The 288,358-nt window shown below is 40.7% G+C and overlaps 1 protein-coding gene across 1 annotated transcript; it reads left to right on the top strand.

Moving 5' to 3' along the window:
- Positions 1 to 77,270: 77,270 nt before the first annotated feature.
- On the top strand, positions 77,271 to 258,869 carry TACR1 (tachykinin receptor 1). The gene is made up of 5 exons (XM_004006114.6): positions 77,271 to 78,275; positions 188,010 to 188,204; positions 243,105 to 243,255; positions 253,694 to 253,890; positions 255,651 to 258,869. The coding sequence occupies exons 1-5, from the start codon at positions 77,887 to 77,889 to the stop codon at positions 255,940 to 255,942; spliced, it is 1,224 nt and encodes a 407-aa protein (XP_004006163.1). The 5' UTR covers positions 77,271 to 77,886; the 3' UTR covers positions 255,943 to 258,869.
- Positions 258,870 to 288,358: the final 29,489 nt, after the last annotated feature.

The following is a 288,358-nucleotide window of genomic DNA, read 5'->3' as shown; positions in this document are numbered from 1 at the left end:
AGATTTGGGTTCAAGGCTTTTCTTTCTCCTCTTGCTTCTCCCTTGATTCACCTGCAGCAGAACATGCTTCAGGAAGCAGGAAATAGACCATTACATTAACGAGTACAAGTACTTACTTAGAGATGGGAGGAACTCAGGTAAAACCTTGACATACAAATGAGAAGGCATATAGAGAATGGGGTCTCAGCTTTGGAATCTGGAATAGGGATAAAAGAAGATGAATAAAAGAATTGAGGGACTGAGAGAGAACTCCAGACTACAGTGAGAAAATTCATGGAGTTCCTGAGGTGGGCTAATAATTTGACACCCTTTCAAATGAATGTACCAACTTAAGCTCACCCTGATGTAACCCAGTCTATCTGAACTTAACAGCTCTTGTAACATATCAGCAAATTACACTTGTTTATATTTTCAATTTCATTATATACTCAAATAACTTCCTTTTTCTCCTCAGTTACAATTTCAAGAAAGCCAGTGACAGCTCTTGAAAACCCCACAGAATGGTTTCAGCAAATTCCTTCAAAATTCTGCCCTTGCACCTTGATGATCATTGACAAAACTAAGCAGATAAGGTGTTTTTTGAATAAGGCGAACATTTTTGAATCACATCTTGAAATGCAAAGTCCATGTGATAGGAGGACACTCTTCAATCCCCTCAGTACTTGTTCTTCCAGCCCTTTCTGTTTGCTCTTCTTTGCTGACTACAGCCAGTTGATTACTTATATCTGTTTCTCTTTTTGAAAGGGAAAGGGAAAGTCTCTCAGTTGGTATCTGACTCTTTGAGACCCCAGGGACTATACAGTCCATGGAACTCTCCAGGCCAGAATACTGGAGTGGGTAGCCTTTCCCTTCTCCAGGGGATCTTCCCAACCCAGGGATCTAACCCAGGTCTCCCACATTGCAAGCAGATTCTTTACCAGCTGAGCCACCAGGGAAGCCCAAGAATACTGGAGTGGGTAGGCTATCCCTTCTCCAGAGGATCTTCCTGACCCAGGAATTGAACTGGGGTCTCCTGCATTGCAGGCGGATTCCCTACCAGCTGAGCCATCAGGGAAGCCTCTCTTTTTAATCAACCCATCACATTTGGTGATTCTTTTCAGTTTTGGTTGTTCTTTAGTTTCCAGTTCATCCTGTTTTACAGAGTCTTACTTTATGGCCATATTCTGGTTTTCACTGGCTCACCATTTCCAGTGCTTGGTAGTGAACAGGCACAAGTGTCTGAGTAATCATGAGTTTTTCATGAGTAATCATGAAAAACTTTAGGCATGAGAAATCATGCCTAAACTTTCAGGAAGCATACCAAACCACTTGGTATGTACAGATAGTTATTCAGTTTTTAAAACTGAAGGTGAGATAAATTTACCACTAATATTTTGTGCCCCATTTTTAATTTAAAAATAAGAAATATATTGCAAGTCATTTGCATACTAGGCCTATTATGATTTTAGTTACTACAACTTATCACTTTAACATTGGTATGAATCACTTGGTTTCAGACTTGCAGTTCACCTGAATGCTGGCTTTGCTGGTCTCTAAGTTAGTGGTGCAGCCTTAGGTTGCCCCATGCAACTCAAATGTCTGTTCTGTAGAAATAGATAAGGACAACACGAAAAAGTGCTGGAAAGAAACACTTCTCCAAAACTTTCCGTGAAGGCTTGTGGAAAGAGATTCCAATCTAGGTTTCCCTACTTGGGAATTTGAATTAATTGACATCATTATTCAGATTTGCATCAGCAATTTTTAAAAAAGATATTACTTGCCAAAGTACTCCTTAAGTTGACCAACTGTTTTATAAAAAATGTCAGTTTTAATTTAATACTCCACCAGAAAATTAGTTTCATTAAACCACCTTTGGTTGACTATATTATAGAAATATTATAGAAATATTCACCCCTTTCAACATTTCTTATAGAAAGACTTCATGAAAATATTTGAAAAATTTTCCTCCCTTTCAAAATCAACATCTTCTAATCTTGACCCAAATGTGACTACATTGATTCCAAATAAAGCTTAAATGTCTTGAAAGACAATAAATGTAAACATTTATTCTTTAACACAGTGAGGAATTAGCAGCTGCTGATTCTGCATCTTTAAACTAAATTTAAGACATAAACTTTAAATTTATAGCTACCTTACAGCTACATCAGTGAGTGCTGAAAAGGGACCATTCACCTTTTACGCCCATACTGTCCCTATTTAGGCTGCCTAACCAATGGATTTTATAAAGAAAGAGGAGAAAGGAAAAAGAAAAGAGATTCAGCTCATCATTGAAAAGGTTTATGAGTAATGCTGGTCGACATCCTTACTTTCTGATCATGTGCTGAGCACGACAGAGCTGCACCATTGAAAATGGTAAACTGTCAATGGAGATGGGGTAGGGTGGGGCTGATGTGATTACGCTCTTGGTGTGTGCTTGTTTGGGGAACCTTTTGGTTCTTTCAGCAAAAATCCTGTTGCTGAGAAGGTGTTTACCAATGACACTGTAATGTGAATGAAGTTTGCAAAACTGGTGTTTTGGGGTCTTTGTCCAGCCCACCAGACTTGCTTGTTTGACCTTCACAGTCTTAAAAACCTGACCCCAGACTTACAGATCAGCTGATTTTATACAAAAAATCTCATTTCTTGAAAAATCAAAAGAAGATAAAATTTGATAAGATAGCAGTGGTCTGTATTTCCCTGAAATCTGAATTGCATAAAACTGAATAGCAGCTGTATACCCCAGTTTGTTCTAATCTCATCATTCATGGCTCTATCCTTGACACTGAGTTTCATTTTCTTTTTTTAAATATAAATTTATTTATTTTAATTGGAGGCTAATTACTTTACAATATTGTATTGATTTTGCCATACATCAACATGAATCCACCATGGGTGTACACGTGTTCCCCATCCTGAACCCCCTCCCACATCCCTCCCCGTACCATCCCTCTGGGTCATCCCAGTGCACCAGCCCCGAGGATCCTGTATCCTGCATCAAACCTGGACTGGTGATTCGTTTCATATATGATATTATACATGTTTCAATGGCATTCTCCCAAATCATCCCACAATCTCCCTCTCCCTCTCCCACAGAGTCCAAAAGACTGTTCTATACATCTGTGTCTCTTTTGCTGTCTCATTTTCTATTTAGCATCATGCTTACACTGCTGTTTTTCTTAGGATAGTGAAATAAAGCTTGAAGTGGAAAGATGAATAGCAGGCTAAGAATTTTTTTTCCACCAAGACAAACAACAAGCCATGTTTATTTGTGCAAGTGAAAAAAATATCCATATGTTTAGTAAGCTAACAAGAGTCTACATCATAAGAAGACAACTCAAGTTGCCAAGCCATCATATTACTTTATATTGCCTTCATGCCCTGTATAGGCATTGCAGTTGGAACCCTGAAGTTATTACATTCTTTACATCAGTGATTTTCAACAAAGGGTGTAGAGGAATATTAGAATCACAGAATGACTTTTTCAAGTACATATCCTTCCACATGGGCATTTCTGGGGTGTCAGTCCCTTCTGGAGGACTTATCTCATTGCAAAAGCTGTCTAGGAAATTCTGATATGATTATCTGGTGGAGAACTCCACATCTGGTGTATTGAAAGGCATCATGATGCTTTTATCATAATTTCTCTTCCCTGTCCATCCAAAAATAAAATTCTCGACAGCCCTAGTGTTCAAGCCTCAGGTCCAATGTCCTTAACAGAGCTAAAATTATGTGTATACAAGTTGAGAAACTGCCAAGAAGATGCTTCTGACTGTGAAGTTCTTGCTTAAATGGTATTTGGGGGTTAAGATTGGTGTAAAAAGTACCTGACACCTTTGAAAATGCATTAGGACAGTTAGCTCAAAGTCAGGATATCTCTAGACAGGTGGTTCACAAATTTTCAAAACTGAGGAGCTAATTAAAATACCAATGTTCAGGCCTTATGTCATTGCTTCTGCTTGGTAATTTTGTGTGGTTGTTGAGAGACAACTGACAATATCAATATCAGCCCCAATATATATAAAGAGAGCTCTGACCCACAACCACTGTAGCAACCAGTCCAGCCAAGCCAAACCATGACTTTTTTTTAATGTCTGCTTCCAACTTAACAGTAACCTGAGAATGCCAAATATGCTCTCCTAAATAACCTCAGAGGATGGCCCCAGTTCTAGTTAGTTGACCTCCAACTTCCCTGTGCCAACAACTTTCAAACAGCTTATAACAGAATCTTTCCCTTTTTTACTATAACCTTTTACATTGTCCAGCCTACATTTGTGTTTCTGCCAAATGCAAGTGATGCTGTCTAACTTCTTTACTACTGTAAACTCTGAACACATAACCTTTGTTTATTCTGAGAAATGGAATATTTCCTGCCGTGTTAATAAACAAATAATGCCAGAGTCATCAGCAATTGCAGCCACCATGGATGGTGAGCTGGTGAGCCCTGTGGAAACTTAGGAAGAAAAAAATATCTGCCATCTAGCAGCTATCAGACTGCAGTAATTCCCCATGGTGAGCCCTGAAGAAACTCAGGATGTAAAAACACAGAATACTGGCCCCAGGTAGGTGAGGTGCATATTAAGGAATTATTTCAGTGAGCCCAAACTCTTTCATCTTCCCATACATAGAAAAGCACTGTATTCTTTAACTTGAGATATCTGGTTTTCCTTTATTCACAATGATCTTTTGATGTCCAGATTACTGGTCTTTGTTGCAAAACTTCTATATAACCTTGTTCCCCAACTCATAACCTTGGCGCAATTCTCCCAGGGTTACTTGAGACGCTGTCCCCCAGGGTCCAAGTTCTAAAAATTCCCACTGAATAGAACATAACTGTGATGATTTTGAACTGTAGTGTTGGAGAAGACTCTTGAGAGTCCCTTGGACTGCAAGGAGATCCAACCAGTCCATCCTAAAGATCAGTCCTGAGTGTTCATTGGAAGGACTGATGTTGAAGCTGAAACTCCAATACTCTGGCCACCTGACACAAAGAGCTGACTCATTTGAATAGACCCTGATCCTGGGAAAGATTGAAGATTGAAGGCAGGAGGAGAAGGGAATGACAGAAGATGAGATGGTTGGATGCTATCACTGACTCAATGGAGATGAGTTTGAATAGACTCCGGGAGTTGGTGATGGACAGGGAGGCCTGGCATGCTCTGCTCCGTGGGGTCGCAAAGAGTTGGACATGACTGAGCGACTGAACTGAACTGGACTGTCAACTACTAGACTGTGAATACTTTTTAAACCCACAGTTCTTTTTGTTGTCACAGGTTCCAGATAAGTAACATTTCAGAATCTCTTGTATGTATGTGTGTATGGAAAGGGGGCACTGATTCTCATGTACCCCAAACCCCACTCATAGTCTCAGTTGAAACAGAATCTCTAGGAAGAGGACGGGGAAGTAAAAAAATAAAAATAAAAATCTTTCTCCATCATAATAATCAAGGAAATTAGGGACACTGTAGACTATGCTGCTGTCCACAGGTCTGTGCCAAGTTGGTGGAATATAAAGCACCTAGAAAACTTATTCCAAACAGAAATTTCCAGGTTCCATTCTTGGAGATTCTAATGTTACAAGTCTAGGCTCCCTTAGTGATTCTGATGAATAGTGTGTTTTGGGAAGCAACACTCTACCTGTGTGATTCTCAAACAGCAACATGCACACAAATCTCCTCGAGATTTTGTAGAAAGACAGATTCTGATTCCATAGGTCGGAAGTAGGGCTGAGATTCTGTAGATCTAACAAGCTCCCATGTGGTGCTTCTGTTGCTGGCCTGCTAACTCTACCCAGAGCAGTCAACGTTGGCTACACAACAGAGCCAAACAGCCTTGGGAGTGAGACTCAGGCACCAGGCAATCCCAATGTGCAGCCGACAGTAACACTGGTTCACCTGCACATTCCTCAGCCACATGACTGGAGCAGTGTTTTCACAGGAGTGTCAGCACAAGCAATCTGATTAGAGTTCTGTTGAAATCATCACTGACATATCACTCATGTTTCAGGATGGTTTTGCGGTCCTTGCAATTGCCTGTAGGCATGAAGGTGCCTGGAAGTCCACCAAATGCACTGAGGAAAGTTTATTTCATGTTGAAAGTTTATTTCACCTGTTGAACTACCTTGTTTTGATTTTTGAGAGGCTTCCTGCTAAGGGGGAGGTAGAACAGTGATTTGAAATATCCCAGGTGGGATTTTGAGAGATTTCCATAAGTTAAATTTGTTTTCATCTCAGAGTTGGGTGTGATTGGGTGCTACCAACTTAGACACACACACACACAACACTGGTGATCAGATTTTTCATTTTCCTTTTCTACGGTTTCATGCTTATAAGGATGAGGAAGATGATAGTGTGACAGTGTTGTCGATGAGAAGGGGGAACATTTGCATGGGTTATAATTATAATTTATCGTTCACCAGATGGCTTCATCCTGTTGCCAGGCATTTGATGAGCTATTTCATGAACAGTGTTGCTGGGATGTATTAATGCCTGAGGGATTGCTCATTTAGTAGACAAATGTGAAGGTGCTTAACAGATCTTTGGATGCTTAGCTCGTTTTTGCTTAGAGAATAAATGAGCTCACGCATAATTAAATCTGAGAGCTACTCCAGAAGAAAAAGTACCTCATACCTAAGGATTGTGTGGGTTTCAAGCAAGCATGGATGACAAGAGAATTGAGCAAATTTGTGATAACAGTCTTGGAACCACTTTATCATGAGTTAAATGGACACAAGATTTTAAAAATCATCTATTCAAAATGCACCATAACAGGTCTCATGGCTGATAAATATTCTCACCTGTCTGTGCACTGTAATTATTCAGAGTTAAACAACCTCTGTATAATGAATGTCTGTTATTTTCAATCATATCTTGGTATATGGACAGAAGATATCTCTAAGAAATATTCAGGCATCTGAAAACTGGGTCTCATTAGAATCAACCAAGATGAGCAAAAGGCTGTGTTTAATTACTGTGATTTAGTACCCAATTCTCAGGCAGAGGCTGAGAATGTAGCAGGAACTTAGCAGGCAGAAAAATACCCAAGTGAAAAAAATCTTTATCATTGACAAACCAGTGCAGGTCTCCCTTCAAAGGATCAAGTTAGCTCTAAAATAATGATATCCAGGTATCCAGTGGTGTGCCTAGTGGCCGTGAGTTGTTGTCCAAGAGTCATGGATAGTTTTATATGTATATACACACACACACACACACACATATGCATATATATAGCCAATATCTTAACAACATACCTTATTTTAACAAAATATCTTCATATATATATGATATACCATGTACCTTCATGTTAACAACAAATTTGATGTGAATTCAAAACTTTTCTGAGCAGAGAACTCTAAAAGATAAAATGGGTAACAAATAGGCTGACTTTCATATCAATGTTTAGCCAATTGTGATGTAGCAACTCCAAATCAAACAAAGGAAACAAATTTGACATTAGTATCTTACCTTATAATGTAGTAATAGGCTAATACTCTTTCTTTCATCATTGTATTTTAATCCCCAAGGAGAAAACTAGCAAAGGCACTAAATCTGAAGATAAATCTATATGACACAATCTGGAGAATTTCTAATGACTACCTTATCAATGGGGTTAGCTTGAGAAACACAACATTGAACTGCATATACCCAACTTTACTTTATCCCCACCATCCACCCCAATGACAAACACAGGGATCTCACCACTGACCACACACTAGGCATTTCTTCTAAGGGCCCAGGGTTCAGTCCCCTCCATTGCACCAACTACAGAGCAGAATGTCTATTTCCATTCAGACCCAACTTTGAGAAAAGGTCATGGGTAAAAGAACTGACTATTCCACTTGTTTCTGGAATATGTAGTCATCTCAGAAAAGCCTGGGAACTGTGAATATTGGCGTACTACATGTATAAAGATAAGAGCTACAGATTAGAGCTGACTCTCTTTCATCTTTAGAGAACTGTTATGAACCAAACTTGGGTCCACTTATCCATACGCAGTAAAGCCAATCTCCCGATACTGGGTTGTGGTAAAGGAAAGTGCAGGGTTATTGTAAGGCATGATACAAGTTCAGAACAGCTAGTACTCAAAACCTAGAACTCTCTGAGGGTTTCAGCAAAGCATTTTTTAATTAATTAATTTTAAAAAATTCAAGTATAGTTCTTTTACAATGATTTGTTAGTTTCTGGTATATAGCAAAGTGTTGCAGTTAGAGACGCGCACACACACACAGACTTTTTTCTTTTTCATAGTCATTACCATTATAGGATATTAGAAGATATTGAATAAAACCATATGCTATATAGTAACTCCTTGTTGTTTATTATACAGATAGTAGTATGTATCTGTCAGAGAAGGCAATGGCACCCCACTCCAGTACTCTTGCCTGGAAAATCCATGGACAGAGGAGCCTGGTGGGCTGCAGTCCATGGGGTTGCTAAGAGTCGGGCACACTGAGCAACTTCACTTTCGCTTTTCACTTTCATGCATTGGAGAAGGAAATGGCAACCCACTCCCGTGTTCTTGCCTGGAGAATCCCAGGGATGGGGGAGCCTGGTGGGCTGCCATCTAAGGGGTCGCACAGAGTGGAACACGACTGAAGCGACTTAGCAGCAGCAGCAGCAGCAAGCTCCAGTAGGCCCCGGTCATGGTCAGCAAGGGCTCATGGTCAGCTCATGGTCAGCAAGTAAGCAGTCTTTCAATACTTGGGGGTTTTAGCATCTGTAAAACCACTCAGGAAATGAGTTTCAGATACTGTTGTCTAGATACTTCAGAGAGGAGCTAAAACAGGATATGGGGAAGGGGTCTGTCCTAGGAAGGCTGCATAGGGTCCTTCTCAGTTACAACTTGAGAGAAGAAGGTTAATCTCAATCCAGTAGAACTCTTCAGGGACATTTCTGGCCAATCCCAAGAATTTGGGCCAGGAACTCCCTAAAACAATACCCTCTAAAATTCTGTGGGTAGCTGCTTCTTAAAGCATTAGCTAACTAATATATAATAGTAATATGATAAATTTATCAAATGGAGGCCCTAAGGAATATTCAGGTAAATAGAAGTATTTGAACCTATGGAAAGAGTAAATATTTGCAAATTAGTTGTTATAGGAAGCAGAATTAAAACTTAAAAGACATTTGTTTGAGTGTTAATTGACAAGCCAGTAGCTTCCAGGGCTCAGAGGTTAAACACTGTGCTCAGTCTCTTAACACTGATATCAAACAGGGCCATGTTATTTACCAAAGACATTTCAACCAATCAATGTAAGTCCTGACACACACATAAACAACAAACATGCCCTCACAAGCAAAATACCAGACAAGATGTAGTCCAGAGATTTAATTTCCACTCCCAGACTGAGGATTCAAAGCGGCTCCCAATAGCAGGCAGAATTTTCCCATCCTGCACAAACCTGAGAAGCTCACTCAAAAACAATACACAGGAAAACATATACCACAGATAAGATGTGGCTGCACAGATAGAACAATCAGAGAAAATATAGTTTAAAAATCCTATTTCCATTTCCAGACAAAGGTTTTCAAACAGACTGGCTCAGGGACAACTTGCAACTCTCATGCGGTACATTTTTTTAAATCAACAGGATGACCTCAGAGTTGGTTCCGAGGGAGCCTAGACTGGCTCAGTTCCTGCAAGAGAGTGAGCCCTGAGTGGCTAGCCCAGATGGAGTGGAGTCTTTCTATTCCTGTAACAAGATAGTTCTAACTCAAGGTAATAATTTAGGCTACCATACAAAGGATATCTTTCCTCACATTTAAGGATATATATTGGCCAAAGAGAATGACAATACAATCATGGGTTCATAATGAATAGGTTGGCCAGTCTGCCATAATTTTCCATAGGGTGCTGTCAGATGGAACTAAAGCAGCACTGCCCATATTCAATTGAAAAACACTCATGTGAAGGCTGAAAACAAACCAGAACCCTTGCCAGCAGATGCCTCCTTGCCAGATGGAAGGCTTACACCAGGAAAAATAATACCAACAAAGAGCAAAAGATAAGAACACAGGGGAGAGACAAGAGGTTGGAGTGTAAGTGGACATGAATGACATCTTTCTCCAAGGATGCAACAGGAATATATCTTCAAACACAGAAGATCTCACTGAGCACCAGCTGAGAGCTGGCAGGAGTTCTTGGCCACCAGAAAGGAATATACGGATACACACAAAACTTGGTAGAATGAAGGAAAGGAAAAAGAGGAGAGTGGGTGAACTGAGCCTGCACCCATGGGAGCTGCAGCAAGGGAGAGATCCCCAGTGGTCAATCAGTTGGGACAGAGAGAACGCATTTGAGGCTTTCAGAGGGTAAAGCAGCTGATCTGGGACAGTCTGAGTGGAGTGAGAACCACACAGCCAACCCATGCCATGGCCTTGCATTCCATGGACAGGGACACAAGTCCACCAGAATGTGTAGCTGGGAGCTGGAGCGTAGCGATTGGAGAGAAATCCCAGGGTGAGGACTGTTGTTGACTGCAGGGAGACAGCCCAAGGGACAAGAGGAAGGAGATAGCAGTGGGGAATGTCTTTCGAGGAAAGCCAGGCAGCCATGGAGGCAGGGTGCCACTGCTGAGTCACACACAGAGGGTGGAGCCAGCACGATAGCCTCTCTCTCCACATGGTTGCTGCTAGCAGCTGGCTTATAGGGAAAGACCCCAGAGAGGATGGCCCATTGATTGCCTGCTGTACCGAGCAACAGAGAAGGACCAGCCAGGGAGGCCCTTTGAATGTCAGCTGCCAGAAAGATTCCACCAGCACCATATCTTCTGTACGCATGGCCGCTGGCTTCCCTGTGTACTTGGCACCACCAGGGTCCCTGTGATCCAAGCAGCTGCACCACATCCACACTCAGTCCTCCCTGGGGCAGACACAAGTCCTCCAGGGCAGCCTCAAGAGCAAACTCCTATAGACGACCCACCGTGGAGGTGGGAATAAAACCACAATTGAGCTCCAGGGCTGGAGTGGCTATGGAAGAGACTCAAAAAGCTTTCCACCAGCTGTGCAAGCTAGAGATTAAATCCACATGATCAACTAGGTAGACTACCTACAAAAAGACAATGACTGTTCTCACAAAAGAAAATGCCCTAGCTCTGGCAGCTGTGGACACTGGTGGCAAGAACATGTGGAGGTCAGGCCAAATTAGAGTTTGAGCTGTCCCCACAGCAGGTCCAGAGACCAGTCTCCCCAGTATTGGAGGGCCTCCTAGTGAGGTGGAGGTGGGTTATGAATCACAAAGGGGGAAAGATGCTGACATCTGAGACCTGAGAAAAATATTATTCTTCTTATATTTTGATTTGTTTTGTAGTTTATTCTGGACTTCCTTGCTCTTTCTTGCCCTCTGTTGCTGTGGTTGTTGGTTTTATTATTATATCTATTTAAGCTTTTGAGATTTTTTTCTTATTAATCACATTTCTTATTTCCTTTATATGCTTCTACCCCTGCATTGAGTTTTTGTAATTCTGTGGGGTTTTGGTGTTTTGGTTGTTTTCACTTGTTTTGTTTTCTTATTGTTCATTGCTGGTGTAGTTATTCTTTAATATGTAAAAATACTTTTTATATATCTCTATTTAAGTTTGCTTTTCTATTTTTTTCTTTTTTTGCCATGTTTGTTTTGTTTTCTTGCTTTATTTCTGATTTGGCTTGCTGCTTTGGTCTTGTTTTCTGTCTTATATTTTAGTCAGTTTTATTTTTTATTGTTGATATTTTTGCTTTCCTTTGCTCACTGAATCACTCTCCTGTACTTTGTTTTCCTTGGACTGTTTTGATTTTGTTTGTGTGTATGTATTCCTTTGTTTTTCTATGTCTGATTTTGCATTAACTGTTTGTCTAGGGTACATTTTTTTCTAACTTTTTTTTTTACTGGTGTATGTGTTCATTTTAATCCCCTTTATTGCCATAACATCACCAGATGGTCACTACTGAAATCAGACTGATTATATTTTTTGCAGCTGAAGATGGAGAAGCTCTATACAGTCAGAAAAAACATGACCAGCAGATGACTGTGGCTCACATCATGAGATCCTTAATGCAAAATTCAGACTTTAGTTGAAGAAAATAGGGAAAACCACTAGACCATTCAAGTATGACCTAAATCAAATTCCTTACAATTATACAGTGGAAGTGACAAATAAGTTCAAAGGATTAGATCTGATATACAGAGTGTCTGAAGAACTATGGATGGAGGTTCATAACATTGTACAGGAAAATTTATACAACAAACTGGAAAATTCTTAAAGAAATGAGAATATCAGACTACCTTACCTGCCTCCTGAGAAACCTGTATGCAGGTCAAAAAGCAACAGTAAGAACTGGACATAAACAATGGACTTGTTTTACGTTGGGAAAGGAGTACATCAAGGCTATGTATTGTCACCCTGCTTATTTAACTTATGTGCAGAGTACACCATGTGGAATGCCTGGCTGGATGAAGCACAAGCTGGAATCAAGATTGCTGGGAGAAATATCAATAACCTCAGATATGCAGATGACACCACCTTATGGCAGAAAGTGAAGAGGAACTAAAGAACCTCTTGATGAAGGTGAAAGAGGAGAGTGAAGAAGCTGGCTTAAAACTCAACATTCATAAAGCTAAGGTCATGGCATGCGATCTCATCTTCTCAAGTGCACATAGAACATTCTCTAGGATAGATCACATCTTGCCTCAAAAATGAAGCCTTGATAAATTTAAGAAAATTGAAATTGTGTCAAGCATCTCTTTCCGACCACAACACTATGAGACTAAACATCAAGTACAGAAAAAGGCTGTAAGAACCACCAAAACCTGGAGATTATGGGGAGGGAGGTGGGAGGGGGGTTCATGTTTGGGAACGTATGTAAGAATTAAAGATTTTAAAATTAAAAAAATAAATAAATTTAAAAAATACATTTCTAAATAGCCAACAGGTTACTGAAAAAATAAGAGGGGAAATTTAAAAAAAAATCTAGAAACAAATGAAAACAAATATATGATGACTCAAAACCTATTGGATGTAGCAAAACAGTTCTAAGAAGGAAGATTATAGCAATCCAAGCCCACGTCAAGAAACAAGGAAATCATTGCATAGACAGCGTAACCTTACACCTAAAGCAACTAAAAAAAGAATAAAAAACCCCCAAAGTTAGCAGAAGGAAAGAAATCAAAGATGAGAGTAGAAATGAAAAAGAAATAAAGGAGATTATAGCAAAGTTCAATAAAAACTAAAAGCTGGTTCTTTGAGAAGATAAACAAAATCAACAAATCATTAGCCATACTCATCAAGGAAAAAAGGGAGAAGCCTCAAACCAACAAAATTAGAAAGAAAAAAGAGAGATTACAACAGACATCTCAGGAATATGAAGGATCATGAAACTATTATGAGCAACTATATGTCAATAAAATGGACAACCTGGAGGGAAAGGACAGATTCTTAAAAAAATTCAACCTCCCAAGACTGAACCAGAGAGAAATAGAAATTAGGAACAAGCCAATCACAGCACTGAAATTGAAACTGTGGTCAAAAATCTCTCAAAAAACCAAAACTCAGAGCAGATGGCTTCACAGGTGAATTCTATCAAACACATAGGGAAGCGCTAATGCCTATTCTTCTCATGCTCTTTCAAAAAATTACAGAGGAAAGAACACTTCAACACTCATTCTATGAGGCCACCATCACCCTGATACCAAAACCAGACAAAGACATCATGAAAAAGAAAATTACAGGTCAATGTCACTGATATTGGTATATTCATGCATATTTATGCAAACTAGAAAAATGGTACTGATGAACCTATTTTCAGGGCAGGAATAGAGATAGACATAGAGAAGAGATTTATGGTCATGGGGCATGGAGGGTGGGGGAGGAGAGGTTGGGACAAGCTGAGAGAGTAGTATTGAAATATATACATCATCATATGTAAAATAGATAGCTAATGAGAAGTTGTTGCATAATGCAAGGTGCTCAACCTAGTATCCTGTGACCACCTAGACAGATGGGATGGGGTGGGAAAGGAGTTTCAAGAGGAAGGGGATATATGTATGCCTATGGCTGACCCATGTTGATGTAGGCAGAAACCAACACTTACTATCCTCCAATTGAAAAGAAATAAATTTAAAAAACAAAACAAAACAGGCAGCAAAAATTTCAGAGCAGCTGCTTCCAAGTTCCATTAAACCACTGAACTTCATCTAAGTGGTGCTTTACAGATCCAAGTTCCAAAATGAAGAAGCCCAAAGTGGGAAACAAACCTTCCTTGGATGGAACCAAAAGTTCTTCGATGGACAAGATTGAAGGAGCCTGGGAGTGTACTCCAGGGGACTTATCCAGAGTCTGGCAGAGGTGTCATGACTTCAGATGCTATTTTTATTCTTCCCCCAAATAACTCCTTGGAGTAGAAAGTTCAGAATGGCTGGGGAAGGAGGAATAAGGAAGTGTCTTCAAGGCAAAAGTGGCCTTGGCAGCTGTCAGTATGGTCCTTTTTCGCTGCCCACTCCCACCTTGGAGTTCCGACTACCAGGACCAGGCATGCCCAGGGCTTGGCCTTTCCAGGCAAGGGTTCCAAGCAATCTGGCCTCTAACAAAATTCTTCTACACTCTACTCTCAAGAGATACTGGCTTGGAAAACACCTTGGAGTGTCTGATCTAGCCAGAGGAAACTCCTGGGGCCATCCCCAAGTCGGCCCCACATTGGGTGCCAATTTGAAGCCAACTCCAGCCTCTGTACTCTAACACTGAATTAAACCTTGGAGACAGAGTTTTGGCTGAAGTAGAAAAAAAAAATAGCTTTATTTCTTTGCTAGGCAAAGAGGGCCACAGCAGGCTAATGCTCTCAAAACTGTGTGTCCCAACTTGGAGAGTGTAGTGAGAAGTTTTATAGTAATGGCTCAAAGAGGGTGTGACCAGCTTGTAGGCATTCTCCTGATAGGTCGGTGGTGAGGAAAGTAGAAATCAGCATCATCAGCATCCACCTGGTGTGGGGTCTGTATGCTTATGGACACCATGGCATCATCAATCATTAACTTCTCACACATGGAGGAGGTTTCTGTACCTGCAAAACAACTCTGAGATATTGTTGTGTGTATCCATTGATGAGGAACCAGGATCTTGCCCCAAGACTGCATTACTGTTTCTCTTGACTATTTGTTTCTCCCATGTCTGCATCCCCTCCCTTCCCTAATTAACAACTGCTTGAATCTGCCCTTTGGAACTCAGTGAAGGTCAAGCAGGCTGAATGAAAAGTATGGCTTATAATCAAGAAATGGATGACACAGGAAGGCTTTGTGCATAGGAACCCCACAGGACCTTGTTCATTATCAACATCTGTGATTTAACACACTCTGCAAGGAGATCAAACCAGTTAATCCTAAAAGAAATTGACCCTGAATATTCACTGGAAGGACTGTTGCCAAAGCTCCAATTCTCTAGCCACCTGATGTGAAGAGATGACTTATTGGCAAAGACCCTGATACTGGGAGAGACTGAAGGCAAAAGGAGAAGGCGGGGCGGGTAGAGGTTGAGATGGTTAGATAGTCATTGAGATGGTTAGGTAGTCACTGACTCAATAGACATGAATTTGAGCAAACTCTGGGAGATAGTGGAGGACAGTGGACCTGGTGTGCTACAGTCCATGGGGTCACAGAGTCAGATACAACTTCAGTTCAGTCGCTCAGTCATGTCCAACTGTTTGCGACCCCATGGATCGCAGCACGCCAAGCCTCCCTGTCCATCACCAACTCCCGGAGTTCACTCAGACTCGCGTTCATCGAGTCAGTGATGCCATCCAGCCATCTCATCCTCGGTCGTTCCCTTCTCCTCCTGCCCCCAATCCCTCCCAGCATCAGAGTCTTTTCCAATGAGTCAACTCTGCATCAGGTGGCCAAAATACTGGAGTTTGAGCTTTAGCATCATTCCTTCCAAAGAAATCCCAGGGCTGATCTCCTTCAGAATGGACTGGTTGGATCTCCTTGCAGTCCAAGGGACTCTCAAGAGTCTTCTCCAACACCACAGTTCAAAAGCATCAATTCTTCGGTGCTTAGCCTTCTTCACAGTCCAACTCTCACATCCATACATGACCACAGGAAAAACCATAGCCTTGACTAGATGGACCTTAGTCGGCAAAGTAATGTCTCTGCTTTTGAATATGCTATCTAGGTTGGTTATAACTTTTCTCCCAAGGAGTAAGTGTCTTTTAATTTCATGGCTGCAGTCACCATCTGCAGTGATTTTGGAGCCCAAAATAATAAAGTCTGACACTGTTTCCACTGTTTCTCCATCTATTTCCCATGGAGTGATGGGACCGGATGCCATCATCTTCATTTTCTGAATGTTGAGCTTTAGATACAACTTAGTCAGATACAACTTAGAGACCAAACAACAACAAGGAACCAGTAAAGCCTCTGCCTAGTGCCTGTGAGTCAGCTGTCTAACCCAGGGGCTGACAGAGAGAAGACAACAGCCATCACAGAAATCAGATGCAGCTGTGGAAAACCAGGGAGAAATCAGATTTGAATTCAGGCTTACTTTACTCACAAGCCATTTCTGCCACACACTCTCAAAACAACACAATACCACTTATCTGTCTTCTGGTTAAATTGATCTCCTAGGCAGAATTACAGTTCTTAGTTACTTCCCTTAATGGCTCCCTTTTCTAATTCTCGCGGGTCAGTTTGCTATGCCTATTTGAGCCTATACTCTGAAAGTCACTTTTTCCTTGGCGCACATTCACTAATTAGGGCCAGTCACAATTGGCTGGTGATTGTCAGACAATTAGTAACCAATTATCATCAACTGCAGAAGCGCAGCTGGTGCAGAAGCCCGCCCAAGAGGAGCTACCCCATGTCCAACATCAGGGGCAGCGGTCGAGAGGAGCTACCCCACATCTAAGGTCAGGGGCAGTAGCTGAGAGGTGCTACCCTATGTCCAAGGTAAGGAGCAGTGGCTGTGCTTTGCTGGAGCAGCTGTGAAGAGATACGCCACGTCCAAAGTAAGAGAAACCCAAGTGAGATGCTAGGAGCTGAGAGAGGGCATCAGAGGACAGACAGACAGAAACCACAGCCACAGACAACTAGCCAATCTGATCACATGGACCACAGCCTTGCCTAACTCAATGAAACTAAGCCATGCTGTGTGGGGCCACCTAAGATGGATGGATCACGGTGGAGAGGTCTGACAGAATGTGGCCCACTGGAGAAGGGAATGGCAAACCACTTCAGTATTCTTGCCTTGAGAACCCCATGAACAGTATGAAAAGGCAAAAGATAGGAAACTGAAAGACGAACTCCCCAGGTCGGTGTGTGCCCAATATGCTACTGGCGATCAGTGGAGAAATAACTCCAGAAAGAATGAAGGGATGGAGCCAAAGCAAAAACAACACCCAGCTGTGGATGGGACTGGTGACAGACGCAAGGTTTGATGTTGTAAAAAGCAATATTGCATAGGAACTGGAATGTTAGGTCCATGAATCAAGGCAAATTGGAAGTGGTCAAACAGGAGATGGCAAGAGTGAGCATCGACATTCTAGGAATCAGCGAACTAAAATGGACTGGAATGGGTGAATTTAGCTCAGATGACCATTATATCTACTACTGCGGGCAGGAATCCCTCAGAAGAAATGGAGTAGCCATCACGGTCAACAAGAGTCTGAATGCAGTACTTGGATGCAATCTCAAAAACGACAGAATGATCTCTGTTCATCTCCAAGGCAAACCATTCAGTATCACAGTTATCCAAGTCTATGCCCCGACCAGTAACACTGAAGAAGCTGAAGTCAAACAGTTCTATGAAGACCTACAAGACCTTCTAGAACTAACACCCAAAAAAGATGTCCTTTTCATTATAGGGGACTGGATTGCAAAGGTCAAGAAACACCTGGAGTAACAGGCAAATTTGGCTTTGGATTACAGAATGAAGCAGGGCAAAGGCTAATAGAGATCTGACAAGAGAATGCGCTGGTCATAGCAAACACCCTCTTCCAACAACACAAGAGAAGACGCTACACATGGACATCACCAGATGGTCAACACTGAAATCAGATTGATTATATTCTTTGCAGCCAAAGATGGAGAAGCTCTATACAGTCAACAAAAACAAGACCAGGAGCTGACTGTGGCTCAGATCATGAACTCCTTATTGCCAAATTCAGATTTAAATGGAAGAAAGTGGGGGAAACCACTAGACCATTCAGGTATGACCTAAATCAAATCCCTATGACTACACAGTGGAAATGAGAAATAGATTTAAGGGACTAGATCTGACAGACAGCGTGCCTAATGAACTATGGATGGAGGTTTGTGACATTGTACAGTAGACAGGAATCAAGACCATCCTCAAGAAAAAGAAATGCAAAAAAGCAAAATGGCTGTCTGAGGAGGCCTTACAAATAGCTGTGAAAACAAGGGAAGCAAAAAGCAAAGGAGAAAAGGAAAGATATACCCATTTGAACGCAGAGTTCCAAAGAATAGCAAGGAGAGAAAAGAAAGCCTTCCTCAGTGATCAATGCAAAGAAATAGAGGAAAACAATAGAATGGGAAAGATGAGACATCTCTGCAAGATAAATAGAGATACCAAGGGAACATTTCATGCAAAGATGGGCTCAATAAAGGACAGAAATGGTATGGACCTAACAGAAGCAGAAGATATTAAGAAGAGGTGGCAAGAATACACAGAAGAACTGTACAAAAAGAACTTCATGACCCAGATAATCACAATGGTGTGATTACTCACCTAGAGCCAGACATCCTGGAATGTAAAGTCAAGTCAGCCTTAGAAAGCATCACTAAGAACAAAGCTAGTGGAGGTTATGGAATTCCAGTTGAGCTGTTTCAAATCCTGAATGACGATGCTGTGAAAGTGCTGCACTCAATATGCCAGCAAATTTGGAAAACTCAGCAGTGGCCACAGGACTGGAAAAGGTCAGTCTTCATTCCAATCCCAAAGAAAGGCAATGCCAAAGAATGCACAAACTACCGCACAATTGCACTCATCTCACACGCTAGTAAAGTAATGCTCAAAATTCTCCAAGCCAGGCTTCAGCAATACATGAACTGTGAACTTCCAGATGTTCAAGCTGTTTTTAGAAAAGACAGAGGAACCAGAGATCAAATTGCCAACATCCTCTCGATAATCAAAAAAACAAGAGAGTTCCAGAAAACATCTATTTCTGCTTTGTTTACTATGCCAAAGCCTTTGACTGTGTGGATCACAACAAACGGTGGAAAATTCTTCAAGAGATGGGAATACCAGACCACCTGGCCTGCCTATTGAGAAACCTGTATGCAGGTCAGGAAGCAACAGTTAGAACTGGACATGGAACAACAGACTGGTTCCAAATAGGAAAAGGAGTACGTCAAGGCTGTATACTGTCATCCTGCTTATTTAACTTCTATGTAGAGTACATCATGAGAAACGCTGGGCTGCAGGAAGCACAAGCTGGAAACAAGATTGCTGGGAGAAATATCAATAACCTCAGATTTGCAGATGAGACCACCTTTATGGGAGAAAGTGAAGAAGAACTAAAGAGCCTCTTGATGAAAGTGAAAGAGGAGAGTGAAAAAGTTGGCTTAAAACTCAACATTCAGAAAACGAAGATCATGGCATCTGGTCCCATCACTTCATTGGAAATAGATGGGTAAACAGCGGAAACAGTGGCTGACTTTATTTTTCTGGGCTCCAAAATCATGCAGGTGGTGACTGCAGCCATGAAATTAAAAGACACTCCTTGAAAGGAAAGTTATGACCAACCTAGACAACATATTAAAAAGCAAAGACATTAGTTTGTTAACAAGGTTCCATCTAGTCAAGGCTATGGTTTTCCCAGTGGTCATGTATGGATGTGAGAGTTGGACTATAAAGAAAGCTGAGCACCAAAGAATTGATGCTTTTGAACTGTGGTATTGAAGACTCTTGAGAGTCCCTTGGACTGCAAGGAGATCCAACTAGTCCATCCTAAAGGAGATCAGTCTTGGGTGTTCATTCAAAGGACTGATGCTGAAGCTTAAACTCCAATAGTTTGGCCACCTGATGTGAAGAGCTGACTCATTTGAAAAGACCCTGATGCTGGCAAAGATTGAAGGCAGGAGGAGAAGGGGAGGAGGAAGATTGAAGGAGGAGAGGATGAGATGGTTGGATGGCATCACCGACTCATAGGACATGGGTTTGGTTGGACTCCGGGAGTTGGTGATGGACAGGGAGGCCTGGCATGCTGCAGTTCATGGGGTCTCAAAGAGTCGGGCATGACTGAGCGACTGAACTGAACTGAACTGATCATCAACCTAATAGCAATTCATCAGATGAAGAATATTAAGGCAATATCAAGGAGAAAGAAATGTGCCTTTGCTTTCCAGTCTTTATCACAGAAGAAACTTCAAGGAAATTTCTTTTGTGACTTTGACAAGTCACCTCAAATAGATATGATTTCAAATGATTTTCTAAGAAAACCAAATCCACTTTCAAAGGGCAAAAGATTGGCATAACTCACATAGTCCAAGGAATGCAATGCAGATTCTGAAAGTAAATCAAAGTTAGCTTAAAAATAAACTCTGAGCAATGATGATATGGTTGGAATAAATACAAAGTCTTTCAAAGTAACCATGTTAAAATGCAATGTTCTTTGGAATACAAAGTTTCTGGCATGTTGTTAAAAATGTCCTTATTTTCTTATTCTTTCAGCACTTAAAAACTCTCCTTACCATTCCAATAAATATTCCTTTAAGCCTAAACTGAACAGAGTTGCCTTATGTTACTTAAAATTAAAAACCCTAATTGATACACAGTTTTGAAACTGAAAAGGTCAAGCGACAGACCTTAAAGTATGGCCTTAAGTGTAAAACTTGATTACTCAAAGCATGCCGTGTAACCCATGATGTTCTGTCTCAGATTCACCTAATGCGCTACAGAGAGAAAATGGTTAAACTCTTATATGTTTACTGGAATTCAGCAGTGCTTTTGTGATTCAGATCACATACCTCACATAGAGTTTCAGGGGACTTGGCAGAAAATGTTGCATTGTTAAGGGATATTGGCTACTTCTTGTGACTTCCAAAAAGGGTGCTATTCACAATTGGGTTAACAACAGGTATATCCCTGGGCTCGTCAATCAGAACAGATGCTGGGTGTGGTGCTGAGTCCCTGCAGAGCTGCACATCAGCCTTTAGCTGCTGATCATGATGTCTTCTAAGAGCTCCTGGGGAGGGGCCATGGAAGGATGGAGGGTAGTATAAGTACTAGAAAGAGGATTAAAGCTATGACTCTTAGAATGCTTTACCAACAGTTTTGGTAAACCAATTGAATTTCACTTCTGGCCTTCAAGAAGATCCTGCAAGAAAAAACTCTTGTCTAAGTTGACATATTTGATAGGAGCAGAAAGAGATTAGAATGCAACTGAACTTTCTCTATGACCAGTAGTCCAGGATCTCTGAAGACAAGAGTTAAACTGACAAAGAAAATCCAGCTTAGGCCAAAAGCCTATGATACTCAATTCCTAAAACATTTCCCAGGCTCCAAAATCGTCAGGAAGGCGATTGTTAAAGAAGTTCCCTGAAGAGGAATCTTTCCTCTGTGTTTTTTAGTCACAGTCCTGAAAGTCAAACATATACGGGAAACTTCACCAGGATAAGAATCAGGGACCAGGCACAGGAAGAGGGGATATATTATGAACCAATATGGCACAGATTGTGCATTTTCAGTTTCCCCCTCCATAGATGGGGGCTCCTGTTGGGGTTATCCTGCTTTTCCTCCACTATTGGTTATTCAAGTTAGAGGTGATTAAATTTATCAGTTAGCCGTACAGTGGCAGACAGAAGCCATAACCAGACTATACCTATCCCCTAGAGGTCTTGGTTTTAGAGCAAAAGGAGGATCTGTATGTGATTTGGGGTGATCTCCCTTTCAGAGGAGAGCAGTGAATGTCTATGTGATTTCACGTGAGACAGTTGTTACACTGTATTGTGAATTCTGTATTGTGAGTGTGGGAATAAAGTCCTGGGCAGCCATGAGATAGAATGTAACAGCCTACAGTAGCTGCCTCTATCTGCCTAACAAACTGTTCCTTCTGTTAAGAGCTTCTGCTTCCACGGTCACCAAAGCATCCAGTGAGACAATGCCTGGCTGACCAAAGGCCTCATGGTCCAGTGAAATGATCTCTTCTGGTGAGGTCACTTGACCCAAGTAGACAAGGGGAGAAATTGGAAATAAAAACAACAATAAACAAATGGGACCTAATTAAACTTAAAAGTTTTTGCACAAAGAAGGAAACTATAAACAAGCTGAAAAGACAGCCCTCAGAATGGGAGAAAATAATAGCGAATGAAACAACTGACAAAGAATTAATCTCCAAAATATAGAAGCAGCTCATGCAGCTCAATATCAGAAAAACAAACAACCCCAAAGTGGGCAAAAGACTTGAACAAATGTTTCTCCAAGGAAGACATCCAGATGGCTAATAAACACATGAAAAGATGCTCAACATCACTCATTATTAGAGAATACAAATCAAAACCACACTGAGGTATCATCTCATACTGGTCAGAACGGCCATCATCAAAAAGTCTATAAACAATAAATGCTGGAGAGGGTGTGGAGAAAAAGGAGCCCTCTTACACTGTTGGTGGGAGTGCAAACTGATACAACCACTATGGAGAACAGTGTGGAGATTCCTTACACAAACTAGGAAGAAAACTGCCATACAACCAGCAATCCCACTGCTGGGCATACACCCCGAGGAAACCAGAACTGAAAGAGACGCATGTACCTCAATGTTCATTGCAGCGCTATCTACAATAGCTAGAACATGGAAGCAACCTAGATGTCCATTGGCAGATGAATGAATAAGAAAGCTGTGGTACATATACACGATGGAATACTACTCAGCTATAAAAAGGAACATGTTTGAGTCAGTTCTAGTGAGGTAGATGGACCTAGAGCTTATACAAGTTAAGTAAGTCAGAAAGTGAAAGACGAATACTGTATATTAACCCATATATATGGAATCTAGAGAGATGGTACCAATGATCCTATGTACAGGGCAGAAAGGAGACCCAGACATAAAGAACAGACTTTTGGGCCCAGTGGGAGAAGGAGAGGGTAGAATGATTTGACAGAATAGTATTGAAACATGTTCATTACCATGTGTAAAATAGATAACCAGTGGGAGTTCGATGAACGGATGATAACCTAGAGGGATAGGGTGGGGAGGGAGGTGTGAGGGGGATTCAGGATGGAGGGGACACATGTATACCTATGGCCGATTCATATTGATGTATGGCAAAAACCATTACAATATTGTAATTATCCTCCAATTAAAATGATAAATTAAAAAAATAAAGCTTATTAGAACAGAATTAATATACAATGTGTCTTACCTTGTTGGTCTTCTGATTAATGGTCTTTTGCCCTCAGAGCTGGGCACTCATCTCCAATAAATATCCATTTGGTCCAACTTGGTGTGTGTAATCTTCTGAATCAGGACATTGTCTTCAAGGATATCTGCTGTCTCGAAATCCACTTGCTGTAAACTTGGAGGCAAGTTACTTCCACTCAACAGCATCAAGAAAATACTTTGATTTTATTGAAACTTAATTCTCTATGATTTCGTATTTGCTCATAGCTTCTCATATTGGTTTCTTGACACTGCTTAACTTGAATGTTCGCGTGTGAAGTGGACCCCAATAGATAGCGTATAAGTTCTGAGAACCACTGGGGAGAATATACCCACTGATGGATGCAAATTCTAACCTGGTTGCCTCTGCTCGTCCCCTCTTCCTGCTTTATAAAAGTGTCCTCTCCCTCATGGGAGATGAGAATTGCCAACTAAAAGTTGGCCTTTGCTATTTGCCTCTACAAAGATTAGGTCACTAGTCACAACAGTTGCTGATTTCAGCATACCCTGAAAGTTTAGGGTGGAGAACAGGAATGAGGCACTCTGTGCTCTGGGAAAAACTGGCAGAACAGACCTTCAGACAGTTACATACTTTCAGGAGAATATCTTATAAACCCAAATTCTTGCATTTTCTCATGTATAGAAAAGTACTAAAATCATTAAAGGAGACTTCTGCTCCTCAAGACTAGCAGTAACCTTTACGAGAGGGCAGAGACTTTCTGTGAAACTCTGCTTGGTTGCATGTATCACTCTTCACTAAAATCATATATCGGGTTCGCCAAAAGTTCCTTTGGTCTGTTAAGCAAAAATAAAATACACGTTTTTCATCAAGAACTTTATAGGACAATGTATTTATTGCTTGGGCTTCCCTGGTAACTCAGCAGTAAAGAATCCGCCTGCAGTGCAGGAGCTACAGGAGACACGAGTTTGATCCTTGGGTCAGGAAGATCCCCTGAAGGAGGGGTTGGCAACCCACTCCAGTATTCTTGCCTGGAGAATTCCATGGATAGAGGAGACTGGTGGGCTACAGTCCATGGGGTCGCAAAGAGTCAGACATGATTGAAGCGACTTGGCATGCATGCAGGCATTCATAGTTTTGTTCCACTACCTTTGCCATATTTCAGGCAATTTAAAAGTTCCATCTTCCCAAAACTTTTAATCTTTTTGAGCAAAGAACTGTTTCAGGTACCTTTTACAGTCTTCCAGGGAATTGAAATTTCTTGCATTAAGAGAATTTTGTAAAGACCAAAATAAGCAGATATCTGAAGGTGCAGTGTCTGGTGATTTCAGTGGATAAATCAGAGCTTCCCACCCAAGCTGTAACAGCTTTTGCCTGGTCATCAAAGAAACATGCAGTCTTGTGTTGTCCTGATAGGAGATTATGCATTTTCTGTTGACTAATTCCAGATGCTTTTCATGGAGTGCTGCCTTCAGTTGGTTGAACTGGGAGCAGTACATGTTTGAGTTAATTATTTAGTTTTGCAGAAGGAGCTATTCATAATAGAGGATTCCCTTCCAGTCCCACCATATACACAACAACACCTTCTTTGGCTAAAGACACGACTTTGGTGTGATTGGTGGCAGTTTATTTTGCTTGCCCCATGCTCTCTTCCATTCTACATTATTGTACAATATCCCAGCAACCTTGATTCCAGCTTGCGCTTCTTCCAGCCCAGCGTTTCTCATGATGTACTCTGCATATAAGTTAAATAAGCAGGGTGACAGTATACATCCTTGACGTACTCCTTTTCCTATTGGGAACCAGTCTGTTGTTCCATGTCCAGTTTTAACTGTTGCTTCCTGACCTGCATACAGATTTCTCAAGAGGCAGGTCAAGTGGTCTGGTATTCTCATCTCTTTAAGAATTTTCCAGAGTTTGTTGTGGTCCACACAGTCTAAGGCGTTGGCATTGTCAATAAAGCAGAAGTAGATATTTTTCTGGAACTCTCTTGCTTTTTTGATGATCCAGAGGATGTTGGCAATTTGATCTCTGGTTCCTCTGCCTTTTCTAAAACAAGCTTGAACATATGGAAGTTCATGGTTCATGTGCTGTTGAAGCCTGGCTTGGAGAATTTTGAGCATTACTTTACTAGCGTGTGAGACGAGTGCAATTGTTCGGTAGTTTGAGCATTCTTCGGCATTGCCTTTCTTTGGGATTGGAATGAAAACTGACTTTTTCCAGTCCTGTGGCCACTGCTGAGTTTTCCAAATTTGCTGGCATATTGAGTGCAGCACTTTCACAGTATCAATTTTTAGGATGTGAAATAGCTCAGTTGGAAACAAAGCTACCTCCACTAGCTTTGTTCATAGTGATGCTTCCTAAGGCCCACTTGACTTCACATTCCAGCATGTCTGGCTCTAGGTGAGTGGATCACACCATCTTGATTATCTGGGTCATGAAGTTCTTTTTTGTATAGTTCTTCTGTGTATTCTTGCCACCTCTTCTTAATATCTTCTGCTTCTGTTAAGTACATACCATTTCTGGGCTGGATGAAGCACAAACTGGAATCAAGATTGCTGGGAGAAATATCATAATCTCAGATATGAAGATGGCACCACCCTTACAAGTCTCTGTGTGGACGTAGTTTTAATTTCTCTTGGGTGATAACCCAGGCTGGGATCTCTCGGCCATATGGTCAGTGGTCAAGAAACAACAGTTAGAACAGAACATGGAACAACAGACTGGTTCCAAATTGGGAAAGGAGCACATCAAGGCTGTATATTGTCACCTGGCTTATTTAACTTATATGCAGAGTACATCATGAGAAACACTGGGCTGAATGAAGCACAAGCTGAAATCAAGATTGCTGGGGGAAACATCAATAACCTCAGATATGCAGATGACACCACCCTATAGCAAAAAACAAAAAAGAACTAAAGAGCCTCTTGATGAAAGTGAAAGAGGAGAGTGAAAAAGTCAGCTTAAATCTCAACATTCAGAAAACTAAGATCATGGCATCCAATCCCATCACTTCATGGCAAATAGATGGGGAAATGATGGAAACAGTGACAGACTTTATTTTTGGGACTCCAAAATCATTGCAGATAGTGAGTGCAGCCATGATATTAAAAGATGCTTGCTCCTTGGAGGAAAAGCTATGTGCAACCTAGATAGCATATTAAAAAGCAGAGACATTACTTTGCCAATAAAGGTCCATCTATTCAAAGTTATGGGTTTTACAGTAGTCATGTATGGATGTGAGAGTTGGACTATAAAGAAAGATGAGTGCTGAAGAATTGATACTTTTGAGCCATGGTCTTGGAGAAGACTCTTGAGAGTCCCTTGGACTGCAAGGAGATACAACCAGTCCATCCTAAAGGAAATCAGTCCTAAACATTCATTGGAAGGACTGATGCTGAAGCTGAAGCTCCAATACTCTGGCCACCTGATTCGAAGAACTAACTCATTAAAAAAGACCCTGATGCTGGGAAAGATTGAAGGGAGGAGGAGAAGGAGATGACAGAGGGTGAGATGGTTGGATGGCATCACCAACTCAATGGACATGAGCTTGAGTGAACAGTGCGAGTTGGTGATGGACAGGGAGGCCTGGCATACTGCAGTCCATGGGGTTGCAAAGAGTTGAACACAACTGAGTGACTGAACTGAACTGAACTGTACAGTATCCACTTTTCACTGCCCATCACAGTTTGTTTTAAAACAGGACATCCTTGTTACTCAGGATGTTTTTGTTACATTTAAGTAGAGAATTGCAAGCAAGAATACACTCAAGAGGTTTTTTTTTTTGCTTATGTGGAACCCAAACATCAAAGTGATTAAGGAAATCAAGCTGGTACAAGTAATTTTCAACCTTTGATTTGAATATTTTGAGTATGTAGGCTATCTCCCTCATGTATAACATTGATTGTTCTCAATTAATGTCTTGACTTGATCACTATCAACTTCAAGTGGTCTACCTACCCGTGGAGCATCATCCAGTGAGAAATCCCCAGCACAAAACTTTACAAACCACTTTTGACACATTCAATCAGTCACAGCACCATCTCCATGCACTGACAAATCTTTTTTTCTTGTTGGTTTCAATTGTGATTTTAACTTTTTGCAAATAATAAAGTATAATATGCCTAAAATTTTGCTTTTTTCCTTCCAATTTCAATATTAAAATGGCTATAAAAATTCATCAATTTTGATAAGTTTTTTATTGCATGTTGATAAGGCAGCTGTCACAATACAATCTAACAAAATTAATTCAAATGAAGCTAAAGACAAATAAGTGCTTGTTCAGTCATTCAGTCTTATCTAACTCTTTGGGACCCCAGGGACTGTAGCACACCTGGCTTCCCTGTCCTTCACAGTCTCCCACAGCTTGGTCAAACTCTTGTGCATTGAATTGGTGATACCATCCAACAATCTTGTCCTCTGTTGACCCCTTCTCCTCCTGCTTTCAATCTTTCCCAGCCTTAGGGTCTTTTCCAATGAGTCAGCTCTTCGCAGCAGGTGGGCAAAGTATTTGAGCTTCATCTTCAGCATCTATCCCTTCAATGAATATTCAGGATTGATTTCCTTTAGGATTGACTGGTTTGATTTTCTTGAAGTCCAAGAGACTCTCAAGAGTCTTCCAATGCCACAGTTCAAAAGCATCAGTTCTTTGGTGCTCAGCCTTCTTTATAGTCCAACAGTCACATCCATATATGACTACTAGAAAAAATCATAGCTTTGACTACACAGAGCTTTGTAGGCAAGGTAATGTCTTTGCTTTTTAATTTGACAAATCTAGGTTTGTCATAGCTTTTCTTCCAAGGAGCAAGTGTCTTCAATTTCATGGCTGCAATCACTATCTGCAGTGATTGTGGAGCCCAAGAAAATAAAATCTGCAACTGTTTCCATTGAAGTGAAGTGAAACTCACTCAGTCATGTCCAACTCTTTATGACCCCATGGACTGTAGCCTGCCAGGCTCCTCTGTCCATGGAATTCTCTAGTCAAGAATACTGGAGTGGGTTGTCATTCCTTTCTCCAACTGTTTCCGTTGTTTTCCCCCTATTTTCTAGGAAGTGATGGGACTGGATGCCATGATCTTAGTTTTTTGAATGTTGAGTTTTAAGCCAGCTTTTTTACTCTCCTCTTTCACCTTCATCAAGAGGTTCTTTAGCTCCTCTTTTCTTTCTGCCATAAGGGTGGTGTCACTTGCATATCTGAGGTTATTGATATTTTCCCCAGCAATCGTGATTCCAGCTAGTGTTTCATCCAGACTGGCATTTCACATGACACACTCTGTATATAAATTAAATAAGCAGGGTGACAATATACAGTCTTGACATACTACTTGCCCAATTTTGAACCAGTTGGCTGTTTCATGTCTGGTTCTAACTGTTGCTTCTTGTCCCGCATACAGGTTTCTAAGGAGGCAGGTAAGGTGGTCTGATATTCACATCTCTTTAAGAATTTTCCACAGCTTGCTGTGATCCACACAGTCAAAGGCTTTAACATAGTCAGTGAAGCAGAAGTAGATGTTTTTCTGGAATTCTCTTGCTTTTTCTATGATCCAGTGGATGTTGGCAATTTGTTCCTCTGCCTTTTCTAAATTCAGCTTGTACATCTGGAAGTTCTCAGTTCATATACTGTTGAGGCCTAGCCTCAAGGATTTTGAGCATGACTTGGCTAGCATGTGAAATGAGTGCAACTGTATGGTAGTTTGAACATTCTTTGCAATTGCCCTTCTCTGGGATTGGAATGAAAGCTAACTTTTTCCAGATCTGTGGTCACTGCTGAGTTTTCCAAATTTGCTGGCATACTGAGCACAGCACTTTAACAGCATTATCTTCTAGGTTTTGAAATAACTCAGCTGGAATTCCATCACCTCCACTAACTTTGTAGTGATGCTTCCTAAGGCCCACTTGACTTCACACTCCAAGATGTCTGGCTGTAGATGACTGATCACACCATTTTGATTATCCAGATCATTAAGGTCTTTTTTATCTATAGGAATGGGTGAATTTAATTCAGATGACCATTATATCTACTACTGTGGGAGAGAATCCCTTAGAAGAAATGGAGTAGCCCATTTCATCAAGAGAGTCCAACAAAAGAGTCAACAAAAGAGTCCAAAATGCAGTTGTTGGATGCCATCTCAAAAATAGACTGAATGATCTTGGTCATTTCCAAGGCAAACCATTCCATATCAACATAATCCAATTCTATACCCCAATCACTAATGCTGAAGAAGCTAAAGTTGAATGGTTCTGTGGAGACCTACAAGGCCTTCTAGAACTAATACCAAAAAAAGATGTCCTGTTCCTCATAGGGGACTGAAATACAAAAGTCAGAAATCAAGAGATACCTGGAGTAACAGGCAAGTTTGGCTTTGGAGTACAAAATGAAGCAGGGAAAAAGCTAACAGTGTTTTGCCAAGAAGATGCACTGGTCATAGCAAACATCCCCTTCCAACAGCACAAGAGACAACTCTACACACGGACTTCACCAGATGGTTAATACCGAAATCAGATTAGTTATATTCTTTGTTGCTGAAGATGGAGATCTCGCTCTATACAGTCGGCAAAAATAGGGCCAGGAGCTGACTGTGGCTCTCATCATGAACTCCTCATTGCAAAATTCAGCCTTCAGTTGAAGAAAGTAGAGGAAACCACTAGGCCTTTCAGGTATGACTTAAATCAAATCCCTTATGATTATTCACTGGACGTGACATATAGATTCAAGGGATTAGTTCTGATAGACAGAGTGCCTGAGGGACTATGAATGGAGGTTTATAACAGTGTATAGGGGTCCCGCCACTGAGCCTCCGCGCCAGAGGCAAGCGCTGCGCTCCGGGCACGGCAATCCCGAGGACCCGGCCTCTCCGACATTTCCGGCCCGGGGAATCCGCGGCATCGGCAGCGGGAGCGGTCGCAGCCGCCTCGGCTTCTCTCTCGAGTCCTTCGCCTCGCGTCGCTAAGAGCCTGTCCTGGCCACGTGGACACCTCTTTCGTCCTGCCTCCGAAGCTCGCGGGAACCGACGGACGGCTGCGGCGACCAAGGGCCGGACTGCGGGCAGCAGCAAGGTGAATGGTGCTCCTGAGCACCTTCTGTGAGTACCACTCACACCTGTTCCGGGGACACTTTGTCCAAAGGATCAGCAAGCATCCAGTTCAATTTCAGATTCATGGGGTTGCTGCAGGCCAGATACTGCTTGTCTCACTAAGACAAGAACAGTTGAGCATCACACACCAAAAGGCACATCGGGTTAAAAAACCAGAGTTGTAAAGTTTGGATCTTTTCCTGCGTTAGAAGCAAGAAAAATGGAAAATTGATCATCAAAGACCCAAAGATGGTGGAGGAATAGGATGGGAAGACCACTTTCTCCCTCACAAATTCCTCAAAAGAACATTTCAACGCCGAGCAAACTCCACAAAACAACTTCTGTAGGCTGGCAGAGGACATCAGGCAACCAGAAAAGCAGACCATTGTCTTCAAAAACAGATTTTCAATCTTTGCTCTTAGGTTTTTGTTGTCAATTTTGTACATTTAAAAACCCAAACTTCACTACCCAAGTTTACCTGAGAGCGAGATTACTGGCTTGACCACTCTCTCCTCCTTTGGACTCTCCTTTTCTCCACCAGGTGGCCTCTGTCTCTTTTCTCCCCCATCTCTTCTCTATCCAACTCTGAATCTCTGTGTGTTCCAGATGGTGGAGAACACCTAAGGAACTGGTTACTGGCAGGATTTGTCTCTCTCCTTCTCATTCCTCTCTCTTATCCTCCTGGTCACCTCTGTCTACTTCCTCCCTCTCCTCTTCCCCGTATAACTCCGTACATACCTCTGAGCAGTCCAGACTATAGAGCGCACATAAGGAAGTGACTACTGGCTAGTTTGCTCTCTCCTCTTTTGATCTCACCGCATCTCATTCCAGTTACCTCTAACTACCCCCTCCATCTTCTCTTCTCCTTGTAACTCAGTGAACCTCTCTGAGTGTCCCTCAATGTGGAGAAACTTTTCATCTTTAACCTAGATGTTTTATCATCGGTGCTGTATAGATGGAGAAGTCTAGAGGCTACTGTAAAAATAAAACTGAAAACCAGAAGCAGGAGGCTTAAATCCAAAGCCTGAAAACATTAGAGAACTCTTGAATTCAGGGAACATTAAGCAATAGGAGCTGATCAAATGCCTTCATACCTACACCGAAACCAAGCTCCACCCAAGGGCCAACAAGTTCCAAAATAAGACATACCACTCAAATTCTCCAGCAACACAGGAACACTCCCCTGAGCTTCAATATACAGGCAGCTCAAAATTATTCCAAAACCTTTGATGTCTCATAACCCATTACTGGTCACTCCACTGCACTCCAGAGAGAAGAAACCCAGCTCCACCCACCAGAACTCCAACACAAGCCTCCCTAACCAGGAAACCTTGACAAGCCACTGATAGAAGCCCACCCGCAGTGAGGAAGCTCCATAATAAAGAGAACTCCACAAATTACCAGAATATAAAAAGGCCACCCCAAACGCAGCAATATAACCAAGATGAAGAGACAGAGGAATACTCAGCAGGTAAAGGAACAGGAGAGTTGCCCACCAAACCAAACAAAAGAGGAAGAAGTAGGGAATCTACCTGAGAAGGAATTCCGAATATTGATAGTGAAAATGATCCAAAATCTTGAAATCAAAATGGAATCACAGATAAATAGCCTAGAGACAAGGATTGAGAAGATGCAAGAAAGGTTTAACAAGGACCTAGAAGAAATAAAAAAGAGTCAAAATATAATGAATAACGCAATAAATGAGATCAGAAACACTCTGGAGGCAACAAATAGTAGAATAATGGAGGCAGAAGATAGGATTAGTGAAATAGAATGGTAGAAATAAATGAATCAGAGAGGAAACAAGAAAAACGAATTAAAAGAAATGAGGACAATCTCAGAGACCTCCAGGACGATATGAAATGCTCCAACATTCGAATTATAGGAGTCCCAGAAGAAGAAGACAGAAAGAAAGATCATGAGAAAGTCCTTGAGGAGATAATAGTTGAAAACTTCCCTAAAATGGGGAAGGAAATAATCACCCAAGTCCAAGAAACATGGAGAGTTCCACATAGGATAAACCCAAGGCGAAACACCCCAAGACACATATTAATCAAATTAACAAAGATCAAACACAAAGAACAAATAGTAAAAGCAGCAAGGGAAAAACAACAAATAACACACAAGGGGATTCCCATAAGGATAATAGCTGATCTTTCAATAGAAACTCTTCAGGCCAGGAGGGAATGGCAAGACATACTTAAAGTGATGAAAGACAATAACCTACAGCCCAGATTACTATACCCAGCAAGGATCTCATTCAAATACGAAGGAGAAATCAAAAGCTTTACAGACAAGCAAAAACTGAGAGAATTCAGCACCACCAAACCAGCTCTCCAACAAATTCTAAAGGATATCCTCTAGACAGGAAACACGAAAAGGGTGTTTAAACCCGAACTCAAAACAATAAAGTAAATGGTAACGGGATCATACTTATCAATAATTACCTTAAATGTAAATGGGTTGAACGCCCCAACCAAAAGGCAAAGACCGGCCGAATGGATACAAAAACAAGACCCCTCTATATGCTGCTTACAAGAGACCCACCTCAAAACAAGGGACACATACAGACTGAAAGTGAAGGGCTGGAAAAAGATATACCACTCAAATAGAGACCAAAAGAAAGCAGGAGTGGCAATACTCATATCCGATAAAATAGACTTTAAAACAAAGGCTGTGAAAAGAGACAAAGAAGGCCACTACATAATGATCAAAGGATGAATCCAAGAAGAAGATATAACAATTATAAATATATATGCACCCAATATAGGAGCACCGCAATATGTAAGACAAATGCTAACAAGTATGAAAGGGGAAATCAACAATAACACAATAATAGTGGGAGACTTTAATACCCCACTCACACCTATAGACAGATCAACTAAACAGAAAATTAACAAAGAAATGCAAACTTTAAATGATACATTAGATCAGTTAGACCTAATTGATATCTATAGGACATTTCACCCCAAAACAATGAATTTCACCTTTTTTTCAAGTGCTCATGGAACCTTCTCCAGGATAGATCACATCCTGGGCCATAAATCTAAACTTGATAAATTCAAAAAAATTGAAATCATTCCAAGCATCTTTTCTGACCATAATGCATTGAGATTAGATCTCAATTACAGGAGAAAAACTATTAAAAATTCTAACATATGGAGGTTGAACAACACACTTCTGAATAACCAACAAATCACAGAAGAAATCAAAAAAGAAATCAAAATATGCATAGAAACGAATGAAAATGAAAACACAACAACCCAAAACCTGTGGGACACTATAAAAGCAGTGCTAAGAGGAAAGTTCATAGCAATACAGGCATACCTCAAGAAACAAGAAAAAAGTCAAATAAATAACCTAACTCTACAACTAAAGCAACTAGAAAAGGAAGAGTTGGAGAACCCCAGAGTTAGTAGAAGGAAAGAAATCTTAAAAATTAGGGCAGAAATAAATGCAAAAGAAACAAAAGAGACCATAGCAAAAATCAACAAAGCCAAAAGCTGGTTCTTTGAAAGGATAAATAAAATTGACAAACCATTAGCCAGACTCATCAAGAAGCAAAGAGAGAAAAATCAAATCAATAAAATCAGAAATGAAAATGGAGAGATCACAACAGACAACACAGAAATACAAAGGATCATAAGAGACTACTATCAGCAGTTGTATGCCAATAAAATGGACAACGTGGAAGAAATGGACAAATTCTTAGAAAAGTACAATTTTCCAAAACTGAACCAGGAAGAAATAGAAAATCTTAACAGACCCATCACAAGCACGGAAATTGAAACTGTAATCAGAAATCTTCCAGCAAACAAAAGCCCAGGTCCAGATGGCTTCACAGCTGAATTCTACCAAAAATTTCGAGAAGAGCTAACACCTATCCTCACTCAAACTCTTCCAGAAAATTGCAGAGGAAGGTAAACTTCCAAACTCATTCTATGAGGCCACCATCACCCTAATACCAAAACCTGACAAAGATGTCACAAAAAAGAAAACTACAGGCCAATATCTCTGATGAATATAGATGCAAAAATCCTCAACAAAATTCTAGCAATCAGAATCCAACAACACATTAAAAAGATCATACACCATGACCAAGTGGGCTTTATCCCAGGGATGCAAGGATTCTTCAATATCCGCAAATCAATCAATGTAATTCACCACATTAACAAATTGAAAAATAAAAACCATATGATTATCTCAATAGATGCAGAGAAGGCCTTTGACAAAATTCAACATCCATTTATGATAAAAACTCTCCAGAAAGCAGGAATAGAAGGAACATACCTCAACATAATAAAAGCTATCTATGACAAACCCACAGCAAACATTATCCTCAATGGTGAAAAATTGAAAGCATTTCCCCTAAAGTCAGGAACAAGACAAGGGTGTCCACTTTCACCGCTTCTATTTAACATAGTTCTGGAAGTTTTGGCCACAGCAATCAGAGCAGAAAAAGAAATAAAAGGAATCCAAGTTGGAAAAGAAGAAGTAAAACTCTCACTGTTTGCAGATGACATGATCCTCTACATGGAAAACCCTAAAGACTCCACCAGAAAATTACTAGAGCTCATCAATGAATATAGTAAAGTTGCAGGATATAAAATCAACACACAGAAATCCCTTGCATTCCTATACACGAATAATGAGAAAGTAGAAAAAGAAATTAAGGAAACAATTCCATTCACCATTGCAACGAAAAGAATAAAATACTTAGGAATATATCTACCTAAAGAAACTAAAGACCTGTATATAGAAAACTATAAAACACTGATGAAAGAAATCAAAGAGGACACTAATAGATGGAGAAATATACCATGTTCATGGATTGGAAGAATCAATATAGTGAAAATGAGTATACTACCCAAAGCAATTTACAAATTCAATGCAATCCCTATCAAGCTACCAGCCACATTTTTCACAGAACTAGAACAAATAATTTCAAGATTTGTATGGAAATACAAAAAACTTCGAATTGCCAAAGCAATCTTGAGAAAGAAGAATGGAACTGGAGGAATCAACTTGCCTGACTTCAGGCTCTACTACAAAGCCACAGTCATCAAAACAGTATGGTACTGGCACAAAGACAGACATATAGATCAATGGAACAAAATGGAAAGCCCAGAGATAAATCCACACACATATGGACACCTTATCTTTGACAAAGGAGGCGAGAATATACAATGGAGTAAAGACAATCTCTTTAACAAGTGGTGCTGGGAAAACTGGTCAACCACTTGTAAAAGAATGAAACTAGATCACTTTCTAACACCGCACACAAAAATAAACTCAAAATGGATTAAAGATCTAAATGTAAGACCAGAAACTATAAAACTCCTAGAGGAGAATGTAGGCAAAACACTCTCAGACATAAATCACAGCAGGATCCTCTATGATCCACCTCCCAGAATTCTGGAAATAAAAGCAAAAATAAACAAATGGGATCTAATTAAAATTAAAAGCTTCTGCACAACAAAGGAAAATATAAGCAAGGTGAAAAGACAGCCTTCTGAATGGGAGAAAATAATAGCAAATGAAGCAACTGACAAACAACTAATCTCAAAAATATACAAGCAACTTATGCAGCTCAATTCCAGAAGAATAAACGACCCAATCAAAAAATGGGCCAAAGAACTAAATAGACATTTCTCCAAAGAAGACATACAAATGGCTAACAAACACATGAAAAGATGCTCAACATCACTCATTATCAGAGAAATGCAAATCAAAACCACAATGAGGTACCACTTCATACCAGTCAGAATGTCTGCGATCCAAAAATCTGCAAGCAATAAATGCTGGAGAGGGTGTGGAGAAAAGGGAACCCTCCTACACTGTTGGTGGGAATGCAAACTAGTACAGCCACTATGGAGAACAGTGTGGAGATTCCTTAAAAAATTGCAAATAGAACTACCTTATGACCCAGCAATCCCACTTCTGGGCATACACACCAAGGAAACCAGAATTGAAAGAGACACATGTACCCCAATGTTCATCGCAGCACTTGTTTATAATAGCCAGGACATGGAAACAACCTAGATGTCCATCAGCAGATGAATGGATAAGAAAGCTGTGGTACATATACACAATGGAGTATTACTCAGCCGTTAAAAAGAATTCATTTGAATCAGTTCTGATGAGATGGATGAAACTGGAGCCGATTACACAGAGTGAAGTAAGCCAGAAAGAAAAACACCAATACAGTATACTAACACATATATATGGAATTTAGAAAGATGGCAATGACGACCCTGTATGCAAGACAGGAAAAAAGACACAGATGTGTATAACGGACTTTTGGACTCAGAGGGAGAGGGTGGGATGATTTGGGAGAATGGCATTGTAACATGTATACTATCATGTAAGAATTGAATCGCCAGTCTATGTTTGACGCAGGATGCAGCATGCTTGGGGCTGGTTCATGGGGATGACCCACAGAGATGATATGGGGAGGGAGGTGGGAGGGGGGTTCATGTCTGGGAACGCATGTAAGAATTAAAGATTTTAAAATTAAAAAAATAAAAAACTAAAAAAAAAAAAAACCAGTGTATAGGATTTTAAGGATTGCTTAGGATTAAAAAATATGATGTTGTCATTAACTCTTTCTCCCACGCATATATCCAAGCTACTGGTAAATTCAATTGGTGCTTTATTCAAAATATATGCAGCATAAGACCGTTTCTCCTTACCTCTATGTGGTGGCTCAAGCCACTGTCATTTGTTAGATTATGCAGTAATAATCTGCATAATCTGCATAATAATCTGCATAATGGTCTCCTTGCTTTCACTCCTCTGCACTGGTCTCCTTGCTTTCACCCTTGCCTTCCTCTCAGCCTTTCACATAACTTCTTGACGAATTAATCTAAAAACAAAGTCTAAGTTGCTCCTCTGCTCCAAACCTTCCAGTGTCTTCTCATTTCACAGAGTAAAACCCAAGGTCCTTGCCAGGCCCCCAAAGACCAGCTTCTGGTCATGTCTACAGATTCATTCCCATTCCTTCCCACTCTCACTAGTTTCCTTCCCATTCCTCAGACAGTTGGCCAGGCTCTTGTCTTAGGCTTTGCACTTGCTTTTCCACCTGTTGCGAAGTTCTTCCAGCAGGTCTCGAATGGCTGACTTTTTCATTGCTTTATATAATGACATTTTTCATCTTCTCAGGAAGAACTTTCCTAACTCCCTGTGTGAAATAACATCCTCTCCCTGTCATCTTACTGTCTCTTTCATCTCTGCCTTATTTTTCTGCATTGCATGCTTCACTGCCTATGCTTGGTTATTGTCTCTCCTATGCTGGAGTGAAAGCTTCACTAGAGCAGAAATTTGGTGTGTCACTGTTATATTTTTAGCCCCTGGCTCATAGGAGGTGCCCAGCAAATGTCTGCTCAATGAATGAGTAATCCTGCATTAAAGAGGACAGGGTTCTGGCCTACTGAAATACCTGGCGCAGCTCTTGGTGATATCTCACTGAAAGGGACAATAGTGTGCAATCTTTATCCCTGTAACTTGCCTTGATGGTTGCGAAATGAAGCCAAAGTATTTGCAGAGTCTAACAAATTATTCAAGTCACTGAGTCCAGAATTCAAATGCATATTTTGTTTTCCTATAACTGAACTTAATTTAGCCATTAAGACTACATTTCCACTAATGGTTGAAAACTTAATCTTATCAATTCAAGGTAGCTCAGATAGTCTGGCTTTATGGCAATTCAAGATTTTATACCTCCTTTTATTTTTGTCTTTCTCTTTAGGACAAGATGGGGTTGGGAAGGCCAAGCTATCTTCCTGTCTTTACGAAGGGAACTTCTGCTCTGCTAGCCATCCTCTCTCCTTGTTGGCCCCGGTAAGCTTCTCTTGTCATATCCATACTCCTGCCTTGACCTCGGGCCAAAAACACCACATATGTTTCTCCTTCCTCATTCCAAGCACAGACCTCTTTGGGACACTGCCTCTTAGAACTTCCTGCAATACCTTTGCATGGCTCAGGAAGTCTAGGCTGAAAGTTATGGATGTATTCTGGTTTTGTGTCGCCTATAGGTAGCTCAGATGGTAAAGTGTCTGCCTACAATGAGGGAGACTCGGGTTCGATCCCTGAGTTGGGAAGATCCCCTGGAGAAGGAAATGGCAACCCACTTCAGGACTCTTGCCTGGAAAATCCCATGGACTGAGGAGCCTGGTAGGCTACAGTCCATGGGGTCACAAAGAGTCGGACATGGCTGAGCGACTTCACTTCACTTCATACTTTATATAATTTGGGGATGGGGGCTTTTTTAAGGAAAAAAGCATATGAAATTAAGAAAAATGTGAATTTTTACTTAGAATGAGAAAAGAAATCACAACAACTTTCACATTTTGAAAAATTGAGATGTCACAAACATTGTAAAATCTAGAAAAATACTTTTACTTAATTTACTCTTTCAGCTTAGTAGTACCTTTGTCCCATTTTTTGGCATGTTCTTCCATTACCTAAGTGAAAACAATTTTAGATTATTTTTTAATAAGTAGAATAGAAAGATAATTCAGTGTTTCCTTTAGAATGGTTGATAAAACATGTGGCTTCACATGCAAACATGTTTTCTTGAAAGTATTAACACAAGCTGTGCCTTACTAAGAAACTCTGGTAAATTCTATTTTCTGTCTTTCTCACTTTAAAAAAGAAAGTTGAGTATGTTTCCAAGAGGAGGATATGTCTATGTTAATAAGACGGCAATGAGAATCAGACTCTTGGTTTACAGTCTTACACACTGCTGTTTAGAAGAATTTCCCACAGATTAGCTTCTGGTGCCATAGATTTCAGATATGGTTTCCTCCCCACTACTCTCATTTCCCAGTCGTTCTGGGCACTCTAAGGTATATTCATATTATAAAATGTTCTTTGAATCTTTGTCTTTCCTTCATGATGGCAGAGTGGATGGCAGAGTTTAAGATAATGAGTCTTCCTGGAAGCTATTTATATACTAGGATGACTATGTCCAAACCCTTCCCTGGATACTGCCACTCCACCATTCAAGAGCAAGGCAGGATGAGGTTTGAGTCTCCCAGGCTATGCTCTAACAAACAAATCCCAAGGATATGTCTTCTGCTCTCATATTGGCCCTAAAATAAATCTTAAGTTCCCATCACATATACAGCACCTGAAATTTGAGGTGAAGGCCTGAGTCTATTCTTGGATATCCCAGCAGCGTCAAAATTCTCATTAACTTGCCTCTAATTTTCCCTTACTGATGACTGGAGCTCTTACCTTATTCAAAGAAGAAAAAAACATAGCACTACATCTTTTCTTTTTCTGACTCTGTATGTTGTATAAATGCCACATCTTTTCCAAGTTCAGTTCTTGTTCCTTCTATACTAGACCACTTTTTTAAGAATTCAAAATAAAAGCTGTTCTCTCTCAAAAACCTAGTTCTTATAATCAATAGTACTTTGACTTTCAAGACTATTCTCTTAACCAAAGATCTGAACGTCTGTTTGAGAACCTAAAAGTTAAGAAAATGACTTTTCATTGCCATGTGTTTGCTTCCTCAGAATGCTCTTCAGAGAAAAAAGAAAGAAAGAAAACGAAAAAGCTACTTCTGAAGCCTAAAGTGATGGGACAGGAAAAAGCAATCTATCAATATCTCAACATATGTTTCTGTTCTAGAAAGTACTGATTTAGAACTCTAGGTACTAGAAAGACTAACTAGAATAATTGTGATAAATTATTATCAATGGGGGAGCTATCAGTAAGTAAACTATCAGATATCATCAGTAAGGATCTCGTTAGACCCAAATAGAAAGGGATTTAAGTGCATACAAGTTTTTGGAATGGTTTAAAAAATTAGAGATACCAAGGGAACATTTCATGCCAAGATGGGCTTGATAAATGACAGAAATGGTATGGACCTAACTGAAGCAGAAGATATTAAGAAGAGGTGGCAAGAATACACAGAAGAACTGTACAAAAAAGATCTTCACGACCCAGATAATCATGATGGTGTGATCACTCACCTAGAGCCAGACATCCTGGCATTTGAAGTCAAGTCAGCCTTAGAAAGCATCACTACAAACAAAGCTAGTGGAGGTGATGGAATTCCAGTTGAGCTATTTCAAATCCTGAAAGGTGATGCTGTGAAAGTGCTGCACTCAATATGCCAGCAAATTTGGAAAACTCAGCAGTGGCCACAGGACTGGAAAAGGTTAGTTTTCATTCCAATCCCAAAGAAAGGCAATGCCGAAGAATGCTCAAACTACCACACAATTGCACTCATCTCACACACTAGTAAAGTAATGCTCAAAATTCTCCAAGCCAGGCTTCAGCAATATGTGAACCGTGAACTTCCTGATGTTCAAGCTGATTTTAGAAAAGGCAGAGGAACCAGAGATCAAATTGCCAACATCTTCTGGATCATCGAAAAAGCAAGAGAGTTCCAGAGAAACATCTATTTCTGCTTTATTGACTATGCCAAAGCCTTTGACTGTGTGGATCACAATAAACTGTGGAAAATTCTTCAAGAGATGGGAATACAGACCACCTGACCTGCCTCTTGAGAAATCTGTATGCAGGTCAGGAAGCAACAGTTAGAACTGGACATGGAAAAACAGACTGGTTCCAAATAGGAAAAGGAGTGCATCAAGGCTGTATATTGTCACCCTGCTTATTTAACTTATATGCAGAGTACATCATGAGAAATGCTGGGCTGAAAGAAGCACGAACTGGAATCAAGATTGCTGGGAGAAATATCAATAACCTCAGATATGCAAATAACACCACCCTTATGGCAGAAAGTGAAGAGGAACTCAAAAGCCTCTTGATGAAAGTGAAAGAGGAGAGTGAAAAAGTTGGCTTAAAGCTCAACATTCAGAAAACAAAGATCATGGCATCTGGTCCCATCACTTCATGGGAAATAGATGAGGAAACAGTGGAAACAGTGTCAGACTTTATTTTTTGGGGCTTCAAAGTCACTGCAGATGGTGATTGCAGCCATGAAATTAAAAGATGCTTACTCCTTGGAAGAAAAGTTATGACCAACCTAGATAGTATATTCAAAAGCAGAGACATTACTTTGCCAACAAAGGTCCATTTAGTCAAGGCTATGGTTTTCCCAGTGGTCATGTATGGATGTGAGAGTTGGACTGTGAAGAAAGCTGAGCACCGAAGAATTGATGCTTTTGAACTGTGGTGTTGGAGAAGACTCTTGAGAGTCCCTTGGACTGCAAGGAGATCCAACCAGTCCATTCTGAAGGAGATCAGCCCTGGGATTTCTTTGGAAGGAATAATGCTAAAGCTGAAACTCCAGTACTTTGGCTACCTCATGCAAAAAGTTGACTCATTGGAAAAGACTCTGATGCTAGGAGGGATTGGAGGCAGGAGGAGAAGGGGATGACCGAGGATGAGATGGCTGAATGGCATCACTGACTCGATGGACCTGAGTCTGAGTGAACTTCGGGAGATGATGATGGACAGGGAGGCCTGGCATGCTGCGATTCATGGGGTCGCAAAGAGTTGGAGACATCTGAGCGACTGAACTGAACTGAACTGAGAAAAGCAAGTTCTAGGATAGGTCTATAGCAATGACTTTTGGAACAAGACTGACTAAAAGATCTATACTTGTGCCATAATTAGAAATTTGGTAAGTCAAGAAGCCATCGTACCCTTTGCTGGCTCCAGAATCACACACCATTCCATCTCTAACTGAGGATCAAACAACTGCCACCAGAGGAATTGGTTCCTGGGCACTTAACATGCCAATTAGACCAACATTAGTAACCTGGATATCTCATGTGCTGCTGTCCTATTTTTCCCTCAGAACTTGATTCTAAACTCAGGTCCCACATGAATGTATAATGTCATTTTAGTGCAGAGAAGTCTGGAACATGTGATTTTCAGCTTCTCAGCTTCTGTAGCAGAAAAGAGGAAAGCACATTAGGAGGAGGCTGGAAGAGATGTCAGTGTCCCAACCTGTCATCTATCTGTCAGAGCTGTGTATATTATCCTACCTGTGGGAGCTACATCTTTGCCTCATCCCTTCCATTTGGCATATAACCCTTTCCACCTTGGCCCTTCACTCAGGTAAGCCTATGTCTTTTTTCAGCTGATGGAATTTCTATAGAGAGCCCTATGATTGTTCATCCTCATGAGATAGCCTTGAATGCAAATGTGTTCTTCCACTTCCAGCCAATTTGTCTTAGTTTTGGGGGTGTAACTTAGTTACAATCACATTTTGATGCTGGAAATAATCTAGCTTTACTTTCCAAATAACAAGCTTCTAAAAAACTTCATTTTGCTACCAAAAATGCTGTCACAGAAGGGTCCTAACATCCATGATTGAAATTCTGATTTCTTGAGGACAAAATAGGAGAGGTTCATCCTATTGGTTACTTACACTGTGAGAATCTTTCCTCAATAAACATGTATCTTGGCTATAAAATATTGTGTGGGGTCATGATCATATTAAATTCTGTAAATTAAATTTCAATTGTTTATTGTAATAAATGATGTCAGATCAAGGTTAAATGAGTTTGTAGAAACAATCATCATTCAATCATAGAGGAACTGAAAGCATTTTATTTGTGACTGAGCATAAATAACATGTCTAGATTTCATTATTTAATAAAAATTGCTATAAATTAGCTTTTCTCCTAATTTAGTCTCGTTCAGGCATACTATTTAACTCCTGTTAGCTGGGAGGGATTGGGGGCAGGAGGAGAAGGGGATGACAAAGGATGAGATGGCTGGACGGCATCACGGACTTGATGGACATGAGTCTGAGTGAACTCCGGGAGTCGGTGATGGACAGGGAGGCCTGGCGTGCTGCGATTCATGGGGTTGCAAAGAGTCAGACACGACTGAGCGACTGAACTGCACTGAACTGAACTGAATTCATTCCTACAGTCAGTACAAAAAAGTAAGAAATATGTTCATCTTAATCTCATACTAATTTTAGCAAAAGTCCCTTATTCGCGTCTAGGTAGTATTTTACTTCCTTCCGCTATGACAGTAAATTAAACTCAGTATGTTGGTAGGATATGTGGGAGGAGAAATGGACACAGGTTACAGCAATGCGTGTGATTACCTGGGATTTGCCAGCAACGTCCTTCGGCGCCCTCTGGGACATGACCGTGTTTCCATCACCCTCTACCAGCTGGCGCTCAATATGAGGGCCATACTCACATGAAGGACTTTCACATCCTCCTCCTGACTACAGCACACAGGGAAACTTCGTGACTGTGCCTGGAAGCTGCACACTGCTGCCTCCTGCACTTCTCCGTTGTCCAGATCAATCTGCCGTTCTGCCCGGGGCCTTCTGACTCTAGAGAATGTGCTAGAGCGGTGTGCTTCTCAAGAGCTGTGTCAGTGTCCCTTGGAAGGAGGGAATCCCACATCCGTGTGGCTCAGGACTCTGGCCCACTTTTTTCCTTCTGGCTGGAGCGTGGCTGCTGCTGTATTTCCTATGGTGTTGCTCTCCCTGTCTGTGAACACGGACATGGAGCCGAGATGTTATTGGGTAAGGAAAGGCTGAAAGGATTTGTCTCTGTACCAGTGAGGTCGAAAATAGACAGACTCCAGGTTGGACCTTTACAATCAGGCAGCCTCCACTTTGCATGTTCTGAGGTAAGGCATAGGTGGGCTCCAGCGGAGGAATTTACAACCAGTCTGCTCTCAGAAATGGAAGTGACCACAGAAACAGGATAAATAGCCAGTCTTTGGCTCTTGTAAACACCTCAAGGGTATAATCGTGGCAAGGACACAGGGAGGCAAAAGCCCTGTCTGAGTTAAGGCAAGAGAGACTCAGACACATGCGCAGAGAGGCTCCTCAGAGTCAAAAGTCAAGGGATAACTCCAGGCCATATGGAGTCTTGCTCCTCTCAGAAGCCTTAACTTCAAGATCCATCTTGGCTGAGGGCTGCATGCCCACCCCCGGCAAGGGTGCCAGGGGGGTCAGGTGTGGAAAAAGAAACCAGACAGTTGGCCTGAAGGAAGACAGACATCTGGAAGAACTGACCTATGTAAATGACTCACCGGCCTCTTTTCTGCGCTCCTCCTCACTAGAGGGGGCGGCCACACCCTTTCTCTCTGGCTGTGCATCTCTGCCTTGCCGCTCCCTCAGCTAAACAAACTGTCTCTCTCTGTGTTGCTGCGCTATGTCTCTAATAATAAACTTAGCACCTGCACTTACAGTCTCGGGCTCCGGGATAAATGCATTTTTCACTGGGGGCGAAGGTCCAGGGAAAACAGCTTCTAGCCTCTAGCCCTTGCTGGTCTGGAGGCTAGGATTCTGGTTTTCATCCAGGCTACCCAGGTTCAATTCCTGGGCCGGGAATTAAGATCTTGCTTTATGCCACCACTCCCTGCTGCCTCGCCAAGGTCAGAGCCAGGCCATATACAAATTTGCAGCAAGGGGCAAGTAATCTGAATATTAAAAGATTACTGTTAGTTAGGGAAACATCTCATCCTCTGTTATACCCTTTTCCTCTCACCCTCAGTCTTTCCCAGCATCAGGATCTTTTCCAGTGAGTCATTTCTTTGCATCAGGTGATCAAAGGATTGAAGCTTCAGCTTCAACATTAGTTCTTCCAAAGAATATTCAGGGTTGATTTCCTTGAGGATTGACTGGTTTGATCTGCTCACAGGCCAGGGGATGCTCAAGAGTCTTCTCTAACAGCGCAGTTGGATTTCTTGCATTAAGAGACTTAGCGTTCTTCTATGTGTGGGAAGAGGCAAATGTCTGGGCTTACTGAAATCATTTCTTTCATAGGCATCTTGGCTATCTGAAGCCAAATCCTGCATTTTGATTCTTCACACCCTAATTCCTTTTTTACTGTAAGGGGTGGCAGGTATGGCAGATGACTTCCTCTTGTGCATCTCACACCTCCCCAGCTCCTCAGTGCTTACCATGGAGGAAATGGTTGCTGGCTGCCGAATAGCTGGTGTTTGTTTTTTTTTTTACCTGGGCTCATAAATTTACATTTGAAAGGCTAGACTCCCAGATGGCAGTGACATGGCTTGTTTACTAAGATAGGAGAAAGTATTTCATTTCACAGAAATATTTCATATCACACCACCTACTCCTGAATACACACATATACACACACTCACACAGCTCCATAAGCTATGAGAATAGATAATTTTGAAATCTCATATACCAGAGCAGAGTTACTGGGTGACAGTGGGGGCTGCTACCTCTGCACAGACAAACCTGCTATTTTTTTTTTTATTGAGGTATAATATTATATAAGTTACAAGTATACAATATAGTGATTCACAATTTTTAAAGGTTATATACTCCATTTATAGTTATTATAAAATATTGGCTATATTTCCTGTGTTATAAAGATATATTTATTCTTATAGCTTGTTTTATACATAATAGTTTGTACCTCATAATCTCCTACTGCTACATTGCTCCTCCTCCATCACCTCTTCCCTTTGGTAACCCAGCTGCTTGTTCTCTATATCTGTATGACTGTGTGTGTGTGGGGGGGGGGGGTTTCTTAATTTTTGGTGTGTTGAATATTTTAGATTCCACACGAGTGGTATCACATAATATTCGAAACATTATTTTTCAAAAGTCCATTTGCTGCTTTTAGTCAACATATGCTAATATTTGCGTATGACCTCACCATTACTCTCTTACTAACTTACTTTTGCGTGGCTTTAATTTAAAGCACTGTTTTCATTTTACATGGAAAATAAACAAAAAACACAAAAAAGAAATATCTCTAAATTCTGACATCTATCCCTTGAGCCCAAGATGTCACAGTTCTTTCACAGATTATTGCTTCTGCCTAGAAGAGTACTTTGCTGTTCACTCACTAAGACTTGTCCAACTCTTTGAGATGCCACGGACTGCAGCATTTCAGGTTTCCCTGTCCTTCACTATCTCTTGGAGTTTGCTTAAACTCATGTCTATTGAGTCAGTGATGCCATCTCATCATCTCATCCTCTGTTATACCCTTCTCCTCTTGCCTTCAATCTTTCCCAGGATCAGGGTCTTTTCCAGTGAGTCACCTCTTTGCATCAGGTGGCCAAAGGATTGAAGTTTCAGCTTCAGGATCAATTCTTCCAAAGAATATTCAAAGTTGATTTCCATGAGGATTGACTGGTTTGATCTGCTCAGGCCAAGTTTCTCTCAAGAGTCTGCTCCAGCACCACAATTTGAAAACATCCATTTTTCAGCACTCAGCCTTCTTTATGGTTCAGTTCTTACATCCCTACATGACTAATGAGAAAACCATAGATTTGACAGTCCAGACCTTTGTCAACAAAGTGATGTCTCTGCTTTTTAATATGCTGTCTAGGTTTGTCATAGCTTCCCTTACAAGGAGAAAGTGTCTTTTAATTTTGCAGCTGCAGTCACAATCCACAGTGATTCTGGAGCCCAAGAAAGTCAAATCTGCCCCTGGTTCCACATCTTCCCCATCTATTTGCCATGAAGTGATGGAACCAGATGTGACAATCTTTGCTTTTTGAATGTTGAGCTTTAAGTCAGCCTTTCACTCTCCTCTTTGACCTTCATTAAGAGGCTCTTTATTTCCTCTTCACTTTCTGCCATTAGAGTGGTATCATCTGTATACAGGAGATTATTGATATTTCTCCCACACAATTGCACTCATCTCACATGCTAGTAAAGTAATGCTCAAAATTCTCCAAGCCAGGCTTCAGCAATACGTGAACCGTGAACTTCCAGATGTTCAAGCTGATTTTAGAAAAGGCAGAGGAACCAGAGATCAAATTGCCAACATCCGCTGGATCATGGAAAGAGCAAGAGAGTTCCAGAAAAACATCTATTTCTGCTTTATTGACTATGCCAAAGCCTTTGACTGTGTGGGTCACAAGAAACTGTGGAAAATTCTTCAAGAGATGGGAATACCAGACCACCTGACCTACCTCTTGAGAAATTTGTATGCAGGTCAGGAAGCAACAGTTAGAACTGGACATGGAACAACAGACTGGTTCCAAATAGGAAAAGGAGTACATCAAGGCTGTATATTGTCACCCTGCTTATTTAACTTCTATGCAGAGTACATCATGAGAAACGCTGGACTGGAAGAAATACAAGCTGGAATCAAGATTGCTGGGAGAAATATCAATAACCTCAGATATGCAGATGACACCACCCTTATGGCAGAAAGTGAAGAGGAACTAAAAAGCCTCTTGATGAAAGTGAAAGAGGAGAGCAAAAAAGTTGGCTTAAAGCTCAACATTCAGAAAACGAAGATCATGGCATCCGGTCCCATCACTCCATGGGAAATAGATGGGGAAACAGTGGAAACAGTGTCAGACTTTATTTATTTATTTATTTATTGGCTCCAAAATCACTGCAGTTGGCAACTGCAACCATGAAATTAAAAGATGCTTACTCCTTGGAAGAAAAGTTATGACCAACCTTGATAGCATATTCAAAAGCAGAGACATTACTTTGCCGACTAAGGTCCATCTAGTCAAGGCTATGGTTTTTTCAGTGGTCATGTATAGATGTGAGAGTTGGACTGTGAAGAAAGCTGAACGCTGAAGAATTGATGCTTTTGAACTGTGGTGTTGGAGAAGACTCTTGAGAGTCCCTTGGACTGCAAGGAGATCCAACCAGTCCATTCTGAAAGAGATCAGCCCTGGGATTTCTTTGGAAGGAATGATGCTAAAGCGGAAACTCCAGTACTTTGACCACCTCATGTGAAGAGTTGACTCACTGGAAAAGACTTTGATGCTGGGAGGGATTCGGGGCAGGAGGAGAAGGGGATGACCCAGGATGAGATGGCTGGATGGCATCACTGACTCGATGGAAGTGAGTCTGAGTGAACTCCGGGAGTTGGTGATGGACAGGGAGGCCTGGTGTGCTGCAATTCATGGGGTCGCAAAGGGTCAGACATGACTGAGCGACTGAACTGAACTGAACTGATATTTCTCCCAGCAATCTTGATTCCAGGTTGTGATTCATCCAACCTGGCATTTCACATGATGTACTCTGCGTATATATTAAATAAACATGGTGACAATATACAGCCTCAATACTTCTTTCCCACTTTGGAACCAGTCCATTTCTCCATGTTTAGTTCTAACTGTCACTCCTTAACATGCATACATGTTTCTCAGGAGACAGGTGGGATAGTCTGGTATTCCCATCTCTCTAAGAATTTTCCACAGTTTGTTGTGATCCACAGAGTCAATGGCTTTAACCTAGTCAATGAAGTAGAAATAGATGTTTTTCTGGAATTCTCTTGCTTTTTTTCTGTGATTCAGCGGATGTTGGCAGTTTGATTTCTGGTTCCTCTGCCTCTTCTAAGTCCAGCTTGTACATCTGGAAGTTCTTGGTTCACATACTGCTAAAGCCTAGCTAGAAGGATTTTGAGCATTACCTTGCTAGCATGTGAAATGAGTGCAACTGTGTGGTAGTTGAACATTCTTTGGAATTGCTTTTCTTTGCTTTGAAGTGAAAACTGACCTTTTTGAGTCCTGTGGCTATTGTTGAGTTCCAAATGTGCTGGCATATTGAGTGCAGTACTTTATCAGCATCATCTTTTAGGATTTGAAATACCTCAGCTGGAATTCCATCACCCCCACTAACTTTGTTTGTAGTAATGCTTCCTAAGGCCCACTTGACTTAACAATCCAGGATGTGTAGCTGTAGGTGAATGATCACACCATTGTGGCTATCCGGGTCATTAGTACCTTTTTTGTACAAATCTTCTGTGTATTCTTGCCGCCACTTCTTAATATCTTCTGCTTCTGTTAGGTCCATACCATTTCTGTCCTTTATTGAGCCCATCTTTGCATGAAATGTTCCCTTGGTATCTCCAGTTTTCTTGAAGGGATTTCTAGTCTTTCCTATTCGCTTATTTTCCTCCATTTCTTTGCACTGTTCATTGAAGAAGGCCTTCTTATCTCTCCTTTTTATTCTCTGGAACTCTGCATTCAGATGCATATCTTTCCTTTTCTCCTTTGCCTTTCATTTCTTTTCTCAGCTATTTGTAAGGCCTCTTCAGAAAACCACTTTGCCTTCTTGCATTTCTTTTTCTTTGGGGTGGTTTTGGTCACTGCCTCCTGTACAATGTCATGAACCTCTGTCCCTAGTTATTCAGGCACTCTGTCTACCAGATGTAATGCCTGGAATCTGTTTGTTACCTCCACTGTGTAATCATAGGGATTTCATTTAGGTCATACCTGAATGGTCTAGTGGTTTTCCTTGCTTTCTTCAATGTAAGCCTCAGTTTTGCAACAAACAGCTGATGATCTGCAACAATCAGCTTCAGGTTTTCTTTTTGCTGACTGTATAGAGCTTCTCCATCTTTGACTGCAAAGAATGCAATCAATCTGAATTCAGTATTGGCCATCTGGTGATGTCCATGTGTAGAGTCTTCTTTTGTGCTGTTGGAAAAGGGTGTTTGCTATGACCAGTGCGTTCTCTAGGCAAAACTCTGTTAGCCTTTGCCCTGCTTCATATTGTACTCCAAGCCCAAACTTGCCTGTTATTCCAGGTATCCCTTGACTTCCTACTTTTGCATCACAATCCCCTATGATGAAAAGGGCATCTTTTGTTTGTGTTAGTTCTTAAAGGTCTTCATAGAATTGTTCAACTTTAGCTTCTTTGGCATTATTGGTTGGATTATAGACTTGGATTACTGTGATGCTCAATGGTTCCCTTAGAAACAAACTGAGATTATTCTGTCTTTTTTGAGATTGCACCCAAGTACAGCATTTTGGACTTTTTAGTTGACTATGAGGGCTACTCCATTTCTTCTTAGGGATTCTTGCCCATACTGGTAGATATAATAGTCATCTGTATTAAATTCTCCCATTGCCATCCATTTTAGTTCACTGATACCTGAAAGAATGTAGAGGCTGCGTGAAAGCAAAAATAATGCTCATTGTGGATGTATCTATTGGTGAAAGTAAAGTCAGATAAGCAGAGTAATATGTCTTTTCAAAAATTATCAAATAGTCCAGTGTGAAATAAAACATTTCTTACCATATTGGTAAACAAGGACATTATAGTCATCAGAGATTCTAGCCTTTCAAGTGTAAGTTTCTGAGGCCAGGAAGTGATACCAGCTATTAGGTAGCCATCATCTGCCTTCCCAGTAAGCGCGAGGAGCGAGGGGTGGGGGGAGGGATGCAGGAAAGCACAGGAGGCAGCCATCTGCCACAACTGCCATGCTTGCGGTGAATAAGGAATTAAGGATATGAACAATCAAAAAGCAGGAGTTGGCCCCAAATAGATGACATCCCTATGAAAGAAATGATTCCAGTAAGCCCAGACACTTGTATCCTCCCATATATAGAAGTGTGTTAAATCCCTTAAGGCAAGATATCTAGTTTTCCTTAATTAACAATAATCTTTTAATATTCATATTCAGTTCAGTTCAGTCACTCAGTCATGTGTGACTCTTTGCGACCCCATGAATCGCAGCACGCCAGGCCTCCCTGTCCACCACAAACTCCCGGAGTTATTCAGACTCACGTCCATCGAGTCAGTGATGCCATCCAGCCATCTCATCCTCTGTTGTCCCCTTCTCCTCCTGCCCCCAGTCCCTCCCAGCATCAAAGTCTTTTCCAATGAGTCAACTTTTCGCATGAGGTACCCAAAGTACTGGAGTTTACTGGAGTTTCAGCTTTAGCATCATTCCTTCCAAAGAAATCCCAGGGCTGATCTCCTTCAGAATGGACTGGTTGGATCTCCTTGCAGTCCCAGGGACTCTCAAGAGTCTTCTCCAACACCACAGTTCAAAAGCATCAATTCTTCGGCGCTCAGCCTTCTTCACAGTCCAACTCTCACATCCATACATGACCACAGGAAAAACCATAGCCTTGACTAGATGGACCTTAGTCGGCAAAGTAATGTCTCTGCTTTTAAATAAGCTGTCTAGCTTGGTCATAACTTTTCTTCCAAGGAGTAAGCGTCTTTTCATTTCATGGCTGCAGTCGCCATCTGCAGCAATTTTGGAGCCCAAGTTTCCACCTGCCCCTTACTGCAAAAGTTCTAGATAGCCTGGCTCCTCCCCCAGCCGCTTTGGAAACAGTTGTCTTGAGGCCCTCTGAGATACTGTCTCCCAGGCTTGAAGTCCTCATGATTTCTGATGAATAAGTCTAACCCTCAACTTTTAGGCTGTGTGTATTTTTTTTTAAGTTACCCTGACACACAGAGAGGTATAACAAATGGCCAAGTACCTACCATCTATCTGCCTTAAGATGTAAAATATTATCAACTCATTTGAAGACTCCTGTATACTTCCTGATGAAATTTTCCTCTCCCCCACAGCTATTCTGATTTTAGTGACACATATTTCTTAACTTTTCCTATGCATTTTGGTCTATTTATTTCTAATAATTCAGTTAAACTGAATATTCCTTGGTGCTCCTTTGCACCAGTATCTGGTTTCAGCATGGACCTGCATAACATCAGGAAAAAGGGGGAGATATGGTCTTGATTTACAACTGAAAACCTGATGTCTAGGGTGTCTCACCAGATCCTCACATCTGTCCACTTTCTAGCAGGAGAACGTTGATACCTATATATCCTACCAAACCCTTGACAGTTGTCACTGTGCCCTCTGCTGGCCATGAACTTCTCTAGGACTCAGGGCTCCCTTTCAAACCTCTCTGAAAATCAAAATCTCTTTTGAGGATGCTCCAGATGCTCTGGGAGGCATCCTCTCCGATTCAACCAAAGTTTCACAAACTGTGATTTGCATTTCCATCTGAAAAACATTGGCTTTGATTTTTAAAAAATATGCCAAAGAAACTGAGGTATTTAACTTCCATTTTTGCATGTGCATATACTTCTGTATGTACAGATTAGTCCAGAGTATAAATTCCTAGATATAAAATACCAGGATTAAAGAAGATACATATTTCAAAAAATTTTGTACATATTACCAAATTACCTTCTGTAAAAGTTGTGCCTATGCACACATCAATGTTTAAGGGCATCCACAGATTGATTATTTGTTTTAGGTTATGCCCTTTGCTACATATCAATTATGGAATCAAGATCATCAGGAGAAATGTCAATAACCTCAGATATGCAGATGACACCACCCTTATGGCAGAAAGTGAAGAAGAACTAAAGAGCCTCTTGATGAAAGTGAAAGAGGAAAGTGAAAAAGTTGGCTTAAAACTCAACATTCAGAAAACTAAGATCATAGCATCCAGTTCCATCACTTCATGGGAAATAGATGGGGAAACAGTGGAAACAGTGGTTGACTTTATTTTTTGGGCTCCAAAATCACTGCAGATGGTGACTGCAGCCATGAAATTAAAAGACGCTTACTCCTTGGAAGAAAAGCTGTGATGAACCTAGACAGCTTATTAAAAAGCAGAGACATTACTTTGCCAACAAAAGTCCATCTAGTCAAGGCTATGGTTTTCCCAGTGGTCATGTATGGATGTGAGAGTTGGACTGTGAAGAAAGCTGAGTGCCGAAGAATTGATGCTTTTGAACTGTGGTGTTGGAGAAGACTCTTGAGAGTCCCTTGGACTGCAAGGAGATCCAACCAGTCAATTCCAAAGAAAATCAATCCTGAATATTCATTGGAAGGACTGATGCTGAAGCTGGAACTCCAATATTTTGGTCACCTGATATGAAGTACTGACTCATTTGAAAAGACCCTGATGCTGGGAAAGATTGAAGGCGGGAGGAGAAGGGGATGACAGAGGATGAGATGGTCGGATGGCATCACCAACTCAATGGACATGAATTTGAGCAAGCTCCAGGAGTTGATGATGGACAGGGAAGCCTGGTGTGCTGCAGTCCATGGGGTTCCAAACAGTTGGACACAACTGAGCGACTGAACTGAACTGAACAGACATCTCAATTAACTTAAATTTATTGGCTGCATTATTAAAATTCTCTAACATTGGTTTACCAGATTGATTGGTGGTATATCAAACTATCTGGCTACTTTCTTTCATCTTATGTTTATCTTACTAATAATGTACACTATTTGCACAGAATTTTTTTCATAACTTCATGTGACCTATTGTTGTTGTTTAGTCACTGAATTGTGTCCGAATCTTTGTGACCCCATAGACTGCAGCATTCCAGGCTTCCTGTCCCTCACCATTGCCCCAAGTTTGCCCAAGTTCATGTCCATGGTTTCAGTGATGCCATCCAGTCATCTCATCCTCTGACACCCTCTTCTCCTTCTGCCCTCAATCTTTCCCAGCATCAGGGACTTTTCAAATGAGCTAACTGCATCAGATGACCAAAATGCTGGAGTTTCAGCTTCAGCATCAGTCCTTCCAACAAGTATTCAGGGTTGATTTCCTTTAAGATTGACTGGCTTGATCTTACTGTCCAAGGGACTTTCGGGAGTCTTCTCCAGCACCACCATTTGAAGGCATCAATTATTCAGTGCTCTGCCTTCTTTACAGTCCAGCTCTCACAACCATACATGACCACTGGGAAGACCATAGCCTTGACTATACAGACTTTTGTCAGCAGAGTAATGTCTCTGCTTTCCAACACACCGTCTAGGCTTGTCACAGCTTTCCTGCCAAGAAGCAAACATCTTCTGACTTCGTGGCTTCAGTCACCATCCATAGTGATTTTAGAGCCCAAGAAGAGGAAATCTGTCACTACTTCCACCTATTTCCTTTCTACTTGCCACGAAGTAATGAGGCCAGATGTCATGATCTTAGTTTTTTCTTTTTTAATATTCAGTTTTAAGCTGGCTCTTTCACTGTCCTCCTTCACCCTCATCAAGAGGCTCTTTAGTTCCTCTTTACTTTCTGCCCAGCGGTATCATCTGCATATCTGAGGTTTTGATATTTCTCCCACCTATCTTGATTCCAGCTTGTAACTCATCCAGCCTGGCATGTCTCATGATGTGCTCAGCATATAGGTTAAGCAAACAGGGTGAGAGCAGACAGCCCTGTCATTCTCCTTTCTCAATCTTGAACAAATCAGTTGTTCCATACCGGGTTCTAACTGTTGCTTCTTGATCGGCATTCAGGTTTCTCAGGAGACAGGTAAGATGGCCTAATATTCCCATCTCTTTGGGAGCTTTCCACAGTTTATGATGATCCATACAATCAAAGGCTTTGGTGTAGTCGATGAACTAGAAGTAGATATTTTTCTGCAATTCCCTTGCTTTCTCTATTATCCAACAAATATTGGCAATTTGACCTCTGGTTCCTCTCACTTTTTCTAAACCCAGCTTGGACATCTGGAAGTTCTTGGTTTGCATATTGCTGAAAACTAGCATGCAAGATTTTAAGCATTTCCTTACTAGCATGAGAGGTGAGTGCAGTTGTCCGGTGGCTAGCACGTGCTTTAGTAGTACCCGTCTTGGAAATTGGATGAGGATTGCCTTTAGCAGTCCTGTGGCTGCCGCTGGGTCTTCCAGATTTGCTGACATATTGAATGCAACACCCTGATGCCCTATACATATCATCAATTATTAAACGATCTTATGTATTCCATTTCATGTGTCTGAGCTTGAATTTGTGTGTGTGTGTGTGTGTCTTGTAAATGTTGTTGAAGAAATGAATGACAGTGCCTAGCCAAGTTCTGAATGTGAAGTACATTAGAAACAAACCCTACCTATTAACTTTCCAGGTGGCTCAGTGATAAAGAATCCACCAGTCAATGAAGAAGATTTGATCCCTGAAGCAGGTTTGATCCCTGAGTCAGGAAGATCCCCTAGAGAAAGAAATGGCAGCCCACTCATGTTCTTGTCTGGGAAATCCCAGGGACAGAAGGAGATTGGTGGGCTATACAAAGAGTTTAGTGGGCTGCTACAAAATCACAAAGAGTCAGACATAACTTAATGACTAAACAAAAACATTTCAAGAGTGCTTTCTGTTATGAGAGGGGGCTGTCTCCCTTCATAATAGACTCTTTGAAAAGCTCCCTCATTTTGAATATGATTTCCTAATCTTCATATTTTGGAGCCCTATACCAAGGTCAAACCTTGTACTGAGGTCACAGGTGTGGAATCTTGAACTGAGGTCACAGGCGTGGAACCCTGTACCTACATCACAGGACAAAAATCTCTGGAACTGACTGAGCCCAATAGCAACTGTTGGCATGAGCCTCCAGATTTAAACTGGCCAGTTAGTTCCCTAGCCCCATCTTAGGTAAAATACCTACCCTCTAGCATTCTAATCAGTTACCTAATGCCACCCTTCCAGTAGGAATTTTCTCTCTTGAGCTAATAAAAATTGGTTACTAGTCCGCAAATCCTGTATGTAGGTAAAGAAGCAACAGTTAGAAAAGGACATGGACTAACAAACTGATCCCAAGAGTCTGCCTGCGGTGTGGGAGACCAGGGTTCGATCCATTGGTCGGGAAGTTCCCCTGGAGAAGGAAATGGCAACCCACTCCACTATTCTTGCCTGGGAAATCCCATGGGTGGAGGAGCCTGGTAGGCTGCAGTCCATGGGGTTGCAAAGAGTCAGACACGACTGAGCGACTTCACTTTTTTTTTCCAATTGGGAAAGGAATACATCAAGGCAAGGCTGTATATTGTCATCCTGCTAATTTAACTTAGTACATCATGCAGAGTACATCATGAGAAATGCTGGGCTGGATGAAGCACAATCTGGAATCAAGATTGCTGGGAGAAATATCAATAACCTCAGATATGCAGATGACAGCACCTTTATGGCAGAAAGTGAAGAACTAAAGAGCCTCTTGATGAAAGTGAAAGAGAAGAGTGAAAAAGCTGTCTTAAAACTCAACATTCAAAAAAACATCATAAAGGTGATGGCATCTGGTCTCATCACTTCATGGCAAATAGATGGGGAAACAGCGACAGATTATTTTCTTGGGCTCCAGAATCACTGTAGATGGTGCTACAGCCATGAAATTAAAAGACGCTTGCTCCTTGGAAGAAAAGCTGTGACAAACCTAAACAGCATGTTAAAAAGTACAGACATTACTTTGCCAACAAAGTTCTGTCGAGTCAAAGCTATGGTTTTTCCAGTAGTCATGTATGGATGTGAGAGTTGAACTATAAAGAAAGCTGAGTGCTGAAGAATTGATGCTTTTGAACTGCGGTGTTGGAGAAGACTCTTGAGAGTCCCTTGAACTTCAAGGAGACCAAACCAGTTAATCCTAAAGGAAATCAATCCTGAATATTCATTGGAAGGACTGTTGCTGAAGCTGAAGCTCCAGTACTTTGGCCACCTTATGTAAATAGCTGACTCATTGGAAAAGACCCTGATGCTGGGAAAGATTGAAGGCAGGAGAAGGGGGTGACAAACAATGAGATGGTTGCATGGCATCACCGACTCAATGGACATGGGTTTGAGCAAGCTCCAGGAGATGCTGAAGGACAGGGAAGCCTGGTGTGTCATAGTCCATGGAGTCTCAAAGAGTCAGATACGACTGAGTGAATGAGCAACAACAGCTCACAAAAGATGTCAGCTCTCCCTTGAGCCAGCCCGCTGTTCTAACAGCATCTCCCACTCTAGCAAGCTTTATTCTCCTCTCATTCTGCCTCATGTCTGGAAATTATTTTCTAACCCATGTACAGAACATGACACATATGAGTGGTTCCTCCTCCCTTGTATTCTCCTTTCATATTCTTTAGGCTCTTTTATCTAATCAAAAGGTGAGATAAGGCTAACCACCTTCCCACTTTGCCAGCCTGAAGTTTGAGACCTTGATGGCTGCTTAGAAAGCAAGAATGAAGACCCTGGGCATGGGTGTTATAACTTTCTGTGTAAGAATCACCCAGAAAGCTTGTTCAAGTTCAGACCTGTGGGCCTCCCCACTAAGGAAGCTAATTTTGTATGTCGAGAGTTGGATCCTGAAATCTGTATTCTAGAGCACAGTCAGGAGTTTTTGATATAAGTGGTCTTTAGATGACACTTTGAGCAGCCCTCTCTATAGGACCCAATTTCTCCCACTATTTGGGGATTTCAGGAGTGCCAAAGCTTGGTAGTTCAGTGTGGGTTGATTTTTCCCTTCACTAGTATCTCAGATGACTTACATTTGTTAATTTACAAGGGTAATCTTAATCTGCAAAAGAAAATTAATCTCTGAAAGCTAATTAAGGTGTTATATTAGATAGCATATTGAAAAGCAAAGACATTATTTTGCCAACAAAGGTCAATCTAGTCAAAGCTATGGTTTTTCCAGTAGTCATGTATGGATGCAAGAGTTGGACTGTGAAGAAAGCTGAGTGCCGAAGAATTGATGCTTTTGAACTGTGGTGTTGGAGAAGACTCTTGAGAGTCCCTTGGACTGCAAGGAGATCCAACCATTCTAAAGGAGATCCTCATTCTAAAGGAGATCAGCCCTGGGTGTTCTTTGGAAGGACTGATGCTAAAGCTGAAACTCCAGTACTTTGGCCACCTCATGGGAAGAGTTGACTCATTGGAAAAGACTCTGATGCTGGGAGGGATTGGGGGCAGGAGGAGAAGGGGACGACCCAGGATGAGATGGCTGGGTGGCGTCCTCAACTCGATGGACGTGTGTTTGACTGAACTCTGGGAGATGGTGTTGGACAGGGAGGCCTGGCGTGCTGCAATTCATGGGGTTACAAAGAGTTGGATACGACTGAGCAACTGAACTGAACTGAATCCTGCCTCCAGACACCAACAGCTGTAGGGATCTACTCTTCTAATTAGTGAGCTCAGGCCAGATTGCCTTTCCAGAGTGTCTGCATGGGTATTGGTTTTAAAAGCCAAAGAGGAACCTAGGGAATTTGACGTTGCAGAAGAAATTTCTAAAATACAAGATACTGATAACTAAGTCATAAGTTTGGGCTTTAATAATTGCTGTAAAGCCATGTGCCACCTTACAGAAGAATGACCATTTCAACATTCAAAGCTTGTTGGGAGAATGGGGAGGTAACAGACGGCAAAGAAACAAACCAGGGAGAGCTGCCCCAGTGCCTGTGTCTGGCACCTGGGTGGAGGATGGGGTCACCTGTAAATCTGGAGAAAGAAAAAGGGGGAGCAATCCAGAATTACAAAGCTGTTGAGGCCAAATGGTGAATCCTATAAAAGTTCTCTGATTCCTCCCAAACATCTTTTGTACCACATGGTGAATGCTTGATTAGAGTCACAAAGACAAGTGTTCTCACTTTTGCAGAGAACATGCATTGTACACAGACAGGGGTTTTGAAAGACAACACTGTTTCCATGTTTCTGGAATTAACTGATCACACTGAAACACTGTGATTTCACATAAAAATCCGGGTTTCTGGTTTTCCTTGGAAAATGGGAATATTTGACCACAGTGAACCCTAACTCTGTCTGGTAACCACAGTTGGAGCTAAGGAACCAGCTGTCTCTGACAGAAGCTTCTCCATCTGCCGCATCTTCATTCCTCAGGTACTGCTTTACCTACCAGCCCCTTGGTGCTTTTGGATTTACACAAAATATTTAAAAGCTGCCTTTCACATATGCTGACTTCTTCACAACTCATCCAGGGGGATATGATCTCCCAGTCTTACAGTGAAGTTCCTGTCTTCTAGTCACTGTCTCCGTGGAAAAGGCCAAGGGGACCAAAGGTGTTCCCAAGCCAGCCCTTGCCTGCCTAGCAGAGATGCCTATCAATCCCCTCCTCTTCTGCTCTAATAATGACCTCCAGCAAGTGTGACTTCCAGCAAGAGTGACCAACATATCCTGGTTTGTTGGAGCCATTCCTCATCTGAGCACTGAAAATCCCACCTTCTGGAACTGGTTAGTGCGGGCTCATTTTAATGTGGTTAGCAGAGTGTGTGTGCATGCATACGTGTGTGAGAGAGAGAGAGAGAGAGAGAGAGAAAAGGAGTTCATAACGCCTCATGAGGTTTAAGTCCAGAACTGTGTCTGCCTCCCTGTAGGAAACAAAGGCTTTGCAGACCACAGAGTCTGTTCCTGCTGTGGCTGAGCAGACCACATCTCCCACTCCCAACACCTTCAGTTCAGTTCAGAGGCATCTCATAGCTCAGAACACCACGAGGATCAAGGGTCTGTGTGGGAAACAGTTGCACTGGGAAAACTGTTTCTCATGCCTGGAGAAGTAGGAGAGGGATAACATCCACAAACAGGTATAATCATAGTACTAGTGTTGTTATGTAAGAAACGCTGACACAAGATCAAATAAAGTGACTGTATGTGCAGCGCATAGGACATTGCCTGGAATATAGTAATTAAGTTAAATGCCAGGGAGCCTCCTCTTCTTCTCCCTGCCTCCTGTTATTGTTTATTGTTATTTTGTGGTGAGAAGATTTATAGTTTAATAATTTCTGATCTGTTGTTGCCTCCCTGCATTTCTAAATTTAACCATTTTTGTATAATTCAATCCAATTAAATATATATATATATACACACACACACACACACATATATAAAGTGAAGGACAGGGAAGCCTGGCATGCTGCAGTCCATGGGTCACAAAGAGTCAGGCTTGACTTAGTGGCTGAACAACAGCAACAGATCATCCACGGTGGGCAGAACACTGTATGGAAAGGACTACTAACAAATACATAGGTAAACAATGTTTTTCCTGCCTTCCGAGAGCTAACAATCTAATTTGAAAGAAGTATAATGCACACCAGTTTGTCTTGTGAAAGGATGGCTGAAGAAGGGAGCCAATGACTAACTGTAACTAATCAACACTTGAAGCAGGGGAGGAGGCGCTTGCATCCTGGTGGTTTCAGGGCATCAGTATTTATGGGAGCCTGAAGGCAAGTGCCCCCCCTTTCTCAGCCTATTCCAGTGTCCTCTCTCATTATCTAAGTGGCTTCAGGCCTTAGGGGCAGCTGTTGTTCAGTCACTCAGTCGTGTCTGACTCTGTGCGACCCCATGGACTGCAGCACACCAGGCTCCCCTGTCCTTCACCATCTCCCAAAGCTAGTTCAAACTCATATCCATTGACTTGGCAATGCCATCCAACCATCTCATCCTCTGTCATCCCCTTCTCCTCCTGCCTTCAATTTTTCACAGCATCAGGGTCTTTTCTAATGAGTTGGCTCTTGACATCAGGTGGTCAAAGTATTGGAGCATCAACTTCAGCATTAGTCCTTCCAGTGAATATTTACAGCTGATTTCCCTTAGGATTGACTGGTTGGATCTTCTAGCAGTCCAAGGGACTCTCAAGAGTCTTCTCTAACATCACAGTTCAAAAGCATCAGCTCTTCAGTGCTCAGCCTTCCTCACAGTCCAACTCTTTTTTTTTTTTTAATTTTTAAAATTTATTTTACTTTACAATACTGTATTGGTTTTGCCATACATTGACATGAACCCACCACGGGTGTACATGCGTTCCCAAACATGAACGCCCCTCCCACCTTCCTCCCATAACATCTCTCTGGGTCATCACCGTGCACCAGCCCCAAGCATGCTGTATCCTGCGTCAGACAGTCCAACTCTTAAACCCATACATGACTACTGGAAAAACCATAGCTTTGACTAGACAGGCCTTTGCCGGCAAAGTAATGCCTCTGCTTTTTAATATGCTGTCTAGGCTGGTCATAGCTTTTCTTCCAAGGAGCAAGTGTCTTTGATCATGATTGCAGTCACCATCTGCAGTGATTTTGGAGCCCCCCCCCCTCAAAAAGTATCTCACTGCTTCCATTTTTTCCCCATCCATTTGCCATGAAGTGAAGGAGGAAAAGAAAGATATAAGCATTTGAATGCAGAGTTCCAAAGAATAGCAAGGAGAGATAAAAAAGCCTTCTTCAGCGATCAATGCAAAGAAATAGAGAAAACAACAGAAGGGGAAAGACTAGAGATCTCTTCAAGAAAATTAGAGATACCAAGGAACATTTCATGCAAAGATGGACTCGATAAAGGACAGAAATGGTATGGACCTAACAGAAGCAGAAGATATTAAGGAGAGGTGACAAGAATACACAGAAGAACTGTACTAAAAATATCTTCACGACCAAGATAATCACGATGGTGATTAGACATCCTGGAATGTGAAGTCAAGTGGGCCTTAGAAAGCATCACTATGAATAAAGCTAGTGGAGGTGATGGAATTCCAGTTGAGCTATTTCAAATCCTAAAAGATGATGCTGTGAAAGTGCTGCACACAACATGCCAGCAAATTTGGAAAACTCAGCAGTGGCCACAGGACTGGAAAAGGTCAGTTTTCATTCCAATCCCGAAGAAAGGCAATGCCAAAGAATGCTCAAACTACCACACAATTGCACTCATCTCACACGCTAGTAAAATAATGCTCAAAATTCTCCAAGCCGGCTTCAGCAATACGTGAACTGTGAACTTCCAGATGTTTAAGTTGGTTTTAGAAAAGGCAGAGGAGCCAGAGATCAAATTGCCAATATTCTCTGGATCATTGAAAAAGCAAGAGAGTTCCAGAAAAACATCTATTTCTGCTTTATTGACTATGCCAAAGCCTTGACTGTGTGGATTACAATAAACTGTGGAAAATTCTGAAAGAGATGAGAATACCAGACCACCTAACCTCTTGAGAAACCTATATGGAGGTCAGGAAGAAACAGTTAGAACTGGACATGAACAACAGACTGGTTCCAAATAGGAAAAGGAGTATGTCAAGGCTGTATATTGTCACCCTGCTTATTTATCTTATATGCAGAGTACATCATGAGAAAGGCTGTGCTGGAAGAAGCACAAGCTGGAATCAAGATTGCTGGGAGAAATATCAATACCTCAAATATGCAGATGACACCACCCTTATGGCAGAAAGTGAAGAGGAACTAAAAAACCTCTTGATGAAAGTGAAAGAGGAGAGTGAAAAAGTTGGCTTAAAGCTCAACATTCAGAAAATGAAGATCATGGCATCTGGTCCCATCACTTCATGGAAAATAGATGAGGAAACAGTAGAAACAGTGTCAGACTGTAATTTGGTGGGCTCGAAAATCACTGCAGATGGTGACTGCAACCATGAAATTAAAAGATGCCTACTCCTTGGAAGGAAAGTTATGACCAACCTAGACAGCATATTGAAAAACAGAGACACTACTTTGCCAACAAAGTCTGTCTAGTCAAGGCTATGGTTTTTCCAGTGGTAATGTATGGATGTGAGAGTTGGACTGTGGAGCAAGCTGAGAACTGAAGAATTGATGCTTTTGAACTGTGGTGTTGGAGAAGAGTCTTGAGAGTCCCTTGGACTGCAAGGAGATCCAACCAGTCCATTCTAAAGGAGATCAGTCCTGGGTGTTCTTTGGAAGGAATGATGCTAAAGCTGAATCTCCTATACTTTGGCCACCTCATGCAAAGAGTTGACTCATTGGAAAAGACTCTGATGCTGGGAGGGATTTGGGGCAGGAGGAGAAGGGAACGACCGAGGATGAGATGGCTGGATGGCATCACCGACTCAATGGACCTGAGTTTGGGTAAAGTCCGGGAGTTGGTGATGGACAGGGAGGGCTGGCATGCTGCAATTCATGGGGTCGCAAAGAGTCGGACACAACTGAGCGACTGAACTGAACTGAACTGAATTGATGAGACCACATGCCATGATCTCAGTTTTTTGAATGTTGAATTTTAAGCCAGCTTTTTCACTCTCCTTTTTACCTTCATCAAGAGGTTCTTTAGTTCCTCTTCACTTTCTGCCATAGGGGTGTTGTCATCTGCATATCTGAGGTTATTGATATTTCTCCCAACAATCTTGATTCCATCTTGTGCTTTATCCAGTCCAGCATTTCGCATGATGCAGTCTGCATATGCATTAAATAAGCAAGGCGACAGTATACAGCCTTGATGTACTCCTTTCCCAATTTGGAACCAGTCCATTGTTTGATGTCCAGTTCCAACTGTTGCTTCTTGACCTGCATACATGTTTTACAGGAGGCATGTAAAGTGGTCTGGTATTCCCATCTCTTGGAGAATTTCCCACAGTTTGTGTGATCCACACAGTCAAAGGCTTTAGTGTAGTTAATGAAGCAGAAGTAGATGTTTTTCTGGAACTCTTTTGCTTTTTTGATGATCCAGAAGATGTTGGCAATTAGATCTCTGGCTCCTCTGCCTTTTCTAAATCCAGCTTGAACATCTGGTAGTTCTCAGTTCACGTACTGTTGAAGCCTAACTTGGAGAATTTTGAGCATTATTTTGCTAGCTTGTGAAATGAGTGCAATTGTGCAGTAGTTTGAGCATTCTTTGGCATTGCCTTTCTTTGGGATTGAAATGAAAACTGACCTTTTCCAGTCCTGTGGCCACTGCTGAGTTTTCCAAATTTGCTGGCATATTGAGTGTAACACTTTCACAGCATCATCTTTTAGGGTTTGAAATAGCTCAACTGGAATTCCATCACTTCCACCAGATTTGTTCATCATGATGCTTCCTAAGACCCATTTGACTTCTCACTCCAAGATGTTTGTCTCTACGTGAGTGATCACACCTTCGTGGTTATCTGGGTCATTATGATCTTTTTAATATAGTTCTGTGTATTCTTGCCACCTCTTCTGCTTCTGTTAGGTCCTTACTGTTTCTGTCCTTTACTGTGCTCACCTTTGCATGAAATAATCCCTTGATAACTCTAATTTTCTTGAGGAGATTTCTAGTCTTTCCCATCCTTTGTTTTCCTCCATTTATTTGCATTGTTTACTTAGGACAGCTTTCTTATCTCTCCTTGCTATTCTTTGGAATAAAGTAAATCCTGGGGCTCTGTTGGGGGTGTAACTAAGATAACAGTAGAACTGGGCAGAGCTTCCTCTGGCAGACTAGACTTTGTTGGGAGATCAGCATGAAAACTTGGAGGAAGAACTGAAACAGGAATCTGAGTACTCAGATCTGAAAATAGGGGCAGTATCTGCCCTAGGTTGGTGTGCCAGGGAGTCTCCCTGATGCTCAAAAGGTCTAGAGGAAATAGAAAGAATAAGGTAGCTCTTCCTGCCCTGAAGCAGGAAATGGAAGCCATGGGCTGGGAGAATGGAAGACAGGGAGGCTCCCTGGTGGTATCACAGCAGAATTTTGATAGCTCAGTTGTGAGGGGAGGGAGGGGCTAACCCTAACCATCATCCCACAGCTTCTTTGATGACCTGGGTACCCAGTAAATGTCCAGTGTTTAAATGCTTCAACCTGAGCCCTGGTAACACAAGAAACAAAACAGCAATCTATGCAAGGGAGTCTAGCAGCCGAAAAAACCCAAAGCTAGACAATCAGAAAACAGGCTCAGGTAAGACAGCTGCTGAAGAAGTTACATAAACACTTGAATAAAACACTATAATAACAGTAAGTATCCATCAGGAGATTCAAGAAATTAAGCAAAAACATTTTGGCTAAGATATTCTGCATCTGTATTAAAAGACACAAGGGAAAGAAAATCAAGTACAAGAAATACATCTAAACACAAAGCAGATAAATAAAAAAGATGGAAACCGTGAGAAAAATGTAAAGAAACTTTCAGAATTCCTTTCAAACTTAAAAAGAAAACAAACCAAAACAAAACCAAATCTGCAATCCACACAGGGCTGTAATGGAAATAAAAATTCACAAAACAATACTTACCCTTCCTTATTCTATGTGTTATGCATTCTGACATTTTCTATTTTGTTATTTCATTTTTTTAAATACTAGTTACCACCAAGAGGTGAGGCATTGGTTTTAAAACATTTGTGGAATGAATACAGGAGACATAGCATCCCAAAAATAAGAGTCCCAAAGGAGAAAAAAAGAACTAACAGAGAAGAAGTAATAGTCTCCAAAAACATTAGAAGAAAACTTTCTTACTATGAAAAAAGGACTCTTTTAGTTTCATACTGGATTTTAAATAACAGACTCATTTAGTCCCAAAACTTGCTTAAATAGAAGACTGACACAAAATACTTGGTAAAAATACAGATCACTGAGCCCAAAGCCAGACCTACCAATTAGATTTTTCAGGGAGAAAATTATAATATGTACTTTAACAAGCAATTCAAGATATTCTTATCATCTGAGAAATTTGGATAACACTTAGGTCTATTTTAAGTTCTCCAAACTCTAATGTACATATGAATTGACTACAGTCTTACTAAAATGTCTACCTAGATTTTTAGTTCTGTATCGGTCCAAGAAGTTACATTTTCAGGCAACTTCTGGGTGCTGTCAGTGCTTCTGTTTCAGGTATGATGACTAATATTTCTGGCCACAGTTAAAGATAAGCTGCCTCATGTTTCATTTTTTGATATATAACACTGATACCAAACTGATATCATGATAAAAAAAAAAAAGAAAAAGAGGGGGGAAAGCTATACATCAGTCTCACTTAGCAAATAGATGTAAAGATGTTAAATAAAACACCAGCAAGTTGATCGCAGCAGCATATCAAAGTGTCAACGCGAGTGTATGCTCCTCGGTGTTTGTCTCGTCACATCAAAGATTTGGAGTGACGGACGTTAAAGCCCTCGGCGTGTCACAGCTCTCGGGTCGTGGACAGACCGTATTATAGCTCTCAGGTCTCGAACAGACAGTGTTATAGCTCCTAGACAAATCAACGTTACACCTCAGTGTTACAGCTCTATTTTATTTAGAAGATAGCAGGAAAATCCGTCTTCAAGGTGAGAGGGCAAGTCGATCCAAAGCCGCGAAGAGAAGAGCGCCCCAGTGCCCAGGAGACAGACAGAGAGAGCTGGCTTTGGCTCCTCTTTCTGTGTTTTTTTTTCTCCCCCGGGCCTGTCCCATGTACATTGGGCCAGCCAGGAGTGTTGTTTGTTTTACCTGAGGTCCTCACTCTGGTTCTCCTTTTCCCTATTCTGACTACCTAACAAAAAGAATGATATAGCCCTGGCAAAGCAAAATTTCCAAGCTGAGTTTGGAAAACTCAGCAGTGGCCACAGGACTGGAAAAGGTCAGTTTTCATTCCGATCCCAAAGAAGGGCAATGCCAAAGAATGTTCAAACTACCACACAATTATAGTCATCTCACACGCTAGCAAAGTAATGCTCAAATTACTCCAAGCCAGGCTTCAACAGTACTGAACCGTGAACTTCCAGATGTTCAAGCCGGATTTAGAAAAGGCAAAGGAGCCAGAGATCAAATTGCCAACATCCACTGAATCATAGAAAAAGCAAGAGAATTCCAGAAAAACATCTACTTATGCTTTATTGACCACACCAAAGCCTTTGACTGTGTAATACCAGACTACCTTATCAGCCTCCTGAGCAAACTGTATGCAAGTCAAGAAGCAACTGTTAGAACTGGACATGGAACAACAGACAGGTTCCAAACAGGAAAAGGAATACATCAAGGCTGTATATTTTCACCCTGCTTATTTAACTTATATGCAGAGTACATCATGTGAAATGATGGGTTGGATGAAGCACATGCTGGAATCAAGATTGCTGGGAGAAATATCAATAACCTCAGATATGCAGATGACACCACCCTTATGGCAGAAAGTGAAGAGGAACTAAAGAACCTCTTGATGAAGGTGAAAGAGGAGAGTGAAAAAGCTGGCTTAAAATTCAGCATTCAAAAACTAAGATGATGGCATCTGGTCCCATCACTCAATGGCAAATAGATGGAGATACAATGGAAGCAGTAAGATACTTTATTTTTGGGGCTCCAGAAGCACCGTAGATGGTGATTGCAGCCATGAAATTAAAAGACGCTTGCCCCTTGGAAGAAAATACCTAAACAACATATTAAAAAAAAGAGACATTACTTTAATGACAAAGGTCCGTCTAGTAAAAGCTGTGGTTTTCCCAGTAGTCACGTATGGATGTGAGAGCTGGACCATAAAGAAAGCTGAGCACTGAAGAATTGATGCTTTTGAACTGTGGTGTTGGGGAAGACTCTTGAGAATCCCTTGGACTGCAAGACCAAAGCAGCCAATCCTAAAGGAAATCAACCCTGAATATTCATTGGAAAGACTAATGCTGAAGCTGAAGCTCCGATACTTTGGTCACCTGATGTGAAGAAATAATTCACTGGAAAAGACCCTGATGCTGGGAAAGATTGAAGGGAGGATAAGGGGACAACAGAGGATGAGATGGTTGGATGGCATCACCGACTCAATGGACATGAGTTTGAGCAAGCTCTGGGAGTTGGTGATAGACAGGGAAGCCTGGTGTGCTGCAGTCCATGGGGTCGCAAAGAGTCAGACATGACTGAGCGACTGATCTGAACTGAACTGAAGCAGAATTCATGTCAGAAAGGTTAGGGTAGGTCAGTGTTTGGAAATCTATCCAGTTAATCCACTGCACCAAGTTAGTGGAAAAAAAAAAAAATTACACATTCGTTTCAACAAATCCTGAAAAGAGCATTAAAAAAAAGAAATTACAAGACATTCCAATGCAAATTTCAAGGCAAAGTAAAGTAGAATGAAGCTATTTAAACATAAAAGACTATTTAGCCAATCTAACAATAAATATCTTAAATGTTAAAATATCGAAGACATCCTAATTATCTTCAGAAACTGTATGAAAATACCTATTATCACTGTTTTGCATTCAACTTTGTCTTGGAAGCAAAGGAAATTCAATAAGACAAGAAAAAGTTAACAATGTGATTGATTGAAAATTAAAGAAATTTAAGTGAAAAACACTGGAATGAATGAGAAATTTAGAAAGATGCCTAAGGTATATACACAGACACATACAAACAAGTACATATATGCAGAAATCAATAGCTTTTCTTTAATCTAGGGTAAAAAAGGAAAATACTTTATTTACATGAGAAAAAAGCACATGGAAATACACTTAATCAAAAGACTGGATCTATTTTAACCAAAATTATAAAACCTTTTTGAAAGGAATAAAGCAAGACTAGAAGAAATAGAAAGGCATCTCATGTTCTTCAAAGAAAAAATTTAGAATAAAAAATGTCAATGTTGTCAAAATTAAGTAAATTCAAAGCAGTTCCAGTTAGACTACCAATGCAGTTTATTTTGTTTGGAATCTTTTAAATTGGATTAAAAATACTAACATTTAAATATGATACCCCCAGATAGATAAGAAAAGCGTGAAGTAAGCACTTATGTGAACTTGCCTTGTTTTATTTCTGTATTAGTCAGGTTAAGCTACTATATCAGGATGAGTAACAAATTAATCCCAAACCCTGGTGGGGTTTACTGGTAACTATTTTTTTATTGGAGTATAATTGCTTTACAATGTTGGGTTAGTTGTGCTGGTTCATATATACAGTGGAATATTAGCCATAAAAGGGAACAAAATTGGGCCATTTGTAGTGATATGGATGAACCTAGAGTCTGTCATACACAGTGAAGTAAGTCAGAAAGAGAAAAACAAATATTGTGTATTAATGCACATATATATGGAATCTAGAAAAATGGTACTGATGAACCTAGTTTCAGGACAGGAATAGAGACACAGATGTAGAGAATGGACTTGCAAACCCTGATGGATTCTCAGGTGGCACAGAGTTAAAGAATCCACCTGCCAATGCAGGAGACACAGGAGACGCGGGCTCGATCCTTGGGTCAGGAAAATCCCCTGGAGAAGGGAATGGTTACCAACTCCAATGTTCTTGCCTAGAGAATCCCATGGACAGGGGAGCCTGGCAGGCTACAGTCCATGGGGTTCCATAGAGTCAGATGCAACTGAGCACGAATACACGGTGTATTAACACAAGAATTCACTTCTTGCTTACGCTACATGTCCAGGATGATTTGGCAGGGGCCTGTGTTACACAGCAGCCCTGGAGCTCCGGTGATCAGGACTTGCGCTCGTGTAGTTTCATCATTTGGGACTTAGCAGGTGACATCCTATGAAGAAGCCTCTCTCTTACTCTCTTTTTCTTTTACTGTCCCTTAGCCCTCACACACTTCTGTTTCAGCCTGAAAGTGACACATATCATTTCCACTAACAATCTATTGGCTGAATTAGTTATAAAATAAAGTGATAAAGTGAAAGTTGCTCAGTTATGTCTGACTCTTTGTGACCCCATGGACTATACAGTCCATGGAATTCTGCAGGCCAGAATACTGGAGTGGGTTGCCATTCACTTCTCCAGGGGATCTTCCCCACCCAGGGATCGACCCCAGGTCACATATTGCAGGTGGATTCCTTACCCACTGAGCCACCAGGGAAGCCTGAGTTAGTCATAAGGCTCTGCCTAATTGCAAGGGGGCTAGGAAAAGTAAATTATATGTATATGAAGTATATGTATAATGTTGCTCTAGGAATACATAAATAGATCAGTGGGAAAGACTGGAGAATATAAATATTAAATCACATATATTCAAAAATGTATTCTGTGACAAGGATAATTATTTAATTCACCAGGAAAATGGAGCTGTGGAAACGAGCATGCAATATGAAAAAAGTATTTTACATAATATAAAATAAGAAACTCCAGGTGAATTAAAGACCTAAATGTCACCAGAAAAAATATTTGAAATATTCATGACATAAAAAGTGTTCATACATATAACATACAAAGAGCAATGAGAAAAAAAAAAGACCAGAAAAAGCAATCCAACACAGAAAGGAACAAAGGAATATGAATAGACAGTTTAGAGAAGGGAAAATCCACACAGTCAAAAAATATTAAAGAAGTCCAAATTCTCTAGTAGTCAGAAAAGTCAGTTCAGTTCAGTTCAGTTGCTCAATCATGTCCGACTCTTTGCGACCCCATGAATCGCAGCACGCCAGGCCTCCCTGTCCATCACCAATTCCCGGAGTTCACTCAGAGTCGCGTCCATCGAGTCAGTGATGCCATCCAGCCATCTCATCCTCTGTCGTCCCCTTCTCCTCCTGCCCCCAATCCCTCCCAGCATCAGAGTCTTTTCCAATGAGTCAACTCTTCGCATGAGGTGCCCAAAGTACTGGAGTTTCAGCTTTAGCATCATTCCTTCCAAAGAAAGTAGACACCATTTATTAACAAAGTTATCATACTTTGCATATTTTAGACTGACAAAACCCTTAATATATATTACTGTAGGTGATGTGGGAAAACAGTGATTTAGTCATTAGTGATATTAATAGTATTATACCCTTTTAGAATGCAATCTGGCAACATAAAATAGAAACACACAACACATATGCATATGTGCATATAAATATAAATACAATCCATTACCCAACAATTCTACTTGGAATTTATTCCATTGCAATAACATATTGAACTGCAAAGACATAAAAATGTTTATTGTAGCCTTGTCTTCAGTAGCAAAAACTGGAAGCAAAGTAAATTTTCATATAATTATAACTCTGAAGCAGCCAAACAATGTTTTGAGTGAGAAAAATAAGATTCAGACAATAGTGAAAATCCTATATTTGTATATTATGGATATTGTGGTTTGCAGGCCTGTCTATATAGTATTCAGAGAAGGCAATGGCACCCCACTCCAGTACTCTTGCCTTGAAAATCCCATGGACGGAGGAGCCTGGTAGGCTGCAGTCCATGAGGTCGCTAAGAGCACGACTGAGCGACTTCACTTTCACTTTTCACTTTCATCCATTGGAGAAGGAAATGGCAACCCACTCCAGTGTTCTTGCCTGGAGAATCCCAGGGATGGCGGAGCCTGGTGAGGTGCCTTCTATGGGGTTGCACAGAGTCGGACATGACTGAAGCGACTTAACAGCAGCAGCAGTTATATAGTATTAAAGGGCCTGGACAAATAAGAAAGAATGTATACTAGGCTGTAAACAGAATTTTCTTTGAACCTGATGGGTCTGTATTGTATGTCAATGAGGAAGTTGAATAGAAAAGAAAAAAATATCAACTCTTGGAGAATAAAAACATATATAGGATCTTATTGATACACTTTTGCAAAGTTACTCCCTGAATAATGGTAAACACTGAAATGAGAGAATTCAACAAAATCAGAGTTAATTAGCAGATTCCCCCAAATTATCTGATTTTAGCCTAGTATAAATCCATATAATACATTTCTGAACATTAAAGCCCTTCCTGGAGATATTTTGCTTGCTGAAGGAAAGATATACCTGAAAGGAAATATCTGAAATAGGAATTTTTCAGGAATTCTGAAGTAGTCTGCAAAGGAATCTGAAAGGAAGTACCTGAAAAAAAATTCAGATATATCTGAAAGGAAAGATATACCCATTTGAATGCAGAGTTCCTCCAAAGAATAGCAAGGAGAGATAAGAAAGCCTTCCTCAGTAATCAATGCAAAGAAATAGAGGAAAAAAATAGAATGGGAAAGACTAGAGATCTCCTCGAGAAAATTAGAGATACCAAAGGAATATTTCATGCAAAGATGGGCACAATAAAGGACAGAAAATGGTATGGACCTAACAGAAGCAGAAGATATTAAGAAGAGGTGGCAAGAATACACAGAAGAACTGTACAAAAAAGATCTTCACGACCCAGATAGTCACGATGGTGTGATCACTCACCTAGAGCCAGACATCCTGGAATGTGAAGTCAAGTGGGCCTTAGGAAGCATCGCTATGAACAAAGCTGGTGGAGGTGATGGAATTCCAGTTGAGCTATTTCAAACCCTAAAAGATGATGCTGTGAAAGTGCTGCACTCAATATGCCAGCAAATTTGGAAAACTCAGCAGTGGCCACAGGACTGGAAAATGTCAGTTTTCATTTCAATCCCCCCAAAGAGCAATGCCAAAGAATGCTCAAACTGCCACACAGTTACACTCATCTCACACACTAGCAAAGTAAAGCTCAAAATTGTCCAAGCTAGGTTTCAGTAGAAGGTAAACCGTGAACTCCCAGCTGTTCAGGCTGGATTTAGAAAAGGCAGAGGAACCAGAGATCAAATTGCCAACATCTGCTGGATCACCAAAAAAGCAAGAGTTCCAGAAAAACATCTTCTTCTGTTTTATTGACTATGCCAAAGCCTTTGACTGTGTGGATCACAAGAAACTGTGGAAAATTCTGAAAGACATGGGAGTACCAGACCACCTTATCTGCCTCCTGAAAAACCTGTATGCAGGTCAAGAAGCCACAATTAGAACCAGACATGGAGCAACAGACTGGTTCCAAGTAGGGAAAGGAGTACATCAAGGCTGTATACTGTCACCCTGCTTATTCAACTTAAATGCAGAGTACATTATATGAAACGCCAAGCTGGATGAAGCACAAGCTGGAATCAAGATTTTTGGGAGAAATATCAATAACCTCAGATATGCAGATGACACAACCCTTATGGCAGAAAGCGAAGAGGAGCTAAAGAGCCTCTTGATGAAAGTGAAAGAGGAGAGTGAGAAAGTTGGCTTAAAAGTCAACATTAAAAAAACTAAGATCATGGCATCTGGTCCCATCACTTCGTGGCAGATAGTTGGGGAAAAAATGGAAGCAGTGAGACAGTTTTTTGGGGGGGCTCCAAAATCACTGCATGTGGTGACTGCAGTCATCAAATTAGAAGACCATTGCTCCTTGGAAGAGAAGCTATGACCAAGCTAGACAGAATATTCAAAAGCAAAGGCATTACTTTGCCAACAAAGGTCCATCTAGTCAAAGCTATGGGTTTTCCAGTAGTCATGTATGGATGTAAAAGTTGGACTATAAAGAAAGCTGAGCGGCAAAGAATTGATGCTTTTGAACTATGGTGTCGGAGAAGAATTTTGAGAGTCCCTTGGACTGCAAGGAGACCAAACCAGTCCATCCTAAAGAAAATCAACCCTGAATATTCATTGGAAGGACTGATGCTGAAGCTGTAACTCCAATACTTTGGCAACCAGATGAAAAGAACTGACTCATTTGAAAAGACCCTGATCCTGGGAAAGATAGAAGGCAGGAGGAGAAGGGGACGACAGGCGATGAGATGGTTGGACTGCATCACCAACTCAATGGATGTGAGTTTGAGCAAATTGAGGGAGATAGTGAAGGACAGGGAAGCCTGACCATGGGGTCACGAAGAGTATCCTACTGAACTAAACAGGAAGGAGAGATGCAACCAGGCAGGACTAGTGCATAAAGGCTGGTCCCAGGAGAGTGCTGCCTTACTCACAGCCGAGCTTCCGCACCCATGCCAGACCACATCCTGCAGTTCTAAGTCCCTGCAGTGAAGGTGGGAGGTTGGGCAGAGAGGTAGATGGACCCTAAAAAGGCTTGCAAGAGTCAAGTGCCTGCAGAATCTCACCTCCCAAGTAGTCTGACTGAAATACTCTCAGAAGTTCAGTCCATCTCAGTTTCTGCGAAATGAGTGGCACCTACTGGGAAGCCTTTTCGTACTGTTTTAGTTTGGGGTTTTTTTTTTTTTTTGCCTTTTCATAATGAACTCCCCAGGTCGGTAGTTGCCCAATATGCTACTGGAGATCAGTACAGAAATAACTCCAGAAAGAATGAAGGGATGGATCCAAAGCAAAAACAACACCCAGCTGTGGATGTGACTGGTGACAGAAGCAAGGTCCGATGCTGTAAAGAGCAATATTGCATAGGAACCTGGAGTGTTAGGTCCATGAATCAAGGCAAATTGGAAGTGGTCAAACAGCGGATGGCAAGAGTGAATGTCAACATTTTAGGAATCAGCGAACTAAGATAGACTAGAATGGGTGAATTTAACTCAGATGACCATTATATCTAGTACTGTGGGCAGGAATCCCTTGGAAGAAATGGAGTAGCCATCATGGTCAACAAAAGAGTCCAAAATGCAGTACTTGGATGCAATCTCAAAAATGACAGAATGATCTCTGTTCATTTCCAAGGCAAACCATTCAATATTACAGTAATCCAAGTCTATGCCCCAACCAATAATGCTGAAGAAGGTGAGGTTGAATGGTTCTATGAAGACCTACAAGACCTTTTAGAACTAACACCCAAAAAAGATGTCCTTTTCATTATAGGGGACTGGAATGCAAAAGTAGGAAGTCAAGAAACACCTGGAGTAACAGGCAAATTTGGCCTTGGAATACGGAATGAAGCAGTGTAAAGACTAATAGAGTTTTGCCTAGAGAATGCACTGGTCATAGCAAACACCCTCTTCCAACAACACAACAGAAGACTCTACACATGGACATCACCAGATGGTCGACACTGAAATCAGATTGATTATATTCTTTGCAGCCAAAGATGGAGAAGCTCTATACAGTCAGCAAAAACAAGACCGGGAGCTGACTGTGGCTCAGATCATGAACTCCTTGTTGCCAAATTTAGATTTAAAAGGAAGAAAGTGGGGGAAACCACTAGACCATTCAGGTATGACCTAAATCAAATCCCTTATGACTATACAATGGAAGTGAGAAATAGATTTAAGGGACTAGATCTGACAGACAGAGTGCCTGATGAACTATGGATGAAGGTTTGTGACATTGTACAGGAGACAGGGATCAGGATCATCCCCATGGAAAAGAAATGCAAAAAAAGCAAAATGGCTGGCTGGGGAGGTCTTACAAATAGCTGTAAAAAGAAGAGAAGTGAAAAGCAAAGGAGAAAAGGAAAGATATAAACATCTGAATGCAGAGTTCCAAAGAATAGCAAGGAGAGATAAGAAAGCCTTCCTCAGCCATCAATGCAAAGAAATAGAGGGAAAAAATAGAATAGGAAAGACTAAAGATCTCTTCAAGAAAATTAGAGATACCAAGGGAACATTTCATGCAAATATGCACATAATAAAGGACAGAAACAGTATGGACCTAACAGAAGCAGAAGATATTAAAAAGAGGTGGCAAGAATACACAGAAGAACTGTACAAAAAAGATCTTCATGATCCAGATAATCACAAAGGTGTGATCACTCACCTAGAGCCAGACATCCTGGAATGCGAAGTCAAATGGGCCTTAGGAAGTATCACTATGAAAAAGGCTAGTGGAGGTGATGGAATTCCAGTTGAACTCTTTCAGATCCTAAAAGATGATGCTGTGAAAGTGCTGCACTCAATATGCCAGCAAATTTGGAAAACTCAGCAGTGGCCACAGGACTGGAAAAGGTCAGTTTTCATTCCAATCCCAAAGAAAGGCAATGCCAAAGAATGCTCAAACTACCACACAATTGCACTCATCTCACACGCTAGTAAAGTAAGTCTCAAAATTCTCCAAGCCAGGCTTCAGCAATATGTGAACCGTGAACTTCCTGATGTTCAAGCTGATTTTAGAAAAGGCAGAGGAACCAGAGATCAAATTGCCAACATCCGCTGGATCATCGAAAAAGCAAGAGAGTTCCAGAAAAACATCTATTTCTGCTTTATCGACTATGCCAAACTCTTTGACTGTGTGGATCACAAGAAACTGTGGAAAATTCTTCAAGAGATGGGAATACCAGACCACCTGACCTGCCTCTTGAGAAATCTGTATGCAGGTCAGGAAGCAACAGTTAGAACTATACATGGAACAACAGACTGGTTCCAAATAGGAAAAGGAGTACATCAAGGCTGCATATTGTCACCCTGCTTATTTAACTTCTATGCAGAGTACATCATGAGAAACGCTGGGCTGGATGAAGCACAAGCTGGAAACAGATTGCTGGGAGAAATATCAATCACCTCAGATATGCAGATGACACCACCCTTGTGGCAGAAAGTGAAGAAGAACTAAGGAGCCTCTTGATGAAAGTGAAAGAAGAGAGTGAAAAAGTTGGCTTAAAGCTCAACATTCAGAAAACTAAGATCATGGCACCTGGTCCCATCACTTCATGGCAAATAGATGGGGAAACTGGCTGACTTAATTTTTCTGGGCTCCAAAATCACTGCAGATGGTGATTGCAGTCATGAAATTAAAAGACACGTACTCCTTGGAAGTACAGTTATGACCAACATAGACAGCATACTGAAAAGTAGAGACATTACTTTGCCAACAAAGGTCAAGCCAGGAGTCATGTATGGATATGAGAGTTGGACTATAAAGAAAGCTGAGCGCCAATGAATTGATACTTTTGAACTGTGGTTTCCGAGAAGACTCTTGAGAGTTGCCTGGACTGCAAGGAGATCAAACCAGTCCATCCTAAAGGAAATCAGTCCTGGGTGTTCATTGGAGGGGCTGATGTTGAAGCTGAAACCCCAATATTTTGGCCACCTGATGCGAAGTGCTGACTCATTTGAAAAGACCCTGATGCTGGGAAAGATTGACGGCAGGAGGAGAAGGGGATGACAGGGGATGAGATTGTTGGATGGCATCACCACCTCAGCGGACACAAGTTTGGGTGAACTCCGGGAGTTGGTGATAGACAGGGAGGCCTGGCATGCTGCGGTTCATGGGGTTGCAAAGAGTCGGACATGACTGAGCGACTGAACTGAACTGAACTACTGGGGAGCCCTTCCTACTGCCTCTCTGGACCCTGTTCCAGCTTGGCCATTTGGCATGGCCTTGGAGTGGGAGACAAGGTCTTAAAGCCTGCCAGGGCTGGGTATGGAGTGGGGAGCTAAGACTGGCAGACCTCTCCTCCAGTGCTTATGCAAACTTGGCAGCGGGTTGGGGAGAGGAAGACGAATCCGCGACGCTACCGGGGGATGGGCTCTGGCCCAGAGTCCCAGGAGGCTCAGAGGCAGAGGCTGCAGGTTGCCGGACCGCGAACGCGAGACAGGGGTTCCTGGCAGAGAGCCCAGAGCTGCGCGTCTGGGAGACACACTGGTTAGCAGAGAGCTCAGCCCAGTCCGCACTGCCTGCGAAGGAGCCTCATCTGGAGAGCTTAGCTGGGGCTTTTCACGGAGCAAGGGGCCAAGCTCCCAGGGGAGCTGAGGAAGATGTTCTCCAAAGCTTAGAACCCATCACTGCTTCTCAGGGATTCGGTCTACTAGTGAAATGAACTAAGTATTGGGGGAGTGTTTCGGGCTGGAGCGAGGTGGGGAGCGCAGCGTCGGCACGTTACCCCCACACATCGCCAACTCCAACCGCCAGAGGCAGGGGCCTCTGCAGAGTTACGGCAGCATTCCCGCCCTCTTTGGATGTTGGGTGTCCATCCCTGCAGCTCCTTCCCAAATCCTTCTTTTCCCCTTTGGTTCATCTGCTTGCAGCTGCGGACCCCATCTGGCGCAGTTACTCCAAGGCGACCTAGCTAGCGCCCCCTCCAGGATTGTGTTGGGGGCACGCACGGTTTGCAGACTCCCACAGCAGGTAGCAGCAAAAGGCTTGGTGGCTGCGATGGTGCAGTGAGCCGGCTGTCAACAGATAGTGCAGCTGCGGCCCTGTGAAAGAGGGCTGGCGAGTACGCAGCCCAGGTACTGCCCCTTCTCGGTGACGTCGCTACAGCCTGTTATAAAGACCTCGGGCGCAGCCTGCCAAGGTTCTGCTAACTCCCAAGCTGAGCAGGACTTGAGCCAAGAGGCGCCTGCAAAGCTGCAGGCGGCGGCGGCGGCAGCGGCAGCGGCGGTAATGAAAGCAGAGGAAAAAATCTTCAGCTGGACCCAGGGCCCCAGAATCCCGGCCATAGACTCTGACTTTTACAGGTCGTGCTGTGACTAATACCTCGCCCCCAAGTCCTCACGCAGCATAGGGCTTTGCCTTTCTCGCTGCAGGCAGGAAGAACAGCACTTGCAAGGAGCAGCAGGTGCAGTAAGGTGGGGGGGTGTCTCCTGCTTTCTGGAACCGTGACCCGTGGAATTTCTTTCTCTGTTCCTGCTCAACGCAGGAGAAACGCTGCTTGCAGATTACAGAACTCAAGTGCTTCCTGAAGCTTAAAAGTGGAGGAATTCAAAGCCAAGGATATACAGCACATCTAGAAGATTTTATTTGAGCGTCAAGTCTCCTTGTAAAGAAGGGGTTCTGTCCAGAAAGAGCCTACGAGCCCTCCTGTCTGTGTTAAACAGGGCTTTTTTACCTCAGGTGCTGGCTCAGGACCCTGCTGCAAAAGGGTCTGTGTGTGTATAGAGAGGAGGGCTTAATCGCTTAGCAGAAGAATGGATAACGTCCTCCCAGTGGACTCAGACCTCTTCCCAAACATCTCCACCAACATCTCGGAGCCTAACCAATTTGTGCAGCCGGCCTGGCAAATTGTCCTTTGGGCAGCTGCCTACACAGTCATCGTGGTGACCTCCGTGGTGGGCAACGTGGTGGTTATGTGGATCATCTTGGCCCACAAGAGAATGAGGACAGTTACTAACTACTTCCTGGTGAACCTGGCCTTCGCAGAGGCCTCCATGGCTGCATTCAATACAGTGGTGAACTTCACCTACGCGGTCCGCAATGAGTGGTACTATGGCCTCTTCTACTGCAAATTCCACAACTTCTTCCCCATTGCTGCTGTCTTTGCCAGTATTTACTCCATGACGGCTGTGGCCTTCGATAGGTGAGCTTGACCTTTGTGGAAAAAGGGAAAAGTATCTTTAAAGGAAGATAGCATTGCTATGGAGCTTCAGGGTGGAATAGAGCATGGTTCAAGGTGGAGACTGACCACTTGTACCCCTGGATTTGGACTGACAGCTAGCCGAGTCGGTTGTTGATGGGGGATTTTAATCTTATCTGATGCTTTTCTTTTCTCTCTCTCTTTCCTTTTCTACTCCTTTCCATTTTTGTGTCTCCTTTCCATTACGTGTACATGTGTGTGTACAATCACTCAGTCGTGTCCAGCTCTTTGCAACCCCATGGACTGCAGCCCGCCAGGCCCCTCTGTCCATGGGATTTTCCAGGCAAGAATACTGGACTGGGTTGCCATTCTCTTCTCCAGGGGATCTTTCCCACATAGGGAGTGAACTTGCATCTCCTGCATTGGCAGGTGGATTCTTTACCACTGAGCCACCTAGAAACATCCCCCCTTTTTTTCTTCATTTAACTCTTTTTTTCCCCTTCTCCACTCATCTCCCTGACATTTTTCCTTTCAACTCCTGCTTTGCTTCTTTCCATATATTCCTTCTCTCTTCTGCCTTTACAGCCTAAAGGGGATACCTAGGGTGTAGCCAAGGGTCTGGTGCCTGACTAGGGTACTGTGAATCCCTGCAGCGCTGCTGTTCAGCCTTTGGATGCTTTCCAGTTTTGAGTACATGTAGGCAAAATTCCTCATTTTCACTTTTTCCTGAAGATTCAGGGGCTTTCTGCTCCCATCTCACCCCTCTAATATTATTTGGATGTTAAGAGCATTCCATTAGAATCATAAAATGCAGAATCCTAATTAAGCTCTGTCTATCCTGCTAGGAGTTCTCATTCAGGAATGAGAGGCAGCTATGTTGTTCTTAAGGAACTCCACATATAGGGATCCAGGAGTTTTTCAAAATTTCTCTTGCCATGTAAGGTCAATGTTTTTAGTCTGTCTGTATCCATAGAGAAACATGCTTGGCAAAGGCAATCTAAGGCAATTGAGAGCTCTTTCCTGCATCCGACAGGCTGGGGTTCCAGAAGCTGATTAATAGTGAAAATGTTGGCATTTTCAAGTGGGTCCCAAGGTGGCACGATGGAAACTAATTATTAGAGCATAGCTCTGTTTGCATTGACTTTTTGTGAGTGCCCTAGGTCTCTAATGTGTATTTCTATAGGTTTACAAGTGTTAAATGTTTACCTAGGATGTGGAGGTATGTTTGAAACACCTGCCACTGTGATTTTGAAATGGGTCCTTCTGATGGCCTTGCTGAGATAAATAAATATGAGAAAACCAAAGAAGAAGCTAAGAGAAAAGATTCAAATTTTTTTCCCAAAATTATTGAACTCTTTTGCATAAAATTTGTAACTGATTTGAGCAGATTCTATAGCCAAATCTCTTTTTAAATCAGAGAAAACTATGTTTCTTTTGCAGTGATATCCAAATGCTGATTTTTAAGTTCCCTTTATGCAACTATTTTGTGCTTATAACATGTAATGTGTAAAATAAGTTTGGTGAGTCAATTTATACGTTAAATATAGAAGAGAAACCAATTACTCAAAGTGGTACTGAAATAAATTTTTGTTGAGAATTTCTCTCTTTTGCTACTCTGGTTTTTAGGTATTTGTTTTGCTGGATGTCAGGTACACCTGTAAGTCTTTCTGCAGTGACTTGCTCCTTTAACTTCTCAGCCCCCTTAAACTTAGAAAACTCACAGCATGATGTATAACTGATTTTATGTGCAGTGAAGCCTGATGCCATTTCAGCTTTACACATGCTATCTTGATTATCCCTAACTTAGAGGGAACGTTGATATTTTTACTTCACTGGGTTCTTGTGAGCTCAAGGGAGACCCGACAGTCAGTGTGAGCCCAAGCATTCAGTAGCTGATGGAGCCCCAGCAAACAGCTCTCCTGCTTGGCTTATACAGGAATGACATGTTCCATAGCACTTCTCTTTCTCTTTGCGCTTAGGTGGGCGGTAGGACTCAGGGTCAAAGTCTTCACAGTGGGTTGTGAAAGGAGCCAGGTTTTGGCTGCCTCGACTCTGACATCTCAGGCTCCACTGTTTGTCTCTATGCGAACCACACACAGGACCCTGACTCTCTGTGACACCCTCGGTAAGATCAGAAGATCTCTGGCGTCAGAGCTGAGGGAAATGACAACAAGAAATGCCACTTGTGCCTGGTGTGCGGGTTATCGACGGCAGGCTCAGGGTTAGGGTTCAAGTAGAGTTAGGGATGCTGCCTCAAGGCTGTGTCTCTAGGTTCTCCAATGCTCCTGCTGTTTTTCCTTGCTCAGCCTCTTGAGCAGAGTGAATTAATCCCCTTAGGCCCTCCAATGAATCTAGCTCCCCTACAGGCATGGTCATCCATTCTTTCCCTAGAATGTTTTAGAAAGGAAGAGGCCTCCATATGAATGATCTCTTGTTTTACTCCACTATGGCAATGCAGACTTGGAAGAAATGCTAAATTACCTTTTTGTATGCTCCTTGAATTTTTAACAGATAACCTTTGAGTTATCTTAAAAAATAAAAGCAACATGGTTTTCCTGATTGTAAAATTAAACCTCGTTCTTGAAGAACATAGACACAAAAACACAAATCACCCACGACTCCACCATGCAAAAGCAACACCTGTTAACATTTGAATTTCTCTTTTTATGACTATTTCACTACATTATTGAAGTAAGATTCTAGGTAATTTGGTAAGTTATTTTTTTCCATTGATATTAATGGAAACACTAATAATATTTTCTCATGTTATTAACACTCTTCAGTAACATAATGGTAGTGGCTTCCTCTGAATATTATTCCATTATATGAATATGCTATTATTACTTTAACCACCTCCCTACTGTTGAGAATCTACTAATTCTGTATGATAATTTTATTTTGTTTTCTTGGTTGTTTCCTTAGGGTAGATTCCCAGAAATAAAATTACTGGGCCAAATGAAATGAAATTTTAAAGAATGCTTTTTCCTAATTTTAAAGGATTCTAAACCCTGGGCAGAGCAAGGAGCGTGTCTTTTCTGTTTTGTTTACTTTATCTCCTCAAAATGAAGAAGAGTGCTTGGTACTTAACAGTCACTATATGCTTATTGATTAAATGAATGAACAAATAAAATAATACATGCTCCTATAAAAACATTTGGAAGAATATTATCAATGGCATGCTCAGGGTTTATAACTATTGTTCGAGGTAGAGTAGGAATAAGGCCTCAAGGCTGTATTTCCAAGACCTGCATTTTAAAAAGTGTAAAAAATCTACCATTCCAATACAGAAAACTAGATAAAGGTCTGGAACGCTAGCTTATACTTACTTTTTCTGTGTTACTTATGCCACATAGAGTCACTCCTATTCAATATACATTTTGGATCGTAATAAAAACAGTTTCAACGGTTGTTTTTTTTGTGTGTGTTTTGTTTTGTTTCATTTTCCAAATCATGAAATAGTTTCCAAAAAAAGATTTGTAAAGGATGCATTATATTGCAAAGCTATAATCATTCATTTAATCATTCCTCTATTTTTAGATGTATATTGTTTCCATTTTTAATGATTACAGGTAACTGTGAAATTAATATCCTTGACAGAAATCTGAGAGCATCCGTTGTTCTTTTCATAAAATAAACTCCTTAAAATGGAAGAGCTGGGTCAAACTGTCTTGGTAAACTTTGCCAAATTTCCTTCTAGAAACAAAGTGTAGGCAAAGAAAAAGACTTCAGCTGCAGATTGTAGAACTGATTTGAATCTTTCCTGTAAACTTTCCATAGAGTGAAGGGGAGAGGGACAGAGAAAGATAATGAGAGTCCCTTCAGAAGGAATACCCATTTACTGAAGGCAATGGCTGCCTAGAATTTTTTAAGGTTGCAGAGACAAATATACGAAATAACATTAGGTTTACTAATTAAACTCCAAAAAATACCAAGGATTTTTCTTTTTAAAACTCTGTAATTTCTCCCACTCAAAACAAAATTTTAAAATTCCTTCGTATTTTAAAAACTAAAAGGTATCTGTGTGATGTTTCATGAAATCAGAAGTTGGAACACACTGAGAGGGACACCTTCACTCTTCAGGAGCCAGTAACGATGACTGGTTCCAGTTTTGGGGAGCAGCATCCAAGAAGGGGTGGGGGAACCAATCCTTAAGCTCCACAAGAAGGGCAACAGAAGCGAATGGGAACCTGACTTGCAACCTAACTCACAGCAGCCAGAGGCTCAGAAAAGTGCTGGTCTGATAACACTGTTTCTTTACCTGGCAGGGGCTGTTATAATTTCAGAGAATGAAAGGTAAATGTTGCTTACTTCTCAGACTGGGTCTAAATAGATATATTGTATTTGAGTGAAAGAAAACATCCAAAAGATGATGGTCTCTGGACAATAGGAAATTTGTTCAGGACCAAGAAATAGTTCCTCATATAGGGGTAATGACTGAAGGTAAAAGAGGGAATGAACTCTGAGAGATTAAAAGAAGAACCAAGACATGCATAAACAAACCTCTGGTTACTGATTCCCTGGTATCCATCCCACTCTGTCCCAGTCATACTCAGCTACAAGTCTAAAGAGCCTGCTTCCCAAGTCTGTGCTAGACCTGCAGTCTGTCCTTGAACCTCACCTTGTTGACCGACTTGGATCCCATTGTATATCTCAGGGCAGTCCTTCTCCATCACACCCAGAGGCAAGTCTTAGATCCCAAGATCCTTTCCTCTAATTTAGACAGATCTTACAGTCCATGACTAAGCACCCAGGTGTCGCTGAGAATGCTCATTCACTAGAAGTTCATCCATCCATGGTAACTGACCCTTTCTTTTCAAATCATGAATCTTGAATAAGGGTTGATACAGACCTTCTTGAGTTTTTTGCATCTTGGATGAATCATTTTGGCTGCAGGACCTTTCCCGGAGAGGTCTACTGCCCACCTACTCTGGAGTTGCCCCAACTGCCCTTGCTGCATCCTCTCTCAACTCATAGGAGCCCCCAGGGTCCCGAATGGTCAAAGCCCTTGTTTTGGTGGGGGTGGGGGGTTGAAACATATATGGGTTCAACTGGGGGAAAATAAGGAGTAATTTTCAATGTAAAATCACATCATAGGACCACAAGACTTGACTACTATTACTGTTGTTCAATTAGAAAATAGTAGAATAAAGATTGTAAGGGAGAAACACTCACTGTTAAACTGGGCAAAGATCTCAAGGGATGGTGCCACCAGGTACGTGGTTCCTGAATCAGGGCCTCATGCTTTCCTTCAAAGGGCTTATGATACATAATGATTTAAAGGTAACTATAACATAAGGTGTTATATGATAGGTTTCATAAGTATTGTACAAATTCTATAGGAGTGAAGAGGCAAGAGGTAAACTAGCAGTGATGATCAAGGAAGGCTTCAAAAGGTGATAACTGATTTGGGCCTTAAAGATTGGATAAGATTTTTAAAGAAGATGTTAAAGAAAGGAAATATTCTAGGTAAAACAAACTATACAACAGCAATATGGAAGTAAAAAGTTGCAAAGTATTTGGGGAGAATGACAGGCTGACTCAATTTGAGTGAATTCACAAGTGAATCAAGAAATGGATGGAAGAGTTGGTCAGAAGAAAATGAGTATAGTTTTTGTTGGATTTTATGTGAAAATATAATTATTAGTTTGAAATGTCCAACAAGCAATTTGAGAGGTGGGGCTAGAGAATAAGAACCTAGGGAAACAAAATCTATATTTAGGAATTTTCTAAACAGATGGCTTACTGGAAATTTGAAAGTAGAGAATATCTCTTTTACCTATATACGTGTTTCCAGAAGAGAAGACAAAGATTCATGGAAATATTCTACCAGGTATTAGAAGGGAAAAAATAAGAAACAGAGAGTTAGTGGAATAATCAGAATATGTGGAATGACAAAAATTAAGAGAGATGAGTTATGATGGGTTATATTAATTACAGCGTCATTAGAATCCAAGGATGATGACATTAGTTTTGGCAATTAGAGAACATGGGTGAGCTGTTAGAGACAGTGTAAGCACAGTATGAAGTGTGTGTGTGTGGGGGGCGGGGTTGGTGGATAAACTTAGATGCAGTGAGGGAAATGGCCTCTTGTTCATCCATTTGTCCATTCAGCAAAGCTTTATTGAGCACTTACTATGTACCAGATGCTAATGCACTAAAATACTGCCTTTGCCCATCTGCTCTCAATCTTCAACTATCAACAAAGTTAGAACACCATTATAATCCGGTGCAATTAGTACCATGCAGAGGGAGTTCGGAGACAAAGGAATGGTCTACCCTTGGGAATGTGGGAAAGGCTTAGAGTAAAATAAAGAAAAGGAAGAGGAGGGGAAGAGGAAATAAACAGCAAAGTACAGAGAAAACAGTGTGAAGTTTGGGTTTTTTAAAATAAACTTCAAGAGCATTGGATTAGGGGTTATCATAATGATTTCTTCATGTTTGTCACCTGGGAACTAGAAAGAGGATTTTATATTAATACAATTTATAATGATACCTTATGGTGCATGTTCTCCAATATACGGTCTCATCTAAGCCTCGATACCAATGGGGATTTTGTTTCCACTTTGGATAGATTATTAAAAACAATTTCTTTAGCATCATCCTCATACTTGCCACTGCCTAGTAACTTGGAGACCCATGCAATTTGCATTCATGTGCCTTAGACATCTGCCTGCATGCTCCTGCTCAAGGTGGCTTTTGAATTCTGTATAGTCTAAGGAAAGTGATATAAGGGTCCTACTGTTTCAGAGAGGATGTTACAGCCCTTTTAACAAATTTTCACTCAAATAATAATTCAACCCCACAAACTTCTAGACAACATCATTGTAAGAAGATCAAATTCTGCTTAAATATTTTACTCAAGTTGTCTCATTTGTTAAATTCATTCCATTTTGAAGCATTATAAAATCATTCCTTTTGTTGAAGGAATAATCAGCCTGATTTGGGGCTGCCCTTACTAATATAATGCCTCTTCCCTGTGGCCGTCTCTCTGACAGATCCATCCTGAAGCTTCTCTATTTTGGTTAACTGTCCCTAGTTCCTTCATCTTTCCATCCTCAGTCTCTACTTGCTATTCCCATTTGCTCAAGTCAAAGTCGCTCAGTCGTGTCCGACTCTTTGTGACCCCATGGACTATACAGTCCGTGGAATTCTCCAGGCCAGAATACTGGACTGGGTAGCCTTTCCCTTCTCCAGGGGATCTTCCCAACCCAAGGATCAAACCCAGGTCTCCCGCATTGCAGGCGGATTCTTTACCGGTTGAAGCACCAGGGAAGCCCAGTGGTCCTTTTAACTGAGAGTTTAAATAATGCCCAGAACTGAGCATCACCCTATTACCATTACCTGGTCCAGATCCACCTGCTATAGGGCTGGTGTACTACCTCTTGACTTTGTCTTCTTAGACTTGGTTCAGGTGCTACCCCCACTAAGAAGCTGACCTTAATCTGCAGGTCTAGTGAGGTGTCCCTCCTGTGTATTACTGTCATTCATGCAGGATATTCATATATCGTTTATGCAACTCTCTGTAACTGGTTGATCTTTCCCACACCCTCTCACCCACTAAACTGCAAGCACCATGAAAACAGGAATGCTTTGTCTGGTTTTCTGTTACCTGGCACAGAATAGGAAGTTATTAAAGTGTGTATATAGTAGTTGATATGACTGTACTTCTCTTCTACACACACCAATCAAAATCTGAAAACCAGACATCAGACAGACTTCAAAGCACACCTATGATCCTATGCCTTGAAGCAAAAGAAAAATCAGACCAAATTTCTGTCTACTGTGATGTTTTGCTACAAAATAGAAAACTTTTGGTTTCAAACCCCTGTTCAAGAATAACTACGAGTTTTAATTCACCTGTCTCTTCCAGACTTCACTTGACTGGTCCCCACTGGATTCCCAACCCACACCCTGTCCCCAACAGGTATTATACCCCAGAAGAATACCTTTGGTTGAGAGAGGTGTTTATCCTTTCTACCTTGGTGTTTATCCTTTCTCCTTTAGCTCCAATCTATCAAGGCATACTGAAAACTCTGAGTATTTCAAGGACCCTTTTGTGGTCCAACTACTGTCATCCCACTGGCTTTTTCTTCAATACCCTTGCTAGCAAGAGGGTGGTTTACTTGTTTCTCCTGAGGCAGGACCAGCAAAATCTGTCCTCCATCCAGCCCTCCAAGTGCTATATCTACAGTATTTGTTGAACACCTAGACTGCACCATATTAAAATGCCATCAGAGACGCAGGAACGTTTCAGCAGAGTGGCCTGAGAAAGTCATAGACCTTGAGGACAGACTGGGAAACTGACTTACTTTAGAAACTGATTTTCCACCTTTAGAAGCTGGGTTTCCAACTTTCGGCAGGAGAATTACGAAGCTCTGTGGATAAGGAAACCCAGGGATGAAAAGATGCTTTAATAACAGCCATGTGACATAAACCTCAGTGTGAGTGTTAATGTGTGAACTGCCCGTTTAATATTTGGGACTCTCCGTGGAGTGCATTTCATGTCTTTCCTATATGAATGTCTTTCAATAACCTTACATCTGACTTTTGATAATGGAGTTCAGTGTAGGAAAGGTTCCAACAGTGGTTCTACACTTACTAGCTATGTGAATATGGGCAAGATACTTAACCTCTCTGGGCCTCAATTTTCCCACCTCATAAAAAGGACATTAATAAAAGTATTAAAGTGGAGTATTGTTGCAAGGAGAGAGGGAAAAGGAAAGGAATGGAACTGCATGAAAAGTTCCTAAGCTGCAATCTCTAGTAATCCACGACACACCATTATTCTGTCACAGCATCTTCTTGGATGCTTTCTGCATCAGGTATAACAGCAGCAAGATGAAACATTTATATCCTTCCCCTCTCCCCCCATAAATATAAACTATAAATTACTTCTAATTGAGTCAGCAAACCTGTTTCCAAATGCCATCCAGCATCCTTCCCATCTGTGGAGATGCACATACTCTTTACCAGAAGCCAAGTATTTGGATATTATATACAGCTGACTCTTGGACAACAGGAGTTTGAATTGCATGAGTCCATTTATACCCCAATTTTTTCAATAGTAAATAATATAGTTCTACACCATCAGGGGTTGGTTGAATCCACAAATATGGAGGAATAGAGGGCAGGCTATAAGTAATACTGTGGATTTTCAAGGGTTGGTGCCTCTAATCCCTGCGTTATTCAAGAGTCAACTGTGTTACAGCTGAGAAAAAACAAATCATTTTCTTTTACACCATCTCCAAAATTACATGTCACATCCCAGATCCTACATGTCCCAAAGACACCACCTTCACATTAAGCTTCATTTGTGTATTATATGTTTGAGGGAGAACTCGGTCATAGCAAAAAACGTTAACATGCTGCCTGTGTTTCACTGATATTCAATTTGTTAAAGTTGTGTTTCTTTTGCCTTTGAACACTTCTCAGTCTTGGAAGTTTTCTTATAAATCTAGTTTGCGTGTGTTAAATATCAGCTTTCTCTTGTCCTGTGACCAATGCTCCATTTGGTGGTGTTTTTCTGTTGCTAAGGCATGTTTGACTCTCGGCGACTGCATGAACTGCAGCAAGTCAGGCTTCCCAGTCTTTCTCCTGGAGTTTGCTCAAACCCATGTCCACTGAATCAGTGACACCATCCAACCATCTCATTCTCTGTTATCCCTTCTCCTTTTGCCCCCAGTCTTTCCCAGCATTAGGGTCTTTTCCAATGAGTCAGTTCTTCACATCAGGTGGCCAAAGTATTGGAGCTTCAGCTCCAATGACTATTCTTCCAATGAATATTCAGGGCTAATTTCCTTTAGGATAGACTGGTTTAATCTCCTTGCTGTACAAGGGAGTCTCGTCTTCTCTAGTATCACAGATGGAAAGCATCAATTCTTCAGCACTCAGCCTTCCTTCTGGTCCACCTTTCATATCTGTACATGACAACTGGTAAAACCATAGTTTTGACTATATGGAACGTTTTTTGACAAAGTAATATCTCTGCTTTTTAATATGCTGTCTAAGTTTGCCATAGTTTTTCTTCCAAGGAGCCAGCGTCTTTTAATTTTGTGGCTGCAGTCACCATCCGCATTGATTTTGGAGGCCAAGAATGTGAAATCTGACACTGTTTCCACTTTTTCCCAATCTATTTGCTATGAAGTGGTAGGACCAGATGCCATGGTCTTCATTTTTAACTAAGTTTTAAGCCAGCTTTTCACTCTCTTCTTTCACCTTCATCAAGAGGCTCCTTAGTTCCTCTTCACTTTCTGCCATTAAAGCGGTAGCATCTGCATATATGAGGTTGTTGATATTTCTACAGGCAATCTTAATTCCAGCTGGTGAGTCCCCCAGACCAGCATTTCATATGATGTACTCTGCATATAAGTTAAATAAGCAGGGTGACAATATACAGCCTTGATGTACTCCTTTCCCAATTTGAAACCAGTCTGTTGTTGCACATCCGTTTCTAATTGTTGCTTCTTGACCTGCATACAGGTTCCTTAGGAGGAAGGTAATGTGGTCTGCCTCCACATTATGAATATTCCTACCTCCTCCTTTACGAATATTCCATAGTTTGTTGTGATTCACACAGTCAAAGGCTTTAGCGTAGTCAATGAGGCAGAAGTAGATGTTTTTTGGAATTCCCTTGCTTTTTCTATGATCTAGCACATGTTGGCAATTTGATCTCTGCTTTCCGCATCTGGAAGTTCTCAGTTCACATACTGCTGAACCCTAGCTTGAAGGATTTTGAGCATAATCTTGCTAGTATGTGAAATGAGTGCAAGTGTATGGTAATTTGAACATCCCTTGGCATTGCCCTTCTTTGGAATTGGAATGAAAACTGACCTTCCCCAGTCCTGTGGCCACTGCTGAGTTTTCCACATTTGCTGGCATATTGAGTGCAACACTTTAACAGCATTGTTTCTTAGGATTTGAAATAGTTCAGCCGGAATTTCATCACTTTCACTAACTTATTCATAGTAATGCTTCTTAAAGCCCGCTTGACTTCACACTCCAGGATGTCTGGCTCTAAGTGAATGACCACACCATCATGGTTACCTGGGCCATTAAGAGCTTTTTCGCACAGATGTTCTGTGTATTCTTGCCATCCCTTCTTAACCTCTTCTGTTTCTGCTAGGTCCTTGCTGTTTTTGTCCTTTTTTGTGTCTATCTTTATATGAAATATTTCCTTGCTGTCTCCAGTTTTCTTAAAGAGATCTCTAGCCTTTCCCATTCTACTGTTTTCCTCTATTTCCCGGCTTTATTCACTTAAGAAAGCTTTCTTATCTCTCCTTGCTATTCTCTGGAATTCTGCTTCAATTGGGTATATCATTAAGCAGAAATTATTATATGTTTAAAGTACACAGAAATATAAACAGAAAAACTAGATACCCTATGGTTTCATGTTAAAAAATTAAAATGTTATGAATCAGGTATTGCAAGATAAACTTACAAGTTTATAAACAATAGTTGTAATAGTTAAATTCACTTGCTCAGATAATTAAGGCTTTACTATTTGTGGTAAGACTTTTCAGATTTGTATCTGTCCTTGATAGATTCTAAGGAAGCTGAGAATTAGATTTGGGGTGACGCAACCTTTCCAGTAGTTTGAGTTTTGAAAGACTTTGTCCTCCTTTTATTTCCTTCAGTTTCAGGTTTTACCTGATTGAGCTGGTCTGGCTCAGTCTCAGGTTATTTGCTGTATTTGCATTTCTGATTTACAGAGATTTGCAAGACAAAGACGAAGACAGTTGTTTTATTTCCCCCTCAGAACTGGTCTGCCACCTAAATGATATTAAAAGAATGATTTGCCCAACAATATTAAAAAAAATTTTTTTTATATCCGTGAGAAAATTTTCAACTAAACTGCAAATCAAGGGTTCTATTTGCTACAAAGTTAGGGTTCAGTTTATCATGCCTTCAAAAGTTAGCACAAGACATTCAACAAAGACCTTCTTAAGCCCAGAGCTAAAATCACTAATATTATCTTTATTAGCCCCCGAGTACGAGCTTTCAATTTTAATTTCATATTATGAGGGTTCAGGTAACACTGTTGGTTTCTTTTGGTATGTTTAATTAATATTGTTAAGGGGTAGATTCATATGCCCTGTCTTATAATATCAGGCAGGGGAAGCATTCCCCAATGAGGTTCATAATATTTATCCTACATTATAATTAGGCACAAGAGATGTAACCATCTTATATAAATCCATTTAAATATACCAGTTTATATTAATTTTCATTTTATTTGTGCCAATTATTATACCTTCAACTTTTGTTTCCATTAGAATCCCATCAGCAAGTTTTTTTCCAGTCTTAAAAGATGTATGTGTTTATATATATACATATACATGTGGCATATTTTGTTGTTCACTTGCTAAGTCATGTCTGACTCTTTTGCCATCCCGTGGCCTGTAGCCTGCCAGGTTCCTCTGTCGATGGAATTCTCCAGGCAAGAATACTGAAGTGAGTAGCCATTCCCTTCTCCAGGGGATCTTCTCTACCCAGGGACTGAACGTGCATCTCCTGCATCGGCAGGCAGATTCTGCACCACTGAGCCACCAGGGGAGCCGTGGAACATGCATTTCTACGTATATATATCATGTTGGGGACTAATGGGAGGTTTCCTTTGGGTTCATTCAACTGTAGTGTTGTTACCACCAAAACCTTGGCTTTCTCTGCCTCTAAAGTTGAATAAAAAATAGAGAGACAGAATTTGGAAGAAATAGAAAGATGACTTAAATCTTCAACCAGTAGGGGAGAGATCACAGAAGGCTAGTGCCTCAGGAACTGTGCCCTGCCTCCTCTGAGAGCTGAGAGACGGTTTATAGCCTGGGCCTCATGGTCTTAGAGTAAATGATAGGCTCAATGTAATGAAAGTCTTGCATTCTTCTTGTTTTGTTTCAGAAGTCATAGCTGGGATCAGGGAACCCAGTAACTGGGTTTGTCTTCCTCTGGTATACTGTACTATGGCTTTCTTTCTGAAATGAGAAAAAGAAAGAAAACTACAAGGGAAAGCTGCCGTAAAGGTAAGCACCAGGTACAGGATGTAATTAGCATAGAGTTAAAGGGTAATAGGTGCAGGATATAACTCATGCAGAGTTAGGGAGGTGATAGGTGCTGGTAGTAATTTATATAGTAGCAGGTTGGTTTTGAGAAAAGCAAACTTAGTTGCAGACTACAGATTGCTGCTGCTGCTGCTGCTAAGTCACTTCAGTCGTGTCCGACTCTGTGCGACCCCATGGACGGCAGCCCAGCAGGCTCTGCTATCCCTGGGAGTCTCCAGGCAAGAACGCTGGAGTGGGTTGCCATTTCCTTCTCCAATGCATGAAAGTGAAAAGTGAAAGTGAAGTCGCTCAGTTGTGTCTGACTCTTCACCACCCCATGGACTGCAGCCCACCAGGCTCCTCTGTCCATGGGATTTTCCAGGCAAGAGTTCTGGAGTGGGGTGCCATAGTTAAAGTAAAAACAAAAAGTGATCAGGCCTGCTTACTGTTCTCTGTATCTTCTTTGTTCTCAGGAAAGGGAAAGAAACAAAAGAAAAGCTCATTCCTCTTTTTTTCTATTTCACTGCAACAAATTCCCTCTGTTAGTTTCCCTCTGTTATTTCCCTTCCATATCAATGCAGGAGGGGAAATAGGTATCATTCTTGCTTGGCTGAGGACAGAACCTTAGTTTTGCTCATTTGATGATCACCAGCTCTCGGGCCCAGGGACTCATCTATCTCTTGCTTCAAATTTCCCTATTTGAATCCCAAGAAATCTTTATTGGGAGGACGAGGGACAATAGTCTATCTTCTGCAGCTTCTTCAGGCTGGCACATGATTCATAGACCCTACCCAGGTGGGGTCATGGAATTCTTGCCCTGCTCATTAAGAGCTGCAGGGTGGGGTTTGTAGCTATTCCTGCAGGATCTGTTCTGAGGAGTGGCTGTAGTGTCTGCATCATTGTTCCCTTGAATTGAATCTGTTGTAGTCTGAAGGAGACAAAACTTAACAAGTGGTTTAAAAAAAGACAGAGGCCAACGATCAGTAAAAGAATTATTGCAACTAGTTAGGGGCCAGAGAAAGAGTAATAACCAAGTTACATTTGATAACAATTTTGATTATTGTCACAATAGAGTCAGTATTTGGGTTATCCTGTACAAACAAGTGGAGACATTTGGGATCAGTAGTTGGAGGAGGGACAACCAGATATTAATAGACAAAATAGATCTTATTTCTTTTTAGGAAAATAGGCCTGATTCCTAATCTAGACCTAACACTTTAAGGAGATGTAGCCAGTTGTCTAGGTTTATCTAAGTAGGTTTTAACCTTTAATGTGGCTATTGGTCACTACATATGTGCTTTTTTCTTTTTGCTAACATATGATCTAAAGCAACTTCATCATCTAAACATATAAGATTTACATGGGAAAACCTTTCAAAGGTAAGACTGTAGTCACCAGCTGCTAGCAGACATTGCTTTGAGAATGCCTGATGGCATTCCAAGTCTGACACAGCTCGGAAAACTCAGGTTCTTAACAATACAAGGGCTTGTCTGAAATCACACCATAGTGTCACCTATTTATTTCCTTAGATGTCTGAACAACACTCTATTTTGACTTTTAATAGTAATTCTCCCCTTAATAGCCAAAGCAGCCATCACTGTCATTGATATTAGTGTTTCTACAGGTATGAGAAGATGTAAGAACCAGAGCCCATAAAATCTTCTCTTAAAAGTATCTTTCTTTTTTTTTTTTAGTTTTTATTTTTAAATTTTAAAATCTTTAATTCTTACATGCATTCCCAAACATGAACCCCCTCCCACCTCCCTCCCCATAACAACTTTCTGGGTCATCCCCATGCACCAGCCCCAAGCATGCTGCATCCTGCGTCAGACATAGACTGGCGATTCAATTCACATGATAGTATACATGTTAGAATGTCATTCTCCCCTTTCTGAAGGCCTGTTCTACCAGTTTTTCCAGAGCATAGACGGCCTCATTCCTGATCTCCACCCGGAAATCCTTTCAAGGGGTATTCATGGTTGGTAGATGTAGTGACCATCATTTAATCTTTGTAGAGGTAGATGGTGAATGCCAGTTTCCAGTTGGAAGAGCCTCTTCTGGGTCATATATATGACCATAGTTTGCGGAGCATTTCATGACAATTTTGTCCCATGGTGCTAGGAATGCTCATTCCCAAATCTGGTGATTTCATTGACAGGGCACTCAACACTCTGTTACTGGTTTAGTCCATAAAACAGTATTCAAAATTCTCTGGGCTGCTTGTCTTTATTAGTTTCAGGAAAATATTCATTTTTGTTGCTTCTTCCTATATCTAGAGTTACATTGTTACACTCATTGATCTCGTACAGAACTACATATCCAATCAACTGCTTCAAGTCACCTAGTTATCATTATTATCCTGCTTACACACTGGGTACTGTAAGAGACAATAATTTTATAAAATAGGCAGGATATAAGTAATGTAGCTAGTAACATTGGCAAAGTCATAGTGTAGCAGGGAGACAAAAACATAAACAACTTGAAAACAAAGAACAAGTTTTAACAATGATTAGAATGACTAATCCAGTTGCAGTAAACCATCGAGGCCATAGGAGAGCCAGTTGGAGAAGCCAAATTCTTGCAGGGACAGGTAGAGAGAAAAAGATAAATTTTTCATCTTTGTTTACAAAGGCATACTTTATCAATTTGTTGTAAGTCATAGCATAAGAGAAAAGGTTTTTCTGAAAAAACGAAAATTCAAGCTAGTATATTTTCCAAAGTCACAAAGTTATAAATCATATTCATCAGTTCATTCAGTTACATGTTGATCCTGTTGATCTAGATGAAGTAATCAAGTTTTCTATCAGAATTTTGTCGGTGGTATTTGTGTCAGTTCAGTGGTATTTTCTAGAGACTATCAGAAACTTATATTTGCTTAGAAAGTTCTTTTTATGAGTCTTCTTGAAAATCTTCATTTTTGTAACAGCATCAGTATAAAATAATTGTCTATAAAGGACAAAACTTAAAATAGCATGGCTAGAGATTTGATGAGCAGGAAATTTGGGTATTTCCATAACATGTAGCAAAGAGTGAAAAAACTGGCTTAAAACTCAATATAAACAAACAAACAAACAAACAAACAAACAACTAAGATCATGGCATCCAGTCCCATCACTTCATGGCAAATAGAAAGGGAAAAAAGTGGAAATAGTGACAGATTTATTTTCTTGGGTTCCCAAATCACTGCAGATGGTGACTGCAGCCATGAAATTAAAAAATGTTTGCTGTTTGGGAGGAAAGCTATGACAAATCTAGACAATGCATTAAAAAGCAAAGACTTCACTTTGCTGACAAATGTCTGTATAGTCAAGGCTATGGTTTTTCCAGTAGTCATGTATGGATGTGAGAGTTGGACCATAAAGAAGGCTGAGCACTGAGGAATTGGTGCTTTCAAATTGTGGTGCTGGAGAAAACTCCTGAGAGTCCCTTAAGCTTCAAGGAGATCAAACCAGTCACTGTTAAAGGAAATCAACCCTGAATATTCATTGGAAGCACTGATGTTGAAGCTAAAGCTTCAGTACTTTGGCCACCTGATGGGAAGAGCCATCTCACTGGAAAAGATCCTGATGTTGGGAAAGACTGAAGGCAAAAGGAGAAGGGAGTGGCAGAGGATGAGATGAATAGATAGCATCACTGACTCAATGGACATGAATTCGAGCAAACTGGGAGATAGCGGAGGACAAAGGAGTCCAGTGTGCTTCAGTTCAGAGGGTGGCAAAGAGTTGTACATGACTTAGCAACTAAATAACAGCAACAAATCACATTTTATGTTAACAACTAGAATTAGGACTGATAACATATTATATATAAATTCTGAAATATCTATATTAATGATGTTTATCCATACACTATAGCCTAAAGGTCACCTCCAATCATTTGGCAATGTTTATGAATTTAAAATACCAAATAAACTTAAACATTCCTCTCCGAGATGTCTCAGAGATGTTTCCTTGAAGCATCCCAGAGTTAGCTGGAGGTTAAAATAGCTTTAGTTAGATTTTGATACTGCTGCTGCTGCTGCTGCTAAGTCACTTCAGTCGTGTCTGACTCTTCGCGACCCCATGGACTGCAGCCCACCAGGCTCCTCCGTCCATGGGATTTTTCAGGCACGAGTACTGGAGTGGGGGTGCCATCGCCTTCTCCGGATTTTGATACTTGGGACTATCAAAAAGGTTTTAAAATAAAACAGGGTCATAGGTCACTAACAATACTTTTTTAACCAAAGCCACAAAATGTTTAAAAGAAAACAAATGCGAATCGAGGGCACAGAAATTCACACAATATCTTATCAAAGAGGAGCACTTCTAACACAGAGAAATCAAATTCCAGTCTTGCATTAGCTTACTTAACAAAATCCATTAACTTAGTTGACTCCAATCTAAATTTAGTAATCCTGACCATGTATGAAACTTTTTCCTCCTCCTCATTTTCTGTATCCAGCCTCTCATTTTCCATTCAAATAAAGTCAACCAGATCATTCTTTTTTCTCACTAAAATATCCATTCATTCCTCATGCCTTCTTTACTGAAAATATACACTTTCAGTAAACATTTTCAGTCTCTTACTGTACATTGCAATGTCTGTTATTCCACTAGCTTTTATTATATGTTTAAATTAGATCCTTCAACTCTTAAGACCCTAATTTTTAATCAAAGCTAAGAAGTAAGCAATTATGAACTCTCTTTTACATTTGCATTCTATAGATTGGTAAGCACAGATATCAGCGATAATTTCTTAAAACACTTGCTTTCTGATAGAGAAGAACAACTCAGGCTAACACCAAATATTTTCATTTATATTCCTAAATAGCTTAATTTCTCTGTTTAGTAACTGATATTTCAGTATCTTCTAGCTAGTTAATAAACTTCCATCACTTAAATTAACATAACTCTAGAACCTAAGGTTACAAAGTACCTGGAAAGATCATCTTAAGCAGACGTTTCTAAAATACAGTTATTTAATGGTTTACCCCAAATCTCTTATCTCATTTACATTTGAAGTTTTATCAAAGCAAGTTACTTTTCTTGCAACAGATATAATAAGGTCTTATTTATTAAATCTAGGTACAGTAAAGTAGTATACCTAATTTTGATGACTTTAAAGATGACTATATCAATTAGATTCACAAACTTAAACATTAATATCAGGTATCAAGTTAATTTTTAGCATTTCTGAGTTTATGTGAACCTGAAATTTCTTTAGGCAGGTTTCTTTACGTTTAATTTGTGAGCATTTACTTTTTAATTGAAAAGATCCTTTTATAAATTCAGTTTTGATATTACTTTTCAAGGGTAGAGTCATTGCATATGTATAATGTGTACACAGACACAGACAGGCAAAACTAGAGATCTCATGACTTCACTTAAAAAAAAAGAGTTATGAATTAGGTACTGTAAACTTGAAGAGATTCCTAGTCTTCCCCATTCTATCGTTTTCCTCTATTTCTTGCATTGTTCACTTAGGAAGTCTTTCTCATCTTTCCTTGCTATTCTTTGGAACTCTGCATTCAGATGGGTGTATCTTTCCCTTTTTCTTCTCTTCTTTTCTTAGCTCAGTGGGTAAAGAATCCGCCTGCAATTGCAGAAGACCCCGGTTCAATTTCTGGGTCAGAAAGATCCCCTGGAGAAGGGTCAGGCTATCCACTCCAATACTCTTGGGTTTCCCTTGTGACTCAGCTGGTAAAGAATCCACCTGCAATGTAGGAGACCTGGCTTCGATTCCTGGGTTGGGAAGATCCCCTGGAGAAGGGAAAGGCTCTACCCACTCCAGTATTCTGACCTGGAGAATTCCATGGACTGTCTAGTCCACGCGGTCACAAAGAGTCAGACACGACTAAGCGACTGTCACTTTTTATTTTCTCTTCTTTTCTCAGCTATTTGTAAGCCCTCCTCAGACAACCGTTTTGCCTTTTTGCATTTCTTTTTCTTGGGGATGGTTTTAATCACCATCTCCTGTACAATATTATGAACATCTGTCCACAGTTCTTCAGGTACTTTATCAGATCTAATCCCTTGAATCTGTCATGTCTACTGTATAATTGTAAGGGATTTTACAATTATACAGTAGAAGTTTACACAGTTGGAATACATTAAAGTCACTTGCTCAGATGACTAAGGCTTATTATCTGTAAGGATTGGCTCAGGGAGCATCCCAGAAGTTTGAATTTTAAACTGGTACTTTCTTTCTTTGCTTTTAGGTCTTATCTATTTGAGCTAATTAGGCTTAATCTCAGGTCCTTGTGGCCTGTTATCACTCTGGTTTGTAGAGATTCACAAGAGAAAGTCAGTTGCTTTTAGTTCCCCAAGAACAACTCTGTCACCCAAAAGATACTAAAAGATTTTATCAGTGACAAGATTTCTAATTAAACTGAAATTAATTTTGTAAGTTCTATGTTCTACAATTTTAGAGTTTAATTTGTCATGCCTTCAAAGGTTTGTATAAGGCATTCAGCAAAGACCTTCTTTGTTTACAAATTAAGCCTAGAGCACAATCACTATTTTATTTTTATTAGTCTTTGCATGTTAGTTCCTAGTATTTACTTACTTCGTATGGTTCAGGTAACTATTGATTTCCTTTAGCATGTTTGGTTAATATTTTCTGAGACACAGATTTATATGCCTTGTTTTGTTCATATGATACTATTGCAGGACCTCCTGTCATAAAACAACTCATGTAAATGGTTACCATGGCGCCTGGCCAGAGTGGGCAGTCAGTGTGCTTCCCCTAACAACTCCTCCCAAGAGACTTCATACTCAAGATACTTCTTGGGAATTGGGGCAGAGGTCTCTTTCTTCTGTAACTTCTTCCTGCTGTGCATGGGCGTAGTCCTGCCTAACAGAGTAGAAGTCTCTCTTTACTTGATCTAAGTTGAGGTATTCTGTATCTGAAACCAGCCTCCACCCTTGTAGTAACAGCAATTTAGCCTGAAACTGTTGGACCCTAACAGGGGTCAAACAGGAGACCTAACAGGATGGTCATCACTGGTTCCCAGAAAAGGAAGGCAAAATTTGGGGTGAGGGCTGCAAGGTGTGTGAGTTTCTTATGATTGGTTGGTGGTGAGGCAACAGGGTGCTGCTCCAAGGATCTTGCGCTTGGCCTGAAGTTACCATCCTCCAGCTGGGTGGGGGTCCTAGTCCCGCTGCTGCTTCTGCTAAGTCGCTTCAGTTGTGTCCGACTCTGTGTGACCTATAGATGGCAGCTCACCAGGCTCCCCCGTCCCTGGGATTCTCCAGGCAAGAACACTGGAGTGGGTTGCCATTCCCTTCTCCAATGAATGAAAGTGAAAAGTGAAAGTGAAGTCATTCGGTCGTGTCTGACTCTTAGCGACCCCATGGACTGTAGCTTACCAGGCTCCTCCTTCCATGGGGTTTTCCAGGCAAGAGTACTGGAGTGGGTTGCCATAGTCCTGCAGGAGAACTCAAAGATTTTGTTATGTGTATTTCTTGAGAAGAAACCAAGACCCAGCCCCAAGGCTGAACCATCACTTGACTCTTCTTTTGTATGTTTCTGTATTCCTTCCCTTTCCGGATTAGCAAGTGTTTTAATTTTCCCTTTGGAACTCAGGGAAGGTCAAGGAGGCTGAATGAAGCTTATATCCTACAGACAAGAAACAGAAAGGATCTGTACTTCAAAGCCCCACAGAGTCCTGCTTAGTTTTAATTCAGGGAACTAGGCAACTATGGCTCCAGTAACTTTCTTTCGAAATGGGACATAGTGCTGCCTCAATTTGGAGAACAGACAGTGAATCGAAAGTATTTCTGACTCGCATACAGGGTCAGAAATACTTTCGATTCAGTGTCTGTTCTCTGGGAACACGTGTACACCTGTGGCGGATTCATGTTGATGTGTGGCAAAACCAATACAATATTGTAAAGTAGAAAATAATAATAATAACTTTTTTTAAAAAAAGAAAGTATTTCTGAGTTCCAAGTCCTAGATCTGAATCTTGTATGATCAAACTCTGAGTCTCTTGGTTTACCATTTTGGTGTTAAGAGACCCAATGAGACGTAGATAGAGGAGTGACAACTGGAATTTTAATAGACAAACTATATCTCATTTCTTTTCAGAAGAATAAGCCTGAAATCCAATCTGGACCTGGCATTTCAGGTCCAGGCAGTTGGTAGTTGGGTAACCAGTTGCCTAGGTTTTATAAAAAGTAAGGTTGTAGTTACTAGCTGCCAGCACAGACATTGTTTTGAGAATGTCTGGTAGCATCCAAGTTGGTATCACTCAGAAAGCTACAAGAACTAGTCTGAAATTGCATCTATAGTGTCACCTAGTTATTTTCTTGGATGTCTGAACCATAGCTACTCTATTTTGACTTTTAATTGTAATATTCTTCTTAATAGCCAAAGCAAATGTCACAGTTAACAATGTTAGTGTTTTTCTAGGTATGAAAAGATGCAAGAATTGGGACTTCTATAATTATTTCCCTCAAAATACCTATCTGAAGGCCTGTCCTGTCAGCTTTTCCCTGAGCACAGAGTGCCTCATTCCTGATTTCTGTCCTGAGCTCCTTGCAGGTGTGCTGAAGGTCAGCAGCTTCAGCGGTCATGAATTTATCTCGGTAGAGGTCAGTGGCAAGTGCCAATTTCCAGTCAGCAGAGCTCCTTCTTGGTCATAAACTTGACCATGAATTTTTTTGAGGGGGAGGAAGGGTGGCATTTCATGACTATTTCATCCCATGGAGCTGAGAATGCTCATTCTCAGGTCTGGCAAAGATTTTGCTGATAGGCCACTCAATGTGCTGTTACCGGATTAAGCACTAAAACAGTATCCAAAATTCTTGGACCACCTGTCTCACTAGCCTCTTAGTCCAGGAAAGCATTTCCTCTTCTTCCCATATCTAGAGTTACTCTGTTACCATCATCCATCTCATATGGAGCTATGTATTATTTTGTTGGGGACACAGTCACACACTTGGCAGTGTCAGAAACAGCAATCTGTGAAACAGATGAACTACAAACAACATAGGCTAGCAGTATTAGTAGAGTCTTAAGTAACAGTTAAGCCAAAAACTTCATTAGGTGCAGTCCAGTAATATCCCAAGCCATCTGACTTAGTCTATTCTGTACCAATCCTTATATTCCAGGGCAATTATATATTGGCACTGTCTATAAGGCACATAGCCCAGTTTCCTAGTGTTGTTAGACTGATTATCTTTAGTATGATTTAATTGTTCCCAACATAGAGGAGGCTTTAAACTTAAATTACCATAGCTTGGTGTTATCTACATAAATCCATCCCATAGTTGTGGCAGTTTTCCTTTCAATAGATGAGAGGTTACAGTTTTTGTTTTTGTTTTAATTTTTATTTTTACTTTATTTTACTTTACAATACTGTATTGGTTTTGCCATACATTGACATGAATCCAGCACGGGTGTACATGTGTTCCCAAACATGAACCCCCTCCCACCTCCCTCCCCATAACATCTCTCTGGGTCATCACCGTGCACCAACCCCAAGCATGCTGTATCCTGAGTTGGTCATAGACTGGCGATTCGATTCTTACATGATAGTATACATGTTACAATGCCATTCTCCCAAATCATCCCACCCTCTCCCTCTCCCTCTGAGTCCAAAAGTCTGTTATACACATCTGCGTCTTTTTTGCTGTCTTGCATATAGGGTCGTCATTGCCATCTTTCTAAATTCCATATATATGTGTTAGTATACTGTATTGGTGTTTTTCTTTCTGGCTTACTTCACTCTGTATAATCAGCTCCAGTTTCATCCCCCTCATCAGAACTGATTCAAATGTATTCTTTTTAACGGCTGAATAATACTCCATTGTGTATATGTACCACAGCTTTCTTATCCATTCATCTGCTGATGGACATCTAGGTTGTTTCCATGTCCTGGCTATTATAAACAAGTGGTGCGATGAACATTGGGGTACATGTGTCTCTTTCAATTCTGGTTTCCTCGGTGTGTATGCCCAGAAGTGGGATTACTGGGTCATAAGGTAGTTCTATTTGCAATTTTTTAAGGAATCTCCACACTGTTCTCCATAGTGGCTGTACTAGTTTGCATTCCCACCAACAGTGTAGGAGGGCTCCCTTTTCTCCACACCCTCTCCAGCATTTATTGCTTGCAGATTTTTGGATCGCAGACATTCTGACTGGTATGAAGTGGTACCTCATTGTGGTTTTGATTTGCATTTCTCTAATAATGAGTGATGTTAAGCATATTTTCATGTGTTTGTTAGCCATCCGTATGTCTTCTTTGGAGAAATGTCTATTTAGTTCTTTGGCCCATTTTTTGATTGGGTCGTTTATTTTCTGGAATTGAGCTACATAAATTGCTTGTATATTTTTGAGATTAGTTGTTTGTCAGTTGCTTCATTTACTATTATTTTCTCCCATTCAGAAGGCTGTCTCTTCACCTTGCTTATATTTTCCTTTGTTGTGCAGAAGCTTTTAATTTTAATTAGATCCCATTTGTTTATTTTTGCTTTTATTTCCAGTATTCTGGGAGGTGGATCATAGAGGATCCTGCTGTGATTTATGTCTGAGAGTGTTTTGTCTATATTCTCCTCTAGGAGTTTTATAGTTTCTGGTCTTACATTTAGATCTTTAATCCATTTTGAGTTTATTTTTGTGTGCGGTGTTAGGAAGTGATCTAGTTTCATTCTTTTACAAGTGGTTGACCAGTTTTCCCAGCACCACTTGTTAAAGAGATTGTCTTTACTCCATTATATATTCTTGCTTCCTTTGTCAAAGATAAGGTGTCCATATGTGTGTGGATTTATCTCTGGGCTTTCTATTTTGTTCCCTTGATCTATATTTCTGTCTTTGTGCCAGTACCATACTGTCTTGATGACTGTGGCTTTGTAGTAGAGCCTGAAGTCAGGCAGTTGATTCCTCCAGTTCTATTCTTCTTTCTCAAGATTGCTTTGTCTATTCGAGGTTTTTTGTATTTCCATACAAATCTTGAAATTATTTGTTCTAGTTCTGTGAAAAATATGGCTGGTAGCTTGATAGGGATTGCATTGAATTTGTAAATTGCTTTGGGTAGTATACTCATTTTCACTATATTGATTCTTCCGATCCATGAACATGGTATATTTCTCCATCTATTAGTGTCCTCTTTGATTTCTTTCATCAGTGTTTTATAGTTTTCTATATATAGGTCTTTAGTTTCTTTAGGTAGATATATTCCTAAGTATTTTATTCTTTTCGTTGCAATGGTGAATGGAATTGTTTCCAAGGTTACAGTTTTTGATTGAGACTTAGCTTGTCACTGAGTTTGAATGACCCTAAGAGAAAACTAAACCTATGCCCAGGGTCAGAGCAGGTATTATGAATTTGCCAGGTGAGAGGACTATCAATAGTAACCTGAACATGACTATAATTTTCATTTTAAAGTAAATTTCCTTAGGGCCAATCAACTAGAGCCTTTGAGCAGAGAAATTCACGAAGATAATACAGAACTAGACGCAGGTAATTGGCCACAAACCCAACAATTGGTTTGATTTCTAAAACTAGCATAGGAACGTGCCTATGATAGAAAAACATTTTATTCATGTGCAATGATCCAAGAAGTCAAGAAAACATTATAAATAATCATAAGAGTCATGTCAAGGATCTTAGGCAAGCTGTCTACTTCTGGTATCATCTTCTTGTCCTAGTATAGTGCAGTTTCCTCCATTAGAGCATTGTTTTAAGGTGAATTCAGGTCGGCAGTCCTCTCTATAGTCCTGTGTAGGGGCCGTTCAGTTCAGTTCAGTCACTCAGTCGCATCTGACTCTTTGTGATCCCATGAATTGCAGCATACCAGGCCTCCCTGTCCATCGCCAACTCCCAGAGTGTACTCAAACTCATGTCCATTGAGTCAGTGATTCCATCTCATCCTCTGTCGTCCCTTTCTCCTCCTGCCTTCAATCTTTCCCAGCATCAGAGTCTTTGCAAATAAGTCAGTTCTTCACATCAGGTGGCCAAAGTATTGGAGTTTCAGCTTCAGCATCAGTCCTTCCAATGAACACTCAAGACTGATCTCCTTTAGGAAGGACTGGTTGGATCTCCTTGCTGTCCAAGGGACTCTCAAAAGTCTTGTCCAACACCACAATTTAAAAACATCAATTCTTTGGCACTCAGCTTTCTTTATAGTCCAACTCTCACATCCATATATGACTACCGGAAAAACCATAGCTTTAACCAGATGGACCTTTGTTGGAAAAGTAACGTCTCTGTTTTTTAATATGCTATCTAGGTTGGTCATAACTTTTCTTCCAAGGAGCAAGCATCTTTTAATTTCATGGCTGCAGTATGTGGGAATTAATCTAAGAGTCATTTTCCCTTCAATTTCACAGTGCATGAGCTAGTTAAGAGTGCCTGATAAAAAGGTCTGTCTATCCAGGTTGTAGACAGGGCTTTAAATTATGTCTTTTCCTAGTCCTGGTTGCGGGTTGTGAAGCATCTGATCTTCATTCAAAGACAGAGTACTGAGATAAGCTTCAGAAGCAAACAGGGTATTCTTTAAGAATTCAATTAAATTTTACATTAATATCACACAATAGCAAAGAACTACCCAGAACAGGAGTCTTAGTAGACAGACCTACAACAACAAACTGGAATTTAATATTCATTGAAACATCTTTTTCTCCCTAAAATCACCCTCATTTTTAAATCAAATATAACCAAATTAAGACTAGTTTGCAAAATGGCTCTGGTCTCAGTAAATTTGGCTTGATAATTTATATAACCATAACTGATCATAGACTTTTTTGCTTTGCTGAAACTTTTAAAAAGTCTCAGATTGAACTTTTAAAATAAAACCTTTCAGGGCTAGGAAAGTCACACCAAAGGCTTATCACAGATTTCATCTAACAGATCTATGAATTCCTCCCTTCTCAAGTCTCAAAAATTCATTGAGATTTCTGTACCTGTTAATGAGATAACCTTCCTAACTTATCTGGTAAAGTTACTGGAAACCTAAGAGCTTCCAATCTCTGGAGAGGTCAGGTAGAGAGGAAAAATAAATGTTTCAATTTGCTTATAAAGTATAATTTTACCAAAGTACTATCTTAATTAGTTTGAGGGGAAAGTTTTCTTTACTCATGGGAAACACAGATTCAAACCCATAATTTTTCAGATAGAAACCATAAAAGTTATAAGTATATTTGCCAGTTCATTCAGTCCTTTTGCTAACCTTTGTGAAATCATCAGGTTTCCCATTAGAATACCAGGACATATCAGAATTTTAGGAACTCCATATAATTTCTAAGATATCTATACAAGTAATGTTTACCATACAATATAACCTGAGAGGATTACTCATTTGATAATATTCCTATGCAATTTAACCAACCAAGTAAACTCAGTTAGTTTAATATGTCTTTGGGATGTTTCAGGGGCCCTTGGAAGCATCCCAAAGGTAGCCAGAGGTCAAAAGAACTTCAGTAGAATTTGATTTAGGAAGTTTTGTCAAAAAATCTAAGGGTTTAGAACACCCTGTCAGATTCAGCCTGTGCTGGTTCGTGTATCACTTAACCTGCTGACATGTCACAATGGGTGTATATGCTGAGGCTCAAGGTCTAATGAAAGTTGACTCCACCATCTTGCATCTAGTTGGCTCTAACCAGTTTTCCTATGGCTGTGTCATTCCTAACAAAATCCATTTACCCAACTAATTGTAATCCAATTTTAGAAAATACTGATCATGTATAACTCACTCATTTTAGTACTTTTTCATTTCTCATGCCTTCATTTCCTGAAAACACTTCTCTTACATTTTTTTTTCCACAGTGAGTTCCCTTTCTTGTTGACAAATTTGTAACAGAATACAGTCTTATTTGAACTCTTATAAACCTAGGTACAACAGAAGTATTACACTTTCTGATGATTTTAAAGACACATGTATAGTATTTCCTAGTTCACAGGAACCTGAAATTCATTTGGCTTAATTTGGAATTGTTTGAGTTGTAAGCACTAATTTTTCTTTAGGCCAGTTAAATAGAGTTCATTTACAAATTAATCTCACCAATATTATCTAGAGATAAAGGCATCTACTGAGACACACACGTATCCCATACAGCCACAAGAGATTTAGCTTCATCTTCTTAATTATGAATCAGATATTACAATGTAAAATTTACTATTTTATAACAATTGGAATAAATACATTTTTTAAAGGCTTCTACCTATTTTTCCCTTAGTGTCAGGAGTTACAGATGGTCTAGGTAAGTGTTCCTGAGAGCCTTGTTCTCAAGGCAAGGGGAGTGAAAATTAAGTTCTACTTGGTTTTCTGACCTCAGGGTCAGAATTCTAAAAAGCCGTTTGATCAAGCTTGCTTTTACTAATTACATATGCAGGAAAAAAACACAGTTTTGGAACCAGTTTTGAAGACTTTTGCTTCAACTTACCTTCTCTGAGGTATAAACAAATGGTGGCAGGCCTAAACAAAATGGCAGCCACGTAAAGCAAAGTGGCCATCAGAAATCATAACAGAGAACACAGAGTACAAAGCACACACAGAGACCCAGCAGTCCTAATCACGCTCTCTCTCCAGTGCTAGATTATGGCCTCTCAGGAAACCTCCTATAGAGACACAGGACTTCAGATCCAAGTACTAACAGAGGAAATGAAAATATCTCAGGTCTTCAGATTTCAAAGGGAGGAAAGGAAGCCAGGTTGAAAGAAAAGGGGCAGGAGGTGAGAGAGTGGGGTAAAGGGGTTGGCCTTACAGACGTCTCCTGCCATCCACAGATATCCAGGCGTTACAGGATGTTACCCTGGGCCTCCATGGAATAGAAGACTGGAACTCGGCCCCACCAGAAACCAGACCAGAACAGAGTCAGAATTCAAACCAGAAACTAGACCAGAACAGAGCTGGAATCCGAGATCTGCCAAGCAGAAATGATCAGCCTCCTATCCTCAGCTCAGGCTGAGGCCCTTCAACCAGATTCTTGCATCCAGGACTGGGCTGGGGTGGGGGTGGGGGGCAGCTAGAAAAATGGGAAAGAGGAAAGAGAGAGGCCAGGGGAGAGAGTTCAGTAAAGTCTCTTGTTTCTTTAGCCAGTTGGGGCACTCTGGTCAATCATCCACAATGGGAAGGATTTCAAGGAAAAAAGAGGCCCTGTGGCAGCTATTTGGTCTGGTCCATCAGCAGGTTAGCTGGCCCCTGAGTACCCCGAGTGGTCAGGATGTCAATTGCAGTGAAGAAGAGTCCCCACCAGAGTCGCCATTTGTTGCAAGAAGGGGAATCCCTTCCAGGACCAGAGAGTAAGCTCTCGTCTAGCACTTGGAAATGAATTGTCCAAGGAGACATGAGCTGACAAGGCAAGAGATTTTATTGGAAGGGGCATCCAGGCATAGAACAGTAGGATAAGAGAACCCAGGAGAACTGCTCTGCGATGTGGCTTGCAGGTTTTATGGTGATGGGATTAGTTTCCAGGTGGTCTTTGGCTCGTCACCCTGACTGAGAGTCATTCCTGGTGGTGCACACATTGCTCAGCCAAGGGGGATGCCAGCAAGGATTCTGGGAGGTGGTCAGACATGTGGTGTCTCCTTTTGACTTTTCCTGAACTCTTCTGGTTGGTGGTGGCTTATTAGTTCCGAGTTCTTTACCAGGACCTCCTGTCACAAAGTAACTCATGCAAATGGTTATTATGGTGCCTGGCCAGGGTGGGCTTCCCTTAATAATACCAAGCAGGGGAAGAATACCCCTGAGAAACATGTTTATCCCATAACATAGTGAAACAAAAGAGATGTAACTATCTTTAAGTTCAGTTCAGCTCAGTTCAGTTGCTCAGTTGTGTCCTACTCTTTGTGACCCCATGGATTGCAGCACGCCAGGCCTCCCTGTCCATCACCAACTCCCAGAGTTTACCCAAACTCCTGTCCATTGAGTCAATGATGCCATCCAACCATCTTATCCTCTGTCCTCCCCTTCTCCTCCTGCCTTCAATCTTTCCCAGTATCGGGGTCTTTTCCAATGAGCCAGTTCTTCGAATCAGGTGGCCAAAGTATTGGAGTTTCAGCTTCAGCATCAGTCCTTCCAATGAACACTCAGGACTGATCTCCTTTAGGAAGGACTGGTTGAATCTCCCTGCAGTCCAAGGGCCTCTCAAAAGTCTTCTCCAACACCACAGTTCAAAAGCATCAATTCTTCAGTGCTCAGCTTTCTTTATAGAAAGCTTTATAGAACTATCTTTTAAAACCCACTTAAATATACCAATTTTATATACTTCCATCTCAAATTTGTCAACTTTTCATCTTCAACATTAGTTTTCATTAGGATTTAATCAACAAGCTTTGGTCTTACAGGAGGAGTTTTAGAAGCCTTTTTCAAATTTTATTTTTTGTTCCCTGTCCATATTATCTATTTGTATATAGAAGGCTCTGGGATTGAGAGCGGTCTTGAGCTGAGGAAATCAGGCCCTTTGGTCCAACTGTTGCCCGAAATAATTGCTGATCAAATACTTCAGTGTAAATTTTTTTAGCTCCTCAAATATAAATTTAAAACTGGGGTAAATAGAACAGACTTATTTGGCTTTTAATGCTGGGGAATAGTAGGGGGTCCCTTTCTTCCCATTTAACCTTAGATTGTATTGTTGTTCAGTTGCTCAGTTGTGTCCAACTCTTCGAGACCCCATGGACTGCAGTGTGCCAGGCTTCCCTGTCCTTCACTATCTCCCAGAGTATGCTCAAACTGAAGTGCATTGAGTCAATGATGTCATCCAACCATCTCTTCCTCGGTCATCCCCTTCTCCTCCTGACCTCAATCTTTCCCAGCATCATGGTCTTTTCCAATGAGTCGGCTGTTCCCATCAGGTGGCCAAAGGATTGGAACTTTAACGTCAGCATCAGTCCTTCCAATGAATATTCAGGCTTGATTTCCTTTAGGGTTGACTGGTTTGGTCTCCTTGCAGTCCAAGGGTCTCTCAAGAGTCTTCTCCAACACCACAGTTTGAAAGCATCAATCAATTCTTTGGTGCTCACCCTTACTTATGGTCCAACTCTCACATCCATACGTGACTACTGGAAAAACCATAGCTCTGACTATATGGACCTTTGTCAGCAGAGTGATGTCTCTGTTTTTTAATATACTATCTAGGTTTGTCATAGCTTTCCTTCCAAGGAGCAAGCGTCTTTTAATTTCATGGCTGCAGTCACCATCTCCAGTGATTTTGGAGCCCAAGGAAATAAAGTCTGTCACTGTTTCCATTGTTTCCCCATCTATTTGCCATGAAGTGATGGGACTAGTTGCCATGATCTTCATTTTTCAAAAGTTGAGCTTTTTCACTCTCCCCTTTCACCTTCATCAAGAGGCTCTTTAGTTCCTCTTTGCTTTCTGTCATTAGTGTGGTGTAATCTGCATATCTGAGGTTATTGATATTTCTCCCAGCAATCTTGATTCCAGCATGTGATTCAACCAGTCCAGTGTTTCTCATGATGTACTCTGCATATAAATTAAATAAGCAGGGTGACAATATACACCCTTGATGTACTCCTTTCCCAATTTTGAACCAGTTAATTGGTTGTGTTTGTGTGTGTGCTTAGTTGCTCAGTTGTGTCTGACCGGTTGTGAGCCCATGGACAGTAGCCTTCCAGGCTCCTCTGTTCATGGGATTTCCCAGGCAAAAATACTGGAGTGGGAAGCCAAGTCCTTCTCCAGGGAATCTTCCCAACCCAGGGATTGAACCTGGTCTCTTGCATTACAGATGGATTCTGTCTGAGCCACCAGGGAAGCCCTCGTTGGTAGCGTGTGTGTGTTAGTTACTCAGTTGTGTCTGACTCTTTGCGATCCCATAGACTGTAGCCTGCAAGACTCCTCTGTCCATGGAATTCTCCAGGCAAGAATACTGCAGTGGGTTGGGTTGCCATTTCCTTCTCCAGGGGATCTTCCCATCCCAAGGATTGAACCCTGGTCTCCTGCATTGGAGGCAAATTCTTTACCATCTGAGCTGTCAGGAAAGCCCTGGTAGCTCAGACAGTAGTGTAGCATACCACATACTGGTAGTGTAGTAATATCAAATCTTACTTTAATCACGTAAATGTCCATTTTATTTATCCCATTCTAAATAATTATATATCTAAAGATTTCTTTATCCATTTGAAATAATTGCTTTATCAGCTGAGCCACAAGGGAAGCCCAAGAATACTGGAGTGGGTAGCTTATCTCTTCTCCAGCGGATATTCCCAACCCACAAATTGAACCAAGGTCTCCTGCATTGCAGGTGGATTCTTTACCAACTGAGCTATCAGGGAAGCACTCAAAGATTACTTTATCCATTTGAAATAATTCCTTTAAATTTTTTACCTTGTTGGAAATAGTAGCTAAACTTCCCAAGTTTTTTAAAAAGTCAACATTAATTATTCTAATGCTCTTATTAGCATCTGTAAAACTCTGGGAAGAAAGACCACAAATGAAGCTTCCTAAAGTAGTATTCTTACTTGTTTTAAACAACAGACTTTCTTGGGCTAACGATTAGATTTTTTTCTCACCTTTAATTTGATTTTTTTTTTTTTCTGTTACAGGTGCCAATGAAACAGTTGTTTATGATGAGTCCTCTAGATTCACTAAATTGTTAGTTTCTCAAATTTTAAAACTATCCATCATTTTGAAATCAATTATATGTATATGTATATCTATACTTATATGTATATACATATATATATATACACATATATATTTTAGATAGATAGATAGATAGATAGATAGATCCCTGGAGAAGGCATGAAAACCCACTCCAGTATTCTTACCTGGAGAATCTGATGGACAGAGGAGCCTGGCGGATTACAGTCAGACAGGACTGAAGTAACTTGGCACGTAGATAGATAGACAGATAGTGATTCGAACCACTAAGAGGCCTCCCCATAAGAGACTGGTGAATGATATAACCTAAATCTGGAGAGTTTACTCTCAAAATATCATGGCAAAGGTCATGTTTTCAAAACACATACACATTCTTCACACATAGAATGTCCTGCTGCTGCTGCTGCTACTAAGTCACTTCAGTCGTGTCCGACTCTATGCGACCCCATAGATGGCAGCCCACCAGGCTCCCCAGTCCCTGGGATTCTCCAGGCAAGAACACTGGAGTGGGTTGCCATTTCCTTCATCAATGCATGAAAGTGAAAAGTGAAAGTGAAGTCACTGAGTCGTGTCTGACTCTTAGCGACCCCATGGACTGCAGTCTAGCTGGCTCCTCCGTCCATGGGATTTTCCAGGCAAGAGTACTGGAGTGGGTATTCATTGCCTTCTCCATAGAATGTCCTAGGATCAAGTAAAACAGTTACATCTCAAAGACACAGAAGAGAAGTGCAAGTCCCCACTCCAGAAAGCCTTTGTTTAAAGTCAGAATTCTGAACAGATGATATTATTATTATAAAGACAGCTTTTCAACCTTCAGTTCAGTTCAGTTCAGTCACTCAGTCTTGTCCGACTCTTTGCAACCCCATGGACTGCAGCACGCCAGGCCTCCCTATCCATCATCAACTCCCAGAGTTTACTCAAACTCATGTCCATTCAGTTGATGATGCCATCCAACCATCTCATCCTCTGTCCTCCCTTTCTCCTCCCACCTTCAATCTTTCCCAGCATCAGGGTCTTTGCAAATGAGTCAGTTCTTTGAATCAGGTGGCCAAAGTATTGGAGTTTCAGCTTCAACATCAGTCCTTCCAATGAACACTCAGGACTGATCTCCTTTAGGAAGGACTGGTTGGATCTCCTTGCAGTCCAAAGGAATCTCAAGAGTCTTCTCCAACACCACAGTTCAAAAGCATCAATTCTTCAGCACTCAACTTTCTTTATAGTCCAACTCTCACATCCATACAGGACTACTGGAAAAACCATAGCCTTAACTAGCTGGACCTTTATTGGCAAAGTAATGTCTCTGCTTTTTAATATGCTGTCTAGGTTGGTCATAACTTTCCTTCCAAGGAGTAAGTGTCTTTTAATAAGGTTTTTAACATTAATTTAACTTAACTGCGTACACAATAAAAGAGCCCCCTCAGTTTTTAGGATGTGATTTCCTTCAGTTAAGTAAATAGGTTGATCAGTCAGAATTTTCCTAGGGGACTCTGAGATGGAACCTTAGAGGGAGCACTTCCCATTCTAGCTTGAGCATTTAGTGCCAGATATCTGTGCACTCAAACCAAAGTGAAAAAAACTAAACCAAACAGCACCACTGGAAAGTCACTAAAAACAAAGCAAATGGCAAAGAGATGCCCAGAAATCAAAAGTAAAGGGGCAGAATGTGCCTCAAAAGGATGGCAAGAGATACCCAGAAATGAAAAAGCTAAATGACAGAATGCCCCAAAGGTCACTCCCAAGTCCCACTAAACCTGTGACGTTTATCCAAAGAGATGCTTTGCAAAAGGGATTTCCCAAAGTGGAATGCAGCAGTTTCCTAAACAGGAGACGTCAAGAGGTCTCCAAGTGCACCTTGGGAACTTGCCAAAACGGTGGCCAGTGTGTCACAATGTAGCCAATGCCTTCTCAAAAGAGTTAATGCGTGTTTGGAGTGGAGGTACAGGTCAGAATGGACAGGGGAAGAGAAGGCATACTCAAGGCAAGAGAAACCTTGGCAGATTCTTGGACAGCCTTCCCTCATCTTCCACCACAGCCTGCAAGTTCTGCAGCCAGGTTGGCAGGTGGAGCACAGCCCTACTGCAGGTAGTCCCTGGTGATCTGACCTCAGGAAAATCAGCCTGTTAATCAGCCTAGGTTATACTAGCACCTGCAAGATTTATTGAGGTGAAGTGGAGAGCAAAAATAAGGCTTCCTAAATCATATTTTGTTTGTTTTAAACTGAGAGTTTTTAGGTTAGCTGTTATATAGGTGTATACATGTGTGTGTTTGTGTATATATATATATTGCATACATATTTATCCACCTTCTAGGGCTTCCCAGGTGGCTCGTGGTAAAGAATCTGCCTGCCAATGCAGGAGACACAGGAGATGTAGGTTTGATCCCTGGGTCAGGAATATCCCCTAGAGAAGGAAATGGAAATCCACTCCAATATTCTTGCCTGGGAAACCCCATGGACAGAGGAGCCTGATGGGCTACAATCCATGATGTCAAAAAGAGTTGGACACTACTTTGTGACTAAACAACAACAATCCACCTTCTAGGTTTTTTTCATAGGTTCTAATAAAAGTTGTTTATAATGAAAACTGTCTAAAAATTTACCAACTTAGATGTTTCTCCAATTTGAAAGGTTCATCCTTCAGCATTCATCCTTCAGTTAAGATGAGATAAAGCTTAACAGTGATTTAAATTAGTATGATTCAAAGAGAGTCCTCATGACAGAAGGCAAAAATAGAGCCTTCCCAATATTTAGAAGTTTATTCCTAAAAACAGTCTAAGAAAGTGAAGGGCCTTCATTGCACAGGTGAACACAATGAAGGTTAAGATGACAAAGGCTCCCAAGAGCTGGCTCGACCAGACAAAAAGATTGTTGGGAATTCCACTCTATTTGATTGGCTGCCAAATGTACACCATTTATGTACCTTCTGGATGGCAGAAACTGAGCTCTGAAAACAAAGGGGGAAAAAGTCTATGAAGTTCAAGTAGAACATTTACACTTCAAAGACAGGGGGAGAAAACACCAGTTCCCCCTAGAAGGACTTCTTTTCCTTTAAGGTCAGAATTCCCAGTTAATCAAACAGTGTTTTTAGCATGCATTGTGCAAAGTCACTTTAATCTTGTCCAGCTCTTTGTGACCCTGTGGACTGTAGACCACCAGGCTCCTCTGTCCATGGAATTCTCCAGGCCAGGATACTGGAGTGGGTGGACTTTCCCTTCTTCAGGGGATCTTCCCAAGCCAGGGATCGAACCCAGGTCTCCTGCATTGCAGGCAGATTCTTTACCATCTGAGCCACAAGGGAAGCCCAAGAACACTGGAGTGGGTAGCCTATCCCTTCTCCAAGGGATCTTCCCAACCCAGGAATCGAACCGGGGTCTCCTGCATTGCAGGTGGATTCTTTACCCACTGAGCTATAAGGGAGGTCACAGACCTCAATAGGTCACTAAACAAACCATAATTCTCAACTTTTAGGTTGTGAATATTTTTCAGTCAATAGTTTTGGAATCAATGGCGAAAACCATAGCAGACCTCTCTCCTTCACCTGAACTCTATGAGGAACCAAGCCCTTGGTACTAGCACAGGCCTCTTGTGTCTGTCTGCTTCCTTGGAGAGTCTAGATGAATTTGTGTAAGTCTTTCCTGGGTCTTCGATCTTCTCCTATTGCCAGATGATTCTGATTCAGTGGTGTTTAGCTCCTTTCTCTGAAGGAGTAAGTTTTCCTTTGAACAGTTTCAAGAAGAGGTATTGGGGTTATTCTCATTGGAAAGACATTGAGAGATTTTATTATGTATATACAGAATTTAGATTTGCAAATACTTGCTTAAACAGGAATTAAAGGAAATCTTGTCCTAAAAATAGCCAAATTGGGTTTATCTTGACATATCAAAATTATTATTTTTTTTGCTTGAACAGCTATAAAGCAAAAGGGCTTCCCAGGTGGCACTAGTGGTAAAAAACAAACAAACAAACAAAAACCCACCTGCCAATGCAGGAGATGCCTGAGACAGGGGTTTGATTCCTGGGTCAGGCTGATCCCCTGGAGGAGGGCATACTCTAGTATGTTTATATGGTCCATGGGGTCGACTGAGCGACTTTCACTTTCATTGAGGTCTGTAGTCCAGTATACATCCTCTCAGATAACTCTCCGGAACTGTTCCAAAGAGAAAAGGGAGGAGTCGGGATATACAGGAGTTTATACTTAAAAAGAAACACACATAGCTGAATATCAAAAGATTAATGATGATCACAAAAAGTAGACATCTCAAGTAAACTATTTTAGTGCTTTTCTATATACGGGAAGATGCAAAAGTCTGGCTGCAATGAAATTATTTCTTTGATATGCATTTCAACTATCTAGGGCCAGTTTCTTGTTTTCCTCTATTCTGAATTTCCCACAAAATGCAACATTGGGGGTGGTTACAGGGGTTGATGCCTTGATGGTGGGACAACATTTATTGTTTACTGAAATGACAGAAAACATTGTTTTTATCCGTACTACTGTTGACTTTAAAAATAGTCACAATCTAGAAATTAAGATTTATGTTTTATTTGGTGGGAATTTTTAGAACTTCAAGCCCAGGAAACAAAATTTCAAGTGACCCTGAGAGAACTGTTCTGAGGAGGCAAGGGAAGGAGTCAGGTTATATAGAAGTTGCAACAAGGTGCAGTTAGTCTGAACATCAAAAGATTATCAAGAATTAAGGAAAATCAGATACCTCAAGTTAAGGAATTAAGTGTTTTTTCTATGCATGGGAAGATGTAAGAGTCTAGGCTTAGGGAAACTTTTTTTTTTTTTTTTCATGTGCATCTCAGCTATCTGGGGCCAGCATCCTGCAATTTGATTATTCATATACTTAGTTCCTTGCCCACCATAGAGAGTGGCAGCTGGGAGAAGACTGGGGCAGCAGCTTGGTGGCTGAAAGATAGCAGGCATTGTTCTTCCTGGGCTCAGAAATTCACATTTGGAGGGCCAGAATCCCTGATGACTGTGACAACTTTGTTTATTGTCATGGAAGTAAATATGCCATTTCACAATCCCTCTCCATGGTAAGAAATTCAAACAATATTTTGGAGACATTTCAAGACCATGTTTTTTTTGGTCCCCTGGTGCTGGGAGTCTCATCCCAGATCAGGCAAAAATTTTTGTTGATATGTCACTCCAGGTGTTAATTTCTGGATTAGGCCCATTGATAGATAATAAAAGATTCCCTGGATCCTCTATGTTCTAACCTATTATGATCCAGGAGGTATTTTCTTTGTTGCTTCTTCTCATACCTAGAATCACACTATTGGAATTATTAGTTGTATACAGAACTATATATCTGATCAATTTCTTTAAGTTGCCTAGTCACCATTTCATTTACTGGAGGCCTGGTTACACATTGTTTAACAGCCAACAAACTTATTAAATAGATATAAGTAATGGAGTTAGTAACATTACATGAACAAGTTATATTGTAGCAGAGAGACAAAGGCATAAACAACTTGGAAACAAAGACCAAATTAAAACAACCGTTATTATAGCTAGTTGTAATCCAGTTGCAATAAACCATCAAGTCGGTAGAAGAGCCAGCTGGAGAAGCCAAATTTTGGCAGGATCAGGTAGAGAGAAAAGACAAATGTTTCATCTTTGTTTATAAAGGCATAATTTATCAACTTGTTGGAGGTCACAGCATAAGAGAAAAAATTGTTAACTAGGAAACAGTTTCAAGTTTCTAGTATGTTTTCTAAAGTCAAAATTATAAATCATATTTATCAGTTCATTCAGTCCCATATAATTGATTCCAGTTGATCCACATGAAGTAATCAGGTTTTTCATTACAGCTTGTCATTTGTTGCCCAGTTCAGTGGCCTCTGGGCTTCCCTTGGGGCTCAGCTGGTAAAGAATAGGCCTGCAATGTTGGAGACCTGGCTTCTATCTCTGGGTTGGGAAGATCCCCTGGAGAAGGGAACAGCTGCCCACTCCAGTATTCTGACCTGGAGAATTCCATGGACTATAGTCCATGGGGTCGCAGAGAGTCAGACACAACTGAGCGACTTTCACTTTCACTCGCTCAGTGGCTTTTACTAAAAGGCTATCAGAAACTTATATCTATTTAAACGTACTTTTCTGGCTTACTTCTCTTTGTATAATAGGCTCCAGTTTCATCCACCTCATTAGAACTGATTCAAATGTATTCTTTTTAATGGCTGAGTAATACTCCATTGTGTATATGTACCACAGCTTTCTTATCCATTCATCTGCTGATGGACATGGGACAACCCAAAGGGATAGTACGGGGAGGGAGGAGGGAGGGGGGTTCAGGATGGGGAACACATGTATACCTGTGGCGGATTCATGTTGATGCATGACAAAACCAATACAGTATTGTAAAGTAATTAACCTCCAATTAAAATAAATAAATTTATATTTAAAAAATAAAACTACACACACTTACTAAAAAAAATTAAATAAAAGTACTTTTTATGAGTCTTCTTGAAAACTTTCTTTTTTTAAAGGCAAAGTAAAATTATGATAATCTACAGAGGACAAAATTTAAAATAGCATGGTTAAAGATTTGAGTACAATGCAATTAGAAAACTTGGATATTTCTGCAGCATGTAACATTTTAGTATAATCACTAGAATTATGACTCATAACACCATAAAATTAAATCAGGACATATTGGATGTTAGGCATTCCATATGAAACTTGGGGATATCAATATTAATGACATCAACCCATATATTACAACCTAAAGTCTACCTCTAATCATTTGCCAAAATTCCTGAATTAAACATATCAACAAAATTTAGTTTAACATTCCTCTCTGAGATGTCTCAGGGGTGTTTCTTCTTAGCATCTGTCCCAGAGTCAGCTGGAGGCTAAAAGAGCTTAGATTTTGATATTTTAAAAGTTTGTTAGAAGTATCAAAAAAGGTTTGAAAATACAACAGAATCATAGGTCACTGAAACAATACTTGTTCAACCAAAGTCACAAAACAATTAAAAGAAAACAAATATAGATCAATCACTTAAGGCCACAGAAACGCGCAATTTGTTATCAAAAAGAAGTTTTGTTATCAAAAACTTCTAACAGAAAGAGAAATTAAATTTCAGTCTTGCAGTAGCTTATTTAATACAATCCATTTAATTAACTTCAATCTAAATTTAGTTAATCCTGACTATATATGACATTTCTCACTCTTCAGGGTTCCTTTTCTGCAATCTCTCATTACTTTCCATATCCAGCCCATCTCTCATTTTCTATCCAAATAAGATTAACCAGTTCATTATTTCTTTTTCCTCAGTAAAATGTAATTCCGTTTACCATACCTTCTTCTGGTCAAGATGACTTTTAGGTTTATGTGAACTGGAAAAATATTCAATATTAAGTTGATATATGATATTAATGTTTGTTTGTTGATCTAATGTGTTAGGTCCATGAATCAAGATAAATTGGATGTGTTCAAACAGAAGATGGCAAGAGTGAACATTGACATTTTAGGAATCAGTGAATTAAAATGGATGGGAATGGAGGAATTTAATTCAGATGATCATTATATATTATATCTACTACTCTGGGCAAAAATTCATTAGAAAAAATGAAGTAACCCTCATAGTTTTGCATTTCAGAAAAGAGTCCAAAATGCAATACTTGGGTGCAATCTCAAAAAGGACAGGATGATCTCAGTTTGTTTCCAAGGGAAACCATTCAATATCACAGTAATCCAAGTCCATGCCCCAATCACTAATTCTGAAGATGACGGTAAGTGGTTCTATGAAGACCTACAAGACCTTCTAGAACTAACACCAAAAAAAGATGTCCTTTTCATCACAGGGCACTGGAACGCAAAAGTAGGAAGTCAAGAGATACCTGGAGTAACAGGCAAGTTTGGCCTTAGAGTACGAAATGAAGCAGGACAAAGGCTAACAGAGTTTTTCCAAGACAACGCACTGGTCATAGCAAACACCCTCTTCCAACAACACAAGAGACTACTCTACACTTGGACATCCTCAGATGGTCAATATTGAAATCAGATTAATTATATTCTTTGCAGACAAAGATGGAGAAGCTCTACACAGTCAGCAAAAACAAGACCTGGAACTGACTGTGGGTCAAATAATGAGCTCCTTACTGCTAGGTCATATGGTAGTTTTAGCTGTAGTCTTTTAAGGACTGTCCATACTGCCCTCCAGAGTGGCTATATCGATTCACATTACCATCAGAAGTGCGAGTCAGTTTCCTTTTCTCCACATCCCTTCCATTATCTATTGTTTGCTTAGGTTTTTCCTGTATGCATTTATTTTGGGTTTTTCTCTGGGCTTCCTGAACATAGGTGGAGGCTTCTTTTCCCATATTAAGGAACTTTTCAACTGCAGTCTCTTCAAATATTTTCTCACACCCTTTCTTTTTCTCTTCTTCTTCTGGGACTCCTATAATTTGAATGTTGGTGCATTTAATATTGTCCAAGAGGTCTCTGAGACTGTCCTCACTTTTTTTCATTCTTTTTTCTTTTTTCTGCTCCTCAGCAGTTATTTCAGTCTTCCAGTTCACTTATCTGTTCTTCTGCCTTAGTTATTCTGCTATTGATTTCTTCTAGAGTATTTTTAATTTCAGTAATTGTGCTGTTCATCACTGTTTGTTTATTCTTCATTTCTCCTAGGTCTTTGTTAAATGTTTCTTGTATTTTCTCCATCTGTTTTTCATATCTTGAAATTTCTTTGTTATCATTACTTTAAATTCTTTTTCAGATATGTTGCCTATTTCCTCTTCATTTATTTGGTCTTGTAGGTTTTTACATTGCTCCTTTGTCTGTAACATATTTGCTATCATTTCTGTCTTCTTTTTTTGATTTTTGGTTTTTGTTTTTGCTGAGTGGGACTGTGTCCTGTCTTACTAGTTGTTTGGCCTTAGGGTTCTAGCAGTGGAGTTTCCAGGCAGTTTGGTAGAGGTGGGTCTTAGTAATGAGCATGGTCTTTTGCTATTATTAGTAGATCCAGAACTGCTGGCCAGTGACCTGAATTAGTTAGCGCATGCTACACTGGGTGCCGCTACCACATTTCTGTAAAATGCTGTAATTTTTCTTAAAGATATGGCTAGACTGGGTCATGAAAATGTGACTTGGGGATGACTCTGATCTTTATAAATCTGATTTTGCAAACTTTTAATTTCATGGCTATATTCCAAATCTGTAGGTATGATAAATGTCTTGCCACCATTTTCCTTTCTCAGGCCTGTAAGTTTTCTCAGAACTCTGATTAATGGAAACTCTTTGTTTCTTGGCATATACTCAAGGAATATTAATAGTTTCCAGCTTTAATAAAACTTATTTGTTGAAATTGGAGGAGAAAAAACCCCATAATTTATTAGATTTAAAAGATAACACAAAAATTAATAATTATTTAGATTAAACTGAGTTCTATATTTACTTCTATACTTTCATAACACAACTTCCCCATCTGAATTCTTTACTTTGATTTGTGTCTTAGCTGGTCCAACCACCTAATACTTTCAATGATGTAACTTAGGAAGGCATATTGTTGGGATCTGCTTTCTGAAATCTTACAGGTCTGCTGCTGCTGCTGCTGCTGCTAAGTCGCTTCAGTCATGTCCGACTCTGTGTGACCCCATAGACGGCAGCCCACCAGGCTCCCCCGTCCCTGGGATTCTCCAGGCAAGAACACTTGAGTGGGTTGCCATTTCCTTCTCCAATGCATGGAAGTGAAAAGTGAAAGAATTAGTTAATAGCCAAACTGGACTAGAAATCATGTCTCCTATTCCTTGGCCTTTCCTACCAAATTAGCTGCTTTACTTATCCCTCGGGGGCGGGGGGCGGTGGGAAGTACCAATAAAAGTCTTTCTATCAGCTCTTTTAAAACCTGTGTGAGAAACTATGTCTAAAGCACTTAATACAACACCCTTACAGGTGCTATCTCTCTTCTACAAATGTAGTAACAGATGCTCAGAGACTGACAACTTGCTGCAAGCCACAAAGCTGGTCACAGGCAGAGCCTGGTCTTGGACATGGGACCATCTGAATTCAGAGCAGAGGCTCAAATCTCACTGAAGAGCCAGCAAGCATCTCCAGAGCACCAGTTCCTTTTTTTAGTTCTGCCATCCTCTAGCATGTTAATTTAAGGAATACTCAGCTTTCAGGGCTCAGCTGCCAAATTAGATTCGGTTGCAAACAGTCAGCTGTCTCCCCATGCCACAGCACATACTCAGCAGGCATTTCAACAAAAATCAATTGGTGAAAAGACATGACAAGTACCCAAAGCTGACAAAAACAACTTTTACCCCTGCTGATAAAAACTAGCAGATTCTAAGGTTAGAACTTTATTGGAAGCTTGGGATAGAGACCCACCCTAAGAACATTTCCATGTATCTATTTAAATATGTATTTTATCTTGGATAATAGCTGTGTTGATGCTGCCCCTTATAGTAATCCCTTTTATTAAGTCAGACCCTAAAAATACACAATTTGCCTGCTCTACCCAGGAAAAAGGCAGAGAATAAAGGGAAGTTAGGAAACCTTGGAAATCTTTCCTTGTCCACTATCTCTAATCAACATTATGCTGATTAGGTAATTAACTAGAATAATGGTTTCCCCCACAAATGCCTAGGTCTTCACCCACTTGAAGATCTCTGAGACATTAACCTGAAGTGAATTAGATCCCAAAACAGTGAGGAGTATTGAAGAACCAACTTGGGTCATAGAACCTCTTATTCTCTCTGTCCTCAACTATCTCTGTGATCTTAGATAAATTCGCATAGCTAGGCCTCCATTTTCTCATACATAAAATAAAGTTTAGGCCTAACATATGTCTGTGTGTCTGTCCAAGTTCTCTGAGAAACCAGTTTTGAACTACAGCTTATTTCCATGGGAACTTGGACTCAGAAAGCTCCTATTTCCCTGTCTCCAGGTAGAAACACCATAAATTGCTCCACTGTTGTTCATTCTCTCTCAATAGTAAGACAACTTTCATTCAGGCTCCTTCCCACATCTTCCTGATAATGGCCAGTAACCAGAACTGAAAGAACAGAACGAAATATTTAAATTATTCACTTCTTAAATTACTCATCTCTTCCTGAATAACACACAGTTGTATATTTTTCTGTCTCTTTTTGTTTCGGAAGGACAGTTCCCCTAGGAGCGCAGGCAGCGCATCCCTGTGCCTAGCCTCTGCCTTGGGGTTCCAACTGACGTCGTTTGCCATGATCCTGGCACAGGGCTGTTTGGGAGCTGCCTGGTTTACTTCTCTTCCCTTTTATGGTACATCATACGTGAACATGTGGGGAACCAGGTGAATGTATCCTTCTTCCTCAGCTCTTACCCATACCTTCTCCAAGCCCACTAAGTCAAACACTTGTCTTTGCAGGTCCTTATGCTGTCTGACTCCTCTCTGTTGGGAGTGTAAAGGAGAGAAATGTGGGTACCTATGGAGAAGGAAATGGCACCCCACTCCAGTACTCTTGCCTGGAGAATCCCATGGATGGAGGAGCCTGGTGGGCTACAGTCCACGGGGTCGCAAAGAGTCGGACATGACTGAGCAACATCACTTTCACAGTCAAGTAGCCAGGTGGCATTCACTGCCATAAATGGACGAGGAAACTACAGTGGGCAGGTGGTACAAAGGAAAATGGAAGGAAAGATAATTTGTCCAGACTTGGTGGAGTCAGGGTCTAGTCTTCCTCCAAGTCTCAGCTACCAGTCTTTCCAAGTTAGCATCCTTCTTCATTCATTTTCCTCCTCAATACTTTCCCAAGCCCCACCCCACCACTAGTGCAAAGTTGAACAAAATCTGGGGAGAAAATCCCCTCCAGCTTCTGTTCCAGTCACCAGTGATCCCAGGAGTGGCTGATATGCACTGGAGAGATGAGTTCTTCAGAGAGATGGATGGAGCACTCAGTGCCCACTCCCATTCCCACAACAAGGAAAGAAAGGCATCAGCATCACCCTGTGGACATGCAAAGGTTTTCTCATTTCCATAATCAAATGTATAGAAATGCAATGTATCCTTGCATTGTGTTATCTCTTTACTCCATTTAGGAGAAAACTAAATTTGAATGAACATAACAAAATGCTATATAAAAATACAAATTGAAGCAAAGGTTGGCAATATTTCTGACAAAGGTCAGTGTATTAGTTTCCTAGATTTTACCACAAGCGGAGTGGCTTAAAACAACAGATACTAGTTTCTCATAGTTTGAGAGAAACTGAAAAAAGAAGAGAAGTGAAAAGTAAAGGAGAAAAGGAAGATATAGCCATCTGAAGGCAGAGTTCCAAAGAGTAGCAAGGAGAGATGAAAAAAAGTCTTTTTAAATGAAAATGCAAAGATATAGAGGAAAACAATAGAATGAGAAAGACTAGAGATCTCTTCAAGAAATTTAGAGATATCAAGAGACTATTTCATGCAAAGATGGGCACAATAAAGGACAGAAATGGTATGGACCTAACAGAAGCAGAAGATATTAAGAAGACGTGGCAAGAATACATAGAAGAACTATACAAAAAAGATCTTCATGACCCAGATAACCATGATGATGTGATCACTCGCCCAGAGCCAGACATCCTGGAGTGTAAAGTCAACTGGGCCTTAGAAAATATCACTACGAACAAAGTTAGTGGAGGTGATGGAATTCCATCTGAGTATTTCAAATCCTAAAAGGTGATGCTGTGAAAGTGCTGCACTCATTATGCCAGCAAATTTGGAAAGCTCAGCAGTGGCCACAGGACTAGAAAAGGTCAATTTTCATTTCAATCTCAAAGAAAGGCAATGGCAAAGAATGTTCAAACAAGTGCACAATTGCAGTCATTTCACAAGCTAGCAAAGAAAAGGTCAAAATCTTTCAAGCTAGACTTCAACAGTATATGAACCAAGAACTTTCAGATGCACAAGCTGGATTTAGAAAAGACAGATGAACCAGAGATTGAATTACCAACTTCCACTGGATCATAGAGAAAACAAGAGAATTCCAGAAAAACATCTACTTCTGCTTTATTGACTATGTTAAAACTTTTGACTGTGTGGATCACAACACACTGTGGAAAATTCTTTAAGAGATGGGAATATCAGACCACCTTACCTCCTGTGAATACTATATGCAGATCAATAAACAACAGTTAGAACTGGACATGGAACAAGGGACTGGTTCCAAATTGGGAAAGGAATACATCAAGGCTGTATGTTGTCATGTTGCTTATTTAACTTATATTCAGATTACATCATGAGAAATGCCGGGCTGGATGAAGCGCAAGCTGAAATCAAGATTTCCAGGACAAATATCAATAACCTCAGATATGTAGATGACACCATCCTAATGGCAGAAAGTGAAGAGGAATTAAAGAGCCTCTTGATGAAGGTGAAAAAGTTACCTTAAAACTCAACTTTCAAAAAAAATGAAGATCAGGACATCTGGTCCCGTTACATCATGGCAAATAGATGGGGAAACAATGAAAACAGTGCCAGACTTTATTTCCCTGGGCTTCAAAATCGCTGCAGACTGTGACTACAGTCCTGAAATTTAAAAATGTTTACTCCTTGGGAGAAAACCTATGGCAAACCTAGATATTATATTAAAAAGGAGAGATATTACTTTGTCTACAAATGTCCATCTAGTCGAAGCCTGGCTTTTTTAGTAGTTATGTATGGCTCTGAGAGCTGGACAATATAAAAGGCTGAATGCTGAAGAACTGATGCCTTCGAACTGTGGTGCTGGAGAAGTCTCTTGGATAACAAGGAGATCAAACCAGTCAATCCTAAAAGAAATCAGTCTTGAATATTCATTGGAAGGACTGATGCTGAAGTTGAAGCTCTGATACTTTGGCCACCGATGCGACGAGCCAACTCGTTAGAAAAGACCCTGATTCTGGGAAAGTCTGAAGGCAGGAGGAGAAGGGGATGACAGATATTTGGATGGCATCACCGACTCGACACATGTGAGTCTGAGAAAGCTCTGGGAGTTGGTGATGGACAGGGAAGCCTGGCGTGCTGCAGTCCATGGGGTCACAGAGAGTGGGACACAACTGTGTGACTGAACAACAACAACAACAACAATACGGTTCTGGGAATCAAAAGCAAAAAAGCAGTGTTAGCAGGTGTACGTTTCCAGCACACCACAGGTCTAGGAGAGAAATCCTTAACTGCCTCTTCCAGCTTCCGACGGCTCCAGGGATTTCTTGATTTGTAGACATGTAATTTCACTTTCAGCCTCCGTTGCCATATGGCCTTCCTCTCTCTGTCCATGTGCATCCTCACCCCTATCTCTTATTAGAAAATTTGTCACTGGATTTGAGGCCCACCTGGATAAATCTAGGATGCTCTCATCTTAAGATCCTTAATTCCATCTGCAAAGACTTTTTAGAAATTAGGTGTCATTTGCAGTGACTGGACACCAGGGTGTGAACGTGTCTTTTGAGAGGCTACCATTCAGCCCGTTACAGACAGATGGTAAGTATGTTAGCTTTATGGGACATAAATGTCACAACTACTTTATGTCCCAGCTACTTGACTCTGCCATTGCAGCACAAAGGCAGACATAAACAGTCTATAAATAAATGTTTAGCTGTAGTCCAGAAAAATTTAATTTATGAACACTGAGATTCAAATTCCACAGATTTTCACACTTCCTGAAAAATTTTTCTTTTTATTGTTTATCAGCCATTATAAAATATAAAAACTATTCTTTGTCCATAGACCATACAAAAATAGGCAGCAGGTCAGATTTGGCCCATAGTCTGTAATTTCTTGATCTTGGGTTGGAATTATAGAATATATTTCAAATCACCTTGATTTCTTTTTTGAAGGCTTCCATTAACCTTCAAATGAGGCCAACTATTTTTTCTGTATCTTCGTTATTCTAAAAGTTTCCATGTCTTTTGACACACTGTGTGGTTGCTCTCCTTTTCAAAACCCTTCCTCTAGTCACATGGATATGATAAAACATAAAAGTGGCTTCACAAGAAATATGATAATGGAGGGTAACACGGTGACTTTTGAAGGCAGGAAGGTGATGGTCCTGACCTCGTTTATGTGTATCTGAGCTATGTGACCCCTAAGAACAGCATATGGTGACTACTATGGAGGGAATAGAACCTTCCTCAAATGAGTTGGCCAGATGTACCATTGTGGGTGGAAGATGAATGGAGTTAATGACATTAGAAACAGACAGACAGAGAGAGGAGAAAAAGGGGAACGAAGGGCATGTAAACAAAGGGAAAGGGAGATGGGAAAGGAAGGGAGAGATAGAAAGATAAAATGAGGTTGCTAGAGGCAGAAGAGGATCATCCTAATACCAAAACCCGACAAAGATGCTACAAAAAAAGAAAACTACAGGTCAATATCACTGAAGAATATAGATGCAGAAATCCTTAATAAAATTCTAGCAATCAGAATCCAGCAACACATTAAAAAGATCATACGCCATGACCAAGTGGGCTTTATCCCAGGGATGTCAGGATTCTTCAATATCCGCAAATCAATCAATGTAATACACTACATTAACAAATAGAGGCAGAAGAGGAAGCTAAGTTCAAATGATGTTAAGGTAGCTTGAAACTTATTAGGCTATCACAGGAGGGAAGGCAATTAGAAACATCTTAGCACTGAAGAGAATTAAGACATTTTAGGAGCTGAAATCTCAAGAATGAGGAGAACATCCTTAAAGGCCAAGGGCAGAACGCACAAGAACATTGGTCTGTTCCTGACTGTTTAGACATTTGCTTTCATTAGTTTTTAAATAGCAGACAAGGTGTAAAGCATCTTTCCAAAATTAACAAGTCAATTATATTCAGTAGCCCTTTCCTTTGATATGGAGAGGTAGGGTCCAGGAGGATTGTGCTTGGTATGAATTTCTGTGAGAAAGAATGGGGAGAACGTAGATTTCTGGGGAAGAGGGGTGCTTCTTTAGGCTACTGTGCCTGAGGTGGGAGTGGGCTGGACACGGCTTCTGAAGCCCGGAGCACAGAGTGGGCCAGAAGAGGCGGTGGGGTCGTAGCAGGAGCTGAGCAGGGCTTTGGGGACAGTTTCAGGGCATTCTCTGACAGCAAGGATGAAGGGTGGATGGACAAGGAGAGACCGATGCAGAGAACATAGGAAAACCAGAGAACACAGGACAACTAGGAGTGCTGGGGAGGAGGAAATTTTCTTCAACTCCTCTAGTTTCTCCTGGTTTGTCTAAGAGTTAAATTGATACGAGACAGATTAACAAGAGAAAATCAAAGAAAGGTTTAATAACAGGTATACATGGAAGAGATCCAGGAGAACTGAGTAACTCCCCCAAATGGCCACAACTCTTACCTTAAATACCATCTTCAGCTAAAGATAAAAGAGGATATTGGGGGTAGGGGTTTGGGACTTCAAAGGGGAGGAAGACCATTCATATGGAGATATAAAAGGCAATGCATGATAAATAAAAATGTTTGCTGGGCCAGGCAGAGATAATGGGACACAGGGAAGAATTTTAACAAATGGACTTTGCTAGGTTCCTCCCTGTCTACACACCTAGTTCGTTCTGTTAATGTAATTATCTATTGGCTCTTTTCCTAGAACAGGTCCTCTGTCTACATTTTTTAGGCAGTTAGGAGGAAGGTCAAAATTTCTTACTGATTCTTTTGAGATGTGAATGTTTTCAGCTTGAAATAATCTGCATGTCAGAGACATTTGGGGTGGCAAGTTTTGCTTCCCTATGGTTCAGGCAGGAAACCTTAAGGGCCTGACTCACATGTGATGAAAGGGAGAAGATGGGAAACCCTTTTCAAAGAGGGAGCATGGTTGGGTGGCTAACAGGCTGGCATTTTCACTCAGCTATTCTGGCTTTGGTCCTGAATCCCCAGTGGTTTTTGCTCAACTGATTATCTCCATGGGGCCAAACTTCCAATTAGAAATCTCCCAGAGCAGCTGGCTTCAGCAGTGCAGCCCCTCCCTCATGACATGCTCCGTCTGGAGAGTCTAACTACTCCCCAGTGGGCTCCTCAGAAGTGGTGTTGTTTGGGGGTTTTCAGGAAAAATACATTCATAGTTCAGCAGCAATAGTGTGATCCTGACTGTTGGAATCCTAAGGAAAGCCAGGAGCCTGGGATGAAGGCAGTATTAGGCTCAGCATTCCTATGGGCCAAGCACTGTTTTGGGCATTACAAGGGGCACCCAAGAGAAACAGCCTTCTACACAGTCAGCTCCCAACCTCCACACTTCAATTAACCTCCATCTTTCAGTTAAACAGCAAGATTAGCCTTTATTGAAATCATCCAGCCAGGCTAGCCCTTTACCAAGGCTCATGATGTCCTTCTATAGCAAGGACCACCCTGGTTGTTTTCTCTGCACAGCACCCTGACTAAAGCTGAATAGTACTGTACACAGTCAGAAGCTTCAGTAGAAAGCTTAATGAGCCTGGATAGAGTATTTACATGATACTGATGACTTATAATCAGCATGAGTAGGATAAAGAATGTACATGGAGTCACATAGAAGATGAAACTGTCTCCATTTTGCTCCCTGGGTTTTCCTGCCTGGATCTTCTGCCCTCATAAGTTTAAAGGATTAGCAGCCCCATGAAAGGAAATGAAGGATGCATTAGGTGAATGTTGAGGATCTTGCTCTTGCTTCTTCCCCAGTTGTATACACCTACTCTAAGAATTAAGAGAATTGTAATAGTCTTTGTTCTGATTATAAAATAAATCCTAGGTTTACAGATATAGAGGAGATCTCAGAGCACATCCAGCCAACACTCATATTTGATAAATAGGGTCAGTGATTCTCAGAAGGGAGTAACCTGTCCTTGGGTGAGTAACCTCATTTCAACGTCAGGACTGTCTTCCTTTTGGGCAATCTTTCATAATGTCCCACTGAGGTATAGGTGATGTTAGAAGATTCCTGCCAACTTCTGCTTTCATGCCACATGACAGTGTCTCCTTAGATTCAAAGTGACTGTGACATTTGCATCATTCCCAGTCTGAATCCTACTGAACTTCTGCTTAAAACAACTGTTTCAAGAGGTTTTGGCCTCCTTTCTCTTTTTTGAGGATGGCAGACTGTGTGTTATGTAGTCTGCTCTCCTAGGGAGGATGTCACTGTCTTCTTAGAAATGGATTATACCAATGAGAAAGAGTTCAGTGATGAGGAGAGCTGCCATCTAAAGTTGTGTTTAGTGGTATTTATCAATTATACTCTATTTTCAGAATCAGAAGGAGTCAGACTTCTGACACTTCCACTCTTGGACTTTTGGCTGAACTGAGAGTCTGGATGGCCATTTCCAGGGTTTCCATAGTCCTCTGGGAGATATCAAGGGAAGATTTCATGCAAGAATGGGCATGATAAAGGACAGAAATGGTAAGGACCTAACAGAAGCAGAAGAGATTAAGAAGAGATGGCAAGAATGCACAGAAGAACTATACGAAAAATGTCTTAATGACACAGATACCCATAATGGTATGGTCACTCACCTAGAGTCGGACACTCTGGAGCATGAAGTCAAGTGGGCCTTAGGAAGCATTACTACAATCAGAGCTAGTGGAAGTGACAGAATTCCAGCTGAACTATTTAAAATCCTAAAATACAATATCATTAAAGTGCTACACTTAATATGCCAGCAAATTTGGAAAACTCAGCAGTAGGTTAGTTTTCATTCCAATCACAAAGAAGGGCAATGCCAAAAAATATTCAAACTACTGTACAATTTCGCTCATTTCACATACTAGCAAGATTATGCCAAAAATCCTTCAAGTAAGGCTTTAGCAGAATGTGAACTGAGAACTTCCAGATGTACAAGCTGGGTTTATAAAAGGCAGAGGAACCAGAGGTCAAATTGCCAACATTTGTTGGATCATGGAGAAAGCAAGAGAATTTCAGAAAAACATCTACTTCAGCTTCATTGACTATAATAAAGCCTTTGACTGTGGGATCACAACAAACTGGAAAATTCTTCAAGAGATGGGGATACCAGACCACCTTACCTATCTCCTGAGAAACGTGCATGCAGGTCAAGAAGCAACCAGACATGGAACAACTGATTGGTTCTAAATTGTGAAAGGAGTAAGACAAGGATGTATATTGTCACCTGCTTATTTAACTTATATGCAGAGTACCTTGTGCAAAATGCTGGGCTGGATGAATCACAAGCTGGAACCAAGATTGCTGGGAGAGAGATCAGCAACTTCAGACATGCAGATGCCTAATGGCAGAAAACAAAGAGGAACTTATGAGCCTTTTGGTGCAGGTGAAAGAGGATAGTGTAAAAGTTGGCCTGAGACATGGCATTCAAAAAACTAAGATCACAGCATCTGGTCCCATCACTCCACCCATAAGAAGGGGAAATAGAAGGGAAAAGAAGCAGAAGAGATTAGGAGATGGCAAGAATACACAGAAGAAATATACAGAAAAGTTCTTAATGACCCAGGCATAACCATGATGGTTCAGTTCAGCTCAATAGCTTGGTTTTGTCTGACTCTTTGCAACCCTATGGACTGTAGCACGCCAGGCTTCCCTGTCCATCACCAACTCCCGGAACTTACTCAATCTCATATCCACTGAGTTGGCGATGCCATCCAACAATCTCATCCTTTGTCATCCCCTTCTCCTCCTGCCTTCAATCTTCCCTAGCATCAAGGTCTTTTCCAATGAGTCAGTTCTTTACATCAAGTGGCCAAAGTATTGGAGTTTCAGCTCCAGTGTCAGTCCTTCTAATGAATATCCAGGACGGATTTCCTTTAGGATTGTCTGGTTTAATCTCCTTGCATTCCAAGGGACTCTCAAGAATCACTCAAATAAAGAGGGAAAAGTGGAAGCAGTGACAGGTTTTATTTTCTTAGGCTCCAAAGTCATTGTGGATGGTGACTGCAGCCATGAAATTAAAAGACGCTTGCTCCTTGGAAGGAAAGCTAAGACAAACCTAGACAGTGTATCAAAAAGCAGACACATTTTGCCGACAAGAGTCTGTACAGTCAAAGCTATAGTTTTTCCAGTAGTCATGTGAGAGTTGGACCATAAAGAAGGCTGAGCACTGAATAATTAATTCTTTTAAATTGTGATGTTGGAGAAGACTCTTAAGAGTTCTTTGGACAGCAAGGAGATCCAACCAGTCCAGCCTAAAGGAAATCAGTCCTGAATATTCATTGGAAGGACAGATGCTGAAGCTGAAACTCCAATACCTTGGCCACCTGATGCTGGAAACTGACTCATTTGAAAAGACCCTGCTGCTGGGAAAGATTGAAGGTGGGAAGAGAAGGGGACGGCAGAGGATGAGATGGTTGGATGGCATCACTCACTGACTCAATGGACATGAGTTTGAGTAAGCTCCAGGAGTTAGTGATGGACATGGAAGCCTGGTGTGCTGCAGTCCATGGGGTCACAAAGAGTTGGACACGACTGAGCGACTGAACTGAACTGAACTGAACTGGGAGAGTGTCAGACAGAGGAGCCTAATGTGCTGCAGTCCATGGGACTGCAGAGTTGGAAAGGACTTAGCAACTGAATCACAACCGCAACAACAAATAGTCAACATACATTTATTTAATTTCTTACCCCACTGTATTGACATTCAGTGCTACCATGGTTCTTTCTTTTCTTTTTTTTTTCTGACTAGACTTCAAGCTCTTTAAGAGCAACTCAGTTGTCATTCATCTCTGTGAACCTTATTCCTACAAAGTGTCTGGTATTCAATAGATGATTAATGAATACATTTTGTAGGAATGGATGAAAGAATGATGGATGTGGGACTAAGCCCATTATGTTATTACTACTTGACACTTGTCATTGAAATTAAGGGTTTGGAGAAATGTCAGTGTTATGAATATTTGAAATCACAGTAGAGAGGAAGGACAATTGAAATGTCATCTGGTTTGGGCCATGTGCCAAACATCCTAGGAGGTGTTTGGTGGGGATGCTTTCCAACTAAGTTCTGGGAAGGAACACAGTATTTATATAAGTGCAGGCATCTGTTTACACAAAAAGAAAGTGCTCCACCACTTCACTTGACTGGAACTGGAATTCTGGTCTCCATTTGATGACTGAAACAATGCAGGGCATTGTAAAACATTTCAGATCAGTTGGTTTCCCTGGCAGCTTAGTTTGCGTCAGTGCAGAAGCACAGAGCAGATCATGTGTCTCTGTTAACAAGCCTGCAGAACCTGCCTTGGGTGGAAAAACTGTAACTACAGAGGAAGTGATGGGAAATATTTTTCAGAGCCATCAGGTAATACATTTCACGTTAAAACATTGCCTGGAAGTTGGCCAGAACTAAAAATAACATCATCTGTTGTATAATGGTTTACAGTTTTAAAAATATTTCACAATCATTATCACACTTATTTTTTTTCTTGATAACTGCTATAAACTAAACTGCTATAAACTGCTACAAACTCCACTTTATAGAAGAGGAAATTGGGACTTATTAGGATTTGTTGACTTTATACAATAAATGGTAGATTCCATGTATACTAGGGACTTCCCTATAGCTCAAACAGTAAAGAATCTGCCTGCAATGCAGGAGACCCAGGCTTGATCCCTGGGTTGGGAAGACTCCCTGGAGGTGGACATAGCAACCCACTCCAGTATTCTTGCCTGGAGAAACCATGGACAGAGAAGTCAGGGGGGCTACAGTTCATGGGGTCGCAAAGAGTCGGACACAACTGAGCGACTAACACTTCACTTCACTTCCATGTATACTGTCTTCTCCATGGTTATTAGCATCACAAAAAATTCAGGTATCCCTATCTCAACTTTTGTTGTTGTTGTTATTAGTCTCCAAGTTATGCCTGACTGTTTTGCAACCCTATGAACTCTAACCTGCCAGGCTCCCCTGTCCATGTGATTTTCCAGGCAAGAATACTGGAGTGGGTTGCCATTTTTTTCTCCAGGGAATCTTCCTGACTTAGGGAGTGAACCCACATCTCCCACTTGACAGGAGAATTATTTGCCACTGAACCACCAGGGAAGTCCTTATCTCAAATTTGTTGTTTTTTCTATGATTTGGTCTTTGGCCCTTTTCTCTTTGCACCCCACGCTTTCCTAGATGACCTCACTGTGTTCATGGTTATAACCATTAACAGTGGTAACTCCCAAATTTCTATTGCCAGATCGCTTATCTTAATTCAAGTTATATAACCAATGTGATTTCTGCATCTCCCCACCTAGATGTGCAAATCCTGCACTCTAGCTTGTTCTAACATAACAGTATTTGATATGACTGTTGAGCAGGGTATAATGTTTCTTCACTTATTCAACTTTTTATTATTTCTTTCAGTAAAGGAATATTAAGCAGTTTTCTTCATATAGATTTTACATAACTCAATTTTCTTTGAAGCATTATATACTTTCATGACCATTGTGATATGACTTTACTTCCATATGTTTATAAATGGCTCTGCTAAAATGTAAATGTGTAATTTTCACACATTTGTTTTGAAACCATCTTCTGAAATGTCAAATTAGTTTTATCTGTTTTTCAGTTGATTCTTTTTGGTTTTGTAGATACACTATTATCTGAAAATAATGATACTTTTCTCTTGCTTTACACTACTTAAGTCTCTTATTCCTTTTCTCATCTCAATTGCATTGGAATGGCACCCCACTCCAGTACTCTTGCCTGGAAAATCCCATGGACGGAGGAGCCTGGTAGGCTGCAGTCCATGGGGTCGCTAGAGTTGGACACAACTGAGTGACCTCACTTTCCCTTTTCACTTTCATGCATTGGAGAAGGAAATGGCAACCCACTCTAGTGTTCTTGCCTGGAGAATCCCAGGGGCGGGGGAGCCTGGTGGGCTGCCATCTATGGGATCGCACAGAGTCGGACACGACTGAAGTGACTTAGCAGCAGCAGCAGCAGCCTAGAACAATATTACTACCAGCAATAGTCATCATTAGGTGACTTCAGTTTCTCATCATAAAACTTGATAGCTTTTCCCCACTAAATAAAATCTAGATAGATATTTTATTAATAGAATATCAATCTGTTTCCATTTTACATTAGTAAATGATGTTAATTTTCTTATGTGCCTTTTATTATCCAAATAAAAAATGTTTTTCTCCTTTGATCTAGTCATATGATAGATGATATTAATAGAATTTCTGATATTGAATTTTCTTTTTAGTAGGTTTTTTCTAGAAAAGTCCCCATTTAATTTAAAAACAAAATTTTATTTAGTTCAGGGACTACATTCTAAATTTACTAATTATTGCTTCCCCTTCTAGAATTCCTACTATACTAACCATCTAGAATTCCTGTTATACTAAGTTTTATTTCCTAAACCCACTTCTCATATCTCTTACATTTTTATGTATTATATTTGTTTTATCTTTTACTTCTGGGTTTTGGGAAAATTTCTCAAGCTGAACTTTTGAATCACTGATGTGATTTTCTATAATGTCTAATCTGTTACTCACTACTATCACTGGCAAATAAAACTTGAAATTTAAAACTTGAATTCAGAAATATAAATGTACATTAAAAACTTAAATTAGTTTAAAATTTTAAATGTTTAAAAACAATATTTCCTGACCTCTGGTCACTGCTTTTAGATGGAGTGGGTGCTTAAATCCAAGTTTATTGAGAATACGAATCAATTTTGTTTTGTTTCTTATCATAACTAACTTTTTGGAGTAAACTTCCTTCTGAGAACATTTCTGTTCAGATGTATTTTCTTCATTCAGACTTTCGAGTCATTGCATACATCTGGTTTTTCTGTGTTTGCCCAGCTTTCCTGAGGAAGTCCTTTTATATTTGTGAGTTACAATGGTTTCTGTCAGAAGTCATGGGGATACTTATTCCAATCTTAAGTTTAGAAAAAGAGAAAAGGAGAAGTCTGCAGCTTTAGTTTTGTAGGACTACAGTTGACTGTGAAGATTGGGAAAAGGTTACACCTAGAAACATCTGCACAAAAGAGAACCTCTTGTGATAAATAATTTCTTCCAGGCTATAGTGAAGTCTATGGTTATCTCAGAGCCCCACAGACTGTGCCCATAATTTTAATTATCATACCTCTTAAGGCTGAGAGAATTCTATCAGCTCCCACTGTAGTTTCTGAACATTTATGAAAACCATGCCTTTTGTCCCAGTCATGACCCCATAGAGTCCTGGGCCTGCTACTCAAAGTTAGGAACATTTGTGCCAAGTCAGAATTCCCCTAAACTGTTGAAACTAAGTAATTACAAACAAAGGAAGTTTCATGGCCGGGAGCTTTACTGATAAGCAGATGTCTGAAACTAAAAAAGATCTAAGACCTACAGAAGTCAAAAATATTTACTGTTTAGCCTTTTTGCCCACATCTGGGTTAGCAGAAGAAGATTGAATTTAGAGAAACAGATTCAAGTTTTCACTCCAGTATGAAGTGTGAGGTATTGGCTTACCAGGTGGTGCTAGTGGTAAAGAACCTGCCTGCCAATGCAAGAGACCCAGGTTCCATCCCTGGGTTGGGAAGATTCCCTGCAGGAGGACATAGCAACCCACTCCAGTATTCTTGCCTGGAGAATCCCATGGACAGAGGCACCTGAGGGGCTACATTACATAAGGTCACAAAGAGTCAGACATGACTAAAGCGACTTAGCACGTATGCATGCGCACTGAAGAGGGCAGAAATCTAACTGAGCCAAAGTTTCCTTATCTGTCAAGTGATAATACTACCAGCCTCAAAGGGCTGAGTTGCATTAAGCAATATAAAATGTATAAAGTCTCTCAGCATTTTGAAAAAACTCTGGTTCTTCTTATACTTCTTTTAATGGATAAATGTCAGGAAAGATAATCTGATGCTGGGAGGAATTGGGGGCAGGAGGAAAAGGGGACGACGGAGGATGAGATGGCTGGATGGCATCACCGACTCGATGGACGTGAGTTTGAGTGAACTCCAGGAGTTGGTGATGGACAGGGAGGCCTGGAGTGCTGCGATTCATGGGGTCGCAAAGAGTCAGACACGGCCTGAGTGACTGAACTGAACTGAACTGAATGAAAGATAAAAATCATAATTTTGAATTAGAAGTAATCTGCTTCATTCTTGCAACTCTTCAAAAATATCAATTTCTGAAACTCTTCCCAGAAATTCTGATTATGGTAGGTCTGAGTAGAGAGGATGGTGTTTATCTTTTGTTTACAGTTCCTTGGATCATTGTTGACCAGGTGGGGAAGCCAGTCAGCAAATACAAAGTTACTGCAGTCTCCAAGAAACCAAGTCCCTGGGTCAGAGGTGGTCAGACTTGTGGAGAATGTGGATGTCCCTTCTGTTTGTCCCTCCCATTACAGTGAAAAGACATGGTGAATGGACTTCTTAATGCCTGCAGAGGCTTCATTCAGACCCCCAGGGTCTGTACCTTCTGTAGTTCTTCTTAAAGCCCTAAACTGCAGAACCCTGAGCCCATAGGATTTGGAAGACTGCAGTTTTATAATAGAGCATAATGCTTACCTCGTGTGTACCTGTCCTAGGAGGGCATGTAGACTAGAGGCAGAGGGTCTAAGACGAGCTCAAAGCTGTCATTCACCGAGCAGAGTCCAGTGAGCCTGAATAGACTGTTCAGGGTACAACCCTGGCCACCTCACCCCTTGACTGCAGAAAATGCAATGATTTCCCATTCCCACCTGGATAGATACCTCTCCATCCTGCTCACTGCTCTGGAGTTAGGCTATCTGAATGTTCAAATGTATGACTTTGGGTACATTACTTAATCTTTCTGTGACTGTTCTCTCATATGTGAAAGGTAGGTCATAATAGCATTTATCTCTTTGGGTCTTTACAAAGATTAAGTGAGTTCATATATGTAAAACCTTGAGAAAAACACCTGGTATGTGGGAGACCTGGGTTTGATCCCTGGGTTGGGAAGATCCCCTAGAGAAGGGAAAGGGTACCCACTCCAGTATTCTGGCCTGGAGAATTCCATGGACTTTAGTCCATGGGGCTGTAAAGAGTCAGATGTGACTGAGCGGCTTTCATGTGCATAGAGTAAGAACCCAGTGGTGTGAGCGGTAATCATTATCCTGCACCATTCTCCCTCTCACTCCCTATGTTCCAGTTTGTCCTCTACCAAAGGGGCTTTGAACATACAGTTCCCTCTTCCTCTCTGCGAGGAGTTGACTCATTGGAAAAGACTCTGATGCTGGGAGGGATTGGGGGCAGGAGGAGAAGGGGATGACAGAGCTTGAGATGGCTGGATGGCATCACGGACTCGATGGACGTGAGTCTGAGTGAACTCCAGGAGATGGTGATGGACAGGGAGGCCTGGCGGGCTGCGATTCATGGGGTCGCAAAGAGTCGGACACGACTGAGCAACTGAACTTAACTGAACTGAACTGAACTTCCTCTCTGGAATGACTCCACCTGTGTATCTTTCCTCCAATACCAGATCCAACTCATTTTAAAGATTTTAGCTCAAATGCCGCTTCCTCAGAGACTTTCTCTGACCTCCCAGGCTGTGCAAGGCCTTTGCTACATGAACTTCTGACTTTTCTTCTTCATAGAACTTAACACAGCTCCAATTGGACATTTATTTGTAGGTTCAGTTGATTATCATCCATTTCTGCCATACAGCTAGAGCTCCCTGAGATCATGGGTGATAGCCCCTTCCATAGTACCTCTCTCTAATAAGCATTCAGTAATTATCTGAATAAAAGGATCCAGGCTGCCAACCAGTGACAGGTAAGGACCTCAAAAGTAGCCAGTGGGAAGAGGCAGATATCAGACCCTTTGACATTACTACAATCCTGCATGAGCTCGTTTGCCATAGTGCGTAGTCATGTAGTACAGGCCAAGGCTACATGGGATGTCTTCAGTGGATATCTTCAAGTACCCCCTGTCCCCCCTCAGTTTTGGGTCAGTGAAATGGATCAACTCTTCCTGGGTGAGAGATCATCCCAGGCCTGAAATCTATTTCTGCTTGAGTAGCGACCACCTTCCTTGGGAAGAAAGCAAAAGTTCAAGGCAGGTAGCTTCAGCTGCGGGTGAAAAGCAAAGTTTGCAGCGAACTTGTTCACTTACTGCTCTACCCAAAGTAGATCTTTCTCAGAGCGTACACAGTACCTGGCATGTAGCTCAAATAAATAACTGCCAGTGCTAAAAGCTGTGACTGTGTCATTCCCAGTCCTGTTTATTTTTTATGGGATCTTTGAACTGGGGAAGACTCTGCATTTCTCTTACGAAGCTTGGGTTTTGAAATGGGACAGAACTAATGGGCGGGGCCTTATCTTTACTATTTAGCTTCTGTGTATCTGTGAACTCCAGTTTTCTCACATACTGTCAAAGGATAATGTAATTGTAAGTACATCCATCTTTCCCAGTACTGGTGTTTGGAGCCACTTTATTCAAAGCTATTAAGCTGTCTTAGATGTGTAAATGTCCTGCAGCACTGATGAAACCCGGCATTGTATGTTTAATACTCTACAGTGTTTAATGTCAAAAATCCCATTATGAACAGACACATGAAAGATCTAGTGGTATGGAGCAAGTGGATATGTACAGGAAAGACAAAGACCCCCTAACATATCAATCACTGGAAGATATTTTGAGCCAAAGTTCTCCATAAGCAACTGAATCTCTTAAGGAATGTTTTCCTTTTAAACCTAGAGGAGAAAGGGAATTAGAGGTAGCAATATGCGTGGCCACTCTACCTACATAGCTAAGATTTTGTTTATAGAAACTATTTTGTAAATACTAATTTTAAATAATGTGTAGAGATGGATTAAAATAAGCAGTTCTTCTTACTGGAAAATTTGGCCTTGCTTTTAAGCTCTGTAAAGTCCTGGGGTGAGTTGTTTGACATCCTAAAGATGTCAGAGATGAAAATTCTGGGGACACCTGTTGTCGCCTCAAAACACCAAGCTGGTCCATGGGAACTGGTATCTAGGTTAAGACTTGGGCTTACCACGTAAATATGGCAGGACAACAATCTTACCACTTTCCAAGGATGCGGTTGTACACCCACCACTTGTAATTACTTAACTTGAGTCCAAGAGCAGTCAATGATTTTCAGCCCAGCAATGTTTCAAATTACAGACCTCTCATAGCAAAGCTGAGTTCCATCTCAGTTCTGTGTGCAGCTTCTCTGGCTCTTGCCTGAGTTCATTGCTCTCATAGGACTTGACAAAAACAACAAGAACAAATAAATGCCTAATTCCTCAGGCTGTAGAAATGTGCCATGTATTAACCAAATATGTTTCTGCTGCATAATGAGAGTCACCAAGTTTTCAACCTGCATTGACTGGGTCCTTAATATCGGCTCTCTCTTTCTCTAATAATCAGATATCTTATTTTAGGTTCTATTATTTACAATATCCAGGGGCTTCCTGGGTGGCTCAGTGGTAAAGAATCTTCCCGCCAATGCAGGAGCTGCAAGAGATGCAGATTCAGTTCTTGGATCAGGAAGATCCCCTAAAGGAGGTAATGGCAACCGACTCCAGTATAATTGCCAGGAAAATCCCATGGACAAAGGAAGCTGAGGAGCTGCATTCCACGGGGTCACAAAGATTCAGACATTACTGAGCAGCTGGCCATGCACACGTGTATGTACAGTAGCCATTCATAAGTGCTAAAGTTTGTTGTCAGAATTCAAATCAGATAAGAGTAACTGAGACCTGACTGCTGTGTCTTAAACACAAAAAAGTTTAAAACAACCTCAGTAGGAGGCAGGTCAACATTCTAAGGATGCTGCTGCTGCTAAGTCGCCTCAGCTGGGTCCGACTCTGTGCGACCCCATGGACTGCAGCCCACCAGGCTCCTCCGTCCATGGGATTTTCCAGGCAAGAGCACTGGAGTGGGGTGCCATTGCCTTCTCCCTAAGGACGCTAGAGATATACAAGTGCTAGACTTACCTAAAGCCATGGCCAGAGTAGGACAGGTATGGTGGTTTGATGAAACCATCAGACACCTGGGCTCCTTCTATCTTTTTGCTCCCTTACACGTGTCTTCCATTCTCAAGTCATCTCTTGGTCGAAAGTGAATGCTGAGATTTCAGACACTGCATCCACATTCTAAGCAGCAAAAGGGAAGAAGGAAGAAGGGAGAAAGGTGCCTCCACATGGAGTTATTATAGAAACTTCCACTTATGTCTCTTTAAAAGATGATGCTGTTAAAGTGATGCACTCAATATGCCAGCAAATTTGGAAAATTCAGCAGTGGCCACAGGACTGGAAAAGTTCAGTTTTCATTGTAATCCCAAAGAAGGGCAATGCCAAAGTATGTTCAAACTACTGCACAATTGCACTCATTTCACACACTAGCAAGGTAATGCTCAATATTCTTCAAGCTAGGCTTCAACAGTATGTGAATCGAGAACTTTCAAATGTACAAGTTGGATTTCGAAAAGGCAGAGGAATCAGAGATCAAATTGCCAACATCCAGTGGATCACATAAAAGCAAGAGAATTCCAGAAAAACATCTACTTCTGCTTCATTACGCTAAAGCCTTTGACTGCATAGATAACAACAACTGTGGGAAATTCTTAAAGAGATGGGAATACCATACCACCTTACCTGCCTCTTGAGAAGCCTGGAATGCAGGTCAAGAAACAACAGTTAAAACCAGGCATGGAACCACAGACTGGTTCCAAACTGGGAAAGGAGTGCGTCAAGGCTGTATATTGTCACCCTGTTTATTTAACTTCTGTGCGGTGTGCTGCAGGCAGCACGGCAGGTAGGGATTGAAAGTGGTCGACACAGAGTTTGGGAAAAAGAAACTAGAGACAGAATTAAAGTTTTAAAGATGGGACCAGGGGGACTCACGACCTCTTGGATCAAGAGCCCTGGTCCTCGGAGCCACATCACTTTTATTCAGTGTCTTGGCAAGCAGGAAGCATCTGTTGTGCTATGATAAAGTCAGCCTCCTGTGTCCCCAGTCACATCTCCCATTTTACTGATTACTTTAAACTATCTTTGTTATTTTCTTGTACAAGGGCTATCACCTGCCTGGAGGTCACAGACCCACATATGCCTTGGGAAAATGTCTTAGTGTGTGCACAAGCAGCGGTCTGAACTTGCGCTGATCCAGTGTTCCAAGGTCCACACTTTCCTTAGCCTAGCAGGGTATGCCGACCCCAACTAATCAACCCAGTGTACTTTTATCTGGGTTATGCTGTATTGCTATATTTTGCTTTTATCCTTTTCCCATGGTGATTTTCTCATGGCTTAGCCAGAGCAACAGGCAGCTGACTATTAACCCCAGCATAACCCACTTTTTGTTTTGGTAGCAGAAGATATGTTGATCTCGCAACTTCTTTCTTTATTACTTTTCAGAGGGCTTTTTGTGTGCATCTGAGGACTAAAGAGAAGATTATAGTGAAACAGCAAAACATAGTTAGTATTTTAATGAGACCATCTCCGATACCTTTGAACCACTCGAGAGGACTCAGTGAGTTCAGGCCCTCTGTTCTCCCTTGAAGTGTATCTGTACCTGGTAATAGTCTAGGAGAAGCATGCTGCTTGTCAATGATTCTTGTTTGTAGCTTTTCAAAATCCAGAGTAAGGCTGTCAGCCATATGGCCCTGCAAGTGCCGTCCAACATTTTTCCAGGCGTGTTCAGATTGGCTAAATTTCGGGGGGGTTACACAGAAAGTAGTAATGTTACAGTCACACTTTAAATGTATTTGTCATTTAAGATTTTGTACTTCTTTTCCTAAGAGTAGCACTGCATTTTCTAAATCCACCAACCAGTTGTTAATCTCTTCCTCTATATGAGTTTGGACTCCCCAGTGATTTTTGTAAATGTCTGGAGACAGTTTTTTTACCTTGATGAGGCTGTTCAGAACTCCAATGTATCCAAGTTCTGGAGGGACGAGGCAGAGAGAAAAGAAAACTATTTTAATTTTACCCATAGGCATAAATCACGAAATTGTTTTAAGTCATCAGTGACTTGAGGAGAAGAGTTTTTTAATATCTGAAAACAAAGATTAGAAGCCAGTAATATGTCAGACAAAAAGTCATGCAAATTGTATCCATATTTAGAAGTTTGTTCAATCTCATGTAACCAATTCCTTTGTTCTGTGGGCCTTGTGTGATGACAAAGGACATCAGGGAAAGTGACGGTCTCCAAGAAGCTCAAGAAATTTTTGCCAGTGTCTGTGTCTGTACGATCTATTTAGCAAAGTAGGTGCCCTGGCCACTGGAGATTGCAAAAAATGCATTTTAACCATTTTTTCTATTGCGAGCTATTAACCCTGCAGCCAGAAAAGGCTTTATCCTATCAAATAGAAGTGAGGCTTGTCAGGAAGCCGGGAAAAGCAAAGTGGCCGTCTTGGACTTCCCATAGCCCTGACTGGTTTATAGCCATTGTTTACCCATTTTAAATTTTCTGAGGAGGGTTAATTTTGTAGAAGCAGAATGAGCTTTGTCTATGTGTGCCCTAGTTTCCATAGATCATTGTGAAATAGCACTCATTTATTTTATCAAAGTAACAAAAGATTTTAAAAGCAAGCATGTATCACTTAAAGACAAATTTACATAGTCTGTTATCAAAAGCCATATTTCAAGAAAACTTTGTTTTTAACAAGAAGAGAAAACCAAATTCCAGATGGGTACTAGCTTATATTCACTGTGAAACAATAATTATTTACTTATTCAAAGTAACAATAAGACTTTAAAGGCAGTTTCATGTCTTAAGAAACTTGTACCATGCATAAAACTCTTTTTTCACTTGTCATAAACCCTTTTTTTACATTTTTTGTAGTCATCACTTCATTTATCTATTTAGAGACTATTTCAGGATGGCACCAAATATATTTATAAACAGTCCAAAATCTCTTTAGTTTCTCTGTTAGTGTTCAGTAATTAATGTTGCAAAATCTTATTTTATTTGGAAATGATCTAGCTATTTAATCAACTTTGTCATTTAGTTTAACACAATCCTAGAAATTTGTTACCCCAACCCTCAGAGATTATTTTAGATAGACTTTCCTAAATATAATTATTTTTAATAGAGCTTATCTAAAAGTTTTCATCTCATTTATATATATAAAAAGTCACTTTGTTTGTTGACAAATTTAGTTTACCTTAAACCTAGGCACAATAAAAGTACTACACAATGTTGATGACTTAAGACAGGTTTTAATTAGATTAGCAAACGAACATTAATGTTAGATATTTAATATTGAATATTTTTTAGTCCATGTGAACCTGAATTTAAATAGAGCTCATTTATAAATTAACCTCATATTATCCAAAAGCAAAGACACGCACTGAGACACAGATAAATTTAGACAGACAGAGATCTCATAGTTTTCCACTTGAAATTTAAAATGTCCCTTTGTCCCTTCTTTCTTTTCTTGCTTTGAATTCTACCAATTTGTTCATGGCTGGAGTCCCAGAAAGAGTGGGTTAGGTATCCCAAGGATATGATAAGAGTTAACTTCAGGTTTTTTCCCAGCCCTGTTTTTTGTTTCTCAGTCAGAATTGGAGCTCCAAAAAAGTATTTTAACAAGTCAACTTTTTCTTAATTGCATGTGCAAGAGGAATTGGTTTTGCAATTTCAAAAAAGATTTTAACCAGTTTTCTCCGAAGTCTAAAGAATATCATAGCCATTCAATGTCAAAAACGTCATCTCTCTTTTTTGTAGCCATAGTTTTATAACTAAATATTAAACCAGGGAATGCTCAAATTGGCTCTGATAATGGCAGGGCAGGGGAGGGGGGTAGTCTGACTGATAAGATGTTGTCCCGGCAGGGATTGTCTCTCTGGGGAGGTGACTTCTTTTAAAGTAAAGAAAACCTGTCCTTTAACCTCTGTTTTCTCCCAAGCTCTTATGTAGTATCACCTCACCTGTTCTATAGCCTGATCTTCCATAAGCACTTGCTCTTGAGTTCTCCCCCAATTTCCACTGTCTATTAATTGATCTAAAGAGATGGGGATCTGCCTGGCTTGGTCATGAGCCATCATAATCAAATGGGAACCCTCAGCTAGTCCCCGTACTAGTCCCAAGGTAAAAGGAGAATTTACTCCATAATTCTGAACAGCTTGCTTAAGTTCCTTCAGTATTTCGAAGGGAATCTGTTTGTGCACAGCCTCATATACCCCATTAGGATTATTAGGATCTGTCCCAGGAGCTATCCATCCGTGTATTGTTGTCACTGGAAATGCCATAGTCACAGCTTCCAAGTCACCTTCCAGTCGAGTCTGACAAATGCCTTTCTGCAGGGGTGACAGAACTGCTGTCTGCTCTACGGGAGGAAAAGCCTGAGCCTCTCCAGCGGTTAAGCCAGGAGAGGGAGGAAGAGGAGGCAAAGGAAATTAGTCTTCCCCAAACAAAAGCGCAGAAGGAACTGCAGCTTTAAGAACCTCCGGAGTTTTTGTTTTACCCCTTGGGCTCTGCATATTCAGGTCCTCCCTCTAATGAGGTTTTACATTTACCTTTACTCCCTTTTGAGCTTTCAGGGGTCTGAAGAGGTTCCAAAATGGATTTTGTCAGTGTCCAAATTGACCAGATAGATACAGGCAAGGGCACTTCCTTGCAAAGAAGTTCTTTAATTCACTACCTACCTTCTCCCATGTTCCTAAACCTAAAGTACCGAGAGAAGGGAACCATGAGCAATATTTCTCAATGATTTGTAAAAGCTCCAATAGCCGACCCTCGCTCGTTTTCGTTCCCCCTGCTTTCAAAAGCTGCCTTGAGAGGAATATATGTGGCCAGTACTGTTCTGAGTTTTTGGAATTTCCCATGCTTAACCCCTTTTCATTGCCTGAGAGAGTATTACTTACCACAAAGGGGTATTTTTAGAGGCCTCACCCCACTCTTGGAGAAGGAAATGGCAACCCACTCCAGTGTTCTTGCCTGGAGAATCCCAGGGACAGGGAGCCTGGTGGGCTGCTGTCTATGGGGTTGTACAGAGTCGGACACGACTGAAGCAACTTAGCAGCAGCAGCAGCACCCCACTGTTCTCCAGGACTGTGCGTGGATATTTTTACTTTAGCTTTGCTCTCGGTGATCCTTTACTTTCAAGCCCCATGATAGGCGCCACTTGCTGCAGCCAGCACAGAAGGTAGGGATCGAAAGTGGTCGACACACAGTCAATCCTAAAGGAAATCAACCCTGAGTATTCATTGGAAGGACTGATGCTGAAGCTGAAGCTCCAATCCTACTACTCATTGGAAAGACCCTGATGCTGGGAAAGACTGAAGGCAGGAGGAGAAGGGAATGACAAAGGATGAAATGGTTGGATGGCATCACTGACTTGATGGACTGAGTTTGAGCAAGCTCGGGGATTTGATGATGGACAGGGAAGCCTGGCATGCTGCAGTCCATGGGGTTGCAAAGAGTTAGACATGAATGAGAGACTGAACTAAACTTGTCTTTGTTAGTTGGCTAATCACCCAAGAGACTTGCAATCAGGCAGAATAAATAGTCAAAAAAAAGAAAAGAAAGAAAAAGTTGGGAGGCAAAGCCTCAAATTTGGCTGGGTAGCCATGAAACAAAAAAAAGGCCATTGAGGATGTTCAAACAAATGTCTTTAATTTGTTCGTGACATCTGCCTTAGAAATAGAAAAGGCCCTGAAAGGTCAAGAAATAGTGGGAGCAAGAATCCTCCCACCATTTCTCTCCACAAGGGCATTGTAAATCTGGGCATAAATTATAATCTCTGTTTATAATTATTACTATCAGTAAAGTCCCATTTTAATGAACTCTTTCTGCCTTCCAAATTTTTGGTCATAGAGGTTGGTACTAACGAGTCTATTGCTAGAAATCACTTCCCCAGTCTCCTAAATCTGGGCATAATATGTAGATACCTGCATGTCTCTGTAGTGAACATCTATTGCCAAGGTTGGAAACAACTCTGCTCTGCACCATTGCTTCCCTGAACCCTGGGCAGGACATGTCCTGACCTGCCTCATCGAGAGGGTGGGCTCATTGCTGTGTGGATCTGCCTTCTTCTCCCTTCATCTAAAAATGTTCATATGGCCACATATAGTGGAGAAGGGCATGAGAAAAGAGTTCTTGGGCATCAAGCTGTGTTGGTACCAAAGACTGGCTTTAGTTCTCTCCCATCTTCATGAGCTCTTCTCTTGAATGTTTTATAATAAACTTTGACAATTTTTCAATTGTATGTAAAGTCTTACACAAAAGCAGCTTCAAGACAGCCTTCTCCCATTCCCTAAGCCTGATTTTGTCCTCTAGCCCTTCCAATACACAAATTCTGCAGCCACCACTGACTTTAAGCACAACTTGACCTCAAATTGGACCTTGATTATTAATGCTACCTCTCTGGGCCCCAGTGTCCTTATGTGTCTAGTGAAGGGACTGGACTACACAACCTGTAATTCTTCTCATCCTAACAGCCTGCCTAGTCACTGCGGTCCTGTGTGCCATCAGTATGCAAGGAACTCAACCTGATTCCAGGGTCAAGCTGCTTCTCAGTTCAGTTCAGTTGTTCCTTTCAGTCGCTCAGTTCAGTCATGTCCAACTCTTTGTAACCCCATGGACTGCAGCACACCAGGCTTTCCTGACCATCACCAACTCCTGGAGCTTGCTCAAACTCATGTCCATCAAGTCAGTGATGCCATCCAACCATCTCATCCCCTGTCCCCTTCTCCTCCTGCCTTCAGTCTTTCCCAGCACCAGGGTCTTTTCTAATGAGTAGTACTTCACAACAAGTGGTCAAAGTATTGGAGCTTCAGCATCAGTCCTTCCAGTGAATATTCAGGGCTGATTTCCTTTAGGATTGATTGGTTTGTTCTCTTTGCTGTCCAAAGGACTCTCATCAATTCTTCAGCATTTAGCCCTCTTTATGGTCCAACTCTCACATCCATACATGACTACTGGAAAAACCATAGCTTTGACTAGATGGATCCTTGTCGGTAAGGTCCATCTCCTTCAAGGATAGTGAAATACCATTAACCTAACAATTTCTCCTTGAAGTCCAGGCTGAGGGGTCATTATAAATTAATGGTTAGGACATCCTTATCTGTTGAGATCTGCTCTGCTATCATCCACCCCAGATATCTGTGATATTTCTAAAGCTCTGGAGGTGACATGGCTCACCTTGACGAACTTCTTCCTGTCTTTCCTGGGCCTGAATATCTGTTTGGTAAGTATTCCCTAACAATGCTTAAATGACAATCAAAAATCCTAAATTTTTGTCTTATTTGGTTCTCACAATATTTACATGAGATGGAAAAATTAAACTGTTAGTTAGGAATTTGGCCATTTTTGCTTTATTGACTATGCCAAAGCCTTTGACCATGTGGATCACAATAAACTGTAGAAAATTCTTCAAGAGATGGGAATACCAGAGCACCTGACCTGCCCCTTGAGAAACCTATATGCAGGTCAGGAAGCAACAGTTAGAACTGGATATGGAACAACAGACTGGTTCCAAATAGGAAAAGGAGTACGTCAAGGCTGTATATTGTCACCCTGCTTATTTAACTTCTATGCAGAGTACATCATGAAAATCGCTGGGCTGGAAGAAGCACAAGCTGGAATCAAGATTGTCAGGAGAAATATCAATAACCTCAGATATGCAGATGACACCACCCTTATGGCAGAAAGTGAAGAGGAACTCAAAAGCCTCTTGATGAAAGTGAAAGAGGAGAGTGAAAAAGTTGGCCTAAAGCTCAACATTCAGAAAACGAAGATCATGGCATCTGGTCCCATCCTTTCACGGGAAATAGATAGGGAAACAGGGGAAACAGTGTCAGATTTTATTTTGGGGGGCTCCCAAATCACTGCAGATGGTGATTGCAGCCATGAAATTAAAAGACGCTTACTCTTGGAAGGAAAGTTATGACCAACCTAGATAGCATATTCAAAAGCAGAGACATTACCAATAAAAGTCCGTCTAGTCAAGGCTATGGTTTTCCTGTGGTCATGTATGGATGTGAGAGTTGGACTGTGAATAAAGCTGAGCGCTGAAAAATTGATGCTTTTGAACTGTGGTGCTGGAGAAGACTCTTGAGAGTCCCTTGGACTGCAAGGAGATCCAGCCAGTCCATTCTGAAGGAGATCAACCCTGGGATTTCTTTGGAAGGAATGATGCTAAAGCTGAAGCTCCAGTACTTTGGCCACCTCATGCAAAGAGTTGACTCATTGGAAAAGACTCTGATGCTGGGAGGGATTGGGGGCAGGAGGAGAAGGGGACGACCCAGGATGAGATGGCTGGATGGCATCACTGACTCGATGGACATGTGTTTGAGTGAACTCCAGGAGTTGGTGATGGACAGGGAGGCCTGGTGTGCTGCAATTCATGGGGTTGCAAAGAGTCAGACACGACTGAGCAACTGAACTGAAGTGAACAGATTGGAGTAAGGAAATTTTGAGCGACAGTGGCTAAGAGGTCCCATAAAATGTGACAAAGATGAGGAAAGGAACAAACCTCATAGGAGCTAAGAGAAGCAGCCCAGCTCCACCTCCAGGGCCAAGACTCACAGCTAAACTAGTGCTTGGACTTTACAGAACATCTGCAAAAACTGTTCACCAATAAGGAAACCAAGACTCAAGAAGAGATGACTTTCCAGAAGCTCTCACTAGTCAGTGGCAGAGAAAGCAAAGACTACAATTCAGTGCTTTCTGACTTGTTGTCAGAGAGTAGTGCAACGTTGTTACACTACAATGGTAAGTGCAAATTCCACATTGCTTCTGCTGCGGGTTGTTGAATGAAGAAGTGAGTGCCAAGTCTCTTGGAGCTTGGATCTATCTGTCAAAGGAGCAACCACTGCCCTTTTGGCCCAGGGCAGAAAGGATGGCCAGAGAGATAGCTGTACAGAGGACTGCAGAGGCGCGAGGAGGCTGAGCTGTGCCCTGTCCGATGACATGCCTGGGCCCTCTCCCAACGCCTGCCCTCCCTGCGCACTTTCTTCTTCCCTGGGGATGTGCTTTTCCTATCTTGGGCAGTCCCGCACACACAGTCGATGTGTTTAGCCCTCTGACAATGCCTCCATTTGTTCCTGGTGTCCCAATAGCTCTCTCGTGAGCCTCTAACAAAGGAAGGAGATCTACAAAAAGGCAGTGAGGCAGGGTGCTGAATAAAGGAGGAGGACTGCCTACGCGGGGAAGGAGGGAAGTGAATCAGATTCCTCCTTCGTAGGGGAACCTGGTCTTGGTGTCCCCCTGAGAGGAGTACAATTTATTCCAGCAAACCCTATAGGAGGTCTGATGTGCAGCTGTCTACATTTTAGTGCCCTTTTAACAGTCTGTGACAGCATGTTTCCGCAAGTGTCATGCTTGAATGTCTCAGTAGAATCCACATGTGGGGACTGGGGGATGAATAATACTAATCCAGTTTTTTTTTTAACTATGAAATATGATTAAAGTTGCAAATTGAGTACTTCCAAACTTGACAGCAGCTATTAAACTGATGCCGCAGCTTCACTGTCCTTTTGCTCTCTGAGCATCCTTTGGGTGCCTAGCCCTGGATTCAGCCAGTCACATACGATTTACATGGTTTAAGTGTTTCATGCTCTAGGTACCCAGGGTTAAGCTAGACACTGAGCCTCTGCAAAGATATCATGCTGCCTGTGGTCATGAGCCTTCCAAAGATGCTAGGGAAAAAATGAACCTGCATCATGCGCCTACTGTGCACCAGGCTCTGTCCTTTTCTTTATCACATGTTACTTCAGTCAATCATCATTACCGGTAAATAGTATGTGGCATGAGAAACCACTCCAAGTGAGATTAGGTAGCAGGAAAAATGAAAAGTGAGAGAGGGGGAGAGGGAAAGAGGTATGTTCTGTGCTGTGAGCCCCATGGGAGGAGGAAAGTCATTACTCTGACAACATGGGCTCTAGTGCCCAGGAATGCAGACCAAGGAAGCCCTGGATCACCAGCAGAACGGGCCAGCCACAGGATGACCTACAAACACAAGCCTGGGTAGAGTTTACTTTCTGGAAAGCACGTTTTCCTCTCTTAAGCTCTTACCCTGTGTTTGACAGGCCTGGTCCCAGCATCCTTCATACGTTTCCTTAGAGGGTAACATTCTCCCAGGGCACTTTCCCCAGCAGAGATTCAAAGACCATGTCCTTCTTCATCCAACTTTCTATCCTTGTTTTCCCATCAACATCTGGAAGAGGCCAACGTCTGCATGTTTAATAGATGGAGTCATTAAATTAATTAGATGGTAGTCACTAAAGGACCATGTTTATCTGGCCAGGTGTCATGGGAACACAAAAGAAACAGACTTGTTTATTTCTGGTAAGCATTTAATAGCATGTTAGAAATTATTATAAACAAGCCATTACTTTTCAGGTCCCTAGAGCTTTGTATATTCTGAGGCTTCCTCCTAGAAAGCATAGTGTTCTCCAGAGATGTACATGACTCATCTTTCAAGGTCAATTCAAATACCATCTCCATTAAGATACGATTTTCATGCCCAGACTGAAATGGCCTTCTGTCTGTTCCATGCTTCCTCTGCATCGTAACTCTACGGCAGCACACACAACCATTGTGTCTTCAGTATCACGGAAGTGTGTGCCTCTCCCACAAGACTCCTTCAAAAATGAATATACTGAGCTCTGATCTGACACATAGAAGAGGTAAAATAATGCTTCTTGAATAAATGAGTAAAAAATAAGTTAGGAAATGTATGCATATATAGGTTTGAGTGTGCAAAGAAAGAAAGATTTCACTCGTTGTTGAGAGTGAATGTGAGAGTCCTGGATAGAGCTATGATTAAAAGCAAAGCAAACACGGTGAAGAGAAGGAAGACAGAGCTTCTGAAGCTACACGGCCAAGCTCAAACCCAGCCCCATCACTTGATGGGTGAGTCACTTAAATTCTCTGAGCCTTGATTTCTTCATATGAAAAAAGGGAGTCATAACAGTAGACTCTCAAAGAGATAGTAAAAGATAAAATGAGTTAATAAACAGAAAACACATACAATAAATCATGTCAGTTCCCAAGCATGTTAGTGTGTGAGCTAGATATTTGTGTTAGGAAACGGAAGTAAGAAAAAGGCCTTTCTCTTTATGTTTTCCTCTATTATTTGAATTTTCGCTTCAAATATTTAGACAAGAAAAAGAAAACTAAGACAGCAGAACTTCTGTTTCCAGCAAAATGGCAGACTAGATATTCTGATTTATGTTCTTGGAATTAACCAAAAAATTCTGCAGGAGATACCACCATCATTAAAAAAACCCTCTCATTTTTAAAAGTTAATTTTTATTGGCATACAGAGGAGCCTGGCAGGCTAAAGTTTATGGGGTTGCAAAGAGTCAGATGCAATGTAGTGTCTAAACAGCTACATGGTTGTTTTACAATACTATGTTGCATATGCTTTCTGGGTTGAAATGCTATGCTTTCTGGGTTGTTTCCTTTTTTAAAAAAATTAAAAAATAAAACCTTCTTATATGCAATAATTATCTGCTAAGAAAGTGAGGACTACTCAGGTCAAATTTAAATGAAGACAAGATTTCTAAGTATTGGATAGAGCAGCAAAGCTACCTTTGGTCTCCAGGGCGTTTGACCTTGTTTGGTTTACAGGGTGTGGGGACAAGACAGGAAGCCTTGGACTTGCCCCAGGTGGATTGTCTAATAGGATACCTTATCTTAAAGTTGGGAAGCAAAGGGAAACACTCGTAAGTGTTTAAAAGAGCGAGAAATGTCTACCCTGTCAGGGACTTCAAGGAAATTTGCTCATCCCAACCTTGGTGCTCAGTCAGTAGTCCTTTATTGTGCCCATCCTTTCATGAAATGCTTCCTTGGTATCTCCACTTTTCTTGAAGAGATCACTAGTCTTTCCCATTCTATTGTTTTCCTCTGTTTCTTTGCATTATTTACTTAAGAAGGCCTTCTTATCTCTCCTTGCTATTCTCTGGAGCTCTGCATTCAGTTGGACATATCTTCCCTTTCTCCTTTGCTTTCCACTTCTCTTCTTTCCTCAGCTATTTGTAAAACTTCCTCAGACAACCACTTTCAGTTCAGCTCAGTTCAGTCGCTAAGTCGTGTCCGACTCTTTGCAACCCCATGAATCGCAGCACGTCAGGCCTCCCTGTCCATCACCAACTCCCAGAGTTCACTCAGACTCACGTCCATCGAGTCCGTGATGCCATCCAGCCATCTCATCCTGGGTCGTCCCCTTCTCCTCCTGCCCCCAATCCCTCCCAGCATCAAAGTCTTTTCCAATGAGGCAACTCTTCATATGAGGTGGCCAAAGTACTGGAGCTTCAGCTTTAGCATCATTCCTTCCAAAGAAATCCCAGGGCTGATCTCCTTCAGAATGGACTGGTTGGATCTCCTTGCAGTCCAAGGGACTCTCAAGAGTCTTCTCCAACACCACAGTTCAAACACATCAGTTCTTCGGTGCTCAGCCTTCTTCACAGTCCAACTCTCATATCCATACATGACCACTGGAAAAACCATAGCCTTGACTAGACGGACCTTAGTTGGCAAAGTAATGTCTCTGCTTTTGAATATGCTATCTAGGTTGCTCATAACTTTTCTTCCAAGGAGTAAGCGTCTTTTAATTTCATGACTGTAATCACCATCTGCAGTGATTTTGGAGACCAAAAATATAAAGTCTGACACTGTTTCCACTGTTTCCCCATCTATTTGCCATGAAGTGATGGGACCAGATGCCATGATCTTTGTTTTCTGAATGTTGAGCTTTAAGCCAACATTTTCACTCTCCTCTTTCACTTTCATCAAGAGGCTTTTTAGCTCCTCTTCACTTTCTCCCGTAAGGGTGGTGTCATCTGCATATCTGAGGTTATTGATATTTCTCCCGGCAATCTTGATTCCAACTTGTGTTTCTTCCAGTCCAGCGTTTCTCATGATGTACTCTGCATAGAAGTTAAATAAGCAGGGTGACAATATACAGCCTTGCATTTCTTTTTCTCTGATTAATTGATCATATACTTGTGAAATCAATTAGGGCTCTCTATTCTGGTCTGTCCATTAATGTTTACTTTTATGTCAGTGCCATACAGTTTTGTTTACTGTATCTTTCTAGTATAGATTGAAATCAGAGAGTATTATACTTTCAACTTTGTTCTTCTTTCTCAAGATTGTTTGGGTTACTTGGGATCTGTTGTGTTTCCACAGAAATTTGAAAATTACTTGCTCTAGTTCTATGAAAAATGCCATTTGTGTTTAGAAAGAAATTGCATTGAATTTGTAGATTTCCTTGGATAATACAATCCTTTTAACAATATTATCTTTTCCAATTTGTGAACATGGTATATTTTTCCATCTGTGTCCCCTTCAATTTACTCCAGCAGAGTTTTGTAGTTTTGGGAGCAGAAACCTCCCTCGGTTAGGTTTATCCTTAGCTATTTTATTCTTTTTGATGTTATTTTAAGTAAGATTGCTTTCTTAATTTCTCTTTCTGATAGTTCATTGTTATAGAAACACAACAGATACCTGTATTAATTTGGGGCTTTCTCCTCTACTGACTTTATTTAATAATTTAAATATTTATTGGTGGTGCCTTTAGGATTTTCTATATAGTGTCATGCCATCAGCAAACAGTGACAACTTCATTTGTTCCTTTCCAATTTTTATTTCTTTGATTTGTTTTTCTTGTTTGATTGCTATGTCTAGGACTTACAATGCTACTTTGAATAAAGGGCAAAGTTGGACATCCTTGCCTTATTCATGATCTCAGAGGAAATGCTTCCAGCATTTTACCATGAAGTATGATGTTAGTGGTGGGCTTGTCATATATGGCCTTTAATATACTGAGGTATATTCCCTTATACACAGTTGTTGGAGTTTTTTTTAATCATAAATGGATGTTTAATTTTGCAAAAGATCTTTCTGCATCTATGGAAATGATCTGATAATTTTTATTCTTCTTTTGTTAATACAGGTGTCACATTGACTGATTTGTTGATCTTGAATCATTTTGCATTCCTGTGATAAATTCCACTAGATCATAGTGAATGATCTTATTAATGTATTGTCCTATTAGGTTTGCTAATTTTTTGTTGGGGATTTTTTATCTATGTTCATCAGTAATATTGACCCTAAATATTATTTTCTGTGATATTTTTGGTATCATGATGATGTTAGCCTCCTATATGAATTTGGAATTGTTTCTTCCTCTTCAGAATTTTGGAATAATTTGAAAAGGATAGGTATTAACTCTTCTTTAAAGGTCTTGTAAAGTTCATATGTGAAGCCACCTGGATAGGCACTTTGGTTAGCTGGGAGTTTTAAAATTTTCAAAGAACCAGATCTTAGTTTCATTGATCTTTTCTATTGTTTTTCAATCTCTGTTTCATTTATTTCTGCTTTAATATTTTTTTATTTCTTCTCTCTTACCAACTTTAGATTTTCTTTATTTTCTTTTTCTAGTTCCTTTAAGTGTAAATTTTAACTCAAAAATTTTCCTGTTTCCTGACTTAGCCTTCTATATACTTCCCTTTTATAAATGATTTTGCTGTATCTCATGGATTTTTTTTTTTTTTTTTTAATTTTTTTTTTTTTAGTTTTTATTTTTTAAATTTTACAATCTTTAATTCTTACATGCATTCCCAAACATGAACCCCCCTCCCACCTCCCTCCCCATAACATCTTTCTGGGTCATCCCCATGCACCAGCCCCAAGCATGCTGCATCCTGCGTCAGACATAGACTGGCGATTCAATTCACATGATAGTATACATGTTAGAATGTCATTCTCCCAAATCATCCCACCCTCTCCCTCTCCCTCTGAGTCCAAAAGTCCGTTATACACATCTGTGTCTCTTTCCCTGTCTTGCATACAGGGTCGTCATTGCCATCTTCCTAAATTCCATATATATGTGTTAGTATACTGTATTGGTGTTTTTCTTTCTGGCTTACTTCACTCTGTATAATCGGCTCCAGTTTCATCCATCTCATCAGAACTGATTCAAATGAATTCTTTTAACGGCTGAGTAATACTCCATTGTGTATATGTACCACAGCTTTCTTATCCATTCATCTGCTGATGGACATCTAGGTTGTTTCCATGTCCTGGCTATTATAAACAGTGCTGCGATGAACATTGGGGTACATGTGTCTCTTTCAATTCTGGTTTCCTCGGTGTGTATGCCCAGAAGTGGGATTGCTGGGTCATAAGGTAGTTCTATGTGCAATTTCTTAAGGAATCTCCACACTGTTCTCCATAGTGGCTGTACTAGTTTGCATTCCCACCAACAGTGTAGGAGGGTTCCCTTTTCTCCACACCCTCTCCAGCATTTATTGCTTGCAGATTTTTGGATCGCAGCCATTCTGACTGGTGTGAAGTGGTACCTCATTGTGGTTTTGATTTGCATTTCTCTAATAATGAGTGATGTTGAGCATCTTTTCATGTGTTTGTTAGCCATCCGTATGTCTTCTTTGGAGAAATGTCTATTTAGTTCTTTGGCCCATTTTTTGATTGGGTCGTTTATTTTTCTGGAGTTGAGCTGCATAAGTTGCTTGTATATTTTTGAGATTAGTTGTTTGTCAGTTGCTTCATTTGCTATTATTTTCTCCCATTCAGATGGCTGTCTTTTCACCTTGCTTATATTTTCCTTTGTTGTGCAGAAGCTTTTAATTTTAATTAGATCCCATTGGTTTATTTTTGCTTTTATTTCCAGCATTCTGGGAGGTGGATCATAGAGGATCCTGCTGTGATTTATGTCTGAGAGTGTTTTGCCTATGTTCTCCTCTAGGAGTTTTATAGTTTCTGATCTTACATTTAGATCTTTAATCCATTTTGAGTTTATTTTTGTGTGCGGTGTTAGAAAGTGATCTAGTTTCATTCTTTTACAAGTGGTTGACCAGTTTTCCCAGCACCACTTGTTAAAGAGATTGTCTTTACTCCATTGTATATTCTTGCCTCCTTTGTCAAAGATAAGGTGTCCATATGTGTGTGGATTTATCTCTGGGCTTTCTATTTTGTTCCATTGATCTATATGTCTGTCTTTGTGCCAGTACCATACTGTCTTGATGACTGTGGCTTTGTAGTAGAGCCTGAAGTCAGGCAAGTTGATTCCTCCAGTTCCATTCTTCTTTCTCAAGATTGCTTTGGCTATTCGAGGTTTTTTGTATTTCCATACAAATCTTGAAATTATTTGTTCTAGTTCTGTGAAAAATGTGGCTGGTAGCTTGATAGGGATTGCATTGAATTTGTAAATTGCTTTGGGTAGTATACTCATTTTCACTATATTGATTCTTCCAATCCATGAACATGGTATATTTCTCCATCTATTAGTGTCCTCTTTGATTTCTTTCATCAGTGTTTTATAGTTTCTATATATAGGTCTTTAGTTTCTTTAGGTAGATATATTCCTAAGTATTTTATTCTTTTCGTTGCAATGGTGAATGGAATTGTTTCCTTAATTTCTTTTTCTACTTTCTCATTATTCGTGTATAGGAATGCAAGGGATTTCTGTGTGTTGATTTTATATCCTGCAACTTTACTATATTCATTGATGATCTCTAGTAATTTTCTGGTGGAGTCTTTAGGGTTTTCCATGTAGAGGATCATGTCATCTGCAAACAGTGAGAGTTTTACTTCTTCTTTTCCAATTTGGATTCCTTTTATTTCTTTTTCTGCTCTGATTGCTGTGGCCAAAACTTCCAGAACTATGTTGAATAGTAGCGGTGAAAGTGGACACCCTTGTCTTGTTCCTGACTTTAGGGAAATGCTTTCAATTTTTCACCATTGAGGATAATGTTTGCTGTGGGTTTGTCATAGATAGCTTTTATTATGTTGAGGTATGTTCCTTCTATTCCTGCTTTCTGGAGAGTTTTTATCATAAATGGATGTTGAATTTTGTCAAAGGCCTTCTCTGCATCTATTGAGATAATCATATGGTTTTTATTTTTCAATTTGTTAATGTGGTGAATTACATTGATTGATTTGCGGATATTGAAGAATCCTTGCATCCCTGGGATAAAGCCCACTTGGTCATGGTGTATGATCTTTTAATGTGTTGTTGGATTCTGATTGCTAGAATTTTGTTGAGGATTTTTGCATCTATGTTCATCAGAGATATTGGCCTGTAGTTTTCTTTTTTGTGACATCTTTGTCAGGTTTTGGTATTAGGGTGATGGTGGCCTCATAGAATGAGTTTGGAAGTTTACCTTCCTCTGCAATTTTCTGGAAGAGTTTGAGTAGGATAGGTGTTAGCTCTTCTCGAAATTTTTGGTAGAATTCAGCTGTGAAGCCATCTGGACCTGGGCTTTTGTTTGCTGGAAGATTTCTGATTACAGTATCAATTTCCGTGCTTGTGATGGGTCTGTTAAGATTTTCGATTTCTTCCTGGTTCAGTTTTGGAAGATTGTACTTTTCTAAGAATTTGTCCATTTCTTCCACGTTGTCCATTTTATTGGCATACAACTGCTGATAGTAGTCTCTTATGATCCTTTGTATTTCTGTGTTGTCTGTTGTGATCTCTCCATTTTCATTTCTAATTTTATTGATTTGATTTTTCTCTCTTTGCTTCTTGATGAGTCTGGCTAATGGTTTGTCAATTTTATTTATCCTTTCAAAGAACCAGCTTTTGGCTTTGTTGATTTTTGCTATGGTCTCTTTTGTTTCTTTTGCATTTATTTCTGCCCTAATTTTTAAGATTTCTTTCCTTCTACTCACTCTGGGGTTCTCCAACTCTTCCTTTTCTAGTTGCTTTAGTTGTAGAGTTAGGTTATTTATTTGACTTTTTCTTGTTTCTTGAGGTATGCCTGTATTGCTATGAACTTTCCTCTTAGCACTGCTTTTATAGTGTCCCACAGGTTTTGGGTTGTTGTGTTTTCATTTTCATTAGTTTCTATGCATATTTTGATTTCTTTTTGATTTTTCTGTGATTTGTTGGTTATTCAGAAGTGTGTTGTTCAACCTCCATATGTTGGAATTTTTAATAGTTTTTCTCCTGTAATTGAGATCTAATCTTAATGCATTATGGTCAGAAAAGATGCTTGGAATGATTTCGATTTTTTGAATTTATCAAGTTTAGATTTATGGCCCAGGATGTGATCTATCCTGGAGAAGGTTCCATGAGCACTTGAAAAAAGGTGAAATTCATTGTTTTGGGGTGAAATGTCCTATAGATATCAATTAGGTCTAACTGATCTAATGTATCATTTAAAGTTTGCGTTTCTTTGTTAATTTTCTGTTTAGTTGATCTGTCCATAGGTGTGAGTGGGGTATTAAAGTCTCCCACTATTATTGTGTTATTGTTGATTTCCCTTTCATACTTGTTAGCATTTGTCTTACATATTGTGGTGCTCCTATATTGGGTGCATATATATTTATAATTGTTATATCTTCTTCTTGGATTGTTCCTTTGATCATTATGTAGTGGCCTTCTTTGTCTCTTTTCACAGACTTTGTTTTAAAGTCTATTTTATCGGATATGAGTATTGCCACTCCTGCTTTCTTTTGGTCTCTATTCGCGTGGTATATCTTTTTCCAGCCCTTCACTTTCAGTCTGTATGTGTCCCTTGTTTTGAGGTGGGTCTCTTGTAAGCAGCATATAGAGGGGTCTTGTTTTGTATCCATTCGGCCAGTCTTTGTCTTTTGGTTGGGGCGTTCAACCCATTTACGTTTAAGGTAATTATTGATAAGTATGATCCCGTTGCCATTTACTTTATTGTTTTGGGTTCGGGTTGATACACCCTTTTTGTGTTTCCTGTCTAGAGGATATCCTTTAGAATTTGTTGGAGAGCTGGTTTGGTGGTGCTGAATTCTCTCAGCTTTTGCTTGTCTGTAAAGCTTTTGATTTCTCCTTCGTATTTGAATGAGATCCTTGCTGGGTACAGTAATCTGGGCTGTAGGTTATTGTCTTTCATCACTTTAAGTATGTCCTGCCATTCCTCCTGGCCTGAAGAGTTTCTATTGACAGATCAGCTGTTATCCTTATGGGAATCCCCTTGTGTGTTATTTGTTGTTTTTCCCTTGCTGCCTTTAATATTTGTTCTTTGTGTTTGATCTTTGTTAATTTGATTAATATGTGTCTTGGGGTGTTTCGCCTTGGGTTTATCCTATTTGGGACTCTCTGTGTTTCTTGGACTTGGGTGATTATTTCTTCCCCATTTTAGGGAAGTTTTCAACTATTATCTCCTCAAGGATTTTCTCATGATCTTTCTTTCTGTCTTCTTCTTCTGGGACTCCTATAATTCGAATGTTGGAGCGTTTCATATTGTCCTGGAGGTCTCTGAGATTGTCCTCGTTTCTTTTAATTCATTTTTCTTGTTTCCTCTCTGATTCATTTATTTCTACCATTCTATCTTCTATTTCACTAATCCTATCTTCTGCCTCTGTTATTCTGCTATTTGTTGCCTCCAGAGTGTTTCTGATCTCATTTATTGTGTTATTCATTATATTTTGACTCTTTTTATTTCTTCTAGGTCCTTGTTAAACCTTTCTTGCATCTTCTCAATCCTTGTCTCTAGGCTATTTATCTGTGTTTCCATTTTGATTTCAAGATTTTGGATCATTTTCACTATCAATATTCGGAATTCCTTCTCCGGTAGATTCCCTACTTCTTCCTCTTTTGTTTGATTTGGTGGGCAACTCTCCTGTTCCTTTACCTGCTGAGTATTCCTCTGTCTCTTCATCTTGGTTATATTGCTGCGTTTGGGGTGGCCTTTTTATATTCTGATAATTTGTGGAGTTCTCTTTATTATGGAGCTTCCTCACTTTGGGTGGGGTTCTATCAGTGGCTTGTCAAGGTTTCCTGGTTAGGGAGGCTTGTGTTGGAGTTTTGGTGGGTGGAGCTGGGTTTCTTCTCTCTGGAGTGCAGTGGAGTGACCCGTAATGGGTTATGAGACATCAAAGGTATTGGGATAATTTTGAGCTGCCTGTATATTGAGGCTCAGGGGAGTGTTCCTGTGTTGCTGGAGAATTTGCGTGGTATGTCTTGTTTTGGAACTTGTTGGCCCTTGGGTGGAGCTTGGTTTCAGTGTAGGTATGAAGGCTTTTGATGAGCTCCTATTGCTTAATGTTCCCTGAATTTAAGAGTTCTCTAATGTTTTCAGGCTTTGGGTTTAAGCTTCCTGCTTCTGGTTTTCAGTTTTATTTTCACAGTAGCCTCTAGACTTCTCCATCTATACAGCACCAATGATAAAACATCTAGGTTAAAGATGAAAAGTTTCTCCACCTTGAGGGACACTCAGAGAGGTTCACTGAGTTACAAGGAGAAGAGAAGATGGAGGGGTAGTTAGAGGTAACTGGAATGAGATGTGGTGAGGTCAAGAGAGGAGAGAGCAAGCTAGCCAGTAGTCACTTCCTTATGTGCGCTCTATAGTCTGGACCGCTCAGAGGTATTTACAGAGTTATACGGGGAAGAGGAGAGGGAGGAAGTAGACAGAGGTGACCAGGAGGATAAGAGAGAGGAATGAGTAGGAGAGACAAATCCTGCCAGTAACCAGTTCCTTAGGTGTTCTCTACCGTCTGGAACACACAGAGATTCACAGAGTTGGATAGAGAAGAGATGGGGAGAAAAGAGACAGAGGCCACCTGGTGGAGAAAAAGGAGAGGCCAGAGGAGGAGAGAGTGGACAAGCCAGTAATCTCGCTCTCAGGTAAACTTGGGTAGTGAAGTTTGGGTTTTAAATGTACAAAATTGACAACAAAGATTAAAAATCTGGAGTAGAGGTTGGATTTTCAAAGATACAATATTAAAGAGAAGCAGAAGGAAAAGGAAGAAAGAAAAAAAAGAATTATTAAAAACAAACAAACAAACAAAAAAATAAAACAAAACACCAACAACCATCCAAAGAGTATATATGGTGTTTGCCTTAAAAAAAAAAGTCTTTTTTTAAATAGTAATACTAGGTTATAGAAATAAAAATTAGAGGAGAAATAGAAGATTTAACAATTAAAAAAAGCTCGGAAAAAAAGAAAAAAATGCAAAAGGCAAAAAAAAAAGAATGATTTTAAAAATATTAAAAATTAAAAATATATCTGGCTCTTCTCTGATGTTATGGGCCGTGTGGGCTCACTTCCAAGGTGGTTCCTCTGTTTAACTTCTTCTGTTTGCTGGTTTTAGGCTCACTAGTTCAGTCGCGCTGTGGGGAGGGGGATGCTGCAAACAAATAGCACTGTCGTGTGTACACAGTATCTCTGCCCCGCTTGACCTGTCCTTCCTCGCGGTGCACAAACCACTCCGGCTCTACGATGCTCAGCCGGGAACCGTCTGGGGCCGGCCCTAGGCTGCGTGCACTTCCCTGGTCCAAGCCGCTCAGGTTCGGCCCTCAGGCAGCCCTCAGAGGCACAAATGCAGCTGGGACTGCGCTTTGTGCCCTTCCCAGGTCCGAGTAGCTCAGGAGTTTGGCGAGCGCAATTGCCGCGGCTTGTCACCTTTTCCGCCGCTGCCGCTCAGCTCTCTGGGTGGACCGCTGGCGCACCCCGTGAGGCAGACTGTGACTGTTCAGCACCCCCAGAAGTCTTAGCAAAGGAGCCTGCTTGCAGTTAGGTAAGTAAAGTCTCTCCGGGTCTGCAATTGCCCCTTTCCAGTCCTTACGGCTCTGGCTGCCTGTCCCCGGCGGGGAATGGTCTGCAGCCGGCTTTTTCCGTTCCGTCGTTTGTTCTGTGCTGGGTCCTGGCGGTGTCTTATGTTCGAGCTTTCGCGTGGTAGCTATCCCACAGTCTGGTTTGCTAGCCCAAGTTAGATCGTTCTGGTGGAGCGTGGGGCGTTCCTGCCCGATTCTTACAAAGCACTGCAGCCCGCGCCTCCCGCGCGTCCCTGCCCTGCCCCCACTTCCCAATGGCGGATGCAGGCGTCTGTGCTGCTTTTCCGCTGGGGGAGTTACTGGTGGGCTTGTAATCTCTTGGTTTTAATTATTTATCTATTTTTCCTTCCTGTTATGTTGCCCTCTGTGTTTCCAAGGCTCGCCACCGACTCGGCAGGGAGAGTGTTTCCTGGTGTTTGGAAACCTCTCTTCTTAAAATTCCCTTCCCGGGACGGGCTTCCCTTCCCGGGACGGAGCTCCCTCCCCACCTCCTTTGTCTCCTTTTTCGTCTTTTATATTTTTTCCTACCTGATTTTGAAGACAATGGTCTGCTTTTCTGGTTGCCTGATGTCCTCTGCCAGCCTACAGAAGTTGTTTTGCGGAGTTTGCTCAGCGTTGAAATGTTCTTTTGAGGAATTTGTGAGGGAGAACGTGATCTTCCCGTCCTATTCCTCCGCCATCTTTCCCTCCCCTCTATCTCATGGATTTTGGATCTCCATATTTCTATTTTAAGTTTCTCTCCAGATATTTTTTATTTCCTCTTGGATTTCTTCATGGACCCATTGGTTATTTTCTAGCATATTATTTAGCCTCCATGTGTTTGTGTTTTTACAGTACTGTTTTCTTGTAGTTGGTTTCTACTCTCATACCACTGTAGTCAGAAGAGATCAGTTCAGTTCAGTTCAGTCGCTCATTCGTGTCCAACTCTTTGTGACCCCATGAATCGCAGCACGCCAGGCCTTCCTGTCCATCACAAACTCCTGGAGTTCACTCAAACACATGTCCATTGAGTCAGTGATGCCATCCAGCCATCTCATCCTCTGTCATCCCCTTCTCCTCCTGCCCCCAATCCCTCCCAGCATCAGAGTCTTTTCCAATGAAATCAGAAGAGATGCACGATATGATTTCAATATTTTAAAATTTATTGAGACTTGATTTGTGGCTCAGTGTGTGATTGATTTTTAGAGAATGTTCCATGTGTACTTGAAAAGAATTTGTATTCTGCTTTTGGATGGAATGTTATATGTATATATATTTATTAGAGTCATCTGATCTAATGTATTGTTTCTCTAATGTGTTATTGTCAGTGTTTTCTTATTGATTTTATCTCAAAGATCTGTCCATTAATATAAGCAGGGTTTTAAAATTCCTTGATATTATTGTATTAGTATCAAAAATTTGAACCATGTATTCAGTGCTTTGATGTTCTCCACTACACCCATTTCTTTTTTCTGGAGTTTTAACTTGTTCCATCGTTTGGAACATATTTCTTTGTTGTCTTCCCTTGCCTAAGACTCTATGTTTATTTGTATATATTTGTAAGGTCAGTTACTTTTCCCAAACTTAGAGAAATGAACTTTTATAGCAGATTCCAGTGTGTCCCCGCAACATACTCCCATCTGGGTGCCAGAACTATAATGGGACCAACCACTATGAATGCACTGTTGGCAGGGCTGTTTTCCAGCCAATCCTGTCTAATGATTAGGCTACCAGTCACTGTTGAGTGACTCAGGATGGCTGGTCTCAGGATGGCTGACTACCTGAGCCATCAGGACTATGCCAGTCCTGATGCTGGCCCACTATTGAATAGGACCAAGGCCTTGGCTCTCCTGGGGCTGGTGCAGGCCTGCTGGGTGGTTCTGAATCCCTGAATGGCTGTGTGTCTCAGGAGGTCATGGGGCTGTTTCTAGTACACAAATGGGTGGTATAGGGCCTAGGAATGGCTGGTTATGTGGCCCAAGGTGTCCCTGGGCTGATCCCATCTTACTGGTGGGTACTGTTGGATCCTGGTATAGTTGACTGCATAGGTCTCAGGGCTGATCTTGGACTACTGGTACATGGGGCCTTGTCCCAGGGTTAACAGGCTAGAAGGAAGATGCCAAACGGTGGTAGACAGCACCAGTGTTCTTGTGGTAGAGTGAGCTCTCAAATATAGCTGCTTTGGAGACTTGCCAGCAAGAAGGTGGAGTAGAAGGATGTCAGCTCACTCCTTCTTACAAAAACACCAAAATCACAACTACTGCTAAACAACCATCATCAACAGAAAGAATGCTGGAACCTACCAAAAAGATGTCTTATATCTAAAGACAAAGAAAAAGTCACAATGGGATGGTAAGAGGGATACAACTATGATAAGAGCAAATCCCACACTTGCCAGGTAGGTGACCTATAAACTGAAAAGTAATTATACCACAGAAGTTATCTCAGAGAGTGAAAGTCCTGAGCCCCACATCAGGCTTCTCAGCCTAGGGATCTGGCAATGGGAGGAAGAGCTACAAGAGAACCTGGCTTTTAAGGTCAGTGGGGCTGGATTGCAAGAATTCCACAAAACTGAGGGAAAGAGAAACTCTATTCTTGGAGGGTGCACACAAGGTCTAGTGTGCACCAGGACCAGGAGAAAAAGAGTGATCTCATAAGAGACTGGGCCAGACCTACATGCTAGTACTGGATGGTCTCCTGCAGAGGCAAGAGGTGGCTATGGCTCCCTGCAGGGACAACAATAGTGGCAGCAGCAGCTGTGGTGAGTAATCATTGCCATGAACCCTCCTAGAGACCTCCATTTCTCACCAAGACCTACCCCCACCCAATAGTCTGTAGGCACCAGTGCTGGGACACCTCAGGCCAAACAACTAACAGGGCAGGAACACAGCCCAACTCATCAAGAGTCAGGCCACATAAAGTCTCCCCAAGCATGGCTCTGCCACCAGAGGGATAAGATCCAGCTCCACACACCAGCAGGCAGGAACCAGTCCCTCCCACTAGTAAGCCAGTACAAGGCTCTTTGACAGCTTTATCCACCAGAGGGCAGATGCCAGAAGCAAGAAAAACTACAACTCTGCAGACTGTGTTAAGGAAATAACAATCAGAAAGATAGACAAGATGATATGGTAGAGGAATACGTCTCAGGTGAACAATGATGTAAAACCATAGAACAACAACTAAGTGAAATGGAAATAGGCAATCTACTCAAAAAAGAATTCAGAGCAATGATAGTAAAGGTGATCCAAGATCTCAGGAAAAGATGGAGGCACAGTTGGAGGCGATACAAGAAATGTTAATAAAAACCTGGAAGAACTAAAGAACAAAAGAGCAGAAGTGAAAAATACAGTAATCAAAATGAAAACACACTAGAAAATATCCATGGCAGAGTAACTGAGGAAAAGAGCAAATTACTGACCTGAAAAATAGAATGGTGGATGTCAATACCATGGGAAAAAGTTTGAAAAAAGATGAAAGGAAAACAATCTAAGAGACTTATGCTGTGCTGTGCTGTGCTTGGTTGTTCAGTTATGTTTGACTGTTTGTGACCCCATGGACTGCAGCCCACAAGGCTCCTCTGTCCAGGAGGATTCTCCAGGCAACAATGCTAGAGTGGCTTCCATGCCCTCCTCCAGGGACTTACGGGACAACATTAAATGCACCAACATTCACATTATAGGGCTCCCAGAAGGAGAAAAGAGAGAGAAAGGACCTGAGAAGATATTTGAAGATAATAGCTGATAGTTTCCCTAACATGGCAAATGAAACAGTCATCAAAATCCAGGATGCACAGAGAGGCCCAGGCAAAATGCCCAAGGAGGAACACTCTGAGACATATAGTAATCAAACTGACAAAAATTAAAGACAAAGAAAAAAATTTAAAAGCAACAAGGGAAAATCAACAAATAAGATATAAGGGAATCCCATAAGGTTATCCCCTGCTTTATCAGGAGAAACTCTGCAGATCAGAAAGGAGGGACATAATATATTTAAACTGGTCATTGGGGAAAAAACTACAACAGAATACTCTACCCAGGAAAGCTCTTGTTTAGATTAGACAGATAAATCAAAACATTTACAGACAAGCAAAAGCTAAGAGAATTCAGCACCACCAAATGAAATTTGCAACAAATGCTAAACTTCTTCAAGCAAAATAAAAGACAACTACTAAAAACAACAAAATTATTAATAGAAAATTCAATGGCAAAAGCAAAAAAAGTAAATGTAGGGAACCATCTGCACACAAATAGGATATCAAAACCACCAATTATGACAAGACAAGCGTACAAATGCAGGATATTCAGAATGCATCCAAAAGTAAGAGGCCAGCAACTGAAAATGATCTTGTTTATATAGAGACTGTTAAATCAAATCCTCTATGGAATTGCAAGCTGAGAATCTACAACAGACAGAAGAAAGAAAAATGAGTCAAAACACATCATTAAAGTTAGTCATCAAATCACAAGAGAAGGAAACAAAAGAGGAAATGAAAAGATCTAAACAAATTAAAAAGAAATAAGAAAATGGCAATAGAAGCATTATTGTTGTTATTGTTCAGTCAGTAAGTCGTGGCCACCTCTTTGTAGTCCTGTGACTGCAGCATGCCAGGCTCTTCTGTCCTGCACTATCTTCTAGAATTTGTTCAAATTCATGTATATTGAGTCTGTGGTGCTATCTAACTAGCTCAACCTCCTCTATCCCCTTCTCCTTTTGACTTCAGTTTTTCCCAGCATCTGGGAAAATTGTGAGTTCCTCTTTGCATCAAGGGGCCAGATTCAGCTTCAGCATCAGTTCTTCCAAATGAACATTTAGAGTTGATTTCCTTTAGGACTGACTGGTCTGATCTCCTTACAGTCCAAGGAACTCTCAAGAGTCTTCTCCAACATCACAGTTCAAAAGCATCAATTCTTCAGTGCTCAGCTTTGTGTATGATCCTAGTCTCACATCCATATATGACTACCGGAAAATCATAGCTTTGACTATATAAATCTTTGTCAGCAGAGCGATGTCTCTACTTTTAACACACTGCCTAGGTTTGTCATAGCTTTCCTTTCAAGGAGCAAGTTCTTTATTTTCATGGCTGCAGTCAACATCCACAGTTATTTTGAAGCCCCAGAAAGTAAAATCTATCACTGCTTCCACTTTTTCCTCTTTTATTTGCCATGAAGTGATGGGACTGGATACCATGGTCTTAGTTTTTATAATGCTGGGTTGACCAAGCTAGCTTTTTCACTCTCCTATTTCACCCTCATCAAGAGGCTCTTTAGTTCCTCTTCTCTTTCTGGCATTAGAGTGATATCATCTGCATATCTGAGGTTGTTGATTTCTCCTGGCAATCTTGATTCCAGCTTATGATTCATCCAGCCTGGCATTTCACATGATGTACTCTGCATATAAGTTAAATAAGCAGGGTGACAATATACAGCCTTGACATACTCCTTTCCCAATTTTGAACCAGTTCATTGTTTCATGTCAGGTTCTAAATGTTGTTTCTTAACCTGCATAAAGATTTCTCAAGAGACAGGTAAAGTGGTCTGGTAATCCCACTTCTTGAAGAATTTTCCAGTTTATTGTGATCCACACAGTCTAAGGCTTTATCAAAGTCAATAAAGCAGTTTTTCTTGAATTCCCTTGCTTTCTCCATAATCCAACAAATGTTGGCAATTTGATCTCTGATTCCTCTGCCTTTCCTAAACTCAGCTTGTACATCTGGAAGTTCTCGGTTCAAGTATCACTGGAGCCTACCTTGAAGGATTTTGAGTATCATTTTGCTAGCATGTGAAAAGCGTGCAATTGTATGGTAGTTTGAATATTTTCTGGCGATAAGAGCATTATTGTTCAGTTGCTCAGTCGTGTCCAACTCTTTCCAACACCATGGACTGCAGCATGCCAGGCTTCCCTGTCCTTCATCATCTCCCAAAACTTGCTCAAACTTATGTCTGTTGAGTCAGTGATGCCATCCAACTGTTTCGCCTTCTGTTGTCCCCTTTGCTTCCTGCCTTCAATCCTTCCAAGCACCATGGTCTTTTCCAGTGAGTTGGCTCTTCACATCAGGTGGCCAAAGTATTGGAGCTTCAGCTTCAGCATCAGTCCTTCCAATGAATATTCATGATTGATTTCCTTTAGGATTGACTGGTTTGATCTCCTTGCAGTCCAAGGGGCTCTCAAGAGTCTCCTCCAACGCCACCGTTCAAGAGCATCAATTCTTTGGCTCTCAGCCTTCTTCACAGTCCAACTCTCACATTGGTACATGACTACTGCAAAAACTATAGCTTTGACTATATGGACCTTTTTCGGCAAAGTCATGTCTCTGTTTTTTAATATGCTTTCTAGATTTCCCGTAGCTTTTCTTCCAAGAAGCAAGGATCTTTTAATTTCATGGGTGTAGTCACCATCTGCAGTGATTTTTGGAGCCCAAGAAAATAAAGTCTGACACTGTATCCATTTTTTTTCCGTCTATTTGCCATGAAGTGATGGGACAATATGCCATGATCTTCGTTTTCTGAATGTTGAGCTTTAGGCCAACTTTTTCACTCTCCTCTTTCACTCTCATCAAGAGGCTTTTTAGCTCCTCTTCACTTTCTGCCATAAGGGTGGTGTCATTTGCATATCTGAGGTTATTGATATTTCTCCCGGCAATCTTGATTCCAGCTTGTGCTTCTTCCAGCCCAGCATTTCCCATGATGTACTCTGCATAGAAGTTAAATAAGCAGGGTGACAATATACAGCCTTGACATTCTCCTTTTCCTATTTGGAACCAGTCTGTTGTTCCATGTCCAGTTCTAACTGTTGCTTCCTGACCTGCATATAGGTTTCTCAAGAAGCAGGTCAGGTGGTCTGGTATTCCCATCTCTTTCAGAATTTTCCACAGTTTATTGTGATCCACACAGTCAAAGGCTTTGGCATAGTCAATAAAGCAGATGTTTCTCTGGAACTCTCTTGCTTTTTGATGATCCAGTGGATGTTGGCAATTTGATCTCTGGTTCCTTTGCCTTTTCTAAAACCAGCTTGAACAACTGGCAGTTCACAGTTCATGTATTGCTGAAGCCTGGCTTGGAGAATTTTGAGACTTACTTTACTGGTGTGTGAGATGAGTGCAATTGTGCGGTAGTTTGAGCATTCTTTGGCATTGCTTTTCTTTGGGATTGGAATGAAAACTGCCTTTTCCAGTCCTGTGGCCACTGCTGAGTTTTCAAAATTTGCTGGCATATTGAGTGCAGCACTTTCACAGCATCATCTTTCAGGATTTGAAATAGCTCAACTGGAATTCCATCACCTCCACTAGCTTTGTTCATAGTGATGCTTCCTAAGGCCCACTTGACTTCACATTCCAGGATGTCTGGCTCTAGGTGAGTGATCATACCATCGTGGTTATTTAGGTCATGAAGCTCTTTTTGTACAGTTCTGTGTATTCTTGCCACCTCTTCTTAATATCTTCTGCTTCTGTTAGGTCCATACCATTTCTGTTCTTTATTGTGCCCATCTTTGCATGAAATGTTCCCTTGGTATCTCGAATTTTCTTGAAGAGATCTCTAGTCTTTCCCATTCTGTTGTTTTCCTCTATTTCTTTGCATCGATGGCTGAGGAAGGCTTTCTTATCTCTTCTTGCTATTCTTTGGAACTCTGCATTCAGATGCTTATATCTTTCCTTTTCTCCTTTGCTTTTCACTTCTCTTCTTTCTACAGCTATTTGTAAGGCCTCCCCAGAAAGCCATTTTGCTTTTTGCATTTCTTTTCCATGGGGATGGTCTTGATCTCTGTCTCCTGTACAATGTCATAAACTTCAGTCCATAGTTCATCAGGGACTCTATCTATCGGATCTAGTCCCTTAAATCTATTTCTCACTAAAGACTGTAACAAGCAACAAAGAAGTATACTACATAATGATCATGGGATCCATCTAAGAAGAAGACATAACAATTGTAAATATTAATATATATGCACCCACAATAGAAGCAGCTCAATATATAAAGCAATTACAAACAGTTGTAAATGGAGAGATTGACATTAATATGATAACAGAGTGGAAATTTAACACCCAGCTTTCATCCATGGACAAGTCAGAAAATCAATAAGGAAACACAGACCTTAAATGATACATTAGATTAGACAGACTTTTCCAGGTGGCACTAGTGGTGAAGAACCTGCTTGCCAATGCCTAAGACATAAGAGCTACAGGTTTGATCCCTGGGTTGGGAAGATCCCCTGGAGTGGCAACCCACTCCAGTATTCTTGCCTGGAGAATCCCATGGATAGAGGAATCTAGCAGGCTACATCCAGAGGATCACAAAGAGTTGGATATGACAGAAGCAACTCAGCAAGCAAGCCGTAGTCATGGAGTCTTTGATCCTAAAGCTGAAGAATATACATTTTCTCAGTGGCACATGGAATATTCTCCAGGATTGACCACATGCTGAGCCACAAAATGAGTCTTGGTAAATTTAAGAAGATTGAAATCATATTGAGCATTTTTCCAACCACAACTCTGTGAGATTAGAAATCAACTACAAGAAAAATGCAAACAAACAAACAAACAAAAAACCAACACAAACACGTGGTGGCCAAACAGTATGCTACGAACCAATGGATCACTAAGGAAATAAAAAAATATCTAGGGACAAAAGAAGATGAAAGGACAATAATCCAAAACCTATGGAACATGGCAAAAGCAGTTCTAGGAAGGAAGCTTAGAAAACTCACAAATAAACAACCTAACCTTACACCTGAAGCAACTAGAGGAAGAACAAACAAAATCCAAAGTTAGTAGGTGGAAAGCCATTATAAAGATAAGAAACAAATAGAAACGAAGAAAACGAAAGAAAAGATCAATTTAAACTTTTGGTCAAAGATCAAAAGCTGATGTTTTGAAAAAAAATAAAACTGACAAATCTTTTTTAGCTAAACTTATCAAGAAAAATCAATAAAATTAGAAATGAAAAGGAGGAAGTTACAATGGACACCACTCTATGCCAATAAAATGCATGATCTGGAAGAAATGGACAAACTCTTAGAAAGATATAATCTCCCAAGAATGAACCAGGAAGAAATAGAAAATATGAACAGGTCAATCACAAGTACTAAAATTGAAACTGTGATGCAAAAACTCCCAAGAAACAAAAGTACAGGACCAAATGGCTTCACAGGCAAATTCTATCAAGCATTAGAGATGAGTTAATATATATTCTTCTGAAACTGTTCCAAAAAACTGCAAAGGAAGAAATATTTGCAAACTCATTCTATGAGGCCACCATTACTCTGATACCAAAATCAAAGATAACACACAAAAAAAATTACAGTCCAATATCACTGATGAACATAAATGCAGGAAATCCTCAACAAAATACTAGCAATCCAAATCCAACAATACATTAAAAGAATCATACACCATAGGAGATTTATCTCAGGAATACAAGGATTTTTCAACATCTGTAAATCAATCAGCGTGATATACTACATCAAAAATTGAAGAATTTAAGCCATATGATCATCCTAATAGTTGCAAAAATCTTTTGACAAAACTCAATACCCCCTTATGATTAAAAAAAAAAAAAAAACACTTCAGAAAGAGGTCGCGGAGGGGACATACCTCAACACAATAAAGGCCATGCATGTCAAACCTACAGCCAACATCATAATGGTGAAAAGGTGAAAGCATTTCCTCTAAGATAAGAAATGAGACAAAGATGTCCACCACTCTTGACAGTTTTATTCAGCATAGTTTTGGAAGTCCTAGCCATGGCAATCAGAGAAGAAAAGGAAATAAAAGGAATGCAAATGGGAAAGGAAGATGTTAAGTGGTCACAGTTTGTAGATGCCATGATACTATACATAGAAAATCCTAAAGATGCTACCAGAAAACTAGTAGAGCTCATCAATGATTTTTGTAAAGTTGCAGGATACAAATTTAATACACAGAAATTTGTTGTATATCTATACATTAACAACAAAAGATCAGAAGGAGGAGTATACCTATCTAAGAAGACCAAAGACCTGTATTCTGAAAACTATTAGATGCTGATGAAAGAAATCAGAGGTTACACAAACAGATGGAAAGATATACCATGTTCTTTGATTGGAAGAATCAATATTGTCAAAATGATTATACCACCCATAGTCATGTCCCACCCAAAGAGGGTGGGCCGAATTGAGAGAGTAGCATTGACATATAAACATTACCATGTGTGAAATAGATAGCTAGCTGAAGTTGCTGTATAATGCAGGGAGCTCAGCCTGGTGCTCAGTAACGACCTAGAGGGGTGGAATAAGAGGCTCAAGAAGGCAGGGATATATGTATATTAATGGCTGGTTCATGTTGTTGTACAGCAAAAACCAACACAACATTGTAAAGCAATTATCCTCCAGTTAAAATTTTTAAAAAATCTGCTGACACCAGCTCTCCTGGGCCCCTTTAAAGCTTTCATTATAGATAGTAGGATTGCTTAAAAGCCCTCATTACAAACAGCCTGGTAAATTAAAATATTAGTGTCCTTACTGACATCAGGTGGTGTGTGGTTTTAACTTGTCTGGTTGCTTTTTATTTGCTTTTTATTTTATTTTTATTTGCTTGTTTGGTTTGCTTTTAATATGGAATAAACATCATTGTTCATTTTTCTTTTTAAATGGCTGCCTTGACAGTCTATGTTTCCAACAGGAATCCCAGTTCCCTTCTGCCTCTCTGAAAGACTCTTCAAGATCAGAAGTTGGATCTGATCCAGGTTCCTTTCAAATTACTGCTTCTGTATTTGGTCTGGGAGAGTGTGAAATTTTGCATGCACCCTTTAAGGCCAGGCAGAGTCTGTTTCCTCAAGCCCTCTAGCTCTCCCATATGCAAACTTGGGTAGCCTTCAAAGCCCAGTGTTTGGGGACTCACCTTCCTGGTAAAGGACCACAATCCACATAGGGTTTGGGAGCTCTGTGTGGGGCTTGGACTCCTTACTCTTTGGGAAGAACCTCTACAATTGTGATTATCCTCCTGTTTGTTGGTTACTTCTCCAGTGTTGTGGGTCTTGACTATATCATGTCTTGCCCACCCACCACGTCTCCTCCTTCTTTTTCAAAAAAGTTAATTAATTTTAATTGGAGGCTAATTACTTTACAATATTGTAGTGGTTTTTTGCCATACATTGACATGAATCAGCCATGGGTGAATACGTATTCCTCATCCTGAACACACCCTACTTCCCTCCCCATCCCATCCCTCAGGGTTGTCCCAGGGCATTGGCTTTGAGTGCCCTGTTTCATGCATCAAACTTGGACTGGTGATCTATTTCACATATAGTAATATACATGTTATGTATTACATGTAATATGTTATTCTCTCAAATCATCCCACCCTTGCCTTCTCTCACAGTGTCCAAAAGTCTGTTCTTTATATCTGCGTCTCTTTTGATGTCTCTCATATAGAGTCATTGTTCCCATCTTTCTAAATTCCATATATATGTGTTAATATACTGTATTCGTGTTTTTCTTTCTGACTTACTTCACTCTGTATAAAAGGTCCCAGTTTCATTCACCTCATTAGAATTGATTCAAATGTGTTCTTTTTAATAGCTGAGTAACATTCCATTGTGTATATGTACCACAGCTTTCTTATCCATTCATCTGCCGATAGACATCTAGGTCGCTTCCATGTCCTAGCTATTGTAAACAGTGCTGTGATGAACATTGGGGTACATGTGTCTCTTTCAATTCTGGTTTCCTCGGTGTGTATGCCCAGCAGTGGGATTGCTGGGTCTTATGGCAGTTCTATTTTCAGTTTTTTTTAAGGAGTCTCCACACTGTTCTCCACAGTGGCTGTACTAGTTTGCATTTCCACCAACAGTTCCCTTTTCTCTGCACCCTCTCCAGCATTTATTGTTTGTAGACTTTTTGATAGGAGCCATTCTGACTGGCATGAGATGGTACCTCATTGTGGTTTTGATTTGTATTTCTCTGCTAATGAGTGACGTTGAGCATCTTTTCATGTGTTTGTTAGCCATCTGTATGTCTTCTTTGGAGAAATTTCTGTTTAGTTCCTTGGCCCATTTTTTGATTGGGTCATTTATTTTTCTAGTATTGAGCTGCATGAGCTACTTGTATATTTTTGAGATTAATTCTTTGTCAGTTGCTTCGTTTGCTATCATTTTCTCCCATTCTAAAGGCTGTCTTTTCATCTTGCTATAGTTTCCTTCATTGTGCAAAAGCTTCTAAGTTTAATTAGGTCCCATTTGTTTATTTTTGCTTTTATTTCCATTACTCTGGGAGGTGGGTCATAGAGGATCCTTCTGTGATTTATGTGAGAGAGTGTTTTGCCTATGTTTTCCTCTAGGAGTTTTATAGTTTCTGGTCTTACGTTTAGATCTTTAGTCCATTTTGAGTTTATTTTTGTGTATGGTGTTAGAAAGTGTTCTAGTTTCATTCTTTTACAGGTGGTTGATCAGTTTTCCCAGCACCACTTGTTAAAGAGATTGTCTTTTCTCCGTTGTATATTCTTGCCTCCTTTGTCGAAGATAAGGTGTCCATAGGTGTGTGGATTTATCTCTGGGCTTTCTATTTTGTCCCATTGATCTATATTCCTGTCTTTGTGCCAGTACCATACCATCTTGATGGTTGTAGCTTTGTAGTAGAGCCTGAAGTCAGGCAGTTGATTCTTCCAGTTTCATTTTTCTTTCTCAAGATTGCTTTGGCTATTCAAGGCTTTTTGTATTTCCATACAAATTGTGAAATTATTTGTTCTAGTTCGCTGAAAAATACTGTTGGTAGCATGATAGGGATTGCACTGAATCTACAGATTGCTTTGGGTAGTATACTCATTTTCACTATATTGATTCTTCCGATCCATGAACATGGTATATGTCTCCATCTGTTTATGTAATCTTTGATTTCTTTCATCAGTATTTTATAGTTTTCTATACATAGGTCTTTTGTTTCCTTAGGTAGATTTATTCCTAAGTATTTTATTTTTTTTGTCGTAATGGTGACTGCAATTGTTTCCTTACTCTCTCTTTCTGTTTTCTCATTGTTAGTGTATAGGAATGCAAGGGACTTCTGTGTATTAATTTTATATCCTGCAACTTTACTATATTCATTGATTAGCTCTAGTAATTTTCTGGTGGTGTCTTTAGGGTTTTCTTTGTAGAGGATCATGTCATCTGCAAACAGTGAGAGTTTTACTTCTTCCTTTCCAATCTGGATTCCTTTTATTTCTTTTTCTTCTCTGATCGCTGTGGTTAAAACTTCCAAAACTGTGTTGAATAGTAGTGGTGACAGTGGGCACCCTTGTCTTGTTCCTGACTTTAGCAGAAATGCTTTCAACTTTTCACCATTGAGGATAATGTTTGATGTGGGTTTATCATATATAACTTTTATTATGTTGAAGTATGTTCTTTCTTTGCTTACTTTCTGGAGGGTCTTTATCATAAATGGATGTTGAATTTTGTCAAAGGTTTTCTCTGCATCTATTGAGATAATCACATGGTTTTTATCTTTCAATTTGTTAATGTGGTGTATCACATTGATTGATTTGCAAATATTGAGTCCTTGCATCCCTGGGATAAAGCCCACTTGGTTATGATATATGATCTTTTTAATATGCTGTTGGATTCTGTTTGCTAGAATTTCATTAAGGATTTTTGCATCTATGTTCATCAGTGATATTGGACCATAGTTTTCTTTTCTTGTGGCATCTTTGTCTGGTTTTGGTATTAGGGTGATGGTGGCCTCATAGAATGAGTTTGGCAGTTTACCTTCCTTTGCAATTTTCTGGAAAAGTCTGAGTAGGATAGGTGATAGCTCTAGGTGTAAAGTTAGGTTATTTATTTGATTTTTCTCTTGTTTCTTGAGGTAAGCTTGTATTGCTATGAACCTTCCCCTTAGCTCTGCTTTTACTGAATCCCATAGGTTTTGGGTTGTTGTGTTTTCATTTGTTTCTATGCATATTTTGATTTCTTTTTTTATTCTTCTGTGATTTGTTGGTTATTCAGAAGCATGTTGTTTAGCCTCCACATGTTTGTATTTTTAATAGTATTTTTTCCTCTAGTGGAAATCTAATCTTACCACATTGTGATCAGAAAAGATGCTTGAAATGATTTCAATGTTTTTGAATTTACCAGGGCTAGATTTATGGCCCAGGATGTGATCTATCTTGAAGAATATTCCATGTGCACTTGAGAAAAAAGTGAAATTCATTGTTTTGGGGTGAAGTGTCCTACAGATATCAATTAGGTCTAACTGGTCCATTGTATCATTTAAAGTTTGTGTTTCCTTGCCAAGTTTCTGTTTGGTTAATCTATCCATAGGTGTGAGTGGAGTATTAAAGTTTCCCACTATTACTGTGTTACTGTTAATTTCCCCTTTCATATTTGTTAGCATTTGCCTTACATATTGTGGTGCTCCTATGTTGGGTGCATATATATTTATAATTGTTATATCTTCTTGGATTGATCCTTTGATCGTTATGTAGTGGCCTTCTTTGTCTCTTTTCATGGCCTTTATTTCAAAGTTTATTTGATCTGATATGAGTATTGCTACTCCTGCTTTCTTTTGGTCTCCATTTGCGTGAAATATCTTTTTCCAGCCCTTCACTTTCAGTCAGTATGTGTCCCTTGGTTTGAGGTGGGTCTCTTGTAGACAGCATGTGTAGGGGTCTTGTTTTTGTATGCATTCAGCCAGTCTTTGTCATTTGGTTTTGGGCATTCAACCCATTTACTTTAAAGGTAATTATTAATAAGTATCCTGTTGCCATTTACTTTGTTGTTTTAGGTTCAAGTTTGTAAACCTTTTCTGTGTTTCCTGTCTAGAGAAGATCCTTTAGCATTTGTTGAAGAGCTAGTTTGGTGGTGCTGAATTCTCTCAGCTTTTGCTTGTCTGTAAAGCTTTTGATTTCCTTTCATATTTGAATGAGATCCTTGCTGGGTACAGTAATCTGGGCTGTAGGTTTTTCTCTTTCATTACTTTAAGTATGTCCTGACATTCCCTTCTGGACTGAAGAGTTTCTAATGAAAGATCAGCTGTTATCCTTATGGAGGTCCCCTTGTGTGTTATTTGTTGCCTTTCCCTTGCTGCTTTTAATATTTTCTCTTTGTGTTTGATCTTTGTTATTTTGATTAATATGTGTCTTGAGTGTTTCACCTTGGGTTTATCCTATTTGGGACTCTCTGGGTTTCTTGGACTTGGGTGGCTATTTCCTTCCCCATTTTTGGGAAATTTTCAAATATTATCTCCTCAAGTATTTTCTCATGTCCTTTCTTTTTGTCTTCTTCTTCTGGGACATCTATGATTCAAGTGTTGGGTGTTTGACATTGTCCCAGAGGTCTCTGAGGTTGTTCTTGTTTCTTTTCATTCTTTTTTCTTTTCTCCTCTCTGCTTCATTTATTTCCACCATTCTATCTTCCACCTTATTTATCCTATCTTCTGCCTCAGTTATTCTATTGTTGGTTCCCTCCAGAGTGCTTTTGATCTCAGTTATTTCATTATTCATTATTGATTGACTCTTTTTTATTTCTTCTAGGTCCTTGTTAAACATTTCTTGTATCTTCTCAATCTTTGTCTCTAGTCTATTTATCTGTAACTCCATTTTAAGATGTTGGATCATCTTTACTATCATTATTCTGAATTCTTTTTTAGGAATCTCCTATCTCCTCTTTGGTTTGGTTTGGTGGGCATTTATCATGTTCCTTTACCTGTTGAATATTTCTCTGCCTTATTATTTTGTTTAGATTGCTGTGTTTGGAGTGGTCTTTCTGTAGGCTGGAAGTTTGTGGTTCCTCTTTATTGTGGAGCTTGCTCCCTTTGAGTGGGGTTGGATTAGTGGCTTGTCAAGGTTTCCTGGCTAGGGGAGTTTTCGTTTGTGTTCTGGTGGGTGGAGCTGGATCTCTTCTTTCTGGAGTGCAATGAAGTGTCCAGTAGTGAGTTTTTGGGTGTCTGTGGGTTTGGCATGGCTTTGGGCAGCCTGTATTTTAATTCTTGACACTGTGTTCTTTTGTTGCTAGAGAATTAGTGTGGTATGTCTTGCTCTGGAACTTGTTGGCTCTTGGGTGGAGATTGGTTTCAGTGTAGGTATGGAGACTTTTGGATGAGCTCTTGTCTATTAATGCTCTCTGGAATCAAGAGTTTTCTGGTGTTCTCAACTTTTGGATTTAAGCCTCCTGCTTATGGCTTTCAGTCTTATTCTTACATTAGCCTCAAAACTTCTCCATCCATACAGCACAGATGATAAAACATCTAAGTTAATGGTGAAAAACTTATTCACAATGAGGGACACCCAGAGAGGTTCACAGAGTTACATGGAGAAGAGAAGAAAGAGGAAGGAGATAGAGGTGACCAGGAGGAGAAGAGGGGGAATCAAAAGGGGAGAGAGCAAGCAAGCCAGTAATCACTTCCCTATGTGCTCTCCACAGTCTGGACCCCTCAGAGATGTTCACGGAGTTACACAGAGAAGAGAAGAGGAAGGAAGGAGATAGAGGTGACCAGGAGGAGACGAGGGTCTCTCCTGCTTCTTTATGTATTTAGTTATGAGAAATCATGCCATTATCACAGACAAATAGTTCTAATTTTTGTGTGCCCATGGGAAGAGTTGAGCTCAGGGTCTTCCTACTCTGTCATCTTACAGCTATATCTAAGTCGCTTCAGTCGTGTCCGACTCTGTGAGACCCCAGAGATGGCAGCCCAAAAGTCTCCCCCATCCCTGGGATTCTCCAGGCAAGAACACTGGAGTGGGCTGCCATTTCCTTCTCCAATGCATGAAAGTGAAAAGTGAAAGTGAAGTCACTCAGTCGTGTCCGACTCTTCGCAGCCCCATGGACTGCAGCCCACCAGGCTCCTCCACCTGGGATTTTCCAGGCAAGGGTACAGGAAAGGGTACCGGAAAAGGTGGGCTGCCATTGCCTTCTCCGCTCTTTCATCTTAGCTGCTCCTCAAAACACTCAGGGTATTATATTTGGTTTAGACTTTTGCTGCATTTACCCATAATTCATTTCAGGCCTTAGTCATGTGTGTTTTTATGGTAGCCCTGGTTGAAAACTTTATATATATCTGAATCATCTTTGAACTACATTGGTCCTTGTTTGATCACACCTGAACAGGAGAGCTTGGACAAGAGTCAGCCGCATCCCCTCCTTCAGTTCACTCTAAACTGTCACAGGCTCTTGACTCCATCTTGTCTTTGAAATCTTCCCAGGCTTCCCAGGTAGCTCAGTGGTAAAGAATCTACCTGCCAATGCAAGAAATGCCAGAGACTTGGGTTCAATTCATGAGTGGGGAAGATTCCCTGGAGAAGGAACTGGCAATCCACTCCAGTATTCTTGCCTGGAAAATCCCATGGACAGAGGAGCCTGACGTGCTACAGTCCATGGGGTCTCAAGAGCTGGACATGATTAAGCATGCATGCTGCACACCTCTTGAAATTTTATGATCTTGTTCACGGCAATCTTGTCATTTGCTACTTTTTGAAATGAGTTCACTAACAATGTTACAAATCTACCTGGGCTTTGAGGCAAAAAATTCAGGCTATTTGTAGTTATGCACAGCACAGCAGTGAGAATGTGAGGGCCTCTGCCACTACCACAGTGCTTTAGTAGGTGTGTGAACTCTGGTCATCTCTATTGGCTGCTAAAAGACCTCTTCATTTATAGGTTGTGAGCTTGGTCTTAGCTAGATAGACAAAGTTTCTGGTCAAGTGATCTGGCTAAATGAGGTCCCTGAATTTTGTAATTAAAGAAATGTCCCAGAAAAAAAAAAAAAAACCCAAACTGACAAAATATTAGCGGCCTTGGGTAGAAAACTGTGTGTTCCTTACAGTGGAATGGTGCCCCTTATAACGGAATGGAGGGGACTAGGAGAAAAGATGAAGTGACCTCTTGTCCGGAGGAAGAGCCAAGAGGAGATACCGTGTAGAAAGACTGAGTTTTGTACAGTTTCCAACAAAGTGGTCAATGCCAAAGTTATTTGACAAATACTAAGAATTTAAGAGTTAAATGTTAAGAGCTAGGAGATTCTGAAAGACCTGGATCCAGTGAGGTCACTCCTGCAAGGATGATCTCAAATGTCTGTATGACAGAAACACATTATTCTCACGTACGTTCATACTGTGAGAAACAAAGGTATAATATGCATATGCTTTTCCTGCTGCACGTATTATTATTCAACAACCTTTATGGAGTCCCTGCTATGTGTCAAGAAATTTGCACATTCATTTATTCAATTAAGTGTTCATTGAGTGTTTACTATATTCTAGGCACTGAGAAAGCCAAAGATATTAACATTCAACTACCTTCCTCAGAAAATCTGTGGAGGATAAAGAGAGAAGAGGTAGCCATGCTCTCAACTGTCACTCCTCCTGTTCATTTGAACCCAGGGAGATGCAGTCCGTTAAAAAAAAAACAACAAACTTGTACCACCACAGGAGAAGTGAGTGGGAATAAGGAGGGCAAGGACCAGAACTGGAGGGGATAGTGTAGAAGAAGGTCTTGGTAAGACAGATCTCCTAGCAAAGGAAAACATTCTCTTTGCCAAATAACTAAGGGCTAGCATAGGAGAAAGTTATGATGATACTGCAACTTGTCAGAAGAATCCTTTCTCATAATAAGGTTGTTTCACTCTGTGATTTTTTAAGATATGCAAACTTGTATTTTGCCAGATTTAAGGGGCTAGATGGAGAGTTCTTTTTATAAGCAAAATCATGCAAAAGGAAGATAGAACCTCAAGTTTTCATCTGAGAGGCCACATACAATTCAAATCAGAGCCGATGGCCCTCATGGGACTGAAACAGCCTGAAGTGGAGAACATATCCCACCTCCCACACAGCCTCTGGACAGTCTCTGACAGCCTGCTGATTAATGCATAAAATGGAAAGACATTTCATTGACTGCCTTGTAGTCTCATGAGCACATTGCAGTCAATAAATATTTATTGAATGTAATTTCCTGGGGCTTGCAGCACTTACTCTGTGATAACTTGCAACTGAATAAGCAAGAATTATTCAGGGCGGTTACAAATAAATATATAAGTATATGTTAATGGATTCCAAACTACAAATGGAGTGCTAGAAAGAAAATGTGCACCCATCTACAGACAAGTCATCCAAGTGGTACTAGACTTGAGGTAATTAAGAAAGAAGTGTGTCACGTAAGCCCCAGAAGTGAGAACTGAAAGAGAAAGAAGAAAGGGAAAAATAAAGGAGAGGAGAGAGATTTATAAATAGCTCTATTTCATACAAATGAAAAAATATATGTTTGACTTTAAAAGTTAATCATTTTTTTCCTCTGGCTTTCTATGTACAATACTTTCATCTGTCACTGAAATAATTCCTACACTTAAGAAATGGCAGAGTTAATGGAAATAGGCTTCCAAATTGCAGTTTTTGCAATAAAAATAAAATATGGCTTTCTGCCATCTATTTGGAGCTACAGCACCCATACGCTGATGCAATCCCCATTAAGCCCCAGTCACATTACATTCGAGTGGTATATCACCTGGTTGGGCATGAGGATGAGTATTAGATTACATTTACTTATGTTTTATCATTTGTTCTGAGTTAGAAAAGGCAGAGGAACCAGAAATCAAATTGCCAACATCCTCTAGATCATCGAAAAAGCAAGAAAGTTTCAGAAAAACATCTATTTCTGCTTTATTGACTATGCCAAAGCCTTTGACTCTGTGGATCACAATAAACTGTGGACAATTCTGAAAGAGATGGGAATACCAGACCACCTAACCGCCTCTTGAGAAATCTATATGCAGGTCAGGAAGCAACAGTTAGAACTGGACATGGAACAACAGACTGGTTCCAAATAGGAAAAGGAGTACATCAAGGCTGTATATTGTCACCCTGCTTATTTAACTTCTGTGCATAGTACATCATGAAAAACACTGGGCTGGAAGAAGCACAAGCTGGAATCAAGATTGCCGGGAGAAATATCAACAACCTCAGATATGCAGATGACACCACCCTTATGGCAGAAAGTGAAGAGGAGCTAAAAAGCCTCTTGATGAACATGAAAAAGGAGAATGAAAAAGTTGGCTTAAAGCTCAATATTAAAAAACAAAGATCATGGCATCTGGTCCCATCACTTCATGGCAAATAGATGGGGAAACAGTGGAAACAGTGTCAGGCTTTATTTTTGGGGGCTCCAAAATCACTGCAGATGGTGATTACAGCCATGAAATTAGAAGACGCTTACTCCTTGGAAGGACAGTTATGACCAACCTAGATAGCATATTCAAAAGAAGAGACATTACTTTGCCAACAAAGGTCCGTCTAGTCAAGGCTATGGTTTTTCCAGTGGGCATGTATGGATGTGAGAGTTGGACTGTAAAGAAAGCTGAGCACTGAAGAATTGATGCTTTTGCACTGTGGTGTTGGAGAAGACTCTTGAGAGTCCCTTGGACTGCAAGGAGATCCAACCAGACCATTCTAAAGGAGATCAGTCTTGGGTGTTCATTGGATGGACTCATGCTGAAGCTGAAACTCTAGTACTTTGGCCACCTCATGTGAAGAGTTGATTCATTGGAAAAGACTCTGATACTGGGAGGGATTGGGGGCAGGAGGAGAAAGGGACGACAGAGGATGAGATGGCTGGATGGCATCACCGATTCGATGGACCTGAGTTTGGGTAAACTCCAGGAGTTGGTGATGGACACGGAGGCCTGGCATGCTGCAATTCATGGGGTTGCAAACAGTCGGACCCGACTGAGCGACTGAACTGAACTGAACTGAAAAGTAAATTAAAGCTTTGAATTTGAGATAACAACCAAAAGGGACAGTGTAATTACTATGTTCTCCCTTGTGCATTCTCCCTAAGCTCCTGTGAAGTCTGAGAATGCACAGCCACAGTGAACGCAGGAGTCTGGGAGATGCTGGAGCTGAGACAGGCATCTTCATGGCTGCAGGTCCAGCTTTGGAGAGGAAAGATCTTTCCTCTGGAAAATGCTTCAGTAAACAATTCTGCAACAGTAATGCAAACACTCAAAAAGATACTAGCCATGACCATTCAGGTTCAGCCACTGGCCAAATTCAAAAGAAGACAACAATAATTGCACAAATCCACCTCTATTGGCTCTGATTCTAGGGTTGCCACAACCATTCCATGACCTAAGAAGAAACCAATACTTTATTGCTGTCAGGCAGCAAAAAAAGAGGCAGAACCAGGAGAGAATTCAAGACTTCTCAAGATTCTTTTTAGAATACCACTGCAAGTATGGAAGGTCATCAGGTCTGCAGTACACTGAACCTCCTGTGGAAGTAGCCAGACAATGTTTGATTCACTGCATCTTTGAGAGTTGTTTTTGCCCTTTTGATGCTCTGTAGTTGGCAGCTGAGTGACAGACTTTATAGCTACCAGCTCAACCAAGGAAACATCCCCAGAGATTTATAGATTACTACTCACCTCCACCACAATATCTTTTGCAAGTCTCTTTCTGATTCAACCCTCTCCTGACTTCAAGACTACCTCCCCTTAGTGTCTTTTTGTTAAGGAATAATTTTATTTTCCAAATAGGTGATAAAGTTTTCAGGGTCATGCTGACACTGTGTTTAGCAAAGGAGGGGCACAATGACTGTAATATTTAAACAAGAACAGAGACATGGGTATGAAATATATGGTGTGGGGAGTCAATAATTCTGTAATATATTTGTATGTGATGCGTTGTAACTAGATTTCTTAAGGTTATCATTTTAAACTGCACACAAATATCCAATCACAGTGTTGTATACCAAGAATGAACATAGTGTTGTAGGCCAATTATACTTCAAAAACAAACAAAAACAAACTCATAGAAAAAAATGATCAGATTTATGGTTATCAGAGATGGGGATTTGGGGGAAGGTGGAATTGGATCAGCCTAGAGATTCTAGATTCCAAACACTGTAAAAGAGAATTACATGGAGCCAGCTGGCAGCTATTCTATTTGTCTGCTCACTTCTGTCTCCATTGACTTTTCAGTCCCATGGAAGTCAGAAACACCTGCACGTCAGAGAATTAAATGCATGATTCCGAGATTTTCTTGGATACTTAAATCCCAAAGGCAGTATAAGTCATAATCCAAAGGGATGGATTCATGAACTTGCAAGAAAGGAAATTGTTTTTCAGTGTAGACATTAGTTATTGGCAGGTATTAAGAGTGCAAAATAGTAACAAGGGGATGGGAAAGGATGTGAGGCATGGCTCCTGTTCCCCCTGTGAGGACTCTGTATCTAGGCCAGTGAGGTAGGAGTACTTGACAGTGGCTACATTGAGTCAGCACCCTCTCAAGAACAAGCTTCCTGACTTCCAGGCAGGAGTCTTTACAACATGGGGGAAGGGAGCATGGGCTATGTTCCACCCCAAACTGCTTGGTTCCTGCCCACCATACACCTCAGTAGCTCAGGGTAGTAGTGTTATGGGACTGGGCTAAACCTACTCTTTAAAAGGTATTTGACTTTTTAAATGCAATAGGCACAATTGATATGATTATAACTGATATGAAATGCTGAATGGAATATTTGTTATTTCTAAACTCTCTGCTGAATTTGAAAAGCAACACACAAATCTGGACGTGGGCACTCATTCAGAAGACACCATTCAGTGCTCAATACCAAGCAAGAGATGGAGAAATGGCTCCAGGCCTGAAGTCATCCTTCATTTTCCTTCACTCTTCCTGCAAAAGGTTTCATCCACCCTGGCCTTTAATATGCAAAAGTGTGTCTGTCTCAGAAGGTGAAGAGTCTCTTTCCTTTCATGAAGCATACTTTTTTTTAACCACACTGAATTGGTGAAGTTTTCTCCAGGAACTATTGCTTTTTGTTGGCTTTAGGTCACTGCTTTCTCATTCATACACATTCACTTGCCTTCAAATTGTATGGACCTGCACAGGATTGCTAGCCTTTTAAATCGTCATACCAGGACTTTTTTTTAAAAAAAAAATTTTAGTTTTTTATTTTTTAAATTTTAAAATCTTTAATTCTTACATGCATTCCCAAACATGAACCCCCCTCCCACCTCCCTCCCCATAACATCTTTCTGGGTCATCCCCATGCACCAGCCCCAAGCATGCTGCATCCTGCGTCAGACATAGACTGGCGATTCAATTCACATGATACTATACATGTTAGAATGTGATTCTCCCAAATCATCCCACCCTCTCCCTCTCCCTCTGAATCCAAAAGTCCGTTATACACATCTGTGTCTCTTTCCCTGTCTTGCATACAGGGTCGTCATTGCCATCTTCCTAAATTCCATATATATGTGTTAGTATACTGTATTGGTGTTTTTCTTTCTGGCTTACTTCACTCTGTATAATCGGCTCCAGTTTCATCCATCTCATCAGAACTGATTCAAATGAATTCTTTTTAATGGCTGAGTAATACTCCATTGTGTATATGTACCACAGCTTTCTTATCCATTCATCTGCTGATGGACATCTAGGTTGTTTCCATGTCCTGGCTATTATAAACAGTGCTGCGATGAACATTGGGGTACATGTGTCTCTTTCAATTCTGGTTTCCTCGGTGTGTATGCCCAGAAGTGGGATTGCTGGGTCATAAGGTAGTTCTATTTGCAATTTTTAAGGAATCTCCACACTGTTCTCCATAGTGGCTGTACTAGTTTGCATTCCCACCAACAGTGTAGGAGGGTTCCCTTTTCTCCACACCCTCTCCAGCATTTATTGCTTGCAGATTTTTGGATCGCAGCCATTCTGACTGGTGTGAAGTGGTACCTCATTGTGGTTTTGATTTGCATTTCTCTAATAATGAGTGATGTTGAGCATCTTTTCATGTGTTTGTTAGCCATCCGTATGTCTTCTTTGGAGAAATGTCTATTTAGTTCTTTGGCCCATTTTTGATTGGGTCGTTTATTTTTCTGGAATTGAGCTGCATAAGTTGCTTGTATATTTTTGAGATTAGTTGTTTGTCAGTTGCTTCATTTACTATTATTTTCTCCCATTCAGAAGGCTGTCTTTTCACCTTGCTTATATTTTCCTTTGTTGTGCAGAAGCTTTTAATTTTAATTAGATCCCATTTGTTTATTTTTGCTTTTATTTCCAGTATTCTGGGAGGTGGATCATAGAGGATCCTGCTGTGATTTATGTCTGAGAGTGTTTTGCCTATGTTCTCCTCTAGGAGTTTTATAGTTTCTGATCTTACATTTAGATCTTTAATCCATTTTGAGTTTATTTTTGTGTGCGGTGTTAGAAAGTGATCTAGTTTCATTCTTTTACAAGTGGTTGACCAGTTTTCCCAGCACCACTTGTTAAAGAGATTGTCTTTACTCCATTGTATATTCTTGCCTCCTTTGTCAAAGATAAGGTGTCCATATGTGTGTGGATTTATCTCTGGGCTTTCTATTTTGTTCCATTGATCTATATGTCTGTCTTTGTGCCAGTACCATACTGTCTTGATGACTGTGGCTTTGTAGTAGAGCCTGAAGTCAGGCAAGTTGATTCCTCCAGTTCCATTCTTCTTTCTCAAGATTGCTTTGGCTATTCGAGGTTTTTGTATTTCCATACAAATCTTGAAATTATTTGTTCTAGTTCTGTGAAAATGTGGCTGGTAGTTTGATAGGGATTGCATTGAATTTGTAAATTGCTTTGGGTAGTATACTCATTTTCACTATATTGATTCTTCCAATCCATGAACATGGTATATTTCTCCATCTATTAGTGTCCTCTTTGATTTCTTTCATCAGTGTTTTATAGTTTTCTATATATAGGTCTTTAGTTTCTTTAGGTAGATATATTCCTAAGTATTTTATTCTTTTCGTTGCAATGGTGAATGGAATTGTTTCCTTAATTTCTTTTCTACTTTCTCATTATTCGTGTATAGGAATGCAAGGGATTTCTGTGTGTTGATTTTATATCCTGCAACTTTACTATATTCATTGATTAGCTCTAGTAATTTTCTGGTGGAGTCTTTAGGGTTTTCCATGTAGAGGATCATGTCATCTGCAAACAGTGAGAGTTTTACTTCTTCTTTTCCAATTTGGATTCCTTTTATTTCTTTTTCTGCTCTGATTGCTGTGGCCAAAACTTCCAGAACTATGTTGAATAGTAGCGGTGAAAGTGGACACCCTTGTCTTGTTCCTGACTTTAGGGAAATGCTTTCAATTTTTCACCATTGAGGATAATGTTTGCTGTGGGTTTGTCATAGATAGCTTTTATTATGTTGAGGTATGTTCCTTCTATTCCTGCTTTCTGGAGAGTTTTTATCATAAATGGATGTTGAATTTTGTCAAAGGCCTTCTCTGCATCTATTGAGATAATCATATGGTTTTTATTTTTCAATTTGTTAATGTGGTGAATTACATTGATTGATTTGCGGATATTGAAGAATCCTTGCATCCCTGGGATAAAGCCCACTTGGTCATGGTGTATGATCTTTTTAATGTGTTGTTGGATTCTGATTGCTAGAATTTTGTTGAGGATTTTTGCATCTATGTTCATCAGAGATATTGGCCTGTAGTTTTCTTTTTTTGTGACATCTTTGTCAGGTTTTGGTATTAGGGTGATGGTGGCCTCATAGAATGAGTTTGGAAGTTTACCTTCCTCTGCAATTTTCTGGAAGAGTTTGAGGAGGATAGGTGTTAGCTCTTCTCGAAATTTTTGGTAGAATTCAGCTGTGAAGCCATCTGGACCTGGGCTTTTGTTTGCTGGAAGATTTCTGATTACAGTATCAATTTCCGTGCTTGTGATGGGTCTGTTAAGATTTTCTATTTCTTCCTGGTTCAGTTTTGGAAAATTGTACTTTTCTAAGAATTTGTCCATTTCTTCCACGTTGTCCATTTTATTGGCATACAACTGCTGATAGTAGTCTCTTATGATCCTTTGTATTTCTGTGTTGTCTGTTGTGATCTCTCCATTTTCATTTCTAATTTTATTGATTTGATTTTTCTCTCTTTGCTTCTTGATGAGTCTGGCTAATGGTTTGTCAATTTTATTTATCCTTTCAAAGAACCAGCTTTTGGCTTTGCTGATTTTTGCTATGGTCTCTTTTGTTTCTTTTGCATTTATTTCTGCCCTAATTTTTAAGATTTCTTTCCTTCTACTAACTCTGGGGTTCTCCAACTCTTCCTTTTCTAGTTGCTTTAGTTGTAGAGTTAGGTTGTTTATTTGACTTTTTTCTTGTTTCTTGAGGTATGCCTGTATTGCTATGAACTTTCCTCTCAGCCCTGCTTTTATAGTGTCCCACAGGTTTTGGGTTGTTGTGTTTTCATTTTCATTAGTTTCTATGCATATTTTGATTTCTTTTTGATTTCTTCTGTGATTTGTTGGTTATTCAGAAGTGTGTTGTTCAACCTCCATATGTTGGAATTTTTAATAGTTTTTCTCCTGTAATTGAGATCTAATCTTAATGCATTATGGTCAGAAAAGATGCTTGGAATGATTTCAATTTTCTTGAATTTATCAAGTTTAGATTTATGGCCCAGGATGTGATCTATCCTGGAGAAGGTTCCATGAGCACTTGAAAAAAGGTGAAATTCGTTGTTTTGGGGTGAAATGTCCTATAGATATCAATTAGGTCTAACTGATCTAATGTATCATTTAAAGTTTGCGTTTCTTTGTTAATTTTCTGTTTAGTTGATCTGTCCATAGGTGTGAGTGGGGTATTAAAGTCTCCCACTATTATTGTGTTATTGTTGATTTCCCCTTTCATACTTGTTAGCATTTGTCTTACATATTGTGGTGCTCCTATATTGGGTGCATATATATTTATAATTGTTATATCTTCTTCTTGGATTGTTCCTTTGATCATTATGTAGTGGCCTTCTTTGTGTCTTTTCACAGCCTTTGTTTTAAAGTCTATTTTATTGGATATGAGTATTGCCACTCCTGCTTTCTTTTGGTCTCTATTCGCGTGGTATATCTTTTTCCAGCCCTTCACTTTCAGTCTGTATGTGTCCCTTGTTTTGAGGTGGGTCTCTTGTAAGCAGCATATAGAGGGGTCTTGTTTTTGTATCCATTCGGCCAGTCTTTGTCTTTTGGTTGGGGCGTTCAACCCATTTACGTTTAAGGTAATTATTGATAAGTATGATCCCGTTGCCATTTACTTTATTGTTTTGGGTTCGGGTTTATACACCCTTTCGTGTTTCCTGTCTAGAGGATATCCTTTAGAATTTGTTGGAGAGCTGGTTTGGTGGTGCTGAATTGTCTCAGCTTTTGCTTGTCTGTAAAGCTTTTGATTTCTCCTTCGTATTTGTGTGAGATCCTTGCTGGGTACAGTAATCTGGGCTGTAGGTTATTGTCTTTCATCACTTTAAGTATGTCTTGCCATTCCCTCCTGGCCTGAAGAGTTTCTATTGACAGATCAGCTGTTATCCTTATGGGAATCCCCTTGTGTGTTATTTGTTGTTTTTCCCTTGCTGCTTTTAATATTTGTTCTTTGTGTTTGATCTTTGTTAATTTGATTAATATGTCTTGGGGTGTTTCGCCTTGGGTTTATCCTATTTGGGACTCTCTGTGTTTCTTGGACTTGGGTGATTATTTCCTTCCCCATTTTAGGGAAGTTTTCAACTATTATCTCCTCAAGGATTTTCTCATGGTCTTTCTTTCTGTCTTCTTCTTCTCATACCAGGACTTTAAAAACTACTATTTCTATCACGATTATTCCTTAATCTAAAAAAGATATAGAGTTTATGTTGAATAAATTCACAAATTGTTCTTATTTTTCTGATTTTGCTGTAAGCCACCAACCTATACTGGGGCATCATGTGCCTAGCAAAAGAGTTACAAGGGTGAAAATGTCTCTCCTTGGATATTGCCAGATGGGTTCTAAAATATTAAAACACCTGGCTGATTTTTCTTACAGGTTTTTGCATTCATGTCATAAAAATCACAAAGCTTAAGGTTAGAATAGTCATAAAAATCACCAGGACTCAAAGGGTTTCTAAGGAATTTTTCACTGGGCAGGAACAATGCATAATCCCTAATGCAGATTTTGGTGCCCAAACTGGAGTTTTGTCCTTGCTTCTCCATTCCAGGTACATGGCCATCATCCACCCCCTCCAGCCCAGGTTGTCGGCCACAGCCACCAAGGTGGTCATCTGTGTCATCTGGATCCTGGCTCTCCTCCTGGCCTTCCCCCAGGGCTACTATTCGACCACGGAGACCATGCCCAACAGAGTGGTGTGCATGATCGAATGGCCAGAGCATCCCGACAAGATTTATGAGAAAGTGTGAGTAGAGATGGCTCCCAGTGTCTGCTTTGCCTCTCTTGTTCCTTCTTTCTTTCCATGTTCTTTTGTTGATCAGGATTTCATTTGTATCTGGAAGTATTTCTCACAACCACTCTGATTTCAGGTTGGTATGTCCATAGTTATGAGGGAACTATTATGTCCCAAATACTATGCTGGGCTTTGAATGAAAAGTTTTACAATATAAGACCTGGGTCATCTGGGTGCACTTCCATATTCCTCCTGCCAGTGAACCAAATGAATGCTAAAAAAACCAGTTACTTTGCCCTGCCAATGTCTGCATTTCTTTGCCTTGAAATCTCTTCTCCACCTATAGAATGCCACTTTGCCCTCTTGCACAGCCTGCCAGAGAGTGAGGGAATTAACACCAACCCTTACTCCCAGCCATTCTCAAAAAATGACTGATAGGAGTTGGCATATGAACATGCCAGCTCCCTCACCCTTCAGATGGGATGTCTCTGTGGGGTGTGTGTTTACTGTGTTCAGGGTTTCCTCTTACAATTAAGCTCCAAGTCACCCTGGTGATAGCTGGCTCAGTGACACAGCCTTTGATATCCACTCCCTACTGTTATTTCTCCTTCCGAATAAGTCATTTGCACTTGAATATTTATCTCAAGATCTGTCTCTGGGGAAAACTAAACCAAAACACCTACCTTTCAGGATTTTTCAGCTGGAAAAATACCCATGCATGTGAAATGCGTGGAAGGCAAAGCTAGCACATTGAGACCATATGAGTTACAGGTCCCCAACAGGCAGAACTACTTCTCTTTGAGGGACTTGACTGGTCACATTTAGGGTTTTTTGAAGCTATTCTGGCATATTTTTCCAAGAGTTCTTTTCTTAGAGGCAACATTAAAATGGTCTTTTCTTTGTTTTCTTCCAAGTGAGCAGCAATATGACATTTATATTACACCAGTTTTCTGGACTCAAAGCACATTGATAATGTGATTCCTTCTGAAAGATCTCTATAATTTTCCAATCTTGGGTTTATTAAGGGAATTGTAAAAGACCACTGGTTAGGATCCAGGAGATCTGAGTTTAATTACAAGATTGCCAGTTACTATGTGACCCTGGGCAAGATCACAGTCTCCCTGGTTGTTAAATGGATCATAATAAGACACTACTTCCAGTAAACAATCATTTTGAACAGCAAACAAGATAATATATTCTCACTTTGTAAGCTATTCAGTGCCATATGAAAGATATTTTTATTGAAACAAATTCATTAGATCGTATAATCGTTATAGACCTTTGAACTTCTTAAATGGTAAAATGAAACACTGTACCTGTTGGCCCCCTATGCTGAGGGTCCAAAAGCCTGTTGCACACAGAGTTACACTGCTGCACCTGTTCCATGGAACCCTGAACTGTGGCTTACCAGAAAGCAATATGGAAAGCTCAGACTTTGCCTTCCAGACACAGACAGTGGGATTTAAGTGATCAAGCAGTGGGAGGATTAACACTCAGCCTAGGAGATAGTGAACATTTTTCTTCCAAATGAAACTGCAAGCCTGAGCAGAGTCACAGCAGGAGAAAGAGCATAGCTTCACAAGCTGTTCAGGACCCCACGAACATGTTCAAGCCAGAAGGTTCCCTCAAAGGTGGGGTGGCCCTCTGAAGTAAAGCTCTTTATATAAACTGCTTCAGAAACTGCCATCAACTTCATGAACTGGAGTTCAGTTCTTAGCTCTTGTGATCTTTTCAAAGTCTGATCACCTTTCTTCAGCTTTTTGTTTCAAATAAGCACAGTTCTTCTGTCTTCTAACAAATTCAAATTTTAACTTGGAAATAAAGGTTTTTTTCCTCATAGATGTTTATGATCTCATCCACGAAACAGTAGTGTTTAGTGTATCACCTTTAAACACTTCGCTGTTTTATGCTTACTAATGAATAGAAAGTCCCTCTGAGACTCAATGTTTTAGGCCGTCTTTTCAAGTTACCTTTCAAGAATTTAGGGTAACTGCTATCGGACTTATGGTTAGGTTTGCTGCCATTGTTTATTTTATAATTTTAACCTAAAATATGAGGCTAGATTAAGAGAATCTTAATCTAATTATATCTTATCTAATTATATCTTAAACTTAATTTTATCTATTCAAGATGAATAAAATGTTTACAGATGCAGTAACAAGTTGAAAGAGTCCATATTTGCCAGGCACATATCGTCTTACAAACATAACTGTAAGCTTTACGCCAACCTATGTTGTTTTTGTCAGTATCTGCCATAATGCATTATGATATATTTTTAGGCAACTTAAATTTTACCAGTTCTAAACTAAGCACATAGTTATATTCTTTTCTCTTCTATTAAAACTAATGATTGCAATTTCCACAATACATGATAATTCCAAATTTGAAACCTGAAGGAAACTTTGCTTTGAGACAAAGTAATAATTAGGGTAAGAGCATAGGCTCCAGTTAAATGAGGGATCAACTTCCAGCTATATCACTCTCAAATTGAGTCATAATGGCCAAGTTATTCAAGCTTCTAAGACTAATAGTATAGTTCATATAGAGGTGTTGAGAGAAGTAATTAAGATACGTGCTTAGCTGGTGCCACACACATTGCAAAGAATCTAGTGAATGTTATCTACTGCAGTCAGCATCACTCATTGATCTGAGTACATGTCATTGGCAGATGGTGGGCAGAACGGCAGCAGACAGTGTGGTGGGCAAATGTTTAGGCCCATCTTGTCTGATGCATAACTTCTGCCACATAATTATACTAAAAGATTTTGTGAAAATCTTAGTTTGCTACATTTGCCTTCTGGCAGCATAGTTAACCTCTAACCCTGATCATTTATCATTTAGACTCTTATTAATACATGGATTAAAGTAAACACTTTTAAAGAAAGATAACCCAATAAAAGAATGGGCAAAAGTGTTGAACATGTGCCTCACAAAAAGAGATATCTAAATGACCAATTAATTTATGAGGAGGCACAAAACTTCATTTGTCACCAGTGAAATGCAAATTAAAACCATAATGAAACTTTCCTGCCTACTCATTAGACTCACAAATGAGAAGTCTGACTAAGCTAAGCATTTAGAACTTTTGGTGAAGAATCTATTGTAGACTGCTAGAAGCGTATGGCAACCCACTCCAGTATTCTTGCCTAGAGAATCCTGTGGACCGAGGAGCCTGGCAGGCTGCTGTCCATAGGGTTGCGTGGAGTTGGACATGACAGAGGCGACTTAGCGTGCATGCATGCATTGGAGAAGGAAATGGCAACCCACTCCAGTATTCTTGCCTGTTGAATCCCAGAAACGGAGGAGCCGGATGGGCTGCCAGCTATGCAGTCGCACAGAGTCGGATGCAACTGAAGCGACTTAGCAGCAGCAGCATACATTGATACAGCCACATTGGAAAACATTTTGTGGTATTTAGAAAAGAAGAAACTATTAATTCCATAAACAGGTAGCAATACTACAACTTCAAGCAAAGAAGTAGTCACCATGAAAGTGAAGACTGTGATTACCTCTCAAGGGAAGGAAAGAAATGTGATCAAGAAGGGACACATGGAAGTGCTTCTGAGGAAATGGCACATTTCTTCAGTTCAGTGATAGGTAGTAGCATGAGCGCTTGCTTTAAAATTTCTCATAATAGCAGGAAGTTTGGTTTATGCACTTTTTCTGGAAGTATGTTTCATCTTTAAAAATATTTATTTATTTGGCAGCATAAATCTCTAGTTGCAGCATGCAAACTCTCAGTTGCAGCAAGTGAGATCTAGTTCCCTGACCAGGAATTGAACCTGAGCCCCCTGCCCTGGGATCACAGGAGGCTCAGCCATTGGGACACAATGGAAGTCTTATGGAATGTATGTTTCATTTTTATTTAACTTAAAATTGAATGCTATTCAAAGGCAGTCGCTTTACACTCTCAAGAAACTGCTTCCATGGGGATAATCCACAAATTTCCTCCATAAGAAATTTCTTCTAAGGTGTGGGACTTTGATGGGAGTGACAATCAGAGGTAGCCATCTCTGGATAAGCCAAAGTGTCAATGGGCCTACTTCATTCTGACGTTTACTTGCATTTTGCCTTGCTGACTCCTATGTTGCAGAGATTTGGAATTTTTCCAATTGGTCTAAGGGTTTTAAGACAAATTATTGAGCTTGGAGGGATGTGACAATGTTAATAAGGGAACAAGCCCATAGACTCTCCATAGTACTCATCCCCCGCTGCTATTATTCGTAAGTACGTACATCTGGATTACAAAATGTTACACATAACCTTGGTGAATCTTCCTTGGAAATCATTTAAAACTTTACGAGTAAATTACAGAGTATGGTGAAAATTCTAACAATTTCTTTAATTACCTGTATTCCCATCATTTATAAAGGCTCAAACATTTTGATGAATTTCCATCCAGGGCATTATTGTTCTTAGTTTCTTTTGAAGTGTCTTGTATACATACAGGTCAACACAAATATAGATTGTTGCCATTTTTGTAACACAAATTAAGCTTATTATGTATATTGTTCTGTACCCTGTTTTTTATTTAACTTAATATATCCTAGAGATCTTTCCATAAGAATTCATAAAGAGCTTCTAAATGGCCAATATCCATTGGATCATAGGAAAAGCAAGAGAGTTTCAGAAAAACAACTACTTCTGCTTCATTGACTATGCTAAAGCCTTTGACTGTGTGGATCACAACACACTGTGGAAAATTCTTGAAGAGATGGGAATATCAGACCACCTTACCTGCTTCCTGAGAAACCTGTATGCAGGTCAAGAAGCAATAGTTACAACAGGACAGGAACTGGCTCCAAATTGGGAAAGGGGTATGTCAAGGCTGCATATTTTCATCCTGCTTATTTACCTTATATACAAAATACATCATGTGAAATGCTGGGCTGGATGGAGCACAAGCTGGAATCAAGATTGCTGGGAAAATATCAATAACCTCAGACATGCAGATGACACCTCTCAAATGGCAGAAAGAGAAAAGTGAAAGTGAAAATGAAGTCACTTAGTCATGTCGACTCTTTGCAACCCCGTGGACTGTAGCCTATCAAGCTCCTCCATCCATGGGATTTTCCAGGCAAGAATACTGGAATGGGTTGCCATTTCCTGGAACTAAAAATCCTCTCAATGAAGGTAAAAGAGGAGACTGAAAAAGCCGGTTTAAAACTCAACATTCACAAAACGAAGATCATGACATCCGGTCCCATCACTTCCTGGCAAATAGATGGGGAAACAATGGAAACAGTGATACATTTTATTTTCTTGGGCTCCAAAATCACTGCAGGCAGTGCCTACAGCCATGAAATTAAAAGATGCTTGCTTCTTGGAAGAAAAACTATGGGAAACCTAGACAGTGTATTAAAAACCAGAGACTTTTTTTTTTTTTTTTGCTGACAGAGGTCCATATTGTCAAAGCTATGGTTTTTCCAGTAGTCATATATCAATATGAGAGTTGGACCATAAAGTTGGCTGAGCACCAAAGAATTGATGTTTTTGAATTGTGGTGTTGGATAAGACTCTTGAGAGCCCCCTGGACAGCAGGGAGACCAAAAAAGTCAATCCTAAAGCAAATCAATCCTGAATATTCACTGGAAAGACTGGTGCTGAAGCTGAAGCTCCAATACTTTGGCCACCTGATGCGGAGAACTGACTCATTTGAAAAGACCCTGGTGCTGGGAAAAGTTAAAGGCAGGAGGAGAAGGGGATGACAGAGGATGAGATGGTTGGATGGAATGACTGACTTGATGGACATGAGTTTGAGCAACTCTGGGAGATGGTGAAGGACAGGGAGGCCTGGCATGCTGCGGTTCATGGGGTCACAAAGAGTCAGACATGACTGAGCGACTGGATTGAACTGAAAGTTAAAATGCATGTTTCTTATTAGGAGTGGGGTTGAATTTTTCATAATTTGAGTCATTTGTTTATTTATCTTATAATCTGCTTAATTCATTTACCATATCATAAAAAATTTCCTATTATTTTCATGTGTCATTAAACATGTTTCTACAATTTGATGTGAATATATGTGTGTGTGCATATGTAAATAATAGTTTTGTTAGCTAAACTGCTATGAAAATTGATTACTCCAGTGGCTTCTCATAGCTGACTAGTAAGATAAAACAGCAAACTTCATAAGTATGCTGCTTCTAGCTATGTCCTTAGATCCCTGCAGGGACAGGTTTACTGTCCTCTGCCATCACTGTTTATATCTACAGTCTGCAACTACAGAATGTTATTCAAACATTCTAACATTCATGAAAGTGAAGTCTTAGGCTTATTATTAATGCAATATTGTCATAGTTTACAATTGATTCCTGCCATAATTTTAGCAAGCTGGTAGCTATGGCCCCTCTAGTGAAACTGTGATACTACGTAGGAACTTCTATAATGATGGAGTGATTGACTGGTGAGGAAGAAAAATTTCATGGGTAACCAAAAGTGATTCTTCTTGCTGGAGAGAAAAAGCACAGTAAAAAGAAAAGAAAGTATAAAGATGAGATATTTGGCTTTGCAGCGTGCAAATTCAGTAATTTTCAAAGTTATTTGGACCCAAGCACACTCTTGAGGATGCTATACAGGCTGTCAAGTTGCCGTGGTCCTGTAGGGTTATAGGCAGTACCCCTGAGGACAAGGAAGATGATTGAGGACTCTTCATCAGAGGGTCACCAACACGGCCAAGAAATACAGATGAAAAATGAGAAATATACCCCCACAGAATGAGATTTAGATAGCCTGGGAATTTCAGCTTCCTGAATCATTTATAATATTGGTTATATGTCATTTTCCGTTAATTAAATTTCTTAACACATAACTTTGTGGTAAAGCTTTAGGATGAAGTAAGATGTGGCTATTCTGGATTCCAAATATCATTAGTTCTGGAAAGGGAAGCTGTGTCAGAAAACAGCATCACTCAATGACTCTAATTCCCTGAAGATTTTGTGGAAATGTTTATGAATGTGGATATATTAACTCTAATATAATTCTCTATTAGAACCGATGATAACAGAAGACTGTCTTCATTTATAGTATTTGGTCTTTTGTATGACATGACTCATCAACTTACCTGACATTTTTATTTTTATACGTATTCTTTACTTTCACTAACAATATTGAAAATTAAAAATCAACTAATTGATAGAGAATAAAAAGGAAAGAAAGAATACTGGAAAAAGTACCTGAGATGTTACTCCCTGACTTTTCACATTCTTCATTATTTCACAAATGTGAAATACTGTGAAAAAAAATTGTAGCTTCTTTGCCAAGTCCTCGGCCAAAAGGGTGTCAGCATATTTGTGGTTCCAGGATTGTTTATTCTAACTGCTATGATTAATCTCCTCCCTGACACCCACTGCATTTATACAGCCCAGCATTCCTGGTGTTGTCACCAATGTTGATGGAAAGCAGTTAATTCAATAATGAATAGTGCATTGACGTTTTAGGGGGAAAGAGTTGCATGAAAACAAGCCTTTAACTCTGACTCCCAGAAAAAACAGCTACAGGAGGAGGAGAAAGAGAAGTCTACATTAATGTAGAAACTAGAAAGGTTGTCATAAGACTGCCATAAATTTCGCTACTGGTTGAGAGTGCACAGATAGAGACAAAGAGGACGCAGCAGCCACCATGGGGCAAAACATATGGCAATCCCTGATCAGGAGGAGAAAGTATACCTGAAAAAGATAGGGCCACCAAATTTAGGATTCTTTTGTGCTGTCATGATAAGTTTCCAGAGGCTGCTGAATTTGCTGGGAAAGAGAAACCAAAACCAGGTCTAAATGCATATTTGAGTGTAAGATAAAATACACTATTTTCTGCAAACCTGTAAATAATCACACTGACGCAGCTTGAGAGAAGAGGAATGAAAATACTGCTACAAAGTTACATTTATAAAAGACAATGGAATCAAAATCTGTGCAGTTTCTTTTAAATACCGCATAAGCTCTTCATGAGTTCAGAACCATATGGACAACTTGCTAATTTCTACTATGATCTAAATGTAAAATGTAAGACCCAAAAATAAACATTCAGCTTAATTTCATTACAAACTACAGATATAAGATTCACACCAAAAATTCTAAATTATGTTAAACTAGCAATGTTTTATTTTTTGAGCGTGACTTTTCCAGCAAATAAGGTGAGTAAGTTATCAGGAAATTGTTATTTTATTTTATCAAATTAATTGGTCAAAGGGAAGTATTATATATTTGCCTCAATAAATGACAAAAATAAATTTGTTAAAATATAATATTTATTAAATAAAAATAGCTTATCTCAGCAATAATCCTTAAGAAAATTAAAGTGAATAACACATCTTCTTTACAACAAAAACAAAACTCAGAAAATTAGGAAATAGATATTCTGTGAAGAAAATTTAAAAATCATCTGAGTTTAGACTTTTGTTCTTATTCAGTCCCTCAGTCATGTCCAACTCTTTGAGACCCCATGGACTGCAGCATGCCAGGCTTCCCTGTCCTTCACTGTCTGGGGGAGTTTGCTCAAACTCATGTTGATTGAGTCAGTGATGCCATCCAACCATCTCATCCTCTGTCGTCCCCTTCTCCTCCTGTCCTCAGTCTTTCGCAGCATCAGGGTCTTTTCCATTAAGTCGACTCTTCACATCAGGTGCCCAAAGTATTGGAGCTTCGGCTTCAGCATCAGTCCTTCCAATGAATATTCAGGACTGATTTCGGTTAGGATGGACTGGTTGGATCTCCTTGCAGTCCAAGGGACTCTCAAGAGTCTTGTCCAACACCAAGGTTCAAAAGCATCAGTTCTTCGGTGCTCAGCCTTCATTATGGTCCAATTCTCACATCTATACATGACTACTGGAAAAACCATAGCTTTGACTACACGGATTTTAATCAGCAAAATAATGTCTCTGCTTCTTAATATGGTGTCTAGGTTTGTCATAGCTTTTCTTCTAAGAAGCAAACATCTTTTAATTTCATGGCTGCAGTCACCATCTGCAGTGATTTTGGAGCACCCCAAAATAAAGTCTTTCACTGTTTCCATTGTTTCCCCATCTATCTGCCATAAAGTGATAGGACCAGATGCCTTCATATTTTAAATGCTGAATTTTAAGCCAGCTTTTCACTCTCCTCTTTCACCGTCATCAAGAGGTTCTTTAGTTCCTCTTTGCTTTCTGCTGTTAAGGTGGTGTCATATGTGTATCTAAGGTTATTGATTTTTCTCCCAGCAACCTTACTTCCAGCTTCTGCTTCATCCAGCCTGGCGTTTCAAATGATGTACTCTGCATATAAGTTAAATACGCAGGGTGACAATATACAGCCTTGAAGTACTCCTTTCCCAATTTGGAACCAGTCCCTTGTTCCATGTCTGGTTCTAACTGTTGCTTCTTGACCTATATACAGGTTTCAAGGAGGCAAGTAAGGTGGTCTGGTTGGTGATATTGGTTACTTCCATATATCCTTACAACAATCCTAAGAGGTAAAGAATACTTCTATTATTTCTGCCTAGAAGTATGAAACAATGAAATACTTATTCAGACTCACAGGTTAGTGAATAGAAGAGCCAACATTGAAGGTCTGGTCTTTTGTCTTCTAGAGTTAAAAGTTTTCCTCCCTAAACCAAGAAATGACTCTAGACAGCCCATCATCTTTCTGAGCCAGCTAATAATGCTATGGTATGGTGGGCAATACAATAATTTCTAAAGTTCTGAGTTAGAAATATTGTAAAGTGTAGTTGTAACTGGCCCAATGGATGAGTAATTTTGCAAATACTGAAAGTCCAAGCGAATAGCTATTCCTGCCTATATCAATGATGAGCGCTCAAAGGAGACGATGATGGTGTGTGTATATATGAGTGTGTTTCTATGCATGTGCTCTGTGTGCCCTTGGGGAATTTAGCTGTTTTCTCAAGATAGAGTTACTGAGTACTGCATTTTTCTTCCTCATTTCAACAAAAAGACATTCAGCGTTTTAGCTATTTGAAGTATGCATTATGCTCCTATAAATATTTATGCTATTCAGTTCAGTTCAGTTCAGTCACTCAGTCGTGTCCGACTCTTTGCGACCCCATGAATCGCAGCACGCCAGGCCTCCCTGTCCATCACTAACTCCCGGAGTTCACTCAGGTTCACGTCCATCAAGTCAGTGATGCCATCCAGGCATCTCATCCTGGGTCGTCCCCTTCTCCTCCTGCCCCCAGTCCCTCCCAGCATCAAAGTCTTTTCCAATGAGTCAACTCTTTGCATGAGGTGGCCAAAGTACTGGAGTTTCAGCTTTACCATCATTCCTTCCAAAAAAAAATCCCAGGGCTGATCTCCTTCAGAATGGACTGGTTGGATCTCCTTGCAGTCCAAGGGACTCTCAAGGGTCTTCTCCAACACCACACTTCAAAAGCATCAAATCTTTGGCGCTCAGACTTCTTCACAGTCCAACTCTCATATCCATACATGACCACTGGAAAACCATAGCCTTGACTGGACGGACCTTAGTCGGCAAAGTAATGTCTCTGTTTTGAACATGCTGTCTAGGTTGATCATAGCTTTTCTTCCAAAGAGTAAGCATCTTTTAATTTCATGGCTGCAGTCACCATCTGCAGTGATTTTGGAGCCCCCAAAAATAAAGTCAGACACTGTTTCCACTGTTTCCCCATCTATTTCCCGTGAAGTGATGGGACCAGATGCCATGATCTTCATTTTCTGAATGTTGAGCTTTAGGCCAACTTTTTCACTCTCCTCTTTTACTTTCATCAAGAGGTTTTTTAGTTCCTCTTCACTTTCTGCCATAAGGGTGGTGTCATCTGCATATCTGAGGTTATTGATATTTCTCCCAGCAATCTTGATTCCAGCTTGTGTTTCTTCTAGCCCAGTGTTTCTCATGATGTACTCTGCATATAAGTTAAATAAGCAGGGTAACAATATACAGCCTTAACGTACTCTTTTTGGAACCAGTCTGTTGTTCCATGTCTAGTTCTAACTGTACTATTGCTTCCTGACCTGCATAAAGCTCTAATCCCATTTTGATTTCTAAATTCAGTAAGGATTATCTTTGTCTCAATCCTGAAACGTGAGTAATAGGTTGAAGAGTAACTACTTTCTCTAATGCTGTGATCTGTGGACAGATCTGCTTAACTACTTCAAAACCAGCTTCTGTCACAAACATAGGAAACAAACTAATGATTACCAAAGGGGAGAAGAAAGGGGGAAAGGATAAATTAGAAGTATGGGCTTAACAGATATGAATTACTATAGGTACCAACTACTATATTATATATAATAGACAAGCAACAAGGATCTATTGTATAGTGCAGGGACTATGGCCAATATCTATGGTAATAATTTATAATGGAGTATAAAATATTCTAAAGCTACTGAATCATTATGCTCTACCCCTGAAGCTAGTATAATATCATAAATCAACACTACTTTAATAAGTAGGTTGATAAATAAATAGATAATGACACCAACTTCTAACAACCTGCCCTGAACTTTGTGTTGCAATAACCTGCCCGAGGTGACACAATGGCTTAGGAAATGTAAAAGTTTTCATATTCTTTGGATATACACCCAGAATTGGATTGCTACTTTTATTTCATTTGAGGAAGTTCCATTCTGTTTTCCATAGTGGCTGCACCAATATGCATTCCCACCAATAGTGCACAAGACTTTTTCTCCACATCCTCTCCAACACTTGCTATTTCTTGCCTTTTTGATACCAGTTATTCTAATGGGCATTAGGTGCTATCTCACTGTGGTTTTGATTTGCATTTCCCTGATGATTATTGATGTTGAGCATCTTTTCATATGCCTGTTGGCCAGCTGTATGTCTTCTTTGGAAAAAAAAATGTCTATTTAGGTCCTCTGACCATTTTTTAATCACATTTTTTACATTGAATTGTATGTGTTCCTTATATATTTTTGATATTAACCCCTTGATGGGTATATGATTTGCAAATATTTTATCTTGTTTGGTAAGGCAGAATTTTCATGCTTTAATACATTTGTCAGAGAGTTCGTGGGCATAAGACTCAATGTTTATGTTCACTTTACATGAACATTAGAATTATTTTGCCTTATTTTCCCCATAATAATCCTGAGAATCTTCAGAATTTGTTATTAAATAGATTAAAAATATGGTAGGTAGTGTAAGAACTACAAAAAAGAAAAAAGAACTCTCACTAAGAAGCTATAGGAGACAAGTCATGGTGCTAAACATTTTGCACACAGTATGAGTATCAGGAAAGGAACAAATGAAGCCAAAGAATATTTACGGTTTGAAAAGCATGTAGAGTTACTATTTGCTTTTTTGATGTTCAAAGAGGACCCTCATTTCCCCTGAATACATCCCGACTAGGGCCCTGGTTGCATCTCTGTGCTCCCTCCATGGTTTGGGAAGTGGCATAGACAGTGTAATTGGAACATATTGGAGCAGAACGTAGAAAAGCAAACCAAGATGTCTTTGGACATTTTGCCTAGAAAAAGAGTCTTCATAGAGAGGAAAATGATAAAGTGGAGGCAAAGGGAAACTAAGAGAAATGGAAACTGTATTAGTTTGAATGACATTAAGTTTTTGTCAAGCTCTTATATGAGTCAGGCACTATGCTAAGCACTTTAAACGAGTAATCTCTGTTCTTTCCTTCTTGGTGGTGGTCAGAGGCCTTCTTTGGGTGATCTAAGGAGCCCTTCTCACTCCCAGTTGGGAACATTTCCCTGCTCTAATGATAGTAGTTGCACCAACAGAGCAGTGGTTCACTTGCTATCAGGAGGCCCAGGTTAAAATTCAGACTTTCCAGAAGGGGCAATGCAGTAGATGTGGATGAGCTTTCCAATCTGAGTTGGTTGATGTGCATTTGATTATTGGAGGAAAGAGAGATGAACATAGAGCTGAGACCAAAAAAAAAAAAAAAAACACATAAAACCAAGAAAGAAAAGAGGATGGACTGTTAATGGATTATGCTCCTGGGAGCTTTTCCTGAACTCTCCATATTGTCTCCTGTGTGTGTGCTCAGTGGCTTCAGCTATGTCTGGCTCTTTGCAACCCCATGTAGCCCACCAGGCTCCTCTGTCCATGGGGATTCTCCAGGCAAGAGTACTGGAGTGGGTTGACATACCCTCCTCCAGGGGCTGTTCTCAACCCAGCGATGGAACTCAGGTCTCCCACGTTGCAGGTGGATTCTTTGCCAGTTGAGCTACCCGGGAAGCCCTGTCTCCTATATAAGTACTCCGTAATTCATTCATCCATTCTCTTAATTGTTATTACTTAGGTGGTTTCCAGTATTTTTTCACTCTGAAATTATTGTGAATGATTCCTGAGGCCCAAGTATAGATGAGTTTCTCTAGGGCATCTTAAAGTGAAACTAACTTCAGTTTGCACATATTCAACTTTATAAGAGAATATTTATATGATAATTATTTTTCAAAGTAGGTGTACCAACCTATGTACCCACCAGCAGTACATAAAATTCCTAGTGTTCCATGTCCTTGTCAACACTTGGTATTATCAGACTTCTTTATTTTTTGCCTTCTCTATTTTTTACATTTAGTAAACATAAAATGCTATCTTGTTGTGATCTTAATTTGCATCTCCATGAGGAAGAAGACAACTGTTTCAAGAGGAGGGAGTGATTAGCTGTGTAGAATGCTGCTTCCAGCTTTAGTAGTTTAATGGGTCACCTCTCTCAAAGATGCTTACATTTTAATACAGGACAATGTTTTGACTCAAAGGAATGGATTTGAAATCATGTACAATCAGCCCTATTATAGCCCGTGAAAGAGGGGACAGCTGGGAAGAGGAACAGGCTCACAGCAACCCTAAATCTAGGGTGAACAACCATACTCATTTGTCTAGAACTGAGGGGTTTCCCTGAATGTAGGATTTTTCATTTTAAAATCAGGAAAATTCCAGGCAAGCAAAGCCAAGTTGGTCATCCACTTGCAGTACACATATAGATGCTCTCCAGCCTTATTAGTACTAAAGCATTTTATTCCATGCAGAAAGACTAATCCTGCACACACACTCCAAATCAGCCTGGCCACTGTATGGCAGACAGCAGCACAGAGATACAATTTGAAGCTACCATCTTGCCTGAAAATATTGTTTGTTATTAATGAATAAAGCGAATGAAATAATGTTATTTCTAATTTTAAAACAGAAATCTGTGGGGGAACTTTAAAGAGAAATCTGGGTCACATTGCATTTGTGTCAGTGCGTTCCTCAATAGCTATTTTTACAAAAATTCCTATTTCCCCATGCTGGGTGGAAACATTTCAAAATGATACAGGTTCCAGGGCCAGTCTACCTGGGAAAATCAGCCACATTCTACAAAGTCATGTTACTTTTTATAAAGTTACATTCTATAGAGTTGCGTTACATTCTATAGAATCATGAAGTTTGTGTTTGGTCTCCCCAACAAGGCAGAGTATTCCTAAGAGCTCCTGATGGACTGTCAACAGGACTTCAGAGTTAAGAAGCATGGAAGGGTGGCTCAGATGGTAAAGTGTCTGCCTGCAATGTGGGAGACCCAGGTTCGATCCCTGGGTCAGGAAGATCCCCTGGAGAATGAAATGGCAACCCACTCCAGTACTCTTACCTGGAAAATCCCATGGACAGAAGAGCCTGGTAGGTTACAGTCCATGGGGTCTCAAAAAGTCAGACATGACTGAGCTACTTCACTTTTACACAGGCCTGGGGAAACAGACTCTGGGAGGGCACAAACAGAACATTGTGCACACCAGTACTCAGGAGAAAGGAGAAGTGACCCCACAAGAACCTCACCCAGACTTGCCCGGGAGTGTCCAGGTGTCTCTGGTGGAGGTGTGGGTCAGTGGCGGCCTGTTGCAGGGTGGGGGGCACTGAGTGTAGCAGTGCCTGCATGGGACCTTTTGAAGGAGGTCACCATTATCTTCTTTACCTCCACTGTAGTTTGGCCTCAGGTCAAATAACAGGGAGGGAACACAGCCCTGCCCTTCAAAGAAAACTGGATTAAAGATTAAAGATTTATTGATCATGGCCCATGAGAACCAGACCCAGTTACCCCCTCAGTCAGTGTCTCCTATCAGGAAGCTTCCATAAGCCTCATATCTTTCTCCATCAGAGGGCAGACAGATTGAAAACCATAGTCACAGAAAACTAACCAATCTGATCACATGGACCACAGCCTTGTCTAACTCAATGAAACTATGAGCCATGCCATGTATGGCCACTCAAGACAGACAGGTCATGGTGGACAGATCTGACAAAACGTGGTCCACTGGAGAAGGGAATGGCAAACCACTTCAGTATTCTTGCCTTGAGAACCCCATGAACAGTATGAACAGGCAAAAAGAGAGGATACTGAAAGATGAACTCCTCAGGTGGTAGGTGCCCAGTATGCTACTGGAGATCAGTGGAGAAATAACTTCAGAAAGAATGAAGAGATGGAGCCAAAGCAAAAACAGCACCCAGTTGTGGATGCGGCTGGTGATGGAAGTAAAGTCCGATGCTGTAAAGATCAATATAGCACAGGAACCTGGAATGTTAAGTCCATGAATCAAGGCAAATTGGAAGTGGTCAAAGAGAGATGGCAAGAATGAACATTGACATTTTAGGAATCAGCAAACTAAAATAGACTGGAAAGGGTGAATTTAACTCAGATGACCATTATATCTATTACTGTAGGCAGGAATCCCTGAGAAGAAATGGAATCGCCATCATAGTCAACAAAAGAGTCCGAAATGCAGTACTTGGATGCAATCTCAAAAATGACAGAATGATCTCTGTTCATTTCCAAGGCAAACCATTCAATATCACAGTAATCCAAGTCTATGCTCCAACCAGTAACACTGAAGAAGCTGAAGTTGAATGGCTCTATGAAGACCTACAACACCTTCTAGAGCTAACATCCAAAAAAGATGTGCTTTTCATCATAGGGGACTAGAATGCAAAAGCAGGGAGTCAGAAATAACCTGCAGTAATGGGCAAATTTGGCCTTGGAGTACAGAATGAAGCAGGGCAAAGGCTAATAGAGTTTTGCCAAGAGAATGCACTGGTCATAGCAAACACCCTCTTCCAACAACACAAGAGAAGACTCTACACATGGGCATCACCAGATGGTCAACACCGAAATCAGATTGATTATATTCTTTGCAGCCAAAGATGGAGAAGCTCTATATAGTCAGCAAAAACAAGACTGGGAGCTGACTGTGGCTCAGATCATGAACTCCTTATTGCCAAATTCAGATTTAAATTTAAGGAAGTGGGAAAAACCACTAGACCATTCAGGTATGATCTCAATCAAATCCCTTACAATTATACAGTAGAAGTGACAGATAGATTCAGGGGATTAGATCTGATAGACAGAGTGCGTGAAGAATGATGGATGGAGGTTCATGACATTGTACAGGAGGAAGGGATCAAGACCATCCCCAAGAAAAAGAAATCCAAAAAGGCAAAATGGTTGTCTGAGGAGGCCTTACAAACAGCTATGAAAAGAAGAGAAGCGAAAGGCAAAGGAGAAAAAGAAAGATATACCCATTGAATGCAGAGTTCCAAAGAATAGCAAGGAGAGACAAGAAAGCCCTCCTCAGCAATCAATGCAAAGAAATAGAGGAAAACAATAGAATGGGAAAGACTAGACATCTCTTCAAGAAAATTAGAGATACCAAGGGAATATTTCATGCAAAGATGGGCACAATAAAGGACAGAAATGGTATGGACCTAACAGAAGCAGAAGATATTAGGAAACAGTGGCAAGAATACACAGAAGAACTATACAAAACAGATCCTCTCAATGCAGACAATCACGATGGTGTGATCACTCACCTATGGCCAGACATCCTGGAATGTGAAGTCAAGCAGGCCTTAGAAAGCCTTAGGAAGCATCACTAGGAACAAAGCTAGTGGAGGTGATGGAATTACAGTTGAGCTATTTCAAATCCTAAAAGATGATGCTGTGAAAGTATTGCACTCAACATGCCAGCAAATTTGGAAAACTCAGCAGTGGCCACAGGACTGGAAAATTTCAGTTTTCATTCCAAATCCAAAGAAAGGCAATTCCAAAGAATGCTCAGACTACCACACAACTGCACTCATTTCACACTCTAGCCAAGTAATGTTCAAAATTCTCCAAGCCAGACTTCAACAGTACATGAACCGTGAACTTCCAGATGTTTAAGGTGGATTTAGAAAAGGCAGAGGAACCAGAGATCAATTGCCATCATCTGGTGGATCATCAAAAAAGCAAGAGAGTTTCAGAAAATCATCTACTTCTGCTTTATTGACTATGCCAAAGCCTTTGAATGTGTGGATCACAACAAACTGTGGCAAATTCTTCAAGAGATGGGAATACCAGACCTCCTGCCTCTTGAAAAATTTGTATGCAGGTCAAGAAGCAACAGTTAGAACTGGACATGGAACAACAGACTGGTTCCAAATCGGGAAAGGAGTGCGTCAGGCTGTATATTGTCACCCTGCTTATTTAACTTACACGCAGAGTACATCATGAGAAATGCTGGACTGGATGAAGCACAGCTGGAATAAGACTGCTGGGAGGAATATCAATAACCTCAGATATGCAGATGACACCACCCTTATGGCAGAAAACTAAGATCATAGCATCTGGTCCCATGACTTCATGGCAAATAGTTGGGGAAACAATGGAAACAGTGGCTGACTTTATTTTGGGGGGCTCCTAAATCACTGCAGATGGTGATGGCAGCCATGAAATTAAAAGACGCTTGCTCTTTGGAAGGAAAGTTATTGCCAACTTAGCTTATTAAAAGCAGGGAAGAGTTGAGACTTAACAGGGTTCTTGCTAGAGGCTAGAGCTTCAGGGAACAAAAATGACAAAAGAATCCCACTGTCAGTTTTTCTCCTTAGCAACAACATTTTATGACAGCACCTGGCAACACCTGTGTTGGTAGTTTCTTATCTTGCAAATAAGCTGGGTGCTCCTTATGAGCTGGACTGGCACTCAGCAGAAGCACACAGGCAATAGGGGCATGGATTGTTAAAATATTTTAACACTTTCTTTCATTTAGAAGATAGTATGACACCTGGGCTTCCCAGGTGGCCCTAGTGGTAAAGAACCTGCTGATGCAGGAGACTGAGGAGATGCAGGCTCGATTCTTGGGTTGGAAAGATCCCCTGGAGGAGGAAATGGCAACCCACTCCAGAATTCTTGCCTGGAGAATCCCACCGACAGAGAAGCCTGGTGGGCTACAGTCCACAGGGTCGCAAATAGTTAGAGATTACTGAAGAGACTTAACGTGCATGCATGCATAACACAGTAGGTGTTTTTTTCTTAAAAAAAAAAACTACTTAATAATATAAACTCTAAAATGGGTGGTTTATCTCAGACACTATACATGTCATATAATTTCAAGAACTGATTTGGGTTTGGATAGAACACAAAAAAAGGTGAAGTTGTCCTTTATTTCAGGGTGAGTGAAAATGCCTTCGGTTCAAAGCCCTTGAGTAGGAAAGGGCCTCAAAGCTGAGCTGAGAAGAGCCTATTCTATAAATGCCTCACCCTGCCCAGCAGAAATTGTCCTCTAGGAGGGTTTGGGGACTCTTGCTTTATTTGGAAACAGATCTTTTGGAAAGAGGTGGTCATTCACATGTAAGGCTGTGAAAAAATTCTGTTAAAGGAACATGTCAGAGGATTTCTTTCTCTGTCCCATTTCCTCCATTGACTGGTCTCCAGATAGAGGAGCCTTGTGTCACCCTGGTCTACTCACAGATTGCTCCCTCCTCCCAGACCAGCCTCAGTGGGTGCTCACCTAACTCCAGACAGGGAAAGACCCATAGCACACTGTCACCTGTGAGCAAACACCATGCCTGTATCCTTTATATCCTCTAGTTTCTTTATTTGTTCTGCCTTAGTCACACTTAGTAACTGGACTCAAAACAGTTGCTACCTTACCAGCCAACACCAACATCATACATGGCTCCCTTGTCACACACCCTTCCACAGAGTAAAAATGCAGATTCCAAGTCCTGGTGATCAGTACCAGCCAGTCATCACCCTTCTCCTCAATTCACCCTTCTTCCTCTTACAAATAAAGTTACCCTCTGAAACTCCCACTGGGGGCTTCCACAGTAAAGAGTAAAGAGGATGCTGAAGCTGTCTTTACATCAGGAGTTGGTCTGTAAAAGTGACACCATGCAGTTTGAGAACACCTTAAGGCCTCCCAAATGTTCTAGTGGTAAAGAATCTGCCTGCCAATGCAGGAGACACAAGAGATGCCAGTTTGATCCCTAGGTTGGGAAGTTCCCCTGAAGTAGGAAACGGTAACTCACTCCAATATCCTTGCCTGGAAAATTCTATAGACAAAGGACCCTGGCAGGCTACAGTCCATGCAGTCCAAAGAGTCAGACACAACTGAGGAAATGAGAACATACACAAAACCTTAATCAGGGTGATCACAAAGGCGGGACTGGATTGTGATTGTGAGTAAATGGAAATGAAATCACTCTGATTGTAGCTTGTCTGGAGTGTGACTGCAGGCAAAGAAAGGGAATGATTGCCCAGATTCCCAGGTGTTTCAAAAAACCAGGTCTGTGTACCTGTGAGTAGTGAGGTTTATTTTCATACGTTGTTGTCATGCAGTCGCTAAGTCACGTCTGACTCTTTGGGACGGCACAGACTGTACACACCAGGCTCCTCTGTCCTCCACTATCTCCCAGTTTGCTCAAATTCATGTCCATTGAGTCAGTGATGCTATCTAATCGTCTCATCCTCTGCCACCCCCTTCTTTTGTCTTGAATCTCTCCCAGCATCAGGGTCTTTTCCAATGAGTCAGCTCTTTCCATCAGGTGGCCAAAGTATTGGAGCTTCAGCTTCAGCATCAGTCCTTCCAATGCATATTCAAGGCTGATTTCCTTTAGGATTGACTAGTTTGATCTCTTTGCAATCCAAGGGACTCTCAAGGGTCTTCTTCATCACAACAGCTCGAAAGCATTAATTCTTTGGCGCTCAGCCTTCTTTATGATCCAACTCTCACATCCATATATGACGACTGGAAAAACATAGCTTTGACTATAAGGATCTTTGTCAGCAAAATGATGTTTCTGCTTTTTTTTTAAATTTATTTATTTTAATTGGAGAATAATTACTTTCAACATTGTGATGGTTTTTGCCATATATCAACATGAATCAGCATGTCTCTGCTTTTAAATACTCTGCCAAGGTTTGTCATAATGTTCATTCCAAGCAGCAAGGGTCTTTTAATTTCATGGCTGCAATCACAGTCCACTGATTTTGCAGCTCAAGAGAATAAAATCTGGCACTGCTTCCACCTTTTCCCCTTCTATTTGCCATGAAGTGATGGGAACAGATGCCATTATCTTAATTGTTTTAATGTTGAGCTTCAAGCCAACTTTTCACTCTCCTCTTTCATCTTCACCAAGAGTCTCTTTAGTTCCTCTTCACATTCTGCCCTTAGAATGTGAAGAGGACCTTCACATGTAGATTCCAAGCCCTGGTGGAATCAGTTCTTTGGCCATCAGCCTTCTTCATGAAGGTTGAAAAGTGAAAGTGAATTCGCTCAGTCATGTCCGACTCTGCGAGCCCGTGGACTGTAGCCCACCAAGCTCCTCTGTCCATGGGATTCTCCAGGCAAGAATACTGGAGTGGGTTGCCATTTCCTTCTCCAGGGGATCTTCCCAACCCAGGGATCGAACCCAGGTCTCCCGCATTGCAGGCAGATGCTTTAACCTCTGAGCCACCAGGGTTGTTGATATTTCTCCAGGCAATCTTGATTCCAGCTTGTGATTCATCCATCCTGGCATTTCACATGAGGTAATCAGCATAAAGGGCTTCCCTGGTGGCTCAGTGTTAAAGAATCCCCCTGCCAGTGCAGGAGATGCAGGTTTGATCTCTGGGTCAGGAACTTCCCTAGAGTAGGAAATGGCAAGCAACTCCTGTATTAGAAAGTATTCTAACCAGTAAAATTCTGTTGACAGAGGATCTTGGCAGGCTGCAGTCCATGGGGTCACAAAGAGTGGGACATGACTGAGTACACAGACACACACTCTGCATATAAGTTAAACAAGGGTGACAATTTATAGCCTTATTGTACGCCTTTCCCAATTTGGAACCAGTCATTATTCCACGTATGGTTCTAAATGGTGCTTCTAGACCCACATACAGGTTTCTCAAGAGACAGGTAAGATGGTCTGGTGTTCCCATCTCTTTAAGAATTTTCCACAGTTTGTTGTGATCCACACAAAGGCTTTAGCATAGTCAATGAAGTAGAAGTAGATGTTTTTCAGGAATTCTCTTGTTTTTTCTATGATCCAATCAGCTTAGTCAGTTCAGTCACTCAGTCATGTCTGACTCTTTGTGACCCCATGAATTGCAGAACACCAGGCCTCCCTGTCCATCACCAACTCCTGGAGTTTACACCAACTCATGTCTATCGAGTCGGTGATGCCATCCAGCCATCTCATCCTCTATCGTCTCCTTCTCCTCTACCCCCAATCCCTCCCAGCATCAGAGTCTTTTCCAATGAGTCAACTCTTCACACGAGGTGGCTGAAGTATTGGAGTTTCAGCTTCAGCATCAGTCCCTCCAATGAGCACCCAGGACCTATCTCCTTTAGGATAGACTGGTTAGACCTCCTTGCAGTCCAAGGGACTCTCAAGAGTCTTCTCCAACACCACAGTTCAAAAGCATCAATTCTTTAGCACTCAGCTTTCCTCACAGTCCAACTCTTACATCCATACATAACCACTGGAAAAACCATAGCCTGGACTAGACAGCCCTTTGTTGGCAAAGTAATATCTCTGCTTTTCAACATGCTATTTAGGTTAGTCATAACTTTCCTTCCAAGGAGTAAACATCTTATAATTTCATGGCTACAGTCACCATCTGCAGTGATTTTGGAGCCCAAAAAAATAAAGTTTGACACTGTTTCACCATTTCCCCATCTATTTCCCATGAAGTGATGGGACCAGATGCCATGATCTTCGTTTTGTAAATGTTGAGTTTTAAGCCAACTTTTTCACTCTCCTCTTTCACTTTCATCAAGAGGCTTTTTAGTTCCTCTTCACTTTCTGCCATCAGGGTGGTGTCATCTGCATATCTGAGGTTATTGATATTTCTCCCAACAATCTTGATTCCAGCTTGTGCTTCTTCCAGCACAGCATTTCTCATGATGTACTCTGAATATAAGTTAAATAAGCAGGGTGACAATATACAGCCTTGATGCACTCCTTTTCCTATTTGGAACCAGTCTGTTGTTCCATGTCCAGTTCTAACTGTTGCTTTCTGACCTGCATATAGGTTTCTCAAGAGGCAGATCAGGTGGTCTGGTATTCCCATCTCTTTCAGAACTTTCCATAGTTTATTGTGATCCACACAGTCAAAGGCTTTGGTATAGTTAATAAAGCAGAAATAGATGTTTTCTGGAACTCTCTTGCTTTTTCCATGATCCAGTGGATGTTAGCAATTTGATCTCTGGTTCCTCTGCCTTTTCTAAAACCAGCTTGAACATCAGGAAGTTCACAGTTCACATATTGCTGAGGCCTGGCTTGGAGAATTGTGAACATTACTTTACTAGCATGTGAGATGAGTGCAATTGTGCGGTAGTTTGAGCATTCTTTGGCATTGCCTTTCTTAGGAATCGGAATGAAAACTGACCTTTTCCAGTCCTGTGGCCACTGCTGAGTTTTCCAAATTTGCTGGCATATTGAGTGCAGCACTTTCACAGCATCATCTTTCAGGATTTGAAATAGCTCAACTGGAATGCCATCACCTCCACTAGCTTTGTTCATAGTGATGCTTTCTAAGGCCCACTTGACTTCACATTCCAGGATGTCTGGCTCTAGGTGAGTGATTACACCATCGTGATTATCTTGGTCGTGAAGCTCTTTTTTCTACAGTTCTGTGTATTCTTGCCACCTCTTCTTAATATCTTCTGCTTCTGTTAGGTCCATACCATTTCTGTCCTTTATCGAGACCATCTTTGCATGAAACGTTCCCTTGGTATCTCTAACTTTCTTGAAGAGATCTCTAGTCTTTCCCATTCTGTTGTTTTCCTCTATTTCTTTGCATTGATCACTGAAGAAGGCTTTCTTATCATTCCTTCCTATTCTTTGGAACTCTGCATTCAGATGCTTATATCTTTCTTTTTTCTTTGCTTTTCACTTCTCTTCTTTTCACAGCTGTTTGTAAGGTCTCCCCAGACAGCCATTTTGTGTTTTTTGCATTTCTTTTCCATGGGGATGGTCTTGATCCCTGCCCCCTGTACAATGTCATGAACCTCCATCCATAATCCATCTGGCACTCTGTCTATCAGATCTAGTCCCTTAACTCTATTTCCACTGTATAATCATAAGGGACTTGATTTAGGTCATACCTGAATGGTCTAGTGGTTTTCCCTACTTTCTTCAATTTAAGTCTGAATTTGGCAATAAGGAGTTCATGATCTGAGCCACAGTCAGCTCCCAGTCTTGTTTTTGCTGGCTGTGTAGAGCTTCTCCATCTTTGGCTGTAAAGAATATAATCAATCTGATTTCAGTATTGACCATCTGTTGATGTCCATGTGTAGAATCTTCTCTTGTGTTGTTGGAAGAGGGTGTTTGCTATGACCAGTGTGTTCTCTTGGCAAAATTCTATTAACCTTTGCCCTGCTTCATTCCATACTCCAAGGCCAAATTTGCCTGCTACCCCAGGTGTTTCTTGGCTTCCTACTTTTGCATTCCAGCCCCCTATAATGAAAAGGACATCTTTTTTGGATGTTAGTTCTAAAAGGTCTTGTAGGTCTTCATAGAACCGTTCAACTTCAGCTTCTTCAGCATTACTGGTTGGGACATAGTCTTGGATTACCATGATACTGAATAGTTTGCCTTGGAAACGAACAGAGATCATTCTGTCATTTTTGAGATTGCATCCAAGTACTGCATTTTGGACTCTTTTGTTGACCATAATGGCTACTCCATTTCTTCCAAGGGATTCCTGCCCACAGTAGTAGATATAATGGTCAACTGAGTTAAATTCACCCATTCCAGTCCATTTTAGTTCGCTGATTCCTAGAATGTCAACTTTCACTCTTACCATTCCTGTTTGACTACTTCCAATTTGCCTTGATTCATGGACCTGACATTCCAGGTTCCTATGCAATATTGCTCTTTACAGCATCTGACCTTGATTCTATCACCAGTCACATCCACAACTGGGTATTGTTTTTGCTTTGGCTCCATCCCTTCATTCTTTCTGGAGTTATTTCTTCACTGATCTCCAGTAGCATATTGGGCACCTCTACCTACCCAGGGAGTTCCCCTTTCAGTATCCTATCATTTTGACTTTTCATACTGTTCATGGGGTTATCAAGGCAAGAATACTGAAGTGGTTTGCCATTCCCTTCTCCAGTGGACAACATTCTGTCATACTTCTCCATCATAACCCATCTGTCCTGGGTGGCCCCACACGGCATGGCTTATGATCCAATGGACATTGACAATTTGATTTCTGGTTCCTCTGCTTCTTTGAAACCCAGCTTGTACATATGGAAGTTCTCAATTCATGTATTGCTGAAGCCTAGCTTTCAGGATTTTGAGTATTACCTTAATAGCATGTGGGACTTCCCTGGTGGCTCAGATGGTAAAGCGTCTGCTTACAATGCAGGAGACCCATGTTTGATCCATGGGTCGGGAAGATCCCCTAGAGAAGGAAAAGGCAACCCACTCCAGTACTCTTGCCTGTAAAATCCCATGGACAGAGGATCCTGGTAGGCTACAGTCTATCGGGTTGCAAAGAGTCAGACACGACTGAGTGACTTCCCTTTCACTTTCACTTTAATAGCATTGAAATGAGCACAATTGTATGGTAGTCTGAACATTCTTTGGCATTGCCCTTCTTTGGAATTAGAATGAAAACTGACCTTTTCCAGTCTCGTGGCCATTGCTGAGTTTTCCAAATTTGCTGACATATTAATGAGCACAGCACTTTCACAGCATCATCTTTCAGGACTTCAAATAGCTCAGGAAAACTTCATCACCTCCACGAGTTTTGCTAGTAGTAATGCTTCCCAAGGCCTACTAGACTTCACATTCCAGGATGTCCAGCTCTAGGTGAGTGACCAAAGCCTTGTGGTTATCTGGGTCATTGAGACTGTTTTTGTATAGTTTTTCTCTATGTTCTTGCCACCCCTTCTTAGTCTCTTCTGCTTCTGCTTCTGTTTAGTCTCTTCTGTCTCTTCTCTTCCTTATTGTTTCTATCCTTTATCATGCCTGCCTTTGCGTTAAATGTTCCCTTGATATCTCCAATTTTCTTGAAGTCATCTTTAGTCTTTCCCATTCTATTGTTTTCCTCTATTTCTTTTCATTGTTCATTTAAGAAGGCCTTCTTATCTGTCCTTGCTATTCTCTGGAACTCTTCATTTAAACATTTGCTTTTTATGCTTAAGTTATGCTCCTCTTCTTTTCTGTTAGTAAAATATTCTTTGCCGAATGTACCATATATGGTAAGTGAAGTGACTCAGTCTTGTCCGACTCTGCGACCCCATGGACTGTAGCCTACCAGGCTCCTCTGTCCATGGGATTTTCCAGGCAAGAGTACTGGAGTGGGTTGCCATTTCCTTCTCCAGATCACAGAGATGTTAGGTGACTTAATTTCAAAGTCTGAAAGCTACTATGTGAAAGAGGCAAAAGTTAAACCCAAATCAGTATATAAATCTTTATGACTTATTTCTTACAACTCTATTTGCTTTCCAAAGGAGTTATACTGACTTAAAATGATACCAGAACCAAAGATAGTCCTCCTTCATTTTTTTGGTGAGAGAACTGGGTAGTTTTAATACCCAACAGGGACTACTATGCCAGGAACCAAATTCCTATATTAAACCAACACCCATTTTCATATACCCAATCTAACAGTCTATACCAAACTCTCCTTACCAGTTAGACTTTGTGTAGTCAGTGGAAGAGCAGAAATATTTTATTCAACCTCTACAATATTTTCAACTATTTGGACTATACAAGTTGCCCTCTACATTTCAAAATCTATGAATAATCATCTTTCTACAAAATTTCCCAGATTTATGTTGGTTTACTTAGAAGTACTAAATCTTTGAATTTTACTATAAAATGAAGATTCCAAAACAAGTAGTGTTTGATTTGCTGAAAGCACTGTAACAAAGGATTAAAGACTAAAATTAAAAAAAACAACTTTAAATTCTATGTACTATGTAGTTACGTTAATATTAGAATATGAGAAAATGGTAAAAGCTATCACTTTAAGAGAACTTACCCCAAAAGTACTGTGCCAAATACTTTAGAAATGCTTCATTTTGTATAAACGCTTCATTTTGTATCTTCCAAAGTGTTAACTCTATTTTACAAGCAAAGTGACAATGGTAAGAAAGCTCAAGTAACTTGACCAAAGTAATACAGATAGAAAGTGGTAGCTGCTGCTGCAGTTTATACAGTTCCAAAGCTTTTACCTCTTATTGGCACAGTTTACTGCCCCCCTAATTCCTATCTGGTAAACATATCTTTGTCCACAATTTTAAAACCATTATTGAAACACATACAAAATTATTTAAACCTATTATTAACTGTATCCATTAATTTGTCATAGCTTCTAAAGTTAAATAATTAAAAAGCGCCTAAAGAATTATCATTAGAAAAATTCAAGTAAGGCAACAGATTTTCATGACGTCCTGAGAGGTCAAGAACAGATAATTCACACAACAAAATCTCTATCACTGCTTGGGAGTTACTGTTCTTAAATTGATGTAAAGATAGTAAGACCAGGATACCATGTTAAGTATTTAAGACAATGTCAGTACTATAAACCCACCAGCCTAAAGGCTGAACCAAAGAACCCATTTTCAAAATCATGTTACCTTCAATATTTACTAAGTGAATTCTGAATATTATTATTATAGTCTGCTCTTTAAAGTCTTATTATCAAATAACAGAAAAGATGTAACCATTACTTGGACAATTTAAACTTCTGAAAGGCTATTACTTCCCCAGTTCCAATGTTTCAAAGTTCTTCATAAAAGAATAGTATCTGAAAACTAAGATGAGTAACATCCCCCAAACAGGAAATCTTCAGTCTATCAGAGTCTGAACCTAAACACGTAACTTTTTAATGTACAAGATGCAGTTAAAAATAACATGTTAGTTGTTCCTGTTGTTTATCAAACACATTCATTAGACTGATTAAGGGCAATACAAGAATCATTGTCTACGACATGCCAAATAATAGATGAAGCCTTACCTCCATTGCTAAAATTGCCGTCTGTTGGTCATAGTGATTCAGAAGACTGGGCGTGAAGGCAGTGTTTTAAGGCAAATCCTGGCACATCCTCAAGGTAATAGGCTCAAAGAAAACAAACTGTGCCCACCTATACGGCCCACAAACATAGTCAAGGGCCACAGACAGAAGACAATCCAACTCATAGCCATGCTTTCTCGATGGAATGGGATTCAGATGCTCAGGCCTACTCAATATGTATTTTAGATCTTTGTACACCTACAGGTCTCAGCTTGAAAGTACTTCTTCTATCTTACTGCTAAGTTCTTCAAACAGAATTACTCTTTGCACTGTCAGAGGTTTGTTAGCTTGGTCTCACAAAAGGCATTTGTTTTTGGTTTCTCAATATGGGAAAAAGACATCATCTTGCCTCTTCTTTTCATTTTATTTCATCGGGTACCATGAGGCCAACGTGTCAAGTTGATCAACCACATTCCCAAACAACAGATTCCATCTTAGGAGAAGAGCTATTTCTTCCTTTGACTGAAATATCTCACACCTTGTGGCCGGGCTCCCGGGGGGCTGCAGTGCCGGCCGGGGGCGGCCGCAGGTCCCTCAGGTAAATGGAGCCGGCGAGGACCGCCGGTGGGCGCCTCGGGCTACAGACGGCTAACAAACACATGAAAAGATGCTCAACATCGCTTATTATTAGAGAAATGCAAATCAAAACCACCATAAGATATCACCTTACACCAGTCACAGTGGCCATCATCAAAAAGTCTACAAACAATAAATGCTGGAGAGGGTGTGGAGAAAAGGGAATGCTCTGCACTGTTGGTGGGAATGTAAATTGATACAGCCACTATGGAAGACGGTGTGGAGATTCCTTTTAATAAAACTAGGAATAAAGCCACCATATGACCCAGCAATCCCACTCCCAGGCATATATCCTGAGGAAACCAAAACTGAAAAAGACACATGTTCATTGTTCATTGCAGCACTATTTACAATAGCTAGAACATGAAGCAACCTAGACGTCCATCGCCAGATGAACGGATAAAGAAGTTGTGGTACATATACACAATGGAGTATTACTCAACCATAAAAAGGAATGCATTTGAGTCAGTTCTAAGGAGGTGGATGAACCTAGAACCTATTATACTGAGTGAAGCAAGTCAGAAAGGAAAGATAAATATCATATTCTAACGCATATATACGGAATCTAGAAAAATGATGCTGAAGAATTTACTTACAGGGCAGCAGTGGAGAAACAGACATAGAGAACAGACTTGTTGACATGGGGAAACAGGAAGAGAGGGTGACATGTATGGAAAGTGTAACATGGAAACTTACATTACCACATGTAAAATAGATAGCCAATGGGAATTTGCTGTATGGCTAAGGAAACTCAAACAGGGGCTCTGTATCAACCCAGAGGGGTGGGAAGGGGAGGGAGATGGGAGGCAAGTTCAAAAAGGAGGGGATATATGTATACCTATGGCTGATTCATGTTGAGCTTTTATAGAAAACAACAAAATTCTGTAAAACAATTATCCTTCAATGAAAAATTAATTAATTAAAAAAATACACATATACTTTGCCAAATGTAGTGACAATGACAATTAGCAGTAGCTTAGTTTAGTTTAGTTTAATTTAGCTTAGGTTAATTTTCAACATCCTTACTTGACACAGTAAGACACTGAAAAAAAAAAAAACCTATATCGGTTCTCAAATTTTATTTAAAATTTTTCCATGAAATATGGAAGTCATATAGATCTTGAGAGTTTAGGCAAAGGAGTCCTAAAGTTAGCCCCACTGTGCTAAGCCACCTTTAGGACACTAATTGTGTGCTACATACTAGTGAAGGGCAAGTATCCCCTCAGGAACAGGTGTGTCCATCCCCCTGACAAATAGACCCTACTGTGGAAGGGGGTGCATCAGCCTTTTCAGCGCTAAGAGTCTGATGTCAGGGAGGCCCTAGATTGAGCCAGCCAATCTTCCTGGTGTTGAATCTGTTTAATGATCTATTGCTTTTTGATCCTCCAGTACTCTTGCCTGGAAAATCCCATGGACAGAGGAGCGACTGAGCGACTTCGCTTTCACTTTTCACTTTCATGCATTGGAGAAGGAAATGGCAACCCACTCCAGTGTTCTTGCCTGGAGAATCTCAGGGACGGGGGAGCCTGGTGGGCTGCCATCTATGGGGTCGCACAGAGTTGAACATGACTGAAGTGACAGAAGCAGCAGCAGCAGCCTTTTGATTAGATCAGCCCCAATACCCAGTTTATTTAGTGGTCATATTTCCCCTGATCTGGTTTATGAATCAGATTCCTGAGAGGGTGGTTAGTATGTGCATACCTGTGAAGCTATGTGTGCCGACAAAAGGAGGGTTCTGGAGCTCAGAGACTGAGGCCAGCCCCTACACTGGCCTTTTCCAAATTTATTAAGGAAAATGCCCTTGGGAGTTTTTTTGGTGCCTGGCCAGTCAGCCTGAGACACATTTGTGTACCACAGAAACACACTTTCTTCCAAAATGCAGCAAAGTGCACTAGAGAGTCTGTCTCTAAGGAGGAATTTGGGTAACTGCCCTAAACTAGATGCCACTGAGGATTTAAACTATTTAAAACTGGTGAATTTGGGTTCCCTCTAAGTATTGTCTTTTCACATGTAGGAGTCACCTGCCTCAGCATCACTGAGGGACTTACTAAAATTCATGTTCCGAGGCTTTCCCTCAGAATTTCTAGGGTAGGGCAAAGAAATGAGCATTTTTAAAGCTGACTCACAGTGATTTTTTTTTTCTTTTTTTAAACATTCTGAGACTATCTGCCATGAAGATGGAAGAGACGGGGTTAAATATGATGGGAATATCTCCTGTCTTTCTGCTTCTAACCCAGGAAATCGCCTCCTTATCTTTAGAAACATTTTTGTTGCTATCGTCAGGGTGGCACCAAAACAATTTTTCAGCAAACAAAACAGGTTTTCACCAGCGAATTGTACTCAGAGAGAGTCTGAAATAAACAGGGGTTACCTTAATTTGGGCTGCTATAACAAATTACCATAGGCTAGGTGGCTTAAAAACATTTCTTTCTCACAGTTTTGAAGGCTGAAGGCTCCAAGATCAAGGTGCTAGCCCATTCTGTTCCTGTGAGAACTTTCCTCCTGGTTTGAGGAGGGACACCTTCTTGCTGTATCCTTCATGGCAGAGAGAGATCATTTCTGTCTTGTTTTCAGAGCACTATTCTCATCATGAAGGCTCCACCCTCATGACCCAGTTACCTCCCAAAGACTCCTGTCTTCTAAAGCCAGCCCACTGAGGGTTAGAGTTTCAACAGTCTTTTGGGGGAACACAAACATTCAGCTCATAACGGAGGTCTTTCTTGGGAGTCCTAGTGAAGAGCAAAGGGGTCTTGAGGTCGAACCCTTGCTTGTCCCCTTCCCACTCCTGATTTTCTTGTCCTAGGGAGAGGGGAAAGCAAGGAGTGACCTGTGCTACCCATGGTTTCCCCAGGTGGACACTGGTACCCTCAGGGCTCCACTTTTCAGACAAATTCAGCACAAAACAAGCACAGCTCGTGTGACTGAGTGGACCAGGAGGGGTTAGATAAATAGTGTCACAATGACAAAGGATATGTGATTTGATAGAAATAAGGATGCTAAAGAATCTTAACCTTTCAAGGTTTCACTTATCCCTCCAATCTGTGGTACCCTGGGGCTTCTTGGCACGCTATTTCTATAGTATGAAAGTACAACGATAGAATGGAAAAATAAACACCTGAATTAAAACCCTAGCTCAAACCACGTTAGTCAAGGAATATATTTGAACCTCAAATTAAATTGCAAAATTGGGGTGATAAAGCCCAATCTTAACAGAATTGCTTAAACAGAGTAACACATGGTAATTTTTTGGACTGCAGTTGGTGCTAAATCAAGGTAGCTCAATTCAATGTATTCACCCAGCCCTTGTTCCCAAGGTTTTCTGTGGTTTCCATGGCCATCCCCAGCCTCAATTCTCCCACCTTACATTTTCTCCTGATATTTTCTCCCCTCTGAAGTCCAGCTCTGGAAGGAATTCTAGGAAACCAGGCTAATTGTGGTCAAATTAATTTATGCTGCTTGTTTTAGCACTTATCTTACTGATGTCATCACCTGCTTTCCTGTGGCCAGTCTTCTCAGATCTCTAATTCTGCCCCACCTCCATCCTTGACTCAGTAGATGGCTCATGTCAACCACACTGAGAAAACGGAAGCTGAACCTTCCTCCTTCTCTCTCTCCCTCTGCAATTGAGCCCTGTTTCTGCTCCTTCTGAACTCTTCCTAGCTAACCTCCTTGTCATATTGCCATTGAATCCAGTCATTCACCCACAGCTCCATGCAGCGCTCACCCCTAAAAACTGGCCTTCTGGCTGCCTCCCCGCCTTCTCCTTTTCATCACAAACATCTATACTATGCTTGTTACAGTTATTTTTTTCATTGACTTATTTCTTTGTTCTTGCCTTCTGGCTTTGTCCCCAACATGATACTGAAATTGCTCATTACTGACCTCATCATTGTCAAATCCAGAACTCTCCCAATGTTGTAAGAGCATAATAGAAAGTAAAGTAAAGGAAGACAGAAAATACCATTTCCCGAGCAGCCACTATTTTCTAAGCACTAATCTGGGGACTAGTTAGTTGGTAAGATTAGGGGTTTAAAGTTTTAAATGTTGTGGTAAGAAGTCCATGCTTAATCTGGTAGGCAATTGGAAGCCTAAACAGGGAGATCATTTGTATCAGAGATCACAGCTAAGTAGCGGAAAACTTAATCCATGGCTGATAATATAAGGAGAAGAAAGATATCCATGGTCCCTGCTTTCATGGAGCTTATGGATAACTTGGAAGACAAAGCTAAGGTGCCTAAAATGAAGAACCGTACGAGGCATCAAGTAATCAAAAACTAAGAAGATGTTCAAACCAGTCAATCATAAAGGAAATCAGTCTTGAACATTCATTGAAAGGACTGATGCTGAAGCTGAAGCTCCAATATTTTGGCCATCTGATGCAAAGAACTAATTCATTTGAAAAGACCCTGATGCTGGGAAAGATCGGAGGCAGGAGGGAAAGGGGATGACAGAGGATGAGATGGTTGGATGGCATTATCGACTCAGTGGACACGAGTTTGAGCAAGCTTGGGGAGATGGTGATGGACAGGGAAGTCTGGGGTGCTGAAGCCCATGGGGTGGCAAAGAGTTGGACGTGACTCAATGACTGAACGAAACTAAGTAGCTCTTAAGTGGTGTAGGAGATTAAAGGGACAGGAGGGATTACGAGGACTAGACTGGTCTAGAGAAGCTCCTAGTATCAGGAGATGGACTTCGAAGAAGGGTAGGTGTTGGATTGGTGCCAGAAGAAGGGAGAGAATCACAACAGCATGATAATACAGTGAAGGCACAGTATTAGTCTTACTTCTGTAATCGTAGCTCAGGCCCTTCTCTAGGCAGTACAGTGACGCAGAGTAGGCAAAGTTTAAGAGGCCAGGTAATAAATATTTTAGGCTTTGTAGTCCCCATGGTCTCTGTCACAGCTATTCCCCTCAGCAGAAGGGCGAAGCAGCTACTAACTACATTCTCTTTGGCCAATTTAAGGAGATATGATCATCTTGAACACTCCCTCATTAAAAGTGTCTGTCCTCTCACATATGACTCACAACAGGCTGTAAACTGAGTATTGTAGTCTCCTTGATAATTTCTTGTGAACACACAAATTGTATTCTCAATTTGTTAATGAAAACTATAGACTAGCAGCCTGTGTGGGTCATGTCATAATGGTCTATTCTCTATGCTGAGAAATTCTGGCTGAGGTACAAAAAGTAAAGCATTTGTCTTTCCCATATATTTCAGCCAACTGAGAGTCTTTGGGTTCAGGGTTCAAGATAGGAAAAAGCCGTGGAAATACAAAAATGAATCCAGATGTAAGCTGGAAAACAAGGTTTGACCACATTCTAAGTCACCGATGTAGGCACAATTAAATTCTGTGTCTGATGTTTTAAGCGATGCTGCCTTTCAGTGAATTACCTGTATTATAAAATGCTGTGAAAATTTTTGTACTTAACATATGAGCTGACTCTTGAAAACTGTGTTTTCCCTGCTGTAAGAGAAAAGTATCCATTTTTCTTCAGAGCTTATTTAAACAGAAATGATAGAAATGTAAAGGGCTGAAATAAGAACAGATCTGTTTTCCATTCCCATTTCAACCCTGAGTGACTTGAACAAAGCAATTACCTTCCCTGTACTTTAATTTTTCAATTTAAAGTAGGGTTAGCAATATCTGCCCCTTACCTCAAGTCCACTAGGAGAAATGAGATGAAGTCAAATCCACTTTTCAGAAACACCTTTACAATGAAACTACTGCACATAGAAAATGTGAAGTTTCTACACCTTCTGCAAGCCAATGACTGTTTACATTGTTCCAGACTTGATAAACTAAAGTTCATTAGACTTTATCACAAGAAAAGAAAAATGGCCACTACCAGACCATTCGTTAGTGGTTACTATGCCAAGACTTTCTTTGTAGAGAGGAAATACTATCAGGGCATAGTCAGGAAAGGGGGCACTCAGCATGAAGGCCATGAGTCTGGGCACTTCATCCAAACTTGAGGACATGGTGGTTATTAGTCACCGAATATTGTGACTAGGATTACTTTGGTTATTTTAAATGCTTTTCAGATGCCAGAGACTAGAGTACAAAAACACCCACATTTATAAGCAACTTACTTTATAAAGAAATGTTTACTAATACCCGTAAGCATCAATCAAAGTAATTTTAAACAGTGCCCCACCAAAATAGCAGTATTTTAAATGCTCAACAGAATGGTGACGTACAGGCTTCATTTCTGCTGCATGTAGAGTCCCGCTTGACTCAGTGTTCATCACAAGCTCCAGCAGCCACGACAGAAACTCATCCCAGATCTGTCCCTGATTGTTTATACAGCAAGGAATATTCCACTGCAGTGATAGTCAGTTAAGCCAACCTCGAGGTGACCAAAACATGTAGAATTAAGAACTATCTAGAGAGGCTGAAGGTGAGTAAGTTATACAAACAAAACATTTATTAGTGTCCACTGATACTCAGAAAAAGCAAATCATAGATAAAATGCAATCTTGTTCTTGATGGGATTATAATTATCCGAGGAAGTTTGCAAAGCCCATGCCACGGTGGTAAAGACTGGACCAAGGTAAACACCAGAAGATGACATCATGACATGGTAAGGAACTGGGAGGTGGCATGTGCAGTGTACAATTAATTCAAACACATAAAAATGCATGTTGTTTTATTAATGAGTTATTGAAATACCACTTGCCTAAATGAAACACTGAATGCTCCAGGTCCCAGCTGCAGTTTGGGGCCACCTGGTGGCAATATCTATTCAGACGTCAATTATCTGTGGCCTGTGGCTGAGGCCTTAAAAATAGCTGAGAAAAGAAGAGAAGCCAAAGGCAAAGGAGAAAAAGAAAGATATACCCATTGAATGCAGAGTTCCAGAGAATAGCAAGGAGAGATAAGAAAGCCTTCCTCAGTGATCAATGCAAAGAGATAGAGGAAAACAACAGAATGGGAAAGACTAGAGGTCTCTTCAAGAAAATTAGAGATACCAGGGGAATATTTCATGCAAAGATGGACACAATAAAGGACAGAAATGATATGGACCTAACAGAAGCAGAAGATATTAAGAAGAGGTGGCAAGAATACACAGAAGAACTATACAAAAAGATCTTCATGACCCAGGTAACCATGATGGCACGATGACTCACCTAGAGCCACACATCCTGGAATGTGAAGTCAAGTGGGCCTCAGGAAGCCTTCGGAAGCATCACTAGGAACAAAGCTAGTGGAGGTGATGGAATTACAGTTGAGCTATTTCAAATCCTAAAAGATGATGCTGTGAAAGTATTGTACTCAATATGTCAGCAAATTTGGAAAACTTAGCAGTGGCCACAGGACTGGAAAAGGTCAGTTTTCATTCCAATCCCAAAGAAAGGCAATTCCAAAGAATACTCAGACTACCACACAACTGCGCTCATCTCACACACTAGCAAAGTAATGTTCAAAATTCTCCAAGCCAGACTTCAACAGTACATGAACTGTGAACTTCCAGATGTTTAAGGTGGATTTAGAAAAGGCAGAGGAACCAGAGATCAAATTGCCACTGTCTGTTGGATCATTGAAAAAGCAAAAGAGTTCCAGAAAAACATCTATTTCTGCTTTATTGACTATGCCAAAGGCTTTGACTGTGTGGATCACAACAAACTGTGAAAAATTCTTCAAGAGATGGGGATACCAGACCACCTGACCCGCCTCTTGAGAAATCTGTATGCAGGTCAAGAAGCAACAGTTAGAACTGGACATGGAACAACAGACTGGTTCCAAATCAGGAAAGTACATCCAGGCTGTGTATTGTCACCCTGCTTATTTAACTTATATGCACAGTACATCATGCAAAATGCCAGGTTGGATGAAGCACAGGCTGGAATTAAGATTGCTGGGAGAAATATCAATAACCTCAGATATTCAGATCACACCACACTTAGGGCAGAAAGCAGAGAAGAACTGAAGAGTATCTGGATAAAAGTGAAAGAGGAGAGTGAAAAAGTCTTAAAGTCTTACATTCAGAAAACTAAGACCATAGCATCTGGTCCCATCACTTTGTGGCAGATAGTTGGGGAAACAATGGAAACAGTGACAAACTTTATTTTGGGGGCTCCAAAATCACTGCAGATGGTGACGGCAGCCATGAAATTAAAAGACACTTGCTCCTTGGAAGAAAAGTTATGACCAACCTAGATAGCATATTAAAAAGCAGAGACATTACTTTGCCAACAAAGATCCATCTAGTCAAAGCTATGGTTTTTCCAGTAGTCATGTATGGATGTGAGAGTTGGACTATAAAGAAAGCTGAGCAGCAAAGAATTCATGCTTTTGAACTGTGGTGCTGGAGAAGACTTTTGAGAGTCCCTTGGACTGCAAGGAGATCCAACCAGTCAATCCTAAAGGAAATCAGTCCTGAATATTCATTAGAAGGACTGATGCTGAAGCTGAAACTCCAATACTTTGGCCACCTGATGGGAAGAACTGACTCATTGGAAAAGACCCTGGTGCTGGGAAAGATTGAAGGCAGGAGGAGAAGGGGACGACAGAGGATGAGATGGTTGGATGGCATCACTGACGTTTGAGTAAGCTCCAGGAGTTGGTAATGGATAGGGAAGCCTGGTATGCTGCAGTCCATGGGGTCACAAAGAGTCAGACATGACTGAGCAACTGAACTGAACTGCACTGTGGCTGAATGGGATTTCCAGAACTACCATAGAAATTCAAGGAATATCTATCTATGTGATCTGATGTTACTGAGTTAGAGTTCACTCTATTCGCCACATGACAGGACAATAATCTGAGAGATGAGGTGTTGAGGTGGAATATGAATATGAATTTATTTGGAAACCCAGCAGATTGAGAAGATGGCAGACTAATATCTCAAAATAACCGTCTCATTGGGGTCTGAATGCCAGGTTCTTTTATAGAGCAGAGAGGGAAAGGTAGTGAGGAAAGAAGTCTTGTAAATATCTCCTGGAATGTCCAGCCTCAGGGAGGGAATGTGTTGATTCCTTCTTTCCTACAGCCATTCATGGGTGGACAGGGTCCTGAACTTTGGTTTAATATTCAGGTAGAGGGGCAGGGTTCCCAGAGACAGGCCATTATGTATGATTATAATAACAAAAGCAATGAAAAGCAAAGGTTAAACTCAATGAAATGGATCCAATATGGAGTCAAAATTGACTCTTCTCTGTAACAATGTCATCTGCCAGACTGGGAATTGGACCAGGGAGGATAGTACAGATTCAGGAAATCTGTCTCTGTCTCCCTGCTTCCTGAGGCAGAGACTTCATCTCCACCACATCTTCTACCCCAAACAAGGTAGTGGGAACTTTGTGGCGAACACCATCTCTGGCCAGCCCTCTTGGCTTCACTCTGGAAACCAATTCTCTTCATTTGTTTCCTCAAAGTCCCACTGACATGGAGTTGTTGGGTGAGGCATATTTTACTGAAGATTTGGGGAGTGGTTAGAGAAATCAGAGATTTATAGCATAGGACAGGATTGTACTCTCTTGAATTTACTCCCAGATACCAGTGTTCCTACAATATATAGAGCAATCCTTGCCAAAGTAAATTTCTTGCTAGCTGTGTCCTTTTGCAAGGCCCTGCTGCCAACCAAGGGGTCTCAATCTCGCTCTCTCTCTCTGTCATTTCCCTCTCCTTGTTACCTGTATTCTTGACATTCTTCTACCACACAGACACCAATTTGCAGTTTTCATCCCATCTCAACTTGGCCTATCTTTTCTTATCACAAAACATGTTGATATCCCCAGCCAAACCAACCACCATCTAATTTGTTCTCCTCTCTCGGATATACGAAGCATATAGAAGATTTGTAACTTATGGTTTCTTTTTATTTAACATATCCACTAAATAAAGGGCTTCTCTGGTGTCTCACACAGTCAAGAATCTGCCTGCCATGCAGGAGGCCTGGGTACAATCCCTGGGTCAGGAAGATCCCCTGGAGAAGGGGATGGCACCCATCCCACTGTACTTGCCTGGAGAATTTCAAGGACAGAGAAGCCTTGCAGGGTTCAGTCCATAGAATTGCACATAGTCAGACACAGCTGAGTGACTAACACACACACGCACACACACACACACACACACACACACAAAGTAAATTTTTCAGGTGGGATTATTAGCCACCTGCCTCCACCCAAATCCCTGCCCTGACCCTAAGAAGACAGGAAAGAGGAGGCGTTGAGTAAATGAGTTTCTTTCTGCTGGAGTCTAGTGCTTAAGGATTTATCAGAGCATTTCCAAAGCTGGAACCATTCCTGGCAGCACATCTTTTCTCTTTGCCTGAAAGAGCTGACCAAAAAAAGAACCTGAAACAAGGACATAAGAGAGTGAGCAGATCAATAGCATCCGCTAAACTTTACCATGATAATCAGTGTTGAGATGGGCCAGGGAACTCAACCATCTGATATCTTCTGGAAAGCTGCAGGCCTGGCTAGAGATAACAGAAACCATCCCCTGATGCTCTTTTAAGAAATGTGCTTCATATAGACATCCTTTATTTTCTTGAACTAAGTAAAATAATAAGAGATTTGCACTGCCATGACATTAAAAAAATAATACGTACTACAAAGCCACAGAAGATAACAATTAAGACCATACTCATGGAAAAGAAATGCAAAAAAGCAAAATGGCTGTCTGGGGAAGCCTTACAAAATAGCTGTGAAAATAAGAGAGGTGAAAAGCAAAGGAAAAAGGAAAGCTATAAGCATCTGAATGCAGAGTTCCAGAGAATAGCAAGAAGAGATAAGAAAGTGTTCTTCAGCCATCAGTGCAAAGGAATAGAGGAAAAGAATGGAATGGGAAAGACTAGAGATCTCTTCAAGAAAATTAGAGATACCAAGGGAACATTTCATGCAAAGATGGGCTCAAGAAAGGACAGAAATGGCATGGACCTAACAGAAGCAGAAGATATTAAGAAGAGGTGGCAAGAATACACAGAAGAACTCTACAAAAAAGACCTTCATGACTCAGATAATCACGATGGTGTGATCACTCATCTAGAGCCAGACATCCTGGAATGTGAAGTCAAGTGGGCCTTAAAAAGCATCACTGCGAACAAAGCTAGTGGAGGTGATGGAATTCCAGTTGAGCTCTTTCCAATCCTAAAAGATGATGCTGTGAAAGTGGTGCACTCAATATGCCAACAAATTTGGAAAACTCAGCAGTGGCCACAGGACTGGAAAAGGGCAGTTTTCATTCCAATTCCAAAGAAAGGCAATGCCAAAGAATGCTCAAACTACTGCACAATTGCACTCATCTCACATGCTAGTAAAGTAATGCTCAAAATTCTCCAAGCCAGGCTTCAGCAATACATGAACTGTAAACTTCCAGATGTTCAAGCTGGTTTTAGAAAAGGCAGAGGAACCAGAGATCAAATTGCCAACATCCGCTGGATCATGGAAAAAGCAAGAGAGTTCCAGAAAAACATCGATTTCTGCTTTGTTGACTATACCAAAGCCTTTGACTGTGTGGATCACAATAAACTGTGGAAAATTCTGAGAGAGATGAGAATATCAGAGCACCTGACCTGCCTCTTGAGAAATCTGTATGCAGGGCAGGAAGCAAGAGTAAGAACTGGGCATGGAACAATAGACTGGTTCCAAATAGGAAAAGGAGTACGTCAAGGCTGTATATTGTCATCCTGCTTATTTAACTTCTATGCAGGGTACATCATGAGAAACGCTGGACTGGAAGAAACAGAAGCTGGAATCAAGATTGCTGGGAGAAATATCAATAACCTCAGATATGCAGATGACACCACCCTGATGGCAGAAAGTGAAGAGGAACTAAAAAGCCTCTTGATGAAAGTGAAAGAGGAGAGTGAAAAAGTTGGCTTAAAGCTCAACATTCAGAAAACAAAGATCATGGCATCCGGTCCCATCACTTCACGGGAAATAGATGGGGAAACAGTGGAAACAGTGTCTGACTTTATTTTTTGGGGCTCCAAAATCAATGCAGATGGTGATTGCAGCCATGAAATTAAAAGATGCTTACTCCTTGGAAGAAAAGTAAAGACCAACCTAGATAGCATATTGAAAAGCAGAGACATCACTTTGCCGACTAAGGTCCATCTAGTCAAGGCTATGGTTTTTCCAGTGGTCATGAATGGATGTGAGAGTTGGACTGTGAAGAAGGCTGAGCACCGAAGAATTGATGCTTTTGAACTGTGGTGTTGGAGAATACCCTTAAGAGTCCCTTGGACTGCAAGGAGTTCCAACCAGTCCATTCTAAAGGAGATCAGCCCTGGGATTTCTATGGAAGGAACGATGCTAAAGCTGAAACTCCAGTACTTTGGCCACCTCATGTGAAGAGTTGCCTCATTGGAAAAGACTCTGATGCTGGGAGGGATTGGGGGCAGGAGGAGAACGGGACGACAGAGGATGAGATGGCTGGATGGCATCACTGACTCGATGGACGTGAGTCTGTGTAAACTCCAGGAGTTGGTGATGGACAGGGAGGCCTGGCGTGCTACGATTCATGGGGTCGCAAAGAGTCAGACATGACTGAGCGACTGAACTGAACTGAACAAAGCCACAAAAATTGAGATTGTGTGGAGCTGATACCATAAAGGAGGGATAGGTCCAGGAAGCAGCAAAAGCCCAGGAACAGAGCTATATGAGTGTACAGACATATGTGCAATTTTAAAGCATCAGGGAGAGGATGGAATATCCAATAGTGGTGCTTGGGAAACTTTAAACAATTGTTGGAGAAAAAAATTTGGAGCCTTTTCTCATAATATCAAAGTAAATCCTTGATAGCCTAATCAGTTAAATGCAAATAAATAAATAAACCAGGAGAAAGCATAAGTGAGCGTTTTCATGATTTTTATATGAAAGAGACATTTTAAGCATAATATGATAGAATCCATAGAGCATTCTTAGAAAATAGTAAAGATAATATGAACACCTCATTGTAAACTTGAGTAAATTAAGCAGGTGATCAATTCACAAAAGAAATGACAATGACTAAATAGAAAAATTTTAATATTTCAATTTACAGTGAATCAAGGGTATTAAAGTAAGCAAAGTAAGGAATCACGTATAAACTATTATGTTGTCAAAGACAAAAAGACTTACTAACACCCAGTACAGGCATGAAGAGGAAAAAGAAATCTCATAAATTGTTGCTGGTTGTATAAATTGACATATATTTTCTGAAGAGTATAAATATACATCAAATCCTTAAAAACACTGTAACTTAATCCTGACAATTTTCTTGGGAAATAAGAAATGGAGCAAAGACATTTACCTGAAGGTGTTATAGTATCAGGTATATATCAAGACATTATAAATGACTCCAATGTTCAAGCTAGAATACTGGTTAAATGACCACGTACCTTCATGAATCATAGCTTTCTCATGGCAAAGGGGCTTGTGTAACTCAGTGAAGCCATGAGCCATGGCTTGCAGGGCAAGCCAAGATGGACAGGGTATAGTGGGGAGGTCTGACCACATGTGGTCTACTAGAGGAGAGAATGGCAGCGGACTTGCCTTGAGAACCTCAGGAACAGTTTGAAAAGAAGATATGACACCAGAAGACACGCCCCCCGGGTCAGAAGTTGTGCAACATGCTACTAGGAAAGAGTGGAGAAATAGCTTTGGCCAAAGCAGAAACGATGCACAGTTGCTGACTTGTCTGGTGGTGAAAGCAAAGTTCAGTGCTGTAAAGAACAATATTGGAATTAGAATATTAGGTCCATGAATCAAGGTAAATTGGATGTGGTCAAGCAGGAGATGGAAGGAGAAGACATCAACAATTCGAAATCAGTGAACTAAAATGGATAGGAATGGGTGTATCTGCTACTGAGGGCAAGAATCCCTTAGAAGGGATAGCCCTCATAGTCAACAAGAGTCTGAAATGCAGTACTTGGGTACAATCACAAAAACAATAGAATGATCTTGGTTCATTTCCAAGGCAAACCATTCAATATCATACCAATCCAAGTCTATGCCCCAGGCACTAATGCTGAGGAAGCTAAAGTTGACCAGTCCCATGAAGACCAACGAGACCTTTCAGAACTAAAGCAAAAAAAGTCCTTTTCATTGTAGGAGATTGGAGTGCAAGCATAGGAAGGCAAGAGATCAAGAGATACATGGAATAACAAGCAAGTTTGGCCTTGGAGTACAAAATGAAGCAGGGCAAAGGCTAACAAAGTTTTGCAAAGAGAGCACACTGGGCATAGCAAACACCCTCTACCAACAACACAAGAGATGTCGCTACTACACATGGATATCACCAGATGGTCAGTACTGAAATCAGATTAATTATACTCTTTACAGCTGCATTTGGAGAAGCTCTATACAGTCAACAAAAATAAGACCTGGAGCAGACTGTGGCTCTGATCATGAGCTCCTTATTGCAAAACTCAGGCTTAAATTGAAGAAAATCACTAGGCCATTCAGGTGTAACCTAAATCAAATCCTTTATGATTATACAGTGGAGAAGGCAATGGCACCCTACTCCAGTACTTTTGCCTGGAAAATCCCATGGATGGAGGAGCCTGGTGGGCTGTAGTCCATGGGGTTGTTAAGAGTTGGACACGACTGAGTGACGACTTCCCTTTCACTTTTCACTTTCTTGCTTTGGAGAAGGAAATGGCAACCCACTCCAGTGTTCTTGCCTGGAGAATCCCAGGGACGGGGGAGCCTGGTGGGCTTCTGTCTATGGGGTCGCACAGAGTCGGACATGACTGAAGTGACTTAGCAGCAGTAGCAGTGTGATTCATAACTTTTAGAGTCATAGAATTTGTTGAAAATTAGAGGAAGCCAGTGGACTTGACCTGGTGAAAATGGGTGCTCCAAATATTCATACAGTATCAAGGACCCCAGACCCTTAAGGTGGAGAAGGAAATGGCAACCCACTCCAGTGTTCTTGCCTGGAGAATCCCAGGGACAGCGGAGCCTGGTGGGCTGCCATCTATGGGGTTCGCACAGAGTCGGACACGACTGAAGCGACTTAGCAGCAGCAGCAGCAGCATGATTATACAGTGGAAGTTATGAATAGATTGAAGGGATTAGATCTGAGAGATAGAGTGCCTGAAAAAGTATGGACACAAGTTTGTAACATTGTACAGGAGGCAGTGACCGAAACCAACCCAAAGAAAAAGAAACAAAAGAAGGCAAAGTGATTGAGGATAATTTACAAATAGCTAAGAAGAGGAGCAAAAGCCAAGGGAGAAAGGGAAAGATACCCCAAACTGAATGCACAGTTTCGAAGAATAGCAAGAAGAGATAGAAACCTATCTTAAACGAACAATGCAAAGAAATGGAGGAAAACAATAGAATGGAAAAGACTAGAGATCTCTTCAAATTGGAGGAATCAAGAGAACATTTCATGCAAGGATGGGCACACTAGGGACAGAAATGATAAGGACCTAATAGAAGCAGAAGAGATTGAGAATAGGTGGTAAAAATACACAAAATATATACAAAATATACAAAAAAAGTCTTAATGACCAGAAAACCAAGATGATATAGTCACTCACCTAAAACCAGACATCCTGAAGTGTGAAGTCAAGTGGGCCTTAGGAAGCATTACTATGAACAAAGTTAGTGGAGATGATGGAATTCCAACTGAGCTATTTAAAATCATAAAAGATGATGCTGTTAAAGTGCTGCACTAAATATGTTAGCAAATTTGGAAAACTCATCAGTGGCCACAAGCCTGGAAAAAGTCAGTTTTCATTCCAATCCCAAAGAAAGGCAACGCCAAAGAATGTTCAAACTACTGTACACTTTTGCTTATTTCACATGCTTATAAAGTTATGTTCAAAATCCTTCAAACTGGGTTTCAGTTGTATGTGAACCTAGAAATTTCAGATGTACAAGCTGGGTTTAGAAAAGGCTGAGGAACCAGAGATCAAATTGCCAACATCTGTTAGATCATAGACAAAGCAAGGGAATACCAGGAAAACGTCTATTTCTGCTTCATTGACTGTGCTAAAGATTTTGATTCTGTGGACTACAACAAACTCAACATTCAAAAAACTAAGATCATGGCATCCAGTTCCATGACTTCATGGCAAATAGATGGGGAAACAACGGAAACAATGAAAGACTTTATTTTCTTGGGCCCCAAAATCATTGCAGATGATGACTGCAGCATGAAATTAAAAGATGCTTGCTCCTTGGAAGGAAAACTATGACCAACCAAGACAGTGTATTAAAAAGTAGAGATATCACTTTGCTGACAAAAGTCTGTCTAGTCAGAGCTATGGTTTTTCCAGTAGTCATGTATGGATATGAGACTTGGACAATAAAGAAGGCTGAGCCAGTGAGTTGCTGCTTTGAGTTGTGGTGCTGGAGAAGACTCTTGAGAGTTCCTTGGACCCGAGGAAATCAAGCCAGTCAATTCTAAAGAAAATCAACCCTGAATATTCCTTGGAAGGACTGATGCTGAAGCTGAAGCTCCAATACTTTGGCCATCCATAGGAAGAGTTGACTCATTGGAAAAGACCTTGATGCTGGGAAAGATTGAGGGCAGGAGGAGAAGGGGGAGACAGAGGATAAGATGGTTAGATGGCATCACTGACTCAATGGACATGAGTTTGAAAAAACTCTGAGAGATAGTGAAAGACAAGGGAGCCTGTCTGGCTGCAATCAGTGGAGTCACAAAGAGTCAGACATTGCTTAGCAACTGAATAACTAGGCTCTGCCTCTAAGAACTGTGTCATGGTTCTTAGATAGGGGAGGGAGATCAAGACTACATAGCAGAGCTTACTTCCCCCACAAACAGATCAAAAATAACATCTTCATATGGAGCAATCCTCACTTAAAACTAACTGGAAAGTGGCTGGAAAGTGGCAGAAGAAGTCATGTATAACTAAAGCTCTAAAGAAGATTGACAAAGAACTGAGTAGGAAGGGAAGAAAATTAACCAGGTCAGTCCCCATGGGAGGAGAATCAGAGAAAAAGAGCAATTACGCAGAGATCCTTCCTGGGAAGTGAGCAGTTTGAGTCACATACTAGCCACCCCAACCCTGGGTTCCAATGCCAGGAAGATGAGCCCCCTTGGCTGGTTGGAGGGCTGGTGGGCAGCTCCAGAAGGGTGGAAGAAAGCCAAGACTCTGCTCATGAGGTATGCATAATGATTTACTTGCCCCTGAAGTAGGGGAGAGGGGACAAATGGAAACTGCACCTATGCCTGACTGGTTTTCTGCAACTTCCCTGACTTGCCACCCAGCTTGAACTGAGTGAACATTCCAACACCACTTGCCTGGCATCACAGATCCACACTGGAGCAAGGACTGGTACAACCAGCCAAAAAGCTGGGCTGTGAGATCTGAAATAGCTCAAACCCCAAGTGGCGTCTCAGCAGGGAAAGGGCGGCCATTATTTGCAATTGTACAGGCGACACACCAGAGGCAGTCTGGATCTCTGACAGTAGCTAAACGGCCACAACTCAGCCCCAAACCTTGCTAACTACCCGCAAGAGCCCTTCTTGCTCCGGCACAGCTGGGTGCAGGAGCTGGGAAGGAGAAGAGCACACACTTAAAGGAAACAGAGCCAGTTCAGACCCAAAGTTCAGGACTTCTGCTCCAGTGACTTGAGGTCTGGCCCAGCACTGAGGGGCATCAACATCCATTAAGCATAGGGGAAGCCCTGCCTCACACTTGACTCTGGCCCTAGTCTCCCAAGCTCCAGCTCCACTTCCTTTTAAGGTGATAGCTGCCCGCACACCCTGAGGAAGATGTGACTTGCGTTCACATCAAAGTCAGCTCTCTGACCAAAGCCACAGATGCTCCTTACCTTGGACCAGTGGTTCTTAATCTTAAACCAGCCTCAGAATTGTATAGAGGGCTTATGCAAATATGGAGGGCTGGGCCCCACCCAGTTTCCAACTTAGTGAGACTGAGAATCTGCATTTATAACAAGTTCCAAGGTGATAACTGCTATTGGTTCTGTTTCAGACTTTGGAAACCACTGTCTTAGATAAGTCTTTCTCAAGCTCAAAATCACATGAGAATAATTGGGGGAGATTTTAAAATAATCAGTGTCCAGAGATACTCATGTAATTCATTTTGAGTATGGAAGCACAAAACCACAGTTTAGAAAATTCTTCAAGCTATTCTGGAATATGGCTAGCATTGAGAACTGCCTTTTCAGATGCAAGGCCCACAAGCCTGTTGGAACCACATTACTGTTTGTAATAGTTTCATTTATTTATTTTTGGCTGTGCTGGGTCTTCCCTGTTGCACAGCAGGCTTTTCTCTAGTTGTGAGTGGGGCCTACTCCCTAGTTGCAGTGCTCAGGCTTCTCATGTGGTGGCTTCTCTTGTTGGGAGTCACAGGCTCTAGGGCGTGCAGGCTTTAATAGTCGTGGCACATGAGCTTAGAGGTTGTGGCTCCTGGGCTCTAGAGCACGGGCTCAATAGTTGCGGCATACATGCTTAGTTGTTCTGCAGCATGTGGGTGGGATCTTTCTCGATCGGTGATCAAACCCATGTCTCCTGCATCGGCAGGCAGATTCCTCACCACTGAGCCACCAGGGTAGTCCCTGGAACCACATCGTTGTTTGAGATTTAATGACATCACTAAAGTGTGTATTAACCATATTTTCTAGTTTCTGTATCTGATACTTTGATATCTTGGGTCTTGATGCTCTAAGAGGGACTGCCTATCCAGGGCTAGATAACTCCTAGGGATAACTCCTGCTAGTGTGCTTTCATATGCAAACTAAACAACCCAAAGCCCCTACCCAACACCTATCTGCTTTTTCAGGGCTCTTATACTGCAAGACACTTATCCTCTGCCCTAATCACCCCAGGGCCACGTCTGATATCTATGGGCAGTCCCTACACTGGGGCCCACTGAAGCAATTCAAACGAGACCATCCTAAGCCTGTCTATCTTGCCTCACTGATTCTTTCCCTCAAAAAACATAGTAGAAGACTTTCCTACATTTTCTCCATGCTCTTTGCCTATGACCGTCTGTGAGACGGCATGCCCCTTTCTCTTGGGAAGTATGACTAATAAGCTATCTTTTCAATGGAAAACTTACCTTGATCTGTTAGTGACAGCATTTCTTAGGCAGGTGGATAAGGAGTCCATGGACCCAGCCATGTAGTCATCCATGTCCTGGAATTTATGGCCATTTGGAATTTATGACCATTCACCCACATCAGAAATGGGACCTAGGGAGCTGGTTAATTGATAACGTCAGAGCCATAGGAACAGGTTCCTTGGCATTGTCAGGAGACCGGCCTTTGCTACAAGATCTAAGAGAAATAAACTGACCTAATCCTATGCCAAAGCTATTTTTAGTAACAGGTCAAAAGGTACCTATAATGAGATATCTTAAAAGCTGTATGTGGATCTTCCTAACCCTTCTGGTATCTGTGCCAGAAGCTGTCCCTATTACTTCCTGATTAATAAAGTTGTTACACTGCTGCAAAGACGTGAGCAACTGCGTTCCTTTGGTCCTGGAGTGAATACTTTCCTTTGAAGACTATGAACTCATAGCTGACACCGAACGTCACAGAACATAGGCCTCACTACACCTGAATTAAAAAAAGTAAAATCTATATTTTAAAACAACGTGCTCTTTGGAAAATCACAGATCAGACCATTAGGAAAACGCTAAGCTGAATCAGTCAACCTAGTTTATCAGTCTCTTTTTTAAGAAGGAAAAGTTATTTTGTTATTCATTTGCGAGCAATAAAAAGTATAGATTTAATTTCAACTAAAAAGAATTATAGACAGGTTCATAATCAAACATGGATGATTAATAATTATTATTAAATTATTCTTAATAATAAGATTCAGCAATTTCACTTCTAGATATATACTCAGAATTCAATGCAGGGCTTCAAACAAATACTTGTACACTAAAAAGTAGAAAGTTCATAGCAGCATTATTCACAATAGCCAACAGGTGGAAACAACTCAGATGCCCCTCATTAGATGAATGGATATTTAAAATGTTATAAATATATATATATGGAATATTATTTAGGCTTAAAAAAGAATGAAGTTCTGATACATGCTATAACATGGATGAACCTTGCAAACATAATGCTAAGTGAATAAGCCAGACACAAAAGGAAAAATATTGCATGATTCCACTTATCTAAAATACTTAGAACAGACAAATTCAAAGAGAAAATCTATCTCAGATAAACCCCTTTCACATAGAAACTGCAAATGCTCAATCCAATATCCAAGTTTAAATGAATGTAGGCCAAATAATTGAAATTTAATCATTAGAAAACATGGAAATAAACATTTCTTCTATCTTGACATCTTCTTGGAGAAGTTTTACCATACTCTTGCAGTTCATTGGAGATAAACTTACATTTTAATATTTTGCCAAACTCACTATTTTAGAGAATTGATCAATAGAATCTAGTATAAACTTATTTTTGTACAGCTTCATGGGGGATTTTTTGGCTCTCAAATCTGATACTCAGCTCTCAGAATTAATATCGGCCTTGGAAGAAGAGCTCAGGGATCAGGGATCAGGAATGTGCCAAAGTGAGCCAGAGAAAAAATCAAGAGTGACTACAATAGTCTGTGACAGAAGGGACTGCTTGGTTCCCACATGATGAAAGATATGAGATTTATGCATTGAATTTTTGTGGTTTTTATTTGGTCTTTTTAAAAGATTGTAGCACAGTTGATTAATAATATTATATATTTTAGTGCAGCAGCTGCTGCTGCTGCTAAGTTGCTTCAGTCTTGTCCAACTCTGTGCGACCCCATAGAGGGCAGCCCACCAGGCTCCCCCATCCCTGGGATTCTCCAGGCAAGAACACTGGAGTGGGTTGCCATTTCCTTTTCCAATGCATGAAAGTGAAAAGGGAAAGTCGCTCAGTCGTGTCCGACTCTTAGCTACCCCATGGACTGCAGCCTACCAGGCTCCTCCGTCCATGGGATTTTCCAGGCAAGAGTATTGGAGTAAGTTGCCATTTCCTTCTCCATAGTGCAGCATAGTGATTCACAATTTTAGAAGTTATACTCCACTTATAGTTATTATATAATATTGGCTATATCCCCTATACTTTGCAATATATCCTTGTAGCTTATTTATTTTATATATAGTAATTTGTACCTCTTAATGCTATACTTCTATCTTGCCCCTCCACCCTTGCCTCTCACCACTGGTAAGCACTAGGTTGTTGCTATACCTATGAGTATTTTCTTTGTTGTTACATTTATTAATTTGTTTTATTTTTCAGATTCCATGTATAAGGGATAACATACAGTATTTTTCTTTCTGTCTGACTTATTTCACTAAGTACCCTCCAAGTCCATCCGCGTTGTTGCAAGTGGCAAAATTTAATTCTTTCTATGGCTGAGTAGTATTTCATATTTATATACCACATCTTCTTTATTCATTCATCTGTCGATGAATACTTAGGTTGTTTCCACAGCTTGGCTATGGCCAAGAATGCTGCCGTGAGCATTGGGATGCATGTATTCTTTTGAATTAGTTTTTTTCTTTTGTTTTGGACATAGCAGGAGTAAAATTGCTAGGTCATATATTAGTTCTACTTTTAGTGTTTTGAGGAGCCTCCTTTCTGTTCTCCATAGTGGCTTCACTGATTTACATTCCTACCAACAGTGTAGGAGCATTCCCTTTTCTCCCCATCCTCACCAACATTTGTTATCTGTAGTTTTTTGATGATTTTTGTTTAGTTACTCAGTCATGTCTTGCGACCCCATGGACTGCAGCACTCCAGGCTTCCCTGTCCTTCACCATCTCCTGGAATTTGCTCAAACTCATGTCCATTGAGTCAGTGATACCATCCGACCATCTCATCCTCTGTCATCCCCTTCTCCTCCTGCCTTCAATCTTTCCCAGCACCAGGGTCTTTTCCAATGAGTCAGCTCTTCACATCAGGTGGCCAAAGTATTGGAGCTTCAGCAACAGTCCCTCCATTGAATATTCAGGACTGATTTCCTTTAGGATTGACTGGTTTGATCTCCTTGCAGTTCAAGGGACTCTCAAGAGTCTTCTCCAACACCACAGTTCAAAAGCATCAGTTTTTCGGTGCTTAGCTTTCTTTATAGTCCAACTCTCACATCCATACATGACTACTGGGAAAACCATAGCTTTGACTAGATGGACCTTTGTTGGCAAAGTAATGTCTCTGCTTTTTAATATACTGTATAGGTTTGTCATGGCCTTTCTTCTAAGGAGCAAGTGTCTTTTAATTTCGTGGCTGCAGTCACCATCTGCAGTGATTTTGGAGCCCAAGAAAATAAAGTCTGTCACTGTTTCCATTGTTTCCCCATCTATTTGCCATGAAGTGATGCCATGATCTTAGTTTCTTAAATGTCGAGTTTTAAGCCACCACTTTCACTCTCCTCTTCCACCTTTATCAAAATGCTGTTTACTTCCTCTTTGATGATACCCATTCTGATAGTGGTGAGGTGATATCTCACTATGGTTTTGACATGTTTTTCTGATGATTAGTGATGTTAAGCATGTTTTCATGGGCCTGTTAGCTATCTATGTCTTCCTTGAAATATGTCTATTCAGGTCTTCTTCTGTCTATTTTTTAATTGGGTTATTTCTTGATATTGAGTTGTGTGAACTGTTTATATATTTTGAATATTGAACCATTATCAGTTATACAATTTATAAATATTTTCCCCCATTCAGAAATTTGTATTTTCATTTTGTCCATGGTTCTGACAGGGGACTGTCCCATCACAACAAAAATCTGAAGAGACAGATGTTAAAGCTCTCGGCGTGTCATAGCTCTTGGACAGATCAGTGTTATGGCTCTTGGACAGATCAGTGTTATGGCTCTCAGACAGATCTGTACAGAGTGTTACAGCTCCATGTACAGCTCGGTTTTATTTAGAAAATAAAGGAAAATACATCCTTGAGGCATGATGGCATGCCAACCCAAAAGATGCAAAGAGAAGAGAGAGAGAGCGCGCACGAGAGAGAGACCCCCAGCCTTTTGGCTTCTCTTTTTATACGTTTCCCCCTCCCCCGGGCCTGCCGTGTGTAAACTGGGCTAGCCAGAGTGCTGTTTGTTCTCCTTGAGGTCCTCACTCTGGTCCCCAGACCTTCCTTTGTTCTATTTTCGTGGGCTTTTCCCTTCCTTGTTTTTAGCCACTGCCATTCTGGACTCCTTTTTCCTATTTTAACTATCTAACAGTTCCTTTCGCAATACAGAAACTTTTAAGTTTAATTAGATCCTATTTGTTTATTTAATTGTTTGTTTTTTTTTCTTTTTTTTCTATTTGTTTATTTTTGTTTTAATTTCTTTTGTCTTGTTTTCCCATCAATTTGCCATGAAGTGATGGGACTAGATGCCATAATCTTAGTTTTTTGAATGTTGAGTTTTAAGCCAGCTTTTTCACTCTCCTCTTTCACCTTCATCAAGAGGCTCTTTAGTTCCTCTTTTACTTTCTGCCATTAGGGTGGTGTCATCTGCATATCTGAGCTTGTTGATATTTCTCCCGGCAATCTTGATTCCACCGTGTGATTCATTCAGCCTCTTTAATATATATTGTAAAACCTGAGGTAAATAGGATGGACTTGTTTGGCTTTTAATGTTGGGAACGAGTAGGTGTCCCTTTTGGCCCATTTAGCTTTAGGTAGTGTAGTAATATCAAATCTTGTTTTAATCACATTTTATTGGTCCCATTTTAAGTAATCATCCAAATATTTCTTTATTCATTTGAGATAACACCTTAAAGAAATTCTAACTTGTTGGGAATTATAGTCAGACTTTCCTTACAGGTTTTTCATGCTTATATTATAATTATTTTAATACTCTTTTTAGACATTGTAAAACCCATTGAGAAGAAGCACAGACCACAAATGAATCTTCTCAGGCCAGTTTTTTTAACTTGTTTTAAATAAACTGTGGAAGTCCTTAGTTTAATTATTAGATACATAATTTCACCTTTAGTTTGAGTTTTGTTTACAGGCACCAGCGAGACCACTGGCTATGATGAGCATGCTTGAGATTTACCAGTTAGTTTTTCCAATTTTAAATGATCCATCACTTGGCCACCAAAAAAATATATCTCAATAGAAATTCAAACCATTAAGATGCAAAAGACCTCCCCATAAGAGAATGGCAGAGGATGTAACCTAAACCCAGAGAATTTTACTCTCAAGACCAAATTTTCAAAACCACAAACAAACAAATCAAACAAGCACAGAACAACCAGGGAAGATCGGGTAGACCATTTACATCTCAAAGACACAGAGAAATGCAAGTTTCCCTCTAGAAAGTCTTTGTTTAAAGTCTGAAAATATACTTTTTTTACTAGCCAGCTTTTCACCTTAATGAAACTTAATTGCATAGGCAATGAAAAAGCCCCCTCAATTTCCATAGTGAGATTTTCTCCAATTTCCAATCAAGTAAACACATGTAAGTTTTGCATGGATATTGGTGATTTCTCATTCCTTTTTACTTTGAAACCTTTATTTTCCATTTGGAAGTTAGTTTATTGAGATAAAATTGCATGTGATGGGCCAGTGTGTGCTTTTGGGGAGCTTAAGTTCTCTGGTTTTGCCCCAGAGTTGTTTAAGCCCCATCTTATGTGTCTCGGGTTTCCCAGTCGAGTATTAGGCTTTCATGGATGCTCAGATTGTGGGATAGCCAGTTCTTGTGTGTGTCCCCTGTTGAGCAGTTTGTTAATTACATGAGTGGGTTTTCCTGTAGGAACAAGCTGCATGGCATGAGGTCTTGCTTCCACCACTCCTGCAAATTTCTCAGTTATCTGAGAAAGCCGTTGCCAGCCAGGAAGAGAGTCCATTTTGGAGCTCAGAAGCTCTCAGAAGATTTCCTTTTTATTTTGACAAACTCTATTAAGGTAGCCAAGCCAAGGAAAAACAACAAGCCAGTCTTCCCCTCTAATAACTCAGTCCCACCTTACTCGTGTTTGAGCAGTCTTCTCAGTCTCTAAACTGAGGCTAACCACTCAGTATCCAAAATGAGTCTTCCCAAGGCTTTAACACTGAGGATCCCCTGCTTGAGCAAAATCTTCCCAGTGCCTTAACACTGAGGATATCCTACTCAGCACCTAAATTGAGAAAACTCTTCCCAGTACTTTGAGGATGTCCCACCCAGTGTCTAAACTGAGAAACCCAGGTACCTCTTCTTGACACCAAGTTTCAAAGATAACATTTTCCCCCTGGTAAAACTTAAGATCATCAACCAATACAGGAGATCTGAGATCCAGGAAGATTCACTCAAATCTGTCTGGATTTCAAGGAGGTGGTAGATGGGCACAAGAGACCTCTGCTGATACCAAGGCTCCAGATTCTTGTAGAGTTCAGGTCGAGGATAGGAATTCATTCTGGATCCCTTTGTTGGTTGCCAAAACTGTCCATTTAAAAAATAATCACAACCTAGAAGTTGCAAGTTATGTTTTATTTGATGGGAATTTTTAGGACTTCAGGTCCAGGAGACAGAATCTCAAGTAACCCTGAGAGAACTGCTCTCAGGAGGCAGGAGGAGGAGTCGAGTTATATAGAAATTTGCAACAAGGGGCAAGTAGTCTGAACATCAAAAGACTATTGTTCATTAAAGAAAACCAGATATCTCAAGTAATTTAGTGCTTTTTTATATATATGAGCAGATACAAGAGCCTGGGCTCACTGAAGTCATTTCTTTCATATGTATCTCAGCTATCTGGGGCCAGTTTCTAATGCTTTTCACACACGCACACCCAAGCTTCTCAGTGCTTACCATGCGGAGTGGCTGAGGCTGTTGAATAGTAGATATTGTTCTTTCTGGGTGCCCTCTAGGCTCAGAAATTCACATTTGGAGGGATGGAATTGCTGATGACTGGGACATACTTGTTTGTATGTATGAGAAATACTCCATTTCTCACTACCTTTGTTTTGAGGGTTAAAGAAAATATTGCCAGTAAAGTCCTTGGCATCATGTTCTTCACTAAATAAAATCTAACTTCCAGTTCTGCTATTAACACTATCATTAATGTAATTATTAACACAATGACCTAGAGTAAACCTTCCCAAATATTAGCTGTTCTCATATTATTATATTCGAAATTCTGAGCTTTTGCATTACACGCATATCAGAGGGAAAGCCCTGTAACTAGCCACACCTTCCAAGGACCCTCTGAGAAAAAATATTCTTTCTCAAAATTCAGATAACTTATTTAAATGTCCAACTTACAATGACCCTCACTTTAAACCGAATGGAACAAGTTGTGTCATTGTAGGAAACCTCAGAATTTGTGGGCTAACACTGCAAAGGTTTGTTTCTTGTTCATGTTCCAGTCAGACTCAAATCCTTTGGTAACTGTCTTTCAAGCAGTAACTCAGAGACCCAGACAGCTTCCATCAAGAGATATATATTTAAGAACTATGCTTAGAAGTAGCTTAAACTTTGTAGCTCTCACCTACTGATCCTAATTCTGGGATAAGTTTTATCTATTCTCACCTAATTCTGGGATAAGTTTTGTCTCTCTCGGGGATAATTATACTTACATCTGTGAATCCATTTGTCATTTAGAATAGCTTGGCTGGCTCAGTGGTAAAGAATTCACTTGCCAATGCACGACACACGAGTTTGATCTTTGGGTCAGGAAGATCCAGTTGGAGAAGGTAATGGCAATTTACTCCAGTATTCTTGCCTGGGAAATCCCATGGACAGAGGAGCCTGGCTGGCTACAGTCCATGGAATTGCGAAAGATTAAGACATAAGCTAGCAACTAAACAAATCTTATTAACCATCACAGTTGTTCTCATCTGAATGTACTAGTTGTTCTATTGATGTATGTCCCTGCATCAAAACTAAACCTAAGTTTAAATCTGACAAGTACTATTGAGTGGTACAATCACCTTCTTTATTCTAGAAAATATACTCCTATTAATTCAGCCCAAGTCTGCATTTTCCTTTGGAGGGAACAATAAGCAATACTGAACTAAAATTGCCATAAATGTTCAACAAATTCAGTTCCCTTTCATTACGTTTATTCTTTTCATTCTGAACAGGAATCTCCATTATGGAAAAGTCCACAAGAAAAACATGTCAAAAAGATTTGCTTTCTCTACTTTATCCACTAATAGATCACCTTCTTATTCATGCAAGTAACTAGTCTGAGACAGGTTGCTGTCAAGGCTGACAAGTAACCAGCCCTGTTACTTCTTGGACTGACTACTCTCACTCACTTTCTTGCAGGTACCACATCTGCGTGACTGTGCTGATCTACTTCCTCCCCCTGCTGGTGATAGGTTATGCTTACACTGTGGTGGGCATCACACTGTGGGCCAGTGAGATCCCTGGGGACTCCTCTGACCGCTACCACGAGCAAGTCTCAGCCAAGCGCAAGGTGAGCAAAGGGCTAGCAGCACTTACCCCACCCTGGCACAGGTGACAACCTGGTAAGCAAGTGAGCCCCAGAGCCTCAGGAGTCCTGGAGGCAGTCCCTGGGCCCCAAGAACTGTAGAAAGGAGGGGAGGGAAGGGGAGGCGAGGAAGAAGTCTGCCTTCAACGTGCTGTAACCTAGGCCTGCCTGTACAGGCATAAGCTCCCTCATTCTCACCCTAAAACTAACAGAAAACTGTCAGTTCATTAAAACACAAGCACATAGATTTACCTACAGAAGCATGAAGAGTTATTCAGTTCTCTTTAGTTATTACAATTTGACAAAATTATACATTCATTTCATTCAAACATCAAAAAGCACTAAAAGAAACAAAACTATGGTGATGGAGAACAAACTGGGAATTTCTAGGATTAGTACTAGGGGAAGAATCTGCCTACAAAGGGATTGCATGAGTGAATTTCCTTGCGATAATGGAGCACTTCTGTATCCTGATTACTGTGGATTTTTTACTTATCTCTGCATATGATAAAATTTCATAGAACTATACACCAAAAAAGTACATGTAAAAGCTGGCAAATTCCAAATACAGCCTGTAGTTAATAGTATTATACTATCATCGGTTTCTTGATTTTGATGGTGTGGCATAGCTGTGTAAGATGGTATCACTGGGAGAAGCTTTGTGATGGGTACCTGACAATTCTCTGTCCGATTTTTGCAACTTCTTAGGAGTCTTAAATTGTTTGAAAATTAAAAGCCAAAAAATATATTGAGTATTACCATGAAAAGCCTCACTCCTTTCTAGGTCCTCTGTCTACTGAGTTCCCAAATGTTCATGCACGTATGCACACACACACACACACACACACACACACACACACAGACACACACACAGACACACACACAGACACACACACACCATGGTAACCACCGTTATTTGTTATTAATCCTTTCAGATATTGTAATGTATTTATAAGCCAAATAAACATATATTCTTTTCTTTTTTACATAAATAGTAAATATGCACTTTTCTTCCCCTCATTCTTAAATTTAACAGTATCCACAAAATCTTCAAAACTCAATATAGAAACAGCTTTCTCATTCTTTTTTTCCCCTCTTTTGGTACCACTTTGCATAGTATTTCATTGTGCAGATGCTAGATAGCTTTTTTTTTAATTGAAATATATACGACTTACAATTGTATTTAGTTTCAGGTGTATTGCATAATGATTGGACGTTTGCATCCATTATCACCGCAATAATTCCAGTAACCATCTGGTCCTACACAAAGCTATTAAAATACTATGGGCCATATTCCTTATGTAGCTTATTATGTCCCCATGACTTACTTGAGGTCTGTACCCCTGGCTCCCCTTCACCCATTTCAACCCCCTGTCCATCCCCCTTCTTTCTGGCAACCACTGTTATTCACTACATCTGTGAACCTGCTTTTGTTTTGTTTGTTTCTTTGTTTTGCTTTTAGAGTTCACATATAAGTGAAGTCATATGGTATTTGATTTACTGTTGGAATAATACCCTCTGGATATATCCATGTTGTCCCAAATGACAAGTTTTTATTTTTAACGATTGGGTAATATTCTATTGTATGTATATGCATTTTTATACCCATTCCTCTATCAGGGGACACTTAGGTTGCTTTCATATCTTCACCATTGTAATGTTGCTATAAACATCAGGGTGCATGAGTCTTTTCAAAGTGTCTGTTTCCTTTGGATAAATACCCAGGAGTGGAGTTGCGGGATCCTATGGTGTTCTATTTTCAATTCGTTGAGGAATCTTCATACTGTTTTCCAGCACGGCTGCACCAGCTTCCATTTCCACTAACAGTTTCTCCTCGCCAGCACTTAGTTGCTGTCTTTGTGATATAGTCTTACAGTACATGTGAGTGATATCTCATTGTGGTTTGGTTTGCAGTTCCCTATTGGTTAGTGATGTTGGGAATCTTTACATGTGCCATTTGGCCACCTGTATATCTTCTTGGGAAAAAAAAAAAATCTATACAAGTCCCTGCTTATTTTTTAATGTAGTTGTATGGTTTTCTTGATGTTGACTTATATGAATTCTTGGCATATTTTGGATATTAATCTCCTAACAGATATATTGTTTGCAAATATCTTCTTCAACTCAGTAGGCTGCCTTTTTGCTTTGTTTGTGGTTTCCCTCACTGTGCAAAAGCTTTTCATTTTGATGTAGTCCCACTTGCTTATTTTTGCTTTTGTTTCCCTTGCCTGAGGAGACAAATAAAAAACCAGCTAAGCCCAGTGTCAAAAAGGGTGGTGCTTATGGTTTCTTCTAGAAGTTTTATGGTTTGGGGTCTTTCATTTTAGTTTTTTGTCCACTTTGAATTTATTTATTCCATCCACTTTGATTTTATGTCCAATCATTATGTGACAATGTGATCCAGTTTGATCATTTTGTATGTAGCAGTCAACTTTCCCAAGATATTTTGTTGAAGAGGCTTTCTTTTCCCCCTTGTAGATTCTTGCCTCTGTTGTCATAGATTAATTGACCATATGAGTGTGGGTTTATTTCTGGGATCTCTATTCTGCTCTATTGAGTTCTGTGTCTGCTTTGGGCCAGTACCATACTGTTTTGATTACTATAGATTTTAGCATAGCTTTTTGAAATTAGGAGCATAATGCCCTTAGCTTTGTTCTTCTTTCTCAAGATTGTTATGTCTATTTGGAGTCTTCTGTGTGGCCATACAAATTTTAGAATTACTGGTTCTAGTTCTGTGAGATTGTCTTTGCTATTTTGATAAATTACATTGAGTCTGTTTGTTGCCTTGAATAGTATGGTCATTTTAACAATATTAATTCTTCAAATCTGTAAGCATGCTATATATTGGTCTATATTGATTTTTGTTTGTGTCTTCTTCAATGTATTTTTATCAGTGTTTTATAGTTTTCCATGTATAATTCTTCCAGATCCTTGGTTCAGTTTATCCTTAAATATTTAAGTCTTTTTGATGCAATTGTAAATGGGATTCTTTTCTTAATTTCTCCTCTGATAGTTCATTAGCAGTATATAGAAATGCAACAAACTGGTGTGTGTTCTTTATCTACCTCTATTTAACTTTACACTTCTATTCTTTTGTTCTTTTCTTTCTTTTTCTCACCATATGGTTAGTTTGTCTTGTTTTCATTGTTTTATTCCCCAGCTGGCACCTTGTTTTAGTTTTGTTTTCCAGTTTGTGCTTTAGTTAGCTTTCTTCTTAACTGGTGGATATAATTTTTGGTTTCCTTTGTTCAACGGGTCTATCTATTGTATTTTTTTTATTGTTTTGGATTTGTTTATGGGTGTATATGTATGTGTGTATATTGTATTATTTTAGTTATTATTTACTTAATTTGTCATTGCTATTGGTCTGGGGTGCATCTTTTGTTTCTCATTTTTGTATATTCATTTTAATCCCATTTAATGTCATACCAAACCACCTCTGGAATCTCTGTTCCCTGGAGAATCTCCAAACCTGAGCCTTTGGAGTGGGAGCACTGACTCCAAGACACTAGACTACCAGAGAACTCCTAACCCTAGGGAGTATCAAATAGTGAGAAATACCACAAAAGCAACCACTTGTATACCAGCATCACCCAACTGCTTGTAGCACCCTGCGCAAGATGTCTCATCCAAACAACAAACAAACAAAAATACAAACCCAATCTTCAGCAGACAGAATTACCACCTCACTCAGCCCTGCCCATCAGAATGATTAAAAAAAAAAAAACCTCACCCCCTTCCAAAAGAATGCAAGCACAAGTCACACTCTACATGAAATTTACACAAACCCCTGGACCAACTTTACAAGGGTAGGAACCAAAGGAAGCAAGAATTCAGCCTCAAAGCCTGGGAAAAGGAGATCTCAAACACAATAAGTTAAAAAAAAAAAAAAAAAAACACGAAAAGGCAGAGAAATACTGCACAAATGAAGGAACAACCTAGAAACACACAAGTCCAAATAAATGAAGAGGAAATAGGCAAACTACCAGAAAAGAATTCAGAATAATGATAGAAAAGATGATCCAAAACCTCAAAAATAGAATGTAGAGGATGCAAGAATCAATTAACAAAGATATAGAAGAAATAAAGAATAAACATACGGAGACAAACAACACAATTACTGGAATTAAAAATACTCTAGAAGGAATCAATAGCAGAATATCTGAGGTAGAAGAATGGATAAGTGAACTGGAAGATAGAATAAAGTGTAAAATCACTGCTGAAGAGCAGAATACAGGAAAAAGAATGAAAAGAACTAAGGATAGTCTCAGAGACCTCTGGGACAATATTAAATGCACCAACATTCAAAGAAAAAGGAGAGAAAAGAAAGAGTATGAGAAAAATTTTGAAGAGATTAGAGTTGAAATTTTCCCCAGCATGGGAAAGGAAATAGCCAATCAAGTCCAAGAAGCAGAGTCCCATACAGGATAAACCCAAAGAGAAACATGCCAAGACATATACTAATCAATCTAACAAAGATTAGAGACAAAGAATATTAAAAGCAGCAAGGGAAAAGCAACAAGTAACATACAAAGGAAACTCCATATATTTCACAGTTAATCTTTCAGAAGAAACTCTGAAGGCCAGAAGGGAATGTCACGATATATTTAAAATACTGAAAGTGAAAAATCTACAACCAAAATTACTCTAAGCAAAGATCTCATTCAAAATTGATGGAGAAATCAAAAGGTTTACAGACAAGCAAAAGTTAAGAGAATTTACTACCACCAAATCAGCTTTACAACAAATGTTAAAGGGACTTATACAGTCAGGAAATACAAGAGAAGAAAAAGATCTACAAAAACAAACCTCAAGCAATTAAGAAAATGGCAATTTGTTGTTCAGTTGCTGAGCCATGTCCAACTCTGTAATCCCATGGACTGCAGCATACCAGGCTTCCCTGTCCTTCATCATTTCCCAGAACTTGCTGAAAGTTGTGTCCATTGAGTCAGTGATGCCATCCAACCATCTCACTCTCTGTTGTCCCCTTCTCCTTCTGCCTTCAATTCTTCCCAGCATCAGGGTCTTTTCCAATGAGTCGGCTAGTCACATCAGGCGGCCAAAGTATTGCAGTTTCAGCTTTAGCATCAGTCCTTCCAATGAATATTCAAGATTGATCTCCTTTAAGATTGATTGGTTTGATCTCCTTGCAGTCCAAGGGACTCTCAAGAGTCTTCTCCAACACCACAGTTAAAAGCATCTATTTTTCAGCGCTCAGCCTTCTTTATGGTCCAACTCTCACATCCATACATGACTACTGAAAAAGTCATAGCTTTGACTTTACGGACCTGATGGCAAAGTAACATCTCTGCTTTTTAATATGCTGTCTAGGTTTGTCATAGCTTTTCTTCCAAAGACCAAGTGTCTTTCAATTTCATGGTTGCAGTCACCATCTGCAGTTACAAAAACAAACCCCAAACAATTAAGAAAATGGCAATAGGAACATATATATCAATAATTACTTTAAATGTCAATTGATTAACTGTTCCAGCCAAAAGACACAGACTGGATGAATGGATACAAAAAAGAGATCCATATATATGTTGTCTACAAGCAACCCACTTCAGACCTAAAGATACATGTAGCCTGAAAGTGAGAGGATGGAAAAATATATTCCTTGCAAATGGAAATCGAAAGAAAGCTGGAGTAGCAACCATCATATAAGACAAAATAGACATTAAAATAAAGAATATTACAAGAGATAAGAAAGAACACTACATAAAGATCTGAATATATTTAATGCACTCCCTATGAAACTACCAAGGGTATTTTTCACAGAACTAGAACAAATAATTAAGCAATCTATATGGAAACACCAAAGAGCCCAAATAGCCAAAGCAGTCTTGAGAAAGAATGGAGCTGGAGGAATCAACTTTCCTGACTTCAGATTATACTACAGAGCTACAGTCCTCAAGACACTATGGTACTGGCACAAAAATAGAAATATAGACCAAAGGAATAAGATAGAGAGCCCCGAGATAAATCCATGCACCTGTGGGTACCTTATTTTTGACAAAGGAGGCAAGAATATACAATGGGGCAAAGATAACCTCTTCAATAAGTGGTGCTGTGAAAACTGGATAGCTATATGTAAAAGAATGAAATTAGAACACTTCCTAACACCATACACAAAGATAAACTCAAAATGGATTAAAGACCTAAATGTAAGACCAGAAACTATAAAACTCTTAGAGGAAAACATAGGCAGAACACTCATAGGCAAAACATAGCAGAACACTCAATGACATAAATCAAAGCAAAATCCTTTATAACCCATTTCCTAAGGTAATGGAAACAAAAGTGAAAATAAACAAGTGGAACCTAATTAGGGTTAAAAGCTTTCGCACAGCAAAGGAAACTATAAACAAGGTGAAAAGGCAACCCTCAGAATGGGAGAAAATAATAGCAAATGAAACAGCTGACAATGGGTTATTCTCCAAAATATACAAGCAGCTCATACAAGTCAGTACCAGAAAAACAAACAACCCTATCAAAACAAGGGGAAAAGACCTAAACAGAAATTTCTCCAAAGAAGACATACAAATGGCTAACAAACACATGAAAAGATGCTCAACATCACACATTATTAGGGAACAGCATATCAAAACTACAATGAGATATCACCTCACTCCAGTCAGAATGGCCATCATCAAAAAGTCTACAAACAATAAATGCTGGAGAGGGTGTAGAAAGAAAGGAACCCTCTTGCACTGTAGACTGATACAGCCACTATAGAAAACAGTATGGAGATTCCTTTAAAAAACTAGAAATGAAACCTATGACTCAGCAATCCCACTCCTAGGCATATACCCTGAGGAAACCAAAACCAAAAAAGGTACATGAACCCCAATGCTCATTGCAGCACTATTTACAATAGCTAGAACATGGAAGCAACCTAGATGCCCATCAACAGATGAATGGATAAAGGAGTCATATTAAGTTGTACCACAACTTCTTTATATATATATACATATACATATATATATATATATAATGGGATATTACTCAGCCATAAAAAAACTCATTTAAGTCAGTTCTAATAGGTAGATGAAACTAGATCCTACTTATACACAGGGAAGTAAGTCAGAAAGAGAAAGATAAATATTGCACACTAACACATATATATGGAATCTAAAAGGATGGTATTGATGAATTTATATGCAGGGCAGCAGTGGAGAGACAGACATAGAGAACAGACTTATGGACACAGTGTAGGGGTGCGTGGAAGGAGAGAGTGAGATGCATGGAGAGAGTAGCATGGAAATACATATGCTAACATATGTAAAATAGATAGCCAATGGGAATTTGCTGGATGACTCAGGGAACTCAGACAGGGGCTGTGTAACAACCTAGAGGGATTGAATGGGGAGAGAGACGGGAGGGAGGTTCAAGAGAGAAGGGATATATGGATAACTATGGCTGATTCATGTTGCTATTTGGCAGAAAGCAACAATTCTGTAAAGCAATTATCCTTCAATTAAAAAATAAATTTAAAAAATATCACACACACACACACAGGAAGACCTAAATGTTAGACTGGGCACTATATAAAACTCCTAGAGGAAAACACAGGCAGAACACTCTCTGATATAAATCACAGTAATATCTTTTTCAATCCATCTCCCAAAATAATGGAAATAAAAACAAAAATAAACAAATGGGACTAACTTAAATTCAAACGCTTTTGCACAGCAAAGGAAACAATAAGCCAAAAAAAAAAGACAAACCACAAATTAGGAGAAAGTATTTGCCAGTGATGTGACCGACAAGGGATTAGTCTCCAAAATTTACAAACTCATAATGCTTAACAGCATCAAAACAAGCAACCCAATCAAAAAATGGACAGAAGAATAGACATTTCTCCATTTCTCCAAACAAGACACATAGATGGCCAGGAGACATATGAAAAGATGTTCAACATTGCTAAGTATTAGAGAAATGTAAATCAAAACTACAATGACATATCACTTTACACCAGCAAGAATGGCTATCATCAAAAAAAATCCACAAACAATAAATGCTGGAGAGAGTGTGGAGAGAAAGGAACCCTCCTACACTGTTGTTTTGAATATAAATTGGTACAGCCACTATGGAGAACAGTATGGAATTCCTTCAGTTCAGTTCAGTTCGGTTTAGTTGCTCAGTCATGTCCGACTCTTTGTGACCCCGTGGACTACAGCACGCCAGGCCTCCCTGTCCATCACCAACTCCTGGAGTTTACCCAAACTCATGTCCATTGAGTCAGTGATGCCATCCAACCATCTCACTCTCTGTTGTCCCCTTCTCCTCTTGCCTTCAATCTCTCCCAATATCAGGATCTTTTCAAATGAGTCAGCTCTTCACATCAGGTGGCTAAAGTCTTAGAGTTTCAGTTTCAGCATCAGTCCTTCCAATGAATATTGAATTCCTTTAGGATTGATTGGCTTGATCTCGTAGCAGTCCAAGCGACTCTCAAGAGTCTTCTCGAACACCACAGCTCAAAAGCATCAATTCTTCAGCACTCAGCCTTCTTCACAGTCCAACTCTCACATCCATACATGACTACTGGAAAAACCATAGCCTTGACTAGATGGACCTTTGTTGGCAAAGTAATGTCTGTTTTTTAATATGCCGTCTAGGTTGGTCATAACTTTCCTGCCAAGGAGTAAGTGCCTTTTAATTTCATGGCTGCAGTCACCATCTGCAGTGATTTTGGAGCCCCCCCAAAAAATAAAGTCTGACACTGTTTCCACTGTTTCCCCATCTATTTGCCATGAAGTGATGGGACCAGATGCTATGATCTTTTTTTGAATGTTGATTTCTTGGTGCTTATTTCTATGTATCAGGTGAGTTGATTACAAGTTCTGACCTTGGAGAAGTGGCTTTATGTTGGAGCTGTGCAGTGGGACCCAGCAGCACACTCCTGTCTGGTCAGCAGAGCTATATGCTCTAAGGGTGCCCCCTATGTGTGCTGTGTGTGCCCTTCTGTTGTGGTGGATCTGACTACTGTGAGCATGCTTGTAGGTGAGGCTCCCAGCCCAGTTCACTGCCAGACCTGCCTTGTGTGCTGACTGTTGGCCACTAGTGCACAGGGGTAGGTTCTAGGGCCTGTGGCTATGGGTCAATGAGGGCTCTGGGGCTGATACCAGCCCACTGGTGTGTGGATAAGCTCCCAGATCTAATAGGCTAAAAGGAGAACTCCAAAATGACATTTGCCAAAACCAATGTCCTCAAGGTAGAATGAACTCCATAAAATGGCTGCCACCAGTACTTTCATCCCTGGAGGTGGTCCCAGTTGCCTCCTGCCTCTCCAGGAGACTCTTCAGCAGGTAGGTCTGACTCGGGCTCTCTTAGGAACAGAATCTCTGTTTCCTACAATCTTCTCGCACTCCTGTGTATAAGCCCTGGTGGCTTTCAAAGACAGAGAGTCTTGGGTGTTGTCTTCCCAGTTCAGGACTCACTAGGAACCCAGCATGGAGCTCAGGCCTTTTGTTCCTCTGGGAAGGACTATGTAATTGTGATTACCCTTCCATTTGTGGTTTACCTTCCCAAGGATATGGATCTTTATTACATTGCATCTCTATTCCTCCCACCCATCTCATTGTGATTCCTTCTTTATATCTTTAGTTGTAGAAAATCTTTTCTGCTAGTCTTCAGCTTTTCCCATATATAGTTGCTTTGTAACTAGTTGTAATTCTGGTATGCCCATGCGAGGAGATGAACTCACTGCCTTCCTATTCTACTATATTGGCCACACATCTTCTAGGTCATTCTTTCTCTCAAGATGTCTTAGGAATAAAAAGGAATGGGTTATATTCATAAAGCCATTTTATGAATATTCCCTTTAAACATCTGACATCCCTTGCTGCAGCTATCCAGATCCTACCCATTCTTTTCCCTCCCCCAGAGTCTTCAAGTCTAGCAGCCTACTCTGACTCATGGCCCTTTTCCTTCTGCTGCTTTCTCCCCATTCCTGGATCTTTTCCTCTTGAACAGCCTTTGCTCATTAATCTTTGCTCATTAATCTGGTCTCCCTTGGCTTCTCCAGCCATTGCCCAGAAGTATGATATGATATTCTCAAACATGAATGCACATGAGAATAATCAGAAAGGCTTCTCAAACACTGAATTCTGAGTCCCACATTCAAAGTTTCTGATTCAGTTAGATTGGAATGCAGTCTAAGAATCTGCATTTCTGACAACTTCTCAGGTGATATTTATGTTCCTGGTCCTGGGGCCACTCTCTGGGAATCACTGATATAACCAAAGTCCTTTGGTACCACATATAAATGGTCCTTCCTCCACCTTGAAAGGTGTTATTATATCAATAGTTACTTTATATCACATATCACACTGTGTACAGTAAATGGGCAGGATAAGAGAGCAAATAACCATTATAAAGGGAAGATGTGCTGCTAGTCTTTCCTGTCTCACTCTCTTGCCAGGTGGTTAAGATGATGATCGTTGTTGTATGCACCTTTGCCATCTGCTGGTTGCCCTTCCACATCTTCTTCCTCCTGCCTTACATCAACCCTGATCTCTACCTGGAGAAGTTTATTCAGCAGGTTTACCTGGCCATCATGTGGCTGGCCATGAGCTCTACCATGTACAACCCCATCATCTACTGCTGTCTCAATGACAGGTAAGACCCTCATCCCCCATACTCTCTCGAGGACAAGAACCTAATAATCGCTCTGTTGAATCCCTGCTGACTGAACCATGGGATAATTAGTTTTCTATAGTCTGCACCACTCACTCCTCTCTCACAGCCGGCTCTGCTCAATTAGGTCGGCTGCTTGGGGACTACAAAGACAAATGGTCTTGTCACCATGCAGGAACAGGAGCCATGAGTAGACCTTTTTTCCTTTCCAAGAGGAGCCAGAAACACACACCCATATTTGAAATCTTCAGACTTTTAAACACTGGTTACTAAGTTAGTATTGGAGGGTCGGGCACAGGGCAGATAAAAACTCTCTGTGATTAATACACATAAATCAGGCTGCCAGCTGGATCAAGTTCATGATTTTGTTCAGTCTGCTCTAAGGATCTCATGCACAGAGAGTTGTGCATGCAGAAAGAGGCAGAGAATCAGAGAGAGAAAGGGTCAGAGAATGAATGAGTCAGACAGTGAGAGACAACAAGAGAGAGAGAGATTGATGCCACGCGAATGTTATCCACCACATGGCATTTTTTTCCCTTCTCTGGTCTCTCATTTTCCTCTGCCCATCCCATCTGGGCAGGGACTTCCCTGGCAGTCCAGTGGTTAAGACCTCACTTTCCAATGCAGCGGGGGTGGGGTGGGTTCAATTCCAGGTCGGGGAGCTCATCTCCTACATACCCCGCAGCCGGAAAACCAAAACACAAAACAAAATCAATATTGTAACAAATTCAGTAGACTTTAAAAATTGTCCACATCAAAAAAAAATCTTAAAAAAATTTTTTTAGGTAGCTTTGTCCAGTTTCTTCCAGCACTTCTAGCAGGACAGGGTAAGCAAAAAGAAGTCAGAGCCTCAAAGGCCCCATTCTGCCTTTGTTTGGCCGCAGGGCCTAGGAGAGCCTCCCCTGAAGTGGAAGCCAACTTCAGACAAATAAGAAAAGAAAGAACCCTCAGGAATGGTGATTAGCAATAAGGAATCCACCACAGTGTGCAGAGTCTGCAAAAGGGAGCTGGGAAGCTGTGATGGCAGTTCAGTCATCTGGAGCACCCCCTCAGCCTCTGTGTGAAGAAGGGAGACAGGAGAAGGAGGGGGAGGGATAAAAGATTAGTCACATTTGTGGCCAACAGGCATCAGCCTACAAGGAGCCTTCCATGAATGAGACACTCAGGGGCTATGGCTTTGAAGACAGATATTCCCTGGGACTTTTCCAAATAGTCTTTGTTTAACTCACAGATGTCTCTTTCTTCTAAGAGCCTCACAACCTGCCTAAACATTTCTAGGTTAAATCTCTCAGCACATCTTTTAAGTAAAAGCTGATTCTCTCTGCTTAAAACACAGGGAAACTGAGGTACATTGAAGGGACACGACTGGTAGAAAGTCAGTGGGCTACTTAGGGGAAAGGACTGGGTCTTGACACTGTATTGTACATATAATGAACACTTGGTGAATGTTTTTACTGATGCTGAACTGAACCAGAGCCGGTAGAGGCAGCATATTTCAACTGCCACCCTCAGTACAGACTTGCATTTCACGTGAACTTGGGTTCTAATCCTGGAGTTGACCTTGATGACTGACCTTTGAATCTTTTGCCCTTAGCATCTCCAGTTATCAATTAATTTAAAAAAATAAGAAGACAGAGTCTCATTTGGGTATACCCTCATGTTAAACAGCTTCTGCAATGGTGGGAACACCCCTGAGAGCAGGCCATACTCAAGCGTTACTTGTCCATTCACTCTCCTTCCAGGTTCCGTCTGGGCTTCAAGCATGCCTTTCGGTGCTGCCCTTTCATCAGTACTGGCGACCATGAAGGGTTTGAAATGAAATCCACTAGGTACCTCCAGACCCAAGGCAGCATCTATAAAGTCAGCCGCCTGGAGACCACTGTCTCCACAGTGGTGGGGGCTCATGACGAAGACCTGGAGGAAGGCCCCAAGGCCGTGCCCTCATCCCTGGACCAGATCTCCAACGACCCCTCTCACAGCGACTCTAAGACCACGATGGAGAGCTTCAGCTTCTACTCCAACATGCTCTCCTAGACCACTGGGCTTTCAGCAGGCACAGCCAACTCTATCTTTGTCTTGCTTCATTTCATGCATGGATAAATCTTCGGTATAAAATCCATAAGAAACACCCTTGGGGCTTGTGAAAGGCTGAGAATAATTTGAGGAAAACATTCCATTCTGGAGTTAAAAACCTACATTCTTCTATATCTTTGTCACACACACACTGCGTGACCCAAAAAAATCATTGACTTCTCTGAGCCTGTACAATGAGAAGATTAAACTTGATTTTCTCTACAATCCATTCCAAGATTCCAGAATTAATTTCAATTGCATGTGCTCATTTCAGGGTGATTCCTGCAGTGCAGAAACAAATCAAACTGATCTGAAGTAAGACCCTGTCTTACTTCAATAAAGGTGTTCTCAGTCTTGCTTATTTTCCTTTAGCTGCTGGCTCACACTGCATCAGCCTCTGCTTGATAATGTAAATGAAAGGAGAAACCAGCTAAAATCTGAATGAAAGATTTAACCTTCTCTTCTAAGCACCAATGAAAATAAGGTATACTTCTGAAGCCCCTTTTGGCATCTCAGTAAATCAATGTGTCATGGGATTGAGAGTTTCAAATTCATCTGTATTATGTCCCCATTGACTATCCTGAGCCACCAATGCAAATGGAATATGTCCACTGATACTAGTTAATGTCCATTATGAACCAAGACTCAGGAGAAGTGTGCAACACTTAATCTGATCTTCTCTTTCCTTATTGTAAAACTAAGAGGCTGAATGACATCATCTAGGTGTCCCTTCAAATTTTAACATTCATCGATTCAATGATTGTATGTGTTTTTTGTTTGTTTAACCAACAACTGAATAATAGGAGCAGTAAGTCTAATGACTTAATGCCCAGCTCTTAGAGATGTAGCAACTGCTAAGACCATGTATCAATATCCACATATGACATTCTCTGATTTGTCCTAGAACTGTGAGTACTTTCCTTCTCCTGAAAGATTTTTGCCTTTGACAGAGCAGAGGACTTTGTGTCAAAACTTGCATCTCTCTATCAGGCCTTAGCAGGCTAGGTCTCATAGTTAGAAAATGCCACTCGGAAAGACAAACACGTGGGCTCCCTGCTCTGGCCTTTTGGTTATCTTAGGGCAGGGACACTCCTGCAGATTTTTCTTTATACTAGCATTAGGCATGTGCTCAGATGCTCAATGACTGAGGAGGCTGTGCCCTGCAACATTTGGGGGAAGAGGCCACCTTACATCTGCTCTTTAGACTCTGAATCTCCCTTTCCTGCCACTGGCTTTGCTGGCCTCCTGCCTAAAAGAGGGAGAATGATCAATAAACCCTAAAGAAGAAGAGTCGGTCAACAAAGAGTTGTGAACTAAGAGCACTTCATGTCCTAACAGAGTTTTGGGGTTACAGCAGGTGAGCATGCAATTTCTGTCTGTCTCCAGATCTGTGCTTTGTCCAGATGTGGCTGAAAGCAGAGACAACATGTAACTACATAAATGCCTTCCTCATGGTTTGAAGGATGCATTTACAAGTCCTGCGTCCACTGTGTTGAAGGAGAACAGTGGTGCACGTCAGGTTTACAGCCTTTACCAGCTGTGCTGGCCCTCACCCTGCCAGGGGATTGGCAGGCAGGGAAGAAGCTGTAAAGCAATAGTAGAAGCCAGAAGGACCTGACAGCCACGTTCGCCAAAGCAGAACAAGAAGGATTAAACCAAGGAAACCAGCTCAGTGTAAACACATGGATGGAATACTTAATTTAGAGGCAACAAAAGTCAGTGCCCAAAACATTTTAGTCATACTTCTAACAAAGAATCAGGCCATGTATGGATTATTCACATCAGAGGGATGTAAAGAACTGGCATGATTGTGAGAAGTACCCAAGAAGAAAATGTTAAGGAGTAGGGGGACTTTCTCTCCATGGAAGAGGTTAGAGTTGAATTTAACAAGGACTATTGAACACTTGGTCTGGACTTGGCCCTGACAGAGCAGAGGGCTGGGGACACACAGCTTCTTCTGTTCTTGAGAAAGCCTATCAGACAGGCCATTGCTAACTCACCAGTCTTAGTTGGTCTAGGCTGCCCAGCAGGCATGGAGGCAGTTGAGAAGCAGAGTCTCCACAGGATTCTAAAGACACACACTCAACATGCGTAATGGGGTCAAAGTCAAAGACCTTAAGATAGCCTTTTGCAATGGAAGTTCTTTGAGATAATTCCAAAGAGAGCATCAGCCAGGCTAGAGGAACCGAAGGGATGTGGTTGGACAGCATCATCACTGCGCATGGTTGGAGCGGGCAGTGTCAAATGTGGCAGAACGTTTCCTCTGAGAGAGAGCCATCAGGCCTTCCACTGACCCACCCTCCAACACCCATTTAACTGATGAAAGTGCTGCCTTCTCCCATGTGTGAGAAACACCATGATTTGTGCTGTGCGTGGGTCTCATTCTTATAGAAATGCGTCACCCTGTGTTTATCTCCTAAGTGTTTTTCCTTGATATTCTGTTCAGTAGTGATAAAATAGAAAGCATCATTGGGCCATCTTTGTTATGTTACTTCCAAAATGTGGGATCCGGTTGCTGTCAGTGAGCTATTTATACTGTGCCAATTTCTCCTTGTTCTTTCACAGACAGAAATTGATGTATATCATAGACACACAGTAGGACCATAGCAACTGAGAGATGGGGAGGAAGACTAAATGGGAAGAACTAAAGGACAAGAGTTCTTATCTTCCTCACCTCCCACTAAAGCGCTAAGACGTAGTGGAATTTCCTTTTTCTCGGAAAGACTGGGTGGAACCCTGGGAAAAGGGGGCTTGGGAGCTAAACTTATTGACCCGGCTTTCAAGAAGAATCATGTAAGCAAAGACAGGTAGTTCTTAAGGTTTCTATACTTTCCAACCTGGGATCCTGGAAAAATCTCCATACAGAAATAAAGTATGTTTTTGACTAATTCTTGCCTCTGTCTCATCTCTAGGAAAACTAAGCACCTTATAAGATACTGAATGGGGTGGTCCTATGAACCCTAACAAATTGCACAGACAAAAGAATGGAGCCCAATGCCCAGCAAACTCCTACCTTTGCGACAAAATGGGTTGGCAAGATGTGAGAACAATTTCTGGGTGGGAGTCTGGGAAGGTAGTATGGGATTGTGTGAAGTGACCAGCAGAGTCGCCTATGAGTAGAACTGTGTCAGTTCAGGTCCTCCCAGAAGCAGACACCAGGACTGAGTTAGAAGTGCAAGAGACTCGTTGAGGGAACACTTGGGAAAGACAAGGGGTGAGGAGGGCAGGTTGGGGAGGCCTTGAGACTCTGTGGAAATCTGATGCCTGTGAAAAAGGTGGGGGGAGATTGAGCAGGAGGAGCTTCCATGTGAGGTACAGCCCAGGGAAAGTCTCAGCTGGCTCACCAGCTTGCATGCAAAGAGTGCCCCACACTAGCAGAAATGGCCAGGCCTCGTACACCCAACAGACTTTCACTGACTGGGAGCTATCTGGGGAGAGAGTGGTCTGGGCTTAAACACTATGGTGGGTCCTGAAGGTACTGCAGCCAGAGGCAGGCAGCTGACTACACTCCCACGGCCAGCTCTCTCCTGAGGGGAAATCTGTGCTGTCACTCCCACAGCCACCACCAGAGCTTTGGTCCGGCCCCCTGTGTTTGAAAACATGTCAGGAAGCCCTTGGCAATATTAGAAACGTCAGTGGTTAATCTCTGTGAGCCCTGGAAACCTGGAAGAGAGCCCAGGAAGAAGGGGCCACGCTGTACTGCCTCATCCCTCAGGCATGCCCTCTCAAATGAGTGATGAGCAGCTGGTGGAAGACATGCAATGAGACTGTAGGGCTTTAAAAGAGTGAATTTTGAGAAAGAATCTAGATAGCTATGCAACATGGTGAGTATCAGAAACAAATAAATAATAAGGATGTTTATGTTAAAACTAAGATGACTTAAATTGAGGTGCCTGGATAAGCTTCAAGGAATTCACAAATTCCCTTCAAGTTCCCCACAAATCATGTGTAAAACATTTTGTGTGTGTGTGTGTGTGTGTGTGTGTGTGTAATAAAGGGTGCAAAACCTGAATCATCTCAGAAGAAATCATTCTCCCTCTTCTCTCCAGAGAAAGAGAGAAAATAAACTGTTTACAAGAGAGGGGGCAAGAGCCCCGAGGCCTTTAGAACACAGTGAGAGGTAAATGAGCCCTGGGAGAACCAGAATGGCTGCAAGGAAGCTTGAAACAACTTTGGAACAAAACCATAATTCACTTCAGGCACCCAGATGAGTTAAAGTTGTAGAAAATCTTTAAAGATGTTTGTGACAGTAAAAGCACCCACTTCAGGATTAAGGGCTGGGCTTACACTTCATTGAAGAGATGAATATTTGTTAGCTGAAGAAAATACTAACCTTAGTTATAGGTCAAGAAATAATATCAGCCGTGGAGTATGGACATTCTTGCAGAAATTCAAAGACATCTTAATTTAGTCCTGTGTAGGCACGTGGTCTCATATACCATGAAGGTGACTTAAGAGCCATTCTGGCTTTGGTAATTCTCCCTGCATAGCTGCATCAGATCCTTTTCATGAGTAAATGGATCTTCCCAGATCTGAAACCCAAGAAGGGTTTCAGGCAAGTCCTCAAACAGAGGCAGGCAAGGTGGAGACACATCAAGAATGTTCTTCTCCATCTTCAAAGGTGAAGGGAAGGGGCTTCCCTGCTGGCTCCACAGAAAAGAATCCACCTGAGAATGCAAGAGACATAGGTTTGATCCCTGGTCTGGGAAGATCCCACATGCTGCAACAAGAGAAGCCACCACAATGAGAAGCCTGCGCACCTCAGCTAGAGAGCAGCCCAAGAAGCAGCAAAGACCCCGCACGGACAAAAATAAATTAAAAAGTGAAGGGAGACTCTGACCTCAGAAACTGCTTTCCTGAATCCCATAGGCAATGCTCTGAAATGCCCTCAGTTGTCTGTATCTAGTTAGGAAAACAGGGAGGAAGAGGAATGAGGCCATGTACGTGCGTGCTAAGTTGCTTTGCGTGCTAAGTTGCTTCATTCATGCGCGACTCTTTGAGAGCCTATGGACTGTAGCCCACCAGGCTCTTCTGTCCATGGGATTCTCCAAGCAAGAATATTGGAGAGGGTTGCCATGTCCTCCTACAGGAGATCTTCCCAACCCAGGGATCTAACCCATGTCTCTTACATCTCCTGCACTGGCAGATGGGTTCTTTACCACTAGCACCACCTGGGATTCAACATAAAGTGATTGTGACCTTTGGTTCTTTCTCAAGCAGCGCAGAAAGGAAAAAAAGCTGCTAATTAGAAATGTGACCTACTGCATCAACAACAGCAATGACATGAGCCCCACTGTGGTTGCTGCCCTGAGCCTGCCATTCTCTGCCGGCGTGTTAGCAGCATCTATTCCACTAGCTTCAGAGGTTTCCACACCGACAGATTCTAACCCAAGTCCTCTGCATTCTGTGCATGCGTGCTTTGTCTCTTTCCTCTTCTTTTTATGTCCAGTTTCCTTTTGTTCTCCATTCTTTATTCCAACATTATTTTTATCCCTAGAAACTCTCTCCTCCTAACACAATCTCTAAGTTTTAATCCCACTACTTTGGATGCTTTCTTAGTACACACTTTAATAAAGAGAGTGGGGGCATAATAGTGAAACCCCAGCATCCCTAACAAATTTCCTTTCCCATCTCAAGTTCCCTCTTGCTCCCTCATGTACCTGCTCACTCACTCTTTTCTTTAATCCCCTTCCCAATCTCACCGCCCACTCACCCATTTTCCAAAACTAAGAGGGCTTTCAGAGCAGGGCTCCTGAGTTAGTGCTAAAAACTCAAAAGAAACAGCTGAAGCAAGAAATCCAGACACTAGATTGGGCTGAGAGAATAGCAAGCTCCAGAGGGACGCCAGGATCCAGTACTGTCATCCCCTAACCATGCCAATATATGAATTTAAAGAACAACGTTAGCACATGAAGAGGACATGGGACAGAGTGGAGGAAGTAAGGTAAGGCAGTGCTTGCTCGCTGCTCACAAAGCTCTTTCTGGATTTGGTCATACTCCTCTGCCCATTTCCTCATTGAAAAGGGACTCATTGACCCATGCCCATTGCCCTCTTTTTCTACCACCTGGAGAAGTACCTGTTTTGGCAGGAGTGTCCTGTGGGACAGTAACTATGCCTCAAAGATGGCAGCCACCTGGGCTGGTCCAGACAGTCAAAAAAACAGATTCTCTTATGGATGATTATGAACATGATTCTGTGTTGACCCCAAGAATTTGGGGACAAGCCAAACACTATCTCACAAAGAGAGGCAGAACTTTTCTGCTAATTTATACCTATAAGAATTTGACAGCTGATGGGGGGAGGATGAGAGGAAGGAATAGTCAGGAGTTTGGGATGGACACGTACACACTGTTATATTTAAAATGAATAGCCAATAAGGTCTATTGTTTAGAACATGGAATTTTGCTCAAATGTTATGTGGCAGCCTGGATGGGAGAGGCATTTAGGGGAGAATGGATACATGCGCACATATGGCTGAGTCCCTTTGCTGTTCACCTGAAACTATCACAACATTGTTAATCAACGATACCACTATACAAAATAAAAAGTTTTTTAAAAAAGGATTTGATAGCTGATGATTCAACTTCATCCACTGGAGTTTTGTCATAGTATGTCAGGCACTCTGTGGGGGAGGAGAGGGTTGGAAATGTAAATTTCAATAGCACATGGTGTCCGCCCTCAATAAATTCACAGTCCAGAGGGGTAGACAGATGTTCATCATAGTCCAGGGGGAGGAAGGTAAAAACAGATGCTAGAAAGAATTCTTGATGTCTCACCACACAAAATGTTGTAAAAAAGGATAACAAAATCTTAAGCCCCATGCTTTCCTCAATGGCAATGCGCATACAGTCACTCACAGAAATGTTTTCCCATCTCATTGATTTATTTCCACAAACTTCTAAGTTTTCTCATATCAGATGGATGCACTTGCTTTAACCCTCTTTCAATTGTTGATTTTTCAATTGGGTTTACTGTTGACTTTAAATCCTCCCAAATCAAAAGACAGCCCCTTAACAGTCCCAGTAGAATCTGACCACCGCTGCCTCTACTTTCACCCTTCTCCAGGTTCCACCTTTGGGCCACAGAAGTGGTCTTGGGTGCTCTCTGAAGGACTCTATTAAAATATACAGGTTATGGATTCAAATGAGAAAAGCATCCAACACTAAAGCCAAATGCCCTCTACCAGCGGGTGGGGACATCACTTTAAAGTATCCCAGGAGCCAGTGCGAAGAACATGAGTTTCCTAGGCCTAGGTGTTGCTTGGGTTATAGATTTGAAGAAAAAAAGACACACATTAGCAGATGCCAGTCCGGAAATGGGGAGTTCTCATGCAACTGTACTCATCATGCATGCAACCACTTCTGCTTCTGTTCCCACCGGGAGAACTCCTGATCTGATTACGGGGGCAATCATGAGGCTCCCCCACTGACTCCTCACATCACTATCCTTCTGTCCTCGTTGATTTGAAGATCCCACCTCACTAACTATGACAGGCATTCTGCCAACTCCTGAATATCTCTGCATTGATCCTAATGTTCCACTCAGAGGTCTCACAATGGGAGTAGAGAGCTACGCCCACTACCAGGGATAAGCAGAGTGGGGGACATGGCCAGTGAGCTGCAATTTCACTCACACCTGACCTTGATGGCACAGGTTCCTGTTGCTTGCTGGAGTCAGTTCTATCCACTCTCTTGAAAAAATGATCCAGTGATGCTCCTTTCTCATCACAAATGACACAGTAGCACTGGATTACATTCTGAACAGCTGCTGCAACTTTCATGTACCATTCTACATCTGGATCCTGTGCCTCACAAACTAACAGTGCCTCCTCAGATAAAGAAATCTCCTTGCCATTTCCTGCATCGTGTATCTCTTCGTTGCTTTCGTTTTTTCTTTCTCTGTCTTCATCCTTTCTTGGTACTTGGCATGTCTGAGCAGTACCAGCTACATCACCTCTCCTTCTTATACTTGCTTCTGGACATCCTGGGCCTGAAATAAAGATACTGAACTACTGTACTCTACACAGCACTGTACAGCAGTACACAAAAGCATAACCACTTGTAGAGGACGCATGCATATGACAATGTACACCAGACATGCTAACTAACTTATATGATTGGACAAGCAAGTGTACATCTGAAAGATGTCCAAAGTGTGCATCTTTGAAAGTTTGCACCTTGAAGGTTCCTATGTAGGGGACTTACTGTACCTTTTTCCATCCCCTCACTTTCAGTTTGTATGTGTCCCTAGGACTGAAGTGTGTCTCTTGTAGACACAATATCTACAGGACTTGTTTTCTATCCAGTCAGCCAGTCTTTGTCTTTTGGTTGGAGCATTTAATCCATTTCTTAATCCATTTAAGGTAACTAATGGCACCCCATTCCAGTACTCTTGCCTGGAAAATCCCTTGGATGGAGGAGCCTGGTAAGCTGCAGTCCATGGGGTCGCTAGGAGTTGGACATAACTGAGCGACTTCCCTTTCACTTTTCACTTTCTTGCATTGGAGAAGGAAATGGCAACCCACTCCAGTGTTCTTGCCTGGAGAGTCCCAGGGACGGGGGAGCCTGGTGGGTTGCCATATTTGGGGTCGCACAGAGTCGGACACGACTGAAGCGACTTAGCAGCAGCAGCAGCATTATGTTCTTACTGCTATTTTCTTAATTGTTTTGAGTTTGTTTTCATAGGTCTTTTTTCTCTCCTTCCTCTCTTGTTCTCTCCACTTGAGATGAGATAACCATCTTTATTTATTTATTTATTTATTATTTTACTTTACAATATTGTATTGGTTTTGCCATACATCAACATGAATCTGCCACAGGTATACACGTGTTCCCTATCCTGAACCCCCCTCCTTCCTCCCTCCCCGTACCATCCCTCTGGGTCATCTCAGTGCACCAGCCCCAAGCATCCAGTATCATGCATCAAACCTGGACTGGCGATTCATTTCTTATATGATATTATACATGTTTCAACGCTGTTCTCCCAAATCATCCTACCCTCGCCCTCTCCCACAGAGTCCAAAAGACTGTTCTATACGTCTATGTCTCTTTTGCTGTCTCGCATACAGGGTTATCGTTACCATATTTCTAAACTCCATATATATGCGTTAGTATACTGTATTGGTGTTTTTCTTTCTGACTTACTTCACTCTGTATAATTGGCTCCAGTTGCATCCACCTCATTAAAACTGATTCAAATGTATTCTTTTTAATGGCTGAGTAATATTCCATTGTGTATATGTACCACAGCTTTCTTATCCATTCATCTGCTGATGGACATCTAGGTTGCTTCCATGTCCTGGCTATTATAAACAGTGCTGCGATGAACATTGGGGTACACATGTCTCTTTCAATTCTGGTTTCCTTGGTGTGTATGCCCAGCAGTGGGATTGCTGGGTCATAAGGCAGTTCTATTTCCAGTTTTTTAAGGAATCTCCACACTGTTCTCCATAGTGGCTGTACTAGTTTGCATTCCCACCAACAGTGTAAGAGGGTTCCCTTTTCTCCACACCCTCTCCAGCATTTATTGCTTGTAGACTTTTGGATCGCAGCCATTCTGACTGGTGTGAAATGGTACCTCATTGAGATGACCATCTTCAGTGTTGTGTTTGGGCTGCTTTTGTGTGTGTGTGTTGTAGTTTGGGGATTTGCTATTTTCATAAGGTTTTGCTATAGCAGTCTATGTATTACAAGATTATTATAAGTTGCTGGTCTCTTTCCCCTCTAGAGAAGTTCATTTAGCATTTGTTGAAAAGTAGCCTACTGGTGCTAAATTCTCTTAGGTATTGTGTGTCTGTAAACGTTTTGATTTCTCTGTTAAATCTGAATGAGAGCCTTGGTGGGTAGAGTAATCTTGGTTGTAGTTTCTTCCCTTCCATCACTTTGAATATATCATGCCACTCCTAACTGGCCTGCAGAGTCTGAGCTGAGAAATCAGTTGATAATTTTATGGGAGTTCCATTATATATTGTCACTTTCTCCTGGTTACTTTTAATATTTTATCGTGGTCTTTAATTTTTGTCAGTTTGATTACTATGTGTCTCAGCATGTTCCTTCTTGGGTTTATCCTGTCTGGTACTCTCTGTGCTTCCTGGACTTTGATGAATGTTTCTTTTCCAATATTAGGGAAATCTTCAGCAATTATCTCTTCAAATAATTTCTCAGATCCTATTTCTCTTCTCCTTATGGGAACCCTATTTTGTGAATGTTGGTGTGTTTAATGTCGTCTAAGAGTTCTCTAAAGGTTTCTTCATTTCTTATTTCTCTTTTCCTTATTCTGTTCTGTGGCAGTGATTTCTACTGCTCTGTCTCCTGGGCCACTTATTCATTTTTATCCCTCAGTTATTCTGCTAATGATTCCTTCTAGCGCATTTTTCATTTACTTACTGTATTGTTCATCTCTGTTTGTTTATTCTTATTTCTCCTAAGTCTTTGTTAAGCATTTTTTTCATTTTCTCAATCTTACCTCCATTTATTTCCCAAGATCTTAGGTCACCTTCACTGTAATAATTCTAAATTCTTTTTCCAATAAATTGCCTAAAATCACTCCCTTTAGTTCCTTTTGGGTGTAATCTTGATCCTCCATCTGGGATATATTACTCAGCTGTTTCATTCTGTCTTTCTATGAGTGTGGTTTCCATTCCACAGGATTCAGGAATGTTGTTCTTCTTGCTTCTGTTCAAATCTGTGTTTCATCTTTTATAATTCCTTCCATTGTTTTCTACATGGAGATCCCTTACCTGTTCAGGGATTAAATACATATTTATTTGTTTTCACCAAATTTATGAAAGGATTTATATGCACTTTTAAGTGACATTCTCAGTACTTTTGTTATTGTTCAGTCAGTAAGTCATGTTCAGCTCTCTACCACCACATGGACTGCAGTACATCAGGCTCCATTGTCCTCTACTGTCTTGCAAAGTTTGCTCAAACTCACGTCCATTGATTCAGTGATGCTGTCTAGTCACCTAATCCTCTGCCACCCCCTTCTCATTCTGTCTTCAACCTTTTCTAGCATCTGGGTCATTTCCAATTAATCAGCTTTTCACATCAGATGACCAAAGTATTGGAGCTTCAGCTTCAGTATCAGTCCTTCCAATGAATATTCAGGGTTAATTTCCTTTAGGATTGACTAGTTTGATCTTTCAGTCTAAGGTACTCTCAAGAGTCTTCTCTAGCAACACAATTTAAAAGCATCAATTCTTCAGCACTCAGTCTTATTTATGGTCCAACTCACACATCAATACATGACTGTTGGAAAAGCCATAGCTTTGACTATAGAGATCTTTGTTGGCAAAGGCTTTAGTATAATCAATGAAGCACAAGTAGATGTTTTTATGGAACTCCCTGGCTTTCTCCACGACCCAATGAATGTTGGCAATTTGATCTCTGGTTCCTCTGCATCTTTGAAACCCAGCTTGTACATCCAGAAGTTCTAGATTCGTGTACTGCTGAAGTCTAGCTTGAAGGATTCTGAGCATAATTTTGCTAGCATGTAAAAAGAGCACATTTGTTCAGTAGTTTGAACATTCTTTGGTATTGCCCTAGTAATGCTCATAATTCTCCAAGCCAGACTTCAGCAATACGTGAACCGTGAACTTCCTGATGTTCAAGTTGGTTTTAGAAAAGGCAGAGGAATCAGAGATCAAATTGCCAACATCCACTGGATCATCGAAAAAGCAAGAGAGTTCCAGTAAAACATCTATTACAGCTTGATTGACTATGCCAACGCCTTTGACTGTGTGGATCACAATAAGCTGTGGAAAATTCTGAATGATATGGGAGTACCAGACCACCTGACCTGCCTCTTGAGAAACCTATATGCAGGTCCAGAAGCAATAGTTAGAACTGGACATGGAACAACAGACTGGTTCCAAATAGGAAAAGGAGTGTGTCAAGGCTGTATATTGTCACCCTGCTTATTTAACTTCTATGCAGAGTACATCATGAGGAACATTGGACTGGAAGAAACACAAGCTGGAATCAGATTGCTGGGAGAAATATCAATAACCTCAGATATGCAGATGACATCACCCTTATGGCAGAAAGTAAAGAGAAACTAAAAAGCCTCTTGATGAAAGTGAAAGAGGAGAGTGAGAAAGTTGGGTTAAAGCTCAACATTCAGAAAATGAAGATCATGGCATCTGGTCCCATCACTTCATGGGAAATAGATGGGAAACAGTGGAAACAGTGTCTGACTTTATTTTGGGGGGGGGGGCTCCAAAATCACTGCAGATGGTGACTGCAGCCATGAAATTAAAAGACGCTTACTCCTTGGAAGAAAAGTTATGACCAACCTAGATAGTATATTCAAAAGCAGAGACATTACTTTGCCGACTAAGGTCCATCTAGTCAAGGCTATGGTTTTTCCTTTGGTCATGTATGGATGTGAGAGTTGGACTGTGAAGAAGGCTGAGCTCTGAAGAATTGATGCGTTTGAACTATGGTGTTGGAGAAGACTCTTGAGGGTCCCTTGGACTGCAAGGAGATCCAACCAGTCCATTCTGAAGGAGATCAGCCCTGGGATTTCTTTGGAAGGAATGATGCTAAAGCTGAAAGTCCAGTACTTTGGCCACCTCATGAGAAGAGTTGACTCATTGGAAAAGACTCTGATGCTGGGAAGGACTGGGGGCAGGAGGAGAAAGGAACGACCCAGGATAAGATGGCTGGATGGCATCACGGACTCGATGGATGTGAGTCTGAGTGAACTCTGGGAGATGGTGATGGACAGGGAGGCCTGGTGTGCTGCGATTCATGGGGTTGCAAAGAGTCAGACACGACTGAGCGACTGAACTGAACTGAACTACTTTGGGATTGGAATGAAAATGTAGCTTTTCCAGTCCTGTGACCACTGTTGAGTTTTCCAAATTTACTAACATATTAACTGCAGCACCTTAACAGAATCATCTTTTAGGATTTGAAACAGCTCAGCTCAAATTCCATCACTTCCATAGCTTTGTTCGTAGAAATGCTTCTTAAGGCCCACTTGACTAGACACGCTCCAGGATGTCTGGCTCTAGGTAAGTGACCACACCATCATAGTTATTCAGACCATTAAGACCTCTTTTGTATAGTTCTTCTGTCTGTTCTTGTCACCTCTTCTTTATCTCTTCTACTTCTTTTAGATCCTTACCATTTCTGTCCATTATTGTGCCCATCCTTGCATAAAATGTCCCCTTGATATCTCCAGTTTTCTTGAAAGGATTGCTAGTTTCTCCCATTCTATTGTTTTACTCTATTTCTTTAGTTTGTTCATTAAAGAAGGCCTTATCTCTCCTTGCTATTCTCTGGAACTCTGCATTCAGTTGAATATATCTTTCCCTTTCTCCCTTGCCTTTTGCTTCTGTTCTTTCCTCATCTATTTGTAAAAGGAGGTTTTAAGATTATTACTTTTGAAAATAAGCAATATTTCAACATCAGTTATTAAATAATTCATCTCTTTCTTATTGATTTTTGATGCTTCACTTATTATATTTTAATCTATTTTATGTTCTAGAATATGAATGTCTATATTTTGAATCAGTACCATGAAATTAAACTCTAAACAGTTTTAATATTTTTATATATTATTTATATATTTAGTAAAATAAGTCCTTCTCATATAACTTATTTTCTAAATATTTCTTTTCTCTATTTACTCATTTAAATTTTTCTTAATTTGTCTATTTCATTGAATTAGGGTTGACTTACAATGTTTCAGGTGCATCGCAAGGTGATTCAGGTATACATATATACATATATTATTTTTCAGACTATTTTCCATTATAGGTTATTGCAGGGTACTGACTATAGATCACTGTGATATACAGTAAGCCTTTGTTGCTTGTTGCATATTTTTAATTGGAAATCTAGTCTTCTATTCATACTAAGACAAACAAGTGGAATCAAAATGTCATAAATTTTGCAGTTAGGCAAAAATTCATGCTTTCTAACATATGTATATTACACATACTATTTATATGTGTGTATACAAAAGCTTTTCTACTACACTTGATAAAGATTTGAGAAAGAACATCAAAAATAGAAGAGATGGAGAAACTGGAAAACATAAGCTAGATGAGGTGGGAGCACTGAATATGAAATGGAAAACAGACCAATCACAAACATGGAAATCAAAACTGTAATAAAAAATCCTCCAACAAACAAAAGCCCAGGACAACATAGCTTCACAGGTGAATTTTACCAATAGTTTAGAGAAGAGCTAACCCCTGTCTTACTCAAACTCTTCCAGAAAACTGCAGAGGAAGGAAAACTCCCAAACTCATTCCATGAGGCCACCATCACCCTGATTTCAAAACCAAGATGCCACAAAAAAAGGAAAACTACAGACCAATATCACTGACTAACATAGATGCAAAAATCCTCAACAAAATTCTAGCAAACATAATCTAACAACATATTAAAAAGATCATACACCATGATCACTTGGGCTTTATTCTAGGAATGCAAGGATTCTTCAGTATTCACAAATCAATCAATCTGATACACCATATTAACAAATCAAAAGATTTAAAATATACAATTATTTCAATAGATGCAGAGAAAGCCTTTGGCAAAATTCAATACCCATTTATGATAAAAAAAAAAAAACTTCCCAGAAAGTAGGCATAGAAGGAACATACGTAAACATAATGAAAAGCTATATGACAAACCCACAGAATACATTTCCTCCATGGCAAAAAATTGAAAGCATTTCCTCTAAAATCAGGAACAAGACAAAGGTGCCCACTCTCACCACTATTATTCAACATAGTTTTGGAAGTCCTAGTTATGGCAATCAGAGAAGAAAAAGAAATGAAAGGAATCCAGATTGGAAAAGAAGAAGTAAAACTCCACTGTTTACAGATGACATGATACTCTGCATAGAAAACCCTAAAGATGCCACCAGAAAATTACTAGAGCTAATCAATGAAGATAGTAAAATCGTAGGATACAAAATTAATACACAGAAATCCTTTGCATTCCTATACACTAACAATGTAAAACCAGAAAGAGAAATTAAGAAAACAATCCCATTCACCATTGCAATGAAAAGAATAAAATGCTTAGAAGTAAATTTACCTAAAAAAATAAAATACCTGTGTACAGAAAACTATAAAACACTGAGAAAAGAAATCAAAGATGACACAAATAGATGGAGAAATATATCATGTTCATGGGTTGGAAGAATCAATATAGCGAAAATAACTATACTACCCAAAGCAGTGTAGCAGTCTGTATATTCAATGCAATCCCTATGAAACTACCAAAGGTATTTTTTACAGAACTAGAGCAAACAATTAAGCAATTTGTATGGAAACACAAAAGACCCCAAATAACTAAAGCAATCTTGAGAAAGAAGAATAGAACTGGAGGAATCAACTTTCCTGATTTCAGACTGTACTACAAAGCTACAGTCATCAAGACAGTACGGTATTGACACAAAGACAGAAATATAGGTCAATGGAACAAAATAGAAAACCCAGAGATAAACCCCCACACCTTATGGACAGCTTATCTTTGACAAAGGAGGCAAAAATACACAATGGAGAAAAGACAGTCTCTTCAACCAGTGGTGCTGGGAAAACTGGTCAACTACTGTAAAAGATTGAAACTAGAACACTTGCTAGTTTATACATACACAAAAAGAAACTCAAAATAGATTGAATATCAAAACATAAGACCAGAAACTACAAAACTTTTAGAGGAAAACATAGGAAGAACACTCTCTGATATAAATCACAGCAAGATCCTCCATGATCCACCTGCTTGAGTAATGGAAATAAAGAAAATAAATAAATAAACGGGACCTAAGTACAAAAATAAACAAATAGGACCTAAGTAAACCTAAAAGCTTTTGCACAATGAAGGAAACTATAAGCAAGGTGAAAAGACAGCTCTCAGAATGGGACAAAGTAAAAGCAAATGAAACAACTGACAAAGAATTAATCTCCAAAATATACAAAGATCCTACATGTAGGGTAGCAAAGGAGATGCAGATGTAAAGAACAGACATTTGGACTCAGTGGGAGAAGGTGAAGGTGGGATGATTTGAGAGAATAGCATTGAAACAGATATATTAACATTTGTAAAATAGATGACCAGTGCAAGTTCTATGCATGAAGCAGGACACTCAAAGCCGGTGCTCTGGGATAACCCAGAGGGATAGGGTGGGGAGGGAGGTGGTTGGAGGGATTCAGGATGGAGGGATGCATGCATACCTGTGGCCAATTCATATTAATGTATGACCTAAACCATCACAATATTGTGATATTATCATCCAATCAAAAGAAATTGATTTTAAAAAATAAAAATATAAGTTAAAAAAATAAAATGATTGCATACAATTTTGAGGGCTCAAGCAGAGTGATGTGGTAAGCAAAATTATGTACATGCACAGGTTTTCATCCACCCAGCCAGTTTATGTCTTTTGGTTGCTGCTTTTACTCTATTTACATTTAAGGTAATTATTGAAATGTATGATCCTTCTGGAGAAGGAAATGGTAACCCACTCCAGTACCTCTTGCCTGGAAAATCCCATGGATGCCGGGAGCCACCACAGGAGATCCCACCCATGAAAAGGTCATGTGGAAGAGAACTGTTAAGCAAGGCTTCAGAACTCAACGGGCTCCCTAGGCTTTCTTGAGCATCTACCCAAAAACCAGAATCTGTCTGTTTTACTATTTCATGACTTTCACCAACTCCTCTGATATTTGTGTGTGTTAGTCACTCGGTCGTGCCCGACTCTTTGCGACCCCATGGACTACAATCCACCAGGTTCCTCTGTCCGTGAGATTTTCCAGGCAAGGATACTGGAGTGGGTTGCCATTTCTTTCTCCGGGGATCTTCCGAACCCAGGGATCGAACCTGGGTCTCCTGCACTGCAGGCAAATTCTTTACCAACTGAGCTACAAGGGAAGCCCCAGGGGGCTATTCCTGACCACCTTTCTCTGGAGAAAATTAACTTAGGGCTATAGCTAATAAGTCTCCTGAACGTTAGAGAAATATTTCAAATCAAACCCCTCTGTTAGCATTCTAGCTTACTTGGCAGATATATTCAGACTCTTGCAGCTATGCATGTGATTATTTACAGCCTCCCAACTGTGAGAGGCACGAGAAGCCTAAAACATAGAGCCTTTTAAAAAGTTAAAAGTTATTAGAGTAGTGCTGGTATAGGATTTCATTATTGGGCCAATGCTTGTTGCTAAGTTCCCATATCTCTTATCCACTGTGCACCTGGGAGTGCATTAGTTAACATAGTTGGAAAGTAAGAAAAACAAGTGTAGCCTTGAAATTAACCACATCAGAATTTTGAGCTAATTGGTTCTTTCTTGTAACTCACTGTACGTTTGCTCTGTGAGAAAGGTAACTTGTTTAATATTTTTTGAGGCTGACATAGATTAAAAATATAAGAAAAAACATTTCAAGGGAAAATAAGTTTTTTGGTAGAACAGCCTTTTTCAAAAGAGGGTCATAAAATGTTCACAGGCCTCCAAGGCCAGAAGATACTGTACACAACATTGTCTATGGGAAAGGTTTGCAGAAAAATCCTGGTTTCAATAAAGACAAAACAGATGTAATGTTTGGGCTGACTCTGTATGACTTTGCATCTTTCATTTCCCTCTATGTATAAGACAAGGTATAAAAGTACCTTTAAAAATAAAGCTATTGGGCCTCGCTCACCGAAACAGCTTGGTCTCCCGTGTCAATCATTCTCTCTCTCCCTCTCCCTCTTTTTTTCAGGCTGATCCCTTGGAGCATAGAGGCTCTCTGCGTTCACTTATCTGCCCAGGTTTCTAAGACCAGAACGGGAAGACGTTCTGCGTCTTTACTCCCTCCAGAGACCGGGAAGGCACCTGTGGCCTCCGTGAATAGGGCAAACTTCTTGTCTCGAAGTTTTATTGGCTTTCTATGTAGACCAAGGAATATCAGCCTCTTTCTCTCCTCTAATTTCTTATCTACAATATTCTTTCCTTATCTCTCTCTAAATCAACCGCCAATGCCGTTTTTCCTTCAGGTTTCCCTGGATCCTGTGGGGGCTGAACCCCGGCAGATGGAAGGGCCTGGCAGGCTACAGTCCATGGGGTTGCAAAGAGTCGGACACAACTGAGTGACTTCACCTTACCTTATGATCCTGCTAGTATTTTGTTCATTGTTTTGAGTTGATTTTTTGTAGATCTCTTCCTTCTCTTGTATTTCCTGCCTACAGAAGTTCCTTTAGCATTCATTGTAAAGTTGGTTTGGTAGTGCTGAATTCTCTTAACTTTCACTTGTTTGGAAAGCTTTTGATTTCTCCATCAAATCTGAATGAGAGCCATGCTGGGTAGAGATTTCTCAGTCGTAGGTTCTTTCCTTTTATCACTTAAATGTATCATGCCTTTGTCTTCTGCCCTGTAGAGTTTATGTTGAGAAATCAGCAGATAGCCAGATGAGAGTTCCCTTGCATGTTATTTGTCATTTTTCCCTTGTTGCTTTCAATATTTTATCTTTGCCTTTAATTTTTGTCAGTTTGATTACTATGTGTCTCAGCAGGCTCATCCATGGGTTTATTCTGCCTGGGACTCTGTGCTTCCTGGACGTGGTTGACTATTTCCTTTCCCATATTCAGTTCAGTTCTGTCGTTCAGTCATGTCCGACTCTTTGTGACCCATGAATCACAGCACACCAGGCCTCCCTGTCCATCACCAACTCCTGGAGTTCACTCAGACTCAGGTCCATCGTGTCAGCGATGCCATCCAGCCATCTCATCCTCTGTCGTCCCCTTCTCCTCCCACCCCCAATCCCTCCCAGCATCAGAGCCTTTTCCAATGAGTCAACTCTTCGCATGAGGTGGCCAAAGTACTGGACTTTCAGCTTTAGCATCATTCCTTCCAAAGAAATCCCAGGGCTGATCTCCTTCACAAAGGGCTGGTTGGATCTCCTTGCAGTCCAAGGGACTCTCAAGAGTCTTCTCCAACATCACAGTTCAAAAGCATCAATTCTTCAGTGTTCAGCTTTCTCACATTCCAACTCTCACATCCATACATGACCACAGGAAAAACCATAGCCTTGTCTAGATGGACTTTAGTTGGCAAAGTAATGTCTCTGCTTTTGAATATGCTATCTAGGTTGGTCATAACTTTTCTTCCAAGGAGTAAGCATCTTTCAATTTCATGGCTGCAATCACCATCTGCAGTGATTTTGGAGACCAAAAAAATAAAGTCTGACACTGTTTCCACTGTTTCTCCATCTATTTTCAATGAAGTGATGGCACTGGATGCCATGATCTTCGATTTCTGAATGTTAAGCTTTAAGCCAACTTTTTCACTCTCCTTTTCACTTTCATCAAGAGGCTTTTGAGTTTCTCTTCACTTTCTGCCATAAGGGTGGTGTCATCTCCATATCTGAGGTTTTTGATATTTCTCCCGACAATCTTTTTTTTTTTTAATTTTTTTTAGTTTTTTATTTTTTAAATTTTAAAATCTTTAATTCTTACATGCATTCCCAACATGAACCCCCCTCCCACCTCCCTCCCCATAACATCTTTCTGGGTCATCCCCATGCACCAGCCCCAAGCATGCTGCATCCTGCGTCAGACATAGACTGGCGATTCAATTCACATGATAGTATACATGTTAGAATGTCATTCTCCCAAATCATCCCACCCTCTCCCTCTCCCTCTGAGTCCAAAAGTCCGTTATACACATCTGTGTCTCTTTCCCTGTCTTGCATACAGGGTCGTCATTGCCATCTTCCGAAATTCCATATATATGTGTTAGTATACTGTATTGGTGTTTTTCTTTCTGGCTTACTTCACTCTGTATAATCGGCTCCAGTTTCATCCATCTCATCAGAACTGATTCAAATGAATTCTTTTTAACAGCTGAGTTTAATTCCAGCTTGTGTTTCTTCTAGTCCAGCATTTCTCATGATGTACTCTGCATAGAAGTTAAATAAGCAGGGTGACAATATACAGCCTTGATGTACTCCTTTTCCTATTTGGAACCAGTCTGTTGTTCCATGTCCAGTTTAAACTGTTGCTTCCTGATCTGCATACAGATTTCTAAAGAGGCAGGTCAGGTGGTCTGGTATTTCCATCTCTTGAAGAATTTTCACAGTTTATTGTGATCTACACAGACAAGGGCTTTGGCATAGTCAATAAAGCAGAAATCGATGTTTTTCTGGAACTCTCTTGCTTTTTCCATGATCCAGCAGATGTTGGCAATTTGATCTCTGGTTCCTCTGCCTTTTCTAAAACCAGCTTGAACATCAGGGGGTTTACAGTTCCTGTATTGCTGAAGCCTGGCTTGGAGAATTTTGAGCATTACTTTACTAGCATGTGAGATAAGTGCAATTATGCAGTAGTTTGAGCATTCTTTGGCATTGCCTTTCTTTGGGATTGGAATGAAAACGGACCTTTTCCAGTCCTGTGGCCACTGCTCAGTTTTCAAAATTTGCTGGCATACTGAGTGCAGCACTTTCACAGCATCATCTTTCAGGATGTGAAAGAGCTCAACTGGAATTCCATCACCTCCACTAGCTTTGTTCATAGTGATGCTTTCTAAGGCCCACTTGACTTCACATTCCAGGATGTCTGGCTCCAGATCAGTGATCACACCATCGTGATTATCTGGGTTGTGAAGATACTTTTTGTACAGGTCTTCTGTGTATTCTTGCCACCTCTCTTAATATCTTCTGCTTCTGTTAGGTCCATACCATTTCTGTCCTTTATCGAGCCCATCTTTGCATGAAATGTTCCCTTGGTATCTCTAATTTTCTTGAAGAGATCTCGAGTCTTTCCCATTCTGTTCTTTTCCTCTATTTCTTTGCATTGATCGCTGAAGAAGGCTTTCTTATCTCTTCTTGCTATTCTTTGGAACTCTGCATTCAGATGCTTATATCTTTCCTTTTCTCCTTTGCTTTTCGCTTCTCTTCTATTCACAGCTATTTGTAAGGCCTCCCAGAAAGCCATTTTGCTTTTTGCATTTCTTTTCCATGGGGATGGTCTTGATCCCTGTCTCCTGTACAGTGTCACGAACCTCATTCCATAGTTCATCAGGCACTCTATCTATCAGATCTAGTCCTTTAAATCTATTTCTCACTTCCACTGTATAATCATAAGGGATTTGATTTAGGTCATACCTGAAGGGTCTAGTGGTTTTCCCTACCTTCTTCAATTTAAGTCTGAATTTGGTAGTAAGGAGTTCATGATCTGAGCCATAGTCAGCTCCTGGTCTTGTTTTTGCTGACTGTGTAGAGCTTCTCCTTCTTTGGCTGCAAAGAATATAATCAATCTGATTTTGGTGTTGACCATCTGGTGATGTCCATGTGTAGAGTCTTCTTTTGTGTTGTTGGAAGAGGGTGTTTGCTATGACCAGTGCATTTTCTTGACAAAACTCTTTTAGTCTTTGCCCTGCTTCATTCCATATTCCAAGGCCAAATTTGCCTGTTACTGCAGGTGTTTCTTGACTTCCTACTTTTACATTCCAGTCCCCTATAATGAAAAGGACATCTTTTTTGGGTGTTAGTTCTAAAAGGTCTTGTAGGTCTTCATAGAACCGTTCAACTTCAGCTTCTTCAGCGTTACTGGTTGGGGCACAGACTTGGATTACTGTGATATTGAATGGTTTGCCTTGGAAACGAACAGAGATCATTCTGTCGTTTTTGAGATTGCATCCAAGTACTGCATTTCGGACTCTTTTGTTGACCATGATGGCTACTCCATTTCTTCTGAGGGATTCCTGCCCACAGTAGTAGATATAATGGTCAACTGAGTTAAATTCACCCATTCCAGTCCATTTTAGTTCGCTGATTCCTAGAATGTTGACATTCACTCTTGCCATCTCTTGTTTGACCACTTCCAATTTGCCTTGATTCATGGAACTGACATTCCAGGTTCCTATGCAATATTGCTCTTTACAGCATCGGACCTTGCTTCTATCACATCACATCCACAGCTGGGTATTGTTTTTGCTTTGGCTCCATCCCTTCATTCTTTCTGGAGTTATTTCTCCACTTATCTCCAGTAGCGTGTTGGGCACCTACTGACCTGGGGAGTTCCTGTTTCAGTATCCTATCATTTTGCCTGTTCATACTGTTTATGGGGTTCTCAAGGCAAGAATACTGAAGTGGTTTGCCGTTCCCTTCTCCAATGGACTGCATTCTGTCACACCTCTCCACCATGACCTGCCCGTCTTGGATTGCCCAGCGGGCATGGCTTAGTTTCATTGAGTTAGACAAGGCTGTGGTCCTAGTGTGATTAGATTGACTAATTTTCTGTGAGTATGGTTTCAGTGTGTCTGCCCTCTGATGCCCTCTTGCAACACCTACCATCTTACTTGGGTTTCTCTTACCTTGGGCGTGGGGTATCTCTTCACGGCTGTGCCAGCAAAGCGCAGGTGCTGCTCCTTACCTTGGACAAGGGGTATCTCCTCACCTCTGCCCTTCCTGACCTTCAAAGTGGGATAGCTCCTCTAAGCCCTCCTGCGCCCATGCAGCCACCACTCCTGGGACGTGGGTGGGGTTGATCCTCCCGGCCCATATTAGGGAAAGTGAAAGTGAAAGTTGCTCAGCCATGTCTGACTCTTTGCAACCCCATGGACTATACAGTCCATGGTATTCTCCAGGCCAGAATACTGGAGTGGGTAGCCATTCCTTTTTGCAGGGGGTCTTCCCAACCCAGGGATCGAACCCAGGTCTCTCACATTGCAGGCAGATTCTTTGCCAGCTGAGCCACAGGGGTAGATTCCCCCACTTCCACATTAGGGAAGTTCTCAGCTATAATCTATTCAAATATTTTCTTCGGTCCTTTCTTTTTTCTCCTGCTGGGACCCCCATAATGGGAATGTTGATGTGTTTAATATTGTCCCAGAAATCTCTCAGGCTTTCTTCATTTATTTTCATTCTCTTTTCTATATTCTGTTCAGCAGTGGCACTTTCCACCATTCTGTCCTCCAGGTCACTTATCCATTCTTCTGCCTCAGTTATTCTGCTACTGATTCCTTCTAGTGTATTATTCATCTCTGTTTGTTTGTTCTTTAGTTCCTCTGGGTCTTTGGTAAACATTTCCTGCATCTTCTTCATTGTTTTCCCCAGATCCTGGATCATCTTCACCATCATTCTGAATTCTTTTTCTGGAAGTTTGCCTATCTCCTCTTCATTTAGCTGTTTTTCTAGGGTTTTATCTTGTCCCTTCATATGGGACATAATTTTCTGCTTTTTCATCTTGACTAGCTTTCTGTAAGGTGGTTTTTGTTTTGGCCACTGTGGGATTGTGGTTTTCCTTTCTTCTTCTGTCTGCCCTCTGATGGAGGAGGCTAAGAGGCTTGTGTAAGCTTCCTGATGGGATGGAATGGAGGTGGGAAAAACTGTCTCGCTCTGGTGGGCAGGGCCTTGCCCACCAGAGTTTTAATCTGATTATCTACTGATGGGTGGGATTGCACTCCCTCCCTATTAGTTGCTTGGCCTGAGGTGACTCCGCCCTGGGGTCTACAAGCTCTGGTGAATGGTGACCTCTGAGAGGGTTTATGTCAAGGGGGACCTTCCCAGACTGCTGCTGCCAGTGCCCTGTCCCTGTGGTGAGCCCATGCCAACCCATGCCTCCAAAGGAGACCCTCCCACACCAGCTGGTAGTTTTGGTTCGGTCTCCTGAGTGGTTTGTTCAGCCTTCCTCTGGGTCTTACTGTGCACAAGATTTTGTTTGCGCCCTCCAAGACTGGAGTTTCTGTTACCCCCAGTCCTGTGGAAGTCCTATAATCAAATCTGCTGACCTTCAAGTTCAGATTCCCTGGGGATTCCCAGTGCCTTTATAGGATCCCCAGGCTGTGAGGCCTGACGTGGGCTTCAGAACCTTCACAACAGTGGGAGAACTTCTTTGGTATTATTGTTCTCCAGTCTGTGGGTCACCCACCCAGCAGATATGGGATTTGATTTTTTGTGATTGCACTCCTCCTACTGTCTCACTGCAACTTCTTCTTTGTCTTCAGACGTGGTATATTTTTTTCTGGTGGGTTCCAGCATTCTCCTGTCGATGGTTGTTCAACAGCTAGTTGTGATTTTGGTGCTCTTGCAGGAGGAGGTGAGTGCATATCTTTCTACTCTGCCATCTTGAACCAGAAACTACTCATTTAATTTTTATTGCTGTATTTTTTCTCATTGCAATAGTAATAATAATACTTATATACTTTCATTTTAAAATGCAGTATGAAAATTTTAAAAATTATGTTTATAATTTTTGTTTTAAATTCCTTTTGCTATTCTAATTATGTGTATATTATACTCATAGATTAATTTCAGAAATTAACATCTTCACAATCTTAAAAATGCCCCTCATTTGTTCATTAATTTTCTTCAGGAACACTTTCTGATTTTCTTCATATAGAAGCAGTATATTATTAATTTCATTCCTAGGCAATGGCACCCCACTCCAGTACTCTTGCCTGGAAAATCCCCTGGATGAAGGAGCCTGGTAGGCTGCAGTCCATGGGGTCGCTAAGAGTCGGACACGACTGAGTGACTTCACTTTCACTTTTCACTTTCATGCATTGGAGGACACGGCAACCCACTCCAGTGTTCTTGCCTGGAGAATCCCAGGGATGGGGGAGCCTGATGGGCTGCCATCTATGGGGTCGCACAGGGTCGGACACGACTGAAGCGACTTAGCAGCAGTAGCAGCTGCAGGCATTTTATATTTTTATAGTATTTAAATATGATAAACTTCATATTCCATTTTTAACTAGTTTTGCTGATATTTTGTAAAGTTATTAACATTGTAGCTTGTCATACAGTTTTTCAACTGGGATTTTCTTAAGTTTTCTAGAGAAACAAACTCTCATATCATCTAAAAATAATTATTTTGTAAATAAATGAATAGCTCTACCTTTTGACTTTCTTTTTCGTTCTTGTTCATTGAATCCCCTACAACAGTGTTGTCCAACCTATGGTCTGAAGAACCCTAGCGACCCATGAATTTGGAAAATGCTGGGTACCTTATTCTCCCTCTTACAGGTTCACAACTTACCTTTCAGTGTTGAGGGTAAGCCCAGTCTCAAATATCTCCATCCCACAAGCATGTATCCTCCTAATCTTTCCTACCTAGAAATTCTACAGTCACCACTTCTTGTAATACCTGTATTTAAAAAATGAAGTTAGGGTAATTCTAGACAACAATTTCTGAACAATGTTGAAAAAGCATCTTCAATTATTAAATGTTATATCATAACAGTTAGCTCTGCTTATTTATGTTCTCTTTATTTCTTGAATAGACTTGTCAGAGGTTTATACAACTGATTTTTAAAAAGAATCTTATGTTTGCTTTATCAATTCTATATCTCTGTGGGTTTTAATTAATTAATTTCTGCCATTATCTTTTTCCATGTTTTCCTCTTGCTTTCCTTGAATGACTTCGCCATCATTTTTTTCTAATTCAGGTCCTTAGTTCATTTATTTTCATATTTTTAACTACTTATCAAAATGTATGGATATTTTAACCAAATGTTAAGTAAAGGGATGGGGAAGGGGAAATAAAGGAGTGGGAGGAAGGGGAGATAAACTGGTTAAATTTCAAGCTTATTGTTCCTTTCATAGACTGCAATATACTAATTAAACTTTATATCTGAAAGCTACTTTAGATAAAGAATAAAAACTGATGGCTTCTGGAAACAACTTTGGAAAAATAGTACGTATGAAGAACTCAAACATTCTTTCAGCTATGGCCAAATCAAAGTTATTTGACAGGTGAAGAAGAACTCAACTGAAATGAATACATCATTTTCAAGGGCTCTTCTGGAAATAAAAAATGGCATTATATTCAGCCTCTTATGATTTTAGAGGCTGTCTTCATTTGGGTTCCTCCAAAAGCAAATACTGAGGCAAAATTTTTCAATTAAGTGGTTTATTTTGGAAGCCATCCCCAGAAACAGCTCTAGGGGAGTGGGGAGTGAGCCAAGGAAGGAAAGAAGATAAAGGACGTGTTGTCATGCAAGTTCCTACTATGGGCCACTGGAGCTTGATTCTGCTCCAGAGCCCTGGGGGTCAGTGTGTAGCTTGTGTGTCAGAACTCTCACCCCAGAAGTGAGGGAGCTGAGGTAGTTATCTGTACACCAACCATCAGTTGGCAGAAGGCTGCTAGACATAAGGACCACTACTGGCCTGCAGTTTGCACAAGGAAAGCCTGCAGAAAGGGATATTTGGATGCTGGCAGTCAGAAACCAGACCACAAGCATTACATGAAAAAGGTGAGGGGATGTGATGGGGGTAGAGAGTGAGGGTATAAGGACTGTCTTGACAGCTGTCATAGGGGCATTGGATTTCTTTCCATTCGACAAACCATAAATTTCTCACTCAGGCTTGAGAATCAGTGTCTAGAGTTACTTTGGGGTACCCCACTCCAGTACTCTTGCCTGGAGAATCCCAAGGACAGAGGAGCCTGGTAGGCTGCAGTCCATGGGGTCGCTAAGAGTCGGACACGACTGAGTGACTTCACTTTCACTTTTCACTTTCATGCATTGGAGAAGGACATGGCAGCCCACTCCAGTGTTCTTGCCTGGAGAATCCCAGGGATGGGGGAGCCTGGTGGGCTGCCGTCTATGGGGTCGCACAGAGTCAGACACGACTGAAGCGACTTAGCAGCAGCAGCAATTTGTTTTTTGGGAGACATGAAACTTTAAAAGGGGTTTGTTTATAGTCCAAGTGAGACTATGGCCTACTATAGTCTCAGTATCAGAGAAGAATTATCTGGAAATGCAACCAAGAAAGTACAAAGACTGAGCCCACGGATGCTGTCCAAAAGCGGAAAAGCTGCAAGGGAGCCAGGGTCACTCTTTAAAGTTAGGACACACAGAGACCTCTCTGGAGTTATTGCTAAAGTGATTCAAACTTCAGGGGACTGAGGTTGTCAAAGAAGTTTATAAAGCAAAGGACTTAAATTGCACCTTCATGACAATTTTATCGTCTTAATAATTACTTTACTATTCTAGGGACTCCTAATATTTAAAGACATTGTTCAGAGAAGGCAATGGCACCCCAATCCAGTACTCTTGCCTGGAGAATCCCATGGACAGAGGAGCCTGGTGGGCTGCAGTCCCTGGGGTCGTGTGTCGGACACGACAGAAGCGACTTAGCAGCAAACCATTGTTAAGAAAAAAAATCACCTCTCTGAGCTCTAGTTCAATCTAGAGGGTCTTAAGTCAATTTCACCTCTGAATAGGGAAGGAAACAAAAACTGCTACACCCAGGGAGTAGTGGTAACAACTGAATAAATGTATGGAAGCCTTTTGATTAGCATTTGCTAATAAAAGCAAGTAGTTCTCATAAGAATTTACTCAGCTTAATTAATGTGGCAATCCATTCTCCAAAGCACAATGCAAATGCAGTATAAACAAGAGGGATCTGACCCTATTTTTCTTGCCAATTTCCCAAGAGCGGAGAATAATAAAACTAGCTTCCAACTAGCTCTTTCAGATTGATGAATGTACTCTCCAAAGTGATATTTTGAAAACTAAAATGTGTTCCCATCAATACAACGCCCTTTTAATAAATATAGCTCTCTTCCATTCATTAGCTGAATTTTATAAGCTACTTACTACAGTCACAGTAGAATAGTAACCAATAATACTGGCCTTTATGTATCAACACTTTGCCTGTGAAACTCTGAGTAGGTACTATCAAGATGCTTTTCCTCTGCAGAAAATATTTTACCTAGGTCATCATCAGCTGTTTGCTTTTTTGAGGAGTGGGTTTCTCAACTAAACCCCTTACACACTAATTTGCAATTCTTCCTTTTCCTCGTCATTTCTGATGACAAGTAACTGTGTTCCCACATAACTCCTTCCTGATTCAGCTTGAATTTAGAGAGCACAGGGACATCGTGCAGGCTCAGTTTCTGTGTCGCTCCAGTCTGCCCATTTACCTTGCTTCCTGGATCTAGAGACAGCTTGTGATTGTGGAGCCAGTCACTGCTGCTGCTACCACTGGTGCAGATCAAGAAGCCCCCCACTCAGCTCAGACAAAGAGAGACTGCTGTCCCTGAAAAGCAGACAACTACTTGGAGAGGCCAGGTGACAGAAGCTAAAAGTATGGTGGAGTTACGCCCTATAGGGTGACTGACCAGTGGAAGACAGAGTGGACCTGGTCAGTCCATTGGACCTGAGAGACAGCTGGACCTGGGAGAGAACTCCTTTCCTCTTTTTCACACATATGGACTATTTGGAAACCCTGAAGATATCCTATGAAACCAATCAATTAGATGTGCATGTTGGACCCTGAGACTAGCTAAGCAATCATTTTTCTCTCTTTTTAATATGTGGTATGTGCGTGCTTAGTTGCTCAGTCATGTCTGACTCTTTGCAACCCCATGGACGATAGCCCACCAGGCTCCTCTGTCCATGGTGATTCTCCACGCAAGAATACTGGAGTGGGTTGCCATCACCTCCTCCAGGGGATCTTCCTGACCCAGGGATTGTGTCTCCTGCATTGCTGGTGGATTCTTTACCATTATATTTTTATATATATGTGTGTGTGTGTGTAACATAAAATTTACTATGTCCACTATATTGAAGTGTGCAGTACAGTAGTGTTAACTATACACACATTATTATACAACAGAGCACTAGAATTTTTTCATCTTGCAAACTGACACTCTCTACCCTTTCCCCCATCTCCCTAGCCCTGGCCGCCACTATTTCTGTGTGTGCTTGTTAGTTGCTCAGTCGTGTGCACCTCTTTGCAACCCCATGAACGGTAGCCTGCCAGGCTCCTCTGCCCATGGAATTCTCCAGGCAAGAATACTGGAGTGGGTTGCCATTCCCTTCTCCAAGGCACCTTCCCGACCCAGGGATCAAACCTGGGTTTCCCACACTGCAGGCAGATTCTTTACCATCTGAACCACTTGGGAAGCCCCCACTGTTTCTAAGAGTGACAATTTTAGATACCTCATGTAAGTGGAATCATGCAATGTTGAACAATAATCAGTATTGAGGCTGCAAAGAACAAAGAGCTTTATTTGGCATTCCTCAGAATTGCCCATTCCAGTGTTCTTGCCTGGAGAATCCCATGGACAGAGGGGCCTGGTGGGCTGCAGTCTATGGGGTTGCAAAGAGTCAGACACAACTGAGCAAGTAACACTCACACACAGAATTGTAATTAAGGAGGCACAGACTCCAGTAAAACCACGTGTTCTGAGGAAGACAAAGAATCAGGGGCTTATAGAGACAAAAGCCACAAGGTAGTTAATAGTTTTCTGAAGAGAACAGTGATCGACTCCGAGGCAAGTCAGGAAATATTTGTCCTTAAGAAATCACAATTTATTTTAGGATAAGGGTCCAACAGGCATCTTGAGTTTCTGGCGGATGTTCTGGATGCCTGCATTAAGACAATAAGAGGTTAAAAGGTCATATTCCACCCAGGCAGAGACATGCTTCCTCAGTGGCCTCTTGCCTCCATTTTAGGGAGCTCTCTTAGCAATACAGAATCCATTTTTATTTTCCTTTCACAGAGGCAGACTTATTTCACTCAGCATAATGTCCTTACAGTTCATCCACACTACAGCATAGGACAGGATTTCCTCTTTTTAAGGCTGCATGATAGCCCATCATATGTATGTATCATAGTTTCTTTATCCATCATGTCCATAGACATTAGTTACTTCCATCTCTTGGATATTGTGAATGCTGCTGCAGTGAACATAGGTGTGCCAATAGCTGTTGAAGACCCTGTTTCAATTATCTGGGGACTATACCTACACCTCCTTGTATCCGAGTTGCCTCCTTCCCAGCTTCACTCCCTGTTTTCCTCACTCCTGGTTCTCTGGGTTTGCCCAGTGGTGTGCTAGTGAATGTTCAACAATGGCTCTCCTAGGATAGTCCCAATGTAAACTTGTCTGACATTTTCATTTAGAATAAATAGGATGAAAGTGAAACGACAAAGAATAACAAGTCAAGCCCTCATTTGTACCATTTACCTATTGCTAGGGCTTCCCAGGTGGCTCCAGTGGTAAAGAACCTGTCGGTCAATGTAGAAGACACAAGAGATACAGGTTCCATTCCTGGGTCGGGAAGATCCTCTGGAGAAGGAAATGGCAACCCACCCCAGGACTCTTGCCTGGAGGATCCCATGGACAGAGGAGCCTGGTGGGCGATAGTCCATAGGGTTGCAAAAAGTTGGACGTGGCTAAGGCGACTTCCCACACCTATTGTTCAGTTGTTCAGTCAACAAGTCTGTGGTGTAAATACTCCCACCCTGCCTGCTTTCAAGCCGCTAACATACTGTTACTGCAAGTGGAGTTGGAAAGAGATGTCTGGGAAGAACTATTATTTGTTATTTCTACCACATTCAAAACACAAATAATAACCTCAAGACCATAGATGGTAGGAAAATATAATCAAATAATCAAGAAGTAATGTTTGGGTATTTATTACCTTTGTTTTTCATGTAATTTATTTCATTGGTTTAATTTGGTTCATTTGTTTAATTTATGGCAGCATTTTACAAAAATACCTGAAAATTAAACAAGTAGCTCTTGTGAGACTGAGTCCCCATTGGCTCAGTGGTAAAGAATCTGCCTTGCAATGCAGGAGATGTGGCAGGAGCCACAGGTTTGATCCCTGGGTTGGGAAGATCCCCTGGAGAAGGAAATGGCAACCCACTCCAATATTCTTTCTTGCCTGGAAAATCCCATGGACAGAGGAACCTGGTGGGCTACAGTCCCTGGGGTCGCAAAAGAGTCAAACATGACTGAGCAACTGAAAAACAACGGTTCCTGTGAGACTCCAACATACCACTGGTTTGCACTCTGAAACAAGGTATTAGGCCATAAACTTTACCCTTGAGCTCTGCTTTCTACAAAGAGTAGACTATCAAAGACCCCCGCAAAACGACTATGAAGTGTTCTACTGTTTCTTATTAATTTTACCTTACCCGTTTATCTTCCTCATAAAAGGGAAAAAGAGACAGGATGGAAGAAGGGAGGTAGGAGAGGAGGGAGGGAGGCAGGGAGGGAGAAGGCAGCACGCAATAGGAGCCGAAGAGCTGGAGACCCCCTTAAGTATTTGATTCCTCATAAAGCCCTGGAGCCTTTACGTCGTTCCACGGCAGAGAAGGCATGAAGAAAAAGCTGTAATGTTGATGAGGTTCAGTTTCCTTCTCATCCTGCAGTATGGGCACCCAGAGTCACATTGACTTTTATTTAAATTCACATGGTTGTGCCTATGTTCAGAGTACAGCCCCCTCCAAGTCTATCCTCTTTCTACCACTTAACTATTGTGTAATAAACAAGAGGAGCACTGTCAGAAGAGCATAAAGGAAGGATGTAAAAAATAGGATTCACATGTCCCCTTCCATTTGGAAGTCTTGATCATTGGAATACCCTCTCATGAACAGATCTTCTCCACTGCAGGTCTTACTGACTCCTTGCAACATGTACCTCATACATGAACAGTTGAAGATTCTTCACTATCACTTTTTTATCATAAAACATCACAGATAAGGAACAATTTCATAAGTGCCAAATATTTCATAGGGGAAAGATAAAAGAAAATTCTATTCTTACAAATGTCCCAAGTCACAGACCATATTTCCTTAATAAATAAGGAGATATAAGGTGTTACAAGCTGCTAGGTGCTACAAGCTACAGGCCGCTTCCCAGGTGGCACCAGTGGTAAAGAACCCGCCTGCCAATGCAGGAGACATAAGAGACGCAGGTTTGATCCCTGGGTCGGGAAGATCCCCTGGAGGAGGCCAGGGCAGCCCATACCAGTATTCTCCCTTGGAGAATCCCAAGAACAGAAGAGCCTGACAGGCTACAGTCCTTAATGTCACCAAGAGTCGGATATGACTGAGCAACTGAGCGTGCACAAGCTGCTGAAGTACTGTCCTGAATCCTGACCGAGGGAAATCTCTGAAAATCCCTGCTCCTTATTCTGAGTGATTGATTACAAGTCGACCCAATCCCATCGAAGTGCCCCCTTCTAAGTCCTCCCCAAACATATCCTTTGCCCACTTTTCTACTGGGGATAATTATCTTTTGCTTCTGAAGAAATTAAGATATTATAAAAACTAACTTGTTTTCTAACATATATGTTGTAAATGCTTTCTTAATTTGTCCTTTGGCTTGTAATTCATTCATAAACGGGCATGTAGCCATATCTATCAATATTTTGTAACCACTTTCTCAAGGGACCCCTTGTTTTCCCATTATTTCCTTCAACCATGCCCCTCCCCATTTCTTAACTGCATGGCTAACCATGGACATAGAAGCCTTTAGAGCAGCAGGTGTTTAAATGCCAGTGTCAACACGAGGTTAGTACAGGTTCTCCAGAGAGCCCTGAAGGACATCACCACTTGGTACCCTGATGAGGGCGATCTGATCTCTTCCTTCCTGTTTCATCTCCCACCACCAGGGATAGCTCCCACCACCAAGATACCA

The sequence above is a fragment of the Ovis aries genome, chromosome 3 (genome assembly GCF_016772045.2).
Source record: "Ovis aries strain OAR_USU_Benz2616 breed Rambouillet chromosome 3, ARS-UI_Ramb_v3.0, whole genome shotgun sequence".
In the NCBI taxonomy this organism is placed as follows: domain Eukaryota; kingdom Metazoa; phylum Chordata; class Mammalia; order Artiodactyla; family Bovidae; genus Ovis; species Ovis aries.
The sequence above is the reverse complement of the archived record's forward strand: the minus strand, read 5'-3'. Positions and strand labels throughout refer to the sequence as shown.

What these genes read in the sequence shown, in the direction of transcription:
- TACR1 (XM_004006114.6), top strand. Translation starts at nt 77,887, where the DNA reads ATGGATAACGTCCTCCCAGTGGACTCAGACCTCTTCCCAAACATCTCC. An exon ending in ACGGCTGTGGCCTTCGATAG is followed by an intron (nt 78,276 to 188,009) that starts GTGAGCTTGACC and finishes TCTCCATTCCAG; the next exon opens with GTACATGGCCATCATCCACC. An exon ending in GACAAGATTTATGAGAAAGT is followed by an intron (nt 188,205 to 243,104) that starts GTGAGTAGAGAT and finishes ACTTTCTTGCAG; the next exon opens with GTACCACATCTGCGTGACTG.